Here is a 240,744-nt window from a genome sequence, read left to right as displayed (position 1 = left end):
AGTAGACAGCAGCTCACGGTATTGGTTTGACTGTATATATTTGCTGATCTGTTTAAAAAATACTTAGCCATTTTTGTACCCAATTCAAGATCAGAAGACAATGACAGTTAAAAAGATAATACAATTTTTTAAAAAACAATACATACGGGTAAAGCCAACAGTGAAAGAGTTGGCTTTTGATTTATTTAGTTTATTACATTTGATACCCCACCCTTTCCTGACTGACGTCAGGCTCAGGGTGATTTAAAATGTATTATAATTAAAACATGTAACATATACAATTATAATAAATTAACTTGAAATATTAACTACTTAATTGTAATAACAAATAATAAAACAACATGAACAATATTTGTATGGTTTTTACACAAATGATGCCAATTTTATTGAGGAGGAGGAGGAGTTTGGATTTATATCCCCCCTTTCTCTCCTGTAGGAGACTCAAAGGGGCTTACAATCTCCTTGCCCTTCCCCCCTCACAACAAACACCCTGTGAGGTGGGTGGGGCTGAGAGAGCTCCGAAAACCTGTGATTAGCCCAAGGTCACCCGGCTGCTATGTGTGGGAGTTCACAGGCTAATCTGAATTCCCCAGATAAGCCTCCACAACTCAAGCGGCAGAGCTGGGAATCAAACCCGGTCCCTCCATATAAGAGTGCACCTGCTCTTAGCCACTGCTCTTAGCCACTACGCCAATATAGTATATAATTATACTATATTGCCCAGGGCCTGTACAAACCTAGAACCAGCTCTGTACTAAAACACCATTGGTTTATCAAGGTTAATATTGTCTGCTGCAATTGGCAGGAGCTCTTAAAGATTTCAGGTAGAGATTTTCCACATCACTGCCTTTTAACTGGAGATACTGGGGACTGAAACCCAGGAACTTCCACCTGTAAGATGCTCTACCACTAAGATCCCAACTTCTCTCTTTGTGAGACCTTCTGCCCATTAAGTCATATATGTCAAAACAGAGAAGACAGCAATGAAAGTATAGATAGGACTCTTAGGGAAGCAAATGAAAGAGTTGTTGTTTCAGACCTGATTATGAGGCAGCCTAAAAGTGAACTAAACTCTAGTACAGATAGTTCCGGTAGTGTCCAGGTACAGTATTAAAGGTCACCCTTAAAATAAGGAAGTTCCAGTAAAGAAAAAAATGTGAAATTGGTTGGAAGTGATTATTTTACACAGGTTTCTCTGTTTGCATCTTTTTTGCTGCTTTTTAGTGACATAAATCCTGCTTTTGCCTTCCTGTGAAGACTAGCAAAACTGACTTTTGTTTTGTCCCTCTCTACAATAAAGTCTGAACAAGCCTTGCTAAGGCTAGAAAAATTCATGGCTGACCAAACTACTTCTTTTCAAGCTCCCTCCCCCATACAACTGTATGCTGTTATTTTCTCTTCCTGTGCAAGCTGTTACTACCTCTTTTGAACATAGTTGCCTTGGAGATTGCCCATTTCATCATGAAAAAGTGAAGCAGTTTCCTTCTAACAATGGCACAAATAAATGCAAGAAGATGAAAGTTTGAGAACTGTCAGGGCTGTTTTTATAAAGACATTTAATATGCAGCAACCTAGAGAAAAAGTAGCAATGCTTCCTTAGCATACATTGCTGGCTGGAAGAAAAACAACGTTCGACTTCCCTGTAACTGTTGTTCATTAGGTGGTCTTCTGTGCAGGCACACATGGGACTGCACCTACACAGGCTTGCTGTGAAGAAGAGTATTAAGTTTTTCTTCAGGCATTCTTGTAGCAACAGAGTGCTCTTTTCTCTCCCCCTTAGCACTGTAGGTGGGAAGATTTCTCACCGAAATGGTAACACAAGGTCGGCTGGGGTGGAGGAGCAATCCTCTTGGTTCTCCAACCACTGCCGTGGACAAGATCCCTTTAGACTGAGGTAAATGAGAACCCCTATAGGTCAGTGTTAAGAGTGGTGAAGCAACAGCTGGGAAGAAGGGAGGGATGTGTGCCTGCACAGAAGACTACAGTGGAACCTTGGTTTTCGTTGGTAATCCGTCCGAAAAGAATCGATGAAAACCAAAACCGATGAAAACCAAGGCAAACGTTTCCATAGGAATCAATGTAAATCCAACTAATCTGTTCTAGGCACTCCAAAAAACATACCAAAAACACATTTTTTTGTGAATAAACATAGGCCGTCTCCGCACGGGCAGAAAATGACGGCCTGGAGACGGTAAAAACACTGTCTCCAGGCCGCCATTCGCACGAGGGGCGCAGCTGCAGCGCAGCCGCGCCGCCCTCGTGCCGCCCGCCCGGCCTGGAGCCGGCGTTTCCCCAGAGCGCTTCCTAGTGCTCTTGTTGGGGAAACGCCGCCGTGAAGCCGCTGCCGAGCAAACGGCAGCGGCTTCACTTCGACTCCCCCACCCGGCATTCACCTTGTCCCTGGGCCTCCGGCGCGTCGCCGAGGCCTGGGGACACGCCCCCCTGCCCTGTGCCGCTCGAGCAGGCGCGCAGGGCCAGGGGGGCGTGTCCCCAAACCTCCGCGGCGATGCCGGAGCTTAAAGTGGCAAGCCAGTAATCAGAGGCGCCGGCGCTCGGCGGCGCCGACTGCCTGCCTCTTCCCGGGACGCGTCCGTGGGGGGCGGTCCCAGCGTCTTCGGGTCGGCGCGAGAAGCGCCGACCCAGCCGTTTCCGCTGCCATGCGGAAACTGCCATAGTGTTTAATGCTGAAAACAGTAACTGTGAAGGGGTCATCCTGGGTAGGATGAGGGGGTACAACTAAGATCCATAACAACCCAGGAGGAAATATCATAGTGCTCAGCATAACACTGAGAGTCCCTGAAGGCAGATCTCTGGTAAGGCACTCTGGATACTCTATGGGGCGAATCACAGGACCACTTTCAAGGGGAGCAGCCACTATACAATCTCTACCAATGATTATTTACATGCTGCATCCTGCATCCCTTCATCCCCTGGAAGGGTGGGGCATTCCATGGATCAAAGCTGGGATTGACTTTGAGACAAGGAATGGCAACAACTGCTCGAATGAGCAACTCCACCCCTCTAAGACTTACAGTCTTGGCAGTTACCCAAAGTTGAATAATGGTGTCAAGTAGGCTCTTCATCTGAGAGTGGAAGAGGTTGACAGTTGTCGGCATCTTGGTGTCGCATGGTGGCATTGGTGTAACGGGTAATGATGGCTGAATGAATTCCAATGCCACAAGGCATCCACCCTCAAAGAAGACTGGTCTGCAATAGTGGCAGGGCTTCCTGCTCATCTCCATGACATCAGAGTGGGAAGACAAGCTACTGCATTGATTGTGTGATTTGTGAGTGATTTTATCACCTGAGGGATGGGAAGAATGTCAATCCCCTCGATGAGCGGGACTGTGACTCCTTGAAGAAGGTAGCAGCTTCCCAGAGGGGATCTGGAGATTGACCTACAGCCATGGACAGAGGCTTGATTGTGTGGGGAGTGTTTCCTCTCAGAAGTTTTGGACTGCTTCTTGGCCTTCAATGGGGGAGGTAGGGATGGAGCCCTGTCAGCTTGGCTTGAAGTAGATGGCTGTACAGAAGGAAATCTTCCCTACGGCTCCAAGAGGAGGAGCACTCTGTCGGTACAGGAATGCCTGAGGAAAACCTTGATACTCTTCTCTGTGACAGGTCTGCGCATGAGCAGTCCCATATGGAAGTGCACATAAGACGACAAAGATGAACATAACTTTGGTGGCTATTAGCTGCCCCACCTATTCCATTGGAATTGAAAAGAAATTGACAGCTGGAACGCAGCTAGTAGAACTAAGAAAATGAGAGTAAATATTCTATATGAATACTCTATTTTATACGTTGTTTTTAATGTTTTGATACTGACCACCCTGGGAACCCTTGTTGGGTAGACAGGCAGCAGAAAAAATATTTTAAATAAAATTACAACAAAACCCTACCCCCATCCCTGCTGTTGTGAGCACAGTGACAGAGAAGGATCTGCCTGTGATTCTTCAGCTCGGCAAAGGCACAGGAACCTTGTTGAAACAAGAGGGCTGACAATTGATTGGGATTGCTGCTTAGATATCTGCTGCTATTGAATAAACGGTGGGTTGAATCTCTGCTTGACTGGAGTCTGGTAAATAGGGAGCAGTTCCCAACTGCTGTGAATTCAGCAGTACTGACTTCTAAGTGAGCATGCTCAAGATTGCACTGTAACTTTTGCATGGATCTGAGCTTTGCTTCAGTGGGAAAACCGGTTTCACATTAGAAATCAACACTGTGTCTAGGTGCTTATTCCCATGCTAAGTATATACACTTGTACCTACATGGGCATCATCAAAGAACCATTAAAAGTTCCCATTATTTTCTCATCTAAGATGAGGGGACACTACAAAACGCTGGGGAAGCATAGCATCCTATATTCTTATATCTTACCCAACAGGTCCATACAAGAACAGTTCTAGAACAGTGAAATAACAGTGGAGTGGTGGTGGTGGTGGTATGGCATAGCCTGACCTCCTCAGATCTCAGAAACTAAGTGTGGTTGAGACTTGGATGAGAGACCACCTCTGCTTCTCACTTGCTTTGAAAACTCCTTGTTCGATTTGTCATAAATAATCTATGACTTGGCACCACTTATGTACACACAATAATTACTGATAATTAGAATGCTTCTCAATAGAATCTTATTTTTCCGTTGACAAAACACAAGTTAGCATTCATGGAGCAACCCAGTTATCTGAAATCAGCCTTGAAAGGTAGAGTGGATTTTGTGTGAATGTGTGTAATGGCAAACCCTTCCACTGGTAGGTTTAGAAGGATGTAACTACTTAGGAGTGTATTGTGGCCCTGTTAGCTCAGTTCCCTCTGACTCAACCCCAGCACATCATCTGTCTTTTCATACTACTTCGGTATTAAGCTGAAGATTTTACTGTGAAATTAATGACATTAAAAAAAACCCTTCTATTTACACCAAAGAAAGCAGCAGAATGACATCCTGAATATAAACTGCAACACCACACCACCCCCGAAAAACCCCATGCATTGCCAGCAAACAAAGCAGAGAACTCTTTCTTGCAGTCATCATGAAACATTCCTACCCAAAGCAATAAAAACATCTGGCTTATGCACACACAAATAGACTTTGCCTGAGAATGACACCTATATTTTTCAGGCGTGTTGCCAGCCCAGAACCACCAAAGAACATAACGTTCCTCCAGAGTAAGCAACAGCTGCTGTGACTTATAAGGAACAGACAACCAGGGCTGATCAATAGAAAGTCATTCATGCAAGTGGAAAGGTTCCTTTGCCACAGCCTCTGTTTTCCTATCTGGGTTTTCTGTGCAACCTAGAAAGAATTGGTAACTCACTTTTAAAGGTTAAGCTGTGTATTTTCAATTGTGTGAATTGGCTTTGTTATACTGGCTCATTACTTAACACTGAATTTTGATACAGCTTGACTCTTCAGTTGTTGACATAAATACACACACTCCACCCCTGGCCTAGAGGACAGGAATAAAGAAAGTGAAATTGATTGCTCAGCCTGTTCCACTAGGTGGCAGAAGCTGAGCACGGTCTCAGAAAGGACTCAGTCACACTGCCCCTAGCATGCCAATTGATGCCTTTTACTACTGAAGGTTGTTTGACTCTACAGCAGTTTTGTCTGCATTGGCAAAATAACTTCACTATACATGATACTGTACATATGTTGTGGTTCCAAAGCATTACATCTTGTGGGTCTCAAACTGTGGGTGAATGTCATATATTGCTTCTAAGCTGCTTCTTTCTTTTCTTTTGGCTGTCAAGTTGCAGCCAACATATGGGGACCCTGGAGGGTTTACAAGGCAAGAGACTTGCAGAAGTGGTTTGCCATTGCCTGTCTCCGTGCAGTGACCCTGGTATTCTTCGGTGGTCTCCCATCCAAATACTGATCAGGGATGATCCTGCTTAGTTTTTGAGAGCTGGCAAGACTGGGCGATCCAGGTCAGAGTTTTAAGTATAAACTAAGGTGACCAGATGGTCACCTTCGTTAACCGGGACGGGTGGGCGGCCCCCCGCGCACACACACTCACCCAGCTGCAGAAGCGCACTGCCTTCTGGGGCGCTGCCGTTTCCCACCCTGTGACAGGGCGGGAAACGGCAGTGCCCCAGAAGGCAGTGCGCTTCTGCGGCCGCGCGCGCATGCCTTTTGCAGCAGCGCTCCCCGGTCAGGAAACAGGGAAGCGCCCCAGAAGGCACTGCGGCAGCGCGGGAGGCGCTCCCTCCTGCGCTGCCGCAGTGCCTTCTGGGGCGCTTCCCTGTTTCCTGACGGGGAGCACCGCCGCAAAAGGCAGTGTGCTCCTGCGGCCGCGTGCGCGCGGCCGCAGGAGCACATTGCCTAATCGGGACAATGTGAAAGCCCGGTGGGACGCGGGACACATCGCGCAAAAGCGTGAGTGTCCCGCAAAAATCGGGACGGCTGGTCACCTTAGTATAAACCCAGGTTTAAACACTCATAAATAAAATGGATTCTATATGTCTATTACTAAGAAAAGCAAATAACTTACAGTTTTTATTTCACTATTTTCAATGTGTGGTTTCTACTTTTATTACATCATTTATTGTATGTATTATACTGGTCTTTAGGTATTTACTTTGTTTCTTTTCTTGTGTGTGTTTAATTGTCATGACCCCAGCTTCATACAATGCTAGACTTCGTTATAATCTGCATGTCTTCATTAGAAAGGTGACTGAAAAATGAAGTAAAATAAATGTTAAAAATACTTGGGAATAAGCTTTACATTTTGAATATGAAACACCAAGTTGATCCAGAATATATATGGATTAGAATGCCATGACCGTAAATATAGATGAGTATTTTAACATATGTATAGATGTCAGTATAGATAGCAGGCTGACTAGCCCAAGAGACTGCTGGGCCTCATTCAAATATGCATAGTAAGATTACAATTAGTGTCAGATAGTTGCAATGGCCTCTTGTCGGACCACATTAAAACATAAAAAGGTGTGAGATAAGGATGTTTGCTTGCTCCATTGTTTTTTGTTTTTTATTTGAATAACTTAGTGGACTCCCTGAGTAATTAAAAATTCCATTTCATTTCCCCAATCCCCGCAAAATAGCAAACCAACATATCTTGGTTCTGCTGTATGTAGATGATGCTGTAATTCTGTCAAGAACACCGGTAGAACTGAGGAGAGCCTTAAATGAACTGACTCACTATTGTAACCAAAAACAATCAGTAATTTCCAAAAAGATCTTTGTCTTTGGAAAACGGTCCAAGATAAGATGCTGGCAGTTGTAAGGAAATAGGCTCAAACAAGTCCTCAGTTTCAGATACTTGGGGGTAATATTACAGACCTCAGAACCCAAAGCACTCCACCATGATGCAATGACTGCTGCTGAGGAAAGGTCTGCAAATAGTGTTTTAAAGTTCTCTAAAGCGTGAGGAGGCTCTTTTGTTCCAGCAGCCCTTAAACTTCTCAATGCCAAATCAGTGCTACAACTAACATATGGATCTTTCTTGGGACCCGCATCTTCTTCCTTTGGACCCTTGGAGAGAGTGCAGTCTTAAGTCCTTAGGTCCCTACTACAGGTGCCTAACAGTGTTTCCAATGCGTGTCTTAGACTGCATACTCTCAATCTGTAAATGGCTAACAGGCCACCTCAACCACCAAGGCCTATTTCCGGTAACTCTCCAAGACAGTTTCCAAGCTCGTTGGCACACGGCTGTCTTATGCGCCCTTCAAAAGATGGGGACATCCTCCCGAGCCATTTTAGATCTGGAGCTTGAGTGGGCAAGAATTTTTGTCACACAGAGATTCTCCGATATGGAGCAACAAACAGATTTAGCAGTCTCACTCAGGTACCTGTCTCTGAACAACTTACCGCAAGAGGTAAAGTAGTTCTGGCAGCTTACCTATGTTTTCTGGAAGTCAGCAGTTTGAGAACATTCACTCTAGCTAGAAGTAACTCCCTGCCTTCCTCTGTTTTGGAGGGAAGTTAAAAGACAATCTCAGAAGAGGCTTTGCGCCTCTCCTTTAAAGGAAGTCGACACAATAAAACATACGTTTTTACCAAAAGTTCCATATAGCCCATCTGATGTGCAGGTTGCCTGGAAGGAATAACATGTGTAAATTGGACTATCTGTTTCTGGAGAGAGACCACTGAATTACATATATTGTGGCTCGGTTCTGTATATTTCTGTGTAAATACAGGAAAAGCTGGGAGGCAGAGTGGTGATCTATTTTTTATTTTAGGAAACTTAAGATGTTCTCCCAGAAATACTTCCCCCAAAGGGGGGAATGTTATAATTTTTTTAAATGGTTTTAAAATTAGATAAGTTTTTTGGTTTGTATAGCTTTTAGCTTGCCTGTTTAATGCTACACTGGCTCTGTATATTGTCAGATTTTTTTTATAACAGTTGTTTTGTTACTCTACTGCTTTGGCTTTGTATAATGCTGCTATGGCTATGCATAATGGTGGATTCCGTGATAATGATTGTTCTATTACTATTCATATTTTGTATGCTGTTCTGGTCATCAACCATTAAAATATTCTATTCTGACTAGCCCAAGTTCATTGGAGTTTGGTAGCTGGTCATGGTCAGTACCTTGATGGGAGAGGGTCACGGTGCTCTACAGCTCTGCTTAGCTCTTGCCTTGTAAAATCCCTGAGAGGTCGCTGTAAATCAGTTGTAACTTGATGATACTTATTATTGGTTGATTTCACAGCTGCCAGCTCTTTAGCTGGTTGTTGACCTTCATTACAATTCAAGCCTCACCCAGAGGCCTAGGAAGCTATAATGTATTGACGTAGTATTCGTGTGGAACCCAGCAGGGCTGTCTTCTGAATCTGACAGATGTTAATTTTAATTCAAAGATGTTTCAAGTGCTGCCCTAGTATTTTCGGGATGGCGCCCAGGGTGCCGATTACCACTGGGACAACCTCAGCTGGTTTGTGCCATAGACACTGTTCTTAATTTTCAAATCGTGGTATCTATTATTATTATTATTGTAGATTTCACAGCTGCCAGTTCTGTAGCTGGTTGCTCGCCTTCATTACAATTCAAGCCTCACCCAGAAGCCTAAGAAGCTGTAATGTATTGGCGTAGTATTCGTGCAGATCCCAGAAGGGTTGCCTTCTGAATATGACAGATGTTAATTTTGTCAATTTGAAGATGTTTCAAGTGCTGTCCTAGTGTTTTTGGGATGGCGCCCAGTGTGCTGATTATTATTATTATTGGAAGCATTAAACCTCAGAAAACACTATCCTCCACCTTTTTAGTGAGAGATCATATTGTATATACATACATTTTCAGTGGGTGCTTTATGCTGCTATCAGCAGTAGCCAGAAACTGCTTTTCATCTTGTAGTCAGGATTGAGCTAGCTCCACATGGAAAGAAGGCCTGTGACTTAACTGCACCTTTTGCCATGACTGTTCCAGATATTTACAAAAACTAGTTCCTTGTTAAACACAAATGACTCAGATGTTATGTCCTAACTCCCACAGAGCTTTTCAGTAGTTTTTACCTTCCTGAACTATTTCTCTGTAATCTGCAGACACAAAGTGGAACAAGTATTCTAAATCCATCTTTAAAGAACATTTTTAAATTTACATTCTGATGCCGCTGGTTATGTCTTTAGAAAACATCTCAATTCAGCCCATAATCCAACATCCTCCAGAACTAAGTTAAAAATCAATTATGTGGTTTTCACCAAGCGTCAACGTTAATTCAATTTAACTTTGTAGGCAATGTAAACAAAAACATCTTCCTTAACCCTTCAGCAATCCTTCTGGTTTACTTTCTGCTTACACTAATCACACCATTTAGTAAACATCTGTGGTACAAAATAGTAAAACTACAATGCACCGCCTCTGGAAAAAAGCTCAAAACATCCTTGTGCAAGCAACAATATAGCACATAGTCTTAAAGGCTTTGAGACTTTAGCAGGTAGCCATTCCTTAACAAACATCCCTATATCTAATAGGAAAGGGATATGCCCTTGGGTGGACAGTTAAATCAGAACAATGGGGCCTGTTCCAACTATGATTTCAAGGCATTCTCATTCCTGCAGAAAAAACTGGTTTTTTAAAACCCAGTGTTAAAAATATAATTGGAGGGGAAGAACGCCTCAATTCAGTGTGCTATAGCAACTAAAAATAGCACACAAACATTTTTTTTGGAAGGGGTTTCCTCATGGATCCTCAATGGTATTCTGCAATCTTACCTGAATATACTCTCTTTCAAACTTAATCTTAAACTAGCGGGGCCCAGCCACGTGTTGTTGTGGCAATTGTCCTTCTCATCACAGTCCACAACCCACACACATGTCCATGCAGGTCCAATGATCTGCAGCATAGCCTTTTGGGGTGGTCAAATGGAATCCTTCTTTCCCTTTTCAATTCACATTGTTATATGGTGGTGCCTTGTGTTTTTAGTATAAAGTAACCCTTTCCATTCCACAACGGAACTGTCCAGAGTGCGAATCCCACTGTCCATGAGGCTGGTTGACACGCACAGTCCTGGCTTGGGTAAGGCAGAACTGGGGCAAGGAGGCTATCCCAGTCAGGCAGCAGAGGCAGGGCGGTGAGGCGCTCAGATCGAGGCCAGCTCCCTGGGTTCTTAAAGGGCCATGTGCAAAAGAAGCAGAGCCAGTAGTGTTGGTTCGCCCCCACCCCGTGGATTTTCTTAGAAGAAAAAGGCAAACTCCAGCTCGCTTTTAGTAAAAGAGAGCTGTGGCGAATATGGGTGAGGAAGTGGGTAAGTGGTGGTTGGATGTGAGGGAGGGCAGAGTGAGGTGTGTGAGGATGAGCTGGATGTGTGTTGTGTGATAGCAGTGGGTGAGGCAGAGAGAGTGAAAGTTACCTGCGTGTGAGGGGGGCACACAGCAAAGTGTGTATGTGTTTCACTTCCACTCGTATGACCTACCAGTATTACCTATTTACTGTTTCCACTGCTCATCTCTGCCCATCTGCACGAACATTGTAAGCCCTCATACCAAGCCCTCAGGCCACAGACAGACAGGCTGCATGAACATTCTAAGGGTGACAGTTAAACACAGCCAGCTTCAGGGCCTGGTGCGCCAGGAAAAAGACGTTTTACCTGGCTCAGGTATGGACTATCGGCGATTTGAAGGTCTCCTTACCTGCCCGCAACAGGGAGGAACGTCATGTGAAAATTTGGGGGTGATCCGTCCAGCTGTTTCGGCGTTAGGGAGTGACTAACAAAGTCACTGTTTGCTTTTTATATATATAGATGAGATGCTGCAGTTAAGATCTTCCCCTGGGGGGGGGCGGATTTCATACTGGGACAGACCATTACTTTCTTTACAGCCACCCTTCGCTCCCTCAATAACGACAGAGGTTGTACAGAGGTTGTTCAAATCCGTTTAATAAATGGACCGTACAACGTTCAAATTCAAAATAAAAAACCCCAACAAGACAAACCCCCTTCCAATCGAGTATCCTGTGAACATTCTCTATTTACAGTTCAACCTTTCCTTGTAAGAGTTTTTTTAAAAGAAAAACAATTTTGAACACAAACCAGAGTTCCCATTAGTTTAAACTTTCACAATTATTTCGAAGTGCAAAGTTACGTGCACATGTGAGATACAGATTTCACTTTTATTGCTGTTCTGCTGCATTGCTCCCATTTCTCTCCAGAGAGAATTGCCACGTTTGCACTGCACTGCCAAAATGCTTTTGAAGGTTTCAAATCAGAGAAAAACAAAGACTTGTTAAAAACCATGCAAGGTTTTAAGTTTTGGACTTTCCAAATGTATCAGCTTGGCATGGACAGTAGTCACTTTGCTGGTCCCAAAAGGGCAAGATACAGAACAGGCATGGTGACTCTTACTTTTGTTGCAAAGGAAGCTCTACAAGGTTTAGAGCTATACAGAATTCTTCAACGAGGAGAACAGTACCTCTTTCTCAAAATGTAAAGAAGCTGGTTCCATATAAATATCTTTTATGTAAACATACATGAGTATCTGCCTGTGTCCCAGCTTCCATTCTGTATAGCCTAGAACTAACACTGTTCTACCTGCACAACTCAAAAACCTTGGTTTTTGCAAATGCAAAAGGTAGCCACTGGTTGCTGATATTTTGCATTATATCTGTAGCATTTTGGCATGTCCTTGGACGTTAAGGATCAGGATCCAAAGCAACTGTGGACTATAACCCCAAGACAGCTTCAGAATTCATTTTTGCTTGGGGAAGTAGCCTCCACACTTGCATAATAAAACAGTTTTGAAAGTGAAGAAAGTTTCCAAAAGCAGTCTGCAAAGAGGCATTGGGGACCCTGTTGTACAAAAACCACACCTCAATGAGCTGGTGCAAAATCCCTTGTACAGGCTTATATAGATTGGTGGATCTCAGCCTAATATTTGTGTTGTTCCTCAAGTGCTTTCAAGGAATAAGTTTCATCCCTTTGCAAGTCTTCCCTCAACCACTCTTATTTGTTTGGACAGAAGCATTAACCAGAACTAGCAGCAGTGCAGGTAAAAATATATATATATTTTTCAAAAACAAGCCAACAACCATCTACATAATGATGCTACCCAGTCCCATAATATGTGGAACTTTGTAACGTTTTCCAGCCGCAAAAGGAACAGAGGCACAGCAACAAGTTACAGTCTAAGGTGCAAGGTGAAAAACGCTCCAGGTGGGTTCCTGGAGGATCTCAAAATACGTATGTAGCCTGGCAACACCCTGAAGTGAACAATCAGTTGCAAAAAAAAAAAAGATAAAAAGGAAAACAACAACAAAAACCTCCACTTTGTGCTATTTAAGAAGACAGAACAGAGTTTGCCAAAGCTAAGCAGGAACAAAACGGGAGCTTCCATTATACAGAACATGCAGGAAGAGCTAACCCACTCACTGTTAACATCCAAGAAAGAGGGAAAAAAACAAATAGAAAACCCGAAAGCCCAGAAACTTTGTTTCATAAAGGGTGCAGCAATGACATCATATACGGCACTTAGTGAAAAACTCCGCATGCACCAGGTGAGGAGTGGGAGGAGAGAGGTGGGGTTATGGGCTGAAAGCAGTTCCCATTTTTATATTCCCGTAGCGGTTTGCCTCATGCCAACACTCCTCCCATTCAAAGCAGCTACCTAACACAGGAGTGCAAAATCGGGGTGGGGGGGTGGTGTCAATTGATGATCAGTCTCAAGTCCTGGAGGGTGTGTGGTTTTTGCTTCTTTTTTTAATGAACTTTTTACAAAGCCACAAGCTTCTTATTCCATTTTTTCCTTTCTCCATTTTGCAAATGCACTAGTCATTTTTGCTGGAATTGCTTCAGAAACCCAGACAATTTTTAAATGAACACCTTTTTTTCTTCTTCCAAAATACAACAGCAGAGAATTTTGGTTGCAACATTGGTGAGTGAACTGAGAATTCCGGTTTGAGTAGTTGGCCTGGAAGTCCACATGAAAAGATGCCAAAGAAATAAAAATGTTACTTTGATTTATTTTCTTTTTTTTTTAAAAAAAAATCTTGCTCACAAACCCAGGAGGGGCATTCCAGACTCCCTTATCCTTTTCAGAGAAAAGGGTGACCATCCCCCAGGGATCCTTATTCAGGAATGTTGGCTTGTCCATTCTGACGCATTGGCTGTCACTAGTTTCGGGCCAAATGCAAAAGAAATCCTAGTCATTTATGAGAGAAAGCAGCTGAGTGAAACTTAAAAACATAAAAACTAAACCCAAAGAACTACACAGATAATTCTGTGTCCCCAGCAGGTCTTCACTATCTCCAGAGCTACAGAAAATAGCCATTTTTTTTAACTGGAGAAGAGTTTTGACACATGGAAATCTGACCATCGAAGCCAGAAATCCCACTGGGTTCACACATCTAAAGAAGTCCTTTGGATCCTGGTTAGCACGTGAGCCATAATGCCCAACTCAGGGCTCCATTCTAGTGGCCAGATGCCCTGTTTGTTTGCATAGCATTTTGGTGAGCGTAACATTCTGCTCCAAAAGGGCATGTGGGGCTGGGTAGGAACGAGAGGAAGAACAGAAGATCTGAATCAACGTGGCCTTTGCAAGCAGTCTGGTCAGTGTTGTTCCTGGGAGTTGCAATGCTGGCGCTTCCAGGAGAATGTAATTTAATTCAATTATTTGTTTTCTCAAAGGCTCACTTTGGCAGTTTCGGGGGAGGGGGGGATAATGATTTCAAAAGGACCATCAGGCTTAGATATACAAGATCTCTTAGCTACCCCACCTATGGGCATGCTCATTTTCGTATTCAAATGGCAATTGCCTACCCCCCTCTTATATATTACCTGGTATAACATCCTACTTTGCACTTTCAGGATACTTGGTAGCTGCAAAAGTGAGGTTTATGTTTACTGTAGTGGGGAGATGAGATTTATCTTACTGGACAAATCAAGAACCATTAAGACAAAAGTGCATTTTGATGTTCTGAGATGGGAGGACAGCCCATGAATTTCTTTCTTTCTTTAATTGCAAAGGCAGAAGGGAAATCCCAACACCACCACCACCACCACCCCGGTCCACATAAAACAAAATGGCAAAAACCAAGCAGCAGAAGCCACCAGGATTATTTGAAAATATGCTAGATCTATGTAAAAAGTAGTAGGTGAAAAAAAAAGAGCTCTTCAGGAATTCTGCCTGACACAAAATAAAGACTGAGCTCTCTTAAGAACTCTGGACTGAAGTTTGCAGTGCAATTCATGGAACAGAAAATCCACTCTATTCGTAGCATTGACGTCCTCAACCATAGAGAAAAATGAATTGGATTTGAATGAATTTTGGCAACAGACTCCATATTGTATAAAAATAATACTCAATAATAAAAAAATTCATTGGTATAGAAAAAAAATCAGGTCAACAACTGATATTGATCGAGTTTTCATTTATGCCAGTTGGGGTATGTCAGTATTTCCTCCCTCTCTTTCTCTATTTCATACAGGCCAACACACACACACCCCGTTTGTCAGAAATGCAAAGTTTTGTTAAATTAAAAGAGATGAAAACCCCATCCGAGAAATATGACAGAAACAACACATATCAACCAAGCAATGAGAAAAATAGATTTATCAGCAGCTCTCCAAATTTATGTGTGTAATGTTAAAAAGTGCACAGAATGTTGACCCCCTCCCGCCCCCGGTGAGGTTGTGAACTAATTCAAAACTGCAAGCTTTGTGAATGTTAAAAAAAATAAGAGGTCTGGACACCTTCAAGATAGAAATCTGGACCGCCACTGAGACAAGAGTACTGTTGGGTAAGATTCTCACTTTTTTTCCCCTTGAAAGGTGACCAAACGTCAATATGTTTGCAGCATAGCAGTAAGGCACTCGGCCCACAGTTAAGCATGTGACCGTTGCATCAAAACGGGGCAGCGGCCGACCCACGTCAATAGACGGAAGACAGTTTCCTTTTTTTTTTTCAGCTTAGCAGTAGTTAAGTGCTGGGGGTGCCTTACGTTAATTATATATAAGGGGAGAAAATTAATTTTACTTCAAGGGGGAGGGCTAAGCGTTAAAACTCTTCTATAAACTACTGGATTTTCTCCTTCTTAACCAATTAAAGCATCTGGTATCCTAAAATATTAGTTTTTATAAATCTAGTCATCTGTTTTAAGGCTCTAAAAATCCCTTCCCCTCCCACCCAAAACAACATCACACGCGCACACACGCACACACACACACAAAAAAAGACCTCACCAGCGTTTGATTTGGAATTGGAGGACCAAAACGGCTATTTCACAGTCAAAAGTCTAATATTGCTTTCCCCCACCCCACCCGCTGCAATAAAAACCTGCTTTTCTTCTGACAGGAAGAAGGATCCCTTCCTTGGTTCAAACACTTTTTTTTGTTTTCGTTTGGTCAGGTAATTGGAAAGCCTGAAAAAACATAAGAGTCTCTTGTAATACTACAAAGGTGTATCCATCCGGTTTAAGCGGCTCTCCTGCATTTGCCCCGGAGATTTGCTGGTCTTCTTGCCTCCAACACCACCGCACGCCCTGCAGCGATTTCTCATTGGATGCCCACAAGGTGCTCCCAATGTTTCTCTTTTTTTCTCTTTTCTCTCTTTTTTTTTTGTATGGCTCCTACAAATCTGAAAGCTTTCTGGAGTGAGGTAAAAAAAGTTAGGCTTTCAAGCAAAGTACATGGTACGTAAAGTGTCCTGGTGAACTTGAACTGCCTTGGCAAGGGCCTGAGGGTCTCGGCCGTTGCTCTGGCCAGATATGTGGCTGCCTTCTCCACTGAAAAGAGCAAAAAAGAAAAGGAAAAAACCACAGCGTTAATTGTCAGCAATGTATACAAGTTATGAGGAGGAGCCGCGTGGCGTAGTGGTTAAGTGCTTGCACTGCCACTCACACGGTCAGGAGTTCGAGCCCCCTGTGGGTCAGATATCCTGGCAGATGGCTCATGGTCAACTCAGCCATCCACCCATTTCTTGGTTGGTAAACGAGTACCTAGCTCATAGCTAGAGGGTAAAGAATAGCCGGGGAAAGCAATGGCAAACTACCCCACAAAGAGGCTTGCCTATAAAATCACTGCTTGCAGTGGCACCCCAGGGTCGAACACGACTGAAGGGGAAACTTTGCAAGTTATGAATCGCCTCCTCGAGGTGAAGAAAATGCCTACAGGCAGAAAAGAAAAACCTCAGAGAGAACACCTCAAGTTCAAACTTCGCTTCCCATTTTCTATGTGCTCTTTTCCATATAGTTTTGTTTTCTTTAAGTGGGAGAATATATGATCTTTGCAGTTCCTCAACCCGTCACCACCTATTCTTTCAAGCGATCAAGCACTGCAATTTTAATTCAGGAGAGTCCCTCACTTATCAGACGTCTAAAGAACAGCTCCTCCACACAATTTAGGGTACATCCAGAAAGGAAGCATTCCGTTTCCAGTTTGATCATTAACCATACATTCATGAAGCAGGGCAAAACATCTACCATGAAAACGTGCACCTGTTTTGCAGGGGATTAAGGCACAGCTCTTGCCATGGCTCCCCCACCCATATAGGTGTAGCTATAATGGGGACAGCCAAAGACAACCACCCCAGGTGGCCCGTGTTGAGCCCCCTACTTGCGCTGCGCAGCCAGGTGTGACTGCGAGGAGCAGGGCTCCAGGTACCGCCTGGGAAGGCCTCAGCTGACTGGACTGCTGCCCAAGGGGCAGGCTGAGGCGAGCCTCCACTTTTTTTCTCCCTGCCGCCGGCAAAGGTAAGTGGGGTGTAGGGAGGAGGGACAGCGCAGGGGGCAACAGCCCATAAGGGAGCAGAAAACTGGGAGTCCTCCCTGGGCCCCATTTTCCCTAGCCACACCACTGCCCACCCACACTTCCTGAAGTCCAAGAACTACATGCATATGATGCAAATCAAGCCAACACCACAACCACCACTCCTGTTCCGTAGTGTTTCTATCACTCATAAGATGATGGAAAACTTCAGTTGCAAATTGGAACTGCGGAAAGAACGCAAACTATCAACTCACCTATCGTGCTCTTTGTCTACGAGGTGATATCGTGCCCGAAATGCCACCAAGCGGGCATAATATGCTGGTGCTGGGATGGAAACAGAGCGAGTGCAGCGGACGTAAGTGTGGCAGAGCTGGTAGGTGAGGATTTGAAGTTCATCTGCTGTAAACCGGTTGTCGTCCCAAAGGACATAGTAATGGGAAGGTCTGCTCGTACCCTGGGCAGGAAGCATTGGAATTAAATTCCCCTCTGGAATCAAAAGGGATGAAAATACCTTTCTGGGCTGTAGCTTAATCATAAAGAACATTCGGGAGGGAAACCTCTCAATTATCAGATGTCTAGGGATGCTCTCTTCCATATAACTTAGAGCACACCCAGAAAGGCTGAATCCCAGAAGATCCCAGGCTCAGGCCCCAGCACTTCCAGGTTCCAGAATCTCAGGTAGCTGTGAAGAATCCCTCTCTACCTAAAGCCTCCTGAAGATCTGCTCCCATTTAAAATAGTATGAACTAGATGGACCAGTGTTCTGACTCAATGCAAGGTGGCTTCAAATACCACCGGCGTAGCAAGCAAGCAAGGAATATTAATAATGCATTACAGACAAGCAATGGCCAAAATTCCAAAAATAGGGCCAAGTATATTTTCCCATTTTCAGCACTGGGATAATGTGTAAGGAAGAAATTCATTGCAAAGCTGCTCATTGGCTTGACTCATTCAGACATCACACTTTAAGAGTAAGTTCCCCTCCAATCAAGTCACGCATGTTTAGAGTTGTGGCAGCCCTAACCCGGAGGACCTGTAAGCCACCACTGTTTCAAATGGCTTTTTGTTAATTATTAAGAGCAGCAAATTTTGTTTTGCTATTCAACATATCTCTTTTCAGAGAGGGTTTTTTTTGGGGGGGGGGTATTTAGTTTGGTTGAGTAGATTGGATTTAATCTTTTAAAAATATTTAAATAATTATTTGTTTTAGTTTTTCTTACATACCGTAATTATTGGATTTCTCTTAAGTTCAGCACTATACAAATGTTCTAAGTTGAAAATAAAGGAAATACACTGACTGCAGAATAGTATTTTGAAATCTACAGAACCAGAGGTGGATCTTATGTACCGGCAGCCCTCCAGTTATTCAAAGCCAAAATAATCCCACAGTTTGTATACGGATCAGTCCTGGGTTCCTCCCACACCTCCTACGGCCCCCTGGAGAAAGTTCAAGCCAAATTTCTAAATTCCCTCTTGCAACTGCCCAAGTGTGTACCTAATGCCTGAATCAGATTAGAAGCTGGGATGGTCAAGGTAGAGGCCATAATCAAAATAACTTCAATAAATAGATGACTCAAAGCTCTTCTCAATCCATATGGTCTGTTCCCTGCAAGACTGCAGGATAATTTCCAATCAAGTTGGCATAGTGCAGTTCTAAGAACCGTCCAGCCAACAGGACTTTCCCTCAATGTCCTTTTACATTTGGGGATAGAGAAAGCTAGGGAGATTGTCAGACAAAGAGTTTATGATATATAGAGACAATCTGATTTAAGTCTTACTCCAGAGTATCTGGCTCCTGAATCCCTTAGATTCCAGGTGAAACCAGCCCCTTATCTATTTTTCCTAGAGAATAAAAACCATAGGAGGATGTTTTCATTGGTTCATAGAGGGTAGATTCAAGAAAATCCCCTATGAACAGAGGCTCTGTAGTTGCTCCCTGGAAGAAATAGATTTGCTTGAACACAAGTTGCTTATTTGCCCCCTATATGATAAGCTTAGAGAAGAAATCCTGGGGCCTTGACTGAATGGGCTGGAAAAGACAATAAATGTAAATTGAACTATTTGCTATTGGGTAAGGACCAAATAATTTCCAGTAATGTAGCTCGGTTTTGTGTTTTAGTAAATAAACACAGGAGAGCAAATGGATAGGGCACCATCAGTTTTTAAGAGGAACGTTAAAAATAAATTCTATTTTATACTTCAACTTTTTACCTCTTATGTCTAAAAATTTGGAAATTGGCCTTTTAGGAATTATTGTATTAATTAATCAATCAATCAATCAATCAATCAATCAATCAATCAATCAATCAATCAATCATTCATTCATTCATTCATTCATTCATCAATCTTATATACTGCCCTATCCCCAGAGGGCTCTGGGCGGTGTGCAACAAAATCAAATCATAATACAGCTAAAAACAAACAAGATTAAACAATTGAACACCATAAATAAACATTCATTCATTCATTCATTCACTGACTGCATTCCAGCTGATGCTGAAGCTTTTGTAGCAAGTGGTAAAGATTTGTGGAAACTCATGTGACCCTTCTGTATATTTCAGATTTCCATTTACTATTAGTAACTGCAGTTAACTTTTAACAGCTATGTGTGTGTGTAAAGTGTTAAGTCAAAGCAGACTTACAGCGACCCTGGAAGGTTTTCAAAACCAGAGATGAGCAAAGGTAGTTTGCCACTGCCTGCCCCTGCAACGCTGACCTTGCTTGGTAGTCTCACACCCAAGTAGCAACCTGTTTAGCTTCTGAGATCTGAAAACATTGAGCTAGCCTGGACCATCTAGGTCAGGAGTAACATCCCTGACCTATTTAAGATTATCTTTAAATAAAGTTGCTTCTCCTTCCTTGAGTCTACAGTCCACAGATGATCCTCTGTCCCAGGGAACTCCACAGATTAGGGTGATGTTGATGAACATCAGCTTCCTCCACTGTTTACTAGATCCCTCACCAGGAAGGGAGTAGGAGTGATTAAAGCAAAACGCATGTTTCTGTGGCTAACTCACAAGCATGCCTTTAAGCCATAGTACCTGAATGCCAGCATGACTGCAAAGATAGAAGTCAAACTCAAAGGGATGAGTGATGTTTGTGTCCACTGTTGTCCCTGCTGGGATGTTCCCACTTTTGCCAATCTGTAGAAGTCAACAAGAAAACAAGCAGAAAAAAAATCAAGGACCAGCAACATCAGAAACCTGGGATATACTGGTCCCGGCAAGGTGGGAGTTCTGCCTCCATATTTGCCATCAAGCATCTGGTGTCCGCTGCATGGCTCCGGCTGTAGGCTAGAGAGGTTGGAAGGGGGGGAGGAGAGGGAGCGAGGCGTTTCCCGTTGGCAGTCCCTTGGCCAGATGAGAAGGAAAGGGAGGGGGGGAGGCCACAAGGCCAGTTGTAAAATGCAGAGAGGGAATGAGGAAGCAGAAAAAATAAAAAGTAGCAAGGAAGGGCAGGAGCAGGCAATTTGGCGTGCTACTGCTCTTGAGGCAGGAAACAGACTGGAACACAAGGGGCGGTTCTGCCCACCAGGAAGGGGAAAAAGTCATTTCCTGCCTCCCTGATGGGACAATTGGAACCACCCACAAGATGTCCTCTAGCCCAGGGGAGAACCGAGTATGCTCAACTCATTCATCTTCAAACAGAAGAACACAGAAAAACTTCTAAAAGCTCTCCTCTCAGATATGCAGAGGGTGGGTGGAATGCTGCAATGAAGAAAGCCTAATCCCCCAACCTAAGCACGATGCAGATTAGCATAATTTACTCCTCTTTGGTTACTCTCAAGGAAGGATGATGCCCATGCAAAACATGCAGGCCCCACCCTCCAGACTGATCAGCCCTCACTCATCAGGCACACCTCAAAGGTTTTCAAGCTCACCTCTGCATTCATAGGGAGTAGAAACACAGGCAAAAAGCAAGTCAAGACCCTAAAGGTCCTGGACTTCTAAACATAATTCAAATTCTCCATGAAGTTGCAAAGGTATTTGCTCAAATCTCTCCTTTGCTTTAATGTGCAATGTGTGTGAGTGAGTGCGTCCAAGTCCCTTGAGTCTATTGCTTGCTATCCCTTTTAGGACTCTATCAGAATCATAATCACTTTAAGGCAAAAACAGTGGCCACAGCAAGATGTCCAGAAGGTCCCCTTCACAGAAAGCCCAATTTAACAGTCTTAGTTGTTGATGAATCTCACCCTCTCATTTTTATCTGCACAGAAGAGACGAGTGTGATGCCGTTTCTGAACAACGATGTAAGTGATGCCTGGCTGGTAATCCTTCTCCAGTTTGATGCAGGCGTCGCGGATGGCTAGCAGTTCATAATGAAGAATCTAGGAGAAAGCAATTATAACACTTGGGAGAGGAAATAAGAAGGAACAAGGAAGAGACCATGCTAAGACCCATGTCAGAACAGGAAGGCCTGGTATATCACAGCTTAACTGGCACCCACCCCCTCTCCCCTAAGAAGACTCCCCTGATTGTTGGAAGAGATCCCCCCAATTGGGAAACTGCAAGTACATAAGTCCAGCTGATGCACAAGCCCATTGCGTGTGTGTGAAGTACTGTGAGTTTGCAACACCATTGTAGAGCAGTGTACTGAGGGTGAGTCTTTCCAGGATCCCGATCAGCAAGCAGAACCACTTCAGCAACTCCAGCACCTGTCAGCAATATAGCTGGACTCAATTACATCCCAGCCTGCTTAAGTTGGGGCCTGGAAAGAAAGCTTTGCTGAATCATCCAGTTCACAAGGCCATAGTCTTTGCCTGCTAGATTTGGCTAGACCCTGCCCACTCAAGACTTTGTGTGTTCCTGAAACCTCAATGATCACCTGCAGACTAAGATCTTCCTCTCAGACAGATTAGCCAAAGCCTGAAGTCAGTACAATAGTGGGCATTTCCCCATCACAAAAGAGTCAAGAGTCTCACATGCCTCAGTGTGAAGCAGCTGACCTGCCAGAACATCAGATGACTTGCAGGTGGTCAGCTGACCTAGAAAAACCTCTTATGGTGCAGTCCGAAACACAACCAGTGAGAGGACAGACTTTGAAAATTGTTGGGGACGAGGTTGCATAAGATGTTGCTGGCAGTATGGAGAAAACGGCAGCCACTCACCTGTGGAAGCTGTCCCTCTGGCACTCCATCACGATAGAAGATGATGCGGGTGGGCTTGAAGCGTGTGGATTTGTAAAACTGGATGAGGAGTTCTCTCACCATGTACGACAAGTCCTCGATGATTTCCTGGCGGGGCCGCTGCACCCGCACCGTCGCGCAGTATCTGCTTGGGTGGGCATCCATGCTGCCAACCACCTACACAAAATAAACAGCAAATGTGTGAAACTATAACCCGAATCACCAGCATGGTTTTGGCAAGGAGAAACAAGTGTGTTTGAAAGTTAAACAAAACACTACTATTTTCACTAAATAAAATAGATCAGGGGTTAAAATAAAGCGACTCACACTGAGAAGATTGTGTCATACATTCGCAGAAACCATAAGAGTGTATATTTGACTTTCTTTTTTTTAAAAAAAAAGACTGGGACTGGTGTGCATGCATATGACTCAAGCAAGATAATCATTATGGTAAACCCCTGAAGGGTTTTCTGTGGCATGTAGCTTATTAAATATTTGCAGGGCTATCTTCCTCTATCCATCTACTATTTAAGGCTATAGGTAGGTTTTGCACCCCTACATACACCCCCTCCCATATGAATGAATGTCAGCAGTGCATGTGCATTGAGGAGCCACATGGTGTAGTGGTTAAGTGCTTGCAGTGCCACTCACACAGTCAGGAGTTCAAGCCCCCTGTAGGTCAGATATCCTTGCAGCCTGCTCATGGTCAACTCAGCCATCCATCCATTCCTTGGTCGGTAAATGAGTACCTAGCACATAGCTAGGGGGTAAAGAATAGCCGGGGAAAGCAATGGCAAACTACCTCACAAAAACGGCTTGCCTATGAAATCACTGCTTGCAGTGGTACCCCAGGGTCGAACACGACTGAAGGGGAAACTTTACCAGCTGTGAATGTAGGAACCTCAAAATGTGATCTGGTGAGGTCATGAGGTGGAGGTCAGCTTTTTTGCTCGCTAGTAACTAACCACAGGTCTCTCTGGAAGCCGTGAAGCAGGACTGATATCAGTATATTCTGAGTTTGGGCAGCTGCCAGCATCCAGGGTTTTTGGCTGGACCCACTGCTGTCAGCCGCTCGGAGCACTTCCTCACTGGTGACCGGTGCCTCCCCAGCCTTCTCACAGACCACTGTTCTTTACACCACCCTGCCTGCCTCACCACATGCTGATGCTAGGTTCACAGCCCACCTCTCTGTGCCAGGTCAAAACAGCATGGCCGCCACTGTAACCGCAGCCCCATCCTATCTAGTGCCTCCACACACACACACACAGAGAATGCACCTATGGCACTAGCCAGAAAAAAGGACCCACTGCCTGTTTCTTCCCCATAGAATCATAGAGTTGGAAGAGACCACAAGGGCCATCAAGTCCAACCCCCTGCAATGCAGGAACACACAATCAAAGCACTCCTGACAGATGGCCATCCAGCCTCTGTTTAAAAACCTTCAAAGAAGGAGACTCCACCACTCTCCGAGGCAGTGAATTCCACTGTCGAACAGCCCTGATGGTCAGGAAGTTCTTCCTAATGTTTAGGTGGAATCTCTTTTCCTTCACCTTGAATCCATTACTCCGTGTCCTAGTCTCTGAGGCAGCAGAAAACAAGATTTCTCCCTCTTTGACATGACATCCCTTCAAATATTTAAACATGGTTATCATGTCACCCCTTAATCTACACTTCTCCAGACTAAACATCCCCAGCTCCCTAAGCCTCTCTTCATAGGGCATGGACTCCAGACCTTTTACCATTTTGGTTGCCCTCCTCTGGACCTGCCCCATCTAAAAACCTAAGAACACAATCTGTGTTAATGCCTTTTGTTGGGACTGGCACAATGACAAATAACATTGTCCAAGGTTTCCAGTGTCCTCAGAACTCAAAAGCCTGTATGTATGGTTTTGGTCCTTAATTGAAGGCATTGCATGGATTGTATTTCTGGCTTTTTTAAAAAAATCTTTTCTTTGGTCTCCTCCATCTGCCAGTTGGGTGTTCTGTCATGTTTGTTCTGCCTAGCGTGAACAAAGTGACATAGTGAGGGAAGAATGATATGGACTTCGTTGGTGTTACTTTTAGATTTGTGTGCATGCATAGGACTCAAGCAAGATAACTATTGAAGGGCTTTCTGTGGCATGTAGCTTATTAAATATCGGCAGGGCTATCTTCCTCTTGAAACATAATTTTCTCCATGAATAAAAAGTGATGGGTAATATTGCCAAAAAAGCATTTATGTAACATACCTGATTAAGCACTGTAGTGCTGCTTCTTGTTGAATATATTTGATAGACTACAAAAATCACGTGTGTACATAGGTGAGCAGGTATATCCCGAATCTCTGTTTCAGCCAGTCCAACTGATTGAGTGTTGGGCATGGTGAAGAGCATGAGAATAGATCTTACTTGCACCCACACTCTAATAAGAGCTCCAGGTAGTATACATGGATGTCCCATAAACCTTCTTCCCAGACCCATTCCCTCCTCTCCTATCAGGCTCCCACATGACACTTGTGGTTTTGCTCCCTCCATCTCCACAAATCCCACAGGACCAATTGGAAGTTCCTGGAGAAACCGTTGCCCAATTCCCCCAGCATAGTAATTAGATGGGGAAGAATTATCCTCCTGCACGGGCATAAGGCCGGGGAGTGGACCCTGGCACTGAAGAACGAATGGGTAGCACAGCCACTCAATTAAATTTATTTTATTTACTTATCTTTATTTTATTTTATTAAACTTATAGACCACTCTTCCCCAAAGGGCTCAGGGCAGTGAACAACCACAGTAAAACATGGCATTAAAACACAATAAAACCAGCCCAGTATCCCAATATTAAAACAGGAACCATATAAATATTAATATCAGATGGCGTTGGACTCCCCCTGCCTCCCCACCTTGCGTCCACGGGAGGCCAGATGAAACGGTGGCAGATGTACTTAGCCAGGCTGGCTAAATACCTGGCGGAACAGGTCCGTCTTACAGGCCCTGCGGAAACTCTGCAAGTCCCGCAGGGCCCTGATCTCCCTTGAGAGCCTGTTCTACCAGGTGGGGGCCAGGGCCATAAAGGCCCTGGCCCGTGTAGAGGCCAGCCTGATTGCTTTTGACCTAATGGGGCGATATGGGGAGAGCCGGTCCCTCAGGTATCTGCTCCTCTATGTACACAAAGGTAACATCACAGCCTGCGAACTATGTCTCATATGCCAGATTCCAAATGCATTCCAACTGATGGGATGTTCCCATGGTGCTGGTGCAAATTCCAGACCCAGCTGAACACAAATGATGCTTGCCCCTGCTGTCTTACACTGAAATAATCTCTGGCACACAGGGAATGCAGCGGTACTTGCCAGGGAAGCAGGAGGGTTTGGATGAAGCCTGCGGCTACCATGATTTCTATAGCTTCATATTTATATGATCACTCATGCACAAGTACATTTTCATTCTATAGGGAAGGTTCGTATAGAAAGTCTGTATACATACCAGTTCATACTTAAAGTGCCAAAAAAATGCACTTCAATTCACAAGTCATACTTAAGGTGCATAAAAAAAAGAAAATGGAAATAAAACAGCTTACAGCCGTTATGGAGGGCTTCTTTCCATCCCCGGCTGGCGGGTGGGTTACATCTGCTCCTAGGAATATAACTGGCTGTTGAAAGACAGCAGAGCTGCAGGAGCAAATGAGATATACAGAACAGGAAGTTAATATCAAGTGATAACAAAAGACTAGGAGGAGAGTGCAAAGGAGGACCATACCATATGATTAACATGCCCTCTGTACAGTTTCTCCTTTTTTGGCCAGAGTGGGGAGAAGACCTCTTCCAGTAAAAGCAGCAAAAATTGATAAGCTGTGCGACTAGAAGCTGCATGTTCTTTCTCTACTTCCCTCCTCATTCAAGTTCAGCCCCAAGGACTCCCAGAATAGTAATTTCATAAAAAGCAAGGGCCCACTGGGGGGAAAAAAACAGTGCACTGCAAAGAATGAGGGCAACAGATTACAGAAGCAGCAGTTGTGAGAACACTGCTAGCAACTGCAGGGAAGGTAGAATTGGAACTCCACAAGCCCTCCCCTCTGCCCATTCTGGCCACAAATGCTTGAGCTTTTACAATCATGACCGCCTTTATGTTTTTGCAAGTACAAGCTGTGTGATTAGACGCCTATTTTGAAATCTCAAATGTTTATCTTTTAAAGAGTTAACAAGGTACTGCTGACTGTTGGTGGTCTATGGTAGCTGAACTTTCAGTAGTCAATGATCAATTGCTCATCCACTGCTCTGGGCAATTTCACTCCTCAAAAATTGCAGTTTGGAGTGCTCCATGAATGCCAGAGAATGTGGCATGCAAATAAATCATGCAAAAAGAACAGTTGGACAATTGTCCGATGCATTCAAGGACACAGAATGCAGTTCTTTGGACAACAGTCCTCTTTTTTAAAAAAAGATACAATATGTACTTTTCATGTCATACCACACAACAGTAGCTCCTGCATACATCAGGACCACAGATTCATGTTTTGTTTTGAGCTAAAGCTGAACATTTTCAAGGTCATGAGTTCAGGTTCAGCTGTGCAGAGCAGCAGCAGGGTTATGCATGTGCCTCAGTCTTGTTAAAGGAAAAACAGCTCTATGAGCGACATGAAGGAGGCTGTTTCTGGACAGGATGCTTACCGCTGATGGGGCACCAGAATGTTGTTGATCCCTCCAAGCTTGACGTTGATCTTGAGGCAGAGGTTGGAGAGCGTCTGCGGCGAAGTCTTCACTACGTTCTTGACCTGCACGCACTGAGTAGCCATTCCCAGGAGTGTATCACCCACACGCTTCACCTCCGCTGGGGATGGAACAGCAGAAGGTTACAGCAAGCGAGCTTCTGGAAATGGCACTTCAAACAGAATTTGAAATTGCATTCATTCAGCTAGACGAGGTAAGTGTTTCAAGAAGGGCGAAAAATTGCAAAGCCAATTTAAAACATGCAAAAAAATATATGCTCAAATCCCTCCTTCCTGAGGGGCGACACTTCAGTGTATTCACAGGGATCCACATTTTTCTACTTCTTCCCCATGCAGGGAGAAAAGTGCCCTGGAAACAGCAAGTTAGTACATCAAGTCAAAGGGGCCTAACCCAATTATTATAATCATTATGTTTACTATTATTACTATTGTTGTCGTGTTGTCTGCCTTCTTTACTAGGACCAAAGGCAGATTAGGAGTACTATAACAATAACCTTTCGGTCAATCACTGGGCAGATTATATGATATGATAAAATTTTAATGTATCAGCAAAGATTTCTAATAAAATAAAATAATCCAGTTGGGCTGGGATTGTAGAACAAGGGTTGGGGGTAGATAACACCACATGCAAACAAATCAGTGTAGGAAATTTTTTTTATCCCTGTCCAGAAGTACCCCTAGCACCCCTGAACTTAGGAGTACTTAGAAGGAGGGAAAAGGGCCAGTTGGAGTAGCCTGCCTGGCCAAGACCTGCATGGTTCAGCCCCACCCTGCCAGTCAGCACAGCAAGGCAATTTGCCCTCATATGCCCATAACCACAATGGTGCAGAAATGGGTTGGGCCCTATCAACAATTCTCATGCCCCTGCATTCAGCACTAGGGGTTGATGTGAAATCTGTCACAAGTCTTTCAAGTGTAAATTCTCTAAGTAAAAAAAGATAGAATCAGGGTAGAAAAAATGTGACTCGTCATAAACCTTCCATGTGTGAATTCTCTATGCAACTGGATAGAACAGAATTAGCAACTAGCAGGACCGAAGAGTCCTGATTTTAAAAGCATGAAGTGGTGGGAGAATAAAATAATCTTGGATCAATGTGGTAGGAGCAAGATAATACATACAGCAAACAGTCAATACATAACATACAGTGATAAGACCCAGTGCCTTATTCCTTTTATAAAAACCTCTTCCTGAACCATTCCATTATCATGTAGCCAGCCCTATTACCTTTCTAAAAATGCCCTCTTAAACCATTCTGTTTTAAATAGTTTGCAGAATGACAACAATGTGAAAAGCCATATAAGAGAAATGGGGGAAGAGGTTGGAGGCTGGTCTGGCCCAGTCACACCTGACTGGCAATGACATCTGCCAATCAACCCAAGAGAGTGAAGCAACCCTCAGGGAGAGAGGTAGGAAGAGAAAAGGGCAGCCTACTCCTGAGAGTCTCCCTCATAAGGGCAAGGGACTTGAGCCTGAGAAGACATGCTAGCTAGCCCTTCCGCCAGCTAACTGGCTAGAGAAGAGTGCAGTAGAAAGGGAGAAGAAAGACTAAAGGTGCTGATAATCTCTTCCCCCTTCTAGTCCAGGTCCTAACAAGGAGGCTTCGTAGGGTGTGCTGGTCCCACCCAACCCTGACAGATGCTCACAGACCCCAATAACCTAACCTCCTGAACTGAACCATTACACTGTGACTTCGCTCCTTCTGAAGCCTCCTGAACAACTCTCCTTTGGACCTTTTGTAAAATAACACTCAATCAATCAATAAGCCTTTACTGGCATATAATGTAGGTTAAAACAGATAAATATAAAAACAGGATTTTAAAAAAGAACAACTCTTAAAATCAGATACTGTACAACATATCAAAAGTAAATCATCGGTTCGTTTCCATGACTACATATAAAAACTTGGCCACTGCTTCATATTGAGTCAAGTTATTATTGTTCAGTTTCTGTTGGACCGACATTTCAGTATACTGTGATGTTAGAAATGTCAGGTATTTTGTAACGTAGCAGAAGCATAGAGGCAATCCTAAAAGCCTCAGGTAGACCGTTCTACAATGTCAGAATTTCCAGACGATGTGCAGAGTGTGGGCTTAAAAGATGAAAAGAAAGATGGAAAAGATGGAGCTTTAAATGTGCACTCTCTTTGAAATCTGTGCTTTCTGGAGGAAAAGCAAAAAAATTAAAATGCATACAAATCTCTCTGGCTTCTTTCCCACCCTTCTGAACATCCATCCTGCTAACATACCATACACTGGCGTCTTCCCTGGGAGGATGACTATGATGAGCTGCAGTCCGGAATATGTGTTCTTCAGGTGCCGGAACATGGGCTCCACGCTGTCTGCACCTTGTGCATATTTGCAGAAGCACGGCTGGCCCTGAATCGGCATCCCCGCATCCTTGGAGATCTTGCGTAGCTGGTCTGTGAAGTTCCTATGCCAAGGCAAAGTGAAAAGTGGGCTCACAGGGAAAGAGCGGGAAGGGCTATCCTTTGTATCACTTAGCAGTGGTCAGGCACCCTTCTCCTACAGCTGCTCCATAGTGGGAGTTACTGGGTCCAAGTTGAACCCAGGCGCTTATAAGAAGCACTCCTTCAGAAAAGCAAGGGCTACAAGTAGTCCTTAAGCAACAGGGAAGTCATCATTCCCCCAGGATTCCTCACCCCACACTGCCTGTTTCAATCACCATCAAGACAAGTTAAAGGGTGTGGGAGCAAGCTTGAAGATATTCAAAGTAGCAGTTGCTGGTGCAAAGCATCTCCCCTGACTGACTACCAGGCATTATGTGAGGCTTTGGCACCCCAGCCTTCTGTCAGCTCTTTTGGACTTCTTGCTTCAGACCTATCATCTGCTCGGCAGACCTGAAAGCTTCCTCATCCTCAGCCTAGCCCACAGCAGAAGTAGTGGCCAGCATGCATCATGCTGCCAAAGCCATAACCTGAGCCACGAGATGGAGGGGGAGGGGTTAGAATGTAGCAGAAGACTCTCTTTCCCCCAAGCTGTGAAATCCAGCTTGGAAAGAAAACCCCTTGTCCGACAGCTGGAAAGGATCTATGCATTTCACATGTTTAGGAACCCCCACAGTTATTTTGGCCTTAACTGAATCGGCAAACGTAGCTATCATTGTAACAATACATCCTTATTATAAGGAAACAAGTCTTTCAGGACGGGATCTATTCCCGAAGCAGCACAATCATTATTTCACAACTTACCACAAGACAATCTGGAATTATTTCCAGTTGATTCCCTCCCCTGTATTTTTCTCTCCCATTTGAACAGGGCCACTTGGCACACTAACTGTATTGTTTAATAAACCCTGCTCAAAGGAGAGCCATAATGCTCACTAGGTTTAATGTTATGCCTTCTGCCTTGTTATATGGCAGATTTATCAAGCAAGAAAAGGCTAAAAGATTGTGCCCATGTAATGATGGCTCAGTTGAATCTCTGGCCCACCAATTACTACACTGTTTCAGATTCAAGGAAATCAGATCCAAGTATGTGAATCTTACTCCTTTACATTTACCCGATCTCCCCGATTTATTTAGATTACACTACTTGCTGGACAATCCTGATCCTTCTCTCTGTATAATAGTGGCAGACTTTCTCCTGGAAATTACTAAATGCCAGTAGATTTCCCTCCACTTAACATTTATTTCCTGTACTGTATATGTTTTTTTAATAAGTTTTTTACTATTGTTGTACTGTTGTCTATGCCAATAAAGGCTTGCTGCTGCAGTTGATTCCCTTAGGGGAAACAAAAAATGTCTGAAATTAATAGGTACTTCTTGTTTTTCTTAGATATCCAGATCTACCTATCCTTCTAGATTGACCTATAGTATACCATTTGCCCTGCAGGCATTCACCAGGCAGGCACAGAGAACGTTGATTCCAAATAGGGTATAACATGACATTGTAACTTTGGAATTCTAATCTGCCTTTAAGAATAGAAAAGTGTGTAAATCAGAGGTGATAAAGGGGGCAGAGTACCTTTTCTATGAAGAAATCCTGAAGAGTTTTGGACTTTTCAGTTTAGAAAAGAAACAACGGGGAAGGATAACAATTTATAAAATTACACATGGGGTAGTAGACAAAGAAATATTTGTCCCTCTCCCAAAATACTAGAACTGGAGGGCATTCAAGGAAGTTGATGGACGGTAAGATTCCAGGATAAAAAAGGAAGTACTTTTTGACACTAGTAATTAAAATGTGGAATTTGTTGCAATGATGACCACAAGTATAGATGGCTTTAAAAGGGGATTAGACAGATTCAAGGAGGATAGATCTTCCAGTGACTACTAGCCATAGTGACGAAAAGTCACTTTCCCATTCAAAAGCAGTCAACTTCTGAATACCAGTGCCAGGAGGAAACATCAGCCTCTATACCTTATTCTTGGTCCTCTATAGTAACTGGTTGGCCACTGTGCAGAGGCGGAGCTACCAGGGGACCATGGGGCACGTGCTGGGGGCGGGGCAAGGCAGAAAAATCCCCTGGCACCCTCACACACAAACACTGGGCACACTCTGGCCCCGCTACGGCTCTGCCACTGTGTGAGACAGGATGCCGGACTAGATGGACTATTCACCTGATGTGCCAGGACTCTTATGTTCACAAGGCTTTGAGTAAAAATGTAAGCACATCACAAACCTGTCCTCCCTTTACCAAAGCCTTCTCAAAAAAAGCCAGATTTGGTAACACAGCTCTACCAGTGGACTCTGCCATTCTGAACCACTAACATTTTGTTAGCTGAGACAAAGGGCTGATTTTGTATATGTGAACTTATAAACAAAATGGCAACAGTATTAGCAAAGGTGGCAGAGGCAGGAAACACTGAAGGAAATGGCAGCCAGTTCCCCACATTTCAGCACCACCTTATCCTGGAACAACCCACTCCAGTTCCCATCTCACTTACTTCAGCACTTCTTCCCTGCACTGTTTTTGAGGGGCGAAACAGGCGATGGCCCAGACTTTGATCTCAATGCCATTGTAAAACTGCTTCCCCCTCATGTCCCAGACCCCCTGGTTGGGTGTGGCGATAGCCCGGTTCTGTGAAAAAAAAATGTTTTAAGTTTTTACATCTATCTTCTTGGAAGTTAACCCCACAGATATGATGTGGTTCACCTGGCACTGATTTCTACAATGAACCCCACACCCAGCCACTGACTTCTCCTGCAGCCGGAGAGGCAGCTTCGCATGGAGCCGCCTCTTGGTGGTCCCCCTCCATTCATTGTCCCCCCTCCATTCATCGCCCTTTGGAGGACTGCAGATACCCAGACCTCCTCTGGAGGTCGCAGGGCAGCGTGGGCGGGTCTCTGCAGCCTTCCAGAGGGACGCTGCACAAGACGGTGAGTGGAGCCAACGGGGAAAACAGTGGCTTCCCAGTGGTGCGGTTCACACTGTGCTGCGGGGGAACACACTGTTTTTTGAAAACCTTGCTCATTGAGCGAGGTTTTTTGGGGGGGGCTTCATGCCAGGATGGCTTCAGGCCAAGGGAAAGTTAGGACAGCGCTGCTGCACAGCAGCAACATGTCCTGTGCGAACGGTGTCCCATGGACGGTGTTTTTGTCGTCCCTGGGACGCTGTATTTGGCCTGTGAGGAAAGGGCCTGAGTTACATAGTGCTTCCCCACCAATCCAAACAGAGATCTTGGAACCAATCAGGCCCCAAGAGATTCCTGAAGAAACAGGGAAACAATGCAGAAAAGGCTGCTTTTTAGGCCTCGTGTAGGTCTCTGCAATGCTTCAGGTAACTGGAAGGGTCACAAGTTCTGGTTTAAAGTTGCCAACCACCATGCTAGCCACTCTAAAGCCACCTAACCCTTCCCCAAATTATATACTCAGAATCTCATTAGGGCTCATTGTGTCTGGACAAAAAAAAAGAACCAGAGGGACTGGAAAGCCAATAGATACAATCACTACTAACACAATTAAATCAATGAGCAAACAAGGTATAGCGGCAGATATAAAAAAGTATTCAGGCATAACCTTTCAGGAAGGGATATTTCAGGCATCCAAGCCTCATCACAACCAAGACAAATCTCACAACACAACCTTCCATAAACACTCTTCCAACCCATCCCACATGCCCACTCTACCCCGGTCTCTGATAAGCCAAAAAGACACAGCGTCCAACCAGCTTCATTTCTGCTTACCCGACCTCCATACTGCAATATCGGAGCAGGAAGGACCCTCCCCGTCACTTCAGTCATGTCATCCTTCACCTTTATGCCAAACTCCTGTATGTATGGGTCCAGGTTATAACTGGCATTCTTCATCTGAAAGACAGAGAAAGTTAAGTTGCATCAGATGGAACAAGGTGTGCTGGCAAATACGTTAATAGAGAACAAAGTTGCCTTTGGAGCGGGAAAACACTGGTAATGTATGATGATAAGTACCATTTAAGATGAGAGAGGAAAACTACCAGCCTAATACTGGCCAGAAGAGGATTCACGGGGAATCCCATGATTACACACCTTGAAGGATTATGGTGGTGGGTTTTCCCAAGGTATGGCTGAAAACTCCTGCCATGGGCTTGTGGGATTTTGTCACATGATCAAGGTGTGCCCTCAGTGATTTTGGAGGAAAGTTAGGCAAACTGAAGCAAGCATGCTTCAGTTATATTATACCATCACTCCTCGATGAGATTCTGAGAATATGGATGCACACAAATGGAACTGATTGCTCCTGAAAGTTGTAAAATACAGGTCAGCAACTTAAGGGTTACTTAAAAGTAGGTGGATACTATTGCTCTCCTGATTAAACCCTTCTGGCTGATCTTGAAATAGAGAAGGAAATAATGGAGGTGACTAAACCAGATAATGTTATGATACAGAGATGGCGGAGAAGTTCAATGAATTTGCTTTTGTATTCACTGTGGAAAATGTGAGGCAAATACCCGTGCCACAGTCACCATTTTCAGGAAGAGAGTCTAAAGAACTGAGTCAAATTAAAGTGAAATTAAAACATGGTAAGTCTCCAGGTCCAGATGGCATACACCTGAGAGTAATTAGGGAATTTGAATGTGAGACAGTTGATCTACTAACCAGAATATTCAACCTATCACTAAATTCAGTCACTGCACCAAAAGACTGGAGAGTAGCTGGAGTGAATGTTACACTGATTTTTTTAAAGGGTCCAGAAGGGAACCAGGAAATTACAGGGCAGTCAGCTTGCTGCCTGTCCCAGGCAAATTAGTAGGAACTGGTCCAATCCAGCAGGGCTTTATAATGTACTTAGTTCTGGAAGCATGAGGTTAGAGGCTTTTTAAAAACAAAAATTAGGCTTTTCACAGTCTTTCTACCCAAGGAAACAAGTTGCCACCTTGCAGAGTTCAACAAGTTGTCAATACAGGTCCAACAGCTTTTATTCATCATCTTGGAGAACTCAAAGAACTTCACATATGTCATCAATGTTGTATTCCTTTCAACAACTCCATAAGGTCATTACAGCAGATTGTGGAGGGTACAAGAACAGGGCATGAGGCCATTTAGGGAGTTCACAGAAATTTCAACTAAACTGCATTTGTTAAAAAGCAGCCCCACTTCCTGACATGTAGCCTTTATATTTCATTGGCTGAACTCTTCAGCCCACCTCCCAATGACCAGCCCTACAAAGTTTCCAATACCCAGTTCCTGCTTCCCTCCCTCAATAGCAGATGGAGGAGAGAAACATACCAGCCGGCTAATTTCCTCTTGCCTATCCGGGGCCGACCTTGCGGTTGCTTTTATCATGGTGGAAGTCTGATTGTCTGTCAGTTTCTTGATGCAACGCTGGCCAGCCACGATGTTACACACCTGACAAAACATGCAACAGAGGTCTTTCAAATTTTCCATCTTGTCATTCAGCTCGATATAGACCCTTCCCCAAGGAAACATAATAATGAGGTCATAACAAATACACACCCTTAAAAACTAATGAGTAACTGCAATTAGTAACTTCAACATTAAAAGTTTAGATACCTTTGATCAAAAGCCCATCCAAACTAACAAAGGACATTGTAACCTACACACTAGATGACCAAGGCAAGACAACCTAAAGCATCTAGAGTGTGGGGTCCCCAATGTTTGAGTCAGCAGACACTTTTAGACTCTGACACAGGGTAGTGGACAGAAAATGGTTGTTGCAGGAGGTAGAGCCAGCCATAAAATGGCCGGGAAAGATTGCTTTTTTGCATAAATTTGCTTTTTTGCATACATTTTTTGCATAAATTTGATTTTAGCTCTTCAGTATTTCAGGCAGAAGCTCTGCTCAACAGAATACTTTTTATAATGAACATATTGTTTAAAAATATTTTCTTGCATATAGACAAGCACACATATCGAGATCACTAAGAAACATTCATTTGCCCGTATCTGCCAGATTTCCAGCAGCCAACCAGGAGCTCTGTTAGCCCCACTCACTTTTGTAAAAAATACTTGATGGGCACCAGGAAAGGTATCAGCAGAGGCCAGGGTACCCCCAAGCAACATGTTGGGGATCTCTAGTCACAAGTTGACAAAAAATATAATATAGCTGCAACAGATGTGCATACACATGGGTGCATAGACACTTGTGTTGCAAAAGGAGGGCCAAAATTCTTCCAAGCATCCACATTCCCAGAAGGGGACTTCACCTCCAGAGGTAAGTATGTGTGCTTCTGCTCCTGGCCGACCTGAAGACACGGCAGGTGGGGGTACTTGAGCTGCAGGTTGTATTTCTGCTTGAAGTATTGTGCTACTGTGCATTCCACAGTCTGGCCACTCTCCAACTGCAAGGGGAACCTATGAAGGAGGAAAGAGTAGCTGCTGAGTGATACCTGCACACTCACCTAGAACACAAGCTACAATGATTACAAGCCCACAGAGGTTCACTGGGTGCCCTAGCATGCTGCAAAAAAATTAAACAGCTAAAAGGCTCCTAGGATCCCACAAGACACACTCCTAGAAGGGGCTACCCCCCCATAACCCTGCCTGATTTTACAAAATTCATACTGCACCTTTCAGTCCTCATAAAGGCCACCAAGGTGGATAATAAATTAAAAAAACATATATAATAAATCACATCTTAAAAGTCATTAAAACCAACAAAAACTGCACCATTAAAATGCATACAAAAACATAAAAGCAACAGTAAGAACATTTACTGCTCCAACTTCATTTTCTTTCAATCTGCCCATGCTGACAGTAGGTTAGCAATTGGCGATGCTGGCAGAGGCTGATGGGAATTGTAGTCCATGAACATCTCGAGTGCCATAGGTTCGCCATCATAGCCCTCACATAACTGTAGGTGCCTTCAGCAGAGACAGACTGTTACATCTCTGTATAAATCAGTGCTCTGGGCCCACCTTCTGCCAATTAGGCAATCAAGTCCAGAATAATAAGCAGAAACTCAAGAGACAAAATCCTCCAAAAATGGGCACTATTTCTGTTTACACACTTGTTTTAAAAGTAATTGGGGGGAGGATATGACAAGTGCATCTCATTTTAATTCAGAGGAAGATAATCAACTCGCCCACTGTTATTTAATGTTTTATTTAGTGTATGTACACTTGATAAGCAGCTGAATGTGTAAATATCGTCCACAGAAAAATATTGGATTTGAGGCGACATAGGTGATATGCAAGACCTAGACCCAGTCAGCTCTCAACTTGCATGTTTGCCATCAAGTATAAAGACACATGTGAACCAATCCAAATTGCCTGGGGAAGAAGGAAGGTCAGCTCATACGTATATGGGGGAACACAGAGGGTTGAAATTGTAGGGAGGGAGGTACCAGTGTACTTCATTACTGCCAGTTCAACAGAAAATCTTCCCAATTATACCAGTTTCCTTCTAGCTTAGTGCCTTCCTCCCAAAGTACATAAGCAAGAATGAAAAAAAATTGTGGGCATCAGCCTATGTGTAGTACAAAGCACTACTGACCTTCCATTAGTAAAGGTAGTCTCCAGTGCAACCACCGGATCATTACTGACCCATGGGGTGACATCACACACTGGAGTGGTTTGCCATTGTCTCCCCAGTTGCCTATACTTCACCCCCAGCAAGCTGGGTACTCATTTTACCAACCTCAAAAGGATGGAAGGCTACCTGAGGGCTATCGGAGTCAGCTACCTGAAACTAACTTTTGTTGGGATCAAACTTGGGTTGTGAGCAGAACTTACACTGCGGTACTGCAGCTTACCACTCAGCACCACGGGGCTAATAATTGACCTTCCATGCCATCAGACAGAATGGTTTCTCTCTCCACTTTTTAATACCCCCAAAAAGTTATCAATCACCAAGCACCCAGATTGCCTCCGCAGAGGCTCTGCTCTCCTCCCAATACCACTGCCCATCTTACGTTTGATGACTAGCTGGCCGCCGAGTAACATTACACACTCGATACTTCCTCTTCATCTGTCCACAGTGAGTTACCTCCACTTTTAAACCTAGAAGCAGACACACGTTTTAGCCATCGAGAAGACGCCCTCTGTGTTGGTTTCTTTCATAGCAGCCCTTCATCCTTTCATCTTAACAATTCGTAGACTACAGAGTTGCCAATCAAAAATGGTCAAACAGAGAAGACATAGCAGGTACAAGCTACCAGTATTTGTTTGTTGTCCAATAATTTAATAATATCCAGTGTCTCCAGAAGTCATCTTTTGCTCCCTTACAAGCACCTCTGCAAAAAATCACAGCAGTTTTCTATGATGTTATAAGCAATCCCCCCTACTCATGTGTCCTAATATGCCTTTCCTCCCCCAACCCCAACTCTACAGACATCATTATGAGCTGGACTGAATGTACACTGGGAATCTATCCAGTCAGAATCAGTCACTGAAACCTCTCTACATTTCTAAATTGCTAATACAAAGGGGGTTCAAGGATGGTGCATCTCTCAAAATAGCTCATCCTAAAAGTTGGGCCCACCACATCCATATACATTTCTGCTATGTGCTCTCACATTGTTCTGCCTTCAGAAGGGGATACTGAAAGTTCAAACTTCAAACCAGGATATTTGAGCTACAGAACTGCTGAGTGTAGAGGAAGCGGAACACAGGAAGTGAGGTTGGGGGATGCTCCAGGAGAAGGGGTAAAGTAGTCTCTCACTGTGAGGGTCAGGAGCTAGCAGGCGTTGGGGACAAAGTTCTATTCAGTGTGGTATTTGGGTACTGCTGAAACACAGTCCCTCTTCCTGCGAGAATCATGGATAAATATTTCTGCATTTGAGTTAGACGTAAAGGGTGACTACTCCATCCCTGATTTTAAATCACTCGTCAAAAATGGCAGCCACAGTTCTACAAATCTCTGTTTTGATCCAGTCTTCATACATCCTTTGCTTCAAATATGGGGTAGTGACAGTGCCCTATCCTAGACTTGAGCTCAGTCTCTCCAGCCCTGAGTTGTCAGGTCATTTATTGTCAGGTCAGTTATTTATTCGCTCCTCTTGTTATATCTGTTTATGATGGTTTTATGTATGATGCCTTGTGTTGTACACCACCCAGAGCCCTTCAGGGATAGGGCGGTATACCAAATTAAATAAATAATAATAAATAATAATAATAATAACAAAGGCCACCTTGCTATACTATATCTATGGCCATATGAAAAGCAGGTTCCATATTTCATGCTAGAAAGGGTAAGACCAAGGAAGTAACTTCAGCAAGTCATGGTTGAGGTGTGCCTGCTGTTCTAAAGTCTTCCTCCCTATTCCGTCCTTCACCAATTTTGTGCTGATTACCAGCATGGTTTCCACAAATGGCCCTGCACAGCACCCCTCTCCCAAGGCAGTATGCTAACAATGCCCACTCCCACCCCACCCCAAGTCTCTCCTTGTTTACCTTTTATCTCCTTGGTGAAGCGTACTCTCTGGGAGTCAGTCAAGGGCTTTGGCTGCTCATCGATATTCCGGATATCTAGCACCTCACACATGAATTCAATCACAGGCTGGGCCTTGTAGAATGCTGTTGCTGACACTGTTACAGGGCAAGGAGATACACAGTTTGTCAGCCACATGGACTTAAGAGGCATCATTGTTTCCTATGTCTCTCTAGGCTCCAACATCAAGTGAGAAGGTGAGTGAGGGATGGGGGCGGGGTGGGAAGGGGCTATCTTGTCTTCAGAACACATCTATGGCATTGTAACATGTCCAAAATCCTGCAAAGCAGGCAGACTAAATATTGCTGTCAATTGCTGCCTTCAAAACCCCTGTGTTGCAACAACTTCTAGAAATTCCCTCTTCAACATTAACTGGCTTTTGTTCAGACCTAAAAACCTTGTCTAACTATTACATTAGGAACCCCTTGAAGGATTTTCAGGTTTGTTCATACAATCCCTGCTTCACCACTTGTCTCAGATACATTATGACTATTGCTTCACAGCAGCAACTCACATCCCAACTGGTAATCGACAGCTTGCACTGGACTGAGTTCCAAATTAACTCTCATGGTTTACAATCCAGGTGCAGCTGGAAATACCATTTGGCACAAAGCTGGAATTAAAAAGTTCTCTGTCCAAGAGGGAGGGAGCAGCAGGGGGTCATAAGAGCAAGCCAGTAGTGCTCTCCCATCACCACCGTTTGCCACTATGACTGAACCCAAGCACTACATACAAGAGCCACAATATCAAAGGCTGTCCAACTCTGGATGAAGCCTCAAAAGGGGATTTGGGAACCAACTTGGAACCTCAGGCTTCAGTTTTGTACAGGTCCTGTTCCACATGGCTGTTCGAACAGCTATCCAAAACAGCCTTTCATAGCGGTCAAATAGGATTCTACACAGATCTGAACAACGCAGATCTCAGCAGCAGCCAATACGTTTGAGATGCTCAAAAAGCAAAGCGTCGAAAGGCAACTACTCTCCCCTATTTGTTTCTAACATCTGATAGAGATACATCACACTTGAACATGGAGGTTCCATTTTGTTATCGAGACAAACAACTGCCGCAGACCTATCCTCTGTGAATTTATAGCATCAGGGATCTACAAGTGTTAAGTTACCATCGATGTTCAGCATCATCTTCCACATGGCAGGTCTGACAGACTGGTGGAATCCAAACCAGACTTCCCTTCCACCTCCTAGAGGGTGATAGTATCCTTCAGGGGGAGAAAAAAAAGAACGACCCACCGGGGTATACCTAGGGGAGCCAGAGGAAAGTAGGAACACATTAATCCACTAAAAAGGCCCGAAAATGAATGCCTACAATCTAGAGCAAGACACAAAACCCCACTCAGCAAGTTGCCTGGGCCTTAAAACTTCTCATAACTGGATCCAGTCTAAACTCGGGTAGCCAGATGTCCTCTTTTTCAGCAGGAATACCCAGGTTCTGCTTCTGTCCATTAAAAATAAAATGACAAAGGAGCCTAAATTACAGAGCAGCCACAGGGGAACAAGACTCCCCTGCGGTTGGAAGAAGAGCTGCTCAGGCTAGCCAGGATGTGTGAAGTAATTTAAAGAGAAGGAGTCATCAGAAAAGCCTTGGGAAGCTCCTCATCAAAATTTACCAACATAATTGGACAACTGAACTGTTAAAACATGTATTTCTACTTAAAATATAGTACTAGAAGTAAACTTGTATCTATGAATGAACATTAGCATGTGCAAATTTGTCCTTTTTTAGAGCCTGGGCTCTGTTTTGGTCATCCTTAATACAGACATCCTACTCTAAGTACACACATGGCCAAGATATGTGTGCATTAGGAATTTCTCTCCCAGGCTGGCCCTAGACAAATCTGAAAGAGACTCTGACAGTTCTATTGTGGTGCTTCTGTTAAACAATACAGATGTCATGCTCTTGGAAAAAGTAGCAAAACTTCTTTTGCAAGTGACAGAACTTTCTAAGTAATGTATACTGCTATATACAGTCTTTATGTCTGCGTTTTGAATGTACTCGTGATTTGAACTTCATAAATGGCTTACACATGGGTTCAGCTCCTTCCTCTATATATTTATAATATACCAAATTTCCCCCAACCCTTTCCTGACAATTCTTGGGAAATGTATTATTCAGAGAGGCCTGAGATATTTTCCTTGGCACCCTCCCAAAACTGCAATTTCCGATATTCCTTGATGGAGGCCCTAAATGAAAAAGATATAAAATCAATAAGGAGGGGGAATAGTAAGTGATCCTGAAATTGTGACATCACCTTGTTGGGTTCACCTGTTTCAGAGCAAGACCCCACTCAAGAAACAGAATTACCTCATAGAGGCAAGGTGCCTCATGGCAACGTCAAGGGCCTGGACGGACTCCAGAGGCACAGGAATCTGACCGCTCACCAAGGCCTCATGCAGCATCCGCCAGCTGACGATGGCCATCCACTTGATGGAGACCTTGAATATCCTGTCCTTGCCTTCTCCCGGAATTGTCACCTCAAAATCGACCTATGAAGAAATCCATAGAGGAACAAAAATTACCACTCAGGACTCTACCACACAAGATCTCGCTCAAGTGCCCTGACAGAAGAATTGGAGCCAACCCTACTGATTCTACACTCAGGCAGAAAAAAATGAAATGGCTTGACAACAGTACACATGAAAGGGATCTGGGAGTCTTAGTAGACCACAAACTGAACATGAGTCAGCCAAGACAGCCAATGCAATTCTGGGATGCATCAATAAGAGTATAGTGTCTAGATCAAGGGAAGTAATTGTACCATTCTACTCTGCATTGCTCAGACCTCAGCTAGAGTTCTGTGTTCAGTTCTGGGCACTGCAATTTAAGAAGGATATTGACAAGCTGGGACGTGTCCAGAGGAAGGCAACCAAAATGGTTAAAAGTCTGGAATCCATGCATTATGAAGAGAGACTTAGGGAGCTGGGGATGTTTAGTCTGGAGAAGGAAAGGTTAAAGGCGGGGGGGGGGGGGGGGGGGCATGATACCTATGTTTAAATATCTGAAGGGACATCATGTCAAAAAGGGAGCAAGCTTGTTTTCCGGACTTGGAATAATGGACACGGCATAATGGATTCAAGGTGCAGGAAAAGAGATTCCACCTAAACCTTAGGAAGAACTTTCGGACTGTCAGAGCTGTTCGACAGCGGAATTCACTGCCTCGGAGAGTGGTGGAGCCTCCTTCTTCGGAGGTTTTTAAACAGAGGCTGGAAGATCATATGTTGGCAGTGCTTTGATTGTGTGTTCCTGCATGGCAGAGGGTTGGACTTGATGGTCCTTGTGGTCTCTTCCAACTCTGTGATTCTGCAGTTCTACTCTTACTTTTGAAATAGGAGCAACTGAACTGAATCACACCGGATGCAAAGACAGGGCCAAATAACTCCAGCTGAGGCTCACTGGAAGGCAGCAAGGTTGTTGCAGTACATCATGCACAGATGCAGCAGGCAGGTTCCTCTACAGCAGGGGTAGGGAACCTGCGGCTCTCCAGATGTTCAGGAACTACAATTCCCATCAGCCCTGCTCTACAGGATTATGAGGGGTGTCATCTCTGCCTCCTCATCACAGACCCTGTTTGCTGCTGGTATAGGCAGCACTCTGAATCTGGGATTGAAGAGGGGGTATTGCTTGGTTTTCAGGAGGTGAAGTGGGCTATAGCAAGGAGGTGGAAGGCAGGAAGTCCTGGACATAATTCCAAGTTATTACAGATCAGGACAGAAGTTTTCCAAGTAAAACATTAAGTCCCTACTTTTAATTGTTCCATATGTACACACAACTGAAAGGTGCCACAACACAACAGTCTGTCTTTTGAATTGGCAGAAATTAGGGCTTAAAAGTAACCTTCAGCCCCTGCCTCACAAGACAGGGTTTCAGTCCCTACCTCACAAGACAGGGTTGTTTAACAAAAATGGGTCTACCAACAAGCAGCACTCTTCTTCATGCAGTTATTGCTGCTACTGCTGCCCATCCAGCCTGAAGAAGAGTTCTGGGGAAACGCAAAGCTTGTTCAATTTCTTTGTGACATTTTCATGGGTCCTAAGTATTTATGCATCCATTTCCTTTGAATTTCTTCTGGACAAAGGAAAAAGACAACCCAACACACACGTAGGTTTTGTAATAACAGAAATACCATGGCAATCCACCCACCCAAAGGAGCATTCCCTTCATACCCTTTCATTTCCAATGGGCAAGGCAGTGACTGTGTAAATGTTCTTTTTCCCATCATACACCGGCTTCCGATCACCGAAGATTTGAGGCTTGAAGTGTTGCACCATGTATTCCACAACCTCCCTGTGAAAAGATAGATGCGTGGAGAAAAAGAGAAAATCTAAAAGGGACGGATTCTGCTGTTAGGAGTACAGTTCCAGCAGGGAATGTCAGACCCAGGCTACAGTCATGAGTAGAGCTACAGGAATCTAGACCCAGAAGGTGTTCAGGAGTTCCCACATCACCAGCTAGGGGTTGCCAGGACCAGCTTGGCAACCAGGAGGAGATCTGAGAGGAAATGGGTGCAGCTGCTAGAAATAATGTGATGTCACTTCCAAGAAAAACCAGAAGTGACATCAGTCCTCCATAAGACTCACTGAAAACTATGGATTTACTATAGAATTTCTGGTGATTACTAACCCATCACTTCTGGGTTGGGCCAGTGGCACAACAGCCTTTGTTCTTCTCCCACCAGGGCAGAGAACTGTGTGTTGAGGGACTGGAAATCCTACTTAAAGTGTATTAGGCCCTGACATATGAACCAGACAAGGGTGGAGAGCCAAGCCCCTAACCTAAGACATATACTAGGCCTGCTGAGAGTTCTCAGCCCCAAGAGCAGAGGACAAGACTTGACAACGTTTTCAAGGGAGCAAACAGCAAACTTAATTTGTCAACAGCAGGGCGGCGTCTGCACAGTAAGAACATAAAGAGCAGCCTTGATGGATTAGACCAGTGGTCCATCAAGTCCAGCATCTGTTTCATACAGAGACCAACCATGTGCCCTGGAGTGCCAACCAACTGGGCTCAGAAGACAGAGGCCTTCTCCTGACACTGCCTCCAAGCAGAGGACTGCTGGCTTTGTATATGAAGATTCCCTTTCTTTACAATGGATGGTAGTCATTGATGGAACTCCACTCCATAAATCTGCCTAGCCCCCTTTTAAAGTTAATTATGCCTGTGGTCATCACAACCTCCACTGGCAATGACTTCCATAGTTAATTACTCAATGAGTAAAATAGTAGTTCCTTTCATCTGTCCTCAGCCTGTTGCCTTCATGGGGGCACCAGAATTCTAGCATCGTGGGAGAGGGAGAAAAAGCTTCCTGTACCCACTTCCTCTACTTTATATAAGTTTGGAAGGCAATGCCTCCTGAGCCCCCAGAAACCAGAGAAGTGGCTGAATTCAGGTTTCTGATGGTTGGGGACAGGCCTTCCATGTCATCCTCCATCACGAGAAGAACCAGCGTGATGCAAAGTTACCAAAAAACTAGTGCCAATTTGCTGAGTTAGATGCCATCCGGTTTGCAATTTGCACTCTTCCCGCACACAGTGAACTCAGCCCTGCCCCTCTGAAGCTTAGGACTAAACGAAGGGCAGAGTTTAAAACACCAGCACAGTTGCCCGAAGCTGAAGGACAGCTATTTTAAAAGTCTGGGAGAATGGCCAAGATCATGCAGCTGTTGTAAGCTGAACAAGTGATGGAGCCCCAAAAGCCCACTTATCTCCTGTACCACCCACATATGAGGGTGAACACAATACCAAAGGTAGGTGTGGAGAAAGGAAGGAGGGGGGGGCACAGAAGAGCCCCTTCTCCGCCAGGCCAACTGACTTCCTGTAGGCCAGCCCCACCACTGCAAAAGTAGCCAAGTCCAAGCAGGGGAGCGATGCAGAAACAGCCATGCCAGAAAAGGGGTCCTAAAGGTCAGTGATGGGAGGCGGGATGGACAGGAGAAGAAATGGCCAAAGGCTAATACTTGCCTTACCTGTTGACCCTGCGTGGGCACTTGTCCGGCTTGATGTCCACTTCATAGTGATAGACATCGATCTTGGGGATGTCCACTTCAAAGTAGTTGGCCAAGAGTTTGATCGGCTTTCCGACAGTTCCTATCCCGGGCCGGCGAGGAGCTTGGAACACCTGCTGCAGGGGTGGCAGGTAAGTGCCCGCAGCAGCTGCTGAATAAGGCAAGGGAAGAAAACAGGAGAGCTGGAGTTGAAAAACATTGCGCGGGTGGATTAACCTTAAAGGGAGTCTTTGTGTTGTGCGGGTGGCAAAATGTAAGGCAGGATTTTGAGGACAGGAATAAAATAGGCTTCAGGGGATGAAAAGTGGAACATCAAGGCCTGGTCTCTTTCTTTTTCCTTGTGCCATTTTATATATGCTGCATTTTAAATGTGAACATGTCTGGGTACATGACTCTTCCTTCCACCAGGGTCAGTACTGTCTACTCCGATCGGCAGAGATTCTCCACTGTCTCAGATGAAGGTCCTTCAGATCACCTACCACCTGATCCTTTCCAAGGTCGGTACCAGAGATCTTGAATCAAGGACCTTCAGCATACAAAGCAGTTGCTCTTTTCTTTCCTCTTTCCCCTCCCCCCCTTTTTGCCATCCTTGCTGGGTAATCTGGATGCCATGAACTATTATTAGACCACAGGTGTCAAACATGTGCCCCTCCAGATGTTATGGACTACAATTCCCATCAGCCCCTTCCAGCATGGCCAATTGGCCATGCTAGCAGGGGCTGATGGGAATTGTAGTCCATAACATATGTAGTGCCAAAGGTTCGCCACCACTGCACCAGAGCATAGGTGTCAAACTCATGGCCCTCCAGATGTTATGGCAGGGGATGATGGGAACTGTAGTCCATAACATCTGGAGGGCCACGAGTTTGACACCTGTGCGCTAGAGTTCAGCAATAGCATACAAGAGTTGCACTTTGCTAGCAGAGCTCCACACCCAAGTGTGCTGTGCTTGACTGTAGTCCTGAAAAGCTGGTGTCAACTAAGCCATGCAGCCACTATATCAGGGAAAGAAGACAGCCAGGCAGTGTGGTTCAGGGGTTAGAGTGGCAGACTAAGATCTGGGGCAGCCAGATTCAAATCCTCATTCTGCCATGGAAACTTGCTAGGAGACCTTGGGCCAGTCACACACACTCAGCCCAAGCTACTGCACAGGGTTGTTGTGAGGATAAAACGCAAGAGGGGAGAACACTGGAATCTACTTTGGGGCGTCACTGGAGAGAAAGACAAGGAACCAAGAAAGTAAATATACCTGTAAATAAACAAACAACAATAATGCAGAAATAGGGACAACCCTCCATTTGATGGTCTCTGAATGAAACTAAGACCTCTCCCTCCTACCCACCACACCAAGTTACACCACCAAGGTAATGCTGCTATAACATGGACCCTTCCCCAACTGCACGGAAACAAGAAATACCTTGGTCCATATGATGTTGCTCCTATATCTATGCACACATACCCCTTTGACAAAGCAACATGACTAAAAGGAAGAAAAGTGGGCCTCTTGCATTACCTTGGAGGCACTATAAGACTCAGATGTTCCCACAAAGAAATAGAAACAGGCTGAAAACCATACGTGTTAGGAATTCTGCTCAGGAGCTCACGACTGGCTGACCAGTCTTATGCTATGCATTCATTCTAATATCTCACCCTTCCCTCCAAGAACTCCGGGCAGTTGACATAATTCTCTCTTCCTGTTTTTTTATCTTCACAGCAACAAACTTGTCAGGTAGATTAGGGACAGAGAGAGAGAGGTGCCTGGCCCATGGTCACCCAGCAGAGTAGGGATTTGAATCTAGATCTCCATGATCACTTAGAGCAGTACTCCCTGAGCAAATCAAAAATAGGAGGAAGCAAAGAATAGCATCTGCAAGCTACAGCAGAGAGAGATGGTACAGTCCTGAAACAGGCCATAGCATCGGACAGAAAGGGCAACTCCACTTCTGAATGTTCCCCTATATAAAAACTAGCACAACAGGGAAGAAGGCTGTAGCCCACCTTCTCCCTGCCATGTAAGCTTTCTACCAGCATGGGACTTTGGGCAGGGGGTGTTGCAGCCTGCATTTTACCACCTCCTGACTCTACCATTATCTTGTTGCATTTGGAGAGAAAGTCAGCGGAAAGACCAATGGGAGCAGCAGTGGCGTAGTGGTTAAGAGCAGGTGTACTCTAATCTGGAGGAACCGGGTTTGATTCCCCACTCTGCTGCCTGAGCTGTGGAGGCTTATCTGGGGAATTCAGATTAACCTGTACATTCCAACACATGCTGGCTGGGTGACCTTGGGCTAGTCACAGTTCTTCGGAGCTCTCTCAGCCTCACCTGCCTCACAGAGTGTTTGTTGTGAGGGGGAAAGGAAAAGGAGTTTGTAAGCCCCTTTGAGTCTCCTATAGGAGAGAAAGGAGGATATAAATCCAACTCTTCTTCAATGAACAATGCAGTGAAAATGGCATCACAAGCTACTCAAATTGACAGAAGCCTATGACTTTCTCAAGAGGATGAGGCCCAGCAGAAGACCTCCAGGGGAGTTCACAGCCTAAGTCTATCTACAGCTGGTGACCTCGGCACTAGTCTTTTAAGGTACTCGCCTCCAATTTATTCTGGCAGATTGCAATCCCCATGGGAATTGTGCTGCCCACCAAATATCCACCACCTACAAGAGGTTGTTGGCCATTCTCCAGCCTAGCTCTCAGGGGGCCTCCAGCTGTGCTATGGAACAGCAGGCAAAGTTTTCACACAATCTGTACCAGGAACAGCAAAACAGAAAGACTTGCTCCAACGGCAGCCTATAAATAGCCTAAGAGAGGCCCGGCAATTGGGAAAGCTGCTCTTCTGGAGACAACGCTACGCACCTTGATGTTTTGCAGAACACAACAAAAAGTGGGGAAGGCCTTATTCTGCAAGATCTGAAGGGAAAAAGCTCCACAATGAAATTGCTGCTAAATATGGAAAACCGAGCAAGGAAGCCAAAAGGCTGGGCCCCTGGGAAGCAGGATTTGCAGCTGAATTTTCAGTGGTCAGCACTACCACACACAACTCATGAACATCAGCCATGGTTCAAAACCCAGTTCCACTAAAGGGCTCCTGGCACTGGAAGCTCCATCACATTTCTATGGGGGTGGGAGGGGAGTGCAACCAGTTATGAAATAAGGCTGACAAACCCCACCTTGTCTTCATCTTCAAGTCCCCCAAAAGCCTCCTTTCCACCACCTGGAGATTCAGCAGCAGGACAGTTCCTTTGTGCGTTGCCTTCCAGAACAGCAGCAGGGGCTCCCATGTCAAGGATTTTTGTTTCTTCCCAGAAAGACAAAGGACTGACCAAAGGGCTTCCGTCCTGTATAAGATGTACCTTTCAGGTCTCTTTCTCCTCCCCAAAGCCCCAGGTTCCTGCATTAGAAATCTTCCACAAACATCCCCATGCTGAATCCAGTTTCCTCTCCTGCCCTAAACCTCAGTCCAAAAACACTTCTCTCCATCTATGCAGCTCCCTCTCCCTCAAATCCCCTAAACCCTCCTGTGACCCCTGCTGGGATCTAGAACAGCCCTCCTGAGCTGTCTGGGGGGCTGTGAGGTGCAAAATGTAGGCTCCAGCAGAGTTAAAACAAAAATGGCCAGCTTAAAGATAGGTCACAGACCTGTGGGGCACAAATGCATGGCTGCTAGAATTACCACAAACAAAAACAAGTTGAAGCTAGAAAGTCAAATGGGAAACACTTCCTCAATAATCAAATATGCACTTTAATTATACTATTTTATTGTAAAGTTAAAGCTACATATATAAAATTTAAAAAGTAGTCATTAAATATCAATGGTCATCAGCATATATGTGATAAAAATCTGACCAAACCATAGCAGCTTTTAAAGTCCCAAATATAATGAGACAGCATCCAAAATAGGTACACAGTGGCCAATTACGCACAAGGTGTTTGCTGTACAGTTGAGGCAAATGTCCGCTGTGGCAAGATTTCTTGTACAGACATATTTCCTCCAGTCTCACTTTCACTTTCCACTCTCTCTGCAGCAAACAATTCCACTTATAGCATGATTTGAATTTTTCTTCGCTGCCAGAGCAGGAGTGGAGTGTGTGAGGAGAGGGTGACAGCCCAGTGGAAAGTATCTGGTTGAGGAGAAGGGAAGGAAAGACAAAAAGTATTACGGTTGGAGTCTGCAATAGATCAGGATGAGGAGATGGATGCTGCCCTCCTTGAGCAGCTTGATAGGGCATCCAAACATGACCTGATAGTTATGGGTAGCTTCATTTCCCCTGCTGTGCAATGGGAGACAAATTCTGCAAAATGCCAACAGTCACACAACTTCTGTTCTCAAATGATGGAGAAACCTACAAGGAGGTCAGCCCTATTGAACTTACTATTAGCCAACAGGCAAGAGATGGTAGATGTGGTAGGGACCTTAGGGGGAAGTGACCATGTTCTCTAGGAACACCTTTTGCTATGGCAGCACATGGAAGTTCATAGCCACATCGGTCTGTTAGGTTTTCACAGGGCAGACCTTAATAAACTCAGAGGCATGATGAGAGTCATTCCATGGGCAAGACCGCTGAAAGGATAAGGAGCAAGTGAAGCGTGGGCACTTCTAAAAAAAGACCTCTTGCCAGCTCCAACCACTGCTATTCCAACAAGAGGGAAACTTGGGAGGGGATAAAAGAAGCCACTGTGGATGAATAGAGAACTCCATGGTGAGCTAAGGGGAAAAAGGAAATGTTCAAGAAATGGAGGTAAGAACTTCTCTCTAAAGAAGAGCATATGCAGGTTGATAGGCCCTGAAGGTCAGCCATCAGACAGGCCAAAGCTCACAGAGAGTTGATGCTGGCCAGGGAGGCTCACTAAAACAAGAAAATCTTTTTCAGATATGTGAGGAGCAAACACAGGGGAAAAGAGTCAATAGACCCGCTGCTGGGTGAAAATGGAGAAAGTCTGACTGACAGCAAAGAGAAAGAAGAACAATCAATGCCTATTTTGCCTCATTTTTTTCCTCTGAAGAAGAGAATGGGTTCATCTAGAGAAGGTAGCAGGCAAGGCATGGCATCTGGGCTACTGGTTGACATGGACAGAAAGGTAGCTAAGAAGCACCTGGATGTATTAGAGGAGCACAAATCCCTGGGCCAGATGGACTACACCTGAGAGGGCTCAAGGAACTTTCTAAAGAGCTTGCTGAGCCTTTGACCATCATCCTCCATACCTCTTGGAGGACAGGAGATGTGCCACAAGATTGGAGGAGGAAATGTTATCCGAATTTTCAAAAAAAGGGAGGAGGGATGTCCCAGGAAATCATAGGCCAGTCGGTTTGACCTCTGTCCCAGGGAAGATACTTAAGCAGATTTCAAAAGGGCTCAATTTGTGAGCAAATGAAGGACAACCTGGTGATCTTGGGAAGTCAGCACAGATCTGTGGACTGGACTTCAGGATAGTTAAATGGATAGGGAACTCATTGGAGAAGAATAGTTGCCAATGATGCTTCATCTCCATGGAGGGAGGTGTCCAGTGGGGTGCCACAGGGTTCGATTCTGGGCCCAGTACTCTTCAATAGTTTTGCATGTTATCTGGATGAGGAAAGACAGGATTACTCATTAAATTTGCTGATAACACTAAAGGAGCAGTGAACACTCAGCCGACAGAGTGAGAATTCAAAGAGATCTGAATGCTGGAAAAGTAGACAGATGTGAACAAGATGCAATTCGACAAGAATAAGCGCAGAGCTCTACATCTGGCTAACAAAAATGAGAAACACACATACTGATTGGGGGGGATACACTTCTGGGTAGCATTGTTTGTGAACAAGATCTTGGTGTATGGATGGACAGTAAGCTAAATACAAGAAACCAGTGTGATGCAGTGGCAAAAAAGGCTAATATGAAGTTAGGGTGTATCAACAGAGGCATAACACCCAAATAACAAACTGTTACATTCCTGCTGGACCCTGCATTGGTCAGGCCACACCTGAAGTACTGTGTGCAGTTCGGCAGGCCTTACTTCAAAATTGACGTGGACAGAATGGAGCAAGTGCAGAGTACAGCAACCAGGGTGATCAGGAGCCTGGAGACCAAGCCCTATAAGGAATGGCTGAGGGACTTGGGAATGTTTAGTCTGGAGAAGAGGAGGTTGAGGGGGGCAAGACTGCTCTCTTTTAAGGATTTGAAGAGAAGTCAGAGGAGGGCAGGGAGCTGTTCCTGTGGGCAGAAGAACTGTTCAGCAGTGGAATCAGCTACCTAGGGAGGTGGTGAGCTCCCCCTCACTGGCAGCCCTCAAGCAGCAGCTGGGCAAACACTTGTCAGGGATCCGATCCTGCAGTGAGCAGGGGGTTGAACTATATGGCCCCTTCCAATTCTATGATTGTGAAAATGACTCACCTCAAACTGGATAGCTTTCCTCCCTTCTCTCAAAATTAGAGGCATAGAATGTCATTCCCGCATCACTCACCCTGCAATCCTGTGCAGTCACTCCAGTCTAAGTCCACTGAAATTAACTGGCTTAGACTCTGCAAAGATGTTCACTCTAAGGAACCAGACAAATGCTAGTTTTCTAGGTGCAAGGAGACTGGACCCATCCAGCTTTGGACAAATCGCTTTTCCTTGTATTAAGGTGGAAGGGAACCAGGATGACGTTTCAGGCACTACCACTTTGAACAAGGAAGCCACGAGTCAACACTGGCGGTGGGGGGTGGGGTGGGGTGGGGTGATACTATGCAAAAAAAGTCGACAAGTTCACACAGCTACTCTACACGCCCCCTTCTGTAATAGTTTGGTATACATGGAAGAGCAGAAGCAAGCAGCACAGTTTTGAAGTGAAAGAGGGCTGTACCATTTCAGAGTACAGATTCCCTTTCTGAACGCTTTCTGCTTGTAAAAGAGCTCCTCGCACAAAGCAATCTAACACACCCTCTCCTGGCTATGCTGGTTTTCTAAAGACAGGGAAACTGCAGGCGAGACACTTCCTTTTCTTTTTCAAAAAATAATGCTCTCACCAACATTCTTAAAATTAGAAGTCTGTATGTATCATCTAAACCCAGGGATCAATCCCTCCCCCCCCCCCGCCCCCATATTTGATTATTTGGGGCCTGCTTTTTTGGCACAGAGGTGCTCAAATTTCTGAACAGGAACCTGTTTTCACCAATGTAATAATCTAAAAAGGAAGTCTATTCTGTCATCCCTGGTATTTGCCATTCTACCTTTTTAGATCCAGCCTAATTTAGTCAGTTTGGAAAAAGAGAAGGAAAACTATCCAGGCAGGAAAGTTTATCTAAAGTTTTCCCTGAGGAAGGAAGAACATATGCAAATTACAGGCTTCAGGAGACCCCCACCCATCCCCTCCTTACAGGGAAGCCTGGGCAGTAATTGGTCCCAGGTCCCAGCCAATCAAATTCCCTCCCACTCTGACCTTTAGCCCTTCAGGATTTCCTGGTGACCAGAACTTGGAGCCCATTTCCTTCCAAGGTCAGCTAGAGGCTAGGGCCCAGCGACAAAGGAGAGTTTCTCACCTCCCAGTCTACCATTGTCAACCCCCCCCCCCCCACACACACACACACCCCACATCCAAGGGTTGCTCAGATCAAGGCTGCCACCCAAGTTAAAAGCCTCAGAGAAGTCCGCAGACAGGAGGCACAGATCATCAAACAAAAGGCTCTTTTTTGTAGCGATTGCAATCAGCACACAGAGGAGGAGGGAGAATGCATTAAAATTACATTTTAAAGTTTCAAATGACACACTGGACTTCATCGGCAACAGTGCTGGGTGGGGCTGTTAAAGCAGACAAGTTGCCCACTGGTGGAAACCAAATCCATTCTTGCCCTTCAGCAGCAGTTTGTAAGTGCATACGAGTGCTCTCTCTGGTTTGCGCGGAAAGGGAAGTTTACAATAAGCTCACCCCCAGCCACTCAGGTCTCCCATCATCATCAGGCTCAACCAACAGTTAAGGTATCTTAACTAGGGTTTGGTATAACCCTGAATTATCAAACCATCTGCACTTAGTTAGCCAAACGAAAAGCAAGCTGTACAGCAGGTGCTATTCCACTAGGATTCAGAATGATGCACAAACTGACAACCTGCAGTTGACAACCAGCTTTGCTTATATATATAAGTACCACTCAGAGCTACATGCCACTAAGAAACTGTTGTCCAGAAAACCTTTTTTGGTTACTGTTCTGCCCAATGATACCCATCTCTGATTGTGTCAACTCCCATGTTTCATCATGTCGAGGCCTGCTTCCCTCACTAAACCTGTGAAATAGTGAATGAGCAGGATCAACATACCATCCTGAATAGACGGTTAATTTTCCTCCCTTACTAAGGAAAAGGAACTACCTAAGGTTTAGCAACATATTTCATGACCTTAAAATTATCCAAAATTATATAAGCACTTTTCATGCAAGCTCACACCTGCTTAGTATCAGCAAGGTTGAAGCCTCAGAGGTTCCCCACCTCTGGTTATATCCAATAACTTCAGGTGCTAACGTTGGTTCCCCCCAAGCCCTTCTGTAATAAAGGGTTTCCTAGCATGGAGCCTTTGGGCAGCATGGTGCCCACCAGTGGAACTTCCCTGGACACCTACCAAGTTTTTCAGAAAGTGGATGGGACCATTGTAAGGTGGAGCTTGTCATAGTCTTCCAACATTCAAATGAAATAATTATCCACTGGAGAAAGAGGAGATAATCAAATTGGTTTTTCTAATTCAGAGTGGGTTGTATTTTACCCTTCAGGATTTCCTTCTTCCTAGGAGATGTGAGGAAGGTGGCCTTCTGTTTGGCTCCACCTTCTAAGACATCCATTTTAGGTTTGGCTCAGCTTCCTGTGGAAGCTATTTTGAAGCAGCCCTCACCACCCCCTCGCAAAACCCCAAAGGTGACTGCAGCCTTTAAAAAGTTGGGGGTCCTTCTCTAATTACACTACTAAATCTCCTCTGCTACACTACATACTTTTGTAAGTGTCCAACAGAAATCACTAGCTGTTTCTATTCTGTAAAGGATACCAACCAACAGTACGAAAATGAACCAGGAATGCCAGCAGGATTCCTGCCCAATATTTTGCCCGGAATGCCCTCTGACACTGCCTAGGGGCAATAGGGAAAGTAGGGGAATCTTCTTATCCCAAGCCGTGCAAACATTGTGACTATTGGATTTAGCTGCCACTAAGGTCCTTTTCAGTACAGCCACATCCTCCTGGACAAAACAGCCTTGCAGTGATCTCTGAAACTGCAATGGGCTCAGAGGATTCAGTCTGTTTTAGGTCTTTAAGACAAGGGTAGAAAGCAAAACAATATTTTAAAAAAATTCTTATACCTCGTATCCAAAGATTGCCTTCATGTGGGTAAAAAAAAAATCAGCCATACCCAGGAATGGGATGTCAGTTTTGGAAAACCTAGCAGAAACCTCAATGTTTGCAGACTGAGGGACGGGGGAGTCTATTTCCTAGAAAGAAAATGTTAATTTAAAACTTTCAAGCAATGTCTGTACAGATGTGCACTGTGCAGGAGAAAAATACCCAACATCAGCACCATATGCTCTAGTGATCACTAGAAGGTGAGCTCAGGGAAAGCAAGTGGGAGTGGGAACATTGTGGAAATGTGGGGGAGGGGAAACAGGACTTGTGAATTGAAAAAAGGAGGGGGAGAAGCAGATCCAGTAACACAGAGGAGAAACAAAATCAAGGAAGCGGGGCGGGAGGGAGGAATAGGACCTAGAGCGAGTGGACAGGAGAAACAAAGCCAGTGTAGGGTAGGGAACTGGTCAGGAGGAAATAACAGGGGTTTCCCCCTTCCCTACAAATCCTTCATGAGTCCCCACTTGCAGCTATAGACAAGCTTAGGCTCCATACCTATGCAATGGATTATTCCCAGGTGTGCAGAAAAACTGGATTTTTTTCATTAACCAAAAGGGAGGGAAGCTCTAAAAACTAGTCAGGTGTCCCAGAGGGAAAAATATTGAAACAGTTATGATTTAAAGGAAACTGGGCCACCAGAGGTGGGGTAGAAATCACACAGTTACAGAGACAAGCCCTTGAGGAAGAGATTTGTAAAAGTGGGTTTGGATTTCCAAACTGTTGCTCCCTCCTGTGATCCCTCCCCCTAGTTTGTATTTCATTTATTTTACTTCCCAGAGGTCTAGGCCCACTGCTCAGTTTATAAAGACTCCAGGCCTCAAACCAATCTGCAGGAAACTCACACTGATGAGAGGAGGTACTTTTCCCACCTTTGTATTCAACATATACAGGGAATTTTTAGTTGGGTTGGGGTAACTGGGCTTCACCAGCTTAAATTAATTCCAGGAAGAGAAACCAAGTCTGTGGCATCAAAAGATGAAAGCAGCATCCAGGGTATTTTAAATGATGAATACATTCTAAAACCTGTACCTGAAAAAGGGGGGGGGGGAGCTCTGGTGGACTAGGTTGCTGCTTTTGTAGACTGGAGGTCCTATGGAAATATGAAGCGTTATCCTCAATTTGTAGATGTTACATACACACGAATGCGCCAGCGCAAATACACAAGGGAAAAATTGTAAACAGTGGAGTGAAAAGGCTATAAAACATCTGAGGCAGCGGCAAGCATACAGAACCCACACATATATAAGCACAGCAACCAGTTCACGTCATTAGTAGGTGATCGCTTACGATCTTTCTAAACACCTTTCTAAACACCTAAATAACACTGAAATTGGTTGAACAACTGAAGTTCCAATAAAAACATCCTTCTAGCAAGGACTGTGGAGACTCCCATTTTCAAAGGGTATTTCCCCTCCCTGCTCTGCATGTGGTTCATTCACATACGGCCGCACGGTTTCCCTCCAACAATCCACCCCCCCTCACAGTCAGATTTCCCCTGAGAGTTTCCCAGAAAGTCTGATTGGTTGGTCCAATGGCCCAGCTGAGCAAGGCTGAAAAGACTAGAAGTGCACACAAGACTACCAGAGCTTTCATCTGTCTGAGACGGCTACCTCTTCCCCCCACTGTCGCCATCTGGCCACCCAACAACAAAACCCCTCTGCTTGTGTGCAAATCACGATTCACTAATCTGTCACGCACAAAACCTCTGTTAAAGGGACAGGGAATATTTTTTTTTGTCCTCCAGGTAGTTGGCAACCCTATGTCTAAGATTACTTTTGCTGTCACAGACAGACTGGGAATTAGAAGCATATGTGCTTCACAACCTGCATTTCTAATGATAATGTACTCTATTACACAAAGTTTATTTAGTATATGTAATATTAAGTTGATTGACTTGCCTATTATTTGCCCATAAATATTCCCTGAAACTAAGGCGGCTTTCCTTTTTTTTATTATGATATCATTTGCTAACAATGGCAGCCATCAGGGTTGCTTGTGTCACTTTCCCCTGTCCAGCTGCAGATGGGGACAGGCCTACCGCTTGAGCTGTGGAGGCTCATCTGGGGAATTCAGGTTAGCCTGGGCACTCCCACACACGCCAGCTGGGTGACCTTGGGCTGGTGACAGCTTTTTGGAGCTCTCTCAGCCCCACCCACCTCACAGGGTGTTTGTTGTGAGAGGGGAAGGGAAAAGAGATTGTAAGCCCCTTTGAGTCTCCTACAGGAGAGAAAGGGGGATATAAATCCAAACTCTTCTTCTTCTACAATTCCAATGTTTACATCAATTGATGGATTATACCAACTTTGATATGACTGCTCTATTTACGTACTAAAGCCATAATGATACCTTCTTCTGGTACAGCACAAGCACTCTTCATTCAGAGACTGGAGTCACCAACCCCTGTGTGGATTTTAAAAAAGAGAAAAAGGATAGGAATCTCTTTCCCGAAAGTGATGTACTGGGCCTGAGTTCTCACTGCCCATCCCACAATATCAGAAGAGATCCTCCGTGGTCTCCTCTTCAAGCATTCAGCCATCCTTGTGGGAGCAATGTGCCCACTAGAAGTGAGGTGAGACTGGGCTTAGAGCCTTCAGGTATTGGGTTTGTTTTTATCTCACCTACAGCTCTGGTGGCATTCGATGAGACAGACACAGATGAAATATTTTGGTTTTTAATTATTCCAGAGACCATAGTCATGTACCACAGCAAGCCACCATAAGAACAGCTATGCTGGATCAAACAAGTGATCCATCCAGTCCAGCAACCTGTTTTACAAATGGCCAATTAGTCAACCTGGAGGGCCAACAAAACAAGGCACAGAGGTCTAGGCCTTCCCCTGGTGTTGGCTCCTAGCACTGGCGGTCAGAGATTGACTTCTCTGGATTGCTCCTTTCTCCCTACTTTCACTTAGGGAGATCTTGGGAAGCCTGGAAAAGCCCCTTGGGGCTTCGTCTTCATATTGGACAGGAAAACTCCTTATAGAAAGCCCAGTTGGTTTCTCTTCCTGCCTTGCTACTGAAATGGGATTGAAATTCTTTTGACAGATCTGCAAAACCCCTTATCTCAATTCATAATTGGACTTTGCTGCCAGGATGGCTTTAAAAGGAGGTTAAGGTAGGTCATGGAGGAACAGAGGTCAATCAGTGGCTATTAGACTTGGTGAGTAAAGAGAACCTCCACTTTTCAGTTTTACTTCTTAGTTTTAGATAACTATCAAGAAATTAAACCAACAAAGTTTCCTTCAGGGGGAAAAAAATGAAAGGTCTCCTTGGGCTAGTCACAGCTTCTCAGAGCTCTCTCAGCCCCACCTACCTCACAGGGTGTTTGTTGTGAGCGGGGAAGGGCAAGGAGATTGTAAGCCTCTTTGAGTCTCCTGCAGGAGAGAAAGGGGGGATATAAATCCAAAACTCTTCTTCTTCTTCTTCTTCCTCATCTCCAGCACTTCGGCACTGGCATAAACAGCTGACTTGATCTCTTTCATATAAACAAAAATATTCAGACACAAAATTATCTCCTCCCACATCTCCAGAAGCAAAGCCACCCCTCAACAAACCCTCACAGTTCTGTGGGTCTCCACTACGTGGGTATACATGGAGCACATTGTGCAGGATCATAAGGAATAAACCCAGAGACTCAAACGGTCTTTCTCTTCTCCGACACCCAGGCGGAGAACAGCCTACGCCAGAGTTCCTGCCGCGTCACTGCACACGTTTGTGGGGTGAAAATGAATGGACAAAGCGCAGCTGTGGGCTGGGGAGAGACAATGCCGGCCGAACTCTCGCAGACTCCCTCGGGGCTCTCGCTTTTCATCACATTTTTCTTTCTGTTTCTCCCCCGCCTGCCCACAAAAAAACCCCTTCTCTCACCCACCTGCAATCCGAACAAGTTGAGGATTAGCTATAGCAGACAAGTAACCACAACAAAAACGTTTTCCAAGACATCTCATCAAGTTTAGAAGCTATGGTGTTGCTTTCTTTAAAAAAAAGAACTAAAACAAAACCAGAGTGGGAGAAACAGCAGCAAAGTTTCACAAAACCCTGCCAAGCTGCCAACGTCTTTAAGCACACAAATGCACATTAAGCGAGGTTTTCGGACCATCGCCAAGCTCTCTCAAGGCCTCGCAGATTAATTAATGAAGTCAAGGAATCAATGCCCAGATTAAAAGTGGTTACCCATAAGTGGCACAACAAGGGGTTGGCTTGCTGAATGGCAGCTGAACCGTGCATGAGAATATAAAAGAGTGACCACAACCCAAGCATGGCAGCTGGCGAAATGGTACTCAAATGTTATCCACAGCTCTGCTCCAGAGCGTCACCCTGTTCCCCCATACCCTGTAACTTTCCCATGCCTCTTCACCTCTGCATGAGAGGACCCCACACTACCTCTCTGGGGCTTACTCAGCCAAATTTCACCCTGCACTAGAACTCATACCCACAACAGAATCAGGAGTGGTCTCCAGTTCTCTTGCCACCTAGACTGTAACACATACAAATCCCTGCATTCCAACGCCTGCATAAAAGGAGGGTTTCTCTTGGTTCAGCATTATGTTCAGAACTGCATACACTCAGCATGACAGGAAAAAATTTCCCAACTGTCAAGCCAGCTTCTGTGCCGAGAGGATCGGAACTAGATGACATGCTGAACTTATGCAAATTGACCCTCTGTAACTGTGTGTAGCTTATTCCAGTTTTGCTAGTGATGAAGATGGAGAGGTCAGGGAGGCAGATTTTCCAGGACTGGGATGGCAAGTTGAAGCTTCTGCCCCTCCCAGTGATTAGCAAATGCAATAAACAATGCACAATAAGCAATTGTGTTGGTGGGCTTAATTTGCATAATTTACACACATCACAGAATTCCGCTGACCTGCTGAAGAATTTTAGTGCAGGAAGTCAAGGTTTCACCCTGCATCCTGGAAAAAAAATCTTATTTGGACGTTTCTGGCTTGCAAGACATCACTCAATATGTTTTTGAAGCATGTCTTATTTAATACATTTTACCCCACACTCTGATGGGGGCTATGCTCCCTACCAATGCTATAGTAATCTGATCTACATGATATGGAAGGAACAGCCCTCCCTCAAGCTTTAATCAGATCTCTAGAATGATAAACACCATGTGGTGTAATGGTTAGAGTGTCAGAATAGGATCTGGGAGACCCAAATTCCTCTTCTACCACGGAAACTTGCCGGATGACCCCTTGGGCCAGTCACACACTCTCCACCTAACCTACTTCGCAGCATTGTTGTGAGGATAAAAGAGAGGAGGGGTAAATGATGTAAGATGCTTTGGGTCCCCTAGGCAGGCAGCCATAAATGAAGCAAATCAGAAAATAAAAGTGCGTTCAGCATGAGATCTCTCAAGGACAGCTAGGCTGCAAATGAAACTCACAGGACCAAATGACTCAAGGGTCCTACCACAGAAGTATGGCAGTGTGATTTAGGACAAGTCAATCTGTCTCAGTGATCTATCTGCAAAGAGGAGGGGCTGTGGCTCAGTGGTAGAGCCTCTGCCTGAAGGTCGCAGGTTCATTCCCCAGACTTTCCAGTTTAAAAGATCAAGCGGTAGGTGACACAGGAGACTAAATCTGCCTGAGATCCTGGACAGCCATTGCCAGTTCTGAGGAGGCAATAATGACCTGCATGGACCAACAGTCTAAATTAGTGTAAGCCAGCTATAGGAGGCAGGTGACACAGAAGCCCAATGGAACAGAGGGAAGCTATTTACTTTTTTAAAGTATTTATACCTCACCTTTCTATAGCATGTAATCAAGGAAAATAGTCCATATTATAAGGAATTACACAAGATAGCTAACCAGCTACAACTAGGAATTCCCTTTGCGTGCTTCCTGCATATCAGGTGTCAGACATACAAGGGCAAAACAGGTTACAGGGCACACCACAGTGGCTGCATGTAGAAAAACGTGGGCATCCATCCAAGATCTGTCCCAATTCTGTCTGGGGTGTGGGGGGGGGGGAGTGCCTCTCCCTGCATACCTCCATTCACCATGGCAAAGTTGCATTAAATCTCTACTTTATCATGCAAATGAACATGCCTCAGTAGAGAGACACAAGGAGGGGAGACTGGGGAGGAAAGGGGGGGGGGGAAGAGAGACCATTTTTCAGTTGGAGCACAAAGCGGTCAAGTGAGCGGTACACCCAGACTGCATTTCTAATTGGAAAAGGCACTATGGAAAGCCCAGAGGTGTAAAGATAAGACAGTGTGTCCCAATGCAAACTTCCTTGAGAAACCGAAAGCTCTTACCACTTATTCCACCGCACACCTTTATTTGTGAGGTGGAGGAATGGAAACCGTGGGGAAAAGTCAAGGTTGAGTCTCTTGTTTTTGATACTCCCACCTCCAAACAATAGCTTTCTCCCAACAGCTGTCAGCTAGCTCTAAATCAACAGCTGCCTGATGGAAGCCCCCCCTCACTTTAGAAGAGCATAAAATTAGCATATCTTTTTACATCCTTGTGCCCCCAACAAAGTACATGGGGTGTGTGTGTGTGTGTAGAAGAGATGCTCCAGGACAACACAGAACCACAAACGGTCTCTTTTCACAGCAGAGGTTGGAAGGATAAACCACAGCACATTCAACTCCCAACCCTTTTGCTTCCATACATAGTCCTGCTGCCTCAATGCATTTGAGGGGGGGGGGGGGATGGTACAAAGAGGAAAGTGATTGCAGTGGGATCCTGAAGTGGGAAGGAGGGGGGAAAACGTGCCCCTGCCCCAAACCCTGCCACTTTACAAAAGACAGTTAAGCGTGTCTATGGGGAACACATGCCATTAATCACCAGACTCTGAGAACCCGGCCCTCACAAAAGGCGCAAAGATGCAGTGACCAATTTTCCCATCCATAGTCGGGTCTCCAGCACCAGTCGGGGGGGGGGGGAATTGCTAAGGGCCCCCCTCCCCAAGGCTTGCAAATGATGGCTGGAAAAGCACCAGCATCCAAGTTTGAGAAGGCAATATTCATTTTTAACACACATATGCTGGGCCTTCAAAGAAACGGGGAGGGCAAAATTCCTCAGCATCTGTACTGAAGTATACTGAAGTGACCAGGTAGACATTTCTAGGTTTTCCCAGCCTTTACAAAAATAACTTGCTAAACAGAGACAAAGAATTTTGTTATTGATTTAACGAAAAGGAAGACAATCCCAAAGCTTGCCTGAAATTATCTAGGTTGATCTAGAGCAGTGTAGTGGTTAAAGTGTCACACAAAGATCTGGGAGACCCAGATTCAAATCCCCACTCTGCCAAGGAAGTTTGACGGGTCTCACGGTCTCCGCCTAGCCTACCTCACAGACTTGTGAGGATTAAACAGAGAACAGGGAAAAAACAGAAGAAAGGCTGAGTTCACACTGAGGGAAAAGGCCATGTGTATATGAATTAAATAAAAAGCACAACAACCCAGCAGAGTGACTTTTTCAAGGGCATATTCCATTTTTTGCTTGGAAGAATCACTACCAGATACTTTTCCTGACACTTTTTTCCCTTCCCCATTTATGGCTTTCAAAGGTACATCTGAAATAATTTTAGAGGGCCACAGACCATTTTGAAGGGTTTCTCTAAAGATTTCAGAAGTGTCACCTGCTTGCAATTAGCATTTTAACAGCAATCTTCCTCCGCTTAGGGCATAACAAAAAAACTCAACAGCTAGACTAATTTGGCCTTCAACATCTGCAAAATTTAGCAGGTTCTTTTTATGCCACTGACAGTGGGCAACTTTGTACTCAGTAACTCTCCAGAACTTTAAATACTGAACAGCAACTGTTTCTCCTAAACAGCCAGTGTGCTGTTTAGATCATCAGATTAAGATTTGGAAGACCCAGGTTCAAATTCCCATTCTTGTGGAAGCTCACTGGGAGAGACAAGGAGTTTCACTGTAGTCTCACAAAGGTATTCCCAAAGCTTGCCTAACTAAAGTGGTCATCTGGAATGGTCCAGAGTGGTATAACAGTAAGACTCTCAAACAACAGTCTGGAACGCCCAAGTTCAAATCCCCACAATATCAGGGAAGCTGGAAGGGTGAACTTGGACCATTCACACACATTCAGCCTAGCCTAACTCACAGGGGTCTTACTGAGACAAAGAGAGGGAGGGGAAACACTGATGAAACCACTTTGGGTTTCCCACTGAGGAGAAAAGTGGAATATACATGCTTTAATGAATTAACCAATCACAGTGCAGTCACATGGCCAGCAAAGACCAGATCATGGAAAACAATTCAACACATTTTATGCATCTGAGGTACCCTGGGGGCAGGAGAGACCCAATATACTTTTATTCTTTTAAGAGTTTAAACAAAACATCAGCAGCAAACATTAGAAGAGATCTTCCCTTTTCTCTTCTCAGACGGGAACCAGTAGTTTTTGAAAAGGCATGACAGCATGAAGGCAATAACAGGCAACCTCTTACAAGGAGGCTTTCTGTTATATAAGAAGAATGCATCTTCTGATGGCCCCCGCTGTCTATCTGCACTATCAAGGGCGAAGTGCTCTTCACCAGCACCCTTCTCGACTGGGACTAGCACAAAGGGCAGCTCCAGTGCATCCAAAGTCCCCAAAGCCGACGACCCAATATGGCACAACTCCCCCACACTGACAAAAATCACCGCCTATTCTACCGTGTGTCCTCTACCACCCACATGAAAGCTGTTGCAAATATTCATTAATTAAAATTCATGTGAACTGAATAGTTTCTTTAAGCGGAGTGTTTATCCTTTCTTCAGTATTTGCATGCTCACGTCAATGGAGGCATGGGCAGAATGCTACTCCTGCATTATTCCTACTATGCAATTACTTCATGTAGGATATTTGTAGTATACCCAGGAAGAGTGTGGAGAAGATGTAGCAATGCAGGAAACCTTCAGCATTACTGTTGGAGGTTGTGCCACTCTAAAGGAGAGTCAACCCTTGGTATGTGCAGTGGGCCACTTTGGGAGGTGGGGGTCTCCAGGGCCACTCTCCCCTTAATCTAGAAGTAGGGCATGGGTGTCCAACTCTTGACGCTTCAGATGTTCATGGACTACAATTCCCATCAGCCCCTGCTGGCGTGACCAATTGGCCATGCCAGCATGGGCTGATGGAAATTGTAGTCCATGAACATTTGAAGCACCAGAGTTGGACACCCCTGAAGTAGGGCATGCAAGTCAGGAACTCTTCCATGCACCCTCTGACCTTCTTATAGCATAGTTTAGGGGGGTCTTAGGAGTCCCGTCAAACACCCATCCAGTCTACCATCAAGATCTAGCCCTGGACCAATGAAGTCACCCTGATCTACAACTCTGGTGACAAGCAGAATGTCTTCTTTGTACTAATCCATTCATATTTGTGGAACTACCAAGCACAGTGCATTACACAGGAAACAGCCGCCTTCCTTTCCTTTCTCTCTTTCTGCACAGAGGGGCAAAATTTTCAAAGACGGTAATTACCGATAACCTCCGGGCAGGGGAGGGATGTCACAAAGATAGCAGGCACTTTTCTTGAGGGGCACGAGGCCTTCCACTGCACTAGATGGAGGCAAATTTAAAACACAGCTGTGTTGTCAACCTCTGAGCACACTGAAGAGAAACTGGCATGACACCACACAAGGGTATAGACCCCAAAGCATTGCCCTAATAGAGTCTTCGCCACTACAAGAAAGGTTTTCCAAATGAAGTAAAGCTGAACAAGGATCGGCTGCATTGTAATATGTTACTGCAATATATGACAGAAGGCAAGCACGATCTTCTCCCCTGAGGAACCTTCCAGACCTTCAGCCACTTAGATTCAAGAGAGTGGTTAAATTAGGTAGGTGCCTTCTGAACGTGTCCTGATATTACTTCCTAGTGAAGAGGGATGGGTAGTGACACCCTGCGCACTGTTAAGTGAGGAAGGCAAAAGGTAAAGCTGCCACATAGCCATCAAGAAAATAATGACCTTATGTGACCCTTTAAAGCTGGCCTTTAAAAAGAATCACACATACACACACGTATAGGAGACACTGGGCAGAACATCAGCGCTTTCCTTAATTTAGTAGTTGCACTTCTTTGAAGTCAAGTTCAGCATAAAAGAAAGCATTTAGAACATAGTGCCCAAACGGTGTGCTTTGCACATATAAGTAGCTCTTAACTGCCAAGGCCCAAAGGAGGCTGCCTGCTGCATCCCTGCAAGATTTACTGCCCTGGTCTTGCTCCCTTTTAACCAGCTTCTGCCAGCAGCAGAAGATTCTGCAGCAATTCTGCTTCAAAGATAACTAGAACATTCAATCATACAGAGGTAAATCATTGTAATTAGCTGTTCCCAGAAGATTCCTGCTGCTCCCCTGCACTGAGCCCCTGCTTTGGGCTCACCCCCTAATACAGGCTCACCAAGAACAGCAACTCCTTAAGAAACAGCAGAGTTAGGCTCCAAAAGAGGACGTTATTCTTATGTGTGTACAGCACAGCTAAGCCTTTAAGGGTCTAAGTCAGTGATGGTGAATCTTTTGGACTCAAGTGTGCCAAAAATGGGATTCAGTGTGCCCCACTTGACTCTGCTGGCGTGTCGTCGTCCCCCCGCCAACCCCAAACAAAAGAGAAACAATTCTTTACATATTAATTTATTCAAAACAAATATAGTCCAATCATATGTGGTGCTATGTATTATATAAAGAAACGTCAAATAGTTACAAAAATGAATCAGACTCAAACAGGGAGAATAGCTGTTGTTGGGTGATGGTGAACACCGGTGTGTCATCCAAAATGTCACAGCATGTCGCTTTTGGAATGTGTGTCATAGGTTCACTGTTACTGGCCTAACTTGCCTGCCATTTTTTAGCCAGGAAAAAAGCACATCTTTGAAAACGAAATAACATTAATCTAGGCAAGTTCTGCCCTCCTGTTCCCTTAAATCAAAAGAAACACTGTGAATATACTGAGCGCTTTTTTTTGCCATTTGGTGCCTGCATGTGCCTCTAAATTATTCACTACACATACACATCAAATGAGAAACTGGTCAAGAAAATCCAGCAGTCCAATCTTCTAATTCAACTTACTTGGCAACCCACCATTCCTCTTTCAAGTATCATCCCCACTTCTAAGCCCAGGCTGGTGGGCTGCTTTTATTTAATGACTGGGAAGTCTTCAAACAGTCCTGATATTAAAGAACTGGATCCAGAGCAAAATTCTTTGCCTGATCAAATGAAAACAAACCATGCCCAACTTTTCAACTAGCTTGGGTACCACTGCTGCTTAGATACCTCTGTGGACATATTCCCAAATTGGAAAGCGACTGTGGAATTAGGTCACAAACACCAGGCTACAATTCATTTACGAAAACAGCATCTGCACATGCCAGAATTCTCACAAACTTAAAGCAAAACAAGCATCGTATAACGACAAAGAAGAACTGTTTGGATTTATACCCCACTTTTCTCAACCATAAGATGTCTCAAAGCAGCATACAAACTCCTTCCATTCCTCTCCCCACAACTTGTGAGGCAGGTGAGAGTTCTGAGAGAACTGTGACTAACTCAAGGTCACCCAGCAGGCTTCATGTAGAGAACCAAGGAATCAACCCCAGTTCTCCAGACTGGAGTCCACCACTCTTAACCACCATACCACAAATGGGTTAAGAAGACCTCATCTCTCTCCAGCCAACCTGATTAAATTTAGATTAAGTCTCAACTCTGCCACAGGCTGATTGTATATCCTTGGCGTCATTACTTGTGATCAGCCACAGTTTTATTTATGCATAATATTAATATCTTCTTGTTTTACCTACTAGATGTCCTTATCTGTAGAACCACTCTACTTCTTAGGATGTTAATTCCAGACTGCTTCACTCAGAGTATACTGGCTACTTTTACGTGAGCCTGATTTAAACGAGCCTCTCTTTTTGCACCATCCACTCCAGTCCACTTTTCTGTTCCCAATATAAATGGATCTTAACTGAAAGCAGGCTTCTCTGACTCACAAAAGGTTATGATGGAATAAACTGTCTCTAAAGTACTGCTGGAATCCTATCTTCCCACCCTGTGGGACAAAGTCAAGCCAATTAAAGATCACAAACTACTCTGATGGTTCAAATACACCAGGGGTGTCCAACTCTGGTGCTTCAGATGTTCATTGACTACAATTCCCATCAGCCCCTGCTGGCATGGCCAATTGAACATCTGAAGCGCCAGAGTTGGACACCTTTGAAATACACAAATATAACAGATTTATATCTCCTGGCTTTCTACACCACACCAACTGATCTAGGGAAACTGAAATTTTCAACACTTTTCTGACTGGAAGCAAGGATGGGGGGAGGAAGGAGCCTGTTTAAAGAAAGGAAAACCAGGATATGGGATAGATGGAGCAAGACAATGCAACTTTGCTGAAGTTCAGACCATCATGGGAAGCTCAACCCTGGATGGGATTTCTAGGAGCACATAACAGCTTCAGTTCTGTGACAGAAAAAGGGCCGGATAGAGAAACACCAAGCAGGATACTGGGTTTTCAGAATATTAAGGAAGAGCAGGAGAGAAAGGAAGATTTCACCCCCACTGCTGTTGACAAGATGCTCTGGACTGTCTTCTTCCAGTTCCCCATAACTTCAAAGGTGACCCGGTTCCCCCAAGTTCTGCCTGGAGGGGAAACCCATCAGCTGCTTTTTGCTCCTCTTGGCCTAAGAGGCGAACCCTAGCTTTCAGTCCACTCTCCCTTCCAGACATGTTTCACGGATCAGATCTCACCCCCTTTTCATGAAAGAGCCAGACAGAATGAATGCACTGCCTGTATTTCCCCACTCCCCCAAATAATTTCCCAGAACTCAATGAGTCAGCAGGAGGCATCCTTAACAACCTGCTCTCTACTCTGCAACTACTCCCCCAGCACATAAATCAAGACTATACCCACCTTTAGAACCAAATAGGTCACAAGCCCCCAAAGGACCTTCATAACTCATCCTGCCTTAACCCCAAAGTTTCAATTAATACAGGGGGGGGGGGGTCTTTGTTGGTTCAGAGCAGAAGACCACAGCAGCCTCTGCTGTCCCCCTCCCCCCCCCCATTTCAGCCTTTGGAGATCCACAATACACACCAACCTCTTCTTCCCCACATTTATTTTCTGTGCAACTTCCTTTTACCGCGCCCCCCCCCCGCATTGTAAGACACGCACTCCTCTCTGAGAAGTCCACTACACATCTGCCCAGACCAGCACCATCCCCGCCACCCCCACACTTGCACATGCTTTCCACCCTACATCTGTCTCTCTCCGCAGCTCAAGACTTTTTCTCCGGGCGTACCCCGACTTGGTCTTTCGTTTAGAACTGCTCAGCTCCCATGCACTGCCCCCCCCCCCCCATTAATTCTCCCTAGAGATTCCCTCCCTTCCTCAGTGATCTTCGAGCCCCACAGGAAAAGATGCGACTCCTCCGGTCATTCTTGGTGGGGATAGAGGGAGCTGGTTCTCAACTCTGCCTGGCAGCAGGCACCCGCTTCTCCGCGACGACCCCCCTCCCAGACCATTACTTCGCCCTAGTTTATCAATGCGGCTCATTGGTGGCCCTCTCAGCATCACTCGCCCCCACTCCTACTGCATCCACGCCGCAGCCCCCTTCCCAACCCACCACAGCACCCCATTCTTCGGCAGACCCTTTTTTTGTTCCCAGCTGCTTTCCCTCGACGACACCCATAAAGCCCCCGCACCTCCGACATCCCAACAGAGGACGGTCGGCTATGCAAAAGCCTTTCCTCCTCCACCGGACCGATCTTTACAACCCCCATTTTTGCTCCCTGTCTCCTTCTCTCCGTAGCCCCCGAACCTACTGCAATCACCCCAGACACAGAAATGCATGTACTCTTTCCTAAGATCTTCCTTCCCAAATATACTTCTCTCTTTCCCATGCACCACCTACCATAAGCCCCCGAGGCTATTGCAACCCCCCTCCCCGGGAGACCATCCTCGCGGGCCCCACTCCCCCAGATCCGCATGCCATCTCTTTTGCTCCCACCTGCTCCCGAGGGTCCCGCTTCCATCCCATCCACGCGGGCGTCGCCCCGAGCTTAGCGGGGGGATGGGGGTGAAGGAAACGGGGCGCCGCGAGCGCTGCTGCAGCCGCAGCCTCTCAATCGGCGCGAGGCAGGCGGCCAGTCGCCGAGCCGCGCACGCGCGGTGGGGCAGCCAACCGCCAGCGCCGACGCCGCGTAGAGGAGCCACTTCTCTTTCGCTCTCAAGAGAGACGGCCAGTTACAGAGTCCCTAAGTAGCCACCACTTCCAGTTTCTATTCGACTCCTCCCAACAGCATCTGCTAGAAGGGTCCTAGCATCCTTGCTCGATCAGTGACAAGCCAGTTACTCGGGACAGCCAAAAAACAGGAGGCGGAGACTAAAGCGTAGGCGTTGCCCTGAAATTCTCCCATTTCAAAGGTATTCAGAGGTTGACTGTCGCTGGATGTGGAGGTTCTCTTTATTTTTATTTTATTAATTTTATACAGTATATAAAATCAGCATTAAAATTATAGCGATAATTACCCTTCAGCCTATAAACTAATCCCAGATCTTAAAGGAGACCTTGAAGTCCCCTCTATGAATCTGTGTAGTAGCTCGTTATAACTATATTCGTACCCATAACTACTTCCAGTGGCAGTGAATTCTATTTCCTCTTCATTGGAAGGGGAGTTCTTCCTATCGACTTTCTCTATGCGAAGCCTTTCTTTCCTTACATGAACTTTTCCCAGTTGTACTTTTTTTAAGGGATGGGGGAATCCGTTTCAAAAGTTCAAACTAGCGGGGAGGGGCGGGACTACTTAATAGAATCGGACTAGTAGTAATTTAACTTTCTTATCATGACAGCATCTTGGTGAGATTTCTGTTTGTCCAGGTCACTAAATAGCACAGAAAAGATGGGGAGGTGCAAGCCTGATTATTTCAAACCAATGCAGCGAAAGAGAGCTTTTAGCCACGTTTGATTAAATTTAACATTAGTTCATTCCTATTTCTTCTACCCCGAACATGGAATTCCAACTAAGTGCCATTGGGAATCGGAAATTTTACGTGAGATCCATAAGTCTTTAGCCCTTTGCTCTTTCTCCTCGGCTCCTGTTGCCAACAAAGGGAAAGGGAAATCATTCAGGTGGCAGAGCCATCTGGCGGCTGTTGGAGAAAATGCAGGGTTCAAACAAGAGGGCCATATAGGGCCTATGCAGCACGGCCGCCATTTTGAAGCCAAAACGAGGCTACCCAATGCTTTCAATTGTAGTTGTTGGCGGCTAGAAGAGGTGCAGCTATGCAGTGCTGGAATGAGATGGTGGGGAGGTCCGAGACAGAATTACAGTTTGCAGTCTACGTTTTAAACATTTCTTGCAACTAGAAAATCAATACAGCTAGGAGTTCTCTGGATCTGACAATCCTACCCCCATCCCCACTTGCCTCCGGAAAATGACCGGAGAACTCCCACTACTATAATTGATTTCCAGACAACCAAGATCAGTTCCTCTGGATAAAATGGCTGCTTTGAAGGGTGGTCTCTATGGCATTATACCCTGCTGAGGAAGAATACTGCATTATACTCTTCCCTCCCCAGGCTCCCCCACCCCCAAGTCTCTAGGTATTTCTCTACGCCAGGAGTCTGCAACCTGCGGCTCTACAGATGTTCATGGACTACAAATCCCATCAGCCCCTGCCAGCATGCCATGAACATCTGGAGAGCCACAGGTTGCAGACCCCTGCTCTACACAGCTGGCAACCCTACCTGCCAATTGCCATGGGGCACCTGGCAATCCTACCAAATATATGCTACTTTATTCATGCTTTCCCAGACTGCACCCTATAAAACTGTCTCCTGCTGATTCAGACCATTGCCCTACTAAGTTCAGTCTCGTCTAGTCTGACTGGGATCACCTCTTGGGATCTCACGTGTGTTTCACGTCACTCATAACACATGTATTTTAATTAGAGATGCAGGAGATAGAACCTGATACCTTCTACACACAAATAAGGTAGCCGGCCACAGAGCTGTTGGCCCCTTCCCTTATAAACGGTCACGTGAACATGGGAAGCAGCCGTCTGCAGTGTGAAAACTTTGGTCTATTAGGATCACTCTGGTCTGGTAAGACTGACACCAGCCCCCACCCCCATGTCTCAGATCTTTCACATCATTTAGTACCTGATACTTTTTAAAAGGAGATGTCTAGAATTGGACCTGGGACCTTCCATATACCAAATAGATGCTCTAACATTGAGCCACAATACTTCCCCCTTTCTCTCACATATCTGTATCACTCACAGGACATTCACATGCATTATAAAAACCTTGCAGTGTTGTTACCACCAGGAAAATAAACAAAATATTTTCCTGAGTCAGGTTGCCTGGCTACACTGGCTCCATGCCCGGACGCGGAGACTTGTGTGGTTCAGAAGCCTCCATAAGGCTCATAGAGAACATATATGTAGGATTGTACCAATGCTATATGGTTTCCCTCTTGTTTATGCCATTCTAGGATGTAATAAAAGCCCCTTTTTAGTTGAATTTATGATGTGCCCGCTGTTTAAGATTTTCGTTTGACTAGGTTCTCCAGTTAAGTTTAAGATTTTGTTATTATTAGGTTTAGGAAAGTGTTGCCTGTAAGTATATGTGTTTATCCCTTTAAGGTTTCCGTAATGTTTAAGTTTAGAAATGTTATTTTTGAAATGTGTGTCTGATGGCCAAAGCAGTGGCCTGAAAGGTTTGATATTAAGGGACAAGAAAGTTGACTCTGGAATGCAGCTTAGACCAACGCCCAGCCAACTCCTTGACAGAGACAAAGACTCTCCTTGGACTTGCAAATCGAATCTGTTGCCAGCACCCAAAGGTCCCCAGCCATTGGAAGACGTGCAGGGACCACCATTGGACAGTTTAAACTGTGTTGCAGCAATGTGAGGCGGGAGCCTCAGGGTACTACCAAAGAAAACAGCCATCTGATAGAGGAGATAGCTGGGTGCGGCAGCGAGCCCACCTGGATTTCGTGAATGGACCTTATCTGTTCTCTGTTCAGCATCATTGCAAGATCTCACGGGAAGACAGCTGACAGCGGGATTTGGTAATCCCATTCAGAAAGTGTAACTGTATCTTGCTTTTGAGTTGTTTTGTTTTCCTATTGGTGTTTTGGTGAGGGACTTGCCCCCTCACCTCCCATTTTAATGCCCCTTTGCCCCCTTTTGAATTTTGGGAATAAAAGTTCTTGCACTGCGTTGCAAGGGCGCGATTTTCCTGACCGAGCTGTGACCATCACCTACAAATAAAATTCTTTTGCTTTGAAGAACGTCAGCTTCCTGCGCCTCATTACGTTGCTGAGTTGAAATCACTTATTGTTACTTGAGCAGCAGCGGTAACAGTGCTAGATACAGGCTATTCAAGAATAAATGCACTTCACGTTTATTGGAACAGATCTAGACCTTTTCCCTAGCAGGAATATCCCAACAACAAATGCTGGTCCTTGGCTTTGTTCCAATTTTTTTTTAGGGAAAAGAAGAATCACCGTTTGAAGGAAAGGGGGCCCTGCTAAGCACAAAGAAAGATGCCTTAGAGAGCAGTAATTTTTCCCCACTGCCTCTTTCAGTCAATTCCTCTGCAAGAAAAAAAGTAATGCAAAGCACCTTTAGTGTTTGTTCACGGAGCAAAAAGACATTATTCTCTTGCTTAGCTCTGCTCATCCAAACCACACACATCACCTGGAAGCCTCAGCCACTTGAGTCTTTGTGACAGGTGTGAGTGTAAGATACACAAAACTTTTACCTTTTACCTTTTTAGGTGTAGGCTTGAACTCTCTCAAGGTTAAACCTAAAAGGTGTCACATGTCAAAGCAGACCCAGCATAGGCTGAACAGCAAGAGACACAGCCAGGCATGGTGTGGTTGTGAGAAACAGCCAAAAATACTTTGATTACACAGGAGTCTACAGCAGAACTGCCTAGGAGGGAAATATCAGCATTGCAGCAAGGTTTTAAAGTTTGGCACCTTGAGTCAGGTCTAGCGGCACTGCAGTTTCACAAAGCCACTTCCATGTCAGAAATAACAGGGAACCTCCCCATCCACCCACTGTTCATCAAGTGCCTTTTTCAACAGGAAACATGCACACACACACACAGGTATCCCTCCACTGTGACTCAAGTCTGCCACATGGGAACCAATTTCTTACAAGGTGGTCAGTTTAAGAACTTGAGAAAGCTGGTCCCATGGGAAATGGGAGACAGGGCAACTTGGAAAACTTCCACTCCACAGCTGCATGCTCTGGTGTTCTGTTCGACGGGCATGCTTCCAAACAAAAACTTTGCTACGTCTTACTTTCGGGGGAAGTTTTATATTTAGCACTTCAGCAAAACCTCTACTACGTCTTATTCTCAGGGGATGTCTTATTTTCGGAGAAACAGGGTAGTAGCCAGCAGTCAGAGGCCTGGAGTTCATGCATCACTAGGTGGACCAAGCTGTGGGAGATGGAATGGAAACAGAGGCGCACCCAAAATTTGAAAGTGGCGCCCCACGCCCTGGTTTCCAGAAGGTGCTGTCCTGCCTCAAGGCAAAGGACTGCATAGGGGACACAGTGTGGAACTCCAAAGATTTTGTATAGGAAGCTGGACTGCAACTGTTCAAGCTTGGATTTCCATGCGTGGATCCATATAGGGACCCCATACATTAGATGTTGAGCCACTTTCGTGTTGAATAGGAAGTAGAATAAAGGCATGAGGAAATTAAATTGTCTGCACCAGAAATCTAAATGCTACAAATAGCGATGACAGATGAACAGCTGTTATTCCAAAGACATGTGAAGGTGAAGAGAACCACCACAATAGCTCGGAGGACAGTCTAAAAAACCAAGCCTGATGATTTGGGGGCAGATTGTCTTTTAGGTACCACTTACAGAACCATTAGGTTAAAAAAAACCCAAATATTTTTAACAGCACACAGAAAAAAACAAGGAGTCGTTGCAAATCGCTCATCACTGAGGAATCGTGTTCGTGAAGGCAAATCCCCATTAATCTGGCTGCAGTCTTCGGTGCCAAAGGGAGCTTTCCAACAAGTCTCAGAAGCAACTCCGCATAATAACGTCCTTCCAATTATAGATGCTGTGGGTGACCAAAGTACAGTAACTGCGGTAACATCAACACTTTGCAACAAAGAGCTAAGCGGGCGCACCAGATGCAGTTGCAAAAGGTGGCTCAGGCCATAGAAGTTGTTTGGGCTTCTGTTAAGAAGTCTGGATCTAAGCGTGAGCACACACACTCCATGCCCCTAATTGTAATCCTGCTGCTTCAGTTGTGCCACCTAGCAAGAGCTAAGTGGCATTAACGAAATCCAAATCCAAAACCTTTATTAGGCATAAAACCGGTGTGTGGGCATTAACCATTGCGGGAGTTCCCTGTTGAAGCTTTATTCTCAGGCACTTGGAGGCCTAATTCAGGTCTGGACTCCATTGTATGGAGGAGAGGCAGATTAAACCTTCCCTGCCATTTTTCCAACTTCACACCATCTGGAGTGCTGATATTTGCCCCACTTTCCCCAAAGCAGCAAACAGCAAATTACAACTATTGCAGATCTGGAAATCCTGTTGTCTCCGTATGCTGAGATCACAATTCAAACCAGGACCCCACACAAACCGAAGATTATTTATTAACTTCATTTACACCCCACCTTTTGCCCTAATAGGGATCCTAAAGCGCTTGCATAACCTCCATCTTATCTTCATAGTGACGCTATGAGGCAGGTGTGGCTGAGAACATGTAACTAGCTCAAAGTCACCCAGTGAGCTTCCATGGCAGGGTGGGAGTTCGAACCTCTCCTAGATCCTAGTCCAACACTGACTATATCACATTTGAACTTCCCACCTATACTTGTTTAACAGGGTCTGGAATGAACCCAGACCCCCTGTGAATAGATCTGGCAGGGGTCTGCAACCTGTGGCTCTCCAGATCTTAATGGACTGCAATTGCCATCAGCCCCTGCCAGCATGGCCAATTGGAGCATCTGGAGAGCCACAGGTTGCAGACCTCTGACTGCTAGACCCTATCACACCCTTCTTCAGATACCAATACAGAGAGGCTATCACAGTATGAATTAATATGGCATACAACAGGTTGTGGCCAGTTATCAGCAGTGGGGAATGCTGCAGCCATGATCTCTGTTATGATACGAACCCTGGGTGTGTGTCTATTTTCAACCATGAATATTTATTAAAAATAATTTTGTTTCATTTCATGTGCCCCCAGCAACTGCTTTTGACCTCCTCCCTCGCTTTGGTGGCGTTTCTGCGTTTTTTATTGAATTATATCTATTTAATTCTAAAAGTTGTTTTAATGCCACCATCTCAGGGATCCTATTTCAGTGGAAAGACGGCATAAAAATATCTAACTTTCCTACCCCAAACTGTCCATAGCAGCTACCAAAGTAAGGCAACACAACAGAGTAATCCCCCCTCAAAAACAACAGCAGGGTAATACACATTAAATGAACAGCAGCAAGTAGAAGCTTTCCCTTCCTCAGATCCTTGGCTAAAGGGAACTCACTGAATGTGGTACCAGAAAGAAACGGGAGACAAGCAAACCTCTCTGGGGAGGGCATTCTGGAGCTCAGGCACTCAGGTCTTTTAAGAGGTCCTTTCCCTGTGTACCTCTTCTCAGATGGGAAAGGAGTTTCATCTCTAGTAACAGGGAAAACAAAAAGGCAAGTCAATAGAGGTAAAGATGGTACTTTGGATTCCCTGGTTTGGGGTGGGTATGTTGTCTAGCCCCTAGATCTGGAGTTAAGGTGTTTTCATAACACCCCAATGGTCCATAAGAACCCCATCAATGTGTTTGCAGGGAAAAGGGCAAGTCAAGATAGGGAAAAAAACCTGGAAATGTTGCAAGACAAAGTGTAAGCTCTGTTAATCCAGGACACTTGAGCACAAAACTGTGGGAGAACAGCGTCCTGGGACTGAGGAAGCCAGGTGTGGGTCTATTTACATCTACAGACGTGTCCACTCTCACGCATCTCCCGGCTTCCAAGAAGGTGGAGAACGTCCTTGGCAGGAACACACATGGTGGAGTTATTTATAACGGCAGGATGAAATGCATTCTAATTCACTTAACAGCATCACAGGACAGGCCAAAGAATGCTTTTGATATGAATGGGTTTTCAGGCTCACAGCTTCCAAAACCAGCCATAAAAAAAATAAAAATCCAGAAGCCAAGAACTGGATCCAGAGTAAATTTTCCACTAACAGAAGGTACTCCTGTCAGCAAAAAAGAACTTTCCTAAAATGCTGCTCCTGGGTGGGGAGGGCAGAGACAGAAGACACCAAAGAACAAGATGAGGGTCAGATTAGGGGTCTGCGTCAGAACGGGGATGTTGGTGGAAGTTATGCCTCGCCTGCTGTTCAGAAAATGTTTAGTCTGGATCCAACCTCTGTGTGATAAAATTTCATGGAAACCCTTTCCCCACTTCTTTCCTCCTCACCAGGGATTGATAATGCCATTCATGTATTGTAGGGATATAATCTGTTCTAAATGACAAAACAAGAAGACTCAGTCCAAAGAACTACTATAAAGATACCCAAGAACTTTTCCTACCTTTGTTACTACTTTGCTCTTCCAAAGCCTTTGGTCATACCAACATAGGATAGAATTTTTTTTTTAACAGATGGGAAACATGTTCAGCCTACATAAAGCCTTCCTGATGGTTCATTACCAAACTATACCAAACTATTGAAATAATTTTTCAAAATCTGCAGTGTTCATATGAAAGTCAGAGAATTTGCCACTGGAGAATATGCCTTGTGTTAGTCCTACATAAGCTTTTGTGTGGGGGGTGACGTGGGGAAGATGTGGAATGATATAGCCTGATTTTACCAGATCTTGTAAGCTAAGTGGGGTCAATACTTGGAGGAGGAGCCCTCAAGGAGAAACTCTACAGAGGAGGGCAAATAGCTTCTCACTTGCTTTGAAAACCCCTTGCTGGGTCATCCATGACATAGCTGCAACTTGACAGTACATACATAAATTTAGTGGGATACAGCCTGAACATTTCTTCACGCAATGCGTGATTGGTGTTTGGAATATGCTGCCATAGGAGGTGGTGATGGTCACTAACCTGGATAGCTTTAAAAAGGGCTTGGACAGATTTATGGAGAAGTCGATCTATGGCTACCAATCTTGATCCTCCTTGATCTGAGATTGCAAATGCCTTTGCAGACCAGGTGCTCGGGAACAGCAGCAGCAGCATGCCATTGCTTTCACACCCTGCATGTCAGCTCCCAGAGGCACCTGGTGGGCCGCTGCGAGTAGCAGAGTGCTGGACTAGAAGACTCTGGTTCCCGCAGGCTCTTTCTTATGTTCCTTCAAATCACCACATGATCCTCGACCATGTGCCTCCATTGCACCCCAAAGTCTTCAAACCCTTGCTAGGAGACTTTACTCTGGCTCAAGCCACCTCTCCTGCATCCAACTTTTTCGCAGGGTGCACCTACCTCTGTTTGGCAGTTCAGGAGGAAAAGAAAATCCTGCTTTTCAGGGGGCTTTGTGTGCTCAGGAGGTTATTCCATCATCCTCTCATTTACCACTAGAAGAATATTTTACAGGATAGAGAGTTTCTTAGCCAATATGTAAGGGCAAGAGCAGCAATATAGCTTAGTTGTCCAATCCGTAAAATCCTAAGTAGTTTGGCTTGGAAGGATCCAAGTCCTGTGCTGCAGAAACTCTAACCTTCCTTACAGCAAGTAAAGAGCTACATCTGCATTCAAAGCTGACAGTGATGTCCCCCCCAATCATTTGAGCAATGTAACAGCACTCCAAGAGAAAGCCACACAGCCAAATAAACAGTCCAGACTGCTTACTTGTAATGGTTGTCCTTTGAGTGGTCATCTGTATATTCACACTGTTGTGCTTGGCATCTGCGCGGAGTGAGTAAACAATCTGAAAGCTTTCAGAGGTAACATTTAGGCACCAAAGTTTCCTTCACTCAGAGCTAGAGAGATATTCAACTTGTACATGCCCAAACTCAATGCATCTCTTGATTCTCAGTAGATAGAAGATAGCTGGGTTTAGGACTGAACTGACAATTTCCACCAATTTTCTCTTCCCACTGCTGCCCCTCCCTTGTCCCCTTGTCCTCCCTCACAGTCCCCTTGCTCCTAGGAGAATCACAGAGGGAACATTTATGGTTTGTTTATGGTGCTGTTTGGGGTATGCATTAACTAGTTCTTACTGCAATATTTGAGAACAAACTTATTATGCTGTTTATTGTATGTCATACAGTTCCTACTGTACTATTTTAAAATGTTTCTTATCTGCTTTGAGTCTGTTCAAGAAAAGCAAAATTAAAAATAGGTTTGTAGCTATCACATTTGTGAGTTTACATATTAGTAGCTTCCCTAGCATGATATACTAGTCCTGTTTAGACTTCAAATCAGACATTTCTGTTACAAGCAAAAAATATTTCAGGCTATATTTTTATTATACACCAATAAAGAAAACATTTGGCACACAAATGCCTTTATTATTATTTTTGGACACATGAACACAAAATCCCTGCAGGCTAAGAAAAAAAATACATTGCAGTTATACACAGCCAGCAAATTATCTCAGCGAGGGTCTGCTAACCCCTCCCCCAAATAGGGATTGATTTGTTTCTTTCAAAGAAAAAAAGTACCTCGTATTGCTATAGACATACATCCAGTCCAATTTTAATAAAATACAATTTAAAACATTACAAGTCTAACAATATAGAATCAAAAAGAAAAAATACATCAGAGGTCAAAAATGAACAAATGCAAACAAGTTTTACATACAAGTTTCAGGCCCTACACATAGAAATATCACAAAAGTGTCAATAGCAAGGTATAAAGAAAACTCTTTTTACGTGATATTCACATATGTTCTTTCCTCAAATTGCACAAGGGAAAAAACCTTGCAGCTGAAAACAGTATTGATACAATGCCCTCCAAGCTCTCCTTTCCTAAAATGAAAGCAGAGCAACAGCCTTGCTATTGAGCAAGAGAAGGGGGGGGGGATCTACAGCACATCCACAAAGGTGGGGGGAAAGGGGGGGAGCTGTAAGAAGGTACCAGAACAAAAAGGGAGGCCTTGTGTCCACTGGGAGACAAAGGCTTTTGATATAAGGAGATGGGGGGATAGGTACATTTTTGGATCACATGATATGGACTGCGTGGAACAGAGCTGCCACAGCCCAGTAATTATGTCTGTTTGGAGGTCACCTTCTGATGCTAAGTCAAGTCACAGCTCCAGCATAGGAGTCAACAAATTGAACCCCATCTGCCACCCCCACGATCTGCTACAAACCAAACACTTCTGAGAACCCTTTCAAAACAGTGCTGCTCGCAGAAAAGCAGAATAGGTTTTGGGAAGGAGAGAGTAGGAGTTTGCTGCGCTTTGCACACCAGCTTCCCCTTTCCTATGCCTCCCCCTGCACTCCCGTATGCTACATTTGAAAAATCTTTCACAACAGATAGCTAAACAAAAGCCAACAGGCTTTAAACCAAAGGAGGGGGAAAAAAACTAAACACAATCCCAAAACACCCTAAAGAACTACAGCTACAGAATGCACGTCTTCCCATTGATTGACACATGCATAACAATTCAGTCCCTTGGGCAGGGATGTCTCTGACAAGCAGTCTCAGACTCAGCCACACAACAGTATTGCTGCAATCGGACCTTGCAGTTATTAGGCCTGAAGATCTTTTGCTACCTCTCCCCCCCCCGCCCCCACGCTACAATAAAGACTTCGCTTTGAAACACTCCCACCCAAAAGACATCACTGCACTCTTCAGCAATAGCTGAACATTTTTGCACAGAAACATTTCCAATAGAGGGGAGGAAAATAAAGCTTAAAGGAAAACAATTCATGAAAAATTCCAAGAAAGTGCAAAAGTTGGCAAAAAAAGTTTCTCTGTAGAATTTTCTCTTTTTGGGGTGGTGGTAAAATTCATTGTGACAATGCAACGAATAAAAATAAAAAAAACACAGGAGACTCAACAATAGGTATGGTTTGTAATGCACAAGAAAGCTTATTTTTCCCCTGTGACAGAAGACAAAAAGACCATCTGAGCTGGCCCTGGCATTGTTCTTTTCTTTCACGTTGGGTCAGCCAGAACCTGGCTGAGGTTCCTCTGACTGCACAGTTTGATGAAAAGACGGTTTGAGCTAGCCCTGGTGTTGTTCTTTTCTTTCATGTTAGGTCAGCCAGAACCTGGTTGATTGAGGTTCCTCTGTCTGCACAGTCTAAGGTTCACAGAGCTGGCTTCATTGCAGGCAAGCTGATGAAGAACATCTCTATGCCCAGCCTGTGCAAGAGGTACTTGGTGCTGTTACACACCTGCCTGCCTTTTCTCCATGCTGCCCCTCCTAACTTAGCCTAGGTGCCCCACCTGGTGCAACAAAAAACGAAGCCCTACGCCACGCTAAACAGGTGCTTACGCCCGCCAGCTGGTGCCTGGTTCTCCACGTTAGGGCCAGCAGGAGTTCTTGCATCTTCTTCCTGAACAAAGTACTTAGAAAAAAAGGAAAGAAAAGCAGCAGGCTAGCTGAAGCAGCGATTACTCTCCCTTCCCATGTCCTGATTATTACCCAAGTGAGGTATTCTTTTAAAAAGAGAAAGAGAAAGAGAGAGAAAGAGAAGAAGAAACCTAGTATTCCAACCCAACACTAGCATCCCAGCTGAGCTTGCTTTACTCCCATTTCCAAGTGGGAAGAGGAAACTTTAAAAGCCTGTCATCCCCGCACTGGGATATACAACTCTGGAAGGAGCTTCTAAAACTGCTTTACAAAGACTAACTTCAGTGTATTCCTTTGCACAGCTGAAATCAGAGTATTTAGAAATGTAAACTTTCATTTATTTACAAGCTTTGCATCAAAGACTGAAGGAAATCAAAACCGCAGAAGCATACCTGCTGACCTCTGAGAGCTGGTTACAAAACCTCGCCAGGTCAGGACTCCGCACCACCATCTGCCTGTTTCAGAGACTTCAGAGTGCAATTATTGGCAAAATTCAAAATTTTCACAGTGGTGTCACATCACATAGGTTAAAAACTAGGGATTTAAAGCATCTTGCGCTAACACTTACAAACTAGTCTCACTGTAACACTACCACATCTGCAGCTCGCCCCCCCTTCCAATTACGTATTTTAGTGGGAAAGACTCAAGCACATAAAAGAGTCCTAATTTATAGAAACAAGTCAAGATCGGTATTAAATATACACTTCACACATGCTATTGAATGTTTCTGTACATGCCGGCAACCTAAATTCTCAGAGGAATAAAGTTTTAAAATGCTGGTAAAAATCTTCAGATTGCAACTGTCACGCTATACACAGCTGTACATATTGGCAAAGCCTTTCCTATGCGGAACACCCACTTTCCAAGCTTATATAAAAAGGGAGGCAGACCGACCAACGGTGAATATAAAACAGTTAAAAATAATCATTCGTAAAAAGCATGAAGGGAGCCTCTTCTGATCCACTTTTTAAGAATGGTCTAATTTTCTTCTTAGGACAGTTAAGAGTCAACCCTACATGAGAACGGTTGGCTGTAACTCATGTAAAGTTCAGCTAGAAAAGTTACTGCCAGGGTACTTAAAAAAAATATTTATTGCCAAAGTTAAAACCTTCTATGAAAAACAGTATTAAAAATGACTGATTCATCAAACACAGCAGCATAAAATGGGCACTTTTTGTAATGTCTGAAAAAATACCTAAAACTAATCTTTTAGAACATTGTCACTTACTTTTTAAGAGGGGGAAGCAGTTCAGCATTGCAGAGGATACGGCAGCCGAAGCATGTTTTTGTTTAGACCTGCCAAGGGGCACTGCTGTCTGTTTATGCTACACATTCACAGAACAAGAACCACCTAGATGAATTCGCAGTAATAGTGCAATAGCTTTGCAGCCCATGACTGCCAAAAGATTTACAAAAAAGAGGGCTAGGAAAATAGGACAAAGTAAAGCAAAACACCAATACCTCTGGAAGTATACGTGTGTGTTTGTGTGTATGGCCCCCCACATAGCAGAACAGTGGAATAAGATGGTTTGCCATATCTGGAGATTCACTAAGCAGTAGGGAAAGCGGCTCAGGAGGAACTCAGGTTTCTTGATCAGCTTAAAGGGGAACAATGAAGAGATAACTCAAAGTGATTAGCAAAATATTTCAATAAAAACCTTTCGTACCAAGTCCATTTAAAAACTATTTTTTTAAGGATGATCAGCCTTTTGCTCTTTGAGGTAAAAATTCAGTCCGATGCAAAGACAGTCCTTATGAAATTTCTATTCACTGAAAACCACAACATAAAAATGGCTCAATTGCGTGTCTGCATCAGACGTTGCTGCAAATGCTGTTTCAGTACAACCCTCCGAAGAGCCGTTGTTGGTGGCAGCCTCAAACCAACCTGAGCCCTGACCACCAGTAGGAATTGGCGTGCCCACCCAGACTGCTGCTCTCGCCTCAGCTCCTCGGGTACTCATCAGGCAAAATACATTGTGTGCTGGGTGTCGTGATGGATCTGCACTGCCTTGGCTAGCGCTTGAGGGTCACGACCGTTGCTCTGTCCCGACACATGGCTGCCTTCAGCACTGTCAAGAGGAAAAAGACCACCAAGTTAAAAGGCAATCGGTAGAAGTTCAAGCATTTGACAATTCCCACTTGATGGATGATAAGGGACCAGACAGACATTTACCCTAGCCTACCCCACAAGATTACTATGGGGATAAAATGGAAGGGGAAATTATGTAAACTGCTTTGGATCCCCACCGCAGAGAAAAGATATTAATTAAAAAAACACACAATGAGGCATTGTTCCCTGTCTCCTCTTCACTAACCCTAACTTGTCCCAAGTGCCTTGTTCCAGTTAACAGTGTTCACTCAAGATTTGGCTCGGGGGCAGGAGGTGATGTATTTGCTACTGCTCCATCTTGAGAGGGGCCACCTGCTTCCCACACCCATCCAGTTGCCAACACAGAGAAAAGGATAAAGTGCACAAAGTGATTCTCACATGTAGGAAATTTTCACTAGGAAAATTTAAATGTAAAATTAAAATTGAGACCCAGCAGACTCCAGACTTGGCACATTTATTTTTTAAGATTAACTGTCTGAGTTGAAACTTTGGGGGTGGGGGAAGCCTCTTACTAAGCTGGGAAACAGAGCTGCAGGACAGAAAACTTTTCAGCACTTTACTTTTCTGATCCCCTACCGTAAGTCAATTGTTTCAGAAAATCAATAATGAATGGATGCCATTGTTAATACTAGACAAGATTAGTAGTTTCAAAGTTAAAATTATTCCTAGGAATTGTATAAAAGAGTACATGTATATTTACTGATGTATAAATGGAAGTAGGGGAGGTACAACCACAAATACATCCTTTAAAACAGTCAATAAAAACATCCATAAAAAATCCCCACCCACCCCAATTTAAAAAAATGATCAAGTTATAAATTCACCTGATTTGGCAGTACAGATCAAGTCAAAATCAAAACTAATGTTCTATTTGTCTCCCACTCGTATGATAAAAAACTGTGTGGAGCTAGCAAGTACTGCTATGTTGAGTGGGAGTGAGCCGAGATCCCCCAGTAACCTCTGCAGAACAGCATTAAATTCTGGTGAAACAAATTAGTCCATAGCATATATTGCGTTTTTAGGTGACTTAAAATTAGCATACCAACAGTTTCCAATGCCTTCCCCTTCTCTGCCTTAAATGATGTAAAGGAAACATCCAATATAATAACTGCATAAAGCTTAGGATTTATTGGAATTTTACATTTAAACCACACTGGACTGATTCTTCTTCTAATCTTGTATTGCAATTGAGGTGCCTTAATAGGTATTAGGAAATGAAGTTCTCATGAAGCACTTTTAAAACTTTTGGGTACTAAATGCAAGTTTAAAAATCAGATCACGCTTTATGTAGGGTTGTGGATAATGTTCCAATTCATATTTTTCTAGGAAACCCACACAACTGGTGGGAGGACTTGATTACTAAGCATCATTTGCTCTGACCCACAGCTCTTAAAACATTCTTTCATCCATTCATGTGTTGAGAAAGTGTTGAGAAGAACCTGGATCTAGGAGCATCACAACTCATCTTTCTGCTCCTCCCAATGTTGGACTTACTCAGCTTCACATCAGGCAGGGCACCCACACACACCTGCGCCCAACCCTCAATACCAAACAGCTCAGTAAGATAGGGAGAAGGGCCCCACTTCATCAACATTGTTGGCTCTTCTGGAGGAAGAAGTCTGACCCTCCTATCATTCAAATTCTGATTTTGTTACCTCTGTACTAGAAGGAGAAATGGGACTTTATGCAAGGACATATTTGCAGTCAGGGGTAAAAGAAAGCGTATAGCAATACATGGGAAGCATGATACCAAGTTCTGCTTGATTCTGAAAAGAACTCTGAAAAAGTCCTCTGCAACAGGGGGCAAGACACACTTTCTTCAGTGACTAGGAGTGACTCACTCAGGCCTGAGACAGAGCTCATTCCTATCCTTGTCACCAGGAACAACTCCTCATTATGCCAGAAATTTAATCCAAGATCTTTTTATAAGCAGTGCACCTTCTCCACTGAGCTGGGCTCTTACGGAAATATTCCTAACCCAAAGTTTGAACAAACACTCTAACTGCTGCTTCTCAGAAGTTCCATGAACAGGGGACTATTTCTCCAGCTGCGCTCTGCTCATGCTACCATCTCTCTCCTTAACCAGAGCACTTGCAAGCTAAGACATAATTCCATGCTACAATGTCCTTCAGAGAGGACAGGTGCATAAATGTTGCCTGTATAGCAAGGGCAAAAAGCAAGCAGTGTCCTACTGTAGATCCCTAATTTTGAAGTGGAACATTATGCCTTTCCTCCAAAACAATGTAGGTAGGACACACTGAAGAACTTGTTGAAATCCATGATGAAAAAAGGGTCATGAAGGTTTGAGATTACCATCTGCACAGATTAAAACCTAACGGATTCTTGACACCATGCAACAGAAGCACGTATTTTGTTCCAAGCCCCCAGTAACTCCTCACCTGTCATGGTCTTTATCCACAAGATGGTACCTTGCCCTAAAAGCTACCAGCCTGGCATAGTATGCTGGAGCAGGGATTGAGACAGACCGTGTGCACCGGACATAAGTGTGACACAGCTGGTATGTCAACAGTTGTAATTCATCTGCAGTGAAGCAGTTGTCATCCCACAAGACTTGATAGTGAGAAGGGCGGCTGGTTCCCTGTGGAGAAGGAGAGCCATAAATCCATCACCAATTGAAAACAATGACAATGCATAAGAGAGATGACTCAGGTACCTGATAGTGACAGGTATTGCCCCTCCTTTCTGAAGTGTGCAGTTTGCACATTCAGGGACTGAGAAACAGATTTTTCTGGGGAAAATGTCAATTTGAAGATGAATCCTATTAATTAAGAATAACGAACAAGTGTAGTGTGGTAGTTAGTGTTGATCTGTAGCCTGGGAGACTTAAGTTCAAATCATTCCTCTTGTATGGAAGCTTTCTGGGTGACCTTCAGTGAGCACTGTTTTTTTAATTGATAAAGACTTATACTTTGCTTCATGATCACTTCTCTAGGCAGCTTACACAGGCTAGAAACAATTAAAAATAACAATTAAAACAATAAAAATAACATTAAAATAACCCCACTGTGACGAATGCATTCAGCCTGCATTCATGTTACAGGGTGGACCCGCCCCTAAAGAGTTAAGCCCTGGCCAACCCTGATTGGCCAGAGGAAAATAGGCGCAGAGTATAAATTCTGTCAGCGAGAGTGCTGAAGGTTCTTTTCTGTGGAGTCTTAGGACTGTTTTGGCTCTGTGAGAGCTTATGTGCCTTCGGGTACTTTCTAGTGACAGAGTGAGGAGAATCCGGAGAGATCTCTCACTGCTGTGGTTTAGGAGTAGCTGAGGAGGCTATTCCAGTATCAAATACCCTGAGTTTGGAGGAGTGTGTCCGCCCTCAGGGGTTTATTTTGTGGGTGTGAGGGTAAAACCTCAACAGAAACATCTTTTTGTGAAATAGAGCCTAAAGTGAAGTGCCTGAAACCGTTACGCTTAAAACCAAAACATTATTTCTTTGAAACCGCTAAGCTTAAGACAAACTGACTTTAGTAACAGTTAAGCTTAAGCGAACTCTCTGCAACCATACGCTTTAAGAAACATTCATTGTCTGTAACAGCTAAGCTTTTAAGAAACAAAAGTACTTTGAAACCGTTAAGCTAAAAACAAAACTTTCTCTCTGAAACCAACAAGCATAAAACCTCTCCAGTTTACCTGAGAAGCCTTTGTGAAGCCAGCAAATAAAGTTTAAGTGTTTTTGTTCAACTTTAAAACCGTTCCAGTCTTCACTTATTTTCCTGTCTGTGTCTCTGTGTTCCCCAGTCCGGGTGGTGTCCGTTTAAAAAAATCAGTTTTTGTGGGCTTTAATTTATATTTTTATGGTGGCAGCGAAAAGTATATTTTGGTGGCAGCGCAGAAAAGCAGAAGATATAAGCGCCCTACGTTACACCCACCCTCCAGACCAGCAGCTGTGGAGGGGCTTTCCAGGGAGGCTAACCGAATGCCTGGATGAAGAGAAAGGTCTTTGCCATTCGCCCGAACCCATAAAGGGTAGACGAATGGCGGACCTCCAAAGGGCTGCTATCCCAAAGCCTGGGGGCAATCACAGAGAAAGTGAGTGCTCCCGCCCCCAGACCTCAGCAGGGGGAGGCATCACTAGGAGAGCTTCCCCCTGTGACTTCAGTGCCTGAGCAGCTCCTTCAGGTCATTGTCAGCACCCTGAAGTGGACATATTGATGACACTTGACTCCAAATCCCCTAATTATCTCACTCAGCAGCTTCATGTAGATGTTGAACAGCATAGGGGACAGAACTGAACCCTGAGGAACTCCACAAGGGAAATCCCAGGACAGCGAGCATGAGTCCAGAGTCTTCTGGAACTGATTCCAAAGGTAGGAGAAGAACCACTGTAACACAGTGCCCCCCAACCCCACTCTCCAAGGCTGATCCAGCAAAATACCATGGTCCATGTTATTAAAAGTTGCTAAGAGATCAAGGAATATCAATAGTATTCCCCCCATCTCTCTCCCAATAAAGATCATTCAGCAGGAGCACCAAGACCATATCTATGCCATAACCATGGCTGAAACCAGACTGACATGGTCCAGAAAATTATTTTTTCCAAGTAAGCCTACAGCTGTGCCGCCACCAGAGTTTCCAGGACCTTGCCCAAAAATGGGTTGTTGGCCACTGGATGATAATTGCCCAGCACTATTGGGTTGAAAGTGGGGTGAAAGGTACACCAGCAGCTGCCCCAACTTGTGTTCCTGGCCAAGCACCAAGAACTCACTCTATACTGGCCACAGGACAGTAGGGTCATCTGGTGAGGGTGATGGAATCTCTATGGATCACAGCCATTTCCTCCACCAGCTTAAGCTGATGCTGCACACAGTAACCCCCTCAGGCCAGCGGACTGGATGACACATACCCTTGCTCTTCCAAGGCTTGGGGGTTGGGGGCACAGCAGAAGGGGTGACAGCATAGAGAAGTCTACAAACATCTACGTCCCCTTCTCTGAATCCCAACCCCATAGTGCCCTCTGCCTCGCAGTATACGGTTTTCAGGTTCCCCCTCTTCCATGCCCCCCAATAAACCAACCTGCTGACCACAAATACTATGCCCACCAGATTAAACACTATCTTAGACTACGCTAGCTGGCAGGCGGCCCCCTATCTCCCACTCGAAAGAAGAATGCTGGGAAACCATTCTCCTATCTCCCACCCAGAATTACAGTCCAATCTCCCACAGCTATCCTCTCACCTCAGCCCTGTGCAGCACCAACACCAACCACCAGCCACAGTGTTGAGGGGAGCAGATCAGGGGGTCTCCCCTCTATACCCAACTGCTGGCCAAAGACACTCCCTTCCAATCTCCCAAGAAACCACCCATAACACCCTACTTCACCCCTCAAACCCATATTTTTTTAAAGAGAGGTCCACCTTGGCCCCAGAACCAGTGTGCCTCTTGCAATCATGGTGAACCGAACAGCCTCCCCCTGCAGCAGGTGTGATTTGTCAGGGCTGAGTAGAGCTACAGCCTTCCTCTCCCCTTCACAACAGCAGAAGCACCAGCAAGAGGAACCAGCGGGCCTCTTGTAGGCACAGCAAGCTACTACTTTGGGCCCTCACTGGGGAGAAAGACAGCCTATCAGTGAAGTCAATAAAACAAAAAGGGATAATTGCACTGGCTTCCAGAAGGCACACCTGCTGTATTCCTACTATGTTAAAAGAATCTACTCCTGCATTGGGACCTCTCAAAATACACATCAATGACTTAACTGAAAAGCTGCTATTACTGTATTGCAGCCTCAACAATCGTGAAGCTGGGAGCAAACCATCAGCTACTGAGAGGCAGTAAGAATGCTGCTTACCTGAATCCCTGCATGGCTACAGAGGTAAAAGTCGAATTCAGAGGGGTGTGTTATAGTGCTGTCCACAGTTGTCCCTGCTGGAACATTTCCGCTTTTCCCAACCTATTAGATTCACTGAATTAATAAGCAAATCCATCTTTGTTCACAACGCAGCTTTAGAACTGGATCAATGTAGGGGGGTGGTTTTGGTTGTTTCTTTTTTAACTTCCTCCTTGGCCTGAGCAGCGACATGCACTACAAAAGCTCACCTTATATCACCAGGCTAGGAAAGGGGGCTGAGAATCAATTCCTGAACAGCAGCCAGCCAGTTCATTTCCACATAGACCTTTTGGCTCATACATGAGGCACAGCCAGAATAACAATATCCAGGAACACTGGTGTGAAGTATCAGCTGAAATAACTCACAACTGTTCAGTTGGGGTGGTATTTCTGGCCTTTCTTCACCACCTTTCAAATCCGTATGACAACCATATCTGGCTATTTTACAAACAGGCATTACAAGTTATACCTACTACTGCAGTACTGCAAAGATGCTACACTGCTGGGTAGAATTTGCAAATGTAGCTTCAGCCTCTAAGCAAGGTTATCGATGCTCAGTGTGGCCTTCGGGCTGGTTGTAATGGATCAGAAGTGACTTAATAGCAATGTGGCTGAAAGAAGCAATCTAAATAAATTTCTGCTAGTGTCTCATCACCACCTATTGCAGCACAAGAAAAATCGACCTTAGGAAATACACATGCACTTCCCACTTTTCCTTCAAAAAGTTACATGCCACCCTCCTGCACATTTGCAGTCTTCAGAAGGTTCTGCTCCCCCCCCCTTTCCAAACATTGCATTACATACCCTTTCCGTCTTGTCAGCACAGAAAAGTCTTGTGTGATGCCTTTTCTGAACAACAATGTAAGTGATTCCTGGTCTATAGTCTTCCTCCAAACTGATGCAGGCCTTCCGGATTGCTATGAGTTCTGGCCAAGCTACCTAGAAATTTTGAAGGCTAACATTAAGACTGCTCAACCGGATTGTGAAAATACTTTAAACTGGATTCCCAGTGTAGACAACAACACACAACTTGCTGATTTCTGCAAAGGAAACAGGTAAGGGATGTTTCCCTGTTGATCACATATAGTATCAAGCAGAAACGGCTCATCAAGGTTTAAAAATCACAAGATGTACGTAGATTTCTCACTACCATCAAGACAGACTGCCAGGATATGGCAGAAATAGCCAGGGAAGCAGCTTAATTTATGCAAGGGATCCGTCCTTTCTGATAGCAATAGGCTTCCTTACCTAAGAATAAGGCAAAATCTACTGCAAAGATTAAGCCCTCTCCCAGGCAGTGAAGGAGTTCACAGATTTAAGAATGAAAAAGCCAACAGGAATGCTTTCCACTAAACCATACCCTAGCTATATAACAGCAATTTCGTCTTTATGTTTTACATGGTAGTAGTAGCACCAGGCCTCTCTTGGCATATAAGACAATGTGGGTAAAATACAGAGAAAAAAAAACAAAAACCAGATTTAAAACAATCCCCAAAGAGAATAACAAAGAATCTCTTAATAACAGAGTGACACAGCAAAGTTAAAAAAACAGAACTATCCTTTAGGGTATATAATTTCTAGTAAAAACTTGACCACCAGTTCACAAACTACAAGATCAGGGTTATTTAGCAAGTATAAGAACTTTTGAGTATCTGAAATCCTGCCACAGTTCAAGGGAAGAGTATTTGCATATTTTCTCCTCATTCCCCCAGTGGAAGAGGGAATGAGTGAAAGTTTCCAGTTGAGTTGAGTTACAGGAGCAGAATCTCTTAGCGCCCTCTATTTTTTAAAATCTACCATATAGCAGCGCTGAAGGCAGAACACTGAACACAGCCAATGATATGGCTCTCCTAAGGCTAGGGTTCAGCATTACACATATATAATCTGCTATGGATCCCCGTTTAAATGGTATCGAGGAGCTAAGGGGTGAACATGTTTTGGATGCAAATAGGTTTTGAGATTCTGTTTCTAGTAACCTTTCTTTCAAACTGTTATAGGATTCAGCATGGGACAACCCAAGGATTCAATAAAAATGGCATGTGTTTTACACAAGTTCAGGCAAACTGCTTCCCTCAGGAAAACCATGGCATTATTGCTTTGCTAGAGCTTCACAAGTTGGAGGAGACAGAAACACACACACACTTCAGCAAATGTTCACTGACCAATACCTGCTTCATCTGCCCTTCTGACACTCCTCCCCTGTAGTAGATAATCCGTGTGGGCTTGAAACGAGTGGATTTGTAGAACTGGATCAGCAGTTCTCGCACCATGTTGGTCAGGTCCTGGATCACCTCCTGACTGTATAGAAGCTCCTGGGAAGTTTCCTGGCGAGAGGTCTGAACCCGCACCGTAGCACAGTAGCGACTGGGATGGCCATCCATGCTGCCTACTACAGCAGCAATGGAAGGCTTCTTCCCATCCCCAGCAGGCGGGTGAGTGACATCTGCTCCCAGGAAGATCACTGGCTGCTGGAACACAGAGGGCCTGTTTAAACGGACAAAACAGGAAGGGGTTAATTTGGAAGTTCAGAAAAGACAACCAGCTGGACAGTATATTCTACACTTCCAGCTTAAATTAGGTATTTATTCACACAAATTTAGCCCAAACAGACTCAAAAATAAAGTCCAGTGTCCCAACAACAATATTTTCTAGTGGCTAGAAGTGTGGACTTGTAAGTCTGTTCCAGCAGTTCAGCAACTGACCAAGCAAAACAAGAAACTACACTACTTTTGTTCTGGGTTCAAGTCAACAGAAGTCCAGTATCTGGCTTCATACAACTGAGCCAGCCAGCACAGTTATGTTTCAGAACATTAGTTTATTTGAATTCATAGCTTTCATTTTTAAAAAGTCTCTAGCCCATTCCACTTTGGAGATACAAGGGGAAAGGCATCGCTCTGCAAAGAAAAAGGTCCAGAGAATTTTTAAAGAAATGAAACCTGGGAATTCAGAGGAACTTGAAGACAGTGGTAATAATGTTATATAATAATGCCATAATATTATATAATATTATATACTGACATGATATTCAAATTGCCAAGTTATAGACCAAATAAAGAAGCCCTCCAGTGACTGGGGGTAGGGAATGACTGCCTTAAGGGACTGGATCAAATAAAATGGGGCTGGTTTGGGGAGAAGCAGGAAGGTCTGGACATCATCTTTGTCATGTGGGCCCCACCCCAGATTTGACACAGCAGTGGCGTAGGAGGTTAAGAGCTCGTGTATCTAATCTGGAGGAACCGGGTTTGATTCCCCACTCTGCCACCTGAGCTGTGAAGGCTTGTCTTGGGAATTCAGATTAGCCTGTACACTCCCACACACGCCAGCTGGGTGACCTTGGGCTAGTCACAGCTTCTCGGAGCTCTCTTAGCCCCATCTACCTCACTGGGTGTTTGTTGTGAGGGGGGAAGGGCAAGGAGATTATTAGCCCCTTTGAGTCTCCTACAGGGCAGAAAGGGGGGATATAAATCCAAACTCTTCTTCTTCTTCTTTTACAAACATTGGAGCAAGATAAGTTTGGGAAAGGCTGCAGGAAAGATGGCGAAAAGCCAGGAGGAGCATGGATACACCATGATGTTGGAGGGAAGGGGCTAAGGAAAAATCCTGCTTCAAAACAGCACTCATGCCAGGGCAAGCAGCCTGTCACAACTGTAGCATGAGAGTAAGAACCAAATAGTGTGCTGCACCGCAGTCAAATAAAGCAACCAATTTGAATTAACCTTGCGTATCAATTCAGAACAGCACATATCTGTTTAGAACTGAATGTTTTGCACAGAACTATACATTCAGAAACCGATAGCTAGAGAAGGAAAGACTGTGGCTTTATTATAATTCTTCTGGTGCAATTCTGTTCAGTTACACACCAGTCTAAGTCCACTGATTTAAATGGGCTTGGAGTAACTCTGCACAAAATTGTGCTGCTAGTAATCTGCTCTACATGTAGTGACAGGGAAAAAATAAGCTGTTATATAGAAAAGTGTGTAGTTCTGGCCACCGTATAGAGGTGAAACCAAAACGAAGGAAATATTTTTTTGGCCCTTGAACAGTAATAAAGATGAAACCAAGATAGAGATGTGGTTCTGCGCACTTTTATGCGAGAAATTATGCATCTAGCATATTTTAGATAAATCAGAAAGTATGATCTGCAGAACCAGCCGTTTCAAGTTCTTGCACTCTAAACCAATAGCACTGGTAGGTACACCAAAATCTATTGGTACATACCTACTACATTCAGACATTTCAACGAAGTTTAAATGCAATCTGACCTTTGATGCGGTACAAGAACATTATTTATTCCTCCAAGCTTTGCATTGATCTTCAAACAGAGGTTTGACAGAGTCTGTGGTGAGGTTTTGACAACATTCTTCACCTGAACGCACTGGGTCGCCATGCCTAGGAGTGTATCCCCAACACGCTTGACCTCAGCTGAAATTAAAAAGTAACCTTACATGATATTCCACCACTTTGGGGATAGCCAAACTAGATACTCTATTCTCACACACATTAGGACAAAAACGTTCTTTTATTAACAATGGTTTATGTATGCATATTGCAAATGGAAAGGCTATGTCCATCAATCAAGGAGAAATCATTATGCACATAATACGAGTCACAGTTGATTGTACTAGTACTGTTGGTTAAGTTAACAGTTATCTCATCTCCCCTCCCCCCCTTACCATAAACTGGTGTCTTTCCTGGGAGGATCACGACTATTAGCTGCAAGCCAACGTAAGTTAACTTCAAATGTTTGAACATAGGCTCCACGCTGTCTGCACCCTGAGCATATTTACAGAAGCACGGCTGTCCTTGGATCGGCATCCCTGCATCCTTGGAGATCTTCCGCAGCTGGTCGGTAAAACTCCTAAACAACAATTCAGATGTTGAAGTCACAGGCAAAGCAAGTCAACGGTTCCAAGTCCAATAGGTTTTCCATCAGTACTATGGCATTGTGGTTAGACAAGCTCCTGGACGAGAAGTCTTAACAAGTCAGCTATGAGGAGAAGTCTTAACAGTCATTAGCCATAGTTTCTAATAGGTACAGCAAAATACATTGACAATGCTAGGGGCAGCCATCTTTCCTTTGGTGCATGCTGTCACCTAGTTAGCCACTGTTAGACACAAGTGTGAGATAAGACGAGCCCTTAGTGTGATCCAGCAAGGAATTTGTAAGCTTTTGACTTGCAATTTTTCACAATTTGTAAATTGTGAATAAAATTTGTATTGGCAATACAAATGTGGCTTTAGGAAAGAACTTTGATCACTAGCAGCATTCAGAACCTTCAAAATGGTTTCAGAGGATAGCCACAGAACAGTTAGATTTAAGTCCAGTAGCAACTTAGAGGTGGCCAAAAAGGGTTTCAGGGTATAAACTTTCTGGAGTCAAAGCTCCTTTCTTCAGACAAAGGTTACGTGCTGTTTGAAATATAATCCAAAATAAATGTAGACTTCTATGTATTCAGTTCACTGATTTACCCTTCACAGTATGATTGCTACCAGCACAAAACTGCTCAATGAAAAATTACCACTGTTCAAAATACTAAGTTACTTACTTTAACAAGTCTTCCCGGCATTGCTTCTGAGGAGCGAAGCAGGCAACAGCCCAGACTTTAATCTCAATGCCAGCGTAGAATTGCTTTCCTCTCATATCCCAAACACCTTGATTTGGTGTAGCAACAGTCTTGTTCTAAAAGAAGATTTCAAAATAAACTTCTTCCAAAAATATTTCAGCAGATGTAAAAATGAACAGTTGGTTCATATGTTCAGTAATTTAGAACCAACAGTTACCAGTCCCAGATTTGAGCATTCAGAAATGCAACTGGTAATTAAATGCTGCCTGTTTGTATAGTGCCCAATTTCAGGAAACCTGTTGCGAACTTACCCGACCTCCATACTGTAACATCGGTGCAGGCAACACCCTGCCTGTCAGCTCTGTCATTTCATTATGGACAACAATCCCAAATTCTTTCAGATATGGATCAGGTCCACCTACCATACTATTACTCTTCACCTGGAGATAAGAGAGCACTCATGAGCACAAAGTCTTCCATGAATATTCAATCTGTACAAGCCAGGCTTAAGACCAAAGCCAATTAATTCCATTAGTTTCCTTGATCCTTAGATTCTTTAGCCACAGATCACAAACACCGTAGATCAGTCTCAAACAACGATCAAACACAGACACACAACACAAACACAGGACATCACAAAATCAGATTATTTGAGATCCAGAATGCTGAAGTGGTTAATAGTGTCAGACTATCACATGATACAGAAACAGAACAGGTGAAAACACGTATGAGTAAATGGATGAAAAACTTCAAGGAAGAGGTACCTTTCCAACAATGGGAATGTTTATGGACAAAAGGAATAAAGTTCACAGCTTGTCAAACCTTGAGGGAAAACTGGTACAAGATGTTCTACTGTTGATATATCATTCTGAAATAGGTTGACATAATGAATAAGAATTCCAAAGGCATATGTTGAAAATGTAAAGAAGCGGATGGTTCCTTTTACTATATGCGGTGGACATGTAGGAAAGTGAATATATTGAAAAGAGATACATACAGAAATACAAAAAAATTAAATTTGCTATGTTGCTTCCTGGCCACCAGTTGTATTCCCATGCATGCGCTGTAGAAATGCTTTAGCATCGCTGATTCATTGTTAACAAAAAAAGTGGGTGGGTGGGGGAGCCAGGTACAATAAATTTGGAGAAGCTGTGATGTGAGGGATCAAAGAAATGGCAGAGCAAGTGCTGAAATTGACATTTGGTGACAGCACAGAGGGTATGGAAAACGGCCTGTGGTTTTGACAAGAAAAATAAAAATTTTCAATATGCTCACACTGAAGGAAGTCAACTGGGAAACATTTCAGCGAAAAGCAACACTGTAAAAGTGTTTTCAGGTACAAAGGAGGAAAAGTGTTTTGGAAAAGTTTCCAGGGGAAAAACAATGAGGAATTCTACAGAGACAATGTTTTATTTCCAGTCTGAAAACGTCAAAGTGGCACATGCAGAAAAGGCCACTCTCAGCGTAACCTACATCACAGGGTTGCTGAGAGGATAAAACAGGAAGGAATATAAGCTGCTTGGGTCCCCTCTGGGGAGAAAAGCAGAGCATAAATGAAGGGGGGAAGGCAATCACCAAAGTCATAGTTGACATCAACACACCTTACATGCTCCAGACCACTCAAATGGGCGCACTTGAAAAACAGCCCCTCCATATGACAAACCCAGTGAGACCAGGAATGGCCGCTGATGCTGGACCCAAGGAAGCATTTGGAACAGTGAAGACAGTCCTTTTGTGAGAAGCACATTGTGAGGGCAACAGATTTTTTTTAAGTGAACACAAGCCAAAGTTACTCACCAGTCTACTAATTTCTTCCTGCCTATCAGGTGCAGACCGTGCTGTTGCCTTGATCATAGTTGACGTCTGATTGTCTGTTAGTTTCTTGATACAACGCTGGCCTGCCACTATATTACATACCTAGAATCAGAAAGACAGCATGATGGGGAGCATGTTGCTATGTAATAGATTTGAAGAAGTCAAACTGCCAAATTATTTTACCTCAAGGGGTAAGTACGTATGTTTCTGTTCCTGCCCTACTTGGAGGCATGGAAGATGAGGATATTTCAACTGGAGACTGTACTTCTGCTTAAAATACTGAGCTACTGTACATTCCATAGCCTGTCCATTTTCCAACTGCAAAGGGAACCTGGAGAGAAGATATATTGATCTGATCATTTTTCATTAGTGGTAAGTCTCCTTCTATATAACTTGAATATTATTTTCTGACATCATACATTTTGAATTACACATCTAATTTAATGCAACATTTTGGTCTTGGGATATTTGACAACGCAAGATGTCAACTTAAATTTGTTTAGTTATACTATATCTTCATAAGTCTCAACAAAAGTTATCCATTGCAAGAGGAGTACAAAAGGTACGACCAACCTGAATTTTAAAACTAATGCATAGGCATTCTTTTCAACTCCCAAATTTAAAAGAACAGCAGGAATGACTATACTTACGTTTGGTGGCTGGCTGGTCGCCTAGTAACATTGCAAACTCTATATTTTCTCTTCATCTGGCCACAGTGAGTAACCTCTACTTTTAGACCTACAAATTCAGGGCAGGAAATGAGTTGGTGGTATAGTTTGGTCTCTGATATAGCATGCCAGGTACACAAATCTTCCTTTCTTGATAAATAAAAGCCACTACAGATATTACAGGGCTACCATAAAGCCTACTTAACATGGATTTATCTGCCTTAAAAGTCCAGGACAGATTACAATCTCAGTATCATAAGGTATACAAGATCAGACACATAACAAAATATACAACAAAGTTCTTAACTTACTGCAAGATTAGCACAAGGTACCATATAAGCCCAAATAAAAAAAATCAGAAACTTCTAAAAGGGTGCTGAAGTTAGTGCACTCTGCAGAGGCGTTCCTCCCATTGGGCAAAGTGGGCAGCTGCCCAGGGCGCCACCTTGTGGTGGGTGACAAAAATGCAGGTTCGTTTGTGGGGGATTTTGTATTTTCAGTGTTATTCTGTTTTTGGCCTGCAGGGGGCGCAGATTTTAGGCTAGCAGCACCAAAATTTCAGGGATTTTTGGGAGACTCTCCTGAAGATATGACCCGGGTTTGGTGAGGTTTGGTTTAGGGAGTCCAAAGTTATGGACTCCCAATGGGAGTGCGCCCATCCCCCATTGTTTCCAATGGGACCTAATAGGAGATGGGGGTTACACTTTGAGGGTCCATAACTTTGGACCCCCTGAACCAAGCTTCACCAAACCTGGGTGGTATCATCGGTAGGGTCTCATGAAGATACTCTGAAATTTTGGTGCTGCTATCTTAATAATTGCACCCCTGACAACAGGCACCCCCTAAATTTCCCCAGATTCTCTTTTTAAATCCACTCCCTTCCTGCCAATGCTTGTTTTCTTTCTTTCTTTTATTCTCTCAATGCCTAATAAAAGAGGAGGAGGTGGTGGTGATGGTGGGGGTGGCGTCGCTGTTGTTGTTGTTGAATCCACCCCCTTCGGCATGGATTTAAAGGGAGAATCTGAGGTCCCCAGTTTTAACATTGAAAGGAATGCTATTTCAGGGTTGGGGAGAATCCACCCAAAAATAGCATCACTTTCAATGTTGTTTAAACTGGGGACCCCAGATTCTCCCTTTAAGGTGGATTTAAAAGGAGAATCTGGGCTCCCTAGTTTAAACACCATTGAAAATGATGCTGTTTGGGGGTGGATTCCAGCATCACTTGTTTAAACTAGGGAGCCCAGATTCTCCTTTTAAATCCACCTTAAAGGGAGAATCTGGGGTCCCCAGTTCAAATAACATTGAAAGTGATGCTGTTTCCTCCAATTGGGGGGCCTGGATACACCACCATAAAATGTTTTCATAGAAGTAATAAAACGTTTTGAAAGCATTTTGAAAATGTTTTCCAAAAATTATTTCTGCTGTGTGGCATGGCCCATTGCTGTATTCAGATTTGTGAGTTGGGGGATGTTCTATAATGTGATGGTGACTTGAAACGACCTGGTGGAAAAAATCATTGTTTGGTCAAGGGTGGGGGAGAGTGGCCGTTCATGGGGCATCAAACTCAGGTTTTGCCCAGGGCTCCAGTTTGCTTAGGTACGCCTCTGGCATGACTTATGAATAAATAGATTCCACAGAATAAGCAACAGATTTTGTATATTGACAAATAATTCAGACATATACCAAACTGTCAAATTATGGCTAGTGGACCCAACATTCATTTCCAGTTACAAAGATGGGAATACACAAAAGTGGTGTTTTTTTTTTACAGAAATCATGCTACTGGTTCACCATTTATCCCATTCAACAAACATAAATATGTTTTGTTTAATTCAAAACACTCACCTCTAATTTCTTTGGTAAACTTAACACGCTGGGAATCTGTAAGAGGTTTTGTTTGTTCATTGATGTTCTGAATGTCCAACACCTCACACATGAATTCAATAATAGGTTGGGCACGGTAGAAAGCAGTTGCTGATACTACAAGAGGAATGGGAAAAGGATACTAAGACCAAGTTGGTCGAAAATGTTTACAGTAACTTAAACAAGGCAGTTCTCACGTACCATCTATGTTGAGCATCATATTCCACATAGCAGGTCTTACAGATTGGTGAAATCCAAACCACACTTCCCGGCCACCTCCCAGAGGGTGATAGTAGCCTTCTGGGGGAGAGAAGAACGAACGGCCCACTGGAGTGTACCTAGTTAGAAGGAATTCCAGAGTAATGGTTTGGTTAGTCCATTGCAACAAACATCAGCAAGAAATCTTATGGCACTTCCCAATTACCACAGAACAAGCCTTTGTGGATTACAGTCATTTTATGAATCTGACTAAATAGGCTCTAGACTGCAAAAGGGTAGTCATGTTAGCTGCATCAAAATAAAACAAAATGGTATGTTAAGAGACTAACAGAATGGTACCTTAAAGACCAAGGGTACCTTAAAGATTAACAAAATTTACTTCAATGTGTTTTTGTGACTTACAGCTAATAAAACAGCATTTAAGGTGCTGCAAGACTTCTACTAGTTTCTAGTGAGAATGGGTGAGTTTATACATTGCGTTTCACTTCTCAGATAAACTTTACACACAGGAAGGAGGCTGAACGTGCTCAAAGTGTTTGAGATACTCTGTCAGTGTTACAGTTGACAGAGCAAAGTATATAGAACAAATTTTCAGACTCTAGTTCATTGTAAATACCTAAGGTTTTTTGATTCACCAAAATAATGTGAGAGGTATGTCACAAAAAGACACAGCTGAACTAGATTCCTTTCCAGAAAGAGCAGACATCAGAAGAGCTCACCTCATAGAGGGAAGGTGCCGGGTAATGACATCAAGTGCCTGCACAGAGTCTTCTGGGACTTCATTCAGATGCCCTGCCAAAGCTTCCAAGAGCAGCTGAAGGCTGACCACAGACACCCATTGAATCGACACTTTAAAGGTTTGGTCTTTTCCTTCACCTGGAAGAGTAACCTCCATGTCCACCTGAAGGAAATAAAATCATGAAGTATTATTAAGCCATATGGCTAATACAGAGTCAAGATTTTTCTTGGTTATACTACAATTCTTCAAGTGAGTGCAGCTTGAGAAGAAACTTGATCCAAACCAGCTGAGGAACTGGGACTATTTTAGCTGCAGTCAGGGGCATACCATTATAAAACAGCATCAGGGGCAAGCTTTGAAATCATGTTGGTTGGTGTTTGCTTTCTGCTGAACTGTCCTGGTGCCAGCAGTCTCTGCAAGAGTGGAACAGCTCTCCTCCACCTGCACTTTTGACAGCCTTGACATTAGAGGGGCAACATCCCAGGAAGGTTAGGGTAGCAGCACAGAGATAGGTGTCATGCAAAGCCGCCTCTGGTCTCATGGACCACACAAGGGGACTTCCCCGCCCCCAGTCACCCACCCCGCATCAGTCAGCTGCCCCTCACTTCTCCACTGCACAGGAGCCCACAGGGCTGCACCAGGGCTCTGCTAGGCACCTTGAGCCTGACCTTGTGACCAGGCTGCACAGAGTTGCACGTCCTGGTCAGTGGAGTCTTAAAGGGGCTGTAGCAGGCAGGCCATGCAGGGCATGCTGATGTGGTGCCAGTGCTGCTGCTGCCGTTGATGGTGGCGGAGGGCAAGAATGTATGGCACAAGGTTCCCAGGGGGCTGAGGGTCCTGTCTGCCTGCCACAGGGCTTGAGGTGGCATGTTTGCAAGCCCAACTGCACCACTCAAAGGTTGCTGTGAGGTGAAATGGAGGGAAACCCCAGCCTCGGGTTAGTGTTCTCTCAGAACTGCTGCCCCACCGGTCCCTTCAGAACAGCAAAGGTAGGAAGGGCAGCCCAGGCCGGCAGGCCTTGGTGGGTGGCCTCATGTCTTCATTGTGGTTTGTCTTCAAGTGGGAGTTGCCACAGCAGCTGGTGAAGATCTCAGCCAGCAGGCTTGGTGGTGTGAGATGCTTGCTCATGGGGGAGGAGGGGGGGACTATGTCAGGATTTGACCTGGGTTGGGGTGCTGTGTGAATGCGCTGACAGACTAGCCCAGTGCACCTCCCTGCACGTGATACTTGAACATGGCTCCCGGGCCATCTGCCCCCAACCCTCCAGAAACACCATCGAACGCAGTGGATTACATCTGCAGACGTATTTTCACTCTTTCTCTGTTTACAGCTCTGAAGCACTTGAAACATGTATCTGTTGGGATTTGGCAACATTCTTGGCTCCAGAATGAATTAAAAAGTCATGAAGACTATAACCAAGCCTGAAAAAGTATAATTAGTCCTAGTTTAAGAATGGATTAAAAGTCCTTTGGAAACATCCTTTCTAGACAGCAAACCCATCCTGTACAACCCTTCTTTCCTCCTTCCACTAAAGAAGATAGCTTGATTCAGGCATAACGCCAAACCATACTAGTTGGCAGGAGTAAGCACAAACTATCATTTGCCATTCTGGCAGCAATGGAAAAAAATAGCTTGCCACAAGAAAAAAAGAGGAATGTAATCAATCTATGGTTTGGCTTCACATCTGAATCAAGCCATTGCCAAGAGCCTTTAAATTACTGTGGGCCTCCTGAAAAATGTTCTGCATAGCATTTTAAAGAACTGATATTAATCAATATTCTACACTTCTATAATAAGCTGAAGGTTTGGCTAAGCATGGTACCTTGAGGATGCAGGCACTGGGCCTCTGAGGATAGCATCTACAGAAAGTTCCTCAAGTCACTTACCCTGTCTCTGCCAATGGGCAGAGGATGTGCAGTATACATGTTCCTTTTACCATCATAGCCAGGCTGCCGATCCCCAAATATCTGCATCTTGAAGTGTCTCACCATTGTATCCACCACCTCCCTAGAAAGAATTACAAATTGAATAGAGGTTATTATTAAGGACAAGCCAAAATTCAGGCAGTACTAGAAGCCTCCAAGTTAAGAGTGGAATTGTAGTACTTAGCTAAATAAACAGGTACTTACAGATCATACTAGAAACATAGTGAACCAGACAGAGGGATACAATCATCCCTAAATATAAACACTACAGAAAGGACAGGAAAGATGTACTGAGAGGTGTGGTACTCTGCAAATCAGAAGTGGACCAGAAGTGGCCCCTTAATGCAGCCATTAAGGGGAGAATTACCAGGCCACAAAGGTAACTTAGCACTGGAACGCATCATTACGCTTCCTGACCAAAACTGTGGGTGATGTTAAGACAGATAGCCCCAAGAGACAAAACACAGTCAAAGTACTTTCTACTGTCTTGCTGACTGAGTAAACACACTTTCAGATCAGGACAGAAAAATTTCTAGATACTATAAATGATTGCGCCTTGGAACCATTAGTCATGGGACTGGACAGAGGGGAGAAAAATCTGAACTTAATTCCAAATAGTTTCCAGGACAAGGTATAAGAGATAAACATGAGACAAATGAGTAGGAACAGTGGCTACAGAACTACAAAACTCAAAGTATATAGAAAGTTGCCACAAAATTCCAATACCGTTATACCTGATTTCAAAGGCAGGTTGTTCTCAACAATGGGGATGGGGGAGAGAAAGACTTAGAAATCATGTGAAGTTCAGAGAGAAATGTAGTCACAGATCAGGCAACATGACAGCAAGTCCAAAATGATGTCACTATGCTTAACAACCTGAGGGAGGTTATAAGGAACAAGGGTGCTTCTTGTAAAAATTGGGGATCTTGGTAAAATGCAGGAAAAGGAGCACAAATTTCAGCAACATTTAGGAGAGTGTGAAAATCTTTTAAACAGGGAGATGTCGACCTATTGGACAAAGGAGAAAAATGGCTGCTACAGGAGACTAGGAAGACTACAGGGTAGATTTTCCTTTTAGCTTTTTGTCTTCATTGCTGAAGATTCTGGACAGATATTCACCCCAAAATGGCAATGAAAGATGAAATTCCATGGCAAACAGATCAAGAAGTAGGCCTGGATGATGTCTGAAAGTTCCTAAAGAACTTAAACATGACAGTGCTGATCATTCTAACAAATAGGCCACTCATCACTAAGAGAAGCCACAATAGAGGATTACAAAGCATATTATGTGTCTAGATTAATGTCTTAATGAGGAAGGGTCACCGTGATTTCTGCAAAGCAAAATCCTGCCTCACTGCCTTTTGGAGTTCCTTGAAAATGCCAAGATACATGACACAGAAATAATCTGGTGGACATATATTTGGAATGTCTTTAAAGTTTTTGTGAAAAAAGTCTTTCATTACAGGCCATGGAACAAATCTGGCAACTGAAGGACAAGTTGGTAAAGCCGAAGGCAGGAGTAAAATGCTCCAGAACAATGTTTTCAAACAAAGCAACAAAATGGCAAAAAAAGGTTTGATGTAAATATGTGTGAAGTGGTACAGCAATGAGGCAAAAGAACCCTTACTTCATAAATATACTGATGGTGTCTGAATTGCTGGTAATGAGCCAGGGAAAATACCCTTGGTTTAGAGAACAGCTCTAACCAAAGTTTATCCAACATGTGATGACAGGGAAAAGCAAAAATCATACAAATAACTAATATGTGAAAATAAAAATGTCAGCATCACAATAATTATGTATGATACAGCCACATTTTGAGCACTGTGCATAGTTTTCGTCACTCCATTTCAAAAACAATATTATAAAGGGGAAAATGCAGAAAACACCATCTACAGTGATTCCAGTCAGGAAAGTCTAAATGTTTAGAGCCTTGTAGCTTACCAAAAAGGGGGTCATAATAAAGATGTTTATATATGGCACAGAGAAAGCAGAAGAATTTGTCTCATCCTCTCCTATTAATATTGGAACAAATTAAATGAAGGACTAGAAAAAGATACTTCAGAATACATAGCCAGTGGAATTTACTGTCCTGCATCCATGAACTGAGGACAGGTCTATCAGCAGCTAAATGAAACCTCCATGTTAAATGGTAGTATAAAGAAGAAGAAGAGTTTGGATTTATATCCCCCCCCCCTTTCTCTTCTGTAGAAGACCCAAAGGGGCTTACAATCTCCTTTCCTTTTCCCCCTCACAACAAACACCCTGTGAGGTGGGTGGGGCTGAGAGAGCTCCAAAAAGCTGTGGCTAGCCCAAGGTCACCCAGCTGGCGTGTGCAGGAGTGCACAGGCTAATCTGAATTCCCCAGATAAGCCTGCTAGCTCAGGCGGCAGAGTGAGGAATCACACCCGGTTCCTACAGATTAGAATGCACTTGCTCTTAACCACTACACCACTGCTGCTCCTAAAAACTTCCAGGGGAAATCTAGTTGTCAGCTGTGAATTCTGAATAAGATGGACCTTGGGTATGATCCAGCAAGGTTCACGTGTTCTTCTTGTCACAATGTTTATCTACAGTTTATGTATCTGCAAACAAGAGGCACCTAAATTTAGTCAAAGAATAAAGTAGTTTCTACAAAATACCAGCATCTCATCTTGTGGATGGGTTGGATGCAGGAGAATTCCATTGTTCAGGTTCTTAAACAACTAATTTTAGGATTCCAAAGCTTAATGTATATTTTAGTTTTCACTCAAGTCACCAATTGGAACATGCACAACAGTTGGAGAATTGTTACAAATATTCTAGATGCTATCATGTTAGCCATACCTGTTCACCCTTCGGGGACGCTTTTCTGGTTTGATATCCACATCATAATGATAAACATCAATTTTAGGGATCTGCACCTGGAAATGATTGGCTAAGAGACGGATTGGTTTCCCAACTGTTCCTAGGCCAGGGCGACGGGGCGGTTGGAAAAGGCTGGCTGGTGGCCCTGTGAAAAATGTTAAAAGGTTTCAGATGAGCACCTACTGACAGAAAATTCCATCACATGTATTCCAGTGAGTCCAGATCAAGATTGTGTGTCATTTGTTCTCTTAAAGACTAATTTACTTGCCCAGGTAATGATTACAACATATTATTCCACAGTTCTAGCCAGTATTGATTGACACACATCCAAATCAAAGACCTTTATTGTGACCTTAGTAACCACTTATATGCAGTTTTGCTTCTTAGTGGTCTATAAAATTAAAGCCCTGTGAATGATTTCGTTTTAGTTGTTCTCCATAAATTCCTGCCTCCAGTTCCTCACAGTACTCATAACTTTAAGATCTTGGTAGTCTTTTGCATCATGCTATTACTTTTGTCATTTTCTAAAGCAATCAAATGTCCACGTTCTAACTAAAAATTAGTGAAAACCAAATATGTTATACATTCCAAATGACTGGTTATTACACAATCAATTAATAGCAGAACCCCCTTCCCCCCGATATTTGGCCTGAAGGATTCTTGTGGGATCCAGGTGGCAACATCCCTAACCAAAGCAACTCTCAAACATTTTGAAAATATGAATAAGGTGAACTCCAAAGATAGACAACTGTTCACATCAGACTAGCAATAACCAATGTGGCACAACAGTAACCACCAATCTTCCTATGAGGTGTTGATTCTCAGACTTAAGCGTTAGGCCCTTAAGCAAGAAGTAATGGATCCAGCCTAGTTGACATTGCAAGGATGTGGCAAGAATAAGAATAAAAAATGCAAACTGCTCATTTGGGTTTTCTGATTGGTTAGCCTTGTCAATGAAACAGTGGCATATCTTCATCAAACGACTCATTTATACAAGTGGGCTCTGCATTTTTCCAATTCACTCTCACAACCATCCTGGCAGCAGTGAACAAAACTTAATAGCTCAATATTCATATAGCCTTTCAAGTACTCTAACAGCCTTATCTTAGGTTCGTGAAGATATGCTGATAACTAGCATTTCACTAATAACCTCTGCTTCATTTTTACTCCATCTTTCTCACAGAGACAACTCAAAGCAGCCTATAAAAACTAAAAATATATTAAAAGCAATGCAATTATATAAGAACAAATAACTGCAAAAGAACTATTTAGAATAAAAATAGAATATTTCTACAAACATTAAAACTATACATATAAAGAGATTAATTTTTTTAAAAAAAACCTAGCATTTGCTATGATGATTTGTCACTTTTTGGGTAGCTTATTCAAGAGGAAGACTGTGGTCCAAACATGGTTAATGGTAGTAGGGAAAGTTTTTTTTTAAATCTTGGCTTTGCTTACTATTAATTCTTTACATTGAACTCAATAAGCACATTGCCATATCATAAGGGGGTCCGTCATCTCGGGGGAGGGATTGTTCTGAAAGGGAAATGTTTCTTTTGGTAGCAATTCTGAGCGAAAGATCCAAGCATCATGAAATGGGCAGATTTCTGTTCAAATTTCAGAATATAAATTTTACTGTTACAACTGCATGCCACAACAAAAATACCTTAAAATGTTACATGTTCATGGCTCATTAAGTAATTCGAAAATCAAGGTCTGAACGTATTAACCTCAACTGCAAAGCAATGATATAAAACACACTTGTGGTTTGAACTGTTAAAAGCCAAAACTTAAAAAAAAATTCTGCTGGAAGAAAATCATACCCGTAAAGCTTGCACCAGTCCCAAGACCCAGAATCTTACCTTATTGCCGAACTGCAATAATTAATGCATTCAATTAATCTGTGGTTAAGACATCACTGCCAACTTTACTGATCAGAAAATAAGGCTTTGGCAGTCTTAGACTCTTGATCACAAACGGCCTTAATGTTTTACCATTTAGTTAAGTTTCATATATAAAAACACTTTAGTTTAAATGCAAATTTTGGGTAATGATAGACTTTTTAAATTATATCAATTTAGCATGCTCAAGGACTAAATTTATTAATGATAATTTTAGATCCTGCCCAGGCCGCTTCTTGATCAAGGCAACAGTTCATATTCAGCATACTCCATCACGTATATCTCAGTATGCATGTCAACACAGAAGCCAAAAAGCCCAGGAAATCTGGTAATACTTCACCAATACTAGTCAGCTCACACAACTGCTTAACATGTGGCAACCTAATTACTGAGTCTTAACTGCATTGTGCATGTGGATAACATTTCATCGAAACAATTTGTAAGAAGAAAGCCACAATTCAGCATGTCACTTTGCAATAGGACTTGGCCATGCTTTCATCACCAGTATCCATAACCTACACATTGATTACATGGTAGCTTCTGAAAAATTACTTGTAGAGTCTTCTGACCTTATTTTCTAACAACCACCCTACCACTTTCTTCTGCTTCTACCCATGTATATACACTTCTGCTCAATGAGAGCAATATATATTTCTAACAAACTGGGCTTCAGCTCACGAATGCTTACGGCACAATACTTTTGTTTAGGATGAGGTGCCAAAAGATTCTTTTATAAGTGGAAAACTTATGTGAGTGTGCAAACCTGACTTGTGCCAACAAATGATACAAAGGACTTTGTCTGCCAAATGCCCAAGGCAATCTGGATTAAAAAAGAGCAGCCATTTAAGGAATTTTGTGAACCAGTCTTACTGCATCACACTGTGTCACAATGGATAGAAAGCTATGCTTGCAGGTGGGAAATTCAGAATCTGTATACCACTTTGAGGTCTTTGAAGGACATGCTTATGATGTACTGAAACCTGCTGGCGTTCCTCTTCCTAAGAACAAGAAAAAGTCAACTAACCACATGAAACTGTGATGGTAGAACCCACACATTGTAAACTTCACTTGCTATGAACTTTACTTACTAAATTAACTTTTTTTAAGCCCAACTTCAAAAATTACAACTCACAGTACTCTCTGCTAGTAGCACCATGAGCCATACTCTTCTCCAAATCATATATCTCCAAAAAAAAGTAGAGATCTACCTTTCGACAGAAGAGTTGCTTGTACTTTAACCACAAGGTAATGCAATAGCAGCAGTGGGTCTAGGACTACTCCCAAGCTGAATCTCTCTCGTACTCTCTGTCTCTCTTAAGGGGAAGGATAACCTTCTCAAGAGACAGCATTTCCTCTAAGCTCCTCTCAACAGACTTTCCTGTCAGCTGGCTGCTATCAGCATCTGTCTCATATAGACTGAGCCTCAGTTTATTTGCCCTCATCCAGCATGTTATTTAGCTCCTGCAACCATTCAAGACACAAACCTGATACATAGGAAAAGCAGAGGGAAATCTAGCTGTAACTTGCATAGTGATACCCTGGCCCAAATTCCGAGTGAAATCACACAGCTGTTTTACACAGGTTTTAAAGAACATGGACACACAGAGACAGCTGCTTCAGACTACTGGTCCATTTCAATCATTGCTACCCAAAGTAACTGGCAGCAGCTCTGCAAGGCCTCAGGCAGATAAAGATCTTCCCCAGTGCCTGCTCCCTGAGATTATTTTAAATGGAGATGCCCAAGACCTTCTGCAGGCAACACACATGCTTTTCCCTGAGCCCTCCTTAAACAAGAGCCAACAGAACACCCCCCCCCCAAATCCTGCAAGACACTTTCCACAAGGTCCACAAGGCAGAACAATGGTGCTTCAGCACTGGAAGCTTCCCTGCAAGATAGAAATGGTACCATTGCAATCCAGGGCATCCCTCTTGCCCCCCCCGCCCCCCACAGCAGCCTAGAGTCCCGGATCACACACAACCCAGTACAAATCCATCCACCTTTTCCCTTTCTGAACTCTACCTCTGGGAAACCAAATTGAAAAAAAAAGATCATTATTCTGTATCATCCTGAAAACCTACAGCTAGTGAATGACTGTCCTCTCAATAAAGGAAACTGGGAGGTAGAAAATTTTCTAACACAAGAGGGTTTCCTCCGTCCCCAGCTGTAAGATAGCTCTAGTAGCTATCTATTTACTAGACTATCACTACTGTTTTTTTCTTGCAAAGTCCCTGTAAAATTTCCTTTAACCTAAGAGAGCACATCTATCCATATATTCCTGCCCGGTCACTGAGGTTAGAAGGAGAAGCCTACATGGCTGTCTCATTCCCTTCAGAGGTGAAGGGGTGGTGGCGGCCTAGAGGGCCTTCTCTATAGTGGCCCCTATACTGTAGAATGCCCTCCATCCAGAGATTACCAGGCACCTTGAGTTTCAGCACCTGCCAAAGACTGTCCTCTCCACCTGGGTGTTTGACTGACACCCCCCACTAGGAGGGGGCTCCCCGAGATGTCTGTATACCTTTCCCTTTTTTGTGCATGGGTGGGGTATGGGGTGTGTTTGAGATTTTAGGGTTTTCAGGATGGGGTTTTATTGTGATTTTATCATTTGTAGATGACAATTTGTATGGTTTTCTTGTAACCCACCCTGAGACTGTGATGAATTCTGCATGGGCCAAAAACAGTGGTGTGAAAACTGTGTAAACTCTTTTACACCGTTTTAAACCATTTTACACAATTTTCACACTGCTGCTTTTGGCCCATGCAGAATCTGCCTGTGGTAAAGGAAAGTGAATAAATGTAAACAAACAAACAAATAAATAATAGTTTAATAATCAAAGTATAGCTGTCAACTAGCCAAGATAAACTGAGATTAAGTAGACAAACTAAGAGATCAAAGCACTGTTAACACCCTCAGGCATCAGCAACTGAAATTGAAGACAGGAGCCTTTGGCTATCTCTGCTATTGATTCTGCCCCAAAAGAGATATACATATGAGAACCAATAACCCACAGAAATACTCCTTCAAGTTTTAAGTATGTTTCCACAGTTTAGAGCAGTGCTAGAGGTGGGAAGGTTTACCTAATTATACCTCTACTAAACAGAAGAGCTCCACTGAACATGACAGAGCAGATACAGAGTTGGCAAATAAGTTCTCCGCCTCCACCACCACTACCACACATTTATATCTGCTCCAAACTGTTCTTAGTCACAACCTTCAGAAGTTTGCCTTCCAACAGTGCTCTAATTTATCATATTAACGACTTCATCCTTGCAGCTTCAGAAAATCAAATGAGAAAATCTGATCAGTTGTACAAGATGCTTAGAAGCTACAATAATCCACCCAGATAAGAACACTATTCTCAAAATTCACCAAGACTCTTCTCTTATGGTCAGGTGGAACTCATCTAGATCCAACAACTTTCTGAGGCTACGATTCCTCTGGAGGTTCAAAGAAAACCAATATTCACTTGGCAGTGAATCACCCACAACAAAAGAATAATCACAGGCTAGTTCACTAATGATCACTTACCTCTAATCTAGAACAGTAAGCCAAACTGGGTATTACCTAATGACAGTGTATTGGGCTGAATATATACCAGGAGTCACATCTGTTTAGGAGATCTTAGTGGGCAGACTGAAGCTCCCCAAAACACCCACAACCACCTGTGTTAGCTCAGTTAGGCTGACTGCTAGTAGTGGGGTGGGTGGAACAACAGATGATCTACTCAACAAAATAGATTGGCACACAAGGAACTTTGTTTCTTAGAATGAGATATTATATTCTTAAAGACTAGAACAGCCTACTCATCTACATCCACTACCCCATAAACCTGCTGAATGGAGCATCCAAATGGCTGGACAGATTTCCCTCCAGAAAACAGCCAAAGCTCCATAGTAAGCACTCTCTTCAACAAACAACAGGTTTTGTCCTACTATGCATTAAAAAGAAGCTGCTGGATACCTATTCAGACCCCAAGAATTCAACTGACAGCTTGTAATGGGCCACTCTTCCTTTAACATGTTTTGCCATTCCCCAGTATCTTCCCCTACACCATAAAAAACCAACAGACCATTACTCCAGCCCAAACATAGCTATGTCTATGCCCACTAGTTTCTGCCCATTCTGTAAAATGCCATCTAGCAGATCAAGAAAGGAAAGAGCTTTGTTTAAATAAAGAAATACCTGCAGAATTGCCCCAAGATTCTACTACAGGAATCCACAGCTACTATGGGAATCCTATCAGCCAGGCCCCAAATATTAAACCAAAGGAGCACTCTCTCTGGCATTTTAAGTGGTGACCTGTTTTTAGGGCTAGATATATGCCCTTTAAGGAGTTCAGCCAGACACACAGCAAACCAAGTTAAGCAACCAGTATCACTTCAAGGAATAAAACATGTTGATTTCACCATGCACTCAAATGCAAGCTAAAACTACTAGGAAGATGGATAGAACTGAAAGAGGAGAGGAGAAAAAGAAGGGGAGACTCAAGGTAGCAACAATCTCATCTCCTTCATTGGATGGAGTTAAAAATGACAAAGAATTTTATTTATGTATTTTTCATTATGAAGTGGTTAGCCATTTAAGGGGCTCTTTATGGCAGTATAGAACTAGAAAACAAAATATGTAAGTGACTCATCTAGCAACTCTAGGTGCCTGATTTAACATTACATGGTAACAGCTTTCAGCCCTCACACATTTCAAATGCATGCTGCAGAACACTAAATTCAGCATCTGAAAAGTCTTGCATCTATCAGTAATGCAAAGGCGAGGAAAATTCGTATGCAACTTCCTCAGCTTTCTCAATAAGGCTACATTGAAACTCCAGATTATCTAGATAAATAAAATAATGTTTTAAAACATTAATTTATGAAGAACCTAAAAAAGATTAGGTGATATACAAGGCTCACAGAAAGACAGGTCATGCCCAACAGGCCGAGCTAATTGAAATGTGCCAGAAACAAAGCTAAACACAATGCTGGGGAAGGCCAACAATTCCACAGGCTAGCTGAGAAAGTAGTTTCGTAAGAGTTTTTCCACCAAGAACAAGAATCAATTCTTCAATGATGCTCTGAGAGAAATGTAAAAAGTCAACCCCGTATTTATACGTTAAAGTGAGAACCAGTGGCTAGGATGTTGGACTCTCACTTAATCTACATCACAGCATTGTTGTGACGCTAAAATGACCAAGGGGAGAAAGGTCTTGCTCTAGTCATGACCCATCTAAGCTTATAGTTAACAAGTGGTTCCAAGTAGATAGCAGGGCAAGATTTCTGAGGGGTAATCCCAAAGTATAATGGGGAGCAAGAGCTTTGCACTTCGCTCAGAAGAAATTGATATTCATTATCAAATAATCTAGAATTGAGACGATGATAAATCTCTGTAGGGGTGAGCATATGTAGGGACAAACGAAGTAAATAATTAGTTATGAAGTTCAGAGCTGCCTGCACAAACATAGCTCAACAACAATTTACAGATTAAAACATATTAAATACATACGCACATACAGATATACACAAATAGGCTCACAATTCCGGTTTGGATTTTTTCCCCACCTCTTAAAAACTGGAACCCACCCTAAGTCGCTGAGAATAACACAGGATAAACAGAATTACACTACACATAAACATGACAGGGAGGTCACAGACCTTAAGAAACCTTTAGCTAGAGGTCACTGAGCATGGACTACTATGCTACTATCAGGTCAGACTCTTAACAATCGCAGCCAGAACTTGACAGTGCAGGGTCAAGTTCATACTAGTACAGGCTGCATCCACCTTCTCAAGACCACTTCACACATTACTTTTTACATATATGCACTGAAGCCATTTAACAACATATGCCTAGACACACAAAGCACATGAATGCAACAACGATACCAGCCAAAATTCATTATAACGCAACCAATGTTCCTCTGCAAGCCACAATTGGACGTTGTTCCTCAATGTGTTTCATGCTCTGTGGCAAACCTGAGTTTTGCCTCGGTTTGATAAAGGAAAACGTTCTACAGAAACAGAAGGAGCACGTCCAGCTACTTGAAAGCTCGTGGCTTTGCTTTCTTCCTAAAAGGACTTAGGCTTCCAGCGCTATTACCAGAACCCACCGTAGGTCCAGCAGCCCCCATTTCCCCCGAAATCTATACAACCTTCCCTAAAGAGTCAACTATCCCCCCTCCCCGCAAAAGCCAATTTCCCCTTCCCCACCTGTTCCAATGTCACCCAAAGGAGCCCCATCACCCTGCCCCCAACCCACCTCTTTCCCTCATGTTTTACTACTTCTTCCCTCCTCCCGCACTGGGCCTGGAGCCACGCGGCCCTCGGCGCAGCCCCTCCCCCAAGCCACACACCTGAGGACCTGCCCAGCTTTCCTCCCCCCTGGCGAGGCCTCTCACCTGGTCCCAGAGCCTCCATGGCGACGGCGGTGGCCTCGCTGCGGTCTCCCCCGGCCCCGGCAGCCCCGGGCCCCGCAGCTCCAGCCGCCGCCGCAGCGTATCTCTTAATTTCAGGAATATTGGCTCTGGGGTGAGGGTCGGTGCAAAAGAACTGGGTGGGGGGGTCGAGGGGGAGCGTGGGGGGAGGGGCGTCGGTCCCCGCTTCACAAACAAACCCCCACAGCTGCGCGGCGGGACCCCCAAGCGAAGCGACCACCCCGGCCCGCACCCTCGGCTACTGAGTGCGCGCCGCTCGCGAACGCGCCTTCGCCCCCACTCCCCCGGGGCAGAGAAAGATAACGACGCCGGCGGCAGAGGCTAGGTATGGTAACGGGACGTATCAGCGCCCGAGTGCGTGCTGACGTGAGCACGTAATTTCCTCCCCTCCTCCCCCCCACTTCCAGCACAGGGAGGGAGGGAGGAGGAAGAGAAGCCGGGCTTCCTTTCCCCTTTCCTCCAGACAGCTGTTCGAAACGACGTGCGCGTGCCTCAAACCCCGCCCACTCAAACCCAATCCATGTTAAGGGAAAGAGGCGGGGACAACGGCGCAGGCGCGCAAAGAGGTCTGTCACCATCGCTTCAGGCGAACGTCGGGGGCTATTTTTCGGCCTGTGCCTTAAACTGGGGTTCGTTCGCACGCATGCGCGCTCCTACACTGGCTCGCCTCCTCATTGCACCTCCTTGACAGGCATGAGAACGTGAGGGGCGCTCGCGGCCCTGTGGTCGGCGCAGGGAAAAAGCGCACGCTCCCGCACACGACTGCTCTCTCGCGCCGCCGCCTCCGCCTCAGTCGCCTAAACAGACCCATCCCCGTGAAAGACATTTAAAAGGCAGAAGCAGCTCCGCCTTCGCTCTGCCGCCTTACTGAGACAGACAGCCACACCCGCTCCAGGTAGCTCACCTGGTCAAGTTCTTCGGACTCACTCAGCAGTCATGTGAATACGGCAGAGCACCTTTGAATATGAGCCGAGTGCCTTCCCTTCAGTCTCAAGGAACTTCAAGCATTTACTTGCACACCTGCCTGCTTGTATTTTTTTTAATACCAGCACGGCCTTTCAGTCTCCCACCAACAGCAAAACAACAAAAGGTTAATGAAATCCGGTCCTAAAGAAATACAGCGTTCGTCTGTAGCAGTACATTAACTCAGGAGTCTAGCAGAACCTTAAACTTCTTTTAACTTGTAACCCAGCATAAACTTTTGCACGTCGAAGACACAAAAGCTCTGACTCATGAAAGTGATGCTGATATAAATTTTGTCATCTGTGAAATATTACTGGACTCATCTATTTATTCTAAGAAAACTAACATAATATTTTTGGTAAGAAACTAAACTGTGAATTTGAAAACTCACCAAGCTGCCTGAGGCAAACAATTAGTGTCTCAAATAGGTAGCCATCCATAGTAACACAGTTTCTTTCAATCTTCTGCCGAGCCCCCTTCAAACACCAAAACTTAACGCCATTGCTTGAAAAAGAATGAACTATATAACCTTTCTGTGTTCACAGCTGATACCAATTGCAATCATGATGGCAGTTCAGGTTTTTTCACTTTAACTAACTATACACTACAACCCCACACACTTTACTTGCAAATAAAGCCTACTAAATACAATGGGACATGTTTGCAAGTGAAGATACACAGGCTTAGGTCACACAGCTGCTATTGTAAACATATTCACAATGTTGTCAGTTTGAAATCTATAGGACTAATTTCCAAGTAATCATATTTAAAGGGTCAAGCTCTAAGCTAGTGCAAACGTAAGCTCACCTGGAATGCAGTAATTTTCAATGGATCGCACACCTTAGAATCACAGCTGCAGGCTCTCTATTCTAATTTCTCCACATTTCACTGTTTGTAATTAATTGCATTTTCTGTGTGTGTGTAAAAGTTGCATTCTACTGATAAATATAACAGTTATTCTTGCGGGCATTAATGATTGATTGGTACCTAGCAGCTAATAGTTAACACAGAGAGCAACGATCAATAGCAATCATGAGATGTCACTCAGAATTTGGCAAGAAGGGGAGACACTGGAAAAACAGACACTGCTGTCATTAGCCCTTGAGCAGTTAAAACATAACAGGGGCCAATCCTGAAGATTCAATGCCATGTTTGTTCCAGAGGTCTCAGTAATTTGGAAAACCTTCTCTACAGTAAGTGCCTTCAGGATTCCAGCCTTCTATGTATATGAAACTTGGGAATTAAGGAAGCCCCTCCTGACAGTACTGGACATATTGTTGGTGGGTACTCAGTTTTGTGTCTAATAATGAAATGTACCTGACAGGTCACCATAGTGTTTACTTCTGCTCAGAAAAGGTGGCACTCTAGCCTCAGGTGCTTCTGCCTCATTTTAAAGTTCAGCCTACTTTGCTCTGCTGTGACTCTGAAACAGGAATAATCTTTTTTCCCTTCGCAGCATCATTGCACATTGTAAATCTTTTGGCTTTCCCAACACCTTGCTGCAATCCTTCCTCCACTTGCTTCAGGAAGATATTTTCTGAATGATAATAGCCAAAGTGTGTTTGCATCAGTGTGAGAGCAAAGGTTTGGTCTTTTTTGATCCTGCTTTCGTGGGCCTTTTCTTCACACATATACCCATACCAGTTTCCTGCAGGTCCCGTTCTGCCTTTCACACCACCCTGCACCAGAGGAAAATATTTTCAGGTTTAAAAAAAAAAATCAAAAACTGACACTTTAGTGCAGTGGGAGTGTTACCGCCGTGGCCAGGTAACAATAAGTGATTTCAGCTCAGCAACGTAATGTGGCGCAGGAAGCCGGTGATCTTCAAAGCAAAGGATTTTATTCAGAGGTGATGGTCGCAGCTTGGGCAAGAGAATCGCGCTCTTGCAACCCAGTGCAAGAACTTTTATTCCCAAACTTCAAAGGGGCAGGGAAAAGGGGAGGTGAGAGGGCAAGTCCCTCACCAAATACCAATAAGAAAACAAACAACACAAAAGCAAGCTACAGTTACAACTTCTGAATGGGATTACAAAATCCCGCTGTCAAATGTCTTCTCGCGGGATCTCGCAATGGTGCTGAAGGGAAAGCAGATAACAGTCCATTCAGAAAATCCAGGTGGGCTCGCTACTGGACCCAGCTATTTCCTTTATCTGATGGCTGTTTCCTTTAGTAATACCCTGAGGCTCCCGCTTCACATCGTTGCAACAAAGAAAAGTTCAAACTGTCCAATGATGGTCTCTGCACGTCTCCCATTACTGAAGGGAACAGCCATCTGATAAAGAAGATAGCTGGGTGTGGTAGCCAGCCCACCTGGATTTCCTGAATGGACTGTTATCTGCTCTCCCTTCAGCACCATTGCGAGATCCTGCGAGAAGACGTTTGACAGCGGGATTTGGTAATCCCATTCAGAAGTTATAATTGTATCTTGCTTTTGTATTGTTGTTTTCTTATTGGTGTTTGGTGAGGGACTTGCCCCCTCACCTTCCCTTTCACCTGCCCTTTTGCCCCTTTGAAGTTTGGGAATAAAAGTTCTTGCACTGGGTTGCAAGAGCGTGATTCTCCTGCCCGAGCTGTGACCATCACCTGCAAATAAAATCCTTTTGCTTTGAAGAATGTCGGCTTCCTGCGCCTCATTACGTTGCTGAGCTGAAATCACTTATTGTTACCCGAGCAGCAGCGGTAACAAACCTAAGACCTAGTTTTGGGAAAGCAGTGTAGGTAACCCTGTTAAGCGCTGTTATACCCCACTGATTTTCATGCAAAGAACTAAAGTGCGATCTTTTACCTGGGAGTAAGCTCGGTTGCTGGCAATGGGGCTTGCTTCTGGAAGTAAAACCCTCCTAGAATTAGAGTGATTCACCACGTTGGAAGAAGTTGCCACCGGTTTGGCTTCAAAGCAAAGCCACCGACTACCACCAAGCTTACTCCCGAGTAACGTACACCTCGGAGTCAACTGTTTTTTCTAAACTATAACCTCAGTATTCAGGTTAAATTGCCGTGTTGGGACTTTGCTATAAATAAGTGGGTCTTGGGTTGCCATTTGGGCACTCGGTCTCGAAAAGGTTCGCCATCACTGCTTTAGTGTTATAATGCTATAGAGGTAGGTCAACTACTGATTGTTTTTAAAGTCTAAAAAAGTCCTCTGGTGGCTTCTGATGGGGAATAACAGTGGTAGAAGACTCAGAGGGAAGTGCATGGATCACCTCTGTGTGGATGTTTCTCTACTGCTGTCAATTCAGCTGTGGCAATGCCCAGGTGTAAGCAGTATGAGGGCACTGATCACATTTGTTTCATTAACAGTTCCCACAGATCCTCATTTCAGAGGAATGTATTCTTTACTTACATGATGATTGCAAAGAGCCATGTTAGTCTGTTGTAGCAAAATTAAAATTTAGTGGCACCTTAAAGACCAACACTACTTATTTCAATATGAACTTACACTGAGATTTACACTTGAAATTCCCCTGTACAGTTTCTGTCACATATCTGTCTGAGAAAGTGGGCTGTGTCCCATGAAAGCTCATAGTGAAGTAAATTTTGTTAGTTTTTATGATGTCACTATACTTTTGTTTTATTTCATTTATTTATTTAAAACCTTTATTAACCACCTTTCTACCTTATAGAACTCAATATAACTTACCACGTAACAAGGAATAATATATAAGAATACATAAAACATAGACACTGTGAATTGATTTAAATTTAAACCTGCCAATAGGCAGAAGAACTGAGCTAATCAAATACTATCTAAAATAAAAACATCTACAGCTGCTTCAAATCAAATGTGAGGGGGCCAGTCAGGCTGCAGGCATACGTACTTTCCTGAGGAAGCTACTCCATAATCGTGGGGCTGCTTCCAAAAAGGCCCTCTCTTGTATACCATCCAAATGAGCTTCTCACAAACAAAAAGAAGGCTTTTTTTGTAGGAGGTTGGCTTTAAGGACTGTCAGCTCTATTGTGGCAGAAGTGTTCATGGACTAGAACCTATTCATCGGCTGCACAAATCTAGGAAATAGGCTTCAGTCCAGGAAAGTTTCTGCCCCAATAAATCTGTCAGCCCTCAAAAGTACCACAAGACTCTTTGTTTTTCTGTACAAGGGCCCAGCCTCTGTCTTGCCCCAGCTTCTGCAATAGTCAATTTGGCTGACTCTTTCTAGCTACTGCAAACCATGCCCCAGTGGAAACAGGAAGAGAATCATGATTTTTGTGCCTGCCTGTTTTCTTTTACAGTCCTCACAAAACATTTCCTATTTTATGGTTTATTTCTGTGGCCAATTCTCTCGTCTGACATAAAGTACAAATTGCAATTTGAGATTTAAGTGACAGCAACATTTATTGTTTCTATGGGAAAGATTTACCAACTATAAATGCCACGGTAAAATTTATTTCCTTTTGATGTCAGCACATAAGACTCACTGTCAAAACTGGCAATCTTTCGGGAGTTTAGGTAGGGCAACAACTTGCAGCTTCAACTTCAGGCATTTGGAATTACATCATGGTTCTCAGTCCTTGCACATGCTACAGTTTTTGCAGGATCACTAGTAGGCTCTTTGTGAATACAGCATTTCTGTCTGCAAAATTCACCTTCATGGAACCATCAGTACACTGATCAATTGATTGATTATATTTGCATGTCATTCTTTCTCCAGTAGGATTGTCATCAGGTCCAGAGAATAAGTCCTGTGCTTTTTATAGGAGCTTAATGGCATGTTGTCTCCATGTAATTAAAAACCTTCAACTGTTCACTTCCACATATTAAGCCTCTGTTAAAAGAGCCAGGATGTCTGGTTTTTTTAGGGCAGTTCTGACAATTCTACCTCCAGGAAGGTCACATTGGTAGATGGTTTTCCCCACATATGGCTGATCTGGGATTTGAACTTTCAGTCTAATTTTATTACACATATTCATCTTTATAGGTTAGACATTGTTATTTGAGAGCAAACCACTGACTACTCATGGTATGTATTTTGGAGAATCTTCACATTTCTTCATTTCTATGTGCTAAAAAAGGAGACAGCTTGATAACAGAGCATATGCATTGCAACCATAGGCAAGGTTCCAGATTCAATTTCTGGTACATCTACCGAAAAGGATCTCAGGTAGCAGGGAAGATGGGATGAGCCCTTGGAATGTTGCTGCCAATCAGGGCAGACAATATTAGTAATAGGGACCAATGTACGGAGTATACAGCAGCCTCACATACCATATACATTTTTAAATGGTTTTTTGGCAACTTGGAAACTTTTTTTCATTTTTGGGTTTGTTTTTGTTTTGCTGTGAAGTCATAGCTGACCTCCCCTTCAGACACACACACACAAAACATACCCAAAGAGGCAACCCTGTAGGGTTTTCAAGGCAACAGATGAACAGAGGTGGTTTGCTATTGTCTGCCTCTGTGAAGCAATCCTAGTGTTCTCCAGTAGTCTCCTATTGAAGTATTAACCAGGGCCAGCCCTGCTTAGCTTCCAGGATCTGATGAGATCAGCCTAACTTGGCTCATCCTGGTCAAGACAACTTTGAGCTATGTGGCAATTTAAAAAAAACTTAAATAGTCTGCTCACTAATTTACTGTGTGCTTTGCAAACACATAAATTATTTTTAGCAGATGGCGCTGCCAGTCCTCAGAATAGAAACGGTTAACATTTGGCTTTGAAAACAATCTCTGTGATTTTGGCAAATAAGCAGGCATTAAAAAAACCCTCTTTATTGGCATCTAATAAATGAGCCTTTACTCAAGCACAATTCTCAGGAAATGCCTCCACCTGAAAGTACCTCCCTGTTTGCTTCAGTTTATGGCTCAGGCCTTGTTCCATATTCCCTTGTTCACAAAAACAAATTCTGCCAAAGTAGGAGGCAGATGTTCTCAGTGCTGGCACCCATACTTTGGGACTTCCTTCCAAAAAAGATTCATTTGTCAACAGATTTGCCTGTGTTTCACTGCCAAGTGAAGCTGCTTTTATTTCAGGCAGCATCTTCTGGCTGCTCATATATGGACTGATTGTGAGTCTGTGCTGCTGTTTACATTCCGATCTGTAAACTGACTTCATGCTGATGTTTCATGGCTTGTATGCCCTAATCCTATGTGTGTTGTCTCAAAAGCAAGTTCAGCAGAGGCGTATCTAGGCAAACTGGAGCCTGGGGATAAAACCTGAGCTTGGCACCACTGGCCACCCCAGCCCCAGCCCCGGTGGCCACCCTCCTTTACGACGACCAAACAATGATTTTTTGCACCAGCTCACAAAACACCCCCCACCCCCAACAAAACATACATGGCTCTCTCCCCACTACTTTCCTAATTGTGTCCTCACACCAACCCTGTGAGGTAGGCTGCTAGCCTGAGAAACAGCTCCAAACCAGTGCAAGGGGAATTAACTTTTAAGCATGTAAATCTCTCACAAGTCACCCCCCTTCTGAAGGTTTACCAAACAAACGTCAGCATCATCTTCAGTTCTGCTGCTGCTGGGCTCCCTGCTCAGCTTGCCTTTTCCTGTGCCTGGGAGGAGGCTTCTGAGTAATGCCACACTTAATTTAAGGTGAATAAGGCACGCTAGGTCAGAGGGATGGGAGGCGGAGCTCCCCAGTCCTGCTCCTGGGAGCCCAGTGGGATTTCTTCCCCGCCCCCTGGACACTCCAGGCCACCATACAGAGTAGGCGGGGCTACGACAGGCACTGGGAGCAGTCTGCTGCTTCAGTGCCTGCTTGCTAGGGCTTTCTCAATCACTCCCTGTGTAGGAGGATGTTTTGGCGCCCCCCCCCACGTGACCTCAATCGATGCGCGGGGACAAGGGGTACCCCATGTCCCTAGGCTAGTACGCCAGTGCAGTAGGGCTCACTCTCAAGTAAGTGTATTTAACTAAGAAACATGGTTTGGGACCTATTTTGATTAACTTTACTTGGCAAAGATGTTTATGCTTTTACTTGCATGTCATGGAATAAACCTGTCAGATTTTGTTTTTTGGGAGGTGGGTTTGGCTTGCTTTTCTTTAGCCAGTTCTGTATATTACAGACTTTGACAGAACCAAAAGAAAGGGAACAACTATAACAAAAACCTAAAGCAAAAAGTTTCAGAAAAGTAAATGTATGTAAATCTTCTTAAACACAATAACCTTACATACATTGCTTCAGTTTGAAAAGGTAAGGAGTAGGGAACACTAGCACCCATACTGTATATGATGGATATTTTTGCTACTCTTTTTGGAAGAATCTTTCTGCTCCCAGCTTTGTTAAAGCATGGGGAGGCAGGGAATAAGTGTTTTATACTGTATTTCGTTAAAGACCCATTAATTTGAGATCAGCTTATGGAATATCTGCTGGATAGATGACTAAAGGCAGGCTGATTTGTAGCCCAAGTTAATGCATTGATTGTCAGCCTTAGGCGAGCAAAATGTGAATATTGATCAGCACAAATGCTAACTGCTGGCATTCAGAGCCCAAATGGGCTATAAGGTGATCAGAGATGTCTTACAGCAGGTCCTGACACCTTTTGCAGATCTTCAGAGGATGAGATTTTACCAGCAAAACATACCCAGGCAAGCAAAAACATACCCAAAGAAGCATATTTCCACATTCCAGAATGCATCCAATTAATTCAGACACCATATTAGCAATTTCACAACCACATTCTGATTTTACACATATGGCAGTGGAAGAAAAAGCAGGGTGTGTCCTAAGAGAGGGATGATTGATACAGTAGCAGACATGCTCTGGCTTGTCAGGAGTTCAAGTAGCCAAGTGACAGTTTGCATTTGGAAAGATGTTGCTGTTCTACTACAGGCAACCGCTGAGTAGAGGCTCTGTTGCATATGAAATCCTAAAACCATTAAACTGATATGAGAATAAATAATCAATTCCCTGTAGGGCTAACTGTGGCATTTGTATAAAGGTAAGGAAGACACTTGCCCCACAGAAACACCCATTTCAGCAAAATTACCACCCCTAAATAGGAAGGCATAACACCAACAGCAGTCTCAAAAGACCTGTTTGCAGGCTTCTCACACCATCAACACTCTCCCAAACAGGACTCTCCTCCCCTTCAGACACACACACAAAATATCAAAAGTCTCCTCCGCCCCCCACGTGAGTTTGTAGAATTTGGGGTAGGGGAGTGCCTCTCCCAGAAAGGAATCAGTGAACCTTATCCCTGATCCTGATATTGGGGCAAGAAAATCTTTCTCCTTTGTGAAAAAACTGTCCTAGCCCTTTAATAGAGATTTAATGATATTTTCAATGTGAGGTTATTTACCCTCACACCACGGAAAGCTTCAGCTGTCCATTTCCACACATTGGGACAAGCCATTTTTTCCCAGGTCAGCTGGCATCCCTACTTGACCATAGCTATCAATCCAGGATTTTTCTAATGGGGGAGGGATCATTTATCAGCAGTTTGGAGTAGTTTACATTTGCCTTATGCATTTACTCTTTTGACTGGATGTCTTGCACTGGGAAACTGGGCTTTCTGATATCATGCAGGGGTAGGGAACCTGCGGCTCTCCAGATGTTCAGGAACTACAATTCCCATCAGCCTCTGTCAGCATGGCCAATTGGCCATGCTGAGGTAAGCTGATAAGGAGGTATGAATTCTCCCTAATTTATCTGGAAAACTTTACTGGGATTCCACCAAAACTACCAATAGGCTTGCAGAAAAAAAGAAATCTTTTTTTTTATAGAGGCTTAGTGTACAGGAATAGGCAGTTGAAGCTCTTCATAGCATGAATATAAAGTTCCATTAAGCCTCAAGGGGGAAGACCTCTTGACAACCCCAATTCTTGCTCATGCCATAACAGATTAGTTAGGCTGAATACACAGATAGTTAGGTATTGCACTACAGCAATAATTGGACTGTCTTGACTGCATAGGAAAAGACTACTGAACATCATCATCAGCACAATATCCAACTATGTATAGATTAAGCTTGGCACTACTATGCTAGGTAGAGTTATGCATTTTTAAGTACGTCGATGTCAGTGGAGTTCCAAGGTGGATGAAAATCAATTATTTTTTTTAAAAAATTGAAAATCTATATATATAAAAATCTAAATGTGTGTTTGTCCCTGATGGTCTCCCTCAGAAGCTGCTGGACGGATCGCCTCCAAATTTTCACAGGACGTCCCTCCCTGTTGCGGACAGGTAATTGGACCTTCAAATCGCTGAAAGTCAATACCTGGAGCCAAGTAAAAACATCTTTTCCCTGGCATACGCAGGCCCGTATGAAGCTGGCTGTGTTTAACTGTCAGAATGTTCGTGCAGATGGTCAGAGATGAGCATTGAAAACAGTAAATAGGTAATACTGTTAGGTAATACAAGTGGAAGTGAAACACATACACACTTTGCTGTGTGAGACGTCAGGTGGGGTCCCCACGCAGAGTAATTTCACTCTGTGCACCTCACCACTGCTACCACACGAAAGCACACATGCTCTCATACACATCCAGGCTCATCTTCACACACCTCACTCTGCCCTCACATCCAACCACTACTTACCCACTTCCTCACTCATATTTGCCACAGCTCTCTTTTACTAAAGCGAGGCTGGAGTTTGCCTTTTCCCCAAGAAATCCCGGAGTGTGGGGGTGAAGACAACACTGCTGGCTCCGCTTCTTTTTTGCACATGGCCGCTTTAAGAACCCAGAGAGCTGGCCTTCGATCTGAGGTGCCCTCACCGCCCTGCCTCTGCTGCCTGACTGGGATAGCCTGCTTGCCCACAGTTCTGCCTTACCCAAGCCAGGACTGTATTGCATGTCAACATCAACCTCATGGACGAGCGGGATTTGCACTCTGGACAGTTCAGGCTGTGGAATGGAAAGGGTTACTTTATACTAAAAAAATAAGACAGCACCATATAATGATGTGCATTGAAAAGGGAAAGAGGGATTCCATTTGGCCACCCCAAAAGGCTATGCTGGGGATCATTGGACCTACATGGACATCTGTGTGGGTTGCAGACTGTGAGAAGGACAATTGCCACAGCAATTGGCTGGGCCCACTAATAGATTATTAAAATTTACATGGGACATTTTTTATTTATACTGGATTTTTAAACAAAATGCTTTTTTTGAGGAAAAATCTGTCTATAGTTCTCTATTTATGATACAGTTATTCATAATGAAATAAGGATTAATGATGAGGCTGTATATTCATGCAATGTTTAATTTTTTTTGGTAAATACGTTCCATTAATTCATTTACAATGTCATACTCTTCCAGAGGTTTCTATAAGATTGTTTTCAGCCGTTTTTCTGTCTAGAAAATATTATGACAGATGCTTGGTTTTGCATTTCTCAAAACTGTGAATTTGTGACAAAGAGATAACATTCTTCTTTTTCACAGCAAATATGTTATAAAATAAACATACAGAGTTGAGGAAAAAAAGCCTTAGCCCCATTGTTCTTTGTAAATCTATGTACACAGAAACAACCCCCTTAAGTGCTAAGTTTATAGATTTGCATAAGGCTCTCAGTGTGTGGAGGGAGGGACAAGAAGTAAAATTGAAAATGAAACTCTTTGAGCAGAATATCCCACAAGTCTGGAATCTTTGTGTATATAGCCTAAGGTTTATCATATTATTCTCTTCTTGGAAGAGAAAACCTATAATGGTAGTAGGCTATAAAAGAGGCCCTGTTTGGCAATATTTTAATGAAGTTTCTATAGCTATATTTAAGGCAGGCATGCAGGCAAAATGCAAACACTGCAACAAAGAAATGTAAGGCCTGGTGGCCCAAATGAAACAATATCATGAGAAGCACTTTGATGAAGGTGACAAGAGGAAGATGTTTGAAGAGGCAAGATCTTCAGGTTGGTAAAAGTTTTGATTTAATCATATTTCTTCAAGACTACCTTGCAGAATTATCATATTTGAGCAAAATATATATTTGTTATTATTACTGCATGTTACTTCATTTTGATAAGTTGTTATGAAGAAATAAAGAGCTGAAACAAGCAAATATTCCTTTTTGGGGCAATAATGAAAGGCAGTGAATACAATGAGTATACTGAATAAACTGAAATGGTTTCAACAAAAAAACAACAACATTGCCTTTTTTGTTTCGGGTAATCCATCATCAACCTTAAGGATTCTGAAAACTACCTACCTTCAAGATCTTAGTGAGGGATCTTAGTGAGTTCCGTAGGGCCTGTAAGACCGAGCTGTTCCACCGGGCTTTCGGTGAGGCTGGTGATTGGCTGCCCTTGTGAGAGACCCTGTCTTAGTATCTCTGAGTGTTTCCCACAGGATTCTGTAGAGCTCAGCGAGGTCAGGCAAGAATTTTTCTTCATAGGATTAGGCTCACTATTGTTCCATTACTGCAGCCGAGCTACCGGCTGTTCTTCGAAGTGGAGCTCGCACATCCTCAGCCGAGCTCAGTGGGCAGTTCGATATGTCCTGTCGTGCATTCTATTGGCTGACATGCAAAATGGGATACCGAGCTCGATTTGCTGTTCTTCCGCAGCTGGTGAGCTCGGCTCTCCTTGCCAGCGCTTATTGGGTGGGTTCAACTCTCCGCGTCATCCACCCCTGCACTCCGATTGGTTCCCTTTTCCATGGCTGGAGATGTGAAATTCCTTCTTTTACGTGCATGTCGCAATGTCAGATTGACTTCGCGACACCTTCGCGAAGGTGCTACTTTACAGGCTTCCTCACAAACAGCCTGGTTTCCAGAAATGGAATTATGTTGAACAATCTTATAATCCCTTTTGAGTGCTTGTAGAATTTATTTCTGCACTCAAGAGATATACTGGTGGTCCCTCTCCGCATCTCGTGTGACCATTTCAAAAGATGGATGTTGTGCTGGCATCTCTTAATTCTACTGTGTAGCTCAAGCTCACCCAGATTTCAATCAAGTCCCTCATCTCCCGCGATCCCTCCATGACACACCTCTTCCCACCCCTCGGCTACCTGACCCACTGTCTGAGGAGGATGCTGTCGACTCAAAAGGATCATCATTAGTTCAGCCAGCAGAAAACTAAGCGAAACAGTGAAGTAAATGACTTGGCAAACACTAACCGAACATCCCTCCTGTAAGAGGAGGGAGGATTTATGTAAAGCTAGTGATTGGCTGAGACACAATGAACAGGTAGAAATTTGGCGATGTGGTTGGTCGCGCTGGGACCAATGCTTCATCGACATGACGATACTTTATGGATTTAAAACTTTTAGAAGCCCTGATTTTTCCGGCACCGCATTATGCTCACCATGGCGGTTATAGTGGCTGGGTGATAACTCGCCATGATTGGTGTACGAGGCAGTAAGCCCTGATTGGCCAGAAAAAGGAATAACACGATTGGCTGGAGTGCCGAGCAGAGTTGAGTCAGACTCAACAGACAGTCCGTGAAGCGTGAGTGGAATTGACTTCTTTAAAAGTACTAGGTCTGGCGAATTGAAAACCGGCAAGGAAGTTGAAGGAGAGTCGGACTTGCGTCGACATGTATGCCAGTGCGGACAACCCGGGCTGGACACGAGTTGAGCTCGGCTGGCAATGCGCTGTGCGGAAACGCCCTGGCAGTGCCCTATATTAGTTCCATCTGGCTGCCGGTATCAGCGCTTAAGACTGGGTGCTGCTAATATGGGGATGTTATGCTGCATACTGATTTTAATGTTTTTAGAAATAATTTAAGTTATTTATTGACTGCTCTTTAGTTTTGTGTTGTGAACCGCCTAGAGCCCTCCGAGGATGAGGCGGTCTATGAAATCTAATGAATAAATAAAAATAAATAAAATAGGAGCACCATCTTACTGTTCTACAGTTTCAGAGTTATCTGTCCAGGATAGTGTTTCAGTCACATCAAATACATCACATATCCACAGTGTAACACCTAAAAGAAATAAAAAACCTGACCATTCAGGAACCACCATAGATACATTCGTGATAAAACCAGCTGATTAGAAAAAGAGGTAATTGAAGAAAAAAATGCGCAGCTTGTTTACATAACAAACTCTTCTTTCTGTCTAATTGAAAACCTGCACTTCATTAATATGGTTCAGTTACTGAAACCAGGATACAGCCCACCTAACAGAGCTGATGTTGCAGGAAAACTGTTGGATAAAGTGTATGGCAGAGAAATGGAGCCATGTGCAACAGGTCTAGATGGTAAAATGGTTAACCTAAGTCTTGATGGGTGGAGTAATGTCCACAATGAACCTGTTGTATGTGCTTGTATAACAACAGAAGGAGGAAAGTCTTTCTTGTAGAAACAAATGATAGGTCAGGAAATTCACAGATAGCAGAATACTTACTAGAAGTAGCTTTAAAGGCTATAATAAAATGTGAACAAAAATTCAAATGTATAGTATGCACTTTAGTCACAGAGAATGCTGCAAATGTATCCAAGATGAGAAGAAATTTAGAAGAGCATGAAGAGAATACAAAGGTAGTAACATATGTAGTTGCAAAGGTAATTTGCAGAACCTCCTAGCAACCTATTGTCAAAGGCTTTCATGGCCAGATTCAACTGGTTCTGGAGGGTTTCCTGGGCTGTGTGGCCGTAGTCTGGTGGATTTTGTTCCTAACGACTGTACCTGCATCTGTGGCTGGCCAGATCTTCAGAGGTGTAGTCACGAGAAAGTCACCGTTTCTCACTGTGTCTGCCGGAGAAACGAGACTTTCTCTGTGATACACCTCTGAAGATGCCAGCCACTGATGCAGGCGAAACGTTAAGAACAAAATCCACCAGACCACGGCCACACAGCCTGGAAAACCCTCCAGAACCACTCCTAGCAACCCTCTCTCTTTTTTTGACAGCATATTTGGAAAAGAAATGTAATCTTACACAGTGGTGGGATCCAAAAATTTTAATAACAGGTTCCGATGGTGGTGGGGTTCAAGCAGTGGCGCCGCCACACACACGCACCTCCTGTCCCTATTGGGCAGGGAGGTTGCTTTAGTAACCCCTTCTCGGCGCTCAGAAAAAATTAGTAACCACTTCTAGAGAAGTGGTGAGAACTGGTTGGATCCCACCTCTGATCTTACACCTGAGTAAATGTTGTAACATAATTAATATTTTAAATATATACATTTGTGTGATCTTAGGCCAGTCACACATTCTCAGACTAATCTACCCCATAAGCGTTGTTGTGAGGATAAAATGAAGGACAGGAGAGCAGTGTAAGCCACTTTGGGTCCAACTGGGGAACAAGCTGGGGTATAGATTAAGTAAATCAATAAAATTGTTGCTAAGAAACTGCCACAAACGAATTACATCCATACTGTAACTGATTTATTTTCAGTATTCCCTAACTTCGGATAAACAACGGTAACCCCTCATTTGAAGTTTGCATCTCCCTCCATTGGCGGAGGGTACAGTTTTCAGGCAACCACAGCCCGCCCAAGAGAGCAACCCAGCCCACTGGGTGGCTCAGAACCATAGAGCGGATAGTCTGGCATTGCTAGAGAAGCCCGGCGCTTCCTGCAGAACGCAAAAGCATACAAGAACCCATAAAGGGAGAGGCTTCAAGAAAGAGGGTGGTGAACGCCGTTTCTCCAATTGGCCCGAAGAACGAAAGGATCAAATTTCTTCCTGTCAGACTGCCAATAGCAACAAAGAGAGGGAAGAGCCTTGAGGGCGGAGGCAAGTGGTGATTGGGCAGAAGGGGAAGGGCGGGGCAACCTCCCAGTGAGAGCGCGAAGACTCGAAATTGGCCGCGCAAGGATGGGTTCGGCGCCGGCGCTTCTGGGCTCCTCAGTATCTGAAGCGATGGCCGCGGTGGAGGTGAGAGGAACGTTTTTACGGTTGGAGGTGGCCTTCTGTTAGGCATGGATCTGGCGCGGTCGGTGTAGCCTTGGGTGGATGTTGGCGGTCGTACCGGCTAAAAAGCCTCAGAGGTTTGGAACTACAATTCCCAGTGCACTCTTGTAAAGCCAGCATCCCGCCCTGCATTACGACTCCTGGGGTAGCCGTTTCTTTGGCTTCTTGGGGCTTGTTTACAAGATGCCCAGAACGGGCCCTTCTTCTTCTTCTACAGATTGCTCCTGTCACTGTGCGGGCTTGAGTGGGTGTCACATGTTTATTTTAATATACTTTATATTTATATTTCGCCAATCTCCCATATTCAAAACTTCTCCTTTGTAAAAACGCCCTGTAAATAATTTTTAAGAGCATATTGTGGAGCAGTGACGAGCCCCACTCCATGATGTTTTCTGTTTGCAAGTCGATTTGGTTGGGGAGTTTAGGAAACCCTTTTTAAAAAGAGAATTTATACATGTGGACTTCTGGCCTCACCCCGGTATTGCAATTCACTGGCTCCCTGAAATTTGTTCCTGGGGTCAGTATACTTGGAGGAGCAACACAGGGTCAGGGCTGTAGTGGCAGGGGGAAACTGATGGAAGTCACCCCCCCACTTTTTTGCAAATGGAGAGTTGAAAATGAGTGAATTTAAAACAAACAAACAAACCCCCAGCAATATAGGAATTACCAGTATTAAAATAAGCCATAGAAATAAACCTTTTGCATTTTGCTACATGTTCAGACTAAGTCATGTGAAACATAGCGCGAGTGGGTGGGAACATTGCATGGGCAATCTTGCTTGCCATAAATTCCTCATGTAAACTCAGTTGCTGTGCTTGGGGTTTTAGTATGCCTGAGTAAGTGTGTTACCGCGCTGCCAGGGTAACCTTTAATAATTTCAGAATGATCTCAGCTCTTGGCAGCGCGGAGGAACAGCAATCAGGACCCAACACAGCGAGTATAGTAAAAACAGCAAAATTCTTTATTGAGATGCCAACCTAAGTGTCAGCACCTCCGTTCCACAGCAACTGCGCTGCCTAGCAGCTTTACAAAGCATTTTAAAACACTTTCTCCTGCCTGGAAATCCGAGACTACGGAACAACCCACCACCATTCATTAACAAAAATGCAGAAACCAATCAGAGTCCAGGGGGCTTCTTGAATTTCGCAGCAGAATCCAGAGTGAGGCAATGATGTAGGCGCGGTTGAATCCAAGGCTGGAAAACACAAAGGATCCACTGGGTGATCAGATCAGGAAACGAAACCTTAGGGTGTAGCACCCTTATTTGCCAGTTGATGGGATTAAGACAGGCTGATGTCGGTCTTCCAGGGTTCCCTTTGTTAAGAGTCCATTCTTGGTTTTGTGAATGAAAGGAGCATGCCTAGGTGGGGCAGGGCTGGGCTTCAGCCTGCATTCCTGCCTTGAGCAAAGGAGGTTTTATACAAATACAGAACAAATCCTATCTTCTATCTAATACAGAACTTATTCCTATCTAACTACAGAGAAATAAAATATAGTTTCATTTTTATTTGGCAAACAAAATCAGAAATGGATTTATTTATTTCTGACACCGATATCAAACGTTGCATTTGGCATACATGGAGTCCTATTTTTCACAAGGTGTTAGCCATTTGCAAAGAAGCATAGGTGAGTTCTTGCCTGCCAGCCTTGTGTTTAAATCAGGCCTTAGTGCTGCCCCATCTCCTCCACCCCATTTTGGAGAATGCTGTTGATTATACCAGTCATGGGGCGGGGAGCGGGGGGACTGACTCTTATGTTTATAGAGCTGGAATGGTTAAGAGAGATAAACCGATTCTATAGATGTTTATTCAGCTATTAAATTAGGTTAAAGCCTGGTTGAGTGTTCATGGGATTGCATCGGAGTATGTGCCATTGAGCTCACTGGAACTTGTTTCTGAATAAATTTATATAGTGAAGCTTTAAACCTGTGCATTACATAGAAGCACAGGGGCGCACTGCTGAATAAATGTTGCTGCCATGCAGATCTGTTCTTACCTGCACTTTATCAGGCTTTGAATTGTAATCAGGGAAATCCCCAGTCTGAATTTCACATGTGTTAGTAAAATCATGATTTAGCTTCAGTGCCCCCAGTTCCATCTGCAATGTAGCAGTGACACACTTAACAGGGTTTTTGTAAGATTGATAAAACAGTAACCTGGAGAACTTTAGCAACCATTTTCAAAGGGGCTAAAAAGTATTTCACCGGTGCTTCTGTGACTCTTCTTTCATTATCCAGAATAATATTTAAGAGATGACACAGGTTCTTATCTGAAGGAGGTGCAAAGCAACACTTGCCAGCACTGTACAGAGGTGCACAGCTGCTCACTGATCAGTTCAGGGCATGACTCATCCACACACTTGGGTCAGCCACTCCTCTGCTTCATCCATTTGTCCCTGGCTGGGCAGAAGCTTGATGTTGTGTTTGACCCAGCTCCTGTGTAGATTTAAATAGCGTATATACTCATGTATAAGTCGAATTTTTCAGCACATTTTTAATGCTGAAAAAGCTCCCCTCGACTTATATGCGGGTTATTAAAAAAATTGTGTGTTTTACTTTGCTTGCCAGCAGGGGGCGCAGTTTTTATGCTAGCGGCACCAACGTTTCGGGGTACCCTCAGAAGACTCTCCTGATGATACCAGCCAAGTTTGGTAAAGTTTGGTTCAGGAGTCCAAAGTTATGGACCCCCAAAGGAGGTGCCCCCATTCCCCATTGTTTTCAATGGGAGCTATTAGTAATGGGGCTACCCTTTTGAGGGTCCATAACTTTGGACCCTCTGAACCCAACTTCACCAAACCTGGCTGGTCTCATCAGGAGAGTCTCTTTATGATACCAGCCAGGTTTGGTGAAGTTTGGGTCAGGGGATCCAAAGTTATTGACCCCCAAAGTTGGGATGCTCCCCATCCCCCATTGTTTACAATGGAAGCTAATAGTAGATTTTCCATTTCTGATAATATCCCTCTTAAAATCTAAGTTGGGTTACATTTGGACATACAGATGATGATGAGGAATCCAGTTTTGAAGGATTTTAAATCTTGTGTTTTAGCTTGGTTGCTGGTTGAGCTAAGGTTTTTGTACTTTTAAAGTTATTGTTGATACCATATTGTTCTTGTTGACCCTCTTTTCCACTTTACAGAGAACCCAGTTTACTGTTTTTCTTTGAAATAAATATTCAAAAACATTTAACCTACTGATGCCTCAATTGATGTAATTTTATTGGCATCTATTTTTATTTTTGAAATTTACCAGCAGCTGCTGCATTTCCCACCCTTGACTTATACGCGAGTCAATAAGTCTTCCCAGTTTTTTGTGGTAAAATTAGGTGCCTCGACTTATATGCGGGTCGACTTATACACGAGTATATACGGGGTATATTTCCAATCCTGCTGAAAATGCTTTGCACAGTATTAAAGGACAACATTGCAGGGGGCTCTTTGGGCTGAACTGAAATGAGGAAGGCAAGCAAGTACCATTCTGTTGATAGAAATCCCTTCTGGATCCAATCCATTGGGCGGAGGTGCAGTATTGTCATTGCAACTGGAAAAATGAATAGTATCAGATTTTTCTGGTACTCTTAAACCCTAAGTGTTTTTTGTTTTGTTTTTTGGCTTGTACCTTCACTGGGATGTCCAGGATCTGAAATCTCAGGAAACCCTTGACAGCGAAACCGACAGTGGACAGGGCAGCTGTGAAATGAACTCTTCAATACAGATGAGCGAGAAAACTGCTGATTCTGGTGATGATGGAGGTCTGTAACTCAATGTTAAATGTTCTTAGCCCCCAACAGTGTTACTTAACTATATTTACTGTAGCAGGGAGTCCTGCAGTGGCTTGAACTGTGGGCCATGAGTCAGAGTTCCCCACTGCCCTTTGCAGGTGATTTGTGAGACTCAGAACCTGCAGAACTGAGTCCTGGCCTTTCTTCAAAAAGTTTAGGAACTTCCGCTCTAGCAGAAACTTGCCATAATCAATTTGAACTGTAATTCGCATGATTAAACAGCTTGCTTTTCCATGGCGGCCCCTCCCTGCATTGTCTGACCCTCCACAAAGGAGTTTCAGATGTCGCTTGATGGCAGCTGCCACATTAGAGATGTTTTAAAAAGAATAGAGCCGTGTGCTTAGAATTGGCCTTTCAGTGTTATAAGCAGCAGTGATTTGTGGATTGCAACGGTGGTTGTAGGGGCATCGTGTCCATACTAGTTACATTTCCCAGTGAAGTTTACTTAATTTCATCTGTTCATTTATTTATTTAAAAATACTTATACTTTGTGTCATACGAAGTCTCTAGATGGCTTACACAATAAAAGATCACGAAACAATGAAAGTTCACAATAAAATACTGTAAGCTACAGCAATAATAAATAAATAAAAACCACCTAAAATTAGCTCCTGCCCCACGCCCCAGATCAGCAGCTGTAGAGAGGGTTTCCTGGGAGGTTACCCAAATGCCCTGGTGTGCTGAATCTCCAAGGGGAGGCTATTCAAAAGTCTGGGGGCAATCATGGAGAAAGCCATCTGGCATACTCCTGTACCTTGGTGGGGGGGAGGTACCACTAGGAGCACCTTCCCCTGTGACCTCAGTACCTTAGCAAGTACATGTAGGTGCTCCAGGTAGGCAAGGCCCAAGCTGTTTAAGGTTTTATATGTCAATATCAACACCTTAAATTGGGCCCAGCAGTGAATTGGGAGCCACTGCAGTTCCTTAAGGACCAGCATGATGAGCGTCTGGCCAGATGTACCAGCTAACAGCCTAGCTGCCACATGCTACACCAGCTTCAGCCTCCATACCATCTTCAAGGGCAGCACCATGTAAAGCTCATCCATAGGGGAAAAAAAGATGCCTGCCCCCGCCAGTCCCCAACGGGTACTCCAGAGGTGATGCCTTTTTGCCTTCAGCCCCAGAACAGGCACATTTTTTGTAGTCGCAGCAAGTTGGAATGCCCTGCCCCTAAAACAGGTCCACTTAGGAATGAATGCGGCTGTAACCATTTCTATATCTCCCCCATGTAGCAACAGCAAAGCAACAGCATGTGGGACTGGTGTGCGTCTTGTAGCTGCAACTTCTCATCCAGTAGATCAGTGGAACTCACTCTGTGGATTGTTAAGAGCCTCATTTGCAATTAATATTGACCAAGAGATTACTCTGGGCACTACCCCAAATGCACCTAAGCAATAATACATAATATAACCATTTTAATAACCAGAGTATCTTTGAGCATCTAGGGTTGTCTTTCCCTGTTGTTGAGAGTTTTGTTTTATGGGCTAGCATTTAAGAGAGGTATGCCCCATTCCACCATCTTATTGCATATGGGATCAGATCTCAGACCCTAAACCCCTACATGTGTACAACCTTGACATAAGCCTTGACACGGGCAAGTTGTGTTGCAACTTAAAAATACAGTAATTTTATCTTGGACCTATAGTAGTGATGAAATTATTCCAGTTTCAAAAGGAATTGTCCACTTTCCTGGAACATGGGGTGGATATGGTGAAAAGTGCTCAGAAGAGCAACGAATGGAATGTAAAGAATCTTAGCAATAGATGGTTGTAGCTCCATTTGCAATACTTCAGATAACAAAAAGAGGATAAATTTAGTTTATTAATCACTTATTTGTTTGAATGTTTTAAAATTGATGCATTTCACAAATGCATGCATTATTTTTGGCAGAGTCTGATGAAGAAATTTGTGTGAGTAAAAGAATCCGAAGTAAGAAGGTGCTTTCTGACAGTGAGAGTGAAGGGGAAGATGTTTTGCATGTAGCGTTGGAGGCTGCGGCTGGGGATGTGGAAAGAGTAGAGGGAAACAATGAATTCGCTTCTAAGAAGATATCGCCCTGCATGTTCAAGGCTGCACTAGACAGTGATGAAAGTGATATCGGCAACCCATTGCACAATGAGGACCTTGCAACAAATCCAGAGCCTGGCTCACCTGGGCTTGCGTTTGCAACGCCAGGGGTAAAGAGCAAGAGCCGCAAAGCTGGCTGCCTGGAGCGAGTGGATGAAGGAGAAAAGGTCCATCGACAAAAGAGAAGAACGGAGAAAGAGAAGAAAATGAAGGCCATTAGACAGATGAAGAAGAAGGAAAGGAAACAAAAACAACAGGTATGAAGAAGAGAAATGAATACTTCTCAGGGTGTGCACTGTGTAAAATCTGATCTAATACCAGGCAATGTGTTTGATCCATCCATAATGAGGCATAAGGCACCATGCATGCATGCATATGAAGCTGCCTTGTGTTGAATCAGACACTCAGACCATCCAGGTCAGTATTGTCTACTCAGAGTGGCAGCAGCTCTCCAGGGGTCCGGTAGGATCTTTCACATCACCTATTGTCTGATCCTTTTAATTGGAGATGCCAGGAATTGAACCTGGAACCTTCTGCATGCAAAGTAGAGGCTCTCTCATGAAACCACTCCTCCTTCGCTTTGACCTATAGCCAGGTGTTTCACTGACTCTTACCACTGAGGTGTCACCATAGCTCTGTAGCACCCCAGTCTGTTATTATAGCACGAGACAGAAAGGCATTGTCTAGAGAAACAGCTAATTGCGTGACAGAATGGTTCCTGATCTGTGTTGCTGCAGAGCAAAGATGGGGATTGTATGATTGAAAGCTGCCCTATTTCTGAAGAAAAAGAATAAGCCCTACAGAGGGGGAAATGCTACAAAGCTATGATCTGTTGGTTTTATGTTTTCTTGGTTAGGACAGATTCAAATATAGAATCTCCCATTTGTAGTCTAAACCATACAATGAGTGAGGCTAAGTTTGTGTGCTACTGAGAAGTGTTTTTGCTTGGCCTGTTGCATATGTTTTGGGGAAAATGTTAGTTAGCAACAGAATCCTTCATTATAGACGTAAATGTTCCTTTTCTTACATCAGTGGGGAGAGGGAGAACAGCTCTCAACAGACTCTCACATTCTATGTTTCTTGGTCCTGGAGGAGGATGAAGAGGAGCTTCCTCATGATGACAGTGGCTGTCTTTTGGCTGATAAAGACCTCTTTGAGAATGGCTTGGAGGAGGAGGAGGAGAATTCCTACCAAGAAGATCCAGAGTCGATAGTGTCAATTAAAGCAGCAATGAAAGAGAAAATGAAAAAACAGAAAGTAAGTTACTCTACACTTTCTGTGGAGTCTGAATTCAAATGTGAGGAAACAACCAAGAGTCTTGTGGCACACTGAAGTTCCGATAAGCTGGAACAAACCTGAGAGTCTTTAAAATACCACAAGGCTGTTTTTGTTTTATTTGTTTTTGCAGTTGTATAGCCCAGCTGTTTCTCTGGAGTAGAACTTGCAGATCTGTAGCACAATATTAGGTGGTATTTGATTTCTAGAGACAGCAGACATAGAGAAGGTTTTATTTTAATAGGATGACTTTGGTATATTTTCTGTCCTGCTCCTTTCCAAAGGTTTGAGACAAGTTAAGGGTTGGGGAGACACAAATACTGACAAATCACCCACTGAATCTTTTTACATAATAGAGTACAACTTTTGTACAGTAAAGTTTCTGCTTGCTTAATACTATGGAATACCACAATAGAAGAATTCTATGCAATAAAGCAGTACAACGTTTCCAAGAAAAAGATCACAATATGCCTCTATTAATGAGGATACCTAGCATGTCTAGAAAAATCCAGATATAACCTGAAATTAAAACAAAAGTCAGAACAAATCCAGATACACCATGCAGTGAATTCTTCCCAAAGCAAACTCTTAACTGTGTTTTGCTGCACTGATTTGTATTGGATTTTTAGAGCAGGTAATCCATACAATGTGACTTTATGTGTTGTATTCTTTTCATTGTCTCATATCTGGATTTCTCAAAATCATACCTAGTTGAAAGCCAGCATGGCATAGTGGTTAAGAGCGGCAAGCTCAAATCTGAAGAACCGGGTTTGATTCCCCGCTGCTTCTCATAAATGCCAGGCTCTAATCTAGTTTCTCCACACTTCCACATGAAGTCTGCTGGGTGACCTTGGGCTGCTAGTCACAGGTCTCTCAGAGCTCTCTCACTCCCACCTACTTCACAAGGTGTCTGTTGTAGAGATGAGTGTACATCGCTTGAGTTTTAACTATATGAGAGCTTAAGTTTAAGGGGGTGGGCGGATTCTCTAGTTTTAACTGTACGCAGTCAAGTTAGTTAACATTAAAGGGAGTCCAAGGCAGCAAGCCGCTATTGAAGGCTCCCTTTAAAGTTCAAATCCCCAGAATGCAGAATATCTATTCATCATTCAACATTCTGAGCTATTCAAATTGGTTTTTATCAGTCTTGCTTGTATTCGGTACAAGCCAGAAAAATTCGAATACAGCTTTTTTAGGTGTTTTTTTTTTAATTCTGATATATCGAATCACCAAGCCTAGAAATAACAGATCTTCCCTCCACTACTTTTTTTGGTCTAAGCAGCTGTTTTCAGGGAGTGAGGATTACAAGCATGTGCTGGATGAATCTGAGGGACCATTCTTAAAGGAGCCTAAGAAGGTGAGTGTCTTTTCATAACATTTTCTTTTGGGTTTTCATTTTGTGTGAGTTTGCTTTTAACATGGGCATTAGCATGGCAGTAGCAGAACCTCATCATCCCTTTGTCCATCTTCGCATTCCAAGTGTGCTTTATTTCAGTTCTCTTTAAACCACACTACAGCTAGTTGTATTATCTGTTATTTTAAAAACTGGCTTACTGTTCTTTAGTCTCTCTTTTCTTTTAAAGGAACGGAAGGCAGCCAAATTAAGTAAAGAAGCCATCAAACGACTACATAGTGAGACACAGCGGCTTGTTCGAGGTATGACCGTTCTCAGCAAATTGCCCCAGTTCGTAATGGAGCCATGAACTCTGTGGGTTGAGCATCTTCTGGGCGGCTACAGTATTCAGGGATTGGTAGTCCAGCCATTTGCCAATAGTCTCTTGGCGCCATACCTTGCCTCTCCCCCTCCCTTCCTCCAGTAACATTTAGCTCCAAGAAGTCAGTCACTGTCAGGGGGCAGGGAGGCCAAGCAAGACTTTACCAGGGGTTCTGTGCGGGTAAATTCAGCAACTGTTGGCTATAGCTGCAATAGTCTCTTGGAGCCTGGTTGGCTGATTTCTTTGTGAACTGGGATACACTTTCTTTATAAGCGTTAATTTCAGGCATCTTTCTTCTCTAGAGCTGAACATTGCAACCCTCCTGGCATCAATGTACCTTTAAAAAAAACTTCTGTTCCTGCAGAGAAGGATCAGTGGGTTTGTAATACTTTTTTGTGGATGCTGCAAATGCAACTAGTTGCAACTGTTGCAAAAAGAGGCTTTATTAGTAAAAATTTTAAATGAAAAATGTGTAGACTAGCATAGTTGTACCTTGTCTAGGCATTGTTTGCATCTTACCAATATATTTTTGCTAAGGTAGGGCTTGACAAATTCCAGGAGCCAGGAAGTCATGGCACCTAGGAATTTAATTGCTGTGGTTATTACTTTCAGCAATGATTTTACTGTGATGAGACCTCATAGAATAGAATGATTCTAATTCAAGCTATATAACAAAAGTGTTGATGTATATAAATGGGGGTAGCTCATAATTAAATTATGAGAAACTGTGAAACATTCTGTGGTAGCAGTAATTAGAAAACATGGTTATGAAAATACAGAACACATAAGGCTGAGAAATGAGCCTAGTGTTTACATTTTTGGGCTAACTCCTAGAGTAAAAGCAAATTTGTCAAGGCTTGTGGTAAAGTCATAATGACTGAAGAAATCTTATGAATTTATTTACCATTGTGTCTTGTGTGTGTGCCATTAAGTCACAGCTGGCTTACAGTGACCTCATAGGGTTTTCAAGGCAAGAGACGTTCAGAGATGGTTTGCCATTGTCTGTCTTTGTGTGGACTGGGAGAGTTCTGAGAGAACTGTGACTGACCCAAGGTCATTCATCAGGAGTGGGGAACTGAACCCAGTTCTCCTGCCATGCTGACTCTCTTAAAAACCTTTGTTGGTCTGCAACCACGGCAATATCCCCAAATTCCACCAGGTCCTAATAGCCACTGAATCCCTACAAAAGCAGGAAATCTGTGGCTAAGAATGCCACAGAAACGAGAAGGTAATTGCCATCGGGGGGACGCTTCAAAGCCAAAAATTCTTCTAGCTGCTGAATATTGCGCCAGACCTCAACCAACACTTCAGTATTTGGTCGATATTCTTCTTTCTTCAGTCTTGGGATTACAGATTGTAGTTTAATCTCAGTTCTAAATTTGAAAAAATGCCCACCAATAAAAAAGTGGACTGTGTAAAGGAACAGAAAATATAAGAAACAAATCTCCTGAAGCAAGAGCTCTGATTGCGAAACGCCCCCAGCTCCTTACCCTGCCAGCTCCCCATACCCCAAATATATCCTCAATATTGTATGTGTTTGTGACAAATTTTAATGTTAAAATTTGCTTTGCTCTGGGAGCTCATTTTGGCTTTACAGTGAGGCATAGCATATTGAATCCAGACTAAATTTTCTGTCAATGGAATGGAGCTATTTTACCTTCCCCATCTTACTGCAGCCCACTGATCTCTGCAAAATGCTGCTCCTGGGGGACAGGGGACTCTGAGAAATAACATGAGAGAGGGTTGCAGTGGATGGAGAATGGGTAGAAATTACTGTGTAGTTTGGATCTGAATTGTATGTAGTTTTTTAGTTTTGTGGGGTTGCTCATTTTTTTTCTAATTGTGCAATTGAGAGAGGCCTCTAATGTCTATATGCAATTTGTTCACAATTGCATGGATCTTAGAGCCTCTATCTTGCTTACTGTTAAGAGAAAAAACTGCTCCTATAATTGGTTGCAGGCAACATGTTGGGGAGATAGCTTCATAATTCTCGCCTATTCTACAGTGTTGTGATTTTATGAATCATCCATTTTTCTGGTGTTAAGCTTAGGCTGTCACAGTGAAATGATTCCTGCATTGCACACAAATCTCTTGTTTCTCCTCTTGTAGAAGCCAACTTATCTCTCCCCTATCACCTACCAGAAGCCAAAAGTGTCCATGAATTCTTCAAATGCAAACCTCGACCTGTCTTCCATGGAAGTGCTATGACTTTGCTCAAGTAAGTCAAGCCTGTTTTTTAAGATCTTTCTAAATTGCTTCTACTTTACACAGCGGAGACAGTGGACTGGCTACCACTTCCCCCTTCTTGCTGCAGACCCTGTTTATATTGTATCTCAGAGTTCCCTATCACTCAGGAGCAACATTTCCCAGATCTGCAGGGAGAGCTAGGAGTTTCATGGAGCTGATAGAAAATTCAGTCTAGCTCCAATTACAGTTGTGTACACCACAGTTTTGCAGGAGTGTTGAGAAAAGCATAGAATATATTGTTCACAGGATTCAGCTTCATGAGACAGTCAGATTTTACTGAAAACATAATCCCCAGTCAGTATATTGTTGTTCTAGCTGTGAAGGCATGCTTGAAAGGGTATGGGAAATAATGTTTTGGGCTATATGTGGATAGAGTAGTTCCAGGTGGTGGGTAAGGATTGTCCCCTTTTCTTTATTTTACCTATGATCTATCCTGAAAAGGGACCATTTGTGTTACCTTATATACTCTCATATAAGTCGAATTTTTCAGCACATTTTTTGTGCTGAAAAAGCCCCCCTCGACTTATACACGAGTGAGGTGTATTTTAAAAAATATTTTAGGGTTTTTACTTCGTTGACTGCCGGGAGCGCGGTTTTTAGGCCAGCGGTACCAAAATTTCAGGGTATCATCAGGTGACACTCATGATGATACCAGCCAGGTTTGGTGAAGTTTGGTTCAGGGGGTCCAAAGTTATGGACCCCCAAAGGGGGTGCCCCCATCCCCCATTGTTTCCAATGAGAGCTAATAGAGGGCTTCAGGGTTGGTGATAGGTTTCACTGTGTGACAGAAATACCGAAGCTCTGTACCTGACCTTTATGGGTAATTGTTTAGCGATTATTTTCTTTAGCTTGAAAAGGCTTTCTTTGCATTTTTCAGTGATACTGTGTTTCTAATATATTGATCTATTATATTTTATTATAATCACAGCAGAGTACACCACACATGTAAATATAATACAAAATTTCTTATTTACTCATTCATCAGGTTTAGTTTTGTTCCAGTACCCATTTCCTGACAAAATTATCTTGTTCAAATTATTTATCATCCCAGGTTTATCTGCATGCTGTTATTCTTTCCATGGTACATAATGTGCCATATTTTACTAAGCCATTCCCCCATAATTGTTAATTTATCCTGCTTTGAATATTGTACTGCCAGACTTTTTGGTGTTGTGTGCGGGTTCCTTACAAGCTTCTTCTCTTTTATAACATTATTATATTCTCTTTCACATAAACTTGTTAGTTCAGTCAGTTGAGGTGCAGTGGTTGAGCAAATTGTATGCTTCTGCATTAGAATATAGTCCCAAAACAAATATGAGAATTATCATTCCTTTTTATGCAATGCCTTTGTCAAAATGATTATTTTGTGCCTTATTAAACATGGTACTTTGATACAAGAGCATTTATGCAAATAAGTATTTTTACTTTCAAACAGATGGTGGGAGCAGATCTAGGTAGGCACTAGGACCCAGGCAGAACATTCTACACCAAAGAAGGTCTGGCATGCTTTTTTCTGTAGTGGAGGAATATACAATTTACTAAAATCTTTATGTGAAACAGGATATAACACAACAGTTTAGCTTTAGGTTGATGTGGAGTTCCTAACACTTTTCAGTGATTGTATGTTTCTAATATAATGACTTTTGTATGTATGCCCTGCTCTTATATGGACTTTACAGTAGTCTCCCATCGAGACTTGGGGTTCAGATCCACGCTTCCTCTAGCTTTATATAATGCTGGTTTCAGATTGTTTGCTGAGCACTTACAGTGATCATATTTAGAGGGATGAAAGATAATATGATGGTCTGACTCTGTTCTTGGCAGATCAGCAAAATACCAGCCCAGACCAGGTGAAGAAAGTGCTTTACCGAAGATCCCAGGTGCTACCTGCGGCGGTAGTGGAGAAGAAACTGAATATCCAGCAACACAGGAACTAGAAGCAGGACTTGGCCCAGAAGCTTCAGCCCCCACAAACTCAACTGTTACCAAATCTGTTGCTGAGGAAGAGGAGCAATCGACAGCAGATTATCCTGAGCAACATGGACAGGACTCTGGTTCCAAAGCTGAAAGCCTTACAGAGGAAACCAGTTCTGGGAAGCAAGGAAAATCTAACCTGACCGGTTCCGAATGCACTGAACTGATGGCAAATAAAGTGGCAGAAAAAGCTTTTGAACCAGAAGAGGAGCAGTCGTCTGAACTGTACATACAACCCAAAAAATCTGTACAGCCCCCAGCAGCAGACTCTTCAGCTCCAGGTGAAAAATCGAAGAAGTCCAAGCTAGATCGTCTTCGGCAGATGGGGGTAGATCTGACCATAAAGCCTCAAATCTCTTCTGGGGATGATTCATTTATTAACCTTGATGAACCTGAGTCAAACAGAGGTATGAGGTATTTTGCCAGGTGTAACTCAGTCTTTATTAGCTTGTTGCTCCTTGCAGGGTTTTAAGAGGAACAGCAAAGTACACCAGCCACATACCAGCCTCCTGGTATGTGGCGTTAATTTGCCAATGGAATTTAAACTGTTACAGAGTTATAAATACATTCATTCTCTCTTGGGGGATGGGGTTGGGTCTTAATGGTGGAGCAGAAGGGCACAGATTTAGTTCCCAGCTTCTCTGGTTAAAAGCATCAGGCAGTAGGTGCTGTGAAATACCTAGAAAGCAGATGGCAGTTAGTATAGACAGTCTTGTTCTTGATAGGCCAGGGGTCTCAGCATAAAGCAGTGCCACCCTACTTGTGCATTATCTATTAAATTGGTTCAATTTGTTGGACAGTTCTCTGCTATTTCATGAGCATTTGTTTCTGTGAAAGCTCATGTTTAGCTTAAAAACCCATCTGCTAGGGCCGTGCAAAATATTAACTTGAGCTGTGTAAATCTGAGTCATTTTACTGTTTGTATATCACTGCCATAAAATGAGGACCGTGAAATTTTGTTCAGTAATTTATGACACATGGGAATCCTGAATGGTTTTCTTCTGTGACGATGTCTAAGGAAATGTATACATTTGATTCTGAATGTTATTGTTAATCTGTCAAGAAATTGTTTTGCGGTGCAGTTGCCAATGCCTGCTGTGAATGAATGAAAGTAATTTAGTTCTCTTTTTGAAAATATCTAAACAGAATTGGAAGCGTTGAAGGAACGTTTTGTGAAGCATGCACTTCACGCAACCAAACCAAAAGCGGAACGGATAGTGAACTTGAGTGTTATTCACAAAGAAGTGACAAATGAGGGCAAAGAAGAGCTAAAGGCTGGCGTGGTACCAGTAACTCTCGTTGCAGAGAGTATAGAAGAGACAATCCACGCAAAGCCAGGTATGCCTATGAGGCAGGGGGGTGGGCAGGGCAGATGCCAGATTTGGTGGATGGAATCAGTTTCCCCCATCACTTGGACATTCGAACCGAAGGATGAGCAACTCTGTGCTCTGCCATGCTGTTGCACTCAGTGGTTCAAGTAAAAGGATTAGGAGTGGGGCTCTTGGGGGCAAATTATCTTTTGTTGCTGGCTATATTTTTGGTTCATAGACAGTTTTGGTTCGTAGACAAGGGTGCTGGTTGGGTGTTAAGGTAGTTAATGTGGAGAGTAGTCATGGCATAAGAAGAAGAAAGGGACTCAGCTTTTGTGAGCATTGCAAATGTTCAATGTATTGTCTAAGGCTTTCACGGCCAGAATCACTAGGGTGTTGTGGGTTTTCCATAGTAAAGCAAGTATACTCCAGATGCAGGCAAAACGTTAGAAGAGAATGCTACTGGAACACGGCCACGCAACCCGGAAAACCCAAAACACCCTATTGCAAATGTTGTAGAGAGGTATGGCCAACTGGTGTACCCCAAGGCTAGATCTTGTCTCTGCTTGAAGCAGTTTTATCTGGCCTCTGGAAACAACTTAATCAAAGTGTGGTAACATGTTTATCCTCAACTTCCTCCAAAAGGAAAGGCTTTCAGTTTCTCGGAGGGAGAAAGTTCACATGTTAACACTGCAACTCTTGATAGTCCCTCTCATCCGCACCAGCAAAAACATTTTAATCTTACCATGTAAATATTCTATGTGTTATCTTCATTAATCTGTTTTGCTTGAAGCAGTCAACCTTTAAAAAAATTGCCCGAAGTGCATCTTATGTATTCATGCCTCCACAATTGCCCAGGTGAAAAATTGCAAGTGCTGAAGGCTAAACTCCAGGCGGCCATGAAGCTCCGTAGGACGGAGGAACGTCTCAAGCGACAAGCATTGTTTAAATTGGATAATGAGGATATGTTGGAGGAAGAGGAGGAGGAGGAAGAAATGACCGATGAGTCAGATGAAGAAGAGGAAGAAGGCAATCACGAGGTCTCTCTCTATCTCTATTTCAACAAGATTCGATGTTTTGCTGATTTTTCATATATCAACCAAGGACCGAGAGAATTTGGAATTTGTGCCTGCGTTAGTAATGGCCTCTTGCTCGACTGTTTATTTTGAAGAAGTTCTAATTATGACAGTTAATTACTGAATGGTGTCACTTTCTCAGGGCTAGCTGCTGAAGGGCAGTCTTTGTTTTCTACACCCAATGTTTGACTTGAGCTGATTTTGATCTTTCTAAATGCTCTGTGGCTGAGCTCGGGAGCGTACCTGCTGTGGGGCTTCTCACCCTGCTTGTAGTTCCCCGCTGCTGCCCGGCTCATTCTTTGCTCGAGTCAGGGCTGGTGAGGGAAGCCCCAAATGGATCCCCACAAGCCCGGGCTTACTCATAAGCATCGCAAGCTCTTCTGGGGTCTCTTTCGCACATGCATGGGCAGCCTCCATTTCCTATGTTCAGATTGGCTGAATCTCGCCCCATTCCCCCACTCACTTTCACTATTTTAGTTTTACATGACTCTGAACACAAAACAGGCGCTGAGAATCTGCATCCTTCCCCCCCCCCCCCCCCCAGTCTAAAATCCTTGAGTATGCGATGGGATCGCCACCCTCCTGTTCGTGGCGCCTGCACACGCTGCTTTTCTGCCCAAGGTTTCTCCCTCCTTTCTAAAAACCAAGGTTTCTCCCTCAGTTTTTTTTCACTGCAAGGGGGGGGGGGGTGGTGCCACTTCTCAGCGCCTGTCTGTAGGCGGGGCAGGCCAGAGCACTGAGGTGGGAAAACTGGCCCCGTTTCTGCTACTGAGGAGTTTTGCATGGTGGTGGGAGCCTCTGGAGCAACAAAGGGGCATTTCAAAAGGACCTCAACCTTTGCGGTTCAGGAAATTCGCAGAGCAAGGCAGTTGCCATGGGGCAGCTCCAGGGTAAAAACATGGCAGCCATGCTGCAGCACCAGGGACACTGCAAAACTCCCAATTGCATCGAGGCATTCCCCGTGCCAAAATCAGCCTTGGAGAACAGCAGTCCTGCAGGCAAGAACTTCTGAATCACTTAGTGCCTCTCTTGTTTTATCTCTTCTGGCATCTTCCAACAGCCACGTGGTGAGGTGCTGGAAGGAGGGGGAGCGCTGCTCAAGACACAGTGTGAGAAACTGGGCTTGGGGTAGTGTGGCTGTGCCTGGGCCAAATCAAGCAGTTGCATACTAGAAAGAGTTGAAGCTCCAGAGCAGTCTTGCTGTGCGCTGCTTAACCCAGGCCAAACTTCCTGTGGCATCATGTACATTATGCACCACACTTTGTGACCCATGTAAGTTGCAGAGGAGGCACTTGCAGATGCTGTGGCGCATCTTTCTGCATCTCCCTAGTTGCTTACTGAGTAACTGTAAACAGTCCTTAGTTGTCAGAGGGAAGGACTTCCAGATCAAACAGCAATATTCCCAGATGTTAGCCCCACCATTTTTCTATAGAAATTGTGCTGGATCTGTTTACTGGGTGAACATCTGCATTTTAAAACGATAACATCTTTTTTCCCCCCCACTCTGTGGAATTTTGTGCTTATCTGTTCTGTCAGGCTGCAGAGTATCTTCTCGAAGAGGCAGACGAGGACAACGGGGAGCTTGAAGAACAGAGCCTTGATGATGGCGACAAGGAGATAGACAAAGAACCGGTGGACGAAGAGCGAGCGGCCCAATCCGGGCTCGGTGGTGCTGTTCCTAAACTTGCCTCCACTGAATCGACACTGCTGCTTTTCAAGGACAACTCTTCAAAAATGGGGTGACGTTCTTGTTTGTTTGGTTTTCCTTTCACAGACAAAATTGAAATTTTGTACTTCACATGCAAACCTTTTTGAGGCTTGTTTGATTTCTAATATTGCTTTAATATAAGGTTTTAATAGTTCGCTCATTTTTAGTAATTATATGGTGTTTCATTTGAAATCACATGTTACCTTGTAAAATAGATTCTCTGGGGTGGCAGCGAAGAAATTCTCTAAACCAATAAATACAAAATGGCTTGTACTCCTGCAGATCTGTTTCTGATGATTCTCATGATCTCATGAGATGATGATTCTCATGATGCGAGACACTCAGAAACACTCATCTTGGGTCAGGGTGCTGCTCCTTCAGAGGAAAGCACTTTCACTAGCAAAACCAATCTGAGGGCTTCAACCTGCAACATGTGCTGTTACAAAGCAGGCAGTATTGTCTGTGTTTTGAGAAACACTAGTTTACAGTGGGAGAGTGATGCAGTGGTTAAAAGCATTGAACTCTAATCTGGAGAACTGGGTTCAATTCCCCACTCCGCATAAAGCCTGCTGAGTGATTTCAGACCAGTCACAGTTTTTTCAGAACTCTCTCAGCCCAGACAGAGGTAGGCAATTGCAAACCACCTGTGAACACTTCTTCCCTTGAAAACAGTATGGGGCCGCCATAAGTCAGCTGCCACTTGACGGCGCTTGGCATACACAGTTTGCGATGACATCTTTACTTTGCTCTAAATGCTGTCATTTAACTTTTCTTGTTAACTTATTCACACTCACCTTACATTTGGACTGATTTTGTTTATTTCAGATATTCTCTTCCGGGTGAGAAAGCTGAGGTGGAAGATGCCATGTGTAAAAGGCCTGACAAGCCAGGTAAACAATTGCAGGTCTATAGCAGATGTCTTCTGTAGCAAAAAAATGGGCATATTCCTGGTTTCTTCATTCTGAAAGGTGACAATTCTTGATGTGGTCAAGTCCATAACTGCTTCCAGGCACTAGTCCAGCGTACTGAGTGCCTCTCCTGACTCTGATGCATGAGTTTAATTTTAGTTTTGACTTTCTCTGTGAGCTGTCATCGTTATTTACTAAAATAAGTCTTTAATTAGGGCAGTTCCTCTGGGTGAGGCCCCTTGTTGGTGGCTTTAATGGGGACGTTGCATTGACATACGTGTGAGTGAGTGTGTGAATGAGAGAATATGTGTACTATTACACTTTATAGCACTAGTTGTCCATGTAGCCTCCTTCCAATCATACTCTAAATTCATTTAGGCTGGCTGACTGTCATTGTAATGACCTTTGAACTGCCAGTGAATGAGAGTTTTAAAAAACTCCCACAGAACGCTTGTGTCTCATTTTAAATGGCTGCAACCATATAAGGCTCTGATTTGATCCCTGCTATGCCACATAGCCAGTTGGGTAGCCCTCGTTGGGTAGCTCTTGGTCTAACCTGTTTATAGATTTATTGTGAAGCCTGTGTATGGCTTTAAATTTCTTGGGGTGCAAAGGTAGTTTAGCAGTTGGTCCCTCTGGAACAGGAGGACATTCTACTCCGGCAAGTCGACTTGGTCTTCCACCTTTGCCTTCCTTTGGTTTTAGCTGAAATCTGTTCTGATGGCAGAAACTTTTATTTTAAAATGGTATGAAAAGAAAGCAAATTATGTGGTGTTTTAGGGTGTGCTACTGGGTGATTGCAGGAGACTGAAGCGTTATATGCTGTTTAGGTGCTGCTGGCCACTCCTGGACATGTTGCTAGCGTCTAGGCTTTTAGCACACCGATTGGCCCCAGTTGATTGATAGGAACTCTCTCTTATCCACCCACTCCCCTTTCAGAAGATGATGATTCCTTTTCGCTGCCGAATTTGGCGAAGGAAAACAGCCACAATAGCAGCTTTGAGCTGATTGGCTCCATGATCCCCTCCTACCAGCCCTGTAACAAGCAAGCATCTCGCGGAGGCAGCTTCCTTTCCACTGTCAGTGGTATCCGTTCTCCTTCTCCTGGCTTTTTCAAAACAGGCTTTATCAGTGGTGCATCCAAGGTAACTGTCTTCTCTCCCCCTGACCGTCCCCATCCTTGGTTCTGATTTGAATTGGGGTAATGCCTGTCTTCCAGTTGACCACTGGTTTATCTAGATGTGTTCTATTTTGGATTTGCTTAGAGTTCAGGAAAGGCATCTGAGCCCTCTCTTCCCATAGAGGACTCCCAAGATCTCTACAATGCTACTCCTGAAGAGAAAAGCCCCATTCCAGCTGCTACCAGGTTTCAATTCCAATGCTCCCTAGAAGATGACACTCAGAGTCAGCTGCTTGATTCCGATGGGTAAGTAGTGGATAACGGTAGCATTCTTGTGTAGTTAACATTTCAGAAATGCTTAAAACTTTCAGAGCCTAAATAAGTACAAAAAACACCCTCTTGGACTTCCTGAATATCAGAACTGGAAGTTGCTAGTTTATTGTTTCAAAGCAACTCAGTACCTTGGCCTGGTGCAGCTGGCGCTCTGGATCAGCATCTGGGCTGCAGAAACATTCAAGTTTTTGGATTTCTGCTGATGACTGTACATGGTCAATTTAGTAATGCTAATATTTTCTATCACCTTTTTGTAGATTAGATTTTTAGCTCTGGTTTTAATAATAGATTTTTGGGCATGGTTTTAATGGTTTTACAGCGTGATCTTTATTGTGCATGTTTTAATTTGTTAGCCATGCCGGTGGTCCTTGTGAGGGTAAAAAGGCGAGATATAAATATTGTCAAATAAATAGGATCCCAAATATTTAGCAGTTTGCACATGGGACCAAGCCATTGCTTCTGTAATAGATCTTTGATCTGTCAGCCAGATTTGAGGACTTCACTTCTTGTGTGTCTGTCTGCCTGCTGAGCCTTCAAATCAAAGGTTGCCAGTTGCTTTAGCTCTGGATGTAGCCCCTAAAGTAAAAAAAACACTTGTGAACAATCACATTGGCCCATGAAAAATCCAGAAAATAATTTGTGCTTAATAAAAGTTATCTCTCTTATTGTGTCTCCTGAGCCATCTATTTTTGTCTGTTTCCAATCACAGTTTGGAAACTGCACCTACAGTTTTGGGTGTCAAGAAATAGAACATTTTCAAATTGCCCCATCTTATGTTCCATGCTCTAATATATTTCCTGTGTCTTTAGCATTGTATTTATAATTCTCAAGCTTTATCTGGGGCAAGTGTTCCATAAGCCCTTGCTGCTGGATGATGTCAAATTCATCATGGGCCTTAAACTTCTACATGTTGGTAAATTTTTGTGAGAGAAAAGTAAATTCATTTCTTGGACTACTGTTTATAGAACAAAATGACCTTTGAGAACATCGAACTTGACATGAGTGAATTCAGATGTACCCTGGCCTTAGACAAAAGGTCTGTGGAAATGGGAGCTGCTCTTGGTGGACAGGAGCTCCATCATGAGAGAAGCCATCCTAACCCATGCTGGAGCACTTGTATCTCATAACTGTCTACTTCTGAAATCATTTGAGTCTTCTGTGATGCATTAAAACTTTTAAAAAATAGATGGTAGTCATGATTTTTTCTTTCCCCTTTCAGTTTCTTGAACGTTGGTCATCCCCGGAATAAGTACCAGTCTTCCAAAAGCCACCTTCCTTTGGCTAGCATGGATGAGAATGCAATGGATGCCAACATGGATGAACTCTTAAATCTCTGTTCTGGCCAGTTTGCCTCCCAGGACAAACAGCCTCCTAAGAGACAGAACATGGAGGAACTGCTCAGCCTTTGCTCCGGGAAGTTCACATCTCCGGGTGAGTGATGAGCATTCATACTGATAGCAAAATAAAACTGGACTCATGCCCTTTGTTTTAAATAGCTTGGCATAGAATTTTTGCACTCAGAATATGTAGTTTGGACATACAGTGCTTGTAGGCAAACCAAGGGAAGGAGGCTAGTAGGCATGTATTTTCAAACAAGGCACTTAACTATGTTCTCTGGAAATGTATTGTCATTTCTTGTTCATTTTTTTAAAGTACCCAATTGGCTAGAACCAGGGCTGGATGAAGGCTTTTTGGCACCTTGGATGTCAAATGAATTTCCTGCCACCACATTTGACCCCCACGCGCCATGGTGAATTGGGAAGCTACTGCCCACCCTTCTTGTTCTCCATACCTTAGTGAAGGGAAGGAGGATGAGAGTCACCCCTCCCAAAAGAGGGAGGCAGGAAGGAAGGCACAGGCTGTCTGCAAGCTGCTTCATGCATCCACAGGCACTTCACAAGGCAGACCCTAATGCTGTTGGTGGGCAAGGCAGCATCAGGGCTTGTCGGCACACTGCCACATCTGGCACTGTAGGCTTACATCTAGTAGGCAGGATGGCCTTGGCTATAATGAATGGAGGGCCTAAATGAAATGTCTGTGTTTTTAATGCCACAGATGACCGATGTATTGGTCTAAACTAACTGCTTCTTGGATAAGTGGGCCATCCCACATCTCAGTTGCTCACTCATTGTTGCATTTTATGGTACAAGGAGGAGGAAATGTAGCTGCTGAAGCAGCCACATTAAAGGCTAAGGATCATGCTGGCTTGATTTTTGAAAAACACATGAAAGCTGAATCACAGCCTTTTCATCATTATTGTGAATAATTGCTGCAGCAACCCCAAGATCTCTGATGAAGCAGTGAGAGACTACAAACAACTTGGAAGTTTTTCTGGAGAAAATCAGCTTCAAAACAAATTTCAGTTAGCCGTCCATTACAACTGCATTACTAGCTGAATGTTATATTCAGTGTGTACACTGCCATTTTGATGAACCTTTCTAACTTTGTGTACTTGGCTATGCATTGTACTTTGTCCTTTTTTTCTGTGGCATGTAAATTGAGTTGAGGTGTTCAATACAATGCTTTTAATACTTGATTCTTTTTGTGTTATATCTTTAGCATGCAAGTACTTCTGTTGTTAACCTGGCTGAGGCCGTTTCCGCACGGCGGCGGAAACGGCTGGGTCGGCGCTTCTCGCGCCGACCCGAAGACGCTGGGACCGTCCGCACGGACGGTCCCGGGAAGAGGCGGGCAGCCGGCGCCGCAGAGCACTGGCACTCGCACGACCCAGCTTGTCCCTGGGCCTCCGGCGTGTCGCCGAGGCCTGGGGACACGCCCCCCTGGCCCTGTGCGCCTGCTCGAGCAGGGCAGGGGGGCGTGTCCCCAGGCCTCAGCAACGCACCGGAGGCCCAGGGACAAGGTGAGTGCCGGGTCGGGGAGGCGCCGTGAAGCCGCTGCCGTTCGCTCGGCAGCGGCTTCACGGCGGCGTATTCCAAAAAGAACGCTTCTTAGCGTTCTCGGAATACGCCGGCTGCGGGCCAACCGGGCGGCGCGGGGGCGGCGCGGCTGCGCTGCAGCTGCGCCGCCCGTGCGAATGGCAGCCTGGAGACGGCGTTTTTACCGTCTCCAGGCCGTCATTTTCCGCCCGTGCAGAAACGGCCTGAGAGAAAAAACTTACCTGGGTGATCCTCTGCTAGCCCAAGACTATCTATGGGTTGCCGATGGCTCATCTGTATTGTAATGATTTCTCAACTCTGGTTTCTTAGGTTCTCCCACTCAGACCTCATCAGCATCTTCTCAGCTGAAAAAAGAGAGCAGCTTGGATCCCATGGCTGAAGTACTAGATCTGTGCTCTGGCCCCTTCCCAGCAGACAGGTGAAGTATAGAAGTTTGAGATGTGCAAATGTTTCAGTTCTGTAGAGGTTTCCGTACTTGCTTCATTGGAGCAGGGTCACATTTGTCTGTCTTTCATAGCCAAAAAGATTGTGTGTGCAGAGCTGAGATGAGGTTGTGTGTGAAAGAAAGAGGGGTCATTTACATAGCAGGACATACGTGCTGAAGGACAGACTGGATTATAGATTGCAGCAAATCTCTCTTTACTCAGCCAGCCTGCATTGCCTCAGAATATGAAAGGTCTTCAGTCAAACTAAAGGTCTTTTTCTGCCTAATCCCTGGCAAGTGCTGGTACCTTTCCTGTTACGCATCTTGTGGCTTCCAGAATGCTGTGGCCCCTGAGATATTGTCACAATAAACCAGGTGGCTCTTTAAAGTGCTGTAATGCTTCTTGCCCTTCACGAGGTTTTGTGTCCTGGGAAGTTAAGTGCGGCAGCCTGAACAGTAATTCAGACACATGCTAAACCTTTGACGTTCCAGCTGCTAAATGAATATGTTCTTTTCAACTTTTCTTTCTTATAGGGAAGGGGAAGATGAAGAGGAGGAAGAGCTTGCAGACTTCCAGCTTCTAACAAATGACCATGAATTTGACAGTGAAGACGTGAGTATTGTGCACTACTGCAATTTATGGTAGAGCAGAGTATCATACATGCCTTATGCAATCTTGGAAACTGTTTCTGTTCTGAAGCACACAGCCATCTTCTAATGTGTTTTCAACTGGCCAGATCATGTCCTCTAATAACTGATTTTCAGGGAAGCCAGAAGTTCATTTCCAATTTTTAAAAGTGGAAATTCTTCGCCCAGAGAAGCTTGGTTCTGCAGTCAATTTGAATTATGCCAGTTTACTCAGTATGCACATCTTTCTTCTGCTTTACATAATTTATTCTGCCTTTGCTGTATCCTTTTCAGGATAAAGATGGCACCAGATGCAAGAATTAATCCACCATTTCCTGGACCGTGTTTGTTCTAAAATGCTCCATTTGGGTCTTAGTGCCTTGGGGATAGAACTAAATAGGCACTAGGGCCCAAACTGAGCATCCTAGAACAAAGATCATCTAGGTAGGAAATGGTGGATGAATTCTCAAATCTGGTGTCATCTTTATCCTGAAAAGAATATAGTCACAGGGATGAGCTTGGCAAGGCACTGGAACTCCATACAAGGGGTAAAAGAGGTAGCCCCAAACATAGGAAAAACAAATGGAGATGTGGACCATGTGCTCAGAAACTATACAGCCCTCTCAAAGTGAAACGAATGAGCTGTTAGCGTTACAACAAGATGGTTGAAGGAGATCTTTTTGAAGTATGTGGACTGTGTCATACATTGGTAGTATTGTTTTGTTTCTAAACATTAGCCTTTTACTTGTTCTTGTTTGTTTGTTCATGTTTGTTTTTCTCCTTTAATAACCAAACCCCTTTGAAACATTAATTCCATTAGCCATCTCTCAGCAGGCGTTGACCTTGTATTTTCAAGCATCTCTCTGCAACCATAAGGTCTAGAAACTTACTTTTCTTTTTAATGTGAGCCTGCTGTCCTTTGCAGTAAATGTATAACCTTGCTCTGTAGTCTGCTCCTCTGGAATTGCAATATATGTGCAGCCCTGTAGGTGGGCTTGTTTTTAATGAAAGGCGGGCCTGAAATTGAATACCGGTAAATAAAATAAAAATGAAAACTGCAGGGTGTGATGATGGAGCTGATAAGATGCTACAAGTATTTCTTAACCCACAATTCCCTGTACTGATAGGATGAAAAGAGCAAAAGAAAGGAGAAGGAAAAACAAGAAAGTGAACAGGAGGAAGAGGAGAGTGAAGAGGAAGAGGAGAATGAAGAGGAAGTTGATGATGAAGACGAAGAGGAAGTGTTGCGACAAAGAAGAGTGAAGAAAAAATTGTAAGTCCATCCTGGTCTTGTTGATAAAACAAAACATGGTTGTAGTTGTGTTCTATTGCCTGAATTTCAGTAAATCAGAATAAACAAACCGAAACAGTTTATCGGTTGGATGTGAAAGTTGCTGGCCAAAAATTGCCTAGAAGCTCACCTGAAAAGATGAATAGTTTTTTTCCCTGTGGCATGCAGAGGGAGTCTGAAGTTCTACTAAAACTTGGTTGTGGGAGACCCTTCCATAGATATTCATTTTTGGTGCAGTGTGTGAACAAGGAGTACAGGCTGAGAGTTGATCATGACTGTAGCAAATGTGCAGGACCGTTCTATCTGCAGGACTGTTCTAGCTCAGCAAAGAGTGTTGCTCATTCGAACTGAAAGCACAAGGTTTTGTTGTGACATGTACCTTGTTTTCAAAATGTAGCCCTGGTTCTGAGGTGTGACAAGATAATTGAACTGAGAATGTAACCCAGAACCCCTAGGTCTGTTGCTTCTTTTCCCAGGGAAGCCAGCCAGTTTGGAAATCCTTGCACTCAACTTTGGCACGTTGCTCCCCTGGCAGGTTCACGCAGTGAATAACCCTGGCAAGACCCATCATGATGGTGCCAGTCTCGGCACAGGGAGACAGCATATCCAAGAGTTTTCTGAGACTAGTTGCTGTTACCAGCAACTAGCTTGTCTTCATCTTTGTAGCTTCTATGCAGTCCCCCATTGCCACTTGTTTGGCAGCTTTGGCTGTGTGTTGCTGTCAGGGTAGACTATGCTTTTCTATCCTGGCTCTTAGTAAGACATCCATTCTCATCATTGCCCTTGTTATGTAAACAGTAAACAAATTGTTTCATCGTTTAAAACTTTGATCATTTGCATCCCTTATCCTGGCCTGAATATGTCCCATGTGGAGAGGACCAGAAGTGCTTAGTAACTGACAAGCCATCCAGACTTTCCAAATAATTTTGATTCACATAATACAAGCTTGTAAAGAGCCACTTTCCTAACAGGAATACATATTATTTCCAGGCAATTGGATAGGAAAGGGTTCATAATCTAGAAGAGTTTTTGTTTTCAAAGTGACTAACTAAAGTAAATGTTTGAAAGCAGGATGGTAAAAATCTTAGGGGCGTCAGATGTATTGGAAGGGCTGATGTCCTGTTATCTACTGCCGTTTCAAGCAATGGTGCTTCTTAATATACTGTCTGCTAACACGTCATAATGCCTTGGCATGTCTTTTTTTCTGAGTCCAGTAAAATGGTCTAGATAGAGGTAGACAGCGTCCACCCCTGCACGTGTGGTGTACTAGACCGTTTCCCTTGGCACTCTAAGCCAAATCTCCACTCAAACATTACAGGCATTGGCAGCACTGCTAGGACCAGCGGTGCAGGAGAAATCAACAGGCATGACTCTTATGCCTGTTGTTGCTTCCCAGACCTGCACAGTGACCAGCCAAATTAAATAATTGAGATGCTCGCAATGCCCCTGGGGTTGATTTGCTCCGACCATGTCTGGCTAAGTACCTTGTTTTCCCTCCCATCACTCTTTCATTTGCTGGCACAATAACTTCCTCACAGGTAGACATTACATTTTTCTTTTTCAGTGCTTGGGCCAAAAAGATTGCCTACCTCTGTTCTCGTTCAGCAGTTAGTTCACATGCTTCGAGTATATGAAGTTTTGCATTTGATTCTGGCATCACAGAGGTTTGCTGGCAGCAGGACAAAGAGAGAGCCCCCTTTTAACTGAGACCTTTGAGAGATGGGGTTGGGTCCTTTGGATCTGTTCCGCAAAGGTAGAGATGCTTCCCTCTGTCAAAAGAAGCCTTCCTGCAATGTGAATTGTTGCAAGCATCTTGTGTTGGGCAAAGGCTTCTTCCACTGGGAGGAAATTCAGTGCTGTTAAGAGTTTCCCTGTTGATCAGGGTTGATGCTGCTGAACGGAGTGGATCTTTAGTCTCTCTCAGTATATAGTAACTCACTAAATCCTTACTTTTTCTTTTCTTTTTCTTTTTGTCTTATTCCTTTGGACCTGTCAGTAAATTGCAGGAATTCTTGGAGGATGAAGCTGAGCTGTCAGGAAGTGACGTGGGAAGTGAGGATGAATATGACGGCGAGGAGCTGAACGAGTACGAAGAAGAAATCCTTGACGAGGAGCTCCCTACCCCTGTGGAACTCCAGGACCAAGTCAACAAAATACACATGTCAGTAGCTGCAGTTATACTGATGCAATTTCATGTATTTGAAATTGTGAGCAGTGCCTTTTTCTTTTTGGAAAGTGGCAGTCTCATTCCTTGATAAAGACTGGTCTGAGTTTTCTTTCCCTTCTACGGGGTCTGTTTTAGGAAAGTGATGCTGGATGAAGACAAGCGGCAGCTCCGCTTGTACCAGGAGAGGTACCTTGCTGATGGAGACCTACACAGTGATGGCCCTGGGCGAGCAAGGCGATTCCGGTGGAAGAACATAGGTACAGTCTGTTTCGGTTCTGTTCAGCTTGTGTTTTTTCCAAGCTGAATGCAGTTCACCAGCCAAATGCTTGATGAACCTTAAGGTTTACTAAGCCCCTGGTAGACCCAGTTCTTTAATATCTGGATTTGATCTACAGAACCTTAGTCTTCCAGAAATTCTTGTTGAGTCTGTATATACCAAAATGTAGGAGAACTGACTATTTTTTAAAAAAATGTAGTTATGTCAGGCAAAGACCCTCCTGAGGGCTTGTCTCTTCCCCTTATGATTCTATCATAACTATTTCAGGGACAGCCCTCATTTGTGACTACACAAAGGAAATCTTTCAGAATATGCCAGGCAGGAATAATTTGTCTTCTATTGTTTGTTTTAGATGATTCTTCTCTGATGGATATGTTCCACCAAGATGCTGATGATGAGGAAAATGAAGAGCATCTCGATGAGACAGAGGCCAAGTGGAGAAAGGAACGCTTTGAGCGGGAACAGTGGCTCCGTGAACAGGTAGCAAGCTTTATCTTTTTAATGAGCCACTTCTAGGACCATTTTCATACTACTTGCTGTCGTCCAAATTGTAGAAAAGTGGAAATACTCTGCTTTGTCACCCTTGGTTTCAAGAAGAGTTTGTTGGCTAGTTTACTGCTTTCTACTGCTGATTTGGTGAAGGGAAAGGCATCAAAGATCAGAAATAATGGCAATAGAAAAGTTAACAGATTTCTTCATGCCAACATTTGTGACAGACTATTCAAACACATAGGATTTTCCATTGAGTGGTTATGATAAATAAACCTATGGGGTTCTCTCCAGTCCTACGCAAACACGAATTGAACTCCGAACAATAAGTTGTTGTACAAAAGTCTTAAAGTGCAATCAGTAATGGCATGGAGAAAATTTTGAAAAGCGACTAACAAGCTTTGTAAGCACAATGTAAGGAAAACATGCTAATATCGTACAGTTCAAGCTGTTAAAGAAAATAGTAATTTAGAGGCTGCTTTGTGCATTGGCTGTTTAGGAAAAAAGAACACACCTAAAATGTAACAGGTGAATGAGACAAACCTGCACCCTCATTCTAACTGAACAGCTAAAATTGTATGCCTATACTGAACTGATGTCTGTCAGGGCACTGCAGCCAATGTGTCTAATGTCCCTGAAGTAATGTCTGGTTTTTAAAAAAAATCGCTATAGTGAGTTTTAGTCAAGTTCCTGCTTCTGCTTTTCTTGTGTGATCAAGGTGTTTTTATTTACAGTCTGAGAAAGGAGAAAAGGAAGAGGAGGATGTTGATGAAGACAGCCAGTTCATGAAACTAGCTAAGAAACTGACTGAAAAATCCATACAAAAGAAAGGTCAGTCTACATTGTACTGAAGTGTTATGAGCTCTTAAAGAATGTTTGCTTAGGAAGGGGGAGTGGGCTTTTAAATCCTGACAATGAACCCAAAACCCCAGGACCAGGTTCTGTATTTGAAATGTGCTTAGTGCCTTTGTGATATTCACAGTTTAATCCCCAGTATGTATACTCAGAATTAAGTCTGATTGAGTTCCATAGGACTTGCTCCCTTCGTATTGTATTGCATTTAGTATTGCAGCCCTAAATAGGTAACTTCTTGATTCAACTCAGATGGAAACTCTTTTATCTGTTGACTATTAGAAGCAGTGTCCAGTAAAAATTGTCTCAGAACTTCTAGATTTTCTGGCTGTGGGCATCATCTGAGCGTTTGGTTTATTTTGTCTGTTTCTGCAGGGTGTTCCCTCCACTTTTAAAAAAAATAAGCTAGTATTTTTGGATTCTCTATGGTTCACTCTTCATGACACGAGACAGCAGAATCTCATGGTCTCTGGTCTCACAATGACAGTATACATTTTATAGCTCTGTATTGGGTAACACATTTGCTTTTCTTCCCAAGTAATTGTCTATAAATCAGATGAAAGGTTTTTCCTGACTTATCAGTTCCTCTTTGGCTGGACCCAGCATTACCCTGTCTGAGTGGCTTGTCCAGTTAATTTTCTGCCTCTGTACAGCACCACTGCAATGGCATCCCAAATTTACACAGCTTTCTTTGTTCTCCGCTATCCAGCACCCCCAGTAACAGCAGTCCCGGAACCAAAATTGATACTCAGGAATCCATTTGAAAGTTTACAGTCTGCCAGAAACCCACAGGTGAGTAGTTCTGTGGTATAATTTCAGGATGAATTTTTTTAACCTTATATACTGCAACTAGATAGGAATCCCCTGTCCCATGAATGTGGGCCTCATTTTGAATCATGGTTGCTGGAGTGCATGGCAGGTTATTGGCCTTGTCTTTGAACATGTGAGATTCAGGAGCTCAGTTGTAGAGCCATGTGATTTGCAAGTAGAAAATCCTGGGTGTTCAGTTCCTGGTTTCTTAATGTACAGACTCTAAGGACTGGGGGAGATTTCTGCAGAGTATCATGGAGATCAACTGCTATTATGGCGATCAGAAGCATTGACCATGTTGGGTTGGTTTGACTTGCAGTATCTATGTTTAGAACACAGTTCCAATACAGCCATGAGCTACCCACATACAAGGCATTAAATATTTTTATTTATACATACAAAGCTGCCAGGTTATCGGTCTGTCATGGTCAATCTTGCCTTCTCTGACTGGCAGTGGCTCTCCAGGTCTTACGGAAAGGGTCTTTCACTGCCTGGTCCTGTTGAACTGCACAAGCCAGGCACTGAACATGGAACATTTTGCATGCAAATTTTTTTTACCACTAAGCCAAAATTAATGTATTGCATGGATACACATGAAGCTGCCTTCTACTGAGTTAGACCATCAAGGCCAGTTTACCTGGCAGGAGATTTTTGGTGTTTTGGAATGAAGTGTTTCACCTCCTCTGCTATAAGCAAAGATGCCAGGAACTGAACCCCGGACCTGCATGCAAAGCAGCTGTTCTCCCACTGAGCCCCGGTCCTACCTTGATTGAAGAATGTTTCCCTGTGAGCCGTTCAGTATATTCAACCATGATGCTTTGTACAGTTTGTAGTTATCAAACATATGTATGTGCCATACGTTTAGTTTGGAGAGGAGACGTCTGAGGGGGGATATGATTGAAGTCTATAAAATTATGCATGGGGTAGAAAATGTTGACAGAGAGAAATTTTTCTCTCTTTCTCACAATACTAGAACCAGGGGGCAATCATTGAAAATGCTGGGGGGAAGAATTAGGACTAATAAAAGGAAACACTTCTTCACGCAACATGTGATTGGTGTTTGGAATATGCTGCCCCAGGAGGTGGTGATGGCCACTAACCTGGATAGCTTTAAAAAGGGCTTGGACAGATTTATAGAGAAGTCGATCTATGGCTACCAATCTTGATCTGTCTTGATCTGAGATTGCAAATGCCTTAGCAGACCAGGTGCTCAAGAGCAGCAGCAGCAGAAGGCCATTGCTTTCACCTCCTGCATGTGGGCTCCCAAAGGCACCTGGTGGGCCACTGCGAGTAGCAGAGTGCTGGACTAGATGGACTCTGGTCTGATCCAGCAAGGTAGTTCTTATGTTCTTACGTTCCAAACATTTTTGTCCAAGGTGGCTTCCAGGAAAAAACCAGAATACAGCATAAACTATAAAATCAAACATATAAAATAATAAAGCTGTGAAACAATATAAAGGGGCATAAAAGGCACAAAAACTGCAAAGAGTCCTGTAACTGCATAAAATCAAATGACATGCTTGTGGCCACCCACCTTCAAATGACAGTGGCCTACACAGCTGAGTCTCTGAAGGAGATAGTAACAAGTAGGCAGACTCAAGTGGAAACAGGAGGTCCTTTTAGATACCCTAATTCTATACCGGCTTTGAACCTCTGGACCCTTCCCTTCTTTACAGCTAAAGAATGGATCACTGCTGAATAGGCCTAAATCAGTCCTTCAGAAACTGTCAGCAATGTCGGACCTCAACCCAAATGCCCCCCGGAACTCACGTAATTTCATCTTCCATACCCTTTCCCCTGAGAAGAGTGAGGACATGAGAGAGAAGTCCAAGTCCCAGGTAGGTATTTGCTAAGAGATATTTGTGTGTGTTGGGTATTATGCTGTATTGATACTTCCCTCTGCATTTGGAGAGAGTAGGTCCATTCCAGTGCTTTGAAGGGTCTGGTTGGGCACCTGCTTGCATATAGGTGTGAAGTCTGTCCCACTGCTTAAAGTCATCTGGTTATGGCCTGCCCACCCTGGGGAGGAAGGGGGAGGGAGCCTGGCATCTGGTTGAGGCCCGCTCATCCACCCTGGCAGCACTGCATAAATTCCTATATTTGATATCAAATACCCAAATTAAAGGATCTTGGGTAACAATGCCAGGAAAAGCTTCTGCCTGAATCCTTGGAAAGAGCTTAGGGAATACAGGCCACAGGGGTTTATGTCTTTTATTTGTTTATGGCACGTTTACAGCAGTCCAGTTCTGCAAACTCCTCTTCATTACAGGTTCTTTGGTTCTTCCTTCCTTTGGTGGCCCCCTGTCAGTTCAGTGTTGTCAGTTCCCACCATAATGCCTTTTGCCTTTTCATTTTTATTGGTATCTCAGTGGAAGTTTCTGATGTGCCCTGGGGATGGCAAGAATATGGAGGGGCTAGGAATTGCAGTTAGGAATGCAGAGGAGGAGAACATAAGCAGGAAAACTTTCCCTATGATGAATGGGACAATGTGAATGTGGATTGCCTCTTTGTGAAATGAGAGATGATAGAAGTTTATTATGCTTGCCAGGTGCCTGGGTGGAAAGGGAACAAGCTGGTGCTTTGCCTCTGAGCTTGCCAGGTGTATCTGGCTGACTACTGGGCTCTTTTGATTGGATCCAGTAAGGGAGTTCTCACATTTGCCTGTCTTCAGCTGTTTCTGAGCTCTGAACAACTTCCTTGCCTCTCTTCTGTGAGATGCACCCTGTGGCAAAAGGAGAGGGGTAAACTGCCCAATTCTGTCCTGACAATGTTAGACTGGCAGGAAAGCCACCTGGTTTTTCCTTGAGTATAAAATACCCTGTTTTGAATCATCTGATGTTGAGTGTGGTTGCATGCTGTAATTAAATCTGACCTCCTACACAAGGAAGATGCTGGTGATTCTTTTTGCTCTTTGCTTTTGTGACCTTCTTTGTAGTGCTAACCTAATAGTTCTGTGTCATTTTCCAGAGTAAGAAACGAGCTCCCCTTCCCACAGCAACTCCTTCTCCCAAGAGGCTTCGGATGGATGATACTTCTGTTCAAGCAACCCGAAGTATATTCCAGTTCTTAGAGCGGTAGGAGTGGAAATTAATTGGGCCGCTTGGGATTATGTCTTGTGGTCCTCTGTGCCATACAGACCTCTGCTGTCCAGTGGCAAAGAACTGACGACTCTTTGTGGCCCTTCTGGAACTGCTTAGTGCCTGTTGGATAATGTCCCTTGCATCCTGGGGGTCTGCTCCATCTCCAGTCCTCTGCTTCGAGGGAAAACGGTTCCTCCTATTGGATGCAGCTCCAGGTTGGGCATCAATGGAATCAGCACTTCTGCTTATGACATCTCACATTGGGGGATACTGAACTGGTGCTGCGCTCTCAACAAGCCACTGTGGTGCCAAGTGCTGAGGGTGAAAGATATTGAAAGCCCGCTGTTCCTGTGGCTTTTTTCTTACCACTGTGGAGGCTGAGAATCCCTGTGTACACGCACACACAGACATTGTCCTCATTTTATATCTTGTTCTTTCTAAAAGAACGCAGAGTTGTAGAACAAAGGTATGTAGGGTTCTTGTGTCCCCTTGTTTGCCATGCCCCTTTGCTGATCTGTTCTGCATATGTAACAAAACTTGCATCATTGTAGAGGAATAAACAAGGGAAAAGGAGGGGAAAAGGAGAGCTTTCTGGATGGTTATGCTTTCCTTTTCACTCCTTCGTAGCCTCATTTGGGCTCTTTTAAAATGTAAAATCGAGAACTAGTGAATGGATCTTGTTTACAGCCAGGTCAGGCTTTTAGGCAACATTGATAGATGAACAGAATTGACACATCATGATCTGGTGTTCTTTTGGAATATGCAGCTCTGAATACATTTTACAGTGAGGTCCTGCCTCGTTTTTGACAACCTCAAAATCCGTTCCTAAACGGCTCAAGACCGTAATCCCGGATTGTAAATTAATCCTGTAAATGCAAATGCGTGTGTTGTATAAAATTTTAAAAATGGTGTGTACGCCACCAATAAAGAACATATTACTTCACCAAGCAGTCTGTCATAACAGCCACATGGTTGTTTTTTTTAATCTTCTGTTTTTAAAAAAGTGAGTTGATAAACCCCAATGCAAAGATTTCATAGGAAATAGTTTGGACTGTGTTGATAATTCCTCAGGCATTAGCTGTTGAATTTCCTTTCCCTTTATAGCCCAATCCAGAGGGCTTTCAGGTGGCTCAGTAAGGCAGCAAGCTCCAGAAACTCCCCAGTTACCTACAAGCCCTCCATAGGACTAAATGGGTGAGCTCTGCACTGGGGGCGTTTCTGGCTCAAAAGCCCAGTGGAAGCAGACTAAAGTTTGCTCCACCCCCAGGAATGCCCCTAGCCATGCCAGCATATAGCTTTAGGGCATGGGCTCTTCCAGGTTGGGCATTGCGGAGCTCCACAGTACCGACTCGCCTCTCAGCTTGCCCTCCCTGCTGGCATAAGTGCCACTTAGGCTGGCGGGGTGGGCAGATGCACCAGAGTGGTTCCACACCAGCTCCAAAAGCCACTTCAACCCCCACCCTCTGGACTGGGCTGTGTATCTGCCCTCCTTTTTTGGCTGAGCCTATCACTTGTAAATGCATTATTTTTCAGCATTTTCCAGTAAAGACAGGCCATCATGGTTGTGATTTTTCTTTAGTATCTTTAGGTTCCCCTCCCTTTTTTAAACCACACCAACCTGAACTTGTATGTTGAAGATAGAAGGTGTGGAGTTGAGCCAAGTCTAAAAACTGGTTCAGTTTGGTTTTCACTGAACCAGAACTAAATTTGAACTTAAAATCACTCAGTCTTTTGGAGCTAGTCCTTGAGCCTTTAAAAACACAAGAAAATGGTACTTGGTTCACAATATCGATTTAGATCAGGAGTTCTTCTGTGGTGCAGTGAAGGATTATTTCTATTCCAGCCATACATATATTTCAAATTGACTGTACAGCTTGGCTTGAAAAGTAAAGTATTAAAGTTGGACAAATCACTGTGTAGCAGTTCTTCTTGAAGTTAGAAATAGCTATGGAGCTTCTCTGAAACAGGCCTCCATCATTACCTCAAATAATGCTGCTCATAGGATCAAATAATTGTAGGATTGCAGAATGCAGAGAAAGGAAGACTAGCCCTCATGCGGCCGAGAATCCTCAGTTTCAGATAATGGAAGAGACGGAGTTCAACCTGGTAGACATTGGTTGCACACTGCAACTTGCTGTTAAAGGTGGTATGAAAAAAATAGCTCTATCAATATAGTAGGGATGTTTGCTTTGCGAAAGGCAATAGTAGGATTATCCAATAAGATGCTGGGTGTGAAAGAATCCTTGAACTCAATATTTTTATTATTTTATTTTATGACTGCTTCAGTTCAAGATCTTTCCATAGTTGACTGAAAAATGGAATGTCCCTAATAATGTTAAGGAAAGCATTTAAAGCCTGGCTGAATTGAAAACAGTGCTGCGTCAAGCAATGTAATAGTGATTTTTGTGGAGCTTGGCTAAGTTGCCAACTTTACACAACGGTGTGTACATCATTGGCTAAAACACCAGTAGCTTCAATGGAGAGTAGCCACACATGCGAGGCTGATGGCTGGTAAGAAGCTAGAAAAATGGTGTGCTGATGTAGAGCATATTGCAGTCGTTGGGTAATGGAAATTGAAGAAAGCTGTAACTGTTAACCTGCTGGCCTTGTTAGCAGCACAAGTTCATGGGAGAAGAAATTAAAAGGAGTTAAAGGCAGGGGCTGCTGACAGGCCCCGTGTTAAAGGTTAACATTGCAGACACGTTTCTAACCATCACTCTCTCTGCTGCTGCAACGGGTCCTGGGGGGCTGGAGGCGCTTGCAGAATTATATTTCTTACTTTTTTTTCCCCGGAGAGAGTGAGAGGCAGGGAAGGAGGTGGGGAAGCAAGAGACCTATTTGTTTGTCTTGTCTAATTTAATTTATGTTATTTATCAAAGAGACAGGCTATTTGGGAAACCAGATGGACCCAGGCTAAAAATGATCTGTATTTCACAATGTGAAAAATGGATTTTGAGTGGACAAGGCAAGAAGACATTTGTGTACACTGGTGTGAGTTTCTGAGCCCTTTCCCTGGGTTCCATATCTTTCATCAACCCTGCCCCCCCTTGTCCTGATCACAGGGTTAAAACATCAGACTCATGCCTTGGGGTGTGAGGAGACAGCGTGTCACTTAAGAAGAAAGAGTGTCCTGTTGCAGTTTTGTTTCGATTGTTAAAGAAGCTATCTCATTACTGGAAATATCTTCAGTGAGTGATGACAGGAATATGTTCTTGAAGCAACATTATTTAAGTGGGCCTTTCTGCAATTGCAAACAGTTGCAGAAACCAGCTGCCTTTGTCTTTTCCTTTGGGTTTCTGGTTTCATTTTTTTTAAAAAAAACTACAAAGCAGACCAGTATTATTACCTTCATTTTGTAGATTTTTTTCGGAGCGGGGGGGTTGTCTTAGTTTCCCCCCCCCCCCCATGTGCTCATGACTTGGGTAATAGTTAAGCTAGGCTTCTCCAGTCATAGAGTGGTCACCACCACACTACCTTTCCATAATTACATCCATGCAAACTGATGTTACAATTACAGTCCTAGTCTTCTGTGTAGAAGTTGATCTGACCTAGCCCCCCTCCCACAGGTTCACTCCAGAACAAACTCAGAATGGCTGCAAATGAACAGGTGAGGGGGAACTGAGTGTGCTCAGAAAATGACACTGAGGAGGAAGTGCAGGGAAGCAGAGAAGCGTGGGAAACATAGTTGAAGACATTTTCAAAACATTTCAGACAATCATTTTAAAAGGGATTCATTTTAAAAAGTTTGGAGCCTGGAAACACAATGTTTGCGAGCAAAAACAATGGAGGAAATGTTTTATTTCCTGCCTCAAAACGTTTTAAAAGATTTGTGCGGAAAAGGCCTCACTGTCATTTTGATATCAGTTTGATCCCGACTCCATATTTCAATGCTAAGATGTTGCTGTTTTTCACCAAGTTACAGCTGACTTATGGTGACCCTGTAATGCTTTCAAGACCAGAGGCATTCAGAGGTGGTTTGCCGCATCCTGACCCTGGTATTGCTTGGAGGTCTCCCATCCAAATACTAGCCAGCGTCAGGGCTGAGAGTGCGTGAGTGGTCCAAGATCACCCAGCAAGCTTCCATATTATGAGTAGGGATTGGAATCTGGGTTTCCCACATCCCTAGTCTGACATCTTAACCACTATACCAGGGATGTCCCAGATGTTCATGGACTATGATTCCCATCAGCCCCTGCCATCATGGCCAATTAGCTATGCTGGCAGGGTCTGATGGGAATTGTTGTCTGTGAACATCTGGGGTGCCAGAATTGGACACCCCTGCACTATACCATGCTGGCTGCATGTGTACAAGGATCAAAATGGGGTCTTTTGTAAGGGGACATCTTAAGCACCAAACTCTACACACCAGCTCTAGCAACACCCTGTCCTACCTTATGCAACTCAACAGTTATACATTCAGTATCTGCATGTGGACATGGATGTCTAGAAATCTAGAGTAGGTTCTGTTGTACTTCGCTGGCTGAGAAGTATTGCTCAGCATGTTTGCTCTTGGAGCAAAGCATTTCAGGGTTGCTTGGAACCTTTGCTTTCTGTCCTTTAGTAATGGGGATGGATTAATTTAGAATCATGGGCCACTGAACTGAGAGCTCAGGTGTGGCAGAATAGCAGCTGCCTGTTGCTGACTAAACAGCAACTGAAGGCACAGATCTTTGATTAGGCTCCCGGGAATGGAGTAATTAACAATGAATAGATCAGCTTGCCTTGGGTTGCCTCATTAACTACAATACTGGTGTTATTTTTAAAAGCTTTGTGGAAGGAGGTAAGTGTAACTTCCCAGAAGGCTGCAGGAAAGCTGACATTCAAGAGGGAGAGAGTGTCAGCATAAGTATTTTCTGATTCACCAAGCAGGTCTTTGTGGTCACTTGTGTTACAGTTCGGTTGCACCGTAGAAAATCCACAGATATGATCGTGTATCACATTTCCAGACTCCTAAGTTGTTCATGGTAACTAAGAGTAGATTTAATAATTTTTTTAAATTGACTCAAAATTTTGATTTTAAAATTTGAGTAATAAGCTTCTTTTAAAAAAGGCTGCGGATGCAAAGAACCAAAGTTTATACCACTCTTAAAACTGAATTCGTAACTCTACGACAAAGACAAAGGTTCCAGGGAAACTAGAAAGGCAACAATGTTGGATTTATACATGAAAGACCTGGATTTGAATTTTCACGAATGTGATCACCTGCTCTCAACCTTGCCTCCCTCACAGGGCTGTTGTGAGGAAGGAAAAAGAGGGATAAATAACTCACTGGAAAAAGGACAATGTGTAAACATGAGAAAAGCAGAAATTGCCTTCCATTCATCAAACAGATGGCATTCAGAGACAGATTTCCTTGGAACCTGGATGTTCTACTGAGGCAATAGATCAGGAAGATAATAAATCCATGATGGAGAATCACTTCATATATCATACTCCTTTCAGCAGGAGATACAAATGAAGAAGGGCTTGTGAGTTAGGGGGAAGCTGACTGGGCCGCAAAGACAGGCCCTAGGGCAGGGCAGGCGACTCACTTGCAAAGGACAACTCCATCCTTCAGCCCCTTCTGGAAGTTGGGCCCAATCTCCCTGCCAATGATGCCTTCGATCCATTCCTGCAGTTCCAATTTCTTCTGAGGATCATGCTTGTGGGCAAGCTGGAGAGGGGGAGAAAAGGACAGGGTCAGACCCTCCAATCCTCAAACCCTTGAGGTATCTTTCTGCCTTGTGCCAAGTCCTCCACCCCACTTTCAGCTCAGTCAGACCACAGGAAAAATATCTGACGTTCTTCACGACCACACTCAAAGCCTCCTTATGTTGAGTCCATCTGTCTAGGCCAGTGGTGGCGAACCTATGGCACGGGTGCCAGAGGTGGCACTTGGAGCCCTCTCTGTGGGCACACGCAAACAGAGTTCGTCATGTTGTGGGGGGGAGATCGCGCCCTCCCCCACATCTAGGCTGGCCTGGGCCACTGGGCTCGATTATTAGCAATAAACCTAAGACCTAGTTTTGGGGAAGCAATGTAGGTAACCCTGTTAAGCACTGTTAAACAGCACTGATTTTCATGTGAAGAACTAAAGCACTATCCTTTACCTGGGAGTAAGCTTGGTTGCTGGCAATGGGCTTGCTTCTGAGTAAACCCTCCTAGGGTCGTGATTCACCCGTTGGAAGAGTTGCACGGTTGCTTCAAAGCAAAGCCACTGGCTACCACCAAGCTTACTCCCGAGTAACGCACGCCTCGGAGCCAACCATTTTTTCTAAACTAAAACCTCAGTATTCAGGTTAAATTGCCGTGTTGCGATAAATAAGTGGGTTTTGGGTTGAAATTAGGGCACTTGATCTCAAAAAGGTTCGCCATCACTGGTCTAGGCTGGTTTTGTTTCCTGATAGGATATGGTTCTCCAGGGCCTCAGAGTAAAAACAGTTCTTTCCCAACACAACAAGTCTCCTCCCCCACCCACCCACCCACCCTCCAAAAGACTCAGGCTTGTGCATATTCCAGGTACCATCTATTCCATCACACGAGCATGTGATCTGAACATTTTAGCTTTTATCTGACAAACTCAGGTTTCTAGTCCTCATGGAAAACCTTCCCTATTGAAGCTGATTTCCTGGTTGTTGTTTTTTAAGTTTCCTTTTCTACCCCATGTCAATTCTACAGCCACATCTTAGGGAAGACCAATGAAGCTATCCAACCTTTACTTCCTGATTCATATCAAACACAGCCTCCTTTTGTGGCTTCAAACCGTAATTTGCAGTGCTCACACTTGAGGGTTAGCAAGTCACAGTGTTATCACTGCCTTGCTAGAACATGTTGGTGAGACACTTTTTTATGACTGTTATGATGTCAACAAGGGAAGACAGACAGTTCTAAAAAATAGGAAGTCTAACAGCAGGCAACTGATAAACAGACTAGCTTGCAAAAGCTTGTGGGGGAAGAAAATCTTGTTTCAGACTAAGGTCCCTGTTTATTTTTCCTTTAGCAAGCTAACAGGGCTGCACTCTATGGAAGTTAGTGAGAGAGCTGTAATTTACAATTAAAAAGGTAAAGTTTCCCCTTCAGTCGTGTTCGACCCTGGGGTACCACTGCAAGCAAGGCAAGCCGTTTTTGTGGGGTAATTTGCCATTGCTTTCCCCGGCTATTCTTTACCCCCTAGCTATGAGCTAGGTACTCGTTTACAGACCAAGAAATGGATGGATGGCTGAGTTGACCATGAGCCAGCTGCCAGGATATCTGACCTACAGGGGGCTCAAACTCCTGACTGTGTGAGTGGCAGTGCAAGCACTTAACCACTTCGCCACGCAGCTCCTAAATTTACAATTAGGGAGTGTCCAACTCCCGAACACCTTGCCTGGCAGCTATTTAGCATTAAAGAATCTCTTGCATTTTTCAAAAGGCTATTTTCTTTTAGCAAAACCTGGGGCAATAATTCTTATCACCTTTATACCATCACCCTTCACCCAGAGAACCTACAGCACCTTGTGTTATTCTTCACTCCTCTGACAACAACACTGCGGAGTGGATTAGGATGAAACCCAAGCAGCTGCCTCAAAGTCTCCCAAGCAAGCTGGAAGGCGTGTGTGTGTGTTATGTTGAATGAGGCCCTTGGTCCACCAAGGTCACTCTTGTCTACTCAACTCTCTGGAGTGGCTCTCTGGGGTTACATTCACATCACCTACTACCTGATCCTTTTAACTGGAGATGCCGGGGATTGAATATACAAAGTCAACCTCAATGCATGTAAGCAATGGATTAGTATGTATTCTTGAAATAGTATTGTTTGAGAAGTGATGTAAGTTTAGTAATACACTCAATTGTATGAAGACTTTCCATGTTAATCCATGACAAATCCATGAAATTAACAGTTAAGTATTTTTATTTGAGATATATAAAAATAATTTGGATTTGTATAGCAGTATCTTGCTTGCTGCTTTTATATAAAATCATTCATGGCAGTGGCAGAAAATGCTGTTGACTCCTAGTTGATGTATGGAGATCCCACAGGGTTTTCAAGGCAGGAGATGTTCAGATGTGGTTTGCCATTGCCTGCCTCTGCGTAGTAACCCTGGGCTTCCTTGGTGGTCTCCCATCTAAGTACTAACCAGGACTGACCCTCCTCAGCTTCCGAAATCAGGCCACACTGGGCCACCCACATTAGGAAGAATCATTCATAGCACCACCAATTCCTGCAGAAGATATGAGCTAATGGGGCTGGGTTGTGGACTGGGAAGTCCTGGGTTCAGATCTCATGTACCCCCACACATCACCGCCAGCAAAATGCAACTCAGGTACACTAGAGAGTCAGCCCCTTCCCCTTTAACAACCCTTGCACAAAGAAATGGAAGGTGATACTCCTGGAACTGGGCAGAACATTCATGCTTAAATCCCCAGACTTGTACAACTTTAGATTGGAAGACAACAGCCTTCCCCTGCCACAAGGCTCCTTTCTGCTTTGGGCAGAACTCCTCACAGGGGATTGAAGGCCCACCAAGTGATTGTGCAAAACACACACATACACCCCAAAAGCCACACAACCCTGGACAACCAAGAAAGCTTCCCACATTACACACCCTAATGGTTTGAGATGGAGGTATCTGAAGGACCATCTTATCACATATGTTCCTGCCTAGGACTTAAGATCCTGCATGTACCATCTGTCAAAGAATCTCATTTCCTTGGTATGTGAGAGAGGGCCTTTTTGGTGGCAGCCCCTTTATTAAGGAATAATCTATCCAGGGACATATACCTGCCCCCCTCACTTGTATTTTTCAGGGCAGTTGAAAATGGTTTATTTAGTGCTGCATTTGATTAAAGCAGTCCTAAACTGAGATTTTAAAAAATTATGTAAGTGTAAATAAAGCACTCTACTTTATGCATTTCATCTATAAGACACCTTGAGCTCCCTTAAGGAAAAAAGGCAGCTAAAAATCCTCGCAATAAATAGAGATAAAATGCCTCAAAAGCTGGGGAGTTTCCCCCCACAAGTTCTGTGGCTCACGGCCCTTACTTTGTGTGGAGAAGGCCCTTGGCAAACTCCAGACTCACCAAGTGAAGCAAGTAACTGGTGCCACAGACAAGCTCTCGGGACACAAGACCCTGGAGACGAGCCAGTGATTTAGAGTTTTGTTAATAATTATTACCCCACTATGTTTCATAAGGTGCTTAAGTATCTGCGTTGTTTTATATGTTTTATATGTTGTTCAACCTTTATCCAGTTGCACATTAGTTACCATATATACACAATATACCTCTACGAATGGTTTACGTCTTATCAAATTGTCTTTACAATTTGGGACATTTGCATATACCAGTAAGTTCATTTGCCTTGCGTCTGTATATACAGTCCATGTTTTCCAGGCTTGGCTGGCCTTAGATTTTTAGACTGTGTTTTGACTGTATATATTTGCTACTCAGATAACGAGGAGCCACTGCCGGGCAAACTCAGCATCACGTCGTCGCCCCCTCCCCCAGAAGCCCCCAAGCCGCGCCACCCTTCTGCAGGGCGTATGCAGAGCCACCTCACCTAGCAGCACGCCCCCGCACTGCGCCCCTCACCCGGCTCCTGACTTCCACCGACAAGCCTCAGTTGGGCATCTCGTTGAACTGACTGGCTGCCCATCCTCTGCCTTCCTCGGCCTTTTTCTGAACCCAAGTTGGGGGCGCCGCCTCCCGCCGTGACCGAGAGTTGAAATAGCCGGGGAAGGCCAGAAAGAGCCCAATTTCTGGGGGATGGGAGTTTCCAGTTTGGGACCCCCGCAGGTCTGGGACATCTTTCCCAAAAGGGGGGGGGGTGCACAATGCACTGAACACCCCCCCCCCCGTTTCTCACCTGGAATGACCCCTTTTCCTAAATTGGCCCAGGGCGGCTCCTATTCTTTTAAATTGGGGGGCCCTGACAGCAAAACAAAGCAGACGTTAAAGGGCACTTTAGAGGCTAACAAAACGGATTCCAGCCTCAGCGTCCTTTAGGGAGAAATGCATCAGGTAAAGTTTGGTTTGACTTATGAGTGGTGAGGCAAGAAGCAATTCTAGGTTAATCTCTGCAGTGTTTGTCCTTAAATTGCTGTTTTGGTATCTGGTCAGGCCTGGGAAACATGCTGCCAGACGTAGCTTTCTATGACATTCTGTGCATACTCAGGCACTTTCTTCTTTGCCCACAACTGGTTGGTTCGGTGGAAGCTTTACATTTTAAAAATAACTGGAAGGGGCATGTTTTGGATGTCATAACCTTGGTTTACCTGGTCCTAAATGTGTACTGAATGCACATCTAGTGTGCATTGTTGAAATGAGATTTTCTTAGAGAAGTAAGACCGAGTCACCGGGCCTTTGGGGAGGCCAGCCACTGATGGTGTGCGCCCCTCCTGTCTCTCCTTTTAACATCTTGGTAGTTTGTGACATCTATACCGTCCCCCTCTCTGGGAGGGGTTTTACTGATAGTTTTAACGTCGGACGCCAAATGATTCATAGAACGCTGTAATTTTATATATTTTAATGATGCTGATATCTTAATTTTATTGTTATATTGTTTTGTAATATTTGTTGTTCACCGCCCAGAGCCCTTAGGGGATGGGGCGGTTTATAAATGCAATAATAAATAAAAAAATAAAATAAAGGATTGTAGGTCTTGAAAAAAAAACATTTTAAAACCTGACTCCCCAGACAGAGCAACAAAAGCCCAATGCAGAACAGCCAGAGAGGCAAAATAGAATTATAATAATTTCTAAATATATGGCAGCCACCTCCAGATCAGCTGGATAAGCTCAATCTGCACCTTTTTAAACTGCTTCCCAAATAGGTTTCCTTGGGAGTAAGTCAAAGGAAATGTTAGGTTTACTTGGACTGTACTTGTCTCACTGGAACTGTGTCAAGAATGGCACAATAGCTGGACTTTAAATATTTTGGATTTTTGAAATAATTTACAGCCGGTAGATTATTATAAGGTTTTTTGGGGGTAAGAACTTCTTAACTTCTGTAGCTGATTCCTACCCCTTTGCCACCTTTGAGAGGAATCTTTTATTCCTACCCTTCAGTTGGAGGTCCAAGCTCTGATTCTGACCTTCTTCTCTGGCAGACAGCTACATGGATGTCCTGACAGTGACATGACAGGGGTTAGGAACTCCAGGCAGAGCAGCTGATGGGAGGCGCAGGAGAGGGATCAGGCCTGACTTCCCAACATCCCCACGCTGTGAGCAACATCCCCCCCCCCCCCCGAGCAAGAAGAAGAATTTGATTTATGCCTTTCCTTTCTCTCCTGTAATGAGTCTCAAGGTGGCTTACAAACTCCTTTTCTCTTCCTCTCTCCACAATAGACAACTTGTGAGGTAGATGGGGCTGAGAGAGTTCAGAGAGAACTGTGACTAACGCAAGGTCACCCAGCAGGATTCTTATGAAGGAGCGGGGAAACAAATCCAGTTCACCAGGTAAGAGTCCGCTGCTCATGTGGAGGAATGGGGAATAAAACCTGATCCTCCAACTTAGAGACCAACACTCTTAACCACTACACCAAGAACAGCATCCGTATCCTATCTTCTAGGCGGATCTCAATAAAAGATAGGACATGGCCTTTGATCTTCTTTTTGAATTTTGCCTGGACCAGAATTACTTTTTACAACTTAATTCTCATCCTAGGGTTGCCAGGTCCTCCAAGGGGCACTAGATTTGGATTGAAAAGTTCCTGGAAATGTGTGGTGAGGAGTAGAGTCCAGGGAGGACAGGGTTGGGAGAGCAGGATCCTCAGCAGGGGATAATGCTATGGAGTCCATCCTGCAAAGCTGCAGCTTTCTCCAAAGGTTGGTTCTGGTGGGTTTTCCGGGCTGTGTGGCTATGGTCTGGTGGATCTTGTTCCTAACATTTTGCCTGCATCTGTGGCTGGCATCTTCAGAGGTAAGATGCCAGTCACAGATGCAGGCGAAACATTAGGAACAAGATCCACCAGACCATGGCCACACAGCCCGGAAAACCCACCAGGACCAGTTGAATTCAGCTGAGAAATCCAAAGGATCTGGTCTGGGTAGTCTGGAGATCACTTGTAATGCTGGGAGATCTCCAGGCCCCACCTGGAACAATACACAGCTAAAAGAAAAAAGCACAAGTCCCTCCAAGCAGCGCTGATGAAATGACAGTTTTGAAACACAAAGGTTATCTGGAAATCCTGTCTGCTGCTGTTCACTGTATAATTTGCCATTAATTGACTTGGTTGCATATGATTGTTTTTGGTTATCAGTGTATGATGCTATAAGTTATACTTCTGAATTATTACTGGATGTCAAAACTTATTATTTATGATTATGAACTGCAATGTTTAGATCACAGCACGTAACCTTTGGAAGTGATTTATATTGTGAAGAAAATAAAGTAAACTAAGCCTGTGAATTACCAAGACAAATCACCCTTTACTTCCAAACTTTCAGCCTCCACACGTTTTATCCTTTTCTTCTTGTTGGCCTACTTGGAGGTTAGCAGCTCTTCAGCCCTGTGAACCTGGTCATGGAGAATGTAGATGTGATCCAGGTTACTTTGTAGAGATGATCCTAGAGACAGCACCAGCCACACAAGACCTCTTCACTTTCCAAAGATTTGGATTCCATGGTCCATTTTTGTTCATTTTTCATTTCCTGCTCCCTCACCTCAGATTTTGTGGATTAGCTATTGTATTCACACTCTGCCAATGCTAAAAAAACACCCTCTTATGTAATTATTTATTGAAAGTGTTTTTATCCTTCCTGCCTGTTAACTCTTGGATCTGTATAATTAAATTAGATTATATGTAAATTAATATTTAATATATTCCATTTGTATATTGTTATATTAAATGACATCCATTTATTGTAATGGGACATATAAAAGCACACCCCAAAATCCCACAGAAATGTAAAAACATCAAACTTCTCCACAGCAGTATAAAACATTGAGTTTTTTAGGATAGTCAGAAAGCCTGAGAAAAAAATGACCGTTAAAGTCACACACACACAAAAAGACACAACGTGTACCTTCTAAAAAATTTAAGGGCTGAGCACTGAGAACAGGAACTGGGATTACCTCACAGCTATGCCACTTTTGAAAAAAGCCCAGCATGCAGTTTCTTGTCTTTAAACCAAAATGTAATTTACCAGATAAACATCTTGACAACCTTAATTTGAGAACAAACTTCAACTCAAGCCTCAGTGAAACTGGAGATTAGCCGCAGGGCCTGTTTTTAGAGCTGTAGGGCTGTGTTCTAATTAGAAAGCATAGAGTGTCCATGGGCACGCACAGAGTGCCTGGCTTTCCTGCATTGCTGAAGCATGACAGTCACTGTGCATGCACATTTGGGATAGGACAGGAGAATTCTCTAGACAGAAGAGATGATTTCCAGACAGAATATCAGAACTCAGAGAGAAATAACAAATTCTCAATTCCACTTGCTAACTGTAGCTGAATAAATGTTCCTTCCAGTGTGGACCAGGGGAAAACACAGAACTGTGCACCCCTTGTGGATAACCACAGGCAACCATGTTCTGGGGTCATGCTAAGTCTGAGGGAACCACATGGGTAGAGGAGAACATGTCACCCAACAGAGTACAATTTCCTGGAAAGTCTATCCACTGGCCAACCTGGAGAAAAGTCTGTCCACTGGCCTTCCTGACTGCTACCCTGTACTTTGGGACAAAGTCAAGATGTACTTTATTACCTTCCCAACATCATAACTAGGAGAGCAGGGCTTCAGTGCAGTCACCTAGCTTCTTGCCAAGCAGAGAAACGAACTGAAAATTACTGAACATGGGGATCTAAGACTTCTACTTCATTCCTTGCAGCCTGTTGTGGACAAGTTGGTATCTCTGCACTAAGCACACCACAAAGAAGAAGTTGAATTTGGAGCTATATCCCTTTTTTGTCCTGTAAAGAGACTCAAAGAAGCTTACAAACTCCTTTCCCTTCCTCTCCCCACAACAGGCACCTTGTGAGGTAGGTGGGGCTGAGGGAGTTCTGGCTAGCCCAAGGTCACCCAGCAGGAATGTAGGTGTGTGGAAACACATCTGGTTCACCAGATAAGCCTCTGTCACTCAGGTGGAGGAGTGTGGAATCAAACCTGGTTCTCCAGATTAGAATCCACCTGCTCTTAACCACTGCACTACACTATTCCAGTTGAGGCTTGGTTGGTGCCTTCTTAACATGAGGCCCAACATCAGAATCCCATTGACTGGCCATTTAGAGTCTGGCTATCCTTTCCCCAGATTTAGCAGCCCAGATGGTTTGTTGAGCCCTTGCAAGTCTGATTTCAACTTGGTGGGTTGTGAATTGTATGGACACATGCTGTACGGATACTGAAAAAAAGAAAAGTGCTCCCTATGTGTGACTTCATTAAAAATAGATGTGAAAAAAAAACTCACAGGAGCCAAGAAGAGAATGAATGGGGCATTTTTATTTTTTATTTTATGGAAGGAGAGCATCACAATCCGAATGTGGGCAGGTGGGGGTGGGGAGGCTGCCCTGTCTCTTCTTCCAATGACTACAAAGCGCTTGGCCTCCTAGCCATGTAAAGGCAATTTAGCCCACGACATTAATCTGCCTCTGACAGACTGGAAGGATGCTCCATTTATCACTGCCCTGTACTGGAGCCTGGATAAAGTTAACACTGTGTCAAAAGGAGGTCCCTTAGTGAATCCTCAGTTCTTGGTATATGTGTGCATTTAATAAATGGCCTGAAGTAGAATAGGGAAATTGAAATATAGTGGACTGGTGTCTCTGTTTGCTTCCTGTACCTGAAACTTGCGACTGAGCTTGCATTAGGATATGGTAACAATATTGCTTCAACCAGTGTTAGGAAATGAGGTTTGTCAGAAGGCACCTGGAAGTGATAAATGGGGAGTAGAGGAAGTATTTGCTGTTTTTGTGGGAAGGAAAAAGAGGTCAGAAGTAGGAGCTCTGGAAGTAGTACAATCCTGGGAAATAGGGGCAAAAATCTAAAATTTATTTTAAAGTTTCTAGTTCTCAAGGTTGCAGAGAGGATTTAAAAAACAATAATAACTGCAAAGGCAGCTATTTGAAATTGGCTACAAGGGCAACTAATTCCACCAACCACTGGTAAATATAAGTCGGGAACTGTCTCTTTTTATGGAAGTATCCTTGCTAGAATCCTGCAGAACTTCCTCACATATAATTGTAAGCAAAATGGTGATCCATGCTAAAATGTGCATATGATTTGCATAAGCAAGAACATGCAGCTCTCCTTTGGTTCACCTGAAACCTACCCTTCCTCCCTCCCTTTACACATAGCTTGTTTCAAGTAGCTGTCTCCTTTCTGAAGATGGAGGCACTCAGCCCTTCCACACATGCAGAATAACGCACATTCAATCCACTTTCACAGTTGTTTGAAAGTTGATTTTGCTATTCTGCACAGTAAAATCCAGCTTCAAAGTGGATTGAAAGTACATTATTCTGCATGTGCGGAAGGGGCAGCAGAGCACGTTCCTCTGATAAAGTTCTGAATTGTTAGGCAGGTTTGTATGGCTGTAGGTAGTACCCTTGTCCATTTAGGGCTTTAAAAGTAAGACTTTGGACTTTAAATTGTGTCTGCAAATAAGCTGGGAATCAATGCAGTTCTTTCAGCACTGGTGAGATATGTTTTTTATGACCAGTTCCTGCTAAAATCTTGCTGGTGCATTGTTAACCAAATGACGTTTCCAAGCAATCTTTAAAGATGGACAAATGGCATTAATTTGATCAGGATGTGACTGCAGCATGACAAACAATACATGTTTCTCTGAAAAATGGCTGCCATTTATACTGGTTTTGCATTGAAGGGGAATGGATGTGATAAAGATTGCAGTTCTTCCAGGGTAATGATTATGACCAAGAGACCTGGCCAGAATTAGCCATGACTGTGGACCCATAGTATCCATCTCAGAATCTTTTGTAAGAGGCTGTATAACCCTGACCTGTGGACAGCCCAGGTGAGCCTGATCTTGTCAGATCTTGAAAGCTAAGAGGGTTGGCCCTGGTTACTATTTGGATGGAGACCCCTAAGAAAATTCAAGGTTGCTAAGCAGAGGACAGTGATGGCAAATCATCTCTGAATGCGTCTTGCTTTGAAAACCCTATGGGACTACCATGTCAGCTGTGTTTTGATGGCAAATAAATATATTATATGTATATTATATGAGAGGCCTGGACTTAGATGGTCTAGGCTTGTCTGAACTCAGAAGCTAAGCAGGGACAGCCCTCTTTAGTACTTGGATGGGGTACCTCCCCAAAAGTCCAGGGTCGCTACACAGAAGTAGGTAATGGCAAATCATTTATGTTTGTCTCTTGCCTTGAGAACCCTGCAGCTATAAATCAGCTGTAACTTGACAGCACCTTCCACCTTATATGTGGGACTCTGCTCTTCCACCACTAGAGAGCAGCATTGTATCACCACCAACTTTTTTTACAGTCAATATCAGGCACAAAGGGAAGGCTGAGGCTCAATTCTAGGATTCTTATACCAACTTGTGACTTCAATGCTAGACTGAAACAAGACTCTGTACCCCTCAAAGAGTCTGCTCAGAACCCTCTGTGACCCACTGTCCCTTTGTCAGCATCACTGACAATAATGTGATGTGACTTTGATCAGATATTGATAGACCAACAGAGTTGGGTGAAGACTTTGGATAATTTCAGTAATTTGAGCTGCATTTTTTCAAACATCTCAAATTACCCAAGTCCGAAGTTACAGTTCCACTAAGTGAGAATCATTCTCTCACTGACATAAAAAAGTCTTCCTTCTAACACACTTAGTGGAAAAGGAGTGTTTGGATCCAACCCAACATTTTTTTCTGTGTTAACATAAAAATAAACCAATTCATATATATTATGCGATGTAAAATAAAGAGAAAATAATCTTCAGTACTATGTCTTCAAGACTGATGCCGTATGTCTTGCTTGATGTCTCCCCCTGGTTTAATAGTATTCCAAAACAAAATCAATGTTTTCTCATCACTGTTTTAAAAATATGTCATTTGAGTTAATTGGCATTTGAGACAAATAAGTTCAAGTATCTTCTGTTATTGGATACTTGATTAGCCCCAGTATTTTGTTAGTACATACCATTAAATTATCCATCTATACTATCTTCAGCAAGTAAGCTAATACTGGAGAAGCATTTCAGGCTTAAAAACCAATGGACTTACTTAAACTATAAAGTGCTTGCAAAATAAATAATACATTCAGGAAATATTTTCATATGCCGGTGTGGTCACCAGCTCATACGGGGAGGTGTAATTTGTACTGGAATCTTAAATAGAGTTGTATCCATCTAAGCCCACTGATCCCAGTGGAATTTAAAGGATGTAACTGTTCAGGACTGTATGGTTATTCTTGCATCTGTTCATAGAATAATTAACAGGCTTTACTGTACTTCGATTAAGATCTTAAATAGGAGAAAGGTAGCATAGACCCAAAGATCCTATTCTCTATAGTGTTTTCTGTAATTACACTTTAAAAGATGCTTTCACATGAGCAAAGGTGCTATGAGATCCTTCTCACAGGAGAAAACAGGATACCATGCCTTTATTTTATTTGTGAAATCAGATATATTCCCTTTATTTTTGCCTCACTTGTTAAGCGAAAGAACCTCAGAGTTGTCCAGCTTTCTAGAGAGGATTGTTCTTATACCAAAGGCAGTCAGCAAAAGGGCTGCACAATGGTGATATTGAGGAATAGGGGGTGGAGTGGGGGTTACCCTGATTAAAGTGGAGTGTGTATTCCTGCTCTCTCCTCATTTTCCCCTGTGTTAAAGTAACAGTGCATAAATCACATGGAGGGCTAGGAAGAACCTTCCTGGATCAGATTAAGTCCACCTAATTCAGTATCCCATTTCCTATTATGGCCAACCAGATATCCCTGGAAGGACAGGGAAGAAGCAGGACAAGAAGATCTTCCTAACGTAAGAGCCCTGCTGGATCAGCCCAGTGATCCATATAGTCTAGCACACTTATTCAGGCAGTAGCCAGTCAGGAGCCCTGGAGGGTCAACAATCAGGGCATAGAGGCCAAGACCTCCCCTATTGTTGCCTCCTATTTCTGGTATTCAGAAGTTTACTGCATCTGGGTGAGGAGATTCCAATCATCAAGAATAGTGGCCATTGATGGATCTCTCATCCATAACACTGTCAAACCACCTATTTAAAGCTATCCATTCAAGTGGCCGGCACAGCATCATTTGGCAGTGAATCCCTGCAGTTACTTGCTAAGTTAAAAGGTAGTGGCGTAGGAGGTTAAGAGCTCGTGTATCTAATCTGGAGGAACCGGGTTTGATTCCCCGCTCTGCCGCTTGAGCTGTGGAGGGTTATCTGGGGAATTCAGATTAGCCTGTACACTCCCACACACGCCAGCTGGGTGTCCTTGGGTGAGTCACAGCTTCTCGGAGCTCTCTCAGCCCCACCTACCTCACAGGGTGTTTGTTGTGAGCGGGGAAGGGCAAGGAGATTGTAAGCCCCTTTGAGTCTCCTGCAGGAGAGAAAGGGGGGATATAAATCCAAACTCCTCCTCCTCCTCTTCTTCTTCTTCTTCTTCTTCTTCTTCTTCTTCTTCTTCTTCTTCTTCTTCTTCTTCTTCTTCTTCTTCTTCTTCTTCTTCTTCTTCTTCTTCTTCTTCTTCTTCTTCTTCTTCTTCTTCTTCTTCTTCTTCCTCCTCCTCCTCCTCCTCCTCCTCCTCCTCCTCCTCCTCCTCCTCCTCCTCCTCCTCCTCCTCCTCCTCCTCCTCCTCCTCCTCCTCCTGTATTATCCATTAGCTTAATTGGGTGTCATCACCCCAAAGTAGGCTATTCAAAGGTACATTATCTTTTATTAGAAAGTGCTATTTAACAGTCCCAGCTAATAGACACTGATAGTCCCATCCTCCAAATTTATCTGATCCCTTCTGGAAAACATCCTTAGCTCCTAGACATCAGTACATCCCATGACAATGAATTCCAAAACCAGTTAGGCACTGCATGAAGAAGTACTTCTTTTTCTCTGCCCAGATCTACAGCCCAACCGTTTTTCTGGGTCACCCCAAGTTTGAGTATTGCAGGTGGGGAGAAAGCTGTCTGTCTTTTTTTCCTACTTTCTCTGCATCATATATCATGGTATAAAATTAGTTTGTTAAAATGAGGTAGCCATGTGTATGAACATAACCTAAGAGGTTTTGGACTATTAAAAATATTTGAAACAGGCTATCCTTGTTGTGTTTGGCTCAAGGTTTTGTGCCTTGTTTACACATAGACTGGTTCTATAGGTTTTCTGTACAATAGTTTCTTGGCCACTTTAGAGAGAAATGAGGGTCCTGAGAGGAGAGAGGACCGTGACAGAACATCTGTTTTGCATACAGGAAGTTCCAGTCTCAGTCCCTGTCTTTATTTTTTTGTTTTTAGAATAGAGCAGTGGGTGATATTAAAGATCTCTGCCTTACATCCTGGAAGAGCAACTACCAGTCAAAGAAGACAATTGCAATCTTGATAAACCAGTGGCTGGGCTCAGTACAAGGCATATTTGTGTGTGGTGCTAGACTTGGGCTGCACAGCTACCTTTCCATGAGCCAAACTCAAGGATCATTTTATCTCTCATTCCTAAAGCTCCCTCTTGGTTGTATGAGTGGGCTCAGAGGCAGCCTCTCCTTCCCTCCTAGTTTTAATGATTTTAAAGCATAAGAGAATGGAACTTATTCTGAGACAGTAACCTTAGCTGCGGGCGCCTGTGTAGCAAATGAGGATCCAACTTTTTCATCCATTCTGTACAGCTGAAGAAGGCCCTAGTTGCCTAGCCTAAACACGGCAGAACTTATTACCTGTTTTAGGGGAGAGTTTCCCTGTTTTTACCCCCCATGTGGCAATAATAAAACCCAGCACATATGAGAACAGCTGCAATTAATTAAAAGGAATCACAAACCCTTATCGAGAACAACTGGTGCAACATCCCCAGGGGGTAAGCAGTGTGGAAAACATACCGCATTTTCCCCCAAACGAACCTGGTATTTTTCATGTAACATCATGGGCTGGGGTGGGGGGTGGGGGGGTGGAAAGGACTTGCTGTTCTTCAGGAACCCTGAAGAGGGCGCTGAGATCTTCCTGGCAAACTTGAAGCATGCTCTCACCTTTCCGTTGCACCTGAAAACAAAAAGAGTATGTATGAGTGCGTGCTTGTAACAACACTCCTTTTGGCTTGGGATTTTGGTCAAGCATCAGAAGGTTTCCCATTTCTGTGGCTTCCTTTTCCAACGAATTCAGCCACGCAGAAAGGGAGCTACACTTATTCTGCCTTCTTTCTCAATCAGACTGATATTAGGCAACATGGAAACAATACAGATGCTGTGTGCCGTTCTTCAAGGGGAAGTATGAAAAAGATGCTTGGATTGAATGAGGATCTTGCCTCAGAGGATGAACATTTACCTCAGCCCTGATAAGCTAGGATGGTAGTAATCTGCATTTTACCTGTTTCCTGCCAGGTCTGCAATAGAAAGTGCTTTCAAGTCACAGCTGAATTAGGGTGATCTCATAGGAGTTTCAAGGCGAGAGACAAAACAGAAGTTGTTTGCCCTTGCCTGTCTATGGGTAGGCACCTTGGCCTTTCTTGGGGGGTTTCCCATCCAAGCACTAACCACAGAATAGAGGGCCAATGCAGTTACTAAGTATTCCACCTAGTCTTCTTGCAAAACCTTTAAGATTTTTTTGGGGGGGGTGTGTGTGAATATTTAACACCTCTCTTCATATGGATTTGTGTGTTTGTGTGTCAGAGTGATAGAGAGATTTCTCATAGTTTCTGAGCATTAAGCAGGGAGAATGGGAACAGGTTAAAGGCCACAAATGCCCCTCTAGGGAAAAGATGCCATCCTTCAGCTGAACATTTCACCTCAGTGAGCTGCGAAAAGCCCCTGGGGCAGCAACTAACACAGCCATCAGTCAATCAACCCATGTCCCTGACATCAACTTGCCTGTCAGTCATCCTTACCACGAGGTCAGTTTTCCAGAATGTTGTACTGAATATTGATCTACCTGACTCCAGGTCACTTCCGGAACTGGTTATTGGCTCTGTGTGTACTGTTAATTCTTCTCTTGCACTGGAATATGCCACTGGAATGAGTTGCTGAGGTGCTGAAGAACATTTTGAGTTTTCTGAAGGAATGTTGGGGGCTACCCCATCTCCCCATGATTGTCAGTATAGTACAGTAAAACTTTATTGTGTAGCTGTAGGCCATTACAATATCAAAACATATAAATCAACATAAAATGCACTAGAAGTTTTACCAACTAGAGGTAAAATATATAAACCCTTAGACCCTCAATTCCTCCTTCCAATGTATCTGAGCTAAAATCAGACATATTTTATACAAAATTCGATCATTGTATTTCCTTCCATATAGTCTTAGATCGAATCTTTGAGGCTGCCAATGCAAAAAGGCCCACCCTATGAGGATCCGAGTCTGAAAGGAGAAGGAATATTTTATCTGCAGCAGAGTACATCTGATGTATCATTAGATACATCTGCATCTGGGGCATAGATATAAGGCTAAGAAGGAACTTGGCCCTCGGCTTATCATACAAGGGGCAGTTCAGCACATAGTGTGGTAGATCCTCTACTTAATGCCAGCAAATACAGATTTGCTGCTCCAAAGGTGTTTTGGCGTATCTGCTTTCTAGATACTTTGTTGGCATTGATTGAAAGTATAATACTGTCAGAGCCTTTCTTGTATTGTTTTGCGTTATGCCAGCAAGATAAGAGACTTTGTAATGGTCTTTTTTAAATGAGGCTATACCATGGGGCAAAGTTAGAATGTAGAACTATATCTCTGTCCATGGAATTATCTCCTCTAAAGATCCAGTCCCGAAGATCAGGATTAGTATTTGGCGAGAGCATTAAATCATCTGGGACACTAAAACTATGCAGGATATTATTTAGAGAAGTATCATGTAACTTGGAGTACATTAATAAAATCTGCTTTGCTACCAAATGAAGTAGGCTTTAAGGAACTCTTTTTTACAAATTTCAAAATTGCCAGTTGAGCATGGGCTTCAATAGCAGGCAAGCCGAGTTCTGCCCTGAGAAGAGCCGCTGGTGTCCCCTTGGGAAGCACCAAAATTCATCTAAGGAAGGAATTTTGAATGGTTTCCATTTTATGCAAGACTTGTAAGTTCCATCCCCAGATCTCTGTGGCGTAGAGTAGCATAGATATAACTCTAGTTTTAAAGATTTTTAAAGCTGGATCTACTAAATGGCTGCCTCTTGTGTGATAGAATCTCGGAATTGCCCCAATTGATTTTTAAGTGGCAGATTTAACTACCGCTCTATGGGCATTCCAGTTTAATGAGAGACTAAATGTTACGCCTAAGTATTTAAAATAATTGCATTGCTCAGTGGGAATATTATGGATGCTCCATCTATGTTTTTCAGGTCTTTTCTTGAACATTTTTATTTTGGCTTTAGAATAATTTATAGTGAGGGCCTCCTCTCTACAGTACTCACCCAGGCTGTAGAAGTCTCTTTAAACCGTTTCTTGTAAGTGAGATCAAGACCACGTCATCTGCGAATAGCAACATTGAGATTTTCTGCTTTCCTAAGGAGGCAGCAACAAATTCAGGGCCTGCAAGTCTAGGAATTATATCATTGATAAACAAGTGAAATAGTGTGGGGGCAAGTAAACAGCCCTGCTTAACTCCTTTTCTTGCTCTGATCTCATCTGTTAAAGAGCCTGATGTATTCACTCTGACTTTGATATGTGAATCCTTATGTAGCTCCCTAATGAGGAAAAGCAAGCGTTTGTCTATATTTGTGCTTGCCAATTTCCACCAAAGTCTTTCCCTACTGACTGAGTCGAACGCTGAAGCCAAATCAACAAAAGCAGTATATAAAGCTTTAGTTGGGCCTCTCATGGTTGAATAAGCTAGTTGGTATAGCACAAGGCAATGAACAACAGTGGATTGTCCCTTTCTAAAGCCTGCCTGTTGTGGATATAATGCCTGGTTTTCAGTTACCCATTCTTCTAATTTCAGGAGGAGGTATTTGCCATATAATTTGGAGGCAGTATTCAAAAGGCTTATTGGCCGATAGTTGTTTGGGTCTGTTTTATCCCCCTCTTTATGAATTGGGACTATGCTGGTTTTCTATCCACTGGAAAAACTGCCCGTGCTATTAATCTGGGTGAAAAGTTTGGAAAGAATTGGCAATCACCATGTTGGAAATGTTTTTAAAAGATCTGTAGGAATCCGCACTATTGTCACATTTTAGTTTTCAGTCTCAGGTATTGTTTCTGAAGGTCAGTCCCAAGTCCACCTCAGAGTATGTGTCGGCTGCTTCTGCCGCCTTCCTAAGTGTCCATCTTGCTTGGTTCTTCTCCCTGCCCCCCCCCCTCTTTTGAGAGAAATCTCTGTGGAGAAGCTTGTCAAGAAAAAATGGACTACACATTAGGCCTGATCTCTAATAACATAGAACTGAGCGTGCCTGCCAGTGGCACAGCCTACAAGCCTTGAAAATGTAGCTCAGTAGGAGTTTGTAAATTAGGGTATGATCCTGATAAAGTTGATCATTTTGGCCTCTATTCAACCATTATCTGCAGTAGCATTTGAAGCTTTCCTCCAACAAGAGGTCTTCTTCCACCTTAAGGGGCTCTTCAGGAAGGCTTCAGACTTTGCTTGGTAGGAAAAAGGCTTATAAAGATCTGTCGTTTTATAACTCAAATAATCATTTTTCTGATTTTAAAGTGTTTTGAACAGATTTTTCCCCCTCAGGATAAGCTTTTTGGGGGCAAGGGAATCTAAAGAATCTCCTTGTGGTGACATTTTCATTTAAAATCTGATCTTATGACTTGACTGTTGGAATCATATGTCAATAGGCTTTTCTTGGTCTCTTCCATCACCTTCTTGCTTGCTAGTTCCCATCCACTGATTGATGTGTAACATATTCTGGAAGGTTTAGGGCTCAACGCTTTTGGGACCAAGCATGGTTTTATCATTACTAAGCCAATAAATAAGTTAAACGAACAGTTTTACAGTTTGATAAGCTGTGAATTCCTGCCTTGTTACTTGAGAATATTTTCCAAATCTTCCCCCTGCCTTTCTTTGTGCACTTCTCTGGTCCTGTTGCACTGGCGTAATGCCCATTGGGCAAGGTGGGCAGCTGCCCAGGGCATCACCTTGTGGGGGGCATCAAAATGCTGGGTTCGTTTTTGGGTATTTTAGTGGTTTTCCATTTTTGGCCTGCAGGGGGCGCAGTTTTTAGGCTAGCACAGGGGTAGGGAACCTGCGGCTCTCCAGATGTTCAGGAACTACAATTCCCATCAGCCCCTACCAGCATGGCCAATTGGCCATGCTGACTGAGGCTGATGGGAATTGTAGTTCCTGAACATCTGGAGAGCCGCAGGTTCCCTACCCCTGGGCTAGCAGCACCAAAATTTCAGGGTCTCATCAGAAGACTGTCCTTATATACTACCCCATGTTTGGTGAGGGTTAGCTCAGGAGTCCAAAGTTATGGACTCCCAAAGTGCCATCCCCATTGTTTCCAATGGGAGCTAATAGGAGATGGGGGCTACAGTTTTGAGGGTCCATAACTTTGGCCCCCCTGAACCAAACTTCACCAAACCCGGGGGGGGGGAGGGTATCATCAGGGCAGTCTCCTGATGAGACCCTGAAAGTTTTGAGACTGTGCATTCAGAAATGTGCCCCCCCAAGCCTGCAACCCCCATTGACAGCAATGCAGAAAACTCCATGCAGAACAAAGATTCTTGGGCAAATTTCAGGATGTTCTTGCAGGGAGGGCATTCTTGGATGTATCATCACCAAAATTTCAGGGTATCATCTGGAGACTGTCATGATGGCACCCCCAAGGTTTGGTGCAGTTTGGTTCAGGGGGTCCAAAGTTATGGACCCTCAAAAGGGTATCCCCCTTTTCCTTAGCAAAGGAATGTGGGATGGGGTACCCCTTTGAGCCCCCTAAGCCAAACTGCACCAAACATGAAGTCCCATCCAGGACAGTTTCAGATATGATACCCTGATGATTTGTGATGCTGATTCCCATCCAAAAGAAATGCACAACTTCAGGAACATCCCAGAAATCTGCCCAAGAATCTTTGTTCTACATTGAGTTTTCTGTATTGCTGTCCATGAGGTTGCAGGGCTTGAAGGGGGCACATTTCTGAATGCACAGTCTCAAAACTTTCAGGGTCTCATCAGGAGACTGCCCTGATGATACCCCCCCCCCGGGTTTGGTGAAGTTTGGTTCAGGGGGGCCAAAGTTATGGACCCTCAAAACTGTAGCCCCCATCTCCTATTAGCTCCCATTGGAAACAATGGGGGATGGGCACCCCCTTTGGGAGTCCATAACTTTGGACTCCTTGAATCAAACCTCACCAAACATGGGGAGTAGCATAAGGACAGTCACCTGATGATATGCTGAAATTTTGGTGCTGATATGTCTAAAAATGACCCCTTGCAGGCACCAATGTCCTGGTGCAAAAAGAAATTTGGTCGTGGTGGAGTGGCCGCCCATGGGGGGGGGGGTGGGTGGGCATCCAACTCAGGTTTTGCCCAGGGCTACAGTTTGCCCAGGGCTGCCTCATTACGCCCCTGTCCTGTTGCAGGAATGATACATTAGTCCAAAGAAAACTTTGATTGCTCAGACCAAATTCAGCAGATTGAGCCAGGAAGCTAAATGTGGCAAGTGAGCCAATCTCCCTGTTTAACCTCATAAATCACCATGCTAGGACTGACCTAAAAAGTTCAATGGAACTGGAAAGCCAATCACCCCAGAAGTCACTAACTTTCTATCTATCTAACTCTGAACTATGCCTGCGGATACTTAAATCCAAAAATAGGGGGCACACTCACCCCAACAGGTTTTTCTGCAGACTTAGGAAGTCCCCTGGGTCTGCAGAAAAATCTGAAAATTTAAAAGCAAGGAGTTTAAATGCCCACAATTTTTAAAATGCACAGACAACACTCTTTCAAAATGGCAGTGGCCGCTGCCAAGGTCAGCCTGCAGGCAAGGCTGCAGCAGCAGCAGACACTGGGAACAGCCTGGAAATGACTGCTGCTGCAAAGACCTGGGCTCAGCGGTGCTACCTTGGCAGAAGCTGGGAATGGCCATCAGTCTGCACTGCCACAGAGGACACCTTGGGCTACTCCAGAGATGCTCAGGCACTGCTCTCTGTGGTGTTGGCTGTCCCCATCGCAGAGAGTCAGACCCAACTGGGGGGAGGGGGATTCCTCCCCTGTGTGAAAGGGAGATGGCATTGTCCCCACAAGGGGAAGATGGGATTCCCCCCCCCTCGAAAGAGAGATGACATTTCCGTCCCCCTTGCAAGTTTCATGGGCTCTTACGTGTGATGACTATTTTAAACAGCAAGAACAGGCAGGCATTTTGTGTAAAGCGATGCAGCAAATTTATCCAGCAAGCTTACAAACTAAAGGCCAATTTGTGTTACAAAGCCCTTGTGCCCCTCATTTCTTAAAGACCTGATTAAATATGATTTCTTTGTATCCCACATTTTTGGTAGGCAGAACTTAACAGGTAGACATACATGACTCAATTCAGATTGGGACCATGGCACACAGGGTAAGAGCACTTATGCTTTCCTCTCTGAGCCATTTTCCTTTTCTGGATCAGCTCTAGGGAGACCCCATTTGCCCAACTGGGTAAATCTACATTTATAAATGACTACCTACAAGTTTCCCCACTATCTGGCGAAAACAGAGTTGAAGAGAGAAGTCTTAACCAAATTTGTCCTGGGTGCATCTGTGAATTAAGTTCCAAGCATGGAACTGCCAGACCACACCTCATATCTGTGGATGAGACACACAGGCATGGCACAAAAGGTCTTTGCAACGAGTGAAGAGGCCCTCTAAGATAGGAAGGACAAAAGTGAAGGAAAGAGGTTAGATAAGACAGTAACAAGGATAGAGGGAAACCTGGAAGATTAACAACTACCTTAAAATGTAGTGAGGAAGGGACTGCAATGTTGAGTGCTCCCCACATAGAATCATAGGATCATAGAATCAGAGGCCCTTTCCGCACGGGCGGTATATGGCGCCCTGGGGACGGCAAAAACGCCATCCCCAGGGAGCCATTCGCACAGGGGGCGCAGCTGCTTCGCAGCCGCGCCACCCTCGCACCGCCCGACCGGTGTGAAGCCGCCATTTTCCGACCTCGCTCGGGAAGCAAGGTTTTCGGGAAACGGCGGCTCCATGTGAACGGCAGCGGCTCCAAGGCGCCCTCCCCCCTTCCACCCTTCACTTACCTTGTCTCCCCCCCCTTCCACCCTTCACTTACCTTGTCTCCGGCTCTGCAGCGCCGTCTTCCCGGCTGTTTCTGGGACAGTTCGTGCGAACGGTCCCAGGGGGGTTGGGTCGGTGTGGAATGCGCTGACCCAACCCCCATCAACGCCGTGCGGAAATGGCCATAGAGTTGGAAGAGACCCCAAGGGCCATCAAGTCCAACCCTCTACAATGCAGGAACACACAATCAAAGCATAGCCAAAACAAAGCCAAAAAAAGGGGGGGGGGGAACCCCTGATGGTTAGATTTCAAAATGCAAGGTTTTTCACACAAACATGTGAAACTATTTTATGCCAAGTCAGACAGAGCATTGTCTATTCTGCCTGGCGCTGCTTGCTTCTCCAACATTTCAACCAAAGGAAGGCCTTTCCTGCCCTGACTATTTGAACTCCTGTAACTGGTGATGATGGAGATTGAACCCAAGACTTTCTGAATGCAAAACTCTTCCTTTCCTATTGAGTTATGAGGAGGCACACAATGCTCAACGTATTTAAATATTACCCCCCGCCCCTGCCCCACCGCTTCACACCCAATTACATTCAAAATGGAACTGTGTCGACAGGTCAGTGATGATCATTTTTGGTTATCCCCCATCACTAATCAGGAAAATGGATTGGGAAAATATGTCATTGGCTGCCCCCATCACATGGAGTGTGTGTGTGTGTGTGTGGGGGGGAGTATTCTGCTGTAGTCACTTAGATGCAAGATAGTGGTGTTTCCTCCTTTCCATCTGAGCCCACCATCTACAGCCAAGCATTCTGGCACGTCTAACATGGATCATGGGATGTAATAGGAAAAGGCGATGGTGCTCTCCCTATTAAGAGCTTCAGCATGATTGCCCCTGCCAGCAGCCAGGAAAACAAGCCTTCTTCCCAGATGTTGTATCATACTTTTGGGTTCATGTCATACGCTTCCCCAGAACACATGCGCAAGGAGAGAGCAAGATGAGAGAAGTGAGGCTATCATAACAAGGCCAGATAAAGACTTTGATATCTTTTTCCCAGGAGAATGGCTCACTTGGAGGGCTCTTCCAAGACACCCCCCGCCCCCCCACAGCCCTCGGCACAATGGGGAACACATGTCAAGCTGAATCTCCTCTTGCTTTAATTAACATTGGTTCAATGGTTATTTTCATTCAACTGCCTTTCTTCCTGCGTCGTCAGTTAATTTGGTCTCCATTTGTATCTGTCCTAAACGTTCTCTTCTTTCAACATTTTTGTCAGCAGCTCCATCTACATTGCAGGGGTGCTACTACATGCTGTTTGCCAGACATGGCCAAGCAGCTGATTTTTCAGTAGTCTGGGCACCTGTTTGTCGACCTGTTCATGACTGTCCAGCCAGTTGCCTCAACTGTAACCATCCTCCATTTAGCATGCATCATCTATGGGCCTTTCCCCACTTACCTTAATCCCCGCGCTACTTGAGGAGAGTAGCGTGGGGTCCCCCTGCACTCCCCACGACAGGGGCGGCAACAGCACAGCTGCCCCGATGCTGCCGCTGTCGCGCCCCCTCAGCGCACGGCATCCCTGGCGCTCTTCTTAAGGGCGCCTTTTGATGACCCCGTGCAGAGCGCGGGGTCATGGGGATGCCCGGGCACACGGGCACACATAGGAGGAATGGCAGAGAGTGGGGAAAGGCCCTATAATGCTATGTACAGGAGGAGGGGCCATGAATCAGCTCCTCCATTAGCAAAGGAGGAACTCTATCCTGTAAGGATCTGAACCACTTAAGAATTGTACATGCTTGGATTCGTGAAGTAAGGTTGCTGGAACAAGATTGGAACAACATGTTCACCGCTCCAAATGAACTGAGGGCTTTACACAAAGAGCCTGTCCGTTCTTGCTACTAGAAAATGGTTTTACAACCTGGAAACCACACAACACCCCAGTGATTCCAGCCGTGAAAGCCTTCGACAATACGTTTTCTATTTTGATAATGTTTTACTTTGCAAACTGCTTTGTGCAGGTTCCCTAGAAAGGCAGCATGAAAACATTTCTAAACAAGTAAATCATGCCATTAAAGGTTTATATATATATATAATAAGTAAATAATAGTGGTCAGGGCTTCTGGGATTGTGCTGTTGTTCAGACTTTCTGCCTTCAGGGAACATTTGCCCGTTCCTGAGCATTTTATGTTGCATGGTGTAAAAATGTGGCTGATGTGCATATTCATAGTGCATATTAGGCTGTTCAGTGTTTTTTCCCCTTTGTTCTCTAACTTTGTTATCCAGCTTTATTGCTCATTTATTGTATGTAATATAATGTTTTACTGAATTGTTCTCTAGTCTTGAAACTCCTGCTTTACTGTCTATATTATTACCTGGGGTGGGGGTATGCAATGTCCTCTCCTTTTGTTTGCTGCTTGTATTATGCTGTTCTTGCTGGATTGTTTTCATTCATAATCCACTTGAAGTCTCAAGCAAAAAAAAACAGACTACACATTAAGTTAATTAATAAATGTGCAGGCTGACTCATCTGCCGAAAAGCTCTCCAAGGGTCCGACCCCTTTCCTGCAAAGGATTCTCGGGCATACTTCAAAGCTCACACTTAGGTTGGGCCTCTCAGCGGCTCATCATCATTCACCCAAGCTAGAGCACGCTCTGCATTCCCCAGGTTACATCATCTTTCAGTGACATTGACCTATGTTACTGATCATCAGAAGCATCCAAGGAAAACCAGGCTCTCTGGGCTGGAATGTATATTGAAAACCACATCCTATCTGATTGCATTTCATCAGTTAACTTTTTAAAGAGATGCTTTGCACGGTTGACCTATGAGTTGTTTGGGCTTCCAGGAACTATGGCAGATTCCCCATGGTCAATTAATCGTGTGTTACTCATGTGAAATATCAAGGATTCAGGAAAAACTCCCCACTGCCTGATCGACGAACAAGGATTCATTCCTGTTCTGGTGCTCATTCTCCCCCTTATCCCGCGTCTTTGCCGAATCTGCTTGAAAGTACTACTTTTTTTAAAAAAACCATGTCATCGATCCAGTTTGGAGGGGAGGATCGGGGGGTCTTGATTCAAATTTCCCGCTGTGGAGCATGATGCAAATGCCTTATAACCAATCAATGCGCTGCGGGCTCTCGTGGTGAGGTTCTTGCGAGAGCACGATAATCAACCAGAAACTTGGTCGGGGGAGATGTGCTGACGCTCTGATGTCATAACGTGAGCACGTTTTTGCGGGGGAAAAGGTCCTGCCCCCACACAGCACGACAGCCAATCAGGAGAGACCCACCAAGCCAATCATGTGGTAGAGGGAATTGTTACATTTCTTGAATCCGAAATAGGCCTAGATGTCTTCACTGGAAACATACTGTGGTGGGGAGGTTGAAACCTTGATGAAAAGGTGCAGTTTATTTTCAAACTTGGTTTGATCTAGATTGAATTTCCTGGTGGGGATTACGCCAGAAAAAAATGACCATTTGCAAAGATGCTGGATGGGTCCCTGGGCTTCTTGTTTGGCACTGCTTTATGAACTTGGAGCAATCAAAATGTGCCAACAGTCCCGTTGACAGAATTCAAGAGCTACACAGATTCTGCATTTTTAACCAACCTGAAACCATATTGTTAACCTCAGTAAGTCTCTATTAGGGCTCCTTGTTGAGAATCAATAGCGGGATCATATTGTCACTCAAGAGGCCCAGGACAAATGGTTAAAAAGAAAAGAAAAGGGAGAAAGGGACGCTGATGGTGTTAAATCCGGGGCCTCCAAGGGATGCTCCTAGATCTTCCACCCTCCCTGAATTGGTATGAATAAATCATTGTGTCCTTAAAGAGAAGCAGCTGCTTTTTCAGATTTGGAACACCCCCTTGGTATCCATACAACCTTTTAGCTGCTCATGCTTCCACTTTGAATCCCCCATTGACACGCTGTGAGGCATGGAAATTTATATACACCCAGTTCCCTAAATCCTATTGAGCCTGGTTTTCTTGCACGAGCGGACTTGAAAACAGCTAATTCACTGCTTTTTGTGTCGCTGGGGTTAAGTGGTTAAGTGTGTGTGTGTGTGTTTGTGTGTGTGCACTGCCACCACAGAAAAAGGTCTTTCAGTCCATGAAAAGCTATATTTACATTGTAATCACCAAAGAACGATTTAAGGGGGTTCAATAGCCGGCGGAGAAAAGGCACCGATTGTCGCCTTGATGCTCCAGAAGGGCCCCCTACTCCACAGACCTGAGTCTGAACAGAAGAAGTGATTATGTCCCACTGAGCCAGCTGCCAATTGGGAGGGGGAGTCAGGGTGTCCCCCAGCCGGTCTATGTTAGCAGCTTAGTTCCACAAGTTCATGGCAAAATGTTTGTTTTTTGATGGGGAGGTCTGCTGAAGGCGCCGACCTATACAGCTGGTTTCACGGTATCCTTGGAAGATTCCAGGAGGGAGATGGAAAACGTGACAGACACCTTATCAACAAAGCAAACATGCCTTTCTTTGAGCCCAGTGGTCTTCAAACTGTGTTCTGGAGCTGCTTTTGGATGTTGTATTTGAGGAGTCCCACTGTGCATATTGGGAGCACTTGCTGGCCAAAATCTCCCAAGTGGTCTCCTTTCTATCTGAAACAAGCAGCAGTGGGTGGCACTGGATCAGGGCGCATGGACACCTTCTCACCCACTTCCACATTGTTTGCTGCTGCCACTGCAGCAAGAGTACATTTTCATGCTTCTATGCAAAATCAATCCAAGTTTCCCCTTCCATCTTTGGAGAAATCCTGATTCCTATTGTTATGATCTGTGCTGTCCTGCCATTCCAGTCTCTCGTTATCCTTGACAGGTTTTGCTTGTTAACAGGGAAAGCTAAGTAATACTGAGAAATCAAGATCAGCTAGCAATGTTAATCAGGGTTCCCAGCCCTGCACCAGCAAATGCTGAGAGATTTGGGGAGCAGTGCCAGAGGAGGATGGAGTTTCAGGAGGACCCATCACTGTTGGGTAATACTGTAGGAATTTCCCCCAATCTATATGGTAAATATCATGGAGACTAAAGGAAATGCCTAGAGTGTCACCATTGATGGCTCCACCATTTTTCTCCTGCTCCACCTATTATTGAGAGTGGGTGTACTACCAACAGGCAAATGGCAAGTCTAATGTGGATCCCATTAACCTGCTAAATTGGAGGTTTAGACTAAAATTCAGCACAGGACAGTTAGAGATGGGGGGAGGGGTATGCAGCTAACTGAGAAAATGTAAAAGGGAATGTCTGAGGCTCAGTCGTAGAGCAGAAGGTTTGGTTTCAGAAGGTTTCAGATCCAGTCCCCACATCTGATTGAAAAGCATCTGGTAGAAGGTACTATATAAAATCTCCTCCTAAGAGCACAGAGAGCAGCTGTCAATCAAAGGAGAGAATGCTGACACTGATAGACCTATGATCTGGCTAAGTAGATGCTGGTAAAACATTTTCAGCTCATAGCAGCAGCTTCCCATGATCTTGGTTTGGGATAAATACTTACTGAATGCCCACTTGCTTACCTCATGCTGAACCCCTATTTTTACCAGTGGTTCCATTATTTCATGTATTATTTCAGCAACAGGAAATGTACTCTGTAAAAGGACTACCTGGAATGTCCCACAGTAGAAGTGAGTTGTCTAGAAGCTCATATTTAGCAAGGTGTGTTCGCCTGATAAGGAGTGATTCTTAAATGTTTTGAAAAGACATCTAGCAAGTTCAGCTCTGGGACCACGTAATTTAGGAGCATTGTTTGGGATTGTATTTGCATATTGTTGGATATTGCACTATCATTGTGCTATATCAGTAATTCACAACTGGATTTTCCTGGTGTGGATAACACAGTCCAGAAGGTTAACGATTGCTGCAGTGGAACAACAACATAGCATCCAAGTTGAACATCCAACATAGCACACATGTTAATGCAGCCCAGAGAAAACCTCTGTTGGGTTTCGAATGATCAGAACAAAAGGGGGAAGTCAAAGTGGGGGAGGGGGAGGCCTTATGAATCAAGTGTTGCCTGCTTTGAGTGGAAAAGCTGGCATGTTTCTTACACTTTGAGTGTGGAACTGTTCCAGAAATATTTTGATTTAAAAAAAAACATATTAAGAAGGTTGACATTTTTCCCCATGAAAATTTGACATCTCTTTTGACATTTCTTGTCATGTGCACACGCTGCACCAGCTGTATTCAAAATAAAATGTCAAGAATGTTGATGTGAAATGTCACACGGTTCATATTTATGACACTTTTGACAAATGGAGGCCTGTCCCCTACTCCTGCGCCTCATGATGGCTTCCAGGTTTTTGCTTTCAGCTTGCAATTCGGTTCCCATATATGACTTGCCCACTACTGGGTGAAACTTCAGAATAAATCATACCAGTTCAATACATTTGGGCAAATGTATGTCATTTTATGTCAAGCTTTGGGTGTCACTTTGGCACACCCTACATCTCAACCATATCTGTGAATGGTCATTACCAACAATCAATTTAATAGCAAGAAGTTTGGAAGTTCCCCCCACTCCCAGTGGAAAGTGAAAATGGCCTTGGAATAAGCCAAGCTGAGCAGCTCCACTGTGCTACAAGCCAGCACTGTAAGGCAACTCAGCTCAACAGGGCTGTCAACAAGGCATTGGCTCACCCACTGTATCATTCCTTAGGCTGGAAGAAGCGCAGAGAAAGACACTTGTTGAGGTGACACCAACTGTCATTGCTGGTGAGGGGTGTAAGCCAGGCAACCACTGAGTCTCGGGCACTGAGTCTGCTCCCCCCCGACCACCACCTCTATGGCACCGGACCAGTAAGTTGTGAAGCCCCATTCCCTGGCAACCACTGAGTCCTGGATGATGCTGTACGAAGGACAGAACAAGGCCCAACTACACATTATGTCCTGGGATTGGCTGGAGCAATGTTTTCTGGAATTCCATTCTTCCCAGGCACAGACAGGCCTGATTTAGGTCGGAAGCAGAGTGTGTGAGCAAGGGGAACTTAGAACTCCGTCTTATGTCATTTTGTTGACCTGAAATGGCCTCAGACAGCTGTTGCTTCCCCTTTTGGAGCTCCACATATACTATTTTCCGGGTACTTTCCTGGGCCGCACCTCCTGTTTAGGTGATGATGAAATGTTAAGAATGTGTCTGTATACAAATAATTTTGCTACTCCTTTCAGTATGTAAGGCATTTTATAAGCGCCTTCTTTGAGCTATGGGTTAGTTGGACAGTTTGAGCTTAATGGATTGATTCACATATGACTTGCTGAGGAAAGGTAGAAAGCCCAGTAGGAGTTTCCCTCCAGGATGATAAGGAAATGGGACTCCTAGCTGGATACATAAATATGCTTTCTTAATTTTTGGATTTGAGTGTCTTGCTGGTTGCCAATGACATAAATTAATTCACTTTTCTAACGATCAATTACACATCCTGCTTTTTCTAGACGCTTAATATGAGGATTATGACAGAATAAATTTTAAAAGCATTTTTATTGCTCCTTCCAGCTATATGAAAATTGTAATTTTAAGGCTCAGCACTGTGGCAAAGAGGAAGCAAAAAAGCTTATCCCCGTCTCAGCAAAGCACATAAACAGCATGTATATCTTGGAGTATATATCTGTCACCTGGATGGAATTCTTACTCACAGCTGTTGAGTCGGTGCCATCTTCCCAATTCCACAAACAGCATGGACTTGATTAATCAAGTCTCAAGAAAGAAGCTGTGAATCTTAGACTCAAATTGCTCAAAATGTAAAAACTAGCTGATCAGCTAGGATCATTTACAACCTCTGAGGGTTACTGCAAATCACGTAAAGCATTATTGTTTTCTGATTTAACTAGATAACATTTTCTGTCTTGCACAGAACAACTGAGCATGTTTTCAAGATCACAGATAAAAAGCCCACTTTTATCTTAAGAGGCTAAGTGTGGGCAAAACACCATGTTCGCAGGTTCTTTTTGCCCTTATGCCTGCAGCCTCCCACAGGAAAGCACAAAAAAACAAACTGAATGTGTGATATTGAACAGTCCTGCCCCAAACGGGATTATTCTGAGTACAGCAGTGAAATCCAATAAACGCAGAAGTAATTCCCATTGTGTTCAATATAACTTACGCCCTCAGTCTCTTGCACTGCAATCCTAGGCAGAGTTGTGCCCTTCTAATTTCATCAAAGGCTTAGGGAACAGTCCTAATAATTCAATTAGTGCTACCCCTAGGAAAATGAGAACCTTCGATGGTATAACACAGTTAGTCTTTTTGCTTTAAGGGCTTTCTTTAGTTCAGTTATGCCAGCTGCTTTACCAAGGCTATGACCAGCATAACATAGGATTCTGCCCTCCCAATGACCAATTGTTAGGATTTGCAAGTGTCTGTCACAATCCTGACAACAAGGGGTTAACTGTGTGCATGTTAATTAGCTAGTGAGGTCAGTGTCTTGCTATCAATTCATTGATGAGTCATTGGGCAGTTAATCCGACATAGGTCAGAGGTTATAAAGTTAACTATATTTCTTTGTCTCACACTCCATTCTCTTTTTCTTGTACCTGTAAGATGGATTCACCTTAAGAGGTGAATGCCTAGGCCACATGTGGGCTCACATGTGCCTAAGTTCTGCAACTAAGTTTGTACTAGAATAGTAAGGATTTGTTATGTTTATTCCATGTATACCCTACCCTGATTTAGTTAAGTAAAGTTTCTTTTTTATAATCACAGCAAAAGTCTCCTGGTCTTTCCTCTCACTCTGCTTATTACCCAAATAGGGAAACAATTCCCCAACACCAATGATTATAGCTGAAACAAGAGCCAGGAGATGACATCACACAACTCATACAAACATTACCATCCAAAACACCACTGGCAGAGGATGTGGGGTGGGGTTAGGGTTGCCAGATGCAGGTTGGGAAACTCATGGAGATTTGGGGATCGGGCCTGGTGAAGAAGGGGGCCTGATTAGAATAGTGTGCCATAGAGTCCACCCTCCAAAGCATCTATTTTTCTCCCAGGAAACATCCCCATAGTGTGGAGAAGAGCTGTAACTATGGGATCCCCAGGTTCCATCTGGAGGTTGGCATCTCTACTGTTCAGAGACAGTGATCCATGAAACTCCAGATATTTGGATAAAAAGAAGTGTCTTACTTCTATATCCCACTTATAAGCATCCTAAAACCATCTGGATTTCATGGGTTGGATCCAGACTGAATTTTCTAATGGCAGAAGGGAACTTTGCCACTCCCACTGCACCCCACTGATTTCCATGAACTGCTCCTCCTCTGGGACTCCGAGGAATGACACGAGGATGGTTTGTTTGTCAATTTATTTTTTTACATTATTTATAGTCCGCCTTTCTCACAAGGACTCAAGGCAGATTACACATAGTGTTTGGCAGCAGGAAGAGGGAATTGGTGGAAATTACCACTTTGGTTCCCCGCCCCCCTGATGACTGGAAGCAGAATGCTATATCGTTGTGGCGGTGAACCTATGGCACCCCAGATGTTCATGGACTACAATTCCCATTGTAGCTGATGGGAATTGTAGTCCATGAACATCTGGAGTGCCATAGGTTCGCCACCACTGCATATAGCCACGTGAATAGGTACATTCTTTTTTTAAAAAGTTTGATTCAGTAAGGGGGTTCTTACGCAAAAGATTTCTACAAAGGCTAACTCAGTATGGCTAAATTGGGAAATACATTTTTGTGTGTGGAGGGGGGGGCGAGCAACAAAGGGAATCCGCTAAGCTGCCTCTAGCTTCATCTGTAGAGTGTATTTTCAAAGGAACTCAAAGCAGCCAGACTTCTCTTCCCTCCTCCCTGCCCACCTCCCCCCCACCCCCACCTCCAACACATTGTTCAAATTAGCATCTCTACGAAAAGGATATTGTTGGTTCCTGTGCGGAGATAATAACCTCTGGTAGCGCTGGGAATTTCACCCATGCAGAGAGAATTTACCAAACTATTTTGGCCCTTGCTCCGTAACCCTCGCACAGGGATCCGTTTACTCTGCGGCCCAAACAACTTAATGGAAACAAACTCACCACCAGGAAGTACAAATTTAGGGTGGAATGTTGCTATAATTGCTAAAAGCCCATGTTTCCGCAAATCGAAAACGGGCAGCCGTTCTTATTCCAAGTCTACAGCTTCAAAGTAAACATTGTTGGGCCAAGCCAGAATATCTTGAAACACCCCCCCCCCAACCTCTTAAGAATAAAACAGGCACATAGGGAGGGGAGAAATGAAGTTGGAGAAATCAGGAAACAAAACACAATTAAGGGAAATGTAGGGCACTGGAAATCTGCCTTTATTTGGTAGGTGGGGTGGGAAAGAAGTTGCCTCAGCATCTTTTTCCTCCTCTGGTAGCACTCCCATGACTTTAATAGGTATATAACAGACAAATGTTTAACAGATGAAATTATTCAGCTTGTGACTTATAACTTCATCCAGTAGTCTGAAGCCTTCCTGCAGTTTAAGAAGTCTTCCGGAGAAAGAACTGCTTACGTTGGAGGAAGAATCTGTAGGCTAGAGGATGGCTTCAAACTTTGCTGGTACAGGATACAGGCTACTGGCTGTAGATCCATCCCCACTAGAAGACATTTAGGGTGAAAATACATGTTACATGTGACACAAGTCAGGTTACAAGTGCCCATGCTGATTGGTATGCACATGTCCAATCAGGAGAATAGCCTTCAAAGGGTTCCATTGCTCCATTCAGCATACTGCTGGACAGGGGTAGGAAGGGCTTCCCTCCCATGCTGTTTTCCATGGAACAACGGAATGCTTTGCAGGTGAGTTTTCCCAACCAGAAGTATGACTACAAGTTGGACTGGTGACCTGACTCGTGTGTCACATGTACTGGGTATTTCGGCCCTTCGTCATGAGACATTTAAATTATTCAGTTGTTGGTGTTTTTAATTGGTTTTGGTATTTCCCGATGCAACTATCTGTTGTCTTTCTTTTTTTTTAGAGTTTGGAAGATTCAGCAGCCTATTTCCCTATTGCTTGGATTTTCTCGCCAACTTTCTTTTTCCAGTTCTTTAAGATTTGCAGATGTAGGTCACAATGTATTGTTGAGGCAAAGCTTCCTTAGTAAACATGCTGCATTTTTTTTTAGCCCCTGATCACAGCAAACATTTTTGTAAAAGTAAAGCTCTAAAGAACTGCTGTTGTCAGACTAGAAGAGTGACTTGGCAATTTTAGGCAGTGGGATGGCTCATAAACCCAGCCTCTTGGTGTCTTAAAATACTTATTTACTGTTCAAGCCCCAGGTGCTTTTCCTGCCTCCTGAAAATGAATACTTGCTGATGGACACGCACGCACACGCACGCACGCACACATGCGCGCGCACACACTTAAATTAACTCATTATATCCCACATTGAAGCTAGAAATATTGCTGCTGCTATTGGCCAGTAACCTGAACACCAGCACTGATCCAGGAACTATACAGGACAAACATTGCTCAGAGGATATAGAATTATAAACATGACAGCCAAGAAGTAGTGATGTCAGGATTTAAAACTGGATATGGTAGGGTGGTTGGTGGGAATTGTCGTTCTGGACATGTGTTATGGGCTATCTAGCAGATGTTTCAGCACTCTTGCAAAAACCACAACTCCCAGCAAGTTCCCAGGTAACCACCTGGGGATTCCTTCTACACCTGTAGTGTATTTATTGCATGCATTACAATGGAGCAGCTGTTCCCTTCTCTGATTTTTGTGCTTCAGTCCCATGTGTGGAGTCTTCGCGCCTCAGTTCTGTTTGTTACAACTGCAGATTGCATGACTTTCCAATTTTGGGTTTGGCATTTCCTGCAGAATTGGGTGAAGCCTAGGGAGGTCAGTATTTGGGGTATTTAAAACATTTTTTACTATTTTATTTATTTGTGAAAATGTTCAGGTCCTAACTTTCTCCAAGGATTCAAGAGGTTTTATAGAAGAAACACAAGATTGCAAAAAGGGAAAATAAAAAAACATAAATAATAATTTAAAACAGTACTTAAATATACACCAATCCTATGTGAACCTCTATTTAAATCCCCCTAAAAGACTCTGTACTGTGTAAGAACATAAGAACATAAGAACAAGCCAGCTGGATCAGACCAGAGTCCATCTAGTCCAGCTCTCTGCTATTCGCAGTGGCCCACCAGGTGCCATTGGGAGCTCACATGCAGGATGTGAAAGCACCTGGTCTGTTAAGGCATTTGCAATCTCAGATCAAAGAGGATCAAGATTGTCGAAGGCTTTCACAGCCGGAATCACTTGGGTGCTGTGTGGTTTCCGGGCTGTATGGCCGTGTTCTAGCAGCATTCTCTCCTGACGTTTCGCCTGCATCTGTGGCTGGCATCTTCAGAGGATCCTCTGAAGATGCCAGCCACAAACTGGCATCAAGGAAAATCACGCAAATTCGGCTCTAACCAGGCTCCTGAATCAGAGTGGTAGCCATAAATCGACTTCTCCTCCATAAATCTGTCCAAGCCCCTTTTAAAGCTATCCAGGTTAGTGGCCATCACCACCTCCTGTGGCAGCATATTCCAAACACCAATCACAAGTTGTGTGAAGAAGTGTTTCCTTTTATTAGTCCTAATTCTTCCCCCCAGCATTTTCAATGGTTGAGTGCAAGTCGGTTGGTTGAGTGCAAGTCGGCTGAAGTTGAATCCCACTAAGACGGAGGTCCTGTGAAAACAGGTGGAAGTGTCCGGTGTGCTGGCCTGCCTACCCTTCTTGGCGAGGCGTTAAAATTAACCGTCTGCCAAGAGCCTCAGGGGTGACTCTGGATCCATCTCTATCATTGGTGGCCCAGGTCACCCAGACAACTGAGCAGCTTTTACCATCTCGCGGCAGAGCCGCGGCAACTGGCCCAGTATCTCTCCCATTCCTGATCTGGCCACTGTGATCCATGCCACGGGTCACCTCTAGATTAGACTTCACTGTAACTCTCGCTCACGGGCTTACCTTTAGCCATGATCCGAGGAGGCAAAGAGCTTCATTACAGAATCTGACAGCCAGACTCCTTTCGGAGCAACAGCAGGGACGGATTACTCGGTCCTATACCAGCTGCACTGGCTGCCGGTCGGTACGGGTCATGTTTTAAAAGTTTTGGTTTTGACCTTTAAAGCCATTGTGACCTTGGCCCTGCATATCTAAAGGACCGTCTCTCCCTATGTAAGCCCTTCTAGCCCCCTCCGTTCATCAGTAGGACCTACTGGTGATCCCCTGGCCCCAGAGGCGATCCGGCTGGCCTCTACAAGGGCCAGGGCTTTTCGCGACTCTGGCCTACCTGGTGGAACAGGCTTCCAGGTGAGATCAGGGCCCTGTGGGATTTACAAAGTTTCCGCGGGGCCTGTAAAATGGACCTGTTCCGTAGGCGTTTGGCCAGCCGGGATGATATCAACCCGCCAATAATAAGTAAACATCTGGCCTCCCGTGGGTTCATAAAAGGGGAATAGAATAGAATTAGTTGAAGCCATCTCTAGTTTAATATTTTATGTATTTAATTAACTTATATTTATGATGTTTTAAATTTTTTATGTTGTTGGAAACCGCCCTGAGCCTTCGGGGAGGGCGGTATACAAATATAATAAATAAATAAATAAATAAATGTATGCCCCCTGGTTCTAGTATTGTGAGAAAGAGAGAAAAATTTCTCTCTGTCAACATTTTCTATCCCATGCATAATTTTATAGATTTCAATCAGATCCCCCCTCAGTCGTCTCCTCTCCAAACTAAAGAGTCCCAAACGCTGCAGCCTCTCCTCATAAGGAAGGTGCTCCAGTCCCTCAATCATCCTCGTTGCCCTTCTCAGCACATTTTCTATCTCTTCAATATCCTTTTTGAGATGTGGCGACCAGAACTAAACACAGTACTCCAAGTGCGGTCGCACCACTGCTTTATATAAGGGCATGACAATCTTTGCAGTTTTATTATCAATTTCTTTTCTAATGATCCCCAGCATAGAGTTTGCCTTTTTCACAGCTGTCATGCATTGAGTTGACATTCCCATGGAACTATCAACCAAGACGCCCAAATCCCTTTCCTGGTCTGTGACTGATAGCACTGACCCTTGTAGCGTGCATGTGAAGTTTGGATTTTTTGCCCCTATGTGCATCACTTTACATTTTGCTACATTGAACTGCATTTGCCATTTCTTAGCCCACTCACCTAATTTTTCAAGGTCCGCTTGGAGCTCTTCGCAATCCTTTGCAGTTCTCACCACCCTACATAATTTGGTATCAACTGCAAACTTGGCCTACAAGCTACCCACCCCTACTTCCAGGTCATTTATGAATAGGTTAAAGAGCACTGGTCCCAAAATGGATCCTTGGGGGACACCACTCCCTACATCTCTCCATTGTGAGAATTTCCCATTCACACCCACTCTTTGCTTCCTGTTTCTCAACCAGTTTTTAATCCATAGGAGGACTTCCCCTTTTATTCCTTGATTGCTGAGTTTTCTCAATAGTCTCTTGTGAGGGAACTTTGTCAAAAACCTTTGGAAATCCAAGTAGACAATGTCCACTGGTTCCCCCTTATCCACATGCCTGTTTACACCCTCAAAGAACTCTAGTAAGTTTGTAAGACAGGATTTGCCTCTGCAAAAGCCATGCTGACTCTTTCTCAACAGGTCTTGCTTTTCTACATGTTTTATAATTTTATCTTTAATGATAGATTCTACTAATTTACCAGGAACAGATGTCAAACTGACTGGCCTGTAATTTCCCAGGCCCCCCCCCCCCCTTAGATCCTTTCTTAAAGATTGGTGTGACATTGGCCATCTTCCAGTCTTCAGGGATGGAGCCTGATTTCAGGGATAAGTTGCATATTGAAGTGAGAAGATCAGCAATTTCATGCTTGAGCTCTTTAAGAACTCTTGGGTGAATGCAATCTGGGCCAGGGGATTTGGTAGCATTTAGTTTATCAATGGCTGCCAGAACTTCTTCCTTGTCTACCACTATCTTTGCTAGTTCCTCAGATTTGCCTCTTAAGAAGCATGGTTCAGGTGCAGGAATTTTCCTCACCTCCTCTTGGGTGAAGACAGATGCAAAGAATTCATTCAGCTTCTCTGCAATCTCCCTGTCACCTTTTAGCACACCCTTTGTTCCTTTGTCATCTAACGGGCCTACCGCTTCCCTAGCTGGCTTTCTACTTTTGATATACTTGAAGAACTGTTTGTTGCTGGTCTTGATGTTCTTGTGTACACTGGAAATCAGATGCACCCACTACTACCTTTCTTAGGGACTGCAGACTGATAGTGGACCCTGATGAACTCTGGGATCTCACACTTACAATAAACTTTTAAAAGACCTCCCTATAAGGGGAATGGGGACAAAACAGAGACACGTGCCTGAAAGAGACTGTCCTTGACAAATAGGGACAGCTGGAATTAATGCAATATCCATGGGGCTTTCCATTAGTATTTTCACACAAGCTCTGTAAGGAAGCTTCAGAGACCTTTGAGCTAAGCAAGACTACACTCAGCACTCTGTCCATGAGACTACACCACTAGGGTTCAGATTTCTCTCCTCACTATTCTTAATGGGAAATAATTGTGTGTGTATATGTGTGATTATGCATGGGTGTGCAAGTTGAGAAGATCCTTGTACTTATTATCCATTGTCCCTATTTATTTTTACAGAGAAGCCAAGCACCAGGTTCTTTCAGCTGCTTAATATTCAAGTGCGGGAAAGGGAGAACCACGCTATGCTATAGAAAGTATCCTGAGGCAAAATTGGCCGGGATGAGGTACATTCAGCTTCCCGGCCACATTCCTCAAAGATCAACTTGCTTGTGAAAGTTATTATTCTATTTTGTTCTTCTTGACAAACATTCAATAAGAAAAGATTTACAGGGATATTTTGTATCATCCTGTTATTGAAAAGCCTTGTTATGTGTATTTTCAGGGTGTGTGGATATGTTAGGGAAGAGACGTTGCAGAAACAAAATACACAAATGCAAAGCTGTAACTGTGGAGTTGGGGGTCAGCCACAGTGACCACAGTTCAGCCTTTTTGAAGCAGCAGTTTGATCACAGTTCAATCTTCTGCATACGTTGAGGTAACTCTTATAGCTATCCAGTTGTAACACAGTTGTGGTTAAATGATAGCTTGTAAATTCACTAGTAAGGTAAATATTGCCTTCAAAAGCTGTGGGGGAGAGACTTTCCCACCAACACCATCATCTCTCTTTTTTCCTTAAAAAAACACACCCTCAACCGAACATTACCCGATAAACAATGAGACAGTTATTTAGAAAATGTATATGCTATCCCAAGTCCAGGTGGGGTCTGGAGATCTACCAGAATTATTATTGGTCTCTAGACTACAGAGATCATTTCAACTGGACAAAATGGCTGCTTTAGAGGGTTGCTTCTATGGGATGGTATTGTGCTGAGATTCGTCTTCAAGTTCCACGCTCCCAAGTTCCACTCCACTTCATGGCGACTCCACAGGTTTTTCAAGAAAACAGACATCCAGAGATCATTTGCCATTGCCTGTCTCTGCGTAACAGCAGTGGTACTCCTTGGTGGTCTCCCATACAAGTATTGACCAGGGCTCACCCTGCTTAGCTTCCCAAATATGATGAAATCATGCTTGCCTGACCTTCCAGGTCAGGGCAGTCATAGACTTTTGCCTCCTCAAAACTATTGCCAGAGAACCTTTGTCTTCTGGATTTTTAACCATGCTGCTCTTGTCTCTAAAAGATCTGAATCTGACTATTCACACGACTGGACTTCTCATCTCTTCTTGCTTTCCTTAAGCAGGCAGCATAAGACACTTATTAATCTAAAAATGGAGTTACAAGGAAAAAGGATCACATAAGACATCCCCGTTCACCCCCCCTCCGCCTCAGGAATTATCAACTTGAAAGAGATGTCCTACAGCTGAAGAACTCAGATATTTTTAAAGTAGCTGTGCCCCAGATCTCTTATCCCTGAGGGGGAAAGAGTTGAGATTTAACTATGTCCTGAAAGAGCCATTCTTTGTTCTCATGGGGAGAGGCCACACAATATGTCCAGGGATGTTTTATAACTTTATCAGGCAGCCTGAGGAATTCCTTCACTGCCTTGAATTCTTGCCCATCTCCTCCAGTTCTTCTGGCTGGGTGGTTCCCTTCTGTTCCTCCCCTCACAGATCACAGGGGTGGGGAACAAAGATTCAAAAGTTTGTCCCTGGTTGATTCCCCACTCACGATTAGATGCGTGCTCGTCACTCCAAATATCTAGGTTTCCTGCAGAACTCCCTACTACACCAGCCCCGAACGCGCAATCACCCCGTTTCTGCCCCCCCCACCCCGCACGCATTATTTTGGAACCTGGAACAAAGTAGACCTTTTCGAAAAACGCGTGGTCAATCTGGAGTGGTGGGGAAGTTGTGTGTGTGTGTGAATCCAGATTCGAGCTACCCACCCTTGCGAGTGACATGGAGCCTCCTATCCAATCCGGGCGCAGTGCGCGCAGCCCTTTATTTATTTTTTTAATTTCATGTCACTGAAATCCACGTGGATACGTGGCAACATGGGGCTGGTTTGGAATATTTTCTGTGTGAAAGGCAACACAAAGGAATGCTAAACCTCGTATCCACGTGGATACGAGGAGACAAAGCAGCACAGAAACAGGGCAGATTACTTTAAACGCCTGTTTCCCTGTTTCCCCACTTCTGCGTGCAGTACTTCTGCGCATGCTCGTGCAGACATGGATCCGAACTGTAAAAAATAAAAAAAAATTCCCGCCCCAGCATAACGCAGCAGCCAATCAGAAAGCCCCTGATCGGATCTTGCTGCAAATCCGCAAACAGTGGGGAATTCAGCCTGGCTGCTGTGTCGCCTGGAGCAGGGGTTGTTTGGGGGCCACAGGCTGCAGGGACCATGAAACCACGCTGAAAAGGTCCTGAATCAAACCAAACCGGTTTGTACCCACTTTCATTTTTCCAGTGGGAAATCGACCCCTGGGTCCTAGGAGGCCACATTATGGTCAAAGGTGGACCCATTCAATGTGACTCAATAACATAATGTGCTTCTTGGCAGTTGCTTGTAATGATTTGTCTTATGAACAGACTTTCATGCATTTGAGCATTTCTATTAACACACCTAGCAAATTGGACTTCTGGACTTATTTGCTTAAGGTAGTGCCTTGCAAAAAGCTCCAGATCTCTAGATCAGGCCACATAATACTACAGTTTGAGAGATGGGATGTGTAACTGAAGGCCCTTTATCCAAATCTCTAGTCCCTGATATCTGCTGTCAGAATTCCCAGTTTGTAACCTAGGCTGCTTTCATATGAAGATCATAAGTTCCCAACTATATATAGTGGCACATACCCTACCACTCTGCTCAGCAAATGCTGAAGTCTCCCTCCAGTGTAAGTAGCCTTCCCTCCATTTTAGTGGCTCTTGTCTGAGGAAAAGTCACTTAAATGAGAGGAAGGCTTCAAACTTTGATGAACAGAGTAGTATGATAAATGCCCTCATACCTTCAGCCCAGACTGGTCCGCAGTTGGTCTCACGACCAGATACTTTCTACCACAAACATGGGGGATTTCTGAAACTCTTTCCTACCCTTTGAGGTATTAATTACAGAATCCAAACAGGACCATGGTCCCTGGAAAAACCCACAGAATTAGACTTTCAGGAAGCCAAATTTGGGAGATATAAAAACATGAAGCCACGAAGGACACGAAGATCTTTTGTCTTCAAGTTTTATCAGCTTTGGAATGGACAGATGTACCTACTTCCTGCTCTAAAGATTTAAGGAGCTTCTACTTTTCCTTTTTGTTCTTCCATAGCAATCAGACAGTCACCAGGAAGCTTTGGAGCCAAGGATCTTTCTCCCAGCTGTTTGTCAGCTCCCTAATAGCGTCTCTGCTTTTGCAAGTGGGCATATCACCATTTTTATGATGTCTTTAAAAGCCAGATATTCTGACTTAATTGGCAAAACTGGCCGGTTGCAGGCACAGGGCTGCCCATCGGTCATGTTCTTACGGGATGCTGATTGGCAGCATCCCAGCAGTTCTGTGGATGTGTTAATTTTGGTTGGGCTAAATTATATAGAACGGGATGCCTGATTATCATCTTGCCTGGGAAAACCAGTGGGCTCAAAGCAGAGGAATTCCATTAAAGCTCCAGGAAGCTCCAACATCCAGCTGTGCATCAATGGATTGGTTTCAGGCCATGTAAAATTGTCATGTGAATCAGCCTTCATTTGACAAAGTTACAGAACTTCAGACAAAGAAAAGCCTGGAACAGAGAGGTCCATCAGTCAGATTAAAGCTTGGATCCTACAGAGGATTTATATGGCCACAGATCCCCAACTTCCATAAGCTATTCTTAAGGATCCCCTGTGGTCTTCTCTGTGGAGAGTAATCTCTTCTGTCAGCAGAAATCCTGTATGGGATCCAATCCCATGGGCTGCGATTGTCTGTATTTTCCAGGTGTCTCTGTGTTTATGGATGCATATCTTTCCCTCATGTTGTACGGAATCCCCAGGAAGAGGTCCCTCAAGACCCCCGGGAAAGGGCTTTTTGTGGTAAACTTGCCCACAGAAATAACTCTTGTCTCCAAGGCCCCACTAACTTCAAATATTTACCACGGGGAAAGCAGGCAGTGTTTATTCTGTGGAAAAAGGAAATTTGAACAGGCGTGGCTTTCTCCACTCCTGCATGACGAATTGCATCTGAAACCTGGTTGGTGCTGGACAATCCAGGTGATGCATATTATCATTATCATATTATTAGCATCAGTGGTAGTAGTGATAGTGATGGTGGTGGTAGTAGTAGGCAGATCAAAACTTCATGAAAACTCCATCAATAGCCTCCCGTTGATGATCTTTAAAGGATGGAATTCTCTCCTTGCCCATATGTTGCGGCTTTTAGTAAGTGGCCACTGTTATGCGTCATGTCCTGGGCTTTTAAATGGTCGAGAAATGGAAAAAATGTGATTAAGGAAAACTGAAAATGGGAAAATGACTGTCATTTATCCTGCTGATTTGGCTCCCTGAATGTAGAGGTTCTCTGCTGGGGAGCTCCATTTTTCTCTCTGCAGGACACTAGACCTGTAGTTCTTAAGCAGCATGCGGTGGGGGCGAAGGACCACAAACAGGCCCAGCACTTTCACCAAACTACAATTCCAGGAATCTTTGTGAAGGGGGATCCAGGAAAGTTACACTGGTGGGAAAACAGCTTATGAATACATGCAGGGAACCATGCAGGAGAATGGTCAGGAGAAATTCTCCAAAACCAAAAGTGAAATCATCATCACTTTGGGGTGACACTGCAGAACATCACACTAAGGTGACATGATTTCCATTTGGGCATTAGAAGTGATTACATGCATCATCATGATGACGAAGACCACTACGCCCATTCCCCTCACTATCAAGCACCAGTGTGAATGAGACATCCAGATACCTGCTGTTCCCTAGAATGAAGGGAATTGTAGGTGGGTTCTGTAACACTGCAGATTGTAGGTGGGAGTATATATATATGTTAAAAAGCACCCTGCAAATTAAAAAACAAAAACCAGCAATCGGCAGTGAGCAAAGCTAGAACGTTTCCCCCTAACTTTTCTAGTCACAGAGGGAACTTTTTTAAATGATGGGAAACCATTCAAAAGTATGTCCCCCAATAGCTATTCTGAAATGATAAAGTCCATTCTACCACTTCAGCATTCAACCACCTTATTTTGTTGCACGTATAAATCCAGCTGCCCTGACAGCTGCCCTGACAGATAGATCTTGTCAGATCTCAGAAGCTAAGCCAGGTTGGCCCTGGTTAGTATTCGGATGTGAGACCTCCAAGAAATACCAGGGTTGTGATGCAAAGACAGGCAATAGAAAACCACTCTGAACACCTCTTGCCTAGAAAACCCCACCAGAGGTTGCCCTTCATCAGATGTGACTTAATGGCAAAAAAATATATCTAGTTATAGGTGATCTAGTTATAGGTTCAGTGTCATCTCTACAGTATTTCTCAAAGTGTCAGGCTGCAGTCACATCTCCTCCTCTGCCTTCAAACTGCAGTCTGGGGAGAAAAACACTCGCTGACTTTACATGGGGACTGTAGTCCTCAGTAGAAGTGACATGAGTGTTGATATACCCATATTTGCTTGCTTTCATTTTATCCCAACTGCATCCTCTCTTCCTAAATGTCCAGCTAGTGAAGAAACACATCATTGGCACATCTACTTAACCTTTAAGACCCACTGTGGAAGGTGCTTGCAGAGTCAGAAAAACACCAGTGCAGTATTTATGGAAATCCTGCAGAGATAGAAAATGTGAAGACAATATTCTGTCCAGTAGCTCAGTGAGAAATAAACCTGGTCTTACCTTCTGGCCAATAAGTAAAAAGTAAGGGGACGATTGACAAGCAATGTATTAAAATCTTCCAACCAAAACATTATTAAACCAGTTCAGAACAGTGATGGTTCTGATTTGCACTGTGCCTCTGCTCCTTTCAATGTATTCTTAGTCCCTTCCTTGCAGAAGTCTTGGCTATGGGCTTGAGGCTGCTTGATAGTAGTTAATGAGTAAAAAGCCTCCTGTTTCCTGCTTTATCTTTATGGACAATAACCAGGAGAAAGAACCAGGCAGCAGATGTCTTAAGAAAAATTTCTAGCTAGCCTCTGACATCACTTGGCAAAGGAAAAAGAAGCTTCTCAGGGGTTTGGTGATCGTGTTCAAGACAACAGGGTCAGAGGATGTCTGCTTTTAATTTGAGCAGCTACATCAGCTAAGACTCCTGGTGTCTTAAGTGGCAGGCAGAGGTCCCTGCGGCTATGGAATCCCAAACGGGGGCCCTCCTTGGTCCCTGGTCTGCAGTGGTCCAAAACATTTGCTCCTGGTAGAGTGTGCAGGCAGAAAGCTTAAGAGATTGAGGTTGTGACTCTAAGTGTAGGAGCATCCTGGGGGGAAAGTCCCCCCACTGTACATTTTCAGGGTTGTAGCACTCAGCTAGAAGCGTGGGCAGCTGTCGAGGCACCAGGTTTGGTCTGAGTCCCAGCAGTTTGTTGCTGATCTGACAGCAGATTGGAAAATAGCGCCCCAGCATTCCAGTGGTTTTACCCATTTTGTTGTTGGAAACGTTTATTCTGTTATAGTTGACTGCCTTTTTCTCCAACAGGGACAAAAACTAGCTGTTGTGGGATTTCTGGGCTGTGGTCTGGTAAGTTTTGCTCCTAATATTTTTGCCCACGTCTATGGCTGGCATCTTCAGAGGAATCACAGTAAGATGTGTTTCTCTCTGTGGCAAAGTGTAGCCCCAAACTGCTTATCACATAATTTCCCCCTCATTCACATTATCCTCAAATCAACCTCCCTGTGAGGTAGGTTAGGCTGAGAGAAAGTGTCAGGCCCAAGGTTACCCAGGAAGCTTCAGTGGCAGAGAGGGGCTTTGAACCTGGCGCTAATCAATCCACTACATCATGATGAGGTTGGGAGAGGGGTTTTAAAATAACAGACATCTGGAGAGAAACTGAAATATATCCAGTACTCCCTTTCTGATCAAGCCTAAACATATTTAACTACTTTAACCGTATAAAAATAATTCAACTTAGCGTATAAAATTATACTTCTTTGTATTTTTATAAAAACATAACATTATTTGTTTTCTATATGCAGAATTGCAAACATAACTGACAGAGAAAGAGATCAGTAAATGGCTGCACCCTCAGCTACCTTAGCACATGTACCTTAGTACCAGGCATTTGAGAGGAAGGAAAAGATAAAAGTTGAGCAAACACTAAGACTGCCAGGCCTCCCCAAAATAGCAGGAGACTTGCTGGCAGCCATAGTTGCAACAATGTGGGGGGGGGGGGGGAAGGGGGCTGCATCTGCATCACTATCAGCCTGCCCCAGAGCTCCAGGTGACTGGGAACGATGCAGCCACCATGCCACTGCGCCACCTCCAAAAGATGTTCAGGTGGCACAGGAAGGCAGCAAAAGGGGGGGGGGGGGAAGCACCCAGCTGCCAGAGAAGCTCCCATAACATTAAATGGACTTATGCTACCCAAAAGGGTGGCATAAGTCTGACTCCTCCAGCAGTAGTGTACACAGGTTGAATGATTAAGATCAGCTCCATCATCAGGAACATCCCCAGCTTGCCCCCAGCCATGCTGAAGTATCAACTTACACTGGCAGGGCTGGGAAATGGCGGCTGCTTCCGGGGCCAACCATTCACCTATCTGCCCACTCTGCTGGAGTAACACACTTGCACCGGCAAGGTGGGCACCTGTGTCAGCATGAGCTGCACCAGCTCCAAAGGTGACTTCATCCCTCCCCCATCAGGATTGGACTGTCACATAATTTACAGAGAAAACCATAGAGTTTCTGTTGATTCCTAGAGCTGCCCTATATTGCTTCTGGGTTTTCCCTGGAAGTGATGTAACAATACAGATGACAATGCAGCCCCACTATGTTCCTGTCCCCAGCCTATCCGATGGCTGGCAACCCTAGAAAACACCAATGTTGTAGTGTTATTTATCCAATTTATTTGGATAAATTAGCTATATATTATTAGATATTCACCATAGGATTAGAAACATATTAGGATATCAAATTAAACTTTGTAACTATGGGCCTTTCCCCATTTTTCCCTCTACCACCGTTGCTGCGCGTTACTTACTGCGCGCGTCATTTCTGGCATGCACCCGGGCTTCCCCACGACCCCGCGCTCTGCGTGGGGTCATCAAAAGGCGCAGTTTGGAAAAGCGCCAGGAATGACGCGCGCTGAGGGGGCGCGACAGCGGCAGCGTCGGGGCGGCTGCGTTGTCGCCGCCCCTGTAGTGGGGAGTGCCCCGGGACCCCGCGCTACTTGGCCCAAGTACCGCGCAGCAGAAGGTAAGTGGGGAAAGGCCCATTGAAAACATTGAACTCTAATGGTGTGCAGTATTTTCACCATACACGTTGTGGACAAAATTAGTTATACTCAAAAGTATATGCTTGAAAATATTGTATATATATCCATGTATACACAGGAATTATCATTATCTAATGCTGTCAACTGCCTTACATAAAAGTCTTCATATCACATATTCTGAGTAAATCATACTGCTCATTTCCAAAGGGCATGTATTATGTCACGGTAAACAAGCAAAGACAAACAGACTATAAAACATTTAACTTCTGCAAAAATTGCATAACATTTAGTTTTAATCATACTTAAAATATTTCAGTTGTTGAACTTATTATTCAAATTTTTGAAAGGTGGAAGCTGGGTGAGTTCTTACTGAACAACTGGGTAAAATACTGCCGGCACAGTTTTGCTTTTATATCTCAAGAAAGGGTTAAAAGTTGACATTTTTTTTTAAAAAATGCTGCAAATTCAAGGAAGGGGGTTGGTCTCTTCATGTATCACACGTGGCTTCTATATATGGCCACTCTTTCCCCACCTTTGGTCCCTTGATCATGTATCAGATATTAGCTTCTAAAACCAGTCATGCTACTGATAAGATCGCCCAAGAAGGGTGGGAAAGTGAGAGACAAATGGAAAATTGTCGAAGGCTTTCACGGCCGGAATCATTTGGGTGCTGTGTGGTTTCCGGGCTGTACATCATTGTTTAATGCATCCTCTGAAGATGCCAGCCACAGATGCAGGCGAAACGTCAGGAGAGAATGCTGCTAGAACACGGCCATACAGCCCGGAAACCACACAGCACCCAAATGGAAAATTTTTTAAAATCCAGTGCCAGGGCAGACTGGTCTTTTATCTTACTGGGAAAGTTTCTGGGAGGCCGATGCCCTCAAGAGTGTCCAAGAGGATGATATGCTAAGTGGCCTTTGGGGTGGTGTCAGCACCACTGGGCTTGTTAAGCTCATACCAGGGCTACAACAACAATGGTGGCAGGTGCTAGCTTGCCCGGGGCTGCTTGGCTCAATTTAATCCAGTTTTTAACACCACAGTCCTCTCCTGGTCACGCCAAGCAACCTTTGTAAAATGCAGAGCTGCGTATACTTGCTTTTGCTTCCTTGCTCAGGAATAGCATTGGCTCAACTGAAGAATGGAGCTGTCCCCTCCCCCCTTCCCTTTCAATTTCCTAAACAATTTCCTAATCAGACTTTTTCTGTCTGGAGTATATTAGTGATTCACAGAGCAAAAGGAAATGGTTTTTTCCCCTTTTTTGGACTGTGTGCTAATGGAAGGGAAGGAGCTAGCCTCCAAGTCCTTCTTTTGTAGCAGAGCGGCAGATAAAACCACAGCGGAAATCTCTAAAGGACACCAGGCTGTCTTCCTGGCAGGCAGCATCTGCTGGAGTTCAGACAAATCTTTCATTCTACCCTTCCACCTTTTTTCCCCTTCAGGAATACAGGGAGTTAACATAGCAAAATCATCTCTCCTGATCAGCTCACTTCTTACAAAAGAGTGGTTTTCATAATGTGACCTTACCAAAATGGAGAGTCAGTTCCCTGCAAGCTGTGCGGTACTATGCTTCTACAGCCATGCAAAACAAGTATAGGACTGAGTGTAATTTTCAGCCTCCTGAGAATCTCAATGTACATTTTTCCTTTAACAGCCATGGTTTTAGTGAAACAGTCTGTGACCAATAGCCAGCTTAGATACGCATGAGCCAGTGAGGAGGCTCAGTGACATTTCTGGGGTCGAAGGTTAGTCATCCTGTGCTCGGTAGCTAGGGTTGCCAACTCTGAGTTGGGAAATTTCTGGAGATTTGGGGTTGGAACCTGGGGTAGGTGGCATCTGGGGAGGGGAAGAACCTCAGTGGAATAGGCCATGTCCACAATGGCACAAACATCACCCTCTGGACCTGCCATTTTCTCCAAGGGAATCGATCTTTGTTGCCTGAAGATCAGTTTAATTCTGGGAGATCTCTAGGTCCCACCTGGAAGCTGACAACCCTACGTGTTCACCCTTCTTAGTTCCACTGGCAGTTGAATTAATGTTGGCACATACATAAAAATGCAGAATAAGGTTTAAGAGACCATATGTTTCTAAAACAACATTTTTGTTTCAGTGCATTGTAACATGAAAGGATGATTTTTAATATTTTGGTTTTGGTATTTATCAGTACAGATTAAAAAGAAAAATGCAAAATGAAGGAAGCTGAACATGAGATATTTTTTAGAAAATGTGTCATGTTTCATCCAGTCTCTCCTACTCAGTCCCAGCAAGACCAGAATAATTTGGAGGGGAGTAATGAGCACAAGGTAGTAGGTGAGCATTTGTTGAGCTTTAGAAGAAATATAGGGTGGCCAGATATCTTCTCTTTCAGAGGATGGTCCTCTCTTTTGAGATATTCCTCCAAAATGTCCAAGTGGTGCTTCTGTCCAGCAAAATAACTTGAACTGGCTGAGAAGACTTGATTCCTCAACCGCTACAGGGACCCAGAATGGCCTGGTCTTCCTAACTGGAATTTACATGGTGTGAATTCCAAAGGCTGGCCCTTAAGGAGGGAGAGCAGGAAGGGCCTTAAGAAGTTCTGCAGCCACAGTGAGGACCTCGAGAACAGACAGAGTTTAAGGGAGCTGTATATTTAAATTAAATATCGCAATTAGCTTTTGACCTGGCTTGGTTGTCCCAGCATAGTTTAGTCTCCTCAGATATTAGAAGCTATGGGGAAATGGCCTCGATTAGTACTTGGATGCGACACCAGCAAGGATGTCCAGTGTCATAACTCAGAGGCAGGGAACAGCCAACCATCCCTGCTTATCTCTTGCCTTGAAAACCATACAGGATTGCCATAAGTCAGCTACAATGTGATTGTACTTTCCACCTCCAACTATCTGGACATTTGGATCAACAGAAATAAATTATCATATTCAAATTCTGTCCTATTTTTTAACCTTTCGCCCACTTTTTCGGCTTACCTGTATATGAGGTGAAAGATGTGACCTGTTTCATGCCTTGCATCCCCATCTTGATCCCAAAACAACTACAAATGCATTCCAGATCTCCAAGAAACAAGAATGCCGTGAGAGGACAGGAAAGGGGTGATGGGAGTGTTGACCGCAGGGCAGCACATTTTCATCTTCACTGGCTTTAAAAAAAGAATAATCTGTGGTTATATAACAATGGACAGAGACTGCTTTGTGAGCTTCGTTGTATGAGTAAACTTGTTGTTTCCTTTTGTGGGCATGGCGTTCTCTTCTTTGGGGCACAACTTTTGCTTTGGGGCCATTTGCTTTATGCAGTAGTATTTCTGTGGGTTAAGAGGAGAAGCCCATGTTCATTTCTTGCCACAAAGCTCATGGATAATAATGCTGCGATCCGTCTTGAGGTTCTTGAAACGTTATGATCCTCTGTTTGGAACCTATTATAACTGGAAGGTGGATTATAGGCAAAAGAGGTGCCCATAACGAAATTCACAAGTCTTTCTCTCCATCCTCATCCTTGAACAGAGCCAAACTTTAGTGCTCACGCATACATGTACTTGATGTCTGAAAAGCAGTATTTATCACAAAGGGCAGTAAAGGGGACTATTCAGTGGTGGGATTCAGCAGGTTCACACCACTTCGGCAGAACCGGTTGTTAAAATGGTGCTTGTAAACAACCAGTTGTTAAATCATTTGAATCTCACCTCTGGAACCAGTTGTTAAATTATTTGAATCTCACCACTGAATTATTCCATGTCCCCAGAATGATAGGCCCTCTTCTCAAATGACTTTTAGGTGTTAGATTACAGAGGTCCTAAGTGGGTCTGTAGGCTCATATACATTCTTATATATCCTTATGGTACTCTGCTTTGATTGTTTTTAATACCCACTTTCCCTCCCAGTGAGGACCCCAAGAAGTTTACACCAACATTCTCCTCTGTCCCATTTTATTCCCACAACAATAGCCCTGTAAGTGACTGGGCTCAGAGAGGGTGAGTAACTGGCCTAAGCTCACCCAGCAAGCTCCCATGGCAGAATGGGAATTTGAGTCTGCATCTTCCAGATCCTAGCCCAGCATTCCAACAGCTACACTATGTTGGCACTGTCTTTTGTCACATGAGCATCTCTGTTGGTTTTGCTGTGCTTTGACTAATTCTTAAAAGTTGGATACATTTTGCTGGTTTTCACATGAGTGATTTGAATTTAGTTTGGGTAATTGCTTCATGAACAAGTTGAACGATGGGATATAAACAAATTAATAATTATAAGTGACTGACAATGGTACTGGCACTCTCTCATTGCTTCTCTGGCATATGGACATTAAACACGATTTGTGTTCCATCAAGACTGGTGGGTCTGAGAGGAGATGGACACCTGTGTGTCGAAAAGTGAATTCAACATGGCCACCGCCCTTGTAATTAGGAGGCAGCTACCTCTGTGTAGATTATTTGCTGGTGCTCTCAGCTACATACCTCACACCCTTTTCCCTCTCTGTTCACATGAGATACTGTCTCTCCTACCATGAGAGACATCTCTCCTCCTGTTTTTACCCATTAACAGGCCCCTTTTGAGCTACCATCAAATCCTGGTGCATTTACCAAATGTGTTTACAATTAAACAAAAACACCAAACCGTCTGTAACCGTAACAACAAGCCCATGTCAGCAGCAGGGCAACTGGGGGCTGGAGGTCAAAGCATTGTTTACTTTAATTTCTATGAAAGCTTTTTGGGAGATTTCTCCAACTCCCCTCTTGCTTTATTAAATTCAGATGAGGCATTCGGGGAGAGTTAAGTTACAGATGGTTTGGAGAAGGGTTTTTTCCTTTTAATTTTTAAATTGAAGCTTTAACCCATTGGTGAGGAGGATGAGTCTGTTTGGACTACATTTCAACTTTTAACAGGTTTTCCTACCTGACCTCCAGACCACTTTGATGATGACTGAGAGATGTCAACTACACCCTAAGACAGACTCAGAAGCATGTGGGGGAAGCAGGGGAAGGGTCTCTGTAAAGATTTCTCAGAGGAGGATGAAGAGAATGGATTATTCTTCTAAACATGGATCCTAAACTTAAGGTTGGTGGCTGAGATCAAAGAGGGCTGTGGCTCAGTGGCAGAGCATCTGCTTTGCATGCCCAGGGTCCCAGGTTCAATCCCTGACGTTGCCATTTAAAAGGAGCAGGTGATGTGAAAGACCAAAAACTGAGAACTTTGGGGGCTGCTACCAGTCATGGCAGACACACTGAACTGGATAGATCAATAGTCTAACTCAGTAGAAGGCAGAGTGTTCTCCACCTGCCACCAACCAGGCGACTTGAGTGGATCCCTACCGTCTCATTCCCACTCCTCCCCTCTCTCGCTCCAGTTCCCGCTCTGGAGGCTGAGAGGAGATGCTCGTGCCGGCTGGCTAGGTGGGAAAGGCCAGGTTTTACAAGCCCTGCGGAACAAAGATAGTGTAAGACACTCTCAATAGATTTCTCGTTATTCAACATTTTCAAAAAAAATCTCAAAAAGGAAGCTGACAAGTCAAGAAGTGGTACACTATGTAATCAAGTTGATTTCACCATGCCATTTGTGGGGACAAACAACTGTAAACAAGAATAGAGAGTAAAACTGGAGCAGAGTCTTATCGTGACTCAGTATTGAGATCAAACTATCTGACAAGGTCAAGCCTATTCTATATTTCTTTATTAAATGCAATGTAATCACTAGCTTATCTTTCCAGTCCCATTGTCTTCAAATGTTATAGGATGAAATATCTAAATGTCTCTGAAGACCCCTGTGGTAAAATAAATACCGCATCCCAGACCCTCCAGGTCAAGTGTCTGAACAGCTAGATATGCTTCCCAAGGCAATCTATTTAATTAAAGGATTCCTATTGGAGAAGGCAGAGAACACAGTGATAGCTCCAAACCAGATTACCATCCCTTTAAATTCTTTACAACTTCGTTGTAGGTGGAGGTCTGACAGTCTTTATGTCATGGTTGGATATGCAAAGATTACCTTTGAGTTATGGACTTCAATAGAACAACACCTGCCTTCACTTGGAGCTCTCCATGGTCCTGCAGAACCCAAGCCTGGTTCTACTGTTCTCCATTATGGAGACCTGAAACCTGCTACCTATTTCTATAGCAGGCTGACTGTCATTGAAATTTAATCTCCTCTATACCTTTTTCATCCCCAGTGCTCTCACAGCTGGCTTCAACAAAACACAGACAGGCAAACACAACCCTCCATAGAGAAGCTTTACTTTCTACTATGCTTGTCCAGTTTTCATACTGCCAATGTTGTATCAGAACAGGGCTATAGCTTTGGTAATGCCAAAGTAATTCTAATTGCTACCCTTCAGCTTTACATTCCCTATTGTCTGAGTAACTAAAGTATTTGTTATGCCTCTCCCTACTTCTCCATTTATAGTGTCATTTTCCGTTTGCCTGCTGAAAATTTTTCTGACTCCCCTCTTATTATTTTCTGTCCATTGGCCCTTGTTAAAAAATGAGAGTGATTGTCCCCAAGAGCAAAGCTTGGCTAATACTCTTATTTGTCCACCTTTGGAGTCTTGATTCAAAGAGGGAAAATGTTGGTATGTAGCCTGAAATTTGTAATAAATCCCATTAAAGTCCCATTATATTCCTTGTTCTAGAGCTGAAAATTAAGCCAGTTCATCTTTGACATCTTCTAGGGGTTAGGGTTATCAAATTGACTTCACTTTGCCCATCCAGGAAGATAACTTATACTCAGCAAATGTTTCCCAGTATATATAGCTAATAACTTATTTAATTTGTTAGTTGTTTCAGTCTATTGTAGCAAAACACACGCCCAGTGGCCCCTTAAAGGTTAACAACATTTATTTCAATATGAACTTCATCAATTACAGCACATTTTTTTCAGAAGGGGAGATCATACTGGGAACCCTTCTTATGGGAAATAGTACAAGAGGGCCTCAATCCCCTCCAGTTTCTCCTCAAGAAGAATTCCCAATATGATCTCCCCTTCACACATCTGAAGATATCAGCTGTGATTTACAAAAGCTCTCATTAAAACAAATGCTTTTGTTTTATTTATCTCATAAAACTGTATCTGTGGCCTTAATCAGGCCAATGAACAGCTCACACAGGGAACAAAAATAACAGACCTTTCCTGTTCTTTTACCCCAAAATTTAGTACTAAGCATTACACTGCCTCTGAAAAATGGAAGTTCCATTTACCTGTCACAGCTAATAGCCACCTGGGCTCTATGAATTTGTCTCACTGGGGCCATCTTCTATTAATACATCCTTCCCCTGAAGAGCTGTCTTAGCAGTGGTACACATTATAGTCTCCCATCTTCTGCTTGCCGGACACTAGTTTTTAAAAAAGGATAAAGAGAGAGTTAATTGGCACAGAGACCATTCCAGGGCTTCTGATTTGGCCTCATATCTTCTTCTGCCTGGCCAAATTCCCATTCTAACCAATCCCGCATGTGAGGCAAGCTTTGAACTCATTTATTCATCCTTCCTTATGGAAGAGGTTAGAGCAACAGACTCTCATGACATCCTCTGACGTCATCAGGATGTGGATTGGGGTCTTTGGGGCTCTGCTGGGACCAATTTTGTTCAAAGGCAGTGGCACGTCAGGCTGGATTGGTTAATGGAAAACACAGCTGATGAAAACAGCCTCCTGTGATGAAAACACAGCTGATGAAAATAGTGGACATGGGAGCACTCCTGAGACCTCCAAGTTTGCAGCCTAAATTGTCCAGATAGCTTCATATTTTATCTTCCTTTCAGGCACAGTTTACAGCAAGAAACTGTTGAGTATGGAGGGAGGATTGGCTCACACTTTCTTTCCTTCAAATCTGAGGGTGGCAGCAGTAGCCTGTTCCATATGAAGGGCAGTGAGGATAGGCTTCATTTGCCTGCTGAGCAAGGAAAGTTCTATAACATTATATCTAATTCTGAATGGACCCAAAGACTGTGGATCAAAAACCCACACCATGGGGCCAGGGACAGATAGGGAGTAGTACTGTTCTGAAAGCCTGGGAGAATCCCCAGGTTTCCAGGAAAAAGCAATTTTATCCCCTTCGCGGATAGGGTGGGATATAAAACTAAACAATAAATAAAATAAATAAATAAAAAGCAGGCCTCAGTTAAGATCATTGGGGAAGAGGAAAAGAGAGATATAAAAGAAGTAAAAGACAGGAGGAAGGGAGATTAGATGGAGGAGGAACAGAAAAGATAAAAAGAATACAATGGAGATGGGGAAGAGAAAAAGATAGGTGGATGAATAAGTGCAAGGGAATACAGGGAAATTAGATCCCCCCCCCCTGAACCTTCTCACTTTCTTTATACTATTTTGTGGGAACTGGAGAGAAAATCCTCTTTATGCAAGGATGCAAAGAGCGAGGAGTATGGTTCACACACAAACACATCCTCTCTTCCTATCCTAGATTCCTCATGGATATGTGTATGTGTGTGTGTGTGGGGGGGGGGGTTGACTCTAATGTCCTGGAAAGTGTACACACAAGGCTTCTTTATGCCCAGTGCATCTCATGAGACCCTGCTGCCTGGTACACCCCATGTTCTTTTCTAACATCTGGCCTCCTGCCATGCCTTCCTTCTTTTTATGGAAAGTCGGTAAAGACGCTCCAGGGAATGTAGGAGCAATAAGAGGACCTTTGAGAGAACATGGCCTGGGGTGTCCTGAGATAGAGCAATACATGTGGGGAAGAGTGCAGGAGGCATGAACTGGTTTGGGTAGTTGATACGATGCAGGCCAGAAGTTAGAGCACAGATTTGGAATAGAAATATACTGAACCAAATTGCTGGTAAGGCTAGCCCAGGACTGTCCTCTCTCCAATGTCTCATTGCCTGAGATCTTCTTTGGAGGTTTTTAAACAGAAGCTGGATGAACATATGTCGGGAGTACTTTGATTGTGTGTTCCTGCATGGCAGGGGGTTGGACCTGATGTCCTGTGTGGTCTCTTCCAACTCTATGATTCTATGATCTTTGTAACCAAAAATGCCAGGCATTAAAGCTTCAGTACCTAAACCTGCTGAGCTAGTGTGGTTGTAGTAGTTGACAGCAGGTGGACTCTAGGTCCACCAGGTTTGATTCTCCACTCCTCCACATGAGTGGCAGACTCTTAACTGGTGAACCAAGATCTAAGCAAGGCTGTTAATGTTAGGACGTCTTGGAGGTAATTAATTCATAGGTCCAATTGTGAAGTGGAGGAACCTCAATCAAGGTATAATGCCATAGGACAGCGATCCGCAACATGATTACTGTGGGCACTGTGATGCCCGCTGATACCTTTCCTGATGCTTGTCAAGTGTTTTTAGAAAATGGGTGGGGTCAGCTGGGGCTATTCCCAGCAAAATGTTTGATTCCTCACACTAGAGATTTTGATTTTACTGTGCAAATTTGTAAAGAGCATTGCTTTGACAGTAGATTATAGAGGCATGTATGAATATGTGTATGCATGTCTGAATGCACAAATATATTTAAATATCCATCAAATTAAAAATCCCTTCCCTCCTTTGCCCAAGCAATAATTTTAAAAACACAGAGAGAAATGTCATCTTAATGATAACTAGGTCAGAACCTTTCTCTGAACCCACTCCCTAAGCGTTGGGAGTGGAGAAGAAAAGGGGTGGACTGTATCAGGGCCTGGAGAGTGGGTTCCCAGGTTGCAGGTCTTTGAAAAATATTTTCTATTGGTGTTATTTCAGAAATCAAATGCACATTTTTATTGTGTGACTTATGAGACTGCATCTGTGGGGTGAATAACAGAAGAGAGGAATTGCAAGTTTGCACAGGGTCCATTCAGATCTTGTACCTATCACATCTCTGATACTGCCTCTTCCCCCAGCTGAATTGGTATACTCCAGGAACAATTTTGCCATGAGTTCTGCTGGCCACACAACTCATCTGACAGGTCACATTTGTCAGGGTGGTGTAGTGGCTAGAGTGTCCGACTAGGATCTGGAGAATCCAAGTACAAACCCTGCCTCTGTCAGAGACGCTCACGGAGTGACTTTGGGCCAGTCACCTACACTCAGCTTTACCTATCTCATAGGGCTGTTGTGAGGATGAAATGGAGGCACTTCGGGAAGAAAGGCGGAGCACAAATGCAACCAACGAGCACAATATTGTTGCAGCCGAAGGGCACAAGTTGTGGCTGGGGGCAGGGTAGTCTCTTGGCGCATCTAGCTCCGCGCAGGCGTGGGTACATTAGAGGAAGCCTGTGTTGTTATTTTCCATGCCGCCGCCCTTTCAGCATATAACGCCCAGCCGCCCGCCCTGTGTGGCTGCCGTGCGAGGCATTCATTGCCCACCAGCCTCTCCCTCCCCTCCCGTGCCAGCCGCAGCAGCCTCGCCTGCCCTAGGAAGTGGGCAGTGCGTGACGCTTTCCTCGCCCAATGCCATTTCCGTTCTCCAGCTAGGCAACAGCAGCAGCAGCAGAAGCCGCAGCCTGAGCGCTCCCCCTCCTCACCCCAGCCCCCTCGGTTTGCTGCAAGACTCCAGCGGTGAGTGCCCCGGTTCTCTGGAGCAAACTGCAGGGGGCTGCTAGCAGCGGAGGGAGGGGATGCAACCAGCTTCCCACCTATGGCACGCTTAGGGCATGCTGCAGATTCTCTCGCGCTCCCTCTTGGGTTGACAGGGGCTGCTGAAAAGACGATCCTTCCGGGCTTCCTGCTCTCCTCCCGCCTCGCGTTTTAGTGGATGGGTGCGTGGATTTGTATGCGGATTCCCTACTTCCCCAAACTCGCATCTCCTAAAGATCATCCACGGGGTGTGATGGAGGGGATGCAGGCAGGGCTGGGGATAATGTGCTGGAAACCCCAATGGCTGGCATAACCCCTTCGCTTTCTGGTTTTTCACTTCCTATTTCTTGGCATGTTTTTGCTCGAATTGTACTGGAATGACTCGGGCTGTTGCTGGGAAGCCTGCTTGGCTGTCACTATTTACGTGATTCTGCGTTTGGGTATCTGCTTGAAGTGCTTTATTGTCAGGGCCGGGTCTTGGGGTGGGGTGGGGGGAGGCAGAGAGGGCAGGTTCCCTGGACAGGAAACAGAGAGGAGCAGCGGCAGCAGGTGGCGGGGGGGGGGTGAAGGCTCAATTGCCTGGAAGAAATGGCTCCTTCCTTATGCAGCAACACACCCTGTTTCCCTGATTAGGCTGCTGCTAGGAGGTGGGGGAGGCATAATTGGGAGAGGTGGCATGTTCTGCAGTGCCGGCATCCCCTTCCTCTGATTAGGCTGCTGCTAGGAGGTGGGGGAGCTCCAGTTGCATGGAAGAAATTACTCATTCTGCAGCAAGTGTGCCTCTTCCCCCCAATTAGGCCCCTTCCGCACATGCAGGATAATGCACTTTCAATCCACTTTCACAATTGTTTGCAAGTGGATATTACTGCAGGATAATTCACTTTCAATCCACTTTCACAATTGTTTGCAAGTGGATATTGCTATTCTGCACCGCAAAATTCAGCTGCAAAGTGGATTGAAAGTGGATTGAAAGTGCATTATTCTGCATGTGCGGAAGGGACCTTAGACTGCTGCTAGGAGCGGGGGGGGGGGAGTGAGAGGGAGACCCCAGACCTGAGAGGGGAGTCACAGCCCTTGGTAAGGCAGAATCTGTAACTGTTAGTTGGGCAAGACTATGGCAAGTGAAGGGGGGGGGGGGCTAAGGTTTCTGAAGAGATGTCCAAAGACGTCATGTTCTAAGCAGTGAGACACATAGACCCCCAAATAACTTAAGGGACTATTCAATCATTATAGATAGATAAAAGTACAAATAGTACAAATACTACTGTACTGTGCTGTGATGGCATTAGTTGATCAACAGAAGATACTTTTTGTTGATAATTTTTTTTTAAAAAAAGCTTAATTCTAAAAGGATGATAAAAAGAATTCTGGTGTACATTCACTGTTGTTGTTGTTATTGTTGTTGTCTAAATATTTTCTTACAAAATTATGAAACCTGTTGAGTTATAAACTTCTGTCCCCCTATTGTTATAATTGTTGTCTACTTTATTTATATCCCATTATATTATCATTTTCTCCCCCATTTGGACCCCAAATGATGTACTGGTATGTTATTCTCTTCTTCTCCATTTTATCCTTACAAGAACCCTATGAAGTAGGTTTGGCTTAAAGCGTGTGACTGGCCACGTGTTCATGGCAGGGCGAGGGTTCAGACTTGTGCTTCTAAGATCCTAGTCTGACATTCTAACCACTCCACCACATTGGCCATCCTAGTTTGTCACTAACCAATAACATCTTCATGGTCTCACAAAACCCTGTGAGACCATGAAGATGTTATTGGTTTTTCCATCCATACTATCCAACATTTTCAGTTGAGAGCCATTATTTTAGACAAACCACAGCGCTCCATCATGCTGGCCAATCCCAGTTGGCTAATTAATATAACTAGAATGTTCAGGTATGGAATTTGGAACTAATGGGATGAATTGATGCTTTATTTTTTATGTATACACATCAAATATTGTTTATCTTAAGAAGCCCTGGTTAGCCCAGGTTGGCCTGATCCCATCGGATCTGGGAAGCTAAGCAAGCTTGGCTAGGGTTAGTATTTGGATGGGACCACCAAGAAAGCCCAGGGTCGCTATGCAGAGCAAGCAGTATCAAAACACCTCTTTTTCTTGCCTTGAAAACCCTACAAGGTCACCATAAATCTAGTGTGCCTTGGCAGTACTTCCCACCACCACATTCTATGCTGCAGTGTATGAAGTGACTCCTCATGTTTAATGTAGGACAGTTTGCATGAGGAGGATAAAGATCACAGAGCATTAATTCACTTGAAATGTCTCTGTGTCTCTGCAGAAACATGGACAGCTCCGCAGTGTACACAATCTCTGGTAGATGCAGTTGGTCTTGGCCCTGTTATTCCCACCTTTCTTAGATGGGCACAAGCCATGAAGGAATCAGTCTTTACCTAGGACTTCTGTCTCGCCCACATGTCAAGGGACTATGGGAGAAGTCCCAACTGTGCGCAGAGATAATGATGGACTTTTAGAGGCTGCAAGAGTCACTGCTTCTCTTTATTCTTGCTCAACTTGAACAGTTCTTTTGTTTACTGCTTTATCTTTTGAATGCTTGAAGCCTAATTGTAGTAAATATACCATCCCTATTTAGTCCCCTTTTCCAAAGATGAGTAAAGGGAAGGGGCAGCAGGTGAGCTCCCCATCCCTAAGGCAGGAAAGTGCAAAACTGTGGAAGTGAGCTATTGTCCTACATTAGCTAGGAAGAGCAAAGCAGGTGACATGGCAACAAGGCGGAACCTTTAAACAATGTTGCAAATAGATTGCTAGATGTACAATCTGTCTAGCTGGAGATACTCTTTTGTTACTGGCAGTGGTTGGCATCCAGAGTGAGGCTGATATATTACAGGAGTAAATTAGAGGAGTGGCCTTGCAGGGCAGAGACTAGGAAAGTCATATGGTTTTTCCGAGTTCCTCAGACCAAGAGGAAATGGAATCTGTAAGATTGTTTCCTGACAGTATGTATATACCTTTCAATGTATGTTTACCCATAAAGGTTGAGAATGACAAATGTGACCTTTTTAAACAAGTAACTTGCTTTGGGCCACACATCAGGGTATATCTGCTAATGTATTTTGTATGTGTGTATACCCTGGTTCCAAGGAATCTCCTTTCAGATAATATCATACTAAAATGACAGGTCTCTACCTAGACAACAGCATGCTTATATTCATGAAATGTCCAACTGAAGTCAGATATTGTCAAAAACTAAATGGTCAGGTGATATTTGATCAATTGATTGATAGTTGTCCCAGAGCTGTAGAAGAGTGGTAATTACTAGACTTCAGCAGTCACAGATAAGATTGCTGGTACTTTTTGGCATGTCACTTACACATTTCTTTCCTGCATTTCTCTCTCTCTCTCTCCCTCAAATAGGAAGGTGGGCGGATGTTTGCCATGTGCCAACCAGAGGTATCCCTCAACCCACTTTTCCATGAGGCAAACTTGCAACTGGACACAGCCTACCTTGGTGCAAGGGATGGTCAACCAGACAAGAACCTCAACTTCATGGATGAGGAGGCCTATGACAGCAATGATAACTGGAGCCAAACTATGCCAGGAATTCCAGTTCCAGGGGAACTGGAGATGCTTGAAGGTAATGCTGTTTCAGCACCAGATAATCAAACATTACTTCTACACAGGCAGAACACAAAGAACAGGCCTAGGAATGTCCCACAGGGCCTGAATTCAGATGGTGTGTCCCTTGTCTCTGAGGAGGAAGAAGACGTCCGCAGGCCTCCAGAGGGGGCTGAGGTTACTGGCTTGGAGCAGGAGAAAACTACTGCTGAGGAAAGGATAAAGCTGAATGAGAAGGTGGCCAGCTCCCCATTAGAGGACAATGGTTATGCCAGCAGTTCCCTCAGCATTGATAGCCCTGACAGTGGGGGTGCCAGTGCCTGGGATGTGCCTGTTGTTGCCACTGAAGACCAAAGAGGCCATTTGGAGTCAAAGCCACCTGATGCTGATCCTGAAAGAACCTCTCCAATTTCTGAGACATTGTTCCCAGCACTGGCTGAGGCCTTCCGGAATCTTCAGGATAAGAAGAAGTTCAAGGAGCGGGAAAAAGAGAAGCATCATGTCCACTTGGTCATGTACCGCCGTTTGGCATTGCTCCGCTGGATCCGCAGTCTCCAGCAGAAGGTTGTTGACCAGCAAAACCGGCTGCAGGAGAGCTTTGACACCATCTTGGACAACCGTAAGGAACTCATCCGATACGTCCAGCAAGGCATGGTGTATGCCAAGAACCCAGCACAGGCTGAGTTGTGAATGATGCACTCCATCTCTGTCTGTGGGCTTCACAGTGCTGCTCTCCCTGGTTATCCAAGTGAGAAGGCACTTGAAATTTCTAGATCTGCCTGCATCCTGTAGGGGAAAGTTATTTTTTAATGTTCGTTGTTTTTCCTACGCTATGCAAGAGCATCACCAGATGATTATACATGGGGACCCCATGCATAATGGCCCATAATTATTTATGAGTAGATGTGACTTATAGACTTGTTTCTCTCGTCATTGTGGTGCACGGCTTCTGCTAATGAATGCAAATGATTATGAAAAAAATATAAGGAAAAAGTGATCCTAATTATATGATCTTACACATTGTGGAGAAGAACCTGGAAAGATGTTGGCTGCTTCAGTTATATGCTTAAGAAGATGGGGGTAGGATGGAAGTCAGAGCCTGTTGGGTTAGCTAGCTGGAGGAAGGAACCATGGGGTGGTTCGAAACAAGATACTATTACAACTTCTCCCAGTCTGATCATCAGGTAATCTAGAGAGCAGATTCCATGCTACGGCTTGTTGTGTAGTCCCTAGATCTCATGCATATCTTCAGAATGGGCAATTTATTGTTGAGAAAAAATAGTGGGCTACCCCTCTGTGTTTCCAGATTGCTTCCCTGCTATTTGCCTAGTGGTGCCCCCTCCCACCTTGGCCTCCTTGTAAGTTCCTTCTGTCACTCATTCATGCCCTTCGTCTCTCAAAAGATTGGTGTGGTGTTTTTGCAAAGTCTCTATTTGGGTTCATTTCTCTGCAGCTGCTTCAGAAAAGAGGACCTAATTTTGCCAAAATTAGGCATAGAACACTAAAGAAGGTCATTCTATTGGGTTTAAGGATAGTCAGAATGTAGTTGGTTCTCATAATTATTTTTTCTGCTTTTTCAACTAGCATTGGGTTGTTTTTTCCCTGGCCTTGGTTGACTCAGCAAGTTACTCACCAGTGGCCTGGGGAACAGACCAACCTGTGCCTAAAATGTGAGTCTGCAAACCAAAAGTTGTAAAATCTTCAGACTCGATCACCCACCATGTGCTGAACCATTTCACAATATCAGTTCTCCATTCCCCCCCTCCCCCAACCCCCCACAATGTCTTCCAATCTTGTATCTTCTCAATTAAAATCGTAAGTATCTTTCTGGTATTTCATGCAAAACTCTTACTTCTGTGAAAGTAAGAATGATTTGCCCTCAGGGTCAACCACATATAACATACAGTTGCATATAACTTTTTTTCTGACTTTTTAAAAGCTAGAAGCAGCTTTGGGAGTTTAAGCAATGGAATGGCAGGCACAGAAGGACGACTGCTTCACCCTTTCTGTTCTTGGCTTTTTCCTGCTTAAAATCTACTCTCCCTTGGTTGCTTTCTGAGGGGGAAAATTATTCTGATAGTTCATTGCTGTAACCCTCAGTTCCTAACCCACTGTCTTAAAACACTATTGCCCCCATTTTAACAAGTCTCACTCCTATTCCCTCTTTCTCATTGGCTTACTAAAATGAACACCAAATGGTGCAAAATACACACATACACAGAGCCCATTAAGGAATAGCCACACATGCAAACCCATGTGAATACATAACAGATGTATGCAAAACCCGTGTTCTTGTCATAGAAAGTTTTTTTTTCTGATTCTGAGACATCAGATATCTTTTTTTTGCTTTTCAGAGTTTCATATCTTATGCTTCCTTTACTGGAAATAGGGACTGATACAATTCAGAAGGAGAAGTCTAGGAGTTTAGAACCACTGTGAATGTTTTTCCTAAGTAAGTTATGCCAAATCATATTGCTTTTACCTTTTGCTTTGCATGCAAAGGAAATAGTTTGAGTATTGGTTCCAAAGGAACTCTTGGGCATTGGTGCAATCCATTTGTTTATCATGTTTTGTGAGGTTATGCACAATTACAAAGCATGCTGTCTTGGAACTGTGGCCACGTGTATTGAACAGTGATGGACACATGTCTTGACATCTGCTAAACCTGTGGGGTCTGCAGCTGGTTGGAACATGGGCCTCATGCCTTGTATTGCTGAAGCAACAAGTCCCTGCCCACCCATGTTGGAAGGCAAATGGTTTGAAAGAGAACAGATTGAACCTGTCCAACCTGCACTAAAAGAATGGACAAGAAGGCAAGTCTCTCAGGCTGAAATCTCTTGTGACGTGTGAGGATCACGGACCCTAGAAGTCCCATCAGGTAGGAGAGACTTTTGTGCATCTGAAGAGCAAGATCTGCACTCCTTACCTGTCTTTCAGATGGATTTTTGTCCTGGACACTTTGAGTACTGCTACTATATTTGACAAACAAAGAATGTGTGTGCTTCTGATGTGAAGGATCAAGTACACCCAGAGAAGGGTTGAGATGTGAGTCAGCTTTTATTAATTATGATTGGACACTGGTCAAATGTTGTTGAGTATATCACAAGGTCAAGACGATCCCTTTGCAAGGGATGCTTTCACCTTTTCATTGCCTTGGATAGCAATGGTAGAAGTGGATCTCCCTTGCTTAGGGATACCAGCTCTGACTTGGGAAATTCCTGGAGATTTGGGGATGGAGTAAAGGGAGGGTGGAGCCTGGGGAGGGAGTGGAGCTCAGCGGGATATAATATCATAATGTCCATCTCCAAAGCAATCATTTTCTCCAGGGGAATTAATCTGGAAATCAGTTGTAGTTCTGCAGCTCTCCAGATGTTCATGGAGTACAAATCCCATTAGTCCCTGCCAGCATGGCCAATTGACCATGGGAATTGTAGTCCATGAACATCTGGAGAGCCGCAGGTTGCAGACCCCTGTGGTATATCTTCAGGTTTTACTTGGAGATTGGCAACTCTGCCCTTGCTCCTCAGCTCTGAAGGAGTTAAAGTCATGCACCTCCGCATTCAGAGGTAGGCACCTTCTGCCCAGCCATCATTTCCTGCCCAGTTAGGATTGTCAGCTTCAGCTTGGGAAATTTCTGGAGATGTGGGGCTAGTGTCTGGGAAGGGGGGCATTTGGGGAGGGGAGGAGCTCAGCAAAGATGAGATGTCACAGAATCTGGCCTTTAAAGTTGCCACTTCCTCTGAAGGATGTGAGGCCTGCAGTCAGAGATCAGTTTTAATTCCAGGGGAACTCCAGGCCCCACTTTCAGAATGGCAACCCTCCTTCCATTTCAGCCATAAGGTCTGGTTTCCAAGCAGGAAGGCAGGATTTGGGAGGGAATGTTAGCTGGCACCAGAGATACATTTGGACAATCAAACCTGCCTGTCACATTGTTAACCACATGGCTTCCATTTTTCCTTCTTCTTCCATGGAACGGCAGATGCAATCTGGCACCATGTAGTAGCCACACATCCTGTGAAGTCAGCTAAGATCCTACCAGTGATATAGGGAGACAGATCTTAATACCAGAGCCTGAAAGATATATTTTCTGGGTGAGGTGTGTGTGGAAGGAGGTCTTGCAAGGCTTTAAACACTGGAATTCTTTTAGGAAGTTTGTTTTTGCAGTTAGCACCTGCATATGTATAAAGTGCTCTCAAGTCACAGTTGACTTATGGTGACCCTCATGGGTTTTCAAGGCAAGAGTCAAATAGAGGTGGTTGCCATTACCTGCCTCTGCGTAGCAGGCCTGGACTTGTTGGTGTGCCATCCAAGTATTGATCAGGGCTGACACTGCTTACCTTCATAGATCTGAGGAGAACAGTCTAACCTGGGCCATCCAACTCAGGGCAATGAGCACACAGAGGAATGAATTCTATGCATGTTGCTTTGAGCACCTTGTTTAGGAAGGATGGGCTGAACATGAGAGACATTGGTTACTATTTATGAATTAGTTATTCACACACTTGTCTATTATATAACATCATTTGACTAGTATTAACATGTGTCAATTGACAGGGGTTTTTTTGGGGGGAGGGGGTGTTGATTACATGCCAAGCTCAGCATGAAGCCATTCTCCAGCATGACCATTAATGGGAAGCTCCATGCAGACACTGGGGCCCTACTGAGCACGTGTCCACAATCTGTAACATGTCCATGTGTGTGCATTTGACATTACTGACCTCAAGCTGGTTTTAACTGCGTGCAAGTTTTATTCCCTGCAAGCATAAATTTTTTTTGAGAGAGGAAATGAACTGCGTCAAACATATATTTTAATATGTTTGCAGCACCCTCTTAAGCAGGGTTACACCCTTCTAAGCCAATTCAGTGGACTTAAAAAGGGTGTCACTTGCTTTGAATTGCAATGTTAGTGTCATATGAGGAAACAAACATCCATTCCAAGTGGGGTGGGGGGAAAGATTCAGTCTTAAAATGGAAGGTGAAGAGAATGTAGATGATGCACCTAATGTCATGGCAAAGAGGGACTTTGTTGAGAATGTTATGTTGACTGTGTTTGCGTTATTTTTTTACAGAATAGATTTATTGCATAGCATATAGCATATTTATATTGGGGAATGGGAAGATGCTTTAGATTAGAGCACCACTAATCAAATCGCAGAATATTTCAGATCAACTTCAGGGCTGCTGCCCTGTGGGGGACACACACACACATACAGAGAGAGTCACTTGAATGAACTCCTGGCACTCTCAGATCTATGAGTTCTGTTTTTATTTTTATTTAGATATTGATATTTCTATTTTCTCCCCAACTGGAATCTAAAGTGAGTTGTACCACCATTCTCTCATTTTGTCCTCACAATAATCCTGTGAGGTAGGTGAGGCTGAGAGGGAGTGACTGACTCAAAGTCACCCAGCAAGCTTCCATGACAGAGTAGGGATTCAAACCTAGGTCCCCTAGTTTGTAGTTCAGTGCTGAACTCAGACCACACTGAGTCTTTTTAAAATAAAGTGATACTGCATATGCCTGTCTGAAGGCAAGAGCCAACTGGGCTGTTAAAATAACCTTGGAGCAAATTGAGCCACATGGACCCCACAGTGCCACAAGAGTCATGTAGCTTAGCATATTCGTTGCTACCAATGATCCTCCAAGACAGAATTCCAATAGAAACTTTCCTAGTAAGTTAAAAGGCAGTCTGCCCTCTTGTTGATGATGGATGTGCAGTATCACTGAAAAAGCACAGTGGGGGTTAACAGCAGACAAATGGCAGTGTTGATGGTCGTGGGGAAACATACACATGAAGCTGCCTTATGCTGAATCAGGCCATTGCTCTATCAAGGTCAGTATTGTTTTCACAGACTGGCACATGCTTGTAAGTGATGCCTACAACTAATGCAGACTAGGAACTCCATTGCAAGGATATAAACACTGAAAGAAGAAACTATCTGAAAACAGTCCATATTAGTGACCTCTCCAGTGCAGCTGAAATTGCAGGCAGAAATCAAAGAGAATTCTATAACTATATTTATGCTAAAGGTTTTAAACAATCATTCTTTTCATGTATGCCTAGCAATTGTAGTTCTGTGGGGGATGCACGTGAAAAGACTGGGACTTCTAGCAGGGTCACAGGAACCTCTTTTAACAACAGTTCCCAGGATTCTGTGGGGGAAGTAATGAGGAATATAACATTGCTGTATCTTTGTGGTATAGATATACAAATCTGTGTATTATCAGTTTTTGCACAGTAAGTATGCATGTGTATTACTTACTCATTGTGTACACCCTATACTTGCCTATCCTCAGAAGCTGTGCTTTGGTTGTGGGATGTCGCACTCTCTAAATACTGAAACTGGGAAATACAAGCATTTGTGATATTTTGCAATTGCAGCACTTTCTCAGAGTGTCATGGGTGGCAATTTGATGTCTCCTGGATTTTTATTAGTGACACCCCTCTCTTCATTGGTCCAGTTTTACTGTGCCTCAGTTATCTTTGGTAGCCATGTGTCCAGTGCCACATAATCCCAGCCCTGCTTCCCAGAGCAACAGGATGGTTGAGAAACAGGTTCCACCTCCCCGCCCCCCAAACTCTGGCTTCTTCTCTAGCAAGGTGAGAAAACTGGAGATTTAGAGCGAGTAAATAACGATATTATGAAAATGCCTTATTTCCCTCCTCCTTGCTGAGGTCTCCAAGCTTCTTTCTTTTGACCCAACTGCAAAATCTGACTTTCTATCCTGGCTATTTTTCAGTTGATCTTAGGGTTGTCAGCTCTGGGTTGGGAAATTCCCGGAGGTACAAGGTTGGAGGCTTGAGAGGGGAAAGACCTCAGTGGCCATAGATATACATTTTAAACAAAAGTGCAAGAAAATTTTCTCTATCCCTCCCCCCTTCTGCCATTTTGTTATCTTAATTTTTATCCCAATTACTGTTCTTTTCAAAAATTCTTAGCTCTGTGCATTCCTGTTCTCCTAGGCTGGAGCACAACCACCCAGGCAGAATTATTAAAAAAAAAGAAAAGAAAAGAGAACAATCTAGCATGGGGCAACAACCTAGGTCCTAGGGGATGGAAGTACATGCCTGATGCAGAACTGTGCCATGGGAAGAAAAATCTGCTAAGGGCATGCCTTAAAAGAGAAACCTTTGTGGTGCAGGCGGCAATTCACATGCAGAGAATCGCTGTTTAGAAAAGTCATAGTGTTACTGAAAGCATTACAACCTCGCTGCTCTGAAATGTCTCAGTGAACTGGATGTTGTCAGCCCTTTGGCTTGCTATTGCAGTCATTCATCCACAATATATAATAAATGACCTAATGTATGTGTGAATAAAGTCTAAAGAAACCAGTGTATCTTTACTTGTGTTATCTATTTTTCCAGTGTGGTGTAGTGGTTAAGAGTGGCGGACTCTAATCTAGAGAACAGGGTTTGATTCCCCTCTCCTTCACATGAGTGGCAGAGTCCAATCTAGTGAACCTGGGCTAGTCACAGTTCTCTCAGAACTCTCTCAGCCCCATCTACCTTGCAAAGTGTCTGTTGTGGGGAGGGAAAGGATCGGCGTCGTAAGCTGCTTTGTGACTCCTTGCGGTCAAGAAAAGTGGGGTATAAATCCAACTCTTCTTCCTCCTGTACCCCATTAATAACTGTCCAGATCTAGCCACAACATGGGAGGACAATTCCTTGAGTAGAATTGCCAACTTCCAGGTGAAGCCTGGCAAGATTCTGGAATGAAAACTGACCTCCAGAAACCCTGGAAAAAATGGCTGATTTGGAGGATGGTCTCCTGGCATTATATTCTGCGGAGGTACCTCCCATCCCCAAACCCTGCCCTCTCCAGGCCCCACCCCCAAATCTCCAAGTGAGGTCTGGTAGTTTTTGCTGCTAATGTTTTGCCTGCATCTATGGCTGCATCTTCAGAGGCATGTCATGGTGAGATTTGTTTCTCTCTGTGGCAAAGTGTAGCCCCAAACTGCTTATAACATTTGCTCACCCGCTTAGTCCTCAAAATGATCACTCATGTGAGGTAGGTTAGGCTGAGAGAAAGGGACAGGCCCAAGGATCCCCAGGAGGCTTCAATGGGAGAGTGGAGCTTTGAACGTGGCACTACATCATGATGAGGTTGGGGGAGGGGCTTTAAAAGGTTTTGGAGCAAGTGCTAGAGTGTCACCTGGTATAATGCCACAGTCATGCCCGATGTGACATCATTTATTTCCCACTTTTATATCCCACCTTTCTCCCCAGTGGCTCCCATCATCCTCCTCTCTTCCATTTTATCCTCACAGCAATATTGATGAAGGAGGTCAGGCTAAGAGTGTGTTACTGGGCCAAGGCTAGCCAGCAAGCTTCCATAACAGAGTGGGGATTTGAACTAGTATAACACTCGAATCACTACACTAAATTGACTGTCACTGTGCCTTAAAATCTCTTCGGATATTTTCCAGGTATTGCAGTGAACATTGGAGGGTTCCACAGTTTTTTTTCCAGTTGTGCATGCCGTAGCCTCCAAAGCCGTTATTTAAAGGGTGAATTCACATATGTAGATTGAGCACTGCAAGATCAGGTGATGATTTATCAGTTTTCAATGGAAGCTGTGTTTGGTGGTGAGTCACTAAGGGGAAAGGAAAAAGAAAGTGAAATGTATGCTGACTCCCTTCTCTTTCCTTGTGAAGGGAGTGGAAAAGTTGTGCTTCCAAAGGTTTCAGAAACTGGAGATTCTCTAATCTGGGGCACAGTGAATTCAAGAGAGGGTAAATATGTGTGTTGTGGAAAATCCAACCCAAAGGGAATGTATGCTCAATATGAAGTAGACCACCAGTGTGCAAAATGTGTGAGACCACAAGTGCGGACAATGTGTGAGCAGTAAAGAACATGAGATTACAAGGTATAAGACAATACAGTAAAAGCTGGATGATATCTACAATAATAGATTATATCAACAACAGTAATTGGAATGGACTACAGACCTGTTCCCATATGAAAATATTCTTCCAGACTGTTCCGTCTCAATTCCAATTCCACAATAAGAATGCCCTCCTGAACATTTCTGATAGAGATCAGACTCAAACCTGATCTCGTCCTAAGGTCCAGATTTAATAGGCAGCTTATTTATTTAAAATGTTTATTCCACTTCTGGAGAAATATGGCTGTTTTGGAAGGTGAACTGTCCAGGATTATACCCATCTGAGGTCCTTCCCCTCCCTAAAGCCCCCCCTTCTAAGCTCCACCCTCAAACCTCAAATATCTCTGAAACAAGAGTTTGCAAATCTATTCCCCACCTCATCCCAGTGGATTCAATTAATTCATAGAGCTATCTGATACCGGTGCAAGTGTGAATCTTCTCTTGGAGGAAAACATCGACATAATTAGAAGAAGCAGGTGGTGGAACAGGCTCCCAAAGAAGTTGAGGCACTCATTGATTAAATTCTTTAGGTTCTTGGATGTCTACTTGCTCTGGAGCTGTTGATTGGCATGATTAGATGGTTGCTTACTAGAGGTGGCTAAAACCACTTGAGCTATGACTGCCTAAGGCTTTGCAGAGATTAAATTCTCCTTAACTTGGCTTTCTCTCCTCCTTCTTTTCGTCTGTTGGAATTCAGGGTTACTAATGCCAAACACGCAATCTATATTTGGAATAATTTTGAATTTGCCCCACAGTATCCCAAGGGTAAAATATCAGGGCCCGATTTTAAACATAACAGGAGCTTAGGTAAAAGTGCTCACCTATGAGACTTTCTATTTAAACCGTATTTGACTGGGCTGCCAGCCCATCAGAACACATAAGCTTTCCCATGGGGCAAATTAATACCAGCTCCCCAGAGGCATTTAGGGTTGGAAAAAGGTGGAGAGGGAAGGCCTAAAAGCTACCCTCCTTGCTCTGTGTTCCACAGTCATGACCTGAACCAACTTCTAGGTGCCTGAGAATCTAAGGGGCAAATTACCCATTATGATTTTTAATGACTTGTGTCTGGCTTTGCCTGAACTTATTCTGACTCAGTCACATTTCAGTGTGGGTGGATGGGGGGAAGCCTTTCTCCAGCAACTCTCATTGTCCTCCATTGCTCTAAGAGAAAAAGTAAAAATAAAAAACACCAGCATCATGCACGGCATGAGAACATTAATGGGGGAAAATGTCATGTTGGTCTAAGAGTTGCCGGAAACTGCATGATAAATTTTACGGTAAAATCATCAAGCTTCCAGCACTTTCTATAGCGGTATGGTGTTACTTCTGGTTTTTCCTGCAAGTGATGTCATGACCCATATGCATGCATGCATGCGTGCATGTGTCCTTCCTTCCTTCCTTCCTTCCTTCCTTCCTTCCTTCCTTCCTTCCTTCCTTCCTTCCTTCCTTCCTTCCTTCCTTCCTTCCTTCCTTCCTTCCTTCCTTCCTTCCTTCCTTCCTTCCTTCCAGAAAAAACTAGGACGGTCCACAGAGCACAGGTCTACCGAATGGTTCTCAATAGGAAACAAAGCAGTCCTCCGAGCAACTAAGATTCTCTTATGCATGCCCACATAGCTATGAAGATAGCTTCTCAAAAATAAAAATTAAAAAAGTAATACATCGCCTGAATCAACAGGAAAAGCTGAGTACAACTATGTACTTTTTGGGCTGAAGAGGCGCCCAGGATCAGAGTCTGCAGAGCAAACATCCTGGGGTAACCTTCAGCAAATGGAAGCAGGGAGAATTCCTTCAGCAACACACAAAATGTTGGGTGCAACTGGAGGGCAAAACTGACCAGAAAGTGAAATGATCAGGTGGGAAAAATAAGACACCTCCTGAGCTTTGCATTCCATGCAGCCAGGCAGGGGACATCTTACAGGTGCCTTAAGGGGGGAAAAAGGACTTCGAAGCATTTTCAAAAAGATGCTTTGAGCTGAAATAAGTGATCCTGAGGACGACTTGGGGGAAAAACTGTGCATCTTCCTTCCCAAGATGCCTTTTTAAGGGCCTCAGAACATCTTATTTGTACTTTGCGTGTTTCCATGTGGACTGCAATGGAGACAGACGTTGCTGCAAGTCTCTCCTGTAAAAACAAATATCCCATGCTTGCACTCACAAAATATACTCTTTAGGTTTCTATCTTTCTATCAATAGCAACAAGAATGTGAACAGAATCTACTTGAATAAATGTAACTTTTACTTTTTACAATTTACTTCTTTGAAGGATTGATTTACTGCACTCAATATCATACTTCCATGACTAGGCAAACCTTACTATATTAACCAAATATACCCAATACATCCTCCAAAGTAGCCATGTCCTCCAATGAACTGATCTCTGTCATCTGGAGATCAGTTGTAATGCAGGGGAGATCGTCAGGCCCCACTTGGATTTGACAACGCTAAGTTTAGGCCTGAGTTGCATCTGGGAACTTCCACACGCACATCTACTGACAGGACTGAGGTGACCTGGAAAGACACCCATGTACAGTGTAGCTGAGCCCCAATTGGGATTACTTTTGTCATATTTACAAGTCTAGTTAAAAAGTATATTTCACTGCTTAAAGCTCATGATCTGAGAGCTACTTAGACAAAGTTTTCTTGGCGTAGAGCTCACAGAAGGTTGGGATTTCTCTGTTTGTCTTGGTCAAATACTCAACACAGATACTCATTTCCAAGCCAAATATTGTGAGAACCCAGGTTATTTTCTCAAGCAGCCAAAGAATAACTCGGCAACTGTATCAAAGCAGTGGAAGTGCCTCTGTAAGCAGCCAGCTTCCTTTCTTGATTAGGACTGAAATCCTGTCTGTTGCTGCCTAGAATGTTGCTTATGGACTTCTGAGCTTTAGGGGAGGGGGGATCCTTTCCCTTAACTCCCACCCACAAACTTCCTACCTCTTCCAAATTACCAATGGAATAATATACCCCACCTTGCTTTCAGAAGAGATTAGTGGTGCATTTATTAAGCAAAGATTTAACCTTTAGTCATTACTGATTTTTTTCAGCTCCCACTGGCTAACACAGTTTTGCTTTTATTTGGCTGAGAGAACAACTAAGCTCTTATAATTTTGGAACTGTAATGCTGCCCAGAAATGAGAAAATGAGCTTAAGGCTGGGATGTGGCTGTATGGGTGGAAAAGGATCAGAGAGACCCAGTGTGGCACAACAGCTTAAGGTAAATGAATTCTGTCAGTTTTATACCAGTTTAAATGATATGGTAGTTTGGGGATGGTGCCTCACTGTTTTTCTCCCCCTGTGCAGAACTATAATTCCCAGGGGTCCCCAAAGGAAAGAAGACGACGAAGATTATTTATGTGTGTATAGATGTGTCCTAACAAATTAGTCTTGCCATCCTACAGGTAGAACCTGATGTTCTCCCTTAATCACAACTGATCTCCAGATGGAGCTCAGTTTCCCAGGAGAAAATGGCAGCTTTGGAGAGTGGACTCTGTGGTATCACATCCCTTTACTTCCTCGCCTCCCCAGACTGTGTACTCACCAGGCACCAACCCCCAAACCTGCAGAAATTTCCCAAGCTGGAATCGGAATCCCTCTGAGAACAGCAGCTGAACATCTTGCTTAGCTAGGAAACTTATTGGATGGTGTGAGGCAAGCCTCTCTTAGCGTAATGTACCTTATGGGGTTGTTGTTAAAAGGACAGATCATACTACTCAGTGAGTAGACTGCCTACAATGTAAGGAATCTTCCTTTCTGTGCGTATGTGAAGTGCTATCAAGTCACAGGTGACTTATGGCAACTCCATAAGAGTTTTCAAGGCAAGAGTCGTTCAGAGGTGATTTGCTATTGCTTGACCCTGCATGGACTGGGAGAGTTCTGAGAGAACTGTGACTAGCCCAATATCACTCATCAGACTTCATGTGGAGAAGTGGGGAACTGAACCTGGTTCTCCAGATTAGAGTGCACCACTCTTAACCATTACACCATGCTGGCTGCCTATCTTCCTTGCTAGGAAAGCAAAATTGTATTGGATGCCTTGTTTCTGGCATGGCTCCTATGTTATAACACAGCTGAACAGGAGGCTGCCATTAACCAGAGAGCATTTTGGTGGGATGTTGTGATGAGAAGAACTGTGCCTGCTGAATGTTTGCCTCACAGCCACTTGTGGCCAGGAACCTTCACAGACCTGAGGTGGCAAGTACTTGTTATGAACCCTGTGGTAAAATTGACCCCCTGGAGGCTACCCAGACTTCTCTAAAAGATGTGCAAGATACAGTCTTGGAGAAAATTGGCGGGAAAGTGTGGAAACCTTGTCTATACAAGGTGAAAAGGGGATAAATTATGAAACTGAAGGAGAAACCCAGAGTCATGCAAAGCATTCAAGTGGGATTTGAGCTACCCTTGAATTTCTCTTTGTTTTGTCTGAGCTTTGAAATGGCCTATTCTGTATGGCTAAAGCAAGGATTGAATTAATAGAGCCAGGCCCCAAACAGGCGCTGAGGCCTAGAGCAACAGCCTGACCAGGGAGCAGCTTTACTTGAATTTCTAATACACTATTTGCAACTCAAATCAGCCAGAATGTCAACCTTGTTCTTGTCTTCTTTGCTGCCGCAAAATGGCTTGAAGGGATTTTGTGTGCAGTGGGGCTATATTTAGCTTTTCTGAGACAGAAGTCACTGCTCTAGAGTGAGAGACAGAAATCTGGGCAGAATCTAAAGGGCCGTGCCTGGCAACCAGTGGGACGGTGGGGGTGGGGACAATGGGGAAAAATCATATAATTTCCAGTGGTTCCTAGATCAACACTATGTCACTTTTGATAAAACCATAGAGTTTGTAACGATGCCCAGAGCTACCCTATGTCATTTCTAGGCCCTTACAATATAATGGCACAGACACCATCACCATTTAAAAATAAACAAACCCCACTATCGCTTGGGGTAGCAGCTACAGCTACCAGTGGAAACCTCTCACCATAGGAAACCTCTCACCTGGGAGACCTATGCATAGTATTTATAAGAGTGATAAGTAAGTTTGCAAACCTCCAGGTGGTGGGTGGAGATCTCTTGGAATTACAGCTGATCTCCTGGCAACATTCAGTTCCTCTGGAGGAAATAGCAGTTTTGGAGGGCAGAGACTATGGAATTATATCCCCCTAGGTTCCCTCCCTTCCACAAATTCTACCTTCCCCAGGATCTGCCCCCAAGTACCCAGGAATTTCCCAAGCCAGGGCTGGCAACTCTAACTGTGGGACTTCCATGTTGTTGGTTTTTTGTTTTTGCCTTTTTGTGTGATCTTGAACTGTAGGGTTGCCAGATGCGGCCTAGAGATCTCCTGAAGTTACAATTGATCTTCAGACTTCAGAGATCAATTCTCCTGGAGATAGGTCTCCCCTGGCAACTGGGGGTGGTGGTAAGGGAACTTACCAGCAGGGCAGGAGGCCTCACCCAGCATGGCAGCAAATTCACTGGAGACACAGCAATATCACTTCCTGGCATCAGGGGACAGTGACCATGGGCAGGGGACCAGCAGCCTTACCTGGAGCAAACACAGCTGTCCCCAGACTGGAATTTCACAACTCAAAGTTGGCAACTGTAGAAGAGGTTCAACCCTTTTCTAAAAACCTGTGGGAGTTGGGAGGGCAATCACTGACTAAATCTGCATTGCTCAATGCCACGATATCTGGGTATAAACTCAGAACAGACATCACTGTGACATTCTAGGAATTTCCTGGATCTGAATGATGAATGTCGTAGTGTTTCGAGAGATTTGGAAAAGAGGAGGAAGAGGAGGAGTTTGGATTTATACCTAGCTTTTTTTAACCTTAAGTCCCTTCCTCTCCCCACAGCAGACACCTTGTGAGGTAGATGGGGCTGAGAGAGTTCTGAGAGAACTGTGAATAGCCCAAGATCACCCAGCAGGTTTCATGAGTAGGAGGAAACAAACCTGGTTCACCAGATTATACAGTCTGTCACTTGTGGAGAAGTGGAAAATCAAACCTGATTCTCCAAATTAGAGTCCACCTGCTTTTAATCACCACACCACACTGGCCGCTGCTCAACACGCTGACCATTTATGCAGTTGCGTTCTGCAAGCTTACCTTTCCTTTGCTGTAATACATGTTCAAACAAATAAAGGCAAGCTACTCTCTCTCTCAACCTCAACCTGTCTCTAATATGAAGAGGGGCATTACTGGCCCTCCAAACAAGACTAGTGTTAAAATTACTCTTTTTTTCTGTCAAGTTACAGCTGATTTATGGTGACCCCAGAGGGTTTTTAAGGCAAGAGATGTTGGAAGGTGGTTTGCCATTGTCTGCCTCCAGGCAACGGCTCTGGTATTCCTTGGAAGTGTCCCATACAGATACTAGCCAGGGTCTGGGCTGATTGTATGTGACTGACCCAAGGTCATCCAACAAGCTTTCGTGGCACCAGTATAGTTTTGAACCTGAATTTCCCAGGTCCTGGTCTGACACCTTAACCACTACACCACACTGGCTCCCAAAGATTACTGCAATAATATAAATGGTGCTTTGAACTACAAAAATGTGCTACATAGCGGCTGTGCTTTGTTTGTTCTAAATTTTTAAATCCTGCATTTTGCACTGCTTGGTCCTCTCTTCTTTCTCCATAGCCAGTTGTCCCCCATTCTTCTTTCTTAGAAACATTATAATTCGGAAGATAACTGAGTGCCTAACTAGGCCGCAGTATCTGATGAAAACACTGTTTGAGCTTGCCTGCCTTAATGATTCTATTTGAAACACTGTCACATGAGCAAAAGACCCTTCAGGGCAGAATATTAAGCAAGAGCAACTTGGCTGGAAATTCAGATTGTTACTTTTGTGTGTGTGTCTGTTTTCATTTACAATCTCATGACAGAGAAACCTTTCAAAAATTAAGCTTTTTTGCCACAGAGTTCTACAGCAGCACTCCAAAAGTAAAATATTGTGGCTTCGTCTGCCTCATGATCAGATTTAATTTTTCATTTGGAAGTTGCTGCCAAATTCTTTTCTTCTTCCAGTTCTTTCTCCTCTTCTTTTGATCAACGGGCTAGCTTTGGTGTCAGCCTGGTAATGCTTCCTTTGAAAGAGAGCAGTCTGCC

The 240,744-nt window shown here is 43.9% G+C and overlaps 4 protein-coding genes across 12 annotated transcripts; 2 read left to right on the top strand and 2 right to left on the bottom strand.

The window, feature by feature from the left end:
* Positions 1–11,321: 11,321 nt before the first annotated feature.
* LOC125434437 (protein argonaute-1) lies at positions 11,322–68,322 on the bottom strand. 3 transcript variants are annotated; one of them, XM_048499821.1, is made up of 19 exons: positions 68,117–68,322; positions 44,789–44,978; positions 42,990–43,110; positions 41,131–41,312; positions 39,932–40,068; positions 38,775–38,909; positions 37,295–37,382; positions 35,589–35,736; positions 34,651–34,770; positions 33,130–33,252; positions 31,891–32,024; positions 29,230–29,414; positions 26,925–27,084; positions 25,835–25,925; positions 22,265–22,459; positions 21,350–21,484; positions 20,199–20,300; positions 17,412–17,611; positions 11,322–16,175 (listed from the first exon to the last, which is right to left on the bottom strand). In XM_048499821.1, the coding sequence occupies exons 1-19, from the start codon at positions 68,139–68,141 to the stop codon at positions 16,067–16,069; spliced, it is 2,580 nt and encodes an 859-aa protein (XP_048355778.1). In that variant the 5' UTR covers positions 68,142–68,322; the 3' UTR covers positions 11,322–16,066. The 3 variants fall into 3 exon arrangements, with proteins under 3 accessions (XP_048355778.1, XP_048355779.1, XP_048355780.1); XM_048499822.1 differs by having other exon boundaries at positions 44,789–44,975; XM_048499823.1 differs by lacking the exon at positions 68,117–68,322 and having other exon boundaries at positions 44,784–44,918.
* Positions 68,323–77,543: 9,221 nt separating this feature from the next.
* Positions 77,544–111,998, bottom strand: AGO4 (argonaute RISC component 4). The gene is made up of 18 exons (XM_048500148.1): positions 111,511–111,998; positions 103,199–103,364; positions 100,334–100,454; positions 98,428–98,609; positions 97,691–97,827; positions 97,472–97,606; positions 95,609–95,696; positions 95,142–95,289; positions 94,941–95,060; positions 93,455–93,583; positions 93,126–93,259; positions 92,253–92,437; positions 91,842–92,001; positions 89,748–90,063; positions 88,384–88,518; positions 87,541–87,642; positions 84,134–84,333; positions 77,544–81,693 (listed from the first exon to the last, which is right to left on the bottom strand). The coding sequence occupies exons 1-18, from the start codon at positions 111,527–111,529 to the stop codon at positions 81,585–81,587; spliced, it is 2,586 nt and encodes an 861-aa protein (XP_048356105.1). The 5' UTR covers positions 111,530–111,998; the 3' UTR covers positions 77,544–81,584.
* Positions 111,999–127,078: 15,080 nt separating this feature from the next.
* CLSPN (claspin) lies at positions 127,079–160,607 on the top strand. 6 transcript variants are annotated; one of them, XM_048502055.1, is made up of 25 exons: positions 127,079–127,208; positions 130,876–130,990; positions 132,911–133,344; positions 134,183–134,344; positions 135,639–135,716; positions 135,943–136,015; positions 138,184–138,292; positions 140,146–140,702; positions 141,442–141,633; positions 142,464–142,645; positions 144,218–144,420; positions 145,215–145,279; positions 146,237–146,442; positions 146,563–146,723; positions 147,970–148,181; positions 149,957–150,065; positions 150,606–150,684; positions 151,826–151,971; positions 153,986–154,150; positions 154,292–154,413; positions 154,786–154,913; positions 155,657–155,753; positions 156,484–156,566; positions 158,261–158,422; positions 159,552–160,607. In XM_048502055.1, exons 1-25 carry the CDS (start codon positions 127,149–127,151, stop codon positions 159,660–159,662), a joined length of 4,011 nt encoding a protein of 1,336 aa, XP_048358012.1. In that variant the 5' UTR covers positions 127,079–127,148; the 3' UTR covers positions 159,663–160,607. The 6 variants fall into 6 exon arrangements, with proteins under 6 accessions (XP_048358012.1, XP_048358011.1, XP_048358010.1 ...); XM_048502054.1 differs by having other exon boundaries at positions 134,180–134,344; positions 135,642–135,716; XM_048502053.1 differs by having other exon boundaries at positions 134,180–134,344.
* A 60,398-nt stretch (positions 160,608–221,005) lies between these two features.
* LG06H1orf216 (linkage group 06 C1orf216 homolog) lies at positions 221,006–232,099 on the top strand. Of its 2 annotated transcripts, none has more exons than XM_048500773.1 (2): positions 221,006–221,154; positions 224,565–232,099. In XM_048500773.1, exon 2 carries the CDS (start codon positions 224,577–224,579, stop codon positions 225,453–225,455), a length of 879 nt encoding a protein of 292 aa, XP_048356730.1. In that variant the 5' UTR covers positions 221,006–221,154; positions 224,565–224,576; the 3' UTR covers positions 225,456–232,099. The 2 variants fall into 2 exon arrangements, with proteins under 2 accessions (XP_048356730.1, XP_048356731.1); XM_048500774.1 differs by lacking the exon at positions 221,006–221,154 and adding an exon at positions 221,242–221,354.
* Positions 232,100–240,744: the final 8,645 nt, after the last annotated feature.

This window comes from Sphaerodactylus townsendi, linkage group LG06, assembly GCF_021028975.2.
Source record: "Sphaerodactylus townsendi isolate TG3544 linkage group LG06, MPM_Stown_v2.3, whole genome shotgun sequence".
Classification (NCBI taxonomy): domain Eukaryota; kingdom Metazoa; phylum Chordata; class Lepidosauria; order Squamata; family Sphaerodactylidae; genus Sphaerodactylus; species Sphaerodactylus townsendi.
This window is presented reverse-complemented; position numbering and strand designations above follow the sequence as displayed.

What these genes read in the sequence shown, in the direction of transcription:
- LOC125434437 (XM_048499821.1), bottom strand. Translation starts at nt 68,141, where the DNA reads ATGGAAGCGGGACCCTCGGGAGCAG. An exon ending in TGCCCATTGGAAATGAAAGG is followed by an intron (nt 41,313 to 42,989) that starts GTATGAAGGGAA and finishes ATTTCTTCATAG; the next exon opens with GTCGATTTTGAGGTGACAAT. An exon ending in AGGGAAGACGCCAGTGTATG is followed by an intron (nt 27,085 to 29,229) that starts GTATGTTAGCAG and finishes TTCCATCCCCAG; the next exon opens with CGGAGGTGAAGCGTGTGGGT.
- AGO4 (XM_048500148.1), bottom strand. An exon ending in ATACGTACTTACCCCTTGAG is followed by an intron (nt 95,061 to 95,141) that starts GTAAAATAATTT and finishes TTCTGATTCTAG; the next exon opens with GTATGTAATATAGTGGCAGG. An exon ending in AGGAAAGACACCAGTTTATG is followed by an intron (nt 92,002 to 92,252) that starts GTAAGGGGGGGA and finishes TTTTAATTTCAG; the next exon opens with CTGAGGTCAAGCGTGTTGGG.
- CLSPN (XM_048502049.1), top strand. Translation starts at nt 127,149, where the DNA reads ATGGGTTCGGCGCCGGCGCTTCTGGGCTCCTCAGTATCTGAAGCGATG. An exon ending in GACACAGCGGCTTGTTCGAG is followed by an intron (nt 136,016 to 138,183) that starts GTATGACCGTTC and finishes CTCCTCTTGTAG; the next exon opens with AAGCCAACTTATCTCTCCCC. An exon ending in TAAAAGGCCTGACAAGCCAG is followed by an intron (nt 145,280 to 146,236) that starts GTAAACAATTGC and finishes CTCCCCTTTCAG; the next exon opens with AAGATGATGATTCCTTTTCG.
- LG06H1orf216 (XM_048500773.1), top strand. Translation starts at nt 224,577, where the DNA reads ATGTTTGCCATGTGCCAACCAGAGGTATCCCTCAACCCACTTTTCCAT.